We start from the raw sequence: 245,362 nt of genomic DNA, 5'->3' as shown, positions 1-245,362 counted from the left end.
TAAGAAATGAAATCGAAACCAGGGGGTTATTTTTCTTTTAAGTATACCGTGACAAGAGGGAAAGTGGCCAGGCATTTTTCACCGACCGAAACTTGAAGTTGGAAACAATAGTTCCGATAACCCTTCGCCTTCAATGCCGATAAAACGAAATGAAAAAGAACTTAGCGAAGAAATTATTGTACGTTTTTCCCAAGCGGCCTAGCTCGTTGTGTAACTGGAAAGACTTGTTGTAATCTCCCCAAGTATAGCTTGATTAATTTGCGAACATTTTGCTTGATCGGAAAAAGGCTTAGGAGAATTGTATTCTCTCTTAAATCTAGAAATGGAAAAGTCCCCTGGAAAGCGACGGGGGTTATCTGGGGAGGTCTAGAATTCTAGATACGTTTTTGTTCTACAAAAACAAAAAACTAGGCCTAAATGAAGCGGGACCTCTGGGCAAATACCGTCTGGTAATGGCACGTTGGGCTAACGAATCCTTTTAAAAAGACAGATAACCGAATGGAACCCAGAGAACAAATTGCCCCGGAGTTAGAAGTTACTAAACCTTGGTCTTACTGGAAATGCTAAGACGAGAAAATTCAATACAAAAATTGCGCGTTGAATTAGTCTTTTCGCCATTTGCACAAACACATTGAGTCGTGTTTGGTCATATTTTCTGTTTAGGGTTCACACGGAAACTGGCTGGATAAGTCGGAAATTTGAAAAATGGGGAGAAAAGGTCAGGATTTTAAAATGCTTCGTTAAAAGTCAGTGAGGGTCATGTTTAGGGCAATGCTGTGTACCGGACCTGATCATGTGAGCTCGGTTGAACGTCTTAAAGTGGTCATGAAACATTTTGGCAAAGGTTTGTCAGGGATAACTTGGGGGTAGGAACCCATGATGTTTTGACCCCTTCCATGCTTTCATATCCTTGTCGCTGTATAGTAAATCATGGAAGAGAAAACTGAACTGAATTATTGCGTATTCTTGCTGCTTCTATTGCAAACTATTGAAAAGGAATTTCGAGATCTCCTAACCACAGGGATCCCCACAAATAAAATATAAATTGCATTCAATATTAATTAAGTTAGACTGTTTGAGGTATTTTTTCAAGAGTCCCTTGGTCCTCACAGTCTATTTGGATATGTTAGGCCTTTGATTTGTGGGAAGATACGTTACTATCGAGGGAATTATGACTAGAATAAGACTTGACAAGAGCCAAGACCTCCCCGGAGTTACTTTGAGGCATCAAAGCGTATATCTAGCTGGGAAAAAACATTCCCTTGTTTCTTCTATCAACTATCCTCGCGTGATGAAGAACACAAAATTCAATCAAGCTTAGGAAAGGGAAGGAATACAAGAAACCACACTTGGTTTCTTTTTATAGAAGATCTACCCCTGGTAGTCAACTATACCAGTCCCGGGAGAGCTAAGGACTCCCATGGACCCCCTGGTTTTATAAACAGTGGGGGTATTATGGGGATTCATTGAGAGATCTATTTCTCAGAGAGAGAGAGAGAGAGAGACAGACAGAGGAGACAAATATCTGTAGATTTCTTTCTGTATACATGTATAAATTGATTTCAGAATTGAGGCCTGAGGGAGGCCTTCCGTTTGGGGAATTTAACTGGGCGTAGTTGCTAGAAACATCACTTGATATTTGATTTTAATTTTATCCTTTATCTCTACTAGTATAGTTTCTTTTTTAGGAGTTTTTATTATTGGAAACAGAGTAATTGTTAGCAATTAAGTTAACTTAAACACGTTAAACCCACGCTGTGAAGCAGATGGAATGTAAAATTCTTAGAAGTGACACCTGAAAATCCGCCAGGTGGTAGCCCTACTTACTAGTTGTCCAATTTAAGGTTATGCAATAAATGTTATCTGGTTCACAGTGTGGTCTATCGCCTAGGCTCCTGCAAGCTATGTTAATTTCTCATATCGTCTTTAATATTGTAGAGAGACATATGCTTAATTCCAATTTAAAACATTTATTATTTTACACGCTCTTTACAATCAAATATAGATTAAAACCTAGCATGAACCTTTCCAAAAGACAGTATAGTCTGCTACTACGAACCTTCTCGTGACGTCACACCCGCCTATCTCTTACCTCTGTTTTGGCAACCATATTGGAAGTCGTCATGCAGCTCAGGCCATACAATTTAGACTATAGTTACCAATATTGACGTCACGTCACCGTAGCTCCTCCCCTATCAGTACCACTCTATTTTTGTTGTGGACATTGTATACTCGTCTCCTTTCTAGGAAACACTTATGCAACTACCCCTTGAATATTCCTCTTGAATTTGAAGTTTTGTAGGCGTCTCTGTTGAGATTAGATAACATTTACTTTCGTCGAGACTTGTAAATGTTTTTCTTTTCTGGCATCAAGGACCTCGGTGAATTAAGATCAGCGATTACACCCCATAAAGTTAACAGCTGTTTCATTTCTTAAACTTATTCTCGAATTCATTATTAATTGGGAAAAAAGGGGTACGAATTAAGGAATTAATTATTGAAGGGATTCTAAATAAGGCCCGGCTTGTCTTGAAACACTTAATTATGAAATAAAATTTCTGAGACGTTTGGTTAAACTGAACGCCTTCTCCAGGTGGAAAATATTATTACGAATTATTTAGTATAACTCCCTCTCTCCTACACAGCTTGGGGTGGTTACTAGTTGCTTATTAGAGGTCATAGGGTAAATTAACATAAACCATATGTTTTATAAGTAAAACTTTAAATGACGCGTGAATTATTTCTTTCGATATTTAAGTATGTTATCAGAACCTTTTTTCATACATGTGATATTGAGGTAATTACCACACTGTTCTTAATCATCCTTGCTTTTAATTTATTTATTTTAGTCCAGGCCACGCCAAAAAACTTTCGTTAATGTTAAAAGTTAGTTTAATTAAATTACTAATCATGGTTTGTAAGCTAAATGCTTTCAGAGCGTTATTAACAGACTGGTAGAAAGGGTAGATTAACCTCCATCTTTATTATTATTATTATGAAGAAAACCTTTATTTACTATCCCTTTAAGACCGGCGGCCATTTTGATTTAGTTAGTTAGTTTTAGCGATAAGAACAGCGCGATAAAGCGCGGGTAACTTAATGGATCTTGTAATCAGGCTTAACAAGGAACAGAGACTTGGCCTCTTTTGGTGGTCTTTGGTCTAAGACTGAAGACCGTCTAATATAGCCATACAGCCAGGCCAGACCAGGGTCTCCGGTTGACCAATTTCGGAAGCTACGCGCCTTATTCACCCACGCGCATAATGGGATGATAAGAAACAGAATCCGTCTTAAGAATCCCCAGGAAAGTCCGTTCGTCTGTCCGTCCGGACTCCAAAAGAGTATTTAGAAAAAGGATCTATAGGCTGGTATCTTTTCTCCTTCGCGTATATACGCCGGAAGTCACGTGGGGTTTCCGCCAAGGGTTTCTCGCGAGCGACGGGAAACGCCGCGTGCTTGATGTAATCTCGTTACGTCATCATTTTGATGGAAATAAGTTGAAATAAGCGATTAAAAAATATATACTGGCGAATTGGATTCTAGCCAAACGGAACGGAATACAATTTAAGCAAAGTTCGTATGAGGGATTCCGGGGGTTATAACGACTAATATTTGCTTGACTATAAAAATAAAAGTCTTTATATCCTCTTAATAGGCGTTAAATGTACCGTAATGAATTGATTTTTCCTTTTAAGGAACTATGCAGCCCAGAACAATCGAGTTATTATCTCCTACGTCGTAAGACTACCGGTTTTCCAAGCTTTGTTGTTATTAAAAGGGCTCATAACCTGAAGTTTTAGAAATTATGAATAAACATCCAAAAAGGACCATCGCACAAGAACACACCTCTATCAAGAATCGATATCTAGTTTACTAGGGAGAAGTTAAAAGATGCCTAAGTATTCACGCGTCATAGCCCCAGTCCCCCTTTCAAAATACAAGGGCCGGGGGACGTAAAATGACCCCCTTTCAAAATACAAGGGGGACGTAAAAGAAGGCCAGGCTATTTCGCCTCTCCTCAGTCGAAAATTACATAATTTTCGTCATTCGCGTAGCGCTGACGTGAGTTTTCAAGAACCAATGAGATGCTGGTTGTAATTTAGAGGCGGGGATTAACTCCGGACCTACGTTTGGGCTGGAGATAAAGCTAGAAATGTGGTGAATTTTTTCCTTCTCCCTATAGTAAACTAGATATCGCTTCTTGCCTCTATCAATTCCTGATTCTACCCCTTTGAAATTTATCTATCGAAAAATCTCTCTCCTACATACTTGAAAGATTATATTTACGTAACATTTTGCTTCAATTTACAAGCTTCTTCCCTTCTATTAACTTCTGTTTAAGACTTCCTTCATAAGATAAAAGAATTATTATTGTCTTAATTCGATTATTTCCATTTTGGGAACCGTGCATGAGATTCGTTTAATAACTCGAAATTTCGGAATCAAGTTTTTATTTCCATGGAATCGGAGCTATTTTTAGTATAACTGGTAGTTGTTGTTAAATGCAAATGAAAGGATATCATTGGCTAATTAGTTAAGACAGAAGAAAATTAAATAAAAGCGACGCAGCTAGGGAATCTTTAGCTCGATCCATTGTTTAAGAATGAAACTTGGAGATGTTAGCTTGGCTACTCAGTCTTAATTGTAAACTCATTATAGGGCTAGTTGGACAATTATGAGTTACGCTACAAGTATTTAATTGGCGCGTAATTTAAAGTATTCATGTGTCACTTCTATCTTTTTCTGCAGAAAGAAATGCAGAGAAATCGCTGGGGAAGTCTGCATGGCATTTTTAGAACTTTTGAATTTCATACAATATTCAAATTCATTCCATATTTAGCTTCGTGTTTTTAAATTCTGTAACGTATTTTCATTTCTTAATCGACTTAGACGGGTCTAACCTTAAATTTAACTGCCCATCAACCTAAACAATCCTACGCTACAAACATACCATACACTAACCCGAGTCCTTCGCGTAGCTTTCACTATTGGGGCTAGCGAGAAACGTCGTCTAGGGGAGTGTATTAAAAGACTATCAGCATAATGCGCTTTGAATAACGTGACGGTTTGAGGTTCACTTCATATTTAATATCAAAATCGATAATATCAAAAATAAACAATGAAGAAATTTGTAAAAATAATGGAAACACTTTAAACCTTAACGTAATTGATTTATGGTATTAACTGAGCAAAACTATCATTACTTTATTTTAATTTTAAAACATTTAACCCAATCGATTGTTTTTCATTTAAACCATATCTTTATCAACCTAAGCGCTTTACCTTGTAGCGACTTAATCATTTTAACTTTAATCAATTCGATAGGTTTAACTTGTAATCAATTTGATAGGTTTAACTTTTAATCCTTTTGATAGTTTTAATTTTTAATTCAATTTAATATTTAATCTGTCATTAACTTATCACATTATTATTAAACTAAGTCACTCTTTGGACGATTGGTGGTCATTTTATAGTTAGTCTTTTAATGACCTTATGTATCTTAACCATAACGTAAATATCAACGGTAGAGGGTACTTATCGGTGTAGAGTGCCGGTCATCGTCTTCCTTCGGTTCGGTTCCATGGTTGATGAAGTTTTCTCTTGTAGAAATTCATTGTTTTAGTTTGGTGCCGTTTGAGTTCATACCGAAATATGATTCACTTTCACGGTTACGTGTCCGTGGCACAACTCCTAAATTTCTATCTTTGAGACATTGTTTTCTCAAGTCCGAACCTGTTAGTCTTTACCACCGATCAACTGTATCATTTTTTTTACCGCGCTCGTACCGCTTAACCGACCAGCATCGTTTTTTCACCAACTCTCTCTCTCTCTGTCCACAAGATCATCCTCCTTTCTTTTTTTCACTATCGTCAACCTCGGTGTCTCTTTAGACGTCACGATCGACGTCACGATCGGCGTCACGATCGACGTCAGGATCGACGTCACGATCCACACCTGGTACTTATTGTACCCTCTCTCTATTTTTATCTTTTCATCCCCAAAGAGTGATTTTAAGCTTTAGGAGCTTTCCTAATGACCATGTGTAAAGAGTGACCTTTAACCTCAAATCCTTAAAAATCGATATACAATAAAAATACGCTAAGTACGGAAAAGTAGTGAACCTCAAACTTGTAAAACGAAAATAAATCATTAACTTGTAAAACGAAAATAAATCAAACGTAGGGGAATATGGACAGCTTAATCAGTTTCTCGCTACCGCTGGGGGAAAAGGCTTTCTTTAGCTTTTAAGCCTTAGCAGCAAAGGACTGGGGGTTAGTGGCCACATAACACACCCAATTCCCTTGTAAAAGAGAGTAGCTATTATGACAAGCAACTTCAATAAGCCGTACCATGGACGATCCAGCATACCAATGGTACATTATTATTGAAGTGCAGGTGTTAAAGGGTTATTGAAGTGCAGGATTTAACGGAATTAAAGTCTAATATTAAACAGTGTAAAGGGATTATGAATATACCAAATTCTGTCGCTACATACTCCCCCCAACTAAACGTCTCAACGGCCTCGTGAGACCCAAAACAAAATACTAATATCAAAACAGAAGAGACATGAAACGCGTTTCAAGATGAACAAACAGGACAACAACATCATTCTGCCCACAACCATTATGTACAGGTGCACCATCCATTGAAAAAAAAAATTTTTATTTGGGCCCAACTGGAATAACCTTTCCTGTAACTTTATCACGGGGTCGTAATTGGCGACCACCATGTTTTAAACTCGGATCTGCTTCAGCGTCAGTAGCAGAAGCGTTATTATCAAGCAAAGAAACATCGGCATCCTTTGATTTTGTAACTTCACCTAAAGCGCTATCCTCCAGAAGATTAGACTGTCTAATAACGTACGTTTTCAGCTGAGAAACGTGGTATGTTCCCTTCAATCGTTTCTTGTTCAACTTTTCTAGCACGTACGTAAGGTGGGACAATTTCTTCGATATTCTGTAGGGACCCTCATAACGGGGTGCTAACTTTGCGCTAAAATCGGCTGCGGCTTTAGACAGGTAGTGGGATTCTTTTAAAACTAAATCCCCAACCTCGAATTCTAAATCGCGATGATGTTGATCATAATAAGTCTTTTGTTGACTTTGTGCCTTTTTTATCCTACTTTGGGCGTTTTCTAAAGCTTTGTTGACTTTTGATACCACCCTCAATCCATATACTTTATCTAGACCCTCAGCTAAATAGATATCGGGATCCTTATCTTGTAAGACGCTAGTTGCTGTTCGCAACTCACGACCGAACATTAAAAATGCCGGACTATACCCTGTAGTTTCCTGACTGGCAGTCCTTATGGCCATGGCATATTGGGATAACCCTAGGTCCCAATCTTGGTGATTATCTTTTATAAACGAGGCAATCATGGTACCAATCGTGCGATTAAATCGTTCAGTTAGGTTACTAGACGGTCTATATAGTGAAGTAAACCGTTGTTTGACATGCAAAGTCTCAAAGACTCGTCTAAAAATTCTACTAACGAATTGGCTACCGTTGTCAGACACAACACAAGACGGAAGACCGAAACGCGTGAACACGTCGTCGATCAGATGTTTCAGAATGGGTTTTGTTGTGGCATTCCGTAAGGGAAAAATCTCCACCCATTTAGTGAGGTAATCCGATACCACCAAAATGTACTTGAAACCTCTTTTACTACGCGGGTAAGGCCCTTTTAAATCCATCGAAATAACTTCGAAAGGTTCAACTATTTCACTGGCTTTCATCAAGCCCGCTGGTTTCTGATTGGGTGCCTTGTGTCGTTGGCAAATATCGCAAGATCTGCAGTAATTTACAACGTCTAATGTTAGTCCATCCCATGTAAATTGCCTTTGAATTCGTTTTGTGGTTTTACGAATTCCTAAGTGGCCAGCTGACGGAATGTCATGACTCAAATGAAGTATTCGTGCTCGCAAGGGCTGGGGAACTACTATTCTAAAACTGTCCCAGCCAGAAGTACCAACTTTACCAACATCTTTATAAATAATATCTTGACGGATATCATAATGGGGTGCATTAACCTTTACCCAAGCACTCTTTTCTTCATCGTTAGGTAACTTGTTGTCTATCAAATAGGAATAAATCATTTGTAGCTGCCCATCTTGTTTTTGAAAATTTATCAAATCAGTGTTTTCATATAGGACCACTTTTTCCGTATCTTGCTTTTGAACGATGGCCGAGACTTGGCCTTCCCCTTGTTGCTCTGTTATTCTCGAGAGAGCATCCGCAACAGTATTGTTTTTCCCGGGGAGGTGGTGTATGGTGAAATCGAAAGCCTGTAACCGTAAGTTCCATCGGGCAAACTTCCCCGTTGGGTCAGGAGCTTTCTGTAACCACCTTAGCGCACTGTGGTCCGTGAAAACCTCAAATTTCGTACCATCAATATATGGACGAAATTTTTCCACCGCCCACATGACGGCTAAACATTCTTTCTCTGTTGTAGAGTATTTTTGTTCGGCTTGACTCAACGCTCTACTCGCGTATTGAATAACTTTCTTTTTCTTGTCGATTACCTGTGACAATACAGCACCGAGCCCTACGTTAGACGCATCGGTGTGTAGCACAAAGGGATAATTATAATCTGGTGGATTCAGTATAGGAGCCGAGGAAAGTTTAACTTTCAGAATTTGGAAAGCCTCCTCTTGATCTTTTGTCCATTTGAATTCCACCTCCTTGTGCAATAGTTTATTCAAAGGAGCTGCGATTTTGGCGAAATTCTCCACAAATCGACGATAAAAAGACGCCATTCCGAGAAAACGTCGGAGTTGTTTGACAGTTTTGGGAGTGGGGTATTCACGCATTGTAGCTGTTTTTTCGGGGTCGACCCAAACACCATCTTCCGAAACAATATGTCCCAATACCTTACACTCTTTCTGACAAAAATGAGTTTTTGACGCTTTCACCGTTAACCCCGCCTGCATAAGACGGTTAAAAACCTCTTCTAGAGTTTTTATATGGGTCGCGAAATCGGCTGAAGCAATTATGAGGTCGTCGAGGTACGCGCAAACCCCCTTATTCAAAAGGTCCATGAACAAATTGTTAACCATCCTTTGAAAGGTGGCAGGAGCATTCACTAGTCCGAACATCAACACAGTGGGTTTATATAGCCCGCGACTTGTGACAAAAGAAGCAATATCCCTATGTTCTTCATACAAAGGGACTTGCCAATAGCCGCTTCGCATATCTAACGTCGTAATAAACTGAGGTTTACCGATAGAGTCTAAAATTTCGTCAATACGGGGTAATGGATATGCATCTTTGCGCGTTACTGCATTTACTTTACGATAATCTATGCATAACCGCCACGAACCATCTTTCTTTGTAACTAAAAGAATGGGTGAGGCCCAAGGACTTGAACTGGGCTCAATTAATTCTTGTTCAATCATATCATCCAAAATCCCGTCGATTATAGCGTGTTTTGCCGGTGAAAATCGGTATGGGGCGCTCGCGATGGGGATCGCGTCACCCACCTCAATATAATGTTCTATCCTTTTAGTTTTTCCTGGCCTTGTTGAAAATATTGGTTTATATTTGGTGACTAATTGGTCGAGAAGTATCATTTGGTCTGGGTCTAAGTTTGCTTCTTTTAATGCTAAATTGATACCTTCTTCATCAATGAATTCGTTTAACTGCGACATCCCGTAACAACTACCCTGGCCAAAGTCGCTTTTAAGATTTTTGTGAAACTTAATTTTGTTGCCAAATTGGTTTGGCCAAGTGAAATTACCTAAACCGTAGTCGACTATCATGCCAGTGTAGCCCAAGATATCCCTTCCTAGAATGCATTGATACCCGAGGTCTTTAATATAAACTGCCTCGTATTCTACCTGTTTTTTTGGCAGACCAAAAGCTAACTTCACGACACCTTCTGTAACTAATAGGGAATCATCAGATTGTTTTAAACTTATGTTTTCATTTATCGTTTTAAAGCCAATACTTTCAATGAGGGGTTTTAAACTGCTATGAATGAGAGTGTGTGTCGATCCAGGGTCTACAAGAGCTATACAAGGAACTGAGCCTAAAAAAATATGTAAAAAATCTTGACCTGGTTTTATTATTTCATCTACCCTTGGTACCGACACCGACTCGCATTCCGCTTTTTTGTCTTTTACATCTGAGATGCGGGCGGACCTCCCCCTTGTGATCCGACCGCTTTTTCGTTTCCCTGATTATTTTTCTTTTTGAAATTTCTGGGCTTTTTGCACCAAGGCTTTTTGTGGCCTATCTCACCACAATTATAACATTCCACATTTGGGTTATAATACGTACCATCTTTATCAAAATAATCGGAAAAACTACCGGAACTAGCATTAATGGGTACGTTATGGCGGAATTGATTTTGAGAGGGAAATTTGCCTGCTTTTTCAGGATAATTAGTAGGCTGTGTTCGGCAATAATCGGCCAAATGACCCTTTCTCCCACATTTATTACAATGTGAAGTTACCTGACTAACACTGGTGCCCATGTTACCCCCTGATGGGTTAGGACTCTTGACAGAAGTAACGTTCAAATTTCCCGGTACTAGGTTTTTATTTCGTGAAACGATTTTCTCTATTCCAATAGCAACATCAAGTAACTCACGTACCGATTTGTAAGATTGATTTAACAGATACACCTGAATAGTGTCTTTCATGTTTCTACGTATTTTCTTAACTTGCTCTGCCTCTGACAAAGGGGTGTGGAGCTGTCCAAAAAGCTTTTGTAGGGCTGCAACGTATTCACAAACCGATTCGTGGGGGCGTTGTACACGATCATCTACTTTATCTAAAACAAACTCATCGTTCGAGGAACGTTCGAACGTGTCTTTTATACTATTCTCAAAATGACCCCATGATTGAAAAGCTGGTTGCGCCATAAACCAATCTAACGCGGTGCCGTCTATCATTTGCGGTACCCATCTTTGAATAAATTCTACTTCACTAACACCATAGGAAACGAGCATCTGGTGGGCTCTTCTCAAGAATTTTTTTGGTCCCTGCTCTGTAGGATTTCCGGTAAATAAAGGCTGCGTTGGGGGATTAGCCCAAGGAAAATGTGGTACTAAACTTGCACTAGCGGTTACGGTTTGTGCCTGATTATAGGGCTGAATTACTGACGCACCAACAGGACCCTGGTTTAAACTAAAGGAAGGGCTTGTTGGATTAGTTATTGCTTGGCTAGTGACAGATGCACTAGGAGGGACTACTTGAGATATAGGTGCAATTGGTAACTGTTGTAAAGGTACACTTGGTGGCTGTTTTACAGGTTGGTTACCGCCCGGGGCACTAGAATGGGCCCCTGGAGGAGTGGGTATCGGTGGCACTGACTGAGAAGCAGTTGGAAGCCTAGCTTCCAAAGCTTTTTGATTAGCATCTATTCTTTGTAACTCTAATAACACTCTCTGTAACATATCTTGGGTGCTCATGGCAGGGCCACCAGTCGAGGCAGGGGTATTTCCCCCTGACCCAGGATTACTCATGTTGGTATAGGATACGTCGGTATCACTATCGTAATGCTCTAATTCAGGAGGCGCGTCTTTAGTTTCTGTACCTTCGAGGATTTTTAACCGATTCTTATAACGCTCCTCACGTGATTTAACGCCTTCCGCTATCTTTTCGGAGGAAAACCTTGTATACACATTCATTGATTATGGAACCTGCACATTTTAGTCATGACAATCCCCACGCAAATAAAATCCAAATTGTTATCACTCTTAAAAGAATACACACCTTAACAACGTATCATGTCACTTATGCAAATCAAAATAATTATCCCGGCTGGGCCCCCATTTTGTAACGTATTTTCATTTCTTAATCGACTTAGACGGGTCTAACCTTAAATTTAACTGCCCATCAACCTAAACAATCCTACGCTACAAACATACCATACACTAACCCGAGTCCTTCGCGTAGCTTTCACTATTGGGGCTAGCGAGAAACGTCGTCTAGGGGAGTGTATTAAAAGACTATCAGCATAATGCGCTTTGAATAACGTGACGGTTTGAGGTTCACTTCATATTTAATATCAAAATCGATAATATCAAAAATAAACAATGAAGAAATTTGTAAAAATAATGGAAACACTTTAAACCTTAACGTAATTGATTTATGGTATTAACTGAGCAAAACTATCATTACTTTATTTTAATTTTAAAACATTTAACCCAATCGATTGTTTTTCATTTAAACCATATCTTTATCAACCTAAGCGCTTTACCTTGTAGCGACTTAATCATTTTAACTTTAATCAATTCGATAGGTTTAACTTGTAATCAATTTGATAGGTTTAACTTTTAATCCTTTTGATAGTTTTAATTTTTAATTCAATTTAATATTTAATCTGTCATTAACTTATCACATTATTATTAAACTAAGTCACTCTTTGGACGATTGGTGGTCATTTTATAGTTAGTCTTTTAATGACCTTATGTATCTTAACCATAACGTAAATATCAACGGTAGAGGGTACTTATCGGTGTAGAGTGCCGGTCATCGTCTTCCTTCGGTTCGGTTCCATGGTTGATGAAGTTTTCTCTTGTAGAAATTCATTGTTTTAGTTTGGTGCCGTTTGAGTTCATACCGAAATATGATTCACTTTCACGGTTACGTGTCCGTGGCACAACTCCTAAATTTCTATCTTTGAGACATTGTTTTCTCAAGTCCGAACCTGTTAGTCTTTACCACCGATCAACTGTATCATTTTTTTTACCGCGCTCGTACCGCTTAACCGACCAGCATCGTTTTTTCACCAACTCTCTCTCTCTCTGTCCACAAGATCATCCTCCTTTCTTTTTTTCACTATCGTCAACCTCGGTGTCTCTTTAGACGTCACGATCGACGTCACGATCGGCGTCACGATCGACGTCAGGATCGACGTCACGATCCACACCTGGTACTTATTGTACCCTCTCTCTATTTTTATCTTTTCATCCCCAAAGAGTGATTTTAAGCATTAGGAGCTTTCCTAATGACCATGTGTAAAGAGTGACCTTTAACCTCAAATCCTTAAAAATCGATATACAATAAAAATACGCTAAGTACGGAAAAGTAGTGAACCTCAAACTTGTAAAACGAAAATAAATCATTAACTTGTAAAACGAAAATAAATCAAACGTAGGGGAATATGGACAGCTTAATCAGTTTCTCGCTACCGCTGGGGGAAAAGGCTTTCTTTAGCTTTTAAGCCTTAGCAGCAAAGGACTGGGGGTTAGTGGCCACATAACACACCCAATTCCCTTGTAAAAGAGAGTAGCTATTCAGCTATGATGACAAGCAACTTCAATAAGCCGTACCATGGACGATCCAGCATACCAATGGTACATTATTATTGAAGTGCAGGTGTTAAAGGGTTATTGAAGTGCAGGATTTAACGGAATTAAAGTCTAATATTAAACAGTGTAAAGGGATTATGAATATACCAAATTCTGTCGCTACAATTCTTCATTTAAATCTTAAACGATTCTTAATTATCATAAACTCGTTATACTCATCATGACGCAATCAGTAACGTTACTAATCTACTTTTACTTTCATGGCCTTAAATTTTTCAAATAAGCAAAAAAGAAAAAGATTTTTAAAAGAAATTCAATCAACTTCATCTTGAGGCTAAATTGGAATTGCTAATAAACCACCACCACGTATGGCTTTGCAGTTTTTGATGAATATGGATGCTGGGGGATTTTCGGGGGGAGGGGGGGTTAAATAATCCTGTTGGAGTAAAAATAGCACGCCTGTGATTGGTCCATTTGTGGATAAAGATGATGGGGAAAGATGCTGGTGTATATATTGGATTTTTGGGTCTCATAGTTTTTTACTTTTTTATTATTTTATCTTGAAGCCCGCAGCCATCTGATATTATACAATATTATTATTCTATCTCCCTCAACGCCGCGAAACCCCCTAATTAGTCAGTCGAGAATTTTATACACTTTGCCAGGTTCAAGGACGGTAGTATATTTATTCGAAATTAAAAGGGTTTTTTTTTTACTTTGAAGGAAACAAGTTGTTCCATCTATGAATCAATTCGGGCATTCGATAAAAGATGTTTCGTATGTGACATTTGTACAGGTCAATATTTGGTCGATACCAGAGCAGTGCAGGGGTATTTTATAAACGGTGTCGCCCTTAAGAATATCTCCATAATTTCTTACAGACCTTATTTCAGAAACACTATGTATAGTATGAGTAGTAATTAACATTGTTTTTTATCTTGGTTCATATAAACCTGGAAAATTCAAGGAAATAAATAGTTGACAAAAAACACAGGGAAATTTGTTAGGTTTGAGTAAGTTTGCTCTGAAGGGGTTGCTTCAACTATTAAAAAAAAGACCTCCCGTTGTTATTGCTCCATATATGGGAAAAAACATGGAAAATTCAGGGAAATATATGGGGGAAAACCTGGAAAACTCAGGAAAATATATGGGGAAAAACCCTGGAAAACTCAGGGAAATATTTGGGGAAAAACCCTGGAAAATTCAGGGAAATATATGGGGAAAAACCATGGAAAATTCAGGGAAATGTATGTGGAAAAACCCTGGAAAACTCAGGGAAATATATGGGGGAAAAACAGGAAAAATATGGGAAATCGGTTTTCCAAAAGTTCTATGAACCCTGTAAAATATTATCTTTACGGACAGACAACGACACAATTGCACTATAAATATCCAAAAATTGTTTTTTTTTTTAATTTTCAATGGCTACTGTTGATATATACAAGTTTTTTGAAATAAAAAAATCAGGCCGGGTTATGTTCTGCTTTCAAAACTTCGTACCTTCTTCACGACTATCATAGGCTAAACTTTTGTTATAAGCTCTAAATTTTATTCGGGACATTTTTTAAATTTATAGAAACATTCATTCGAGGAGGCAACATGATTAGATAGCTAAGTTTGTTTTTATTCGGAAATAATATATTTATTGGTTGGTCATCCGTGTTACGAGTCCATTTTATGGTATGACGAAGTGTTTGAATATTTCACACCTAAATTGTAGGTTTCAATACATTTATTTATTTCACCTTGTCTTTAATGATATTTACAAAAATTAGACATTACACCTCGACTCGCCACGAATTTATCTAAATTTTATTTATACAAAATAAGGCGTAAATTTGAATTTGATAACGTAATTTCATAACCTTATACTGATTTACATAAGTATGGTTCTGCAGTGGGCGGCCCACGATATTAAACTGTCTACAGTGCCATCTACTGTGATTTTCCTTAACTTGATCGAGACGGGTTACGTGTAGAGATGGAGGAGGCAATAGGTGATGGTTTATGCACTAGGAGGCGCTCCTTATAAGCCGTTTTTAGAAGCCGAGGGGCTCCTCACTTTGCACGACTGTACCTTTGACTGTAATAAAGGGATTTCGATAGAAGTTTAATATAAATTTAATAAAGGAAATGACCCAAACTTACGAAGAATATTTTAGGGTTATGATAATTATTATATAATATACATAATTTCCCAATAATTTCTCGACTTTTCGCGCAGTATTTCGAGCATGGTTAACACACCTAGCTTCTTCACCTTTATTCAAAATCAAATCTATATCGTGCCAAGTAACGCGTGACGTGAATTAAATTATCATTAACAGCTATATAAAGGGACAGATGGCGAGTATACTCAATCAACTGCTAATGTGCGTTTGCAAAATCCTTAGCCCTCCCCCCACCCCCGGTTTCGTGGCATTATAGATTTAACGTTAGTGTAACTTAATGTCCAGTGACAAGTTACTGGCGTCTGAAACGTGTTGAGTCTATCGTTTACACGTTCTCACTTGTCCGCCTTGGGTTTGGTTGAGCTATCATTGATCTTTGCGGAGATAGACCATTTCGATGTAGCTAATAGGGAAAGACACTGGGGTAAAACTCCGCCTTCCATCTCGCTTTTTTGGCGCCTGCGCTGTAGTCCTTTTGTATCATGAGAGTGCGCGGAAACGGATCGCAACCCCCTTGTGTGCCCCGATGCCTTTTTTGCGTCATAAAGGTCTATAGATAGTTTTCACACTTGGAGGATTCATACCATTTACACCAGGAGGCCGGGCTATCTGAAGGACAAAAACCCGTCTGCTTTTGTCCTCCAGATAGCCCGGCTTCCTGGTGTAAATGGTATGAATCCTCCATGTGTGAAAACTATCTATTGAATTAACAATGAAGTGTTATCAAATTTTACAGGCAACTTTTACCTTATTTTGAGAAAATATACAAATTTTTCTGTGTAACTATCCCTTTTTAATTAAAAATGATGTTTATTTTAATATAACCATTAACTGCTAAACAACACATTTAAAAATAATTCGTGACAATAACCTCGCTTAGTTTTATATTTTTATCGGATGACTGGATTTCTTTTTAATCGATTAAAATATCATCTCAATATATTTCCCCTTTTTTATCTTGGTCCAATTCCTATTTAAATAGTAATAGGTTTTTTTTTTCGATAGATGCGATCAATTTTTATCTGTCAATATTTAACACGTCACATAAACAGAAATATCGCCATGAAAAAAAAAATAAATAACAGAAACTCATAATTTAAAAGATATATTTAAACATTTAGAAGATAATTTAGGTAAATTAAGCCATCATATATTTTTTGACGAAATGTTTTATATTTTACGCTTCGGTAAATGTCCCAGTCGCATCGTGGTGTTTTAGGGTTTAAAAAATTCGTCATCGTAGACCTGGATCAGTTTTAAAAAAGGGAATACCTTAATAATAATTAAGTTAATGATAAAATATTTATGGGTTTGTAATGTTTTTTCTCTGTTGGTAAAGTAATGGTTGAGGTTTAAATTGATACTTCATTATTATACCAAAAGTTTTAATTTTTATAATAAAAACAAAGAGGTTTTTTAAGTACATAATTAAGATACTTCTTAATATCTGGACCTTCAGCCAAGTGATGAACCTCACAGTTGCTGTTTTAAGCCTTTCGTTACTTTAAACCATTCTTATTTTACAATAGTATTAACGAAGGTTTCAGTACAAATTCTGATATATAATTTTTTTAGTAAAAACTAAACGCAAATTTAACTTTTTATAACCAAATCTTCAAGATACTTTTTAATATCTGGCTCCTACGGTTGCTGTTTCACGCCTTCATTTAAATAAATAATTAAATCAAACTATACTTGTTTTACAGTAATGTAAAACAAGATTGCAGTATATATTGTTAGATATTAGTCAAAATACAACAAAACACGGATCTTATATCTTTCATATTCTAATATTTTTACCACTAATTAGGAGCTTCTAGAGGCCCTCTCTAACCCATTCCAGGAAACGGGTTATGTCATATTTTTTTTATTATTTATTTTAACCCCAAATGAAAGCCAGGTGTTTTTTTATACTTATAGGTTAGCGTTCTTGTATATACTGTATTTATTATTTTTTTTAGATGTTTATTGTTAAAAAAAAAAGAAAAAAATAGAAATGCTATACGAACAAGTGTCGGGGCCAATTACCTTTGAAATATACAATATACCGCTTTGGCCGGCGTCCCTACGTTACCACCTGAGATTATATACGACCACTATATGTGGGCTGTCTATATGTATTCATAATTCCCCCCCCCTCAAAAATAGGCGTATACGCTTGTAGTAGTTTTTTTGACAGAACAATATAACGGTTTTTCTAAAGCGTTATGTCGATATAGTTTGAAATATTTGAAGCCTCGTCCATCAGAAAAAGTAGGTTTATTGAATTTGAGTTAATTAATTTAAGTTAAATTAAATTAGTTTAGTTTAAGTTTTTTTTTCGTAAGTCATGTCACGTGTTACGTTTATTCAAAAAGCTTAAACAGAAAAATAAACAAAACGTCCTGACATGATAACATACAGCCTTTTCCATTGGTACTCCCTCAAAAATGTATTAATTGGAGTTTATGAACATTTTGCTTAATTACTCGGCCCCTGTTTGACACAGCCCCATGTTTTTAGTATCGTTGGTGGGGGGCGAATAGGACTATAACGTAGTCGAAGGACATCCCCGTATCTCTAGTAGAAAAAGAGTTATGAGCCTCCAAAATTGGGTGTATTGCTAATCCAGGGTACATGATTATGAACATTTTGCTTAACTACTCGGCTCCTGTTTGTCGTAACCCTAAGGTTTTAGTATGGTTGTATGGTGAGCAAATAGGACTACAACATACTCAAAGGACATTTCAGTATCTCTAGCAGAACCAGTGTTATGAGCCTCAAAAGTTTAGTGTAACGGAGGTAATGTTTTATTTGCTGTTATACGTCTCCAAGGTGCCAGATTCTAATGAAAAACCGCTTTAAATCTCAAAGGCGGCAACATTATAAATAGATACACGCGTGGAATTTAGTCAAAAAGTCAATTAAATCACGAATAAAATTTAAATTTCCATTTAAGGATAGAGATTACGTAGGCCATGTACTACCTATCTTGATTATAAAAGGTAGAACCTGTTTAAACATTCGCTAAAAAAAGGAAAGAAAAAAAAGGTATGCATCAAATGTTTTATCGCGTTTTATATTACTCCTTAATCCCACGCCTTAAATTATTCTCATTAATTATAAACTATTGACCTTCAGGTATATCTTAAGCTAAAGAACCCATGAGGCCATGATATAATGATCAATTGGTTACACCAGAAAAAAACGTTATAATCTTTATCAAAGGTCCCTGGGGTCGAAATTAAAAAAAAATTATATTTTCTAATTTTTATTTTTTTAACTTTAAAAATGTAGATAAAAAATTCAAAAATCTATCAATCTTTTTTTTTACTTTTCGATGTAGGCCTACACAAATTTGTGATAAATGTATGGTATTAGCCATAAGCAAACTATAAGCAACTTCTCTAAATATACAGCAAAATTATAATATAAAAATATTCCCAAAATAAAAATTGGCTCGGCCAGTTTTTAAATATTTTACAGACTGAAATAAACCCATAAATTTGCATATTAATTATTAAGAGTTTAAGGTTTCGCCCAGGATTAGACGTTTTTTTATTTATTATTTTCCGAAAACTTCTGGTTTCAATATTGAAAAATTAAAAATGTAATCTAAAACAATATACTATTTTAATACAGAATCCAAAACCACGGCTGTCTACCACTCTACCTTTGAGCTGTCGACAGAGACTTTGTACTACGCATGCGCTCCGTTCTAGGAAAAAAGCGCGGAGGCAAACTATGAGCGAGCTACACCTCCTCACATCGACTTGGGAGTCGGACCTGTGCGTTTGAGGTCTTCGAAGTCTCTAGTAGCGTTTAGTCTATGGTGCTTTAGTCTGTTTTGAAGTTACACGTGAGATTCTAGACAAGAAAGACTAGTGGTGGTGTTGTTCACTGAACTCGGCTACCGTCGGCGAAGAACACGGTGTTTTCTCTTGGCTATGTTTCAAAACGTCTACAAATAATTGAAATTATTTCGTCTTAAAGTTCTACCAAGGGTTTTTTAATCTCCTATCGTGGTTCAACACCGCGTTATTTATAACCAATTCAACTCTCTCTTAACTTGAAATGACTTCGACAATTACTACGAGGTCGGACTTGATAATGTTGCACCCATCCAAGGGTAAAGTGGCAACTTCGCCACTTAGCCACGAGGTTGGCTCGCGATTGGCTGAAGCCGGAGGTGACAAACTTCCGGCCAACAACAATACCATAAGACTGTTGGAGTTCATCGTGGACCCCGGTTCCAAGACTACCTATCTCAAAGGGAAATTTCTCGGAAAAGTAAGTAACGATTTTTTTAAATGTTAAGTATTTTTGGCGCGAAATGTCACGTGTGTCCCATTTTAAGTTAGTTTTTTTTTTGGCGGGAAGTGGTGAAAGTAATATTTCGCGCGTTTTAAATTTTTTGGCGGGAATCGCGTGAAATTGGCGCTAAATCCCTATAACACCCTTATTTTGGCGTAAATTCAACACTTAAGTGGGTTATTTCATTTTTAAGTCGTAAATATATGAGACGTGAAGGGGATTTTCCATTTAACCAAGCCTATCCCATAACCAGCTACAACTTTTCTTGGTTTTTAACATTTTACGTTTTTACGAATCTGACTCATTACTCATTTTGGAAGAGGTTTTCTGTTTCGTTTCATCAAGCATACGAAACTAGTTGAGGTTTGGTTTGTTTTATACCAACATTGTTTTTCCCATGTACGGAAGAATGGAACCATCTATCACGCCGAAATGTTTCTTAAACTTTTATTTTGATATCATTATAAAAAATGATGAGTAATTACAATGGATAAAATATTCAAGCTATGAGCTGGCCTTTGTTAGATCATTATACAAAACACGCTATGTGGAATTAAGGCTTAAGCGTTGAACAAATTTAGTTCTGCAGTTCTACCTTGCTTGCCAAGATTTCAAATCAAAGGTTTTCGCAAGAAACTAACTTGCTTGCTATCTTTATCACGAGATATTTAAGCTTAATCGAGTTAAAACTCTAAAACATCTTAGGTATAGTCCTACACGTCATTCACCCCTTTTCCGATGCCGTAATCTTAATTGCTATCCTGTTACGTCAGTATTATACATCTAGAGAGATTGAATTTAAAAAAAAAACAATATAATCAAATAACGACGTAACTTTCGTCGTCATTGTTTGAAGTTTTAAATTACCCTTTTATGTTACCTTGAAGGGTTGAGTTTCTCCAATGCTTTCGGTTTAGCTTAAGTCATTTAGTACGGCGAGAAACAACCTTGCAATTCGTGTAGATGTATTTTATGATTAATTTAAGAGAGAGGAGAGACTGAGTAAGGTATTTAGTTCATTACACGAGTTCTTAAAATGGGTGCAGGGTTTCAGACACCAAACGAATACCGAAGTAATGTCGTAATATGTATGATGAGTCGAGTGTTTTATATCCTTATGATTGTGAATCAGTTTGAGGAAAATGAAGAGGTTTCGATTACATTGCGTTGTTTGATAATACACAATCTTTAAAGGTTCTAATCTTAATAAGTTAGCACGTAGACGTAACCCGTATCGTAATTATTAGATGTACAAGTTATACGAGTGGTTAGCCCCTCTGTTAATAATTTTTAAAATTATATATTTTCAAATTGCCACTCGTAAATAAATCACTTTTCTTAAAATGAACTGACAAGTGAATTATCGCTTATTGTTGACTGGACCACCTTCTGTCAATTTTCGGGCACGTTTGGACGTGTTTTTCACCCTATTTCAGGTGGTTTAAGTCCATCTCATAGGATAAGTACATTGTGGGTCGATTTAACTGCCCCCCTCCTTCCCGAAAGTACCGAAATATTTTTTGAAAGACTTCAGTTCGACCTGCTGCTTTGGGTTGGGTCGAGTTTAATCAACTTGAAAGTTCCGTGAAGACAAAGTCAGAATAGTTTGGATTTAAATACCTTACACGTTGAATTTTCGTTCTGAAATCGTTTCTAAAATTTACCCTGAGAAAAAATACGGTGGTTTGGTGAGGTTAAGGACTCGGACCCACTCACCACCACTTTTGCCTGAGAAATTTTCGCGCTGAGGTTGCACTAATGGTCAAAGCCTGATTTTATGCTTTCTAAGGAATATGTTTATACCATTATCACAGCGTTCAACTGCGGAACAAACTGGCATTGAACATTCTTAAAGACTTAAACATATTTGTTTTTAACAGATCAGTTGTTTCTAACAACTATGGTTAGGTAATTCTAGAAAATAACAGAAATATATTTAAGAATAGTTAAAATTCTAGCACATTGAGCAAGGAAGTTCTAATAGACTTTTTAAGCCTAGAAAAAGTATATATACGAATTATATTATGATAGTTATATTTCTCTATCAAATTTATATTATATATTGAACTTCATACCATAACAACTAAATTCAAATCAAATAAGTTGCTACGTTTTAAAACATTCGATACTTAAGTAGTTTCTTTATTTCACCCAAAACAATTTTACTAAAAATTATTGAGCTATTACTGAAGGTAAAATTAATTAAATTCATAAACAGAATTTTTCAAACCCCCCCCCCCTCCTTTAAAAAAAGCGTTGAAGCATATGCAAGCCAAGCCAACAACGAACATGCACCAATCCAACAAAAATCCTAAACCAGCTGGCATACGATTTATATCCATTTAATATATTTATAAACAGAAATGGCAGAGTTTTAGCTTTGATTGCTTTAAATTCTATGGGAGTGTAACGTAAGGTGCCAATACGATTTTTATAGGGACGGTTTTTTTAAGTTTGTAATTATACCTTAAGCGTTAATGGTGATATTACATTAGGGACTCGTATCACGCTTGCTTTTTGAAGCCACCAGATTCGTTTTTTCGCTTTTTTTTTCTGCGTTTTGCCTGGAGTATTTTTGGCAATTTTTTTTCTTCAAATTTTTTTACAGAATATTTAACTCCATTTCGACCCGCTTTACGACGTATTAATGTTAATTACTCGCTACCACGTGAAGCTGATAGCTTTTAACCAAACCCTTACCCGGGATACCTGGATATCAAAGAATTTGATTGTGAGCGTTAATATGTCAGGATAGAATCTAAATATTTTTATCATCTTTTTTGAAAATAAGAGATTGAAAAAAATCTTTAAAAAGTCTTGGGTTTTATATTTAAAATTTATACATGGAATTTGTTTTTTTAGATGTACATATAAGTGCAGTAGATAAAACACTTTCTATAGATGCCCTTTAGTTAAATATAAATATAACCAAAACAACTCAACAAGTTTCAAAGCAGTATTTAGGGGTTTCGATTTTAAAATTTCTTGACATTTTTCACGAATGTAGCTTTATACCAGGACAAAAATCATTAAAAAGTTGGTTTTTTCAAAATTTAAATGAGAAATTTGACTTTTTCCATGAACATATAAGTGCAGTAGATGGAAAACTTTCTATAGTTGCCCAGAATTAATGTTAAATTTAAATTTAACCAAATTAACTCTAGTTTCAAAGCAGTATTATGGGGTGTCGATTTAAAATGATTTTTTTGACAATTTTTTCTCACGAATATAGCTTTTATACATAGGTACCAGCTTTTCAATTATAAACTTACACTCTTATCCAACGACAAAATTGATCCGTAAGCTTAGCAATCCATAGAATGGACCTGAATTTTGATGGAGGGGGGTCTCTCTCTCTCGCTCAACTAAATTGGAATCTATCCAAATATAATTAATTTCCGCTCTCGTCAAACAAACAAACGTATTGCCCGGGTTTCCGGATTTTCTCAAAACGTTTTGAACTTGTGAAGGGGGATTTTCGCTTTGCATTTTATAAGAGTGTAATTTATCACAATTTGGGCGCGAAGATATTGAGTGTTTTGAAACCAAAATTTTGTTTACCAAACAAAAGACTAAATGTCGAGCTATACAGTAAATTGTTTCAAATGCGATAATTTTAAAATTCGATACTATTATATGTATAATTCGACCTAATATTTAAATTATGCATTTTATAATCAATTTCAAAATAATTAAAATATAACATAATTTTAATATTAAAATTATTAATCAATTTAATGGAACGTGATATCGTAGAATCGCCGCACCCATGCAGCTATGGAAGGAGAATAATGAACAGTGTTTTCTTATTAAGTAATTAATGTTATTTAAAATTAAAGGGTTAAAAATTCTTTAAAATTATTTTATTTTATAATGTTATGATTGATATTGCAAAGTTTTACTGAACTCTCATTCACGCATGCAACACCCTAACCTTTGAAAAAATAAAAAATTAAGAAAAAGGGGTGATCAGGGGAATGGATAACTAAGTATTTGGGGCGAAACAAAACCCATTCAACCAGAAAACTTAATTAATGGCATAATACGGTATAGCTGGCAGGCTGGCAGACCCGACTTTGTGAATTATTTATTAACCCAAAACAAAAATCATATGAGCGTAAATAATGTCTTCCGTTCACGCCTTCTAGACTTGTCACCACTTACCATGCATGCACCATCATCGAGTTGGCGCCTTTCTTGTAAAATGCAAAAATCAATGCCCCCCTTTTCAAAATTTGCCTAATTAATTATACCGAGCCATTTCTTCATAAGCTTAGTAAGAAAGAAAAATTTCTCAATATTTCAGGCCTAACTTCACCCCTGATAAATTGATAAAAATTAATTTATGAATTATGATATATATAGATGGAGTGGCGATGATAGGCCATAACCTCATTAAGGTCACTTAAGATCCCACACTTGGGGTTAATTATCAATTAATTTAATTATTCAATTAATCAGTTTTTAATGACAAGATCTAGTTTTTTTTAACCCTATCACAATTACAAAGGCGCAATTGGTCCATTTGTAAATTAAGGACCATGCAGAGAAGAGTGGGACACCAAATTTTGAAGGAGTTTTATTCTGGAGATGGTAGTCCCATGTATAGACGTAAAATTTACACCCATGGTAACCCTTGGTTTTCTGGATGGGGTAAGCTTTAGGTACCACCTGGATATAACAAAAGGAACAATTATTTACACGTGGTTTCGGTACTTAAATATTTTCACTGAGATGTCCAACCACCGAAAAGCATGCTGGGATTTTTAAACAACTACGAATGGCACCAACTATGCCACTCCAGAATGAAATTTCCCTTCTCAAAGGTCAAAACCCACCCCCACCCTTTGACAGTCCTATTACCATTACACTGAACCTGTCATTGTTGTACAAGGAATCTGACAAGGTTCACCTGAAGGATATGTTTGAATAGAAATAAAATTTACCATCTCTTCAGAAACCCATGCATATTGCGATTTTGTTCTACATTGTACTTCAATTAATAAATATCTAGTTTCATATAAAACTGGGGAAGTTATATAATTTATGGCTTAAAATAACTCCTTATTTAGAAATGATGTTGTTTTTGTGGGATAGGCTTAGTTATGTGTACATATCACTTGGAAAAGAATCAAGAAGACAAGAAAAAGTAATTGGTTTTATCTCGCCAGTTATGAATATAAGAGAGTTATGGGAAACGGGTTATGGTATAATGGAGGGTTTATGAACTCCAGATATTAAACTTAATGATGGGTTTTAAACGCCTCCACCTTTTTCTGGAAAAAAAAAAAAGAAATACCTGGCTATACTATATACTTGAGACTGAGCGTTGATAAGGGCGTAGTTTTTTATTTTATGGATAGCTTAACTTTAGTTATATGTAGTCAGTCGATACTGGATATTGTTACACGCCTGCTGTTGATCCCTTTGAACATATCCTTTTAGCTTTATTTTTTCTTTTATTTATTAATATTTCATAACTCAGACTTGGTTTCAAAACATAGCCCTTTAGTACTTTCCATAAGTATAAGTCTGCTGTAAGGGCCTGTGTAGAATCTGCAATTAATGAGATCGCTGCACCATCTTTATCAACAACGCTCTAGGTACTCTTTTTTTTATAAGGACCATACTTAGAATGTATGATTGGCTTATGATAAAATGAAACATTGTTTAGATTAAACAGGGAAGTCGATATCACAGCCAGACAAATTCTGATGATAAATTTTATCTGAAGTATTGAGCTTTGAAATGAATTAAAACTATTTCGTTGTTTACTGAAATACTTTGTTTTTAAACGGTTCGATGAATCATGTAGTCATGGTTGTTACTTGCCAGAGAAAATGGGCTACCAATTATTATTGAATATTTGTAGTAACCCTTTATCGTGCGTGTTAAATTTGAAATACTTCATATGGGAAAAAATCCATACATTACAATCTTATCTGTATTTAGAAATATCAAATAATTTTTAATATTGAAATCAAAAATATATTGTTAAACTCCATTGTATTGTATGTTCAGGAGCTATTTAAACCATGACTTGAAGTAAAACTGAAAGTATTCCATGCAAATTGATGGAAAGTTTTCAAGCCACATGACTGTATTCGAGTGCCATCAGAGGGGCTAATCACTCCGATTATATAGTTACGTGTAATCATTTGAGCAATGTCAAGGGGTAGTCTTTTAAAGATTACCTACATTCGTGTAATCCCTTTAGTACACTACAACGAATGATTACGCATTGTGACTGGCCCCTCGATTTCATCCATTTATCTAAAACTCCCAATAATGAAATTAATTAATTTGTTTTGTTAGTTTTAGTGAATCAGTGAATGTGTAAGTCTAATTCCAACGTTAGTTTTAATTACTAAAGTTTGTAAACTCAAATATTCCCCAAGTTAATGATTGATATTGATTACAATCTGTCAGTGTCTTCTGGCGAGCCTCGAGGAATTTCGTGTCTTTGCATAACTTTCTGAAATTTCTAGGGAAAATAACTTTATACGTCACTGTTTTGGAAATATATTCCAAAACTGTCTAGAAAAGGTTATTAGCATTGCAATTCTAGGAAAATCACAGGGCTCCTAATATGACAAACTTCTACTACAGAGGAATTTCTCCGAAATAAAGTGTATAAGACTAGAATTTTCTACTTAGCTCTGCTCCGCAGTCTTTAGAAGGTGAATTTAATACAAAGTCAAAGTATTATTAAAATATTAATTCCGGAACTTTTAATTAAATTCGTAATAAAATATTTCAAAAACGGATGTTATGCTCCTTAGCCTTCTTTGTAACTGTCGGTATATATCAAACAAAGTATAAGAAAATAGCTCGTATCCTAGTTTCATATAATAATGGCTTGGGAAACAAGAATACACTAATTAACTTCCGAGAATTTTATTGAACTCCAGGTCCGGAATTAAAATAAATTTTATTTTTAATAACGGTACTTTTACCTTTGATTTACATATAGCTGCCATCGTAAGTTTATAAATTTAAGTCTCTAGAATTTAAGATTAAAGTTGGTTAGATTAAAAAAAACCAGTAATAATAAAATCTACCTTTTTACCTTCATCAACAAAGGACTTAAAATTATATATTTATGATAATATATTTTAGTGGTTTGTTAAATTCTCGCCATGCAAATATTGAACCAGATAATTCTGATTTAGAAAAAGTTAAAAAAAGGGGCCGACTGAAAGGCGAGGCAGACTCTTTTCTAAATAAAAAATCTTCGTAATTCTTTTTTTTTCTACTTAGAATTTAATGATTGCTCTATATATATTGGCATTAAAGCCTTTAGCTTTAGTCTATGATATAAATGTAATATAACTTATCCCGCCTCCGGTGATGGTTATAAGTAAAACCACTTTTGCAAAAGAAGCCTATAGCGTTGTAGCTTATGACCCAGAAAACAGGCTTGCACGCAACAAACGGTGCACTGCAATTCCTTTTTCTTTTCCAGTGAATCGGTTAAGTTTCGTGATATGTTGAGCTTAAATGGAAATTATTAATATTTGATTTGCTAGACGTGCAATCCAATTTTACTTTTCTGATGAATTGAATTGAGTCTAAAGAATTTTCCACGAAAATTATTGGTTTTGTTTTGATTTCAAAACCCAACCGCCAAGTGATTTCATTAATATACAGATATTTCAAAATAGTATATTTATGTTTATATCAACGTCTGACCTTTATCTAAATTTTAAATTGAAATAATTCACAAATTAAACAACACAAAACACAACTAAACAGAACTAGGTCGTATTTATAAAACTTAATTTCTCCATTTTATTTAATTTTTTTTGAGAGAGACGAGAAAGTTTTAATTATTATTATGGCTTAACCTTGGAGGTTGGGGGAGTGTTTGTTAGTTTAATTAACATATTGACATCAGACAATCCAAAATAAACATGACTGACATCAAGGCGAATTCATTTGCGAGGACAAAATAGTTATAATTTTCTTAAAAGGAATTAAAACTCCTTATGCATTACATGTTTGTTAATTAGGAACGTATGAAATAAACAATATGATAGAATAATTTATCCCTTTTACAATATTGAAGAAGATGCTGTTGTAGTAGTATTAGGGCTAATCTTAAAGACCTTCGTGTGACGCAGAGCACGACATACCCTGGCTTCGTTCCTAATCCTAAATGCCATAACACGTGTATTAGTGATATGTTTTCGTGCCAGACCCCAAAACCTAAAATATAAGTACACCCCTTAGGTATAGTTCAAAGATCACGAGGAAATATTTTACAAAACTTAAATTACAAAATATATCGTATCGTAACAGGTTAATTTATATCAGAAAACATTATTTGAAGTCCGATTTACTTGGGAACGTAAATAACATATCACGATACGCAAGAAGTTGATATTTGGGAATATACTGTGACCCTTGCCCGTTAATCTTTGGCCATCCTATAAGGAACCCATAAATAACTTTTTCAATATAACTCATCCCATCTATCAATCATGGGGTGGCCATGTTATTTTTTTCATCGAGCGTGAGATTTATCCCTCGTGTTTATGGTGAATTCCACTGGGAATTAGTTGTAGAGGCGAAGGGGGGGGCGGACAAGGTTAAAGAATATATATATATATATACTATAATAATGTTGATGGGTTTCTTTCGTTCTCCAGTACGTTCTTAGGGTGATAACAAGTAATGTTGTTCTTACATATACTACCGTAATCAAAAGACATCTAGCGTAACTCTTGTTTTGATTACGGTGCAGCTTGCTAGAGTAAGTACTCGATGCTTACTTTGGTTACTGTGGGTTTGGTTTTTTAAAGGGAGGATGAACTGAAGCGTCCACTTTATTTTGTTTGGGTTTCGTGTAACGAAAATTTTCGTAATTTGTTTTAACCGATTTTTCTACCGTATTTGCAAATCACTCGACATTGCATATATACAACATGGCGACGCAGTAAAAAGCGGAATTTCAAGGTTTAATTAAAATTAAGATAATCCAGCCACATTACAATCCATTTAGGCACAATTGTAATTACTAGAAACCAGGCGTTAACTAAACACATCGCATTGCTAGGATTAGTAGCAACGGCCTTATCTGCTATAGTTTTAATATAAACATTTTAGTTAGAACTAACTTCATCCACACTTTAGTGCGTGTCTATAAACATTGCCAAGGTCTACCTTTCGGCGTTAGGCTTAGCAAACTTAACCAAAACCAAAATCTCTAGTGTTTGGTGTGGATAAGTGGTGTGCACTAGACCCACTTGCGCTTCTTCCATGCCTAGGCCTAGCATTCGTAACCTCTAAGAAAGAAAAAATTCCGTATTCATGGTTGGGTGAGACGACCAGACAAGGTGGGGAGAAAATAATAGCATCTTCAGCAGGAGAAGAGAAATCGGGGTGTTTTTTAGGCGTTTTCCGTGGTTGGGCTGGATGGCCATTAAGGTGTTTGACCCCTAAACTTGTTGCAAAGCACAATATAAACGCCGACATGCCTTAGTGCACTACAACTAAACGTTTTTTAGGCGAAACCCAGAAAATTAATAAATTTGCCTTTTTTAATAAATTGTTTTTTGTTAGAAATAGTACAAATGGGGTGCGTTTTGTTTTATGATTAATTAGATTATATACATCTTTGTAAGAGAGTAAATTTTAAGCACGTATTCGAGTTAATTGATATACGGAAAAGTAAAACGTAATCGGGTTAAAAATAGACTCCCCAAGTTTTTATCTTAAATTCCAATCAATTTAGTATAGTAATACTATTTTATATATATATGGAAGTTTAATGGTGCCGAAACCCGGGAAGTCATTTGATGTATTTAGTAACGCGTTGCATTTGAAATTTCAATAACTTTTTTTCTAGGAGGAAAGGGTTGTAAATATTTTGGAATATCTAAGTAGAATAATCGATGGGAGCTTTTTATTTAAATTAAACTAATTAATTAAACGCTTATCAGATCTTCAAACTTAATTAGGCAAAATAGTAAAGGAATAGTTCAAATTTTCTTTAAATCATGAAAAATTAAATATCCATTAAATATCCGTTAAATTTTAAATTCGAGTACTAAGAGATATTTTCAAATTCCCGAAAAAAAATTTAAAGTAGTTTATAAACATGTTTACTATTTTCGACGAATACTTGAAGCTAAGGTTTTTCTTATCAAGAAGCATCAGCATGCAGAGTCCAATAATTTTGCTTTTTGAAGTATTGATTATTTGGAAATAATATACTTAATTTCACTTTCTTGGAATTTATGAATGGTCCTTATAGATCGATTGATACTATGTGTTTAAAAGGGTTAATTCGAAATTGGGAGATCTATAGGAATAAATTAACCATAGCCTGTACCGCCCACTATAAAATAATTTGTAGATTTTTGGGATGCGCGCATGATACGTGGGATTGGCTACTCATCGGGTACGTTTAACGATACCTATCTTTATCGAAGCGTGTAGTTTTTAATTAACAAATTCCGAAATACCCACGCTTTTTTTCAAGTAGTTCTGTCAAAGCCGAAAGAAAGTTCGTTGTTTCCCTAATATATTTTCTTTTTAAAGACGAGAAAGAGAAAAATATAGAATTCCGAGGAAGATTAGTAAAAAAAGATATAGTTCACGCTTGGTTGAGTGATAGGAATTTTTGCTATTTAAGAAAGATTTTAATTGTTCCTTATATCATTAAGTGGACAACCAGCCCCTTATTTATTTACTCGTTTTTAATTTACATTACTGGCCTGGTGGAATTAAAATTAAAGGAACAGTGTCATGAGTTACTTCTTTACCGTAAGAGACTTCGTATTTTTTTGTATTGTTATAGTGCTGATATGACTGTAAAAAAATGTCCCTTACTTTGTGAACTAAATCTTTTCACTATCCCTTGAAACTCATCAATACTTCGATTGCATTCTTACAAACCTTCTAATCTCCCATATAAAATGGTGTTTTTAATAGATATTACTATTGCTTCTAAGGCTGCGTTACTAACTCGGGAATATCTCTCTTAATTTGCAATATATTTATGAAATTTTTCATTGTTTAAATCATTTAATCATTACGCAACTTTCAAATTAACTTGTCGCGTTTTATAAATGGTTAATGCATTGAACGTCAAGTTATCTTTCGATAAACCGTTTTGCTAAAACAGAGGGGTTTACTGAGTAGTACTCCAAGGGAACTGCAGGGAACCAACCAATGGGGAGCCCACTCTAAGCTCTGTGAGATCATTATTCAAGTCTGAAGTTCGTTGACAGACGTTCGTTTGAAGAGCCTTCTTCTCACGCCCTTGAACGCGTCGAATTAATTGCTCCTCGACTATGGCTTCTACACAGCACCCTTCCTTATCTTCTATTGGACAACGACGACGTTCCACAGACCCAATCTCGATTTATTTTAATTGGGAAAAAGACTATTAATTAGGACATAATGCTGTTGCAAAGGCTTAACGTCTTTTCTCGCTATAAACCGAGCTTGCTCTAATATCATCCAGGAAGTGTTCGTCTGGATGACAATTCAAACGCTCTTCTTCAATGAAATTTACCATATTTCCCAAGTGCTTGTTAAATAGACCTCATTCAGTGTTAGTGTCTCATTTTTAGAGAAGTTTTATGATAGCTTTAGGGTGTAAACCACGCTTAGCTTCAGGGAAATTTGTGGAATAGATCTGCAGGCCAAATTGTTGGTCAAATACTGAACTAATTTCATCAGTTGTTATAAATTATCATCTAAATTGTATTGAGTAATTTGATACTCTGGGGTGTTTCTGATAGGTCTGGCATAAATTATGGGGCTTGTTCTTTGGGTGCAGGATTTTGAGTCGAAAATTAAACATCTATCTCCATTTTGCCGTCCGGGCCACTGCTTTCGAGTTATGATTGTCCAAATCAATTTCTTAATTAAATTTAAAGGGGCATCCATCCAGTGTTAGTCTGATCTTTTCTAGACTCTGTATACATAGGGACATGAACAACGGCTCGCACTTTAAAAAATTAACATTAATAGATATACTCATTAAGTTGGAATTTAGGAAAGAGTATGCAATTAAAATAATTCTTCTGCTCGATTGCTTGCTCGCTTGCTTGTTACGAGCTTCCATAATTTTCATGTGGGAAAATGGCGGTTATGTTTTGGACAAGGCGTTTAATTTAAACGAATTAAAACGAATAAGCGATAAAAATAATTTAAGATATTATTTTAATTGTAATTGTAATTGCCTCTAGCGTATACTGGATCTTTATGAATATTTAAGTAACTTAATACAGTCTGTTACTGACTTTGAAATAATAATAATAATAAGAAAAAAACTAGTTTTAAAAATTATATGAAAAAAAAAACAAGTTTTCTCCATATGCAATTTTAAAACTGCCTCTAAGGTTGACGGTGTGATTTTCGAATCTTTTTATATAGATGTATATTATTATCTAGGTAAATGGGATAATGGTGTTAACGACAGTCAAATTAGCGCGATTATCACTAATTAAGATTAAATAATATTGGATACATTTTGAGGCTTGGACTAAATTTGTATAAGAAACCACTAACAAATTAAAATGAAAACCATAGCGGTATTGCTCTACTTAAAAATCTTAAATTAGAAAGGATGTCTGTCTTTTTTTATTCGTTTATTTTCTTGAATATTTTAGTTTTTAACAGTTTCCTTTCTTAGCTGTGGAATTAAATGATTTATGTAGTGAAAAGTAAAATAATCTTCTAATTTAGAAATTTAAATATTTAGATAAAATAATTGTTTGGCGTGGGTATTTTGCCGCTTTACCAAAATTAAGGGTGACCTGATAATTATTAAATTGTTTTAGACTTAATTCCCAGTGGCTACTGTATTTCCGGTTAAGGAAGTAATTAGGATTTAGTTTCTTTACGTAACTAAAACGGATATCGTTATTTGCTACTTAGTATTTTATTATTATATTTGTACTTTTTGTAAGTGACAGGACGTTAAGGGGCCAGCCACGTAATGGTATTAATTAGAAACCCCTAATATGAAGTAAAATATTAATTAAACAGAACTGGTATTTTATTTTAGTAATTTATGGGGCCAATAAAATAAGTATTGTTAGTCTTCATATTGAAAAGGAAGATGCCATTTAATTCATCCTTTCTTCTTCCTTATTTTTGAATGTTTATGGCATTTATTTTGGGTTACCGAAACTTCAATAAACAAAATTATACTTAATAAATAGCTTTAATTACTAAAGTACCGGCCGGTATTTTTTTATTTTAAAAAAACCTATAAATATAATTTATTTAAAAATTTATGAATGTAAAGCCATTTGTAGAGTTTTTCTTCGAATCTTTACAACAATCTCCGATTTCTTATTGAAAATACCCTCCTTCAAAAGCCTCCAAAGAAACGAATCCCAATTGGGGGCGTATTACCCCGAACCAGACACCAAATTCCATTCCTCAACCTACGGGTGCTACCTACCTTCTGTACCGGGCTCCAAATTTCGCAGGTGGTGTTTTTCTTTCGGAAAGGCAACCAGACAACCAACCAAGTTAAGTTAAAAGCAATTGGCTTCGGCATGCAGAAGACCAGACCACCTTCAAGTTAGACCAAGGTACCCGTTTCCTGTACAGTTTCGAGATTTAACCTCAGTAACCTTTGGGTTAGCGCAATCTTTTCAAAAGTGATTTTTGATGCTAAGCTATTTTCTTTTATGCAAAAATGATTGAAGAATTTTGATCTAGTTTTTTCTCGCTATCGAATCTTCCTGCACTTATCTAGCAGAATCGAAAATCGATTTTTAAGAAATTCTTTTCACCTTTTGCTGTTTTTTTTTTGACTTTATAATGTCATTTTCTTATGGTTTGAAAGCAGTGAGATTTAAAGGCAAGGGAAAGGGGTTATTGTTTAGTATTCAAGAAACGCTTCTCCCAGCTTTTACCACTTTAATTCAATTTCCCCGAACAAAACATTGAAAAAAGAAAAGTTTTCTGAATAATATATTTGTGGTGTGAAAATGTAAGTTGCTTTATATTTTTTCTGTTTTACGTATGCAGGAATTTCTGCATTTATATGTATTTTAAATTGGATTTAAGTGAAGGTCGAGATTCTTAAGTTACTTAGTTTATACATTCAAAACGTCTAGACTCTGTGAAGAAAGAAATAACTTTTGAATTATTAATCCGAATAATACGATCTCAGTTGTATGTAACTGTCTGTCTGGAGTCCATGCAGCTAACATGTTTTAAATTTACGATTTTTAAACCCCATGCATAGGTTAGGGTAAGGTTAAGGGTATAAGTTTCCAACTGAGAAGTTAAACTGTCGTCTGCTTTACTATAGACCAAGAAAATGTATTTTTTTTCCCAACGTATTCTGCCCCTAAATACTTATGGTGAAGGTATGGAATTCTTTCGGTCATGTTTTGGTATTTGGTGCCAGCTGCCAACATTTTGAGGGTAAACTGCTTATAGGAAGAAAGTTAATACCAATATCTCAAGTATACTGGAAGGAGAGAATGTGGCTCGAAACTCAACAGGAACCTTATGGTACAGTATGGTCTAGAAAATTACGGGAGTTTTTTTGAAATATGAGGATAAGCCCGTTATCGTATAGTCGTAACTTACATATTTTCACGGATCTCTTACTATCGCGTTTCTTCGTTCGTATTAATACTCGTATTTTATAATAGAAGGATTAACAAATGATATTTTTCTCAGGTTCCTTTTTGTCAACTTTAAAAAGAAACTACCTTAATTATAACGGTATAACTTTGCAACAATCTTAATTAAACCCGCTCTTAATTAAATTTATACTTAAATCATTATCAGATTCGCACCATTTTATTATCTTAAATGTTAATTAAAAATAGAATCATAATCCAGCCCTTTTAATCTCGACTAAAAAGTTTTAATTTTTGAAGAGTAAGGTGCGGTTTGCTCTCAATAGGTAATTCCTTAGATAGGTATCTCCTTTATCTCGTAAAATGTTAAAAATGGGGACTTTAGACAATGTACCTGTAGTTAAAAAGTATAGCGTGGATTTTAATCCCATGGTCCTCGTATGCAGAATTTTGAGGCCCAGGGGCTGGTCGAACTGAGATTATATCATTCTAGAGGCATATGGTCCTGCGGTATTATGCGTTAGTTGAAGTGGTTTGCGATGATGACGCTTTCCTCTTCTCTCTCCTGTCTGTCTCTGCATGCACTTTAGCAGTAGAGATGGTGAGGTCAGGTTGACAGCCTCCTTGTTTGTCATCTCTGTCCGAATCCATTCTGGAGGAGGGAGGCGCGTCTCATGCATTAGTGCGGAACGATTATTCTGATTATTGTATATCTGCGGGCTGGCGTATGGTCTTCTCTGTACTACCATTCTAGCCAATGTGTTAATAGATGAAGTGGTTTTACTTCTATACCTACAGCATCCACTCTTCATTTATTGGTAATTTTTTTTAAAGTAGTTGAATCTTAATTGAAGATGAAAGTACACTTTAGGGACCTTGTTCAATTGTTGTAAATGATATAACGTTAACACGACTTTTAGGCAATGTATACTGAGTATTTGACTTGAAATACTATCTTATAATAATCATAATCAAACGCTACGATATTTGCGTAAACCAAATCTAACAGCAATATCTGGGGTGTTGAGAAAAAGTGAACTCTTCTTTCAAACCCCTGAAGTCCCTTTTAAAAGCAAATTAATATAGACTTCCAAACCTTCACTTGCACTACAATGTCTTGGGTTTCAAAGGACATTTAAATGGTCACAATAAGTCGTAATCTCTCTTGGCTTCATGGGTTACAACCATCTTACGTACAATACTCCATCCAGATACGGCTACACTACGTTGGACTTATTAAAGAGCTTTTCCCCCTTACTTTAAATTCGCCCAAGGATGTGGGGATAGTTCGGTCAAAGTCTGGACTGCGTTTTCTCCTATACGTTCTTTACCCTCGCTCCTTGCGACAACTCTCCGTGTACTTTAACACGACGGGCGCTTCTAGCTCGCCAGTTCTAACCTAACCACAACGCCTCCAGCCGACTGGAAAGATTTTCCCTTTTCCAGAACCTAAGTATAGCTAGCTGGCTCTCTGCAAAAATGAAAATTCTAAAGGTTTTACAGTCGCTTGCCCTTTTGAAGACTTCAACGAGGCAGGGAGAGATAGATCTACTCCATGCTGCACGTGTTCTGGGTTGTTTATTCCAGAACCCTTATCCACTCTTCTTGATACGGACGCATGGACCATCCAAATTTAAAGGTTTTCGGTCCTAGGGTTCGGAATTATATAATAGAAATTTTGGGTACGTTCATGGTGGACCGACTTTTGGTTTTGGTTTGATCCCTTTAAAGATCAGCCTGCCTCGAGGCGTTTGGCTATTTGGGTGTTAAATTGATCTTATCACCATAAACTATCAATTGCCCACACATTTCTTTAAAAGAAAATTGACGGAAAATGTGCCAAATCGAAGGCCTTAATTGGAAGTTCATCACCCTTTCAGAAGTGTAAATTCGGCCAGAGAGAAGTTCAACGCATAACGTAGTAAGATCTGTCGCCTAGAGGCATCAGAGTTCAAATGGAGAGATGCTGTTATGTCACACACTTCGGTTTTAACTCTATTCCGTCTCACTCGGCTTTAACTTAAGTGCAGTGTTGTCAGGCTCTCTGTGACCCAAGTTAGTCAAGTTCTGCTAGCCTTTCTATTTACTAATTTCTTGGTTCACCATTTTCCTGGCAACACTGCGGTGAAAACTATGAGTTCAATTTTAACTACCAATGTCTACAGTGCGATTTACATTACATTACTGACGACTTTCTAAAAAACTTTCCCCCCCCAACAGGTTTAAAATTTGTCATTTTATCTCCCATTTATCGAGCGAAAAGAAAGTCTCAGAAATGATAGGTTTTCCATAAGGTTTTCTGGATAAAGAGCAGGTGGTGTTTCCTTAGGAAATTTGTTGCTCGATTTTTCTCGGCCATACAGCAACACGCTGCTGTGCTGCGTATACGAACCCTACCCTGCCTGGGCTTCTTTGTTTCACGAGATACCCGAGTTTTCGTGATATTAATTTTACGCACGGTAGGAAGTTATTATATAAAAGAAATCTCCTTTATTTTTAAAAAAGAAAAACCTTAAGAAAAACGAACTAGGTTTTTTATATTTTTTTGGAAAATCGTTATCTTAATTTTTCATATCTTTTCTTTTTTTTTCACTTTTATTTTAAAAATTAAGGAAAGAGAAAAAATTGTTTCAAGAAAAATTTTAAAAACACGAAGCGAAAAAAACTGATTTCGTGCTTTTTAATTTTGGTCGAGTGATCTCCTTTTCATTGCGAATTATAAAATCATTTTTCTGGCCATGTTTATTTTTAAAATTGTTTCGGAAATTATTTCGCATATGTTGTTGAATGGAGCTTATCGAAAAGTTATGCCTTGCATAAAATTTAACTAATGATTCTATTTCAATTTTGAGCGTTTGAAATTAGTATTCGTAATTATTTACGTTAAGCAACTTTATATCGGAACACTAACCATAACCAGAAGTATATAATACTTCACTTCGAGAGAAGTGTACCACAAAGCGGGGCGAGTGTAACGTCACTCTTCCCAACATCGGAACATTTAGAGGAAGGTTACTAAACCGAATCACATAACACGATAAATAGTTCCCTCATCATTACTCTATTAGGGTTTAAATATTTGGCAAGACGCGCTTGCGCATTTTTGTCCCATGTCAAGACGAGGTTTGTGGAATGATTGCTGGGGATTTAGTGCCAAACAATTATAGAATTCACCTTACGGTACGATGCCCATTTGTAGTTTGATGAACGGGAAAGCAAACTAAAAGGGTGAGCCTGGGAAGAATGACGTTACATAACTAAAGCATTAAGAGGATACAGAGTGTCATCCTTCTTCTATTATCCCCTTCTGCCATAACCCAGTATCTAATACAATTAGTTCAAGACTACACCAGAAGTTCATGAACTCATCGTATGAAGTCATGAACTCATCGTATGAAGTAATGATGCAAATCAATGTTTGGAGCTCTAAATTTCCATCATTGACTGGAGTATTTTTCATAACTACGGCCTGATCTTGAAATCGAGTATTATTTGTTGAAAGGCACAGTGTCTTACCAAATAGAATTCTACAGCTCTACCCAAATTGAAAGTTACCCCTAAAATGAACCTCTGAGAAAACCTACCACCAGGGGGAAAAATTAATCCTTATTATTCAGAAGGGCGTCTTAGATCCCGCAATTGTACACTTCTTTGGAAGAGTTTATGAACTTCTTTCTACACAGACAGTACTGCAGAAAAGGACTACATTGGTTTAATAATACCAAGAGAAATAAACTAAGTTACTTTCCTGTAGGGCTTCGAGCAGTAGCCCATCCTAATTGGGTTCTGTGGAAATAACGATACCCAAGGATGCTATGAAAGGAACCCACCCAAATTATTGTGGACATTCCTACTGCTCCTCATAATGCACAGAACCCAACTGAGCCCCATAATGAATAGAGCATTTCAATGGAAGAAGAGAGTTAGTGAGTTCCTACCTTCGGTACTGTTCAACGAGATAATATACCCGCAACCTCGACCAAAGGTACACTCTCGTATAAATGACTTTGCCCATCCCGGTATCTGAAGGAAACCAACCAAAAGTGGAACCAAATTTTTGCTTAGCTGGGCATCTTATAAACAAACCCTACCTCTATGGAAGAAACTAGATAGGGATTTTTGGGTAAAGCCTGTGTTTAATCGTACTTACGCAACGTAGGGTCCTTTTATATATATTATCATCTCCAGGGACCACATTTATGCTACCTTTGGTGGTAAAAAGTTACTATAACCAAAAAAAGAAAGAGAAAAGATACCCGGTCGAGTTTCAATCAGGATATTTCTATACTCTTGTTCAAGATTAGTTTTTAATACAGGGGAAACTGTGGCGGATTTATAAACAATGTTAAAGTGTGTTAAGTAAAGACGAGTAATCGTTACAAACGCTTCTTCGGCTTCCACTTGAAAAGGAGGATAACCGCAATGTTAAGTTGAATGTGGTAAAGATCTTGTGGTTAACCGCGGGAAGTGGTTTATATCTTGTTTCAAGTTAATCAGTCGCTGCTTGGTCTTTGCTGATTTTCGTATATTGCTGAATTCAGAGAGCTCTCTCCATCTTATTCTATCTCGATTTTCTGGCAATTCGCGCGATTGCAGCTCTCTTAGCTTTTCCAGAGTGCAACCATATTTTTTTCTCGCAGGAGTTTTATTGGATTAATTTTGGTACCCGAGATCTTGGATAAATTTTTTTTCAAACCCAAATGCACGCGCGGTTCTAGGAAAATTCAATTCCAGAACTTGCTTCTTGAGAGAGAGTGTAAGATTTAAGCTAGTTCCTTCTCCTTTCAGTTTTATAAGTCATTAAAAAGTTTTTTACGAGACTTTTGGTAGGGATTTTTCCTTAAAATCCTTCTTTGGACTGACATTCTAGGTAAATCCTATTATTATAAGAGAAAATTCCTTTTTGTTTTTTAATCCTGCAGCTTTTTTATATTATAATTAAGAGATTTATTCCTTAAGTTTTCTTGGAAAGTTTTAATATGATGGTATTAAGAAACACTAACCGTTAGTAATTTTTAAGGTTCACTTTTAAAAATTTGTTTTGGTGTCTTGTATATTCTAAGGTAATGCATTAAGTTAATGGGTAGTGCTGTTACTTTGAAAACGAATGAAGGTTATGAAGCGTACAAATTTATGCATAGAAATAGAATGGGTCTAGAGTAACAAGTATGATCACATTTCTTAAGTATTAAATACATCTACAATCCACAGTCAATGGCTCCATGGAATAATTAGTTTTTTTTGAAATGAGTGAAGCATTTCAATTAAGATTTTAAACAGTTTTAAAAGTCATGGAACTCCTGGAAATGAAGAATCAGTCCATGTAGTAGTAAAACACAGACGTGTTGCTAGTATTTTAAAAATATCAACATTTTAAGTAACTTATGGGTTCGAAACGGTATAAATTCCACATTTCAAAACCCTAATTTATGTAGACCCTGGTAATCGATTAAAAACCCAAAATATAATTTTACAATTTGATTTTCCGCTACAATAAAACATAACGTAATCATAAACCATAACCGTATCCACCCTCTATTACGTTTCTCTCTCTTTTTTTAAATTTAAACTTCAATGAATTTGACCCGCAGAGCGTAACTAGGAAAAACAACACCATCGCATCAGCCTCTACGCAACTCTATATAGTAATAATATCAACTTTCATAAAGGTCCGATTATTTCCTCTTTAACAATAGTTATCCAACCTTGTACGTACGTACACTCGACGGTAAAGCTTAAATAGCCATTCTAATTACTGCGGAAACAGCCCAGAGAGAAAAAGAGAAGTTCACTCTGTGTTAGAAAAAAAAATATGTATTAGCTCGCTTCAAGGACCCTTTGTCTGACGATGAGACATAATGACCAGGAAGAAAAAAATATGTAGGAAAACAAAAAGAAAACAGACAGTCAAGAGGCGAAAGGGATGGTTCAAAAGCCCGAACTGTCCTCGACTCAACTTTCACTATACGCTCTTGTGACAATGCATGAAGAATAGATAGACCTTACCGTTAAATTAATGATGTATATTATTTTCGTGATTCCTCTGGCGCTAGAGGAGCATGCAATTCGTCAAAAAGGGTTAGGTTTTTTATGACGCTTGGGTTAACGGAATGCGTGGACAATGGCCTAGGGTCAAGGTCACCGTTAGAAACGATGACGCTTTCGTGAAAGGCCGACGACACTGATTCGGTTGTATCTTTTGTGATGCCACCAAGGTAGTTATTGGATCGACGAAGAAACAGCTAATCAGTATGACCTATGACACTACGTTTAAAGCTAGTAATAATCGGATTTCATGAGTAGTACATCTACTAAGATCCCATATGCGACTGTTATATTTCCATGAGCTCAAAACGTTTTGCACTGTCGGTTATTACAGGTAACCGGACCCAATTCTATATGTTTAACATTCTCAAGTCTTTTATGGGGTCTTTGTGAACCTAGGTGATGGTGTAGACTAATGAATGTTCGAACCGAAAGTTGACTTAAGACATAGTTGCTCTCAAATAGAAACTAATATGGGCAGTAGACTATGCGAAGAAAGTCAAAAAATGCCTGGGCAATTGACCTTTTCCATTTTATTCTTTTTGGGACTGTGTCATCGGAAAGAGATGACTGAGGTCTTCTTCTTCTTCCTTTTCTTGCTATAAAAGGTCACGTGATGCTTAGCTTAGGTTTAATGGAGCAAATAATAAAAAGAACTTCTTAGACTGCATAACTCACATTTTTTTTATCCCGTCTGATCCTAAGATACCGGAAATAACTCAAACGAGGTGGAATATTTCTTAAACTATAACTCCAATATTTTTCCCTATATTGAGTATATATTATAAACCATGCATGGCATGATAGTATCCTTAAACCTTTCCGAGGAAATGGCCCGTATCGTGAATTATTAACTACTTTACCCAAACGGCCAAAATTTTTTGATGGCCATTGATATATTTACTCATATGCCTGTGTGTGTTCGCCAAAACTTTTAAACTTCGGTTTTATAAAAAAATATGTGACGCAAAATATCGGTTAACAGTTTGTTCAACACTAGGCCTAATATAGAGTTGTGTATGTAGTAGGATGTTTGGTTACAACAACAACCCAAACTCTCTCGGCTATACCATTAAAATCCTTTTGGTAACCTGAGGACAAAATCGATCCTTTACCTTTTGAGTTAGAGATGTGGGTGATGCCGGTGCGTTGGAGGCATCGCGGTGTACTTTAAAGTATCCTTGTTGACTTCAAAAGGGAGTCAGTCGGGGAAAGGGGCGGAACCACCATGCTAGCTAGTAAAGATCGAAATTTGAATACGGATTTGATGGTACATTTTTTTTTCTTCTGACACGGAAAATTATTGACGGACGTGTGAATTTGTGAGAAACTTCGGGTTTTAATAATCAATGCTACTTAATTGACTTTGTAACTAGCGTAGTTATAGCTCAATTCATTGGGATTTCATTTGAAGTTTTTTAAAATGTATACTTCATCTTAATTTTTATTTTAATATAATATTGTTTTGGTTGTGTAAATTTCTCATCACCTTCTAGACAGGTAACGAAATGACGCAGGTTTCATTTTTATTGTTAAATTAATTTTACAATTAATTTAGAACTGACAAGAAACTGAACATAAATGAGACAAAATCGTCCAAGCATTATTGTTTAATGTCTTGTCATGTTGACAATTGTAAAGTAAATAATGTAGTTGAAGTTTATCTTATACCAGGAAATGAGGACCGTTAGTACTGGTACTAGTACTTCAGTATACATTGTCGTCAAAACAGATATACTTAACCTCGCCCCCAAAACATAAAGAAAAAAAACTGTTTTTACATCGCGTGTTATTCCACAATTTATCTAAATCTGAGGTGCCCTTTTTGGAGTATAATTTATTTCCCAAACTATACGCTTTTTAGAACTCTCCGGACATATTTTTTTTTCACAACTTGTAGCTTTTATGTATGCTTTGAGATACAATTAATCCCAAACAGAGATTCAGCCCAAGTTAGGTAGAAAATGTGCTGAATAAACGAAAGCCCGCCTTTTTTAGAGACCAAAATTCATCACTAAAAGTATTTTATTATTCATATAAGCGTAAGAAATATTTAGAATAAAAAATCCTCCACCAAGGCTTAGCTCGAGTCTCACTTTTTCCAATTTAGTTAGGCTTAAGGTTTTTAATATAAAAAGTGTTACGGTTTGTTCAGGTTTCTTGAAACAATGCAGGGGATGTTAGAATATCATTATATAAGGCAGGTATATCAAACGTGTTGTTGAATCAAGGTGAACATTTTAGGTAGCCATGAAAAACTGACGTTTTTCTCAGTCAAAGTTTACAATGCATTTAGTAAGGGGGGTTAAAGTAAATTTGTATCTGGTGCATATATACTTCCCTGCCTTTTATAGTCAGTACAAATTTAAGTTGAAACCAAAATAAACAAATACCTCCTGAGGGTAAGTTTTCACGGTTATGCGAGTTTGAGTTTGTCCCTTTTCAAGTAAAATTTTAAGCTTGAGACTTTACTACTAACAAGATCTGAAACCGTTCTTTACCAATACGCTTTCATTTTTAAGTATTTTACCTTAATCTTTGGTAAAATCTTTAGTTGAAATAAGATTCTGGGCTGAAAATAACCCCTTAATAGGATTAAGGCTCTCGAAAACTAAAGTCGAAATATTTTTGGGGAAACTTCACGAAAACTATATAGTGATAGGAAAACTTGTGGAAGGAGTAGCCAATGCCATATTGCGTCTATTATACATTTTTACGATGTTTCTCTTGTAAAAAGAATAAAAAAGGGTTTATTGGTTATTTTCTGGAAGCCCAAGTTTTTCTTTCTTTTTTATAATACTAAAGGATTTTCTCAGGCTTATACGCTTTGTTACAGCGTTCCGCGGCATTTTTGGGATTGGAGATATTTTCTTACAAAGTTATCCTATCCTTAGGAAAAAGAAAAGAAAAGCAACAAAACAAAAGTTGTTCTTTTTTTAGAATTTATTGGGGAGGAAAATAAGGGCTTTGTTGTATAAATTTTATATCGAAACTTTCCCGAGGTTTTAAGGTTCTTGCTTTTGAAATAATTATGAGCTTGGATTGTTTTTTTTTTTGTATTTTTAAAAACAAAATCCATAAAAATTGGAAAGAACATAAGATGAAAACATTGTTTTTGTTTTCTCTTCTAAGAATTTTTCGTCTTAAATTGGCTTAGTTTTACGTTAGAGTATTGTAATACAGATTTCGATAAGTTCAAAGATATATTTTGGCCAACTTAGTATTTTCCTAATGTTTTGCAAGCGTATTTGCAAGAATATGGGGTGTTTCTGATAATTATTTGCTATAAATTAAAGGGTGTAGGTGTTCATAGGGTCAAACAGAGTGGAAAGGGTCAAAGAACATGTGATCTTTTACATTTAGTTACGGGCATGTAGGCTTCACAAAATATTCGAAGTTTGTGGGTTTCTTGTTGCCGAACACTGGAGTGCTGCGGGTGAAACAGATCTACAGGTGCGCAGAGTTAACGTTGTTTTTGGTTTCTCTGTATGGAATATATTTTAATAAAACCGAATAAGCGGAATTTCTGGAATTTAGGAAACGAACCTTTTAAAGAGAAAGATCTAAAGGAAAGGGTTCTGGGATAACAAAAACCCACAAAAAGCGGTTCTAAACAATCTGAAGATGAAATATAAAGCACCCCTTTTTAAGCCACATCGTATGATGGACATCTGCGATGTGGGTATTAGATTCACATGGGATGGAAGTCGACGTCGGGGTGGTAGTTTATTTTCATCTTCATTTTGCCTAGAACACATTTGAACAACTTTAATACCTTAATCTTCATTACTTTCGCAGATGTAATTGTGAAATATAATTCCACACCTTTCGTTTCCATACTGTTTTATTAGAAGCATCCCTAAAATAAGGGCTAAATTGTGTTCCCTTTAAATCGCTTAACGGATTAGGTAGCCTAGTAGTTTTTCTAAGCATAATATATATTTTTCTAGGTATGTTCCCATTTTCCCCAATCCCATAACACCCAAAAGCAGTATTTCGCCCAAAAGTTTTTTTGTCCCATTTCGCCCAAAAGAATTTTTTCCCATTTCGCCCAAGCCCAGAAGTTGAGATTTAATTTTAGCCTTTAGAAATAAAAAGACCTAGAAAAAATTAGCCTTGGGTTGGGTTAGGCTAGGTTAGGTTAGTAATATTTTGGAAATGGTTTAACAATGTTACGCCTTTTCCAAAAACATTGATGTTTACAATTATCTTCTTCCGAATAAAAGAACCTTTCTCAAATTATAATATGCCTTTTCCAAAAAATAACTGTTTACAATTATCTTCTTCCGAAATAAAATAACCTTTCTCAAATTATAATATGCCTTTTCCAAAAATGACTGTTTACAATTATCTACTTCCGAAATAAAAACCTTTCTCGAATTATTTTCCTATCCTGGTAAGAGAACTGTAAACTGATACAGCCTGAAGAATAGTACAATATTTAAGTGTACTTTTTAAAAAAGTCATAAATACGCGCCGAGTTTATTAAAGCAGTGCAAGGCACGGATCGAGAGGATATTGTAAGAAAAATTAATAACCAATGTTTCTGTTTTGGGGGAAAAATATTTTGGGACAAATGGGATTGGGAGAAAGGGGAATTGGGGAAACTGTTTTTGGGTGAAATGGGGGAGAATCATTTTTCTAAAGTAATTTAAATTTTTTGTAAATTTTCTGCCAACAAAAAGCACGATGTTTATCAGTAGCTTTATACGATATATCATTTCCGTATAAATAGACTTGGGATAGGTCATTATCGCGATATAAATTCCCATTCTCCATAACCCTTTTAGGCTCTAGAAATAAAGTACATTAAGCCATACAAAAGGCTTAACTCTATATGGAAGCTGTCGCTATGGGAGAGCCATTCATCAGGAACTAAATCTCGCGCTCATGCGTAAGATATACTGACATTATCCATCTTCAATTATCCTCGTCAGGAACCAGGCTACGAAAACATGCATGATTAAAAAATAAAAATATAGATTTTTGCCTCGTTTTGCAATTAACTAAACATAAACCACCAAAAGTTTTAATTAAAACATCAGAACTCGGGACCGCACCGAGGGGTAATTCACTAACTTCAGTAATACAAAATGAATAGAACATTTCTGTGAAACTAAGAGGGGAAAGATGCGGGGGTAAAACTCGGCCCTCTATCTCGTCTTTTGGCGCCTGCGTTTGTAGTTCATTTGTGTCATGAGAGTGCGCAGAGATGGCACCCTTGTATGTCCCGAAAAGGTCTATTCAATTAGACAGACAATTTACAACAAAGACAAATTCACGAGTGTCTTACCTCTAGGTGCTATCGTGTCTCTGCCTCCAAAACATCAGTTAATTGTTCTAGTTTTTCCGTGCTCTATGCCTATATTCCCATTGGAATTCTAACGTTATCCTCGTGGCAAGTTTATTGCAAATCGTAAGCCTTATTTCCTCCGCCATTGATAATAGGTTTTTGCTTGTATATTCTGAATACTGTAAAAGGCTGGGAAAAAGTGTTTCCGGATCTTGCGTTGATATGGCCTAGTGTTAAGGGAATAAGGAAGCTTCTTTGAAATATGGCTGTGACGATGTCCGCAGTAGATAATTAAACGATATGCCAGGGATGCTATAAAGAATGAAACTAACTTTTCTCATTAACGTTTTGAGGGTGATAATAGACAAAAAGACATTTCCTTAATTAAATTAATTATTAAGTCATTCTTTGAACATTAATCATTGTTAGGTAACTATTAGTAACTGACATCAAGAAGTAATTAGCATAATCTACGATGTTTTTCGACAGTACTTTTTGTTATAGAACATTAGCGAAAGAGTTTATAATATATCAATTTCTTAGATGTATAGAGAGACATTCATCAAGTGTTTTGGGGAACATTGTGATATATACACTCTTCTTGAAAAGAAAACCATGTCTCAAGTGTCCCAAGAATGTTTTTATTTATTTATTTACCCAAAAAAGAAAAAGAAAAAAGGGCTCGACCATATAACATACTTTAGGAGGTCAGATTCTATCCCCTTTTTCTCAGCGTTCTTTCGTCTTGTGTTCGCTAAGGCTCCTATCCAATTTACTGTGTAAACAAATGTCTTTCCAACGTATGTCCCAAAGTCCATAACTTAATCTTGGTTATTGTGACTTGCAAATGTTCTTCGCGATACGTTCTTTGTCTTAGGAATGATTCACTTCTCTTTACGAGCTTTATACTGAATGCCAAGGCTTAGAAAATAAGAGAAATTGTCACGAAAGTTTCTCTTTAAGCCTTTGTCTGATATCAGGAAAGAAACTCCTGACTTTTCTCTACGCGCGCATTCCTGGACTGGGCAAATAATGTAGTACGGTTATATTCTTCTTTATTGAGTTTACTGCATGTACCTTCTTTGGATTGAGTTTGCTTTTCGAAAGTATAAAAGCTTCGTCCCTGGGTCTACAACTCCCAACCAATTGGAATCGGCTCCCTTCCCTTCTCTTTTCGATCTTGTTAGGATCAGAGCTCCCTTCCCATTTGGTAAGTTCTCTCGATCACCAGCTTCCCCAGGCTCCAAATGATAATATTTACCCTCGGCCTTTTAAAAATCTCCAGAGCATATTCCCTATTCCCTCTTGACACAATTTACGCCTTGGTTTTAAGGGCTCTATGTATGACAATTGCCATTCGAAGTTACATATTACCAGGGGCTACGTGCATCGTTCGATACGATTTACTTTATAATCCCCTTTCTAGTTATATTTTCTTTTATTTTGAGCTTAGACCAATTTGCTCTTACGCCCATCATGGTTTGTAAGATATGTCTAATAAGTTTGACACTTCCGATACTTCGTAATGCTATCTGAGCGCTAGTTGGAGAACGACAAGCGACAAGCGACAATTGACAACACGCGGTTTTACTGGACTTCCATCTTCCTATTTAGTCTGTACTAAGCCTTTGATAGCGGCGCCGCACCAGGCGTCTCTTTACGAGAATCTATGACCTACGTCACTTCATGACAAGCTCCAGTTTGTAACCAGTGACAAACTTATGGTGAACATATCTTATGAACTTGTGGCCCATGTTTTCTTTTAAGGGGGGATCTTTGTTTTTTGAAAGTGTAAATTGTTTTGTTTTAATTGTTGAATTACCACTAATTACCACTTTTTCCTTTCTTTGCAGGTGAGTATCTCGATTTATTTTCTTCATTTTGCTAAAAATCTCGTGTTGGTATGATGGTAAGTTTAAACCACGTTAATATTTTAACTCTGTTACAAGATTTATAACGCTTATAACAAAAGTAATTGGATAAATCTTAAATCTATCCTATACTAAGTTCCTAGAACATGTTTACGTACAACCAAATTCTCAAATAGGTAACACTATACGCGTTAAAATCCCACAACTCGTGAAAGTCGATACTCCCTTTTAAATCTTAACGCTATATTTAGACCCATTGAATCTTTTCAAACTTCTACTGTGTAATTTCCATCATCAAAACAGACGGACAAGACCTTTTGTTGCTTTAGAATTTTGAAAGTTTTCGATTAATGGAAACTTCTTCTTTCGAGCTCTCTTTTCAAACTCGGATAAATTTTAATCAATTGTTGCGTTGAAAGCTTAGCTCCTCCTTAACTTATGTTCGTTCAATTCTGAAACTCGATTCACGCAGCCATTGAATTCAGCTCAAGCTATTTAGATATTGGATAATACCAATACGCTGTCAACTAAAACTTAAGTTAAACAAAACTGCATATCCCGCTGCATTCAATCTCCTTTTTATTCCGAAACAAAAGAATCTGAATGTTTCAGAGCTTGCTGCATCAGAGTGCGACGTAAAACGTTTTTCAATAAAAAAAGAAATGTGGAAAAGGGGGATTAAAGGGGCGTGTAAAAGACAGAATGGAAGCGAATTCAAGCTAATATATAAGACAAAGTTAATCTTCTTTGGACTGCAGTGCATTGTCCCCTTCTCTAGAAGACTAGAAAGCTTGCCTAACTAAGGTTTAGAAGTGTCGTTTCCAAAGCAGCCTGCATGCAGTATATAATTCTTTCAGGGAGCTAAAGAGCTTTTGAAATCGATATAGGGTGTCTCGAACGTGCAGTTCATTGTTTAATTATTGTTCACGCTTCTTTGATGCTACCAAAGAATAGCTTAGCTGATTAACCGCTTCACACTACTGTAAACAGTCATCCCAAATGGTGTTATACTTTACGCCCACGATAAACTATAAAATACCATTCACTTTAATGACAAATTTTGTTAATCAACTAAAGGGGTAGTATAGCGTAGCATCTCGAATCTAGCCCATGTGAGGATGGAAAAAAACTAATTAAAAATTCAGGAATGCTTATACGTATAACACGCGCCTGTTATTTTTTTAAAATAAATTTACCCCAGTTGTTTATCTTTGAAACTTAACGGAACACTTTGAAATTTAAATATATCCCGCTGTTTAGTTTAAATTACCGAGTAAATTCAAAACAAGAGAAGAGCGGCGTTTTAATTCTTGACCTTCGCGCGTTTCAAAGATGTATTTCAAAGTTTAGCATAATTTTGTAAATATTCAAAACCATGCCAAGTGTGTGCTCCACAGGGGGCCCTGCGGAGACGGGAAAATTAATAACATCATAAGTTCATTTATTCTCTTCACTGCATCTAAAATTTTAACAAAACTAAAATTGCGTAATTATCAAGGTTTTTTACAATTATTTTTAAATTGCGCTGCAATTCTGGGGCGCGTAACAAATTGCCACGAATTTATGTTCGTCCTCTAAACAAATAAGAGAAGGATGTACTAGCTCGGAATTAAACTAAAAAGAGATAAATGAGAATTCTTAATATCGCTGCTTTATTGCGTACACTAGAACGCTTGCTCTAGTGTACTCCAAGGTACTCTATTGCATTTCAGAGTTTACTCTACCCTTCATAAAGGGCTAGTACTTACTTTTCCTCTGTCTTTTGATTAAGAACCTAGTGCGGTTGTGAAACTTAATTCTTAATGTATGTATACTGCTACTCCCAAGACTTTATGTCCTTAAAACCTATAGTAGCAGGTACCTTCCGTTAACTACACTCTTTAGAAGATGAAAACCATATCCTTGGCCATTACCTTATACGTTACTTGCACTTCCGAGTTCATAGAAGTAGATCGTACTTATAATGGCATAATAATTCTTGCTCAGAAGCATCAGAAATTTGGAGCAGACATTTATTCCCTTTGTTAAAGGGTATATACACATTCTCTGTTCCTTGTTCTCGATATTAATGGTTGCCTGGTATAGTTTGTTAAAACATTCTTTACGCGTATATAAGACAATTGGCACAGGGGGCTTTTATTGCTTAAGTTTTCCTACAAAGCTCTTTCAATTATACCATATACGCGGCGGCAAGCCTTTCTGACTGATGCTGACTGTATCTCAGGCCCGCGAGGTTAATTTTACTAAAAGCCTCTTGATTTACGTTTACGTCTTGTTAATCATAAATTCAGAGCCTCCATGCTGTTTTCGTGCATTAATATGTGTAATAATACACAGCGGATGTTAGATAAACCAAACCACGCGCTGCTTTACTCGTGAACTTGAGATGAACCTAAATGAATACTTCAAATTCGGTCTGTGTGTCTATTTACAAAATTAAATGAGATTAGGCTAATCAAGTCAGGTGTTACTGTACTGTGGTCCAATAGAATTTTAACATCATCACAGATAGGCCTTAGAAATTATTCATTAAAAATTAAAAAATAATTTTAGCAGAAATAGACTTTCAATTTATGTCGTAATTGAAAGATTACCTGGCACGTTTACCAAGGGTTGGTACACCGAGTGTTTAACTTCGATTTAAGTCGTTTGAATCTGAAATGTCAGTAATTGCTTTCCCATATATGTATTCCATGGGGATTGAAAAATCGGCTCGGTTTTAAAAGTAAAATTTGCACTCGATCCTAAGTTGAAGGAAAATTCAATGCTTTTGAAATAAAAAAAGTAAAAAATCCCCGCAAAATTCTCTTGATAAAATCGGTTCAGTTCGGTAGTGAAAAAGGATAGAAATATCAGAACTTTTCATCGTTTATTTTAACACCATAATTTATCACCCCGCTCTCTTTTAAGCTTGGGATATGGTTGTTTCCATGGAAACCAAAAAAACTATCGAGTTTTAACGGTTTAGGTTCCTTCCCGCGCCGCCCTCGCATTACTTGAATCGAACCGAACCAAAGGTTCCAGAACGATTCATCATTAAGCTTTACCAAGTACTAAACGAGTCGTGTGAAATGTTTCATAGAGGAACTATAGTTCGTATCAGGTTTTACGGTGAGTGAAGGGATATGGGGTTAAGGTTAGGTTTCGTTTAGTTTAATACTGAACCCCTAATACCCAAACGAAGAAGGGTGAAGGGTCAAGGTGTCGAACAGTTGCATTTTTACGTATCTTCCGTGTTTAACGCTAAATTCTTCAGGTTTTCGCTAGTGACTCGCCCCTCAGTCAGGGGCTAGTGATAAATAGGTTTCTGCTTGCCGGGTTGCCGTCTTAATATCGCTTACCCCACGAAGCCTGTCTCATGAACATTTGTACCACGTTTTGCCCAAGATCCTGTAGGTTTTACCATAGTGACGCGTGATTTTGTGTTTGAGTATAGAAAGTTGAATAAGCGTACATCCTGAGTATAGAGAACTACCGACGTCTGACTTTGACAAGTCTTGTCGGAATCTTATGGAATCATATCGGAGTGTGGTATTTTGGAAACTAGCTAGCAGTGGCATCGAACCGAATGCAAAGGCTTAGCTTGTTCGCTATTCCGTGGACGTATTTCTTCTGGCTGATATTTTTCACTGTTAATGATGAGTATGCATGGGAAGGCCAATGTCCTGTTTTTGACAAGTGTAAGCAACTCGTGTCTTCCGTATTAATGCGCTTATCTCTGTACCATAGACCATTTTGATGGAATGATAAGAGAGAAAGACACAGGGTGAAAGTCTTACTTCCATCTCGCTTTTCGACACCTGCGCTGTGTGCCATGAGAATGCACCGAGATGGCTTTGCGTTCAACCACGTTGAAGGCTGCTTAAGACCATCGAAATGGTCCATAGTAGATTGGGAAAAAAATTACTAGAATGTCAGCGCGTTGATAGCCTATGCGTATTACAGGGAATTTGTTTATCTTTAAAGGGATTGTATAAGACATTAAGTGTTGGCTTCTCAATCATTCTCTTTGTTAGAGCATTTTCTCCCTTTTATTGGGTCTTTAGTCTTATTTTGGAGCGAGTATCGCCTTTCAGTGTCGTACTCCCTTTTAAACAAATAATCCAACGCAATCTTAGTTTTAATGTTCAGCCTTCTGTAATAAGAATAAATAAATGATTGAGTGGTTTTGTATATTTATACGCTAAGCATTCTTTTGTATCACAGACTCAAATATTAGATTTATGCATTAGATAATAATAGGATGGTTTGCGTGTTAGATAACCATTCTTGCTTGTCTGGAGATGATATTTTGGTAAATAGTATAACCCGCATTTTCCTTTGATTGATCTTTGGTTATTTATTCTGGGAATTATACTACGGGTAATCCCACGCTACAGATAGCAAAAACAAATTGTCTATATACTATTTCGCTCACTGACTGATCACTGTATCTCCAGAATTTAACCCTTTAACTAGTTTTTCGTAAGTATAGTTGCTTATTAAGCTGCCAGTCCCTTATATGAGACTTTATACTTCCTTTAGTGTATTTGGTTGATGATAACGTACTAGTTGGATTATGTGAAAAATGTTGCTATGGAAGCTTTAAAACTTTAAAACAGTTCTTTTAAAGATTTATACATTTCGTTCACTTTCATCATGAGCACGCATTTTCCAAAGAAAGTTTTTCGCTAATCTGTGTCACGTCTACGTGATGATATAAGTGCGAACGTGATCAAAAAGTTTATTCCGACATTTCCAGCAGAAGGAGAGAGGTTAAGAAAGTGTAAGGAATATACGGATGATCGGATTTAATCTCAATTAATTGATAAAATGCGTGAAAGATGCGATCAAACCAAATAATCTCTTATCAAAGTCGATGTTGCAAGTTTCCTAATATCTTAACTTCTCTATTGTAACACAACACGCGTCTTTGAATATACACCAGAAGCTGAGCACTATAGCTGCGTACAGAAAAGAAAGATGTGTTGGGCAAAAAAAAAAGGAAACTTAAGGGATTTTCCTGTAGTTTTTTCCCTTCTTATTTGAATGACGCAGTGCAATACCCTATACACCAGTGCCTGCGTGCCAGCCAGCTGTCTCCTTGTCTATACTATGTCTTCCAATGTCTTTTCTTCACCCCCCTCTCTCTCTATGTCACCAACCAAGATGTCCCCTCTCTCGATCCTATGTGACCAATGTCAATTTCTATCAAACCCCTTGGAGAATTTGATCTTCCATCTATACAGCGAGTGTCCTCCTGGTTTCGTTCGGATGTTCATATCGTAAACCACGTATCTCTAGTCTCGAATTGCCCTAATATGGGTCATTTTTGAACTAAATCTAAGTCATTGTTCTAAGCTATCATCTATTAATCTTTTTAGTATTCCTTGGTCGTATCATCCTTCGCAGAATGTTTTTTTACACATTATTTTATTTTTATTTTAGAAATAAAAAAATGTCTCTTCCACTTTATAGGGATTCATTGGAACGTTGTCTGGAATATTAATTAGGATATTAAAGTTAGGGTGCGACGAAACGTGATAGTTATTACTTTGGTCTGGTCATAAGTCTATCATGTACATAAGTACAGGTCTGCCGTAGGGGCTAATAGCATCGGCATACACAGACAATTGAAGAGACTGCTAGCTACCCCTGGTCTTCGGTTAAACGTTTAATCCCGAACCTAAGTTGTTTAAAAGCATGTCCAAATACTATTTTGGTTTCCTTTCATGGTAGAGATCACAGTAGGCCATGGTTTCTATTACCAAAAACGTCTCCACTAGGAGGCGGCCCAAGACACTCAAAAATTCCAACGGAGTGTTTTGGATTGGTAGAAACATACAAACGAAAAATCATAGGGCAGCCTTATAGGACGGTATCTGATATCCAGCTCTTTCTAAAGAGTTTTTTTATTTCACATTCCCTTTAATGTAGTTTCACTGGTATTCTTAAAATTTAAACGGCTTCTTAAAACTATTTATTATTTAAATATCGTTGTAATTAATACACTGACTGCCGTGATGCATGCGAGACTATTAAGAATATTATCTTTCTTACGTTTTAATTTACCTTGGGACTTCTGTCTAGACTAAAGGGATGAAATCAAAGGCGCCCCACATGCAAATAACGTATATAGATGACTCTCTTTACTATTTGTTTAATATTAAATATAAATTTTAAATTAAGACAAAGCCGTCACGGAATCTTTTATTTATTATATAATGGAAGACGCGCACTGTTACGCGCTTCTGTGGTTAACGAAGTGAGTGCAAATTACCTAATCTATACGTTCCGTGTTTTCTTATATGGACCATTTAAGATTAAAGATGTGAAAAATATTCTCCTCTACTTTGGTAACGCTTTCTTCGTAAGAAAGATTGTGAAGCAATGTGTGACTTGTCACAGGCGTCAAAATGGTTCATAGAACTATTGGTTTGGTTTTGATTCTTTTTGTGTAAGAAGTCGACTGTCTCAGAAGGTATCCAGCGAAAGGATATGATGAATTTATTAAATATCTCCTCGAGTGTTGGATGTAGTAGTTGTATCCGGGGGTCAAAAGGTTATATTCATTTCTGGGCAGGTTTGTAGCAAATATTTGCCTGACCTTTCTTCATTTTAATATGAATTTCATATTAATTCATGGGCGAATTCAGTAACTTCTTTTGGATAGGCAAGGATCGAAAAGCCGATACTCGGTGAAGCATAAATTGGGCGCGAAAGAGGGTACCAAATTTTTGGGTCCTTTTACTTTAGGCGCGTATTTCCTCCCTCTATCTCTGACCCCCGGGCCAAGCTTCTTGGTAGGGCGCTGGCCCTAGCTCGTCACGGGTCCACGGACCCTTTCCAAGACTTGATTCTGACAAGATTTCTCACTCGTCTTTTTCATGCCTTCTAGCTGTATAAACTTCAGTATAGCAGTATAAGAAAGTTGATTGCGTTGGCAAAGTACCGTTTCATTGACAGAGTTCCTTGAAGATAATGTTTCAGTTAAATTTGAATTTTACGTCAGTCATATTGAATTCTTTGATTGGGATGGATGCAGACTTCCATGTTGGTTTTAGGTAAACAAGAATTTTTTTATTAGAGTTTTAAGTAAAGTTACATAGAAGTGAGGATAGAAGTTTCACGCATTTCTAGATTTATGCTTGTTTTAGTTCAGTTCAAACTTGGGTGTTAAAAGTTTTGTTACGAGTCTGACAGTCTAGCAAGAGACAAACCAGGGTTGTAACAATGCCTGGATATCCTGGGGGGGGGGAGTAAAACGGATTCTGAAAATGGGCCTGAAATGTCAGTTAAAATTAAATGAATTTTAATATATCGATTTGCTAATTTTCTTGCAGTAGTTCTATTATATGGGTAATGTTTATACTAGTAACTTTTAAACACTATGTTCAGACTTGTCCACAAGTAAATGTGAAGAAATTGGTCAGGGTAAATGACTTTACGGTCATGAAACCCATGGATAGTCATGGAATTTTCAAATGAAATGAATTGAAAGTTGTTGCAACTCTGGAAACCCAACTCTCTGTTTGATTTCCTACGTCTTCTCCGACTGATATGGTTTTTATAGACACTAAAAAATCGATGACAGTGCTTTTTTCCACCCCGATTGGTGGGTGGGTATAGTCGATGGGATATAGGATACTGTTAATGCAAGTCCATCTTTGCCATGTCGGATCAAATTTCTCTCTACACGCTCTGTCTTAAAATGTCAGTAAAAAAACAAAATAGAAAAATAGTCTTAAAGCTTGTTTTCTTTTATAAACAACAGTAACAGGATGTTGTTTCTTATCGTGTCACAAGTGAGCTCGACTACCACTACATTGATTGTATTATCTTAAAGTTTTATTAGGAAACAAGAGGTTACAAGTAAACCCTTACAATTTTGTCGCGCTTTCTAATGTATTTTAGCAATGTATAATGAACTCCATATTGATTTAATAGCAAAGGATAATTATTACAAAAACTATATTTAGGCACTGTATAATTAATGCCTTACTTATATACAGTAACATTGCTAATTAATATTGAAATCGTATAAAGAATATCTCCTCAACAAAAGCCGAGATACAACAAACCCCAAAAAATCCTTATTTCTCAGCCTGTTACGGCTACAATGACAGGGAGCCGAACATAAAGAGGTCACACAAAAGACACGTGTCCTTGGAATGACCCATATTAGTTTAAAACACGTTTCCGCACAATTTAAATGAGATCATAGTGTTTAGCAGACGGCATAATGAATTTTAAACTTTTTAGGACGGTCTGAGACAAGGACTAGGCAATATCCCCGTCGGCGTTACAGCGTCACTTTCGGCGAAAATGAGCCAAATAACGATGAAACCGAATTAAAAATAACGATGAAACCGAATTAAAAAATTAAACACCGTTAGCGGAATGCAGTGAGCAACAAAAAATGTCGAGACCGCACGTTTAATTACCGAAATTCAAAAAATAACAGCGAAAACATGAGAGTGGAGGTATTTTTAGTAAGGTCTCAAACACAGTTATAGAAAAGCCCCGTCATGAGTCCCGAGGAACAAACAATACGAGCTTTTCCAAGACCTATGGCAAAACGCTGCCAGTAGATAAAACCAAAAGACGGCGATAACACGAAAAATAGTTTAAATCACTGAAAATTAAGTTTGATTACCGTTAACGGAAGGCTTTAGAAGTCGTTATGTGCAAAAATCAAACGAAGCCAACTCGATCACGCGCTCAGCAAAAAAATCCTTATTTCTCAGCCTGTTACGGCTACAATGCGGCTCTGGAGCAATGAGTTAGATCTCTATGAGATAGATAGAGTTACAATTCAAATACTCGCGTATGCGTATTTTATTTAACACGTTTAAAAACTATCTTGACAGCTTGTTACACAGATTATAGCAGCAGACGTTAATAAAAAAGTTCTTAGGGTGGCGCCACCCGTATTTGATAAAGATTCATGCTCGATAAAAGGTGTATTGCGAAACGTCGATCTCGAGATCTCACGTTGTGACTCTAGGTTTCATATATATATTCTATCTCATTGCTCTGGAGTAGTTTAAAGAGAGCGAAGGCGAGACGACGACGAAGGCGGAGCTGACGACGAAGGCGGAGCTAATCTTCCGTTTTTATGTCTTTTATGTCTCCGTAATATTTTTTCTCCATCATAGATGGCGACAAAATAAAAATAAGAACTTCAAAAGGAATTAGGTTTAAGAAAACCCGTGTTTTGGAATTGATTCCGCAGCGTAACCAGAAAGAATTGAAAAGCTTGAGGAAGTTACATTTTTTCACGAAGTCGTGGATGTTGTTATAGGCCTATTTTCGCTATATACGTAACGTGCCATCGTTTATTTGTACTGTATACTTGTATTTTTGTTTACCGTCGGTGTATAGTTAGGCTAGGTCGGTGGTTACGCTTTTCGTACATTGAACTTTGCTAAGCCTAACTCCTGCCATTGCTGCGGTTGAAATTTAAATACACGTGTGATATCGCATGTTGTGCTTTTATCTATATGCTGTAATCACTCAAAGCCGTAGGTGTCGAGACGGACAGACACTTCATGATGAAGCTTGGAGTGTCGTCTAACCCTTAAGGCCTGTTCAGACGAGGCGACCGACTCTAGTCTGATGGGCCTTCAAAATAGTGAGGATGTAAGCTATGGATGGCTATATAGCAGAGAAAAACCACACTACAACACTTAAAGATCATACTGACACTATTTCATCCCTTTACACACGTTGTTGGTCATTAAATAAAGACCTATGAGCCTTCTCTCACCTCGCTTTACACTGAAACCAAGGCCTAATAACAACCTTTCAAATATACAATACTAAGAACCAGTTGATATTGTAAGGCACTTCAGTCACTCCTTGAAACCCAAAATATTTATTAGACGGGAAGTTAAAGTCACGATTCTACAATTTCAAATCGTGGTTGGAGTGGGGGCAGGATTGTTTACCCCCTAAAGGAAGAAAGAAAAAAAACAAAGATGCTATTGGGAGTGCCCGTAACCCTTGATATGGTGGGAAATTGTAGTTTCAAACCACTGACTTTCACTTTAAAATGTAGATTGCATTGTGTACTTTAATCCCCAAGATTTGAAGTTGATATTTTTCTTTGTTGTTGTATAAGCACACACACCTCAAAAGTGCTCACGAAATTGCTTTTTGCTACTGATATATGGAACGTACTTAATATTTAGGGTTAGTTATTTAAGGGTTTTTTAGTTCAATTTAATGTCGGCCAAATCGTTTAAAATTTTAACCTCACTTGTATTTTAGATTGACAAGATTTTTAGGGGGTGTTTTATATTTAAGTGGTTTTTAAACTATTATTCTTTATCTTTTAAATAATAATTACGTAGGGTTAGTTTTCAATTTTAAATTCAAGTTCATGTGGAGAAAAACACGTTTATTTTCCCGTTTAATTCTAAAGTAGGTCCTTTAAATTCCGAATTCAGGACAGTGTCGAAAATTACCCATTCTTTTAAAATATTTCCCTCTTGTAAGAAAAAAATTTAGATTATTCTATACCTTTTTATCTTTGTATTATAAATCTACTACCATCTCAAAACCTGTCCAACTCGGGCTATTTACTTGATTAGATATCGGCAAGGTTCTTTTATCTAAATAAATCTTCTTAAATACACTATAGCAATTTAATATTTTGATACAAATATACGCAGTTGACCCTGTTTTCGTTGTCATTGTTAGAGTTTAAGAAATAAACCGATAAACGTGTACGTCAACGCGTGGCGTCGTGTAGCGAGCGCCTTAGATGTTTCTCACATCAATTAACATTGTACAAATTCGTGTGAAATTAAAAATTAAAATAATTACGGTCAGAATGCAAAACAATCTTAGCTGTGATAATTATATCGGGTGAAAATTTAGTTTAGCGTCTCTATTTACAAGTGAAACAAAAGAAAACAGAATCCTTATCTATAGTATAGCTTTGAAAAATCGCCACCATTATCATTAACAAACTCTTAATTAGTATCTTCGGGGTAGAAAAAGTAGTGAAAGTCATTTAGGCCTAGAGAGAGAATGTGTGTATGCAAATTATTATACTTGACTACTTTACTTGTGTCCGTACATTAGAGGGGCTATCGTACGGCGTCAAGGGCATCAAAGATCTGAGGGGCATTTAAAATCTCATCATCTTGCCCAGCTTTCTTCGACATGGTTAGCTTAAAAAGAAAATAATGTATTTAAACGGTATTTTTCTCTGCTCTTCCATCATTGCTCCATAGAACGAGGCCATATACAGAGTGCCTCATGGGCGAATCAAAAGTCTTCCTAAGGTAAAAATGCATCGTTAGATTATGGCATCAAGAACCCATACAATATCTAAGAACGTTTAAAGATGTCTTGGGAACATTGTTCACTCGTAGAACCTATTTCAAGTCTGTCATCTCACGTATATATCTCGTTGCTTCGCGTGTATTAGCAAGCTTAAAGCGGTCCATTGAGAACTTTCTACCTCATGGAAGTATTGATTCGTAAGTTCTCATTACGTTAGTGGGTTCTTTTGAGGTACGTTTGAAGTTAAAAAAAATGTGGACTGAAAAAAAATGGAGGGCAGTCGGCCTTGAACTTGGCGCCGCGAGGATGAATTTTCTAACTTGTTTAATCTTCATCTTTCCTCTCTCTCTTCACTCTTCTTCTTCAAGAAGATATGGAAGAAAGAATTACTATTTTAAAGACTGAAATCCAGCCTGAAGCTTGAAAAAGTTTTAGGCAATCCTCTGTGGCGCATGCACGTTTACGCCTAAAGGCAAAAGAAAGATTTCTTTCGCCAAGTATGGAAATTTCAATGCGTAGTAGAGAGAGCGAGAGATAGAGAAGAAGGGCTTACTGATGATGAGCTAGGAGTTTTCTATAGTACTTTTCTATAGTACTTTTTAAAGTGTTTCTAAACGCGACTTGAGTTTCATTCTTTTCCTTTTTTATTTATTTTTTTTCTGCTGATCAAAGTTATTTCTTTTTTCGGTTGACTTTGGATTGGATATGGATGGAAGGGTGGAGAGATGCGTTCAGGAAGTTTGGTTTCTTAAGAATAGGTTCTTGAAATCCCTCGTTGACTTGAAAAATTGGTTCAATTTTCAAAATGTAAGACGAAAAGGAAGAAATGCTAAATTTTGAGTGTAGGATGTTTTACTAAAAAGTAAATTCGGCTCTCGAACTAAACGTGGTGTGGGAAATTTCAAGTTAATTCCTTATAAAGTAATTAAAAAGGTAATGAACTATTGATGGCACTTAAACCGAATTAATTTAGTACTTAGAGAAAAGCAGAGCTGGTTTCCCCAAAATCGGGAAATTAGGCATTCGTTGGGGTGATATTATATCAAGGACTTTTTGAACCTTCACAGGCATATTTCCTTATTTACTCTTAGTCTGCCAAGCTTCCACCGGAATTGTTTGGGCAAACTCGGTCCATTGGTCATTTAAAGAAATGACAGACATGCATGGGGCTGCTGCGCCTTAGTCCTTATTACGATTTACAGTGTGACATAGCAAAGTGTGCCAGTTCATTGTAGTTAGAGAACCATAAGCTGATTGGTGGGAGAAGTATAAGAACAACCGTGCATCACGAACGTCTTAGTTTTAGGCCCTTTTTCCGTGGCGTTCATGGTGAGCAATTTGGCACGTCCGGCGATGCTCACGTTTTGATAATAATTCGCCTATCCCTAGTGGTGGTGGTTTGGGTTCGGTTTAGCCGGTGTGGTGGTAGAGGCCAAACGAAAGGTCAGGATTTTTTGGTATTTTTTTTTTTTCTTTACTCTCATCTGGCTGGCAACAGGAAACACGCTTACCTGCATTTTTATATAACTTTTTTGGGGATCAAAACATATTACCTCTATGCGCTAATGTTTGGTAGAAATGATGTAAGGTAGTTCATTGAACACGGTTGAGTTTTAAAAATCGCCTGCCACTACATTTTTCATTTAGTTTAGTTGAATCGCCTCCAAGTCACGTCGAAAATAAAAAAATGTTGTAAAGAATTCAATAGATTTTTTCTCCAACCGAATTTTTGAGGTTATTGCGAATTGTTTTTTCTTATTTTTATTTTTCTTTCTAAATTTAGAAGTTTTACGTCATTTATTTGATGTGTCAGAACTAACTATTCAGTAGAACTCGCTTATTATCATTTTTTTTAGCACATTGTTAAAGCGCGAATTATAATTTCCATCCTGGAGGTTTTCAAATTATTGAATTTAACGGGAAATTAGTTTCTTTGTAATGTTTGAAGGTCTTACTAATTTGAAGTTAATTCAATGGCTGACCCCAAATTAACCCCATGATTAACTTGAGTTTAAATCACAATAATAATTTTGACGCGTGACACGATGTAAGCAGTGAAAATTAAATTATTCCGAGTCTGGTTATGGTTTAAAACATATTAATTGCAATAATTAAGTGTGACACGATTTTTGTTAATCAACGCCTCTGAAGTAAAATTATAGTTTCTTATATGGCCTTTAAACTTAAAGAAACATTACAACGAACTCATTTAAATGAATTTTACTGGACCACGGTGACGAATCTATGATTTCCTAGAGGGTGACGTACTTCTCTGTTGAACGCGGATGTGTGTGTTAGCAAGCCTTAATAAAGGAAAGGATATGTTTTATGTAAATACGTGACTATATACCCCAAAATACCTCTTGCATTTATACCGGTAATGGTTTTCCTGCGGCAAAAAAAATGTAACCATAAATATTCCTTAATATACTTATCAACTGAGTGTTACTTCCGAAAAAACTTATTTAAAAACTAAAAACCTAATAAAAGTAATTAAGCAAAGTTAGAACTCCGTTATTGTCTTATCCTAATTATGCTTGATGCGCAGGGTTTTATCTCTCTCGATGGTCCATGCACTTATCACTAAAATTTGCTATTGACTAATCGATTATTAAGGACTTGTTAATTAGTTTTAAGTTCTTTAAATGAGTTTTGACTCATTTAACACTTGGCTATTTCAAAGATAGTAGAACATTTTACAAATAAAATTTTCTCTGTAGCATTGGGCCTAACCTGGCCGCGGCCATTTTATTTTTTTGTACCATTATAAAAAAATTGCTCGCGAGATATATATAAAAAAATTGTCTAATGACACCTCATATCACTTGATATCATCATTTAAACATAAAAAATCCTTTCCTTTCCCCGTGTACGGTATATTCAGTAATGAGCTTTCGTTTATATCCCCCCACCCATGTATAGTTTTCAATAAAGAGAAAACTGAGGCGTATTAACGCTCAAATGTTAAACATCATTGGGGGTAAAAGTAGTTACTGTAAAGTGCTCCTGAACTACATGTATAGGAATGATTTTTTTTTCTCGTGGTACATCTTTCCGATGAGATGGGGATGGGGACGTGGGTAAAGGATCTCTCCTGTGTGGAAAATGGGGAAAGAATGGCTGGCAAGTGGTACAGTGTTAGACTGGCACGTTTCGCCCTAATGACCATTTAAAAAGCGAATGGCCTTTTGATATTATTCTTTTCGCCAGCGACGTGTTTCGGTTTTATATATGTATATATATATGCGTGTTAAAGTAATGATACATGGATGGTGGGGCTTCACTGCCTAGCATCGTAAAGAAATTACTTTTAATGAGATGGACGATTTAGATTAAACTTGCTTACCTTTAATTAAAAGGAAAATTAGTTTTTATAGTGCGCAACTAATACCAGCTAAACCTGCACTGAACTTTTAAATTTTTTACCCTGATAGCACTGAGATATTTAGACCTATGACAATTTTTAGCCTCATCGCGTATGATGTTTGTCTACGATGAGGGTATTAGTTTGACCTGCTGTGTAGTAGTAGTAGTAGTATTAGTACCAAATATTTCTTTTGTCTTTAAAGGGAGAGTGAAATGGAGAGAATTGCCGTAAGATGGTATTTTTGCTTTCATTTTAAAAAGGAGGATATTATATTGAACTGTGATAGTAAGGTTAAGCATTGTGAATTACTTTAGTGTGTGAAGGTATTTTGGTAAAAGATAACTGTGTTATGATCGTTTCATTTTCACTTTAAACAAAGTAACGATATTAATAAATATAAATTATGGTTTCTGAATCATCACAAATGGTTATATTTGAATGGAACGCGGAAAGATTGAATTTAAGTCTGTTATTTGTACACGCCAAATTAAGCATTCGCTGACCCAGAGTCTGTTTTATATTTAACTTGACGCTACGGTTGTTTAAACTAACGGCCGATTACCTCTTTATCAACAACGATCTCCTTTTGAAAAGTTAAGATCCTCTTCTCGGTTAACATCACTCATCCCATACTTACCTTTATTAAATTATTTTTATATGTAAATATTTTCTATTTTTAACAATCAAAATCAGTTTTAATTCAAAGTAACGATAATAAGTCGAAAAATGGACCATAGATGTTCGAATATTACTAGGATCCGAATTAGGAGAGATAAAACCACGAAAGAAAACCTTATTTCTAAGAATATTTCAAGAATATTCATAAGTAATATTTTATAAGATAAGTAGAATAAAATAATCTTGAACACTCCTACGTGTTAGACCAATCTATCGAACCAGTCTGGTACTATCCGTCCAATTTAACTATTATATGGCGCTCTGTCGTCATCTTTGCATAGCCTTACTATCCCTTTAATATTGTGCCCATGTTTCTAATTTGGAATATTCGCTATTTTATTTAATCTTAAGCGAAAAGCAAGAAAAAAAGTTCTAGCCTGGGATTAGTTCTCCTTTAACAATTACCGTAAAAAAATGAGAAGGGAGTGTGTTTTCTTTCTCTCAAATTCTCTCTCAATCTCCCTAGCTCTCTCTTTCTCACTCTCTCCGGACTTGTAGCTATGTAGGTCTCGCATCAAGTGCTAATTAGCCAAGCTAATCAAGAAATCGTGATTGATTTCACGTACGTTTGCATAAAATACCAGGAGGGCCAAACTAGTACAGTAGAGAGGTTAATCATTTGGGAGCAAAGACTGATTAGGAAGGCGTATCCATCTCACGGAGAACAATTTTTCTTGAAACAAAAGAGAGAATTTTCATATAGCCTATAGCTCTAGTTTATTCTTATGTTTCTGATAATGAGTTGTAAGGCGTAAGTTACTTGAGTGTAGATGGTTATCTTTATACCCTTATTCCTACCTTCGCGCACATTACTACTTTTATCACGAACGGGCTGATAGGGTGTTGTAATATTTTGTATCACTTATAAACGCTACACCGTGAGAAAATATAAAAGCGTTCTGAAGAAGCAGTAGGTTCAAATGCTACCTACACGTTTTAATTGGAACGCTATAGGTCTAAATACAGAGATACAAGATTTAAATGGTTGGGAACGCTATTTTTCTGCTTGTTACTTGTTAACTTCAAATTTCGAAATTTAGTTGAGAGCCTTGCGGAATCCGTATACTTTAAACTTAACCATTTCTTCAAGTTACCTTGATTACATAGTTTATTTTTGAAGTGCAGAAAAAACATTAGGAGGACCGTCGCCTAACTTCTAACGTCAAAAAACCTAGAGAGGATCAGGGGTGCCCCTCTTGATGGTACGCGTCATATTCTTGAGTTGAAGTCAAAGCGCTTCCTCGGGTTAGCGTCATGCTCGGTGGAGTCCTGGTCGTTAATTAGCCGGTGAACTATTTCGAAGTCAACCAAGTAGAACAAAGGAATGAAGTAGTACTTAAGGGGCCTTCTTCTTCTTCTACGACGTTCGTATATGTACGTACAGTCTTACTGACGCGTAGATAAGAAATGGGAGGCAATTTGAACTGAAAAGGAACTTGTACTTGTATAAGGACAAAAAATGAAAGTGAAGGGATATCTATACCCCCGGGCTACTTTACCCCCTCACCTTTTCACTTTCCTAATGAATTTTATTTAGGTATATCTGATTTAAAGGGATAGTGACATACACTTATTTCAAGATGAGTTTGTTCAGATTATTTCTATTTGAGAGATTCTACGAACTTGTTAGCTGCTAAACAACAATGAATAACTCTGTATAGTTGATTAATTTTTCTATTTCCAATAATTGTAGTAAGTAGTTAGCATTTCAATCTTATACAAGACTTAGTTTTGAATCTGTAGTATGTACAGTAATTTAATGCGAGTTTGGTAATTACAAATTAAAAGCCATTAAAAATTATTGTTATTAAATTTTACGAGTTTCAAAGCACAAAATGGTGCGATAAATGAACAACTTTCGAGGCAAAAGCTATAAATAGACAAAACAATGCGCTATAAATTAATTTCTTTACCAGACTATCTCCAATTTCTGTAGGTAATAAATACTTAAGTTACTGCATGAGCTAACCCAACCGTTTATTTTGGTATAAAACCAGCTTATCTTGACGCTTTGTACTCGCCCAATTGCTGACAAAACGTCAAATTAACTTGAAAACATAATAGAAAGGCTAGAGAAGCAACCGTGTGGAACTGTCGCTATCTTAAAACTCGCTTTTATCTAAAAGATTAAATTAAGAACATTTATAAAATAAAAAAGAAAAAGGGGAAATTAATTCCACCCATTAATTATTGTCTCGAAAGACAAATGACTTCATTTCCATAAATAACGAAGGAAGAATTTTATACGCTCTTTTTATGGTGGGGCCCTAATTTTAATCTCTCTTGAACAAGAGAATCGGTGAAAAATGTGTGTTTAGGCTTAGTTTTTGAACCCAGATACAGCTTGTTGTTAAAAGTTTTCGGTTAAAAGTGAAGAATTTAAAAGGATTTTAATTAAACAATTTAAAAGAGCTAGACACGACGTCTTTCCCATAAATTGGCAATTTACCGATAAAACTTTGCTTAATTAGAAAAAGAGTACGAAGAGGTATCTCGTTACCAAATTGTTTTAACGAGAAAAAGATCGTTTATCGATTTTGGTTTTGCATGCGAAAACTGTTCTGGGTGTAAAAATAGAATTTTAAGCAACACAGGATCTGAGGAACCCGGCGTATTTTTCTCTTCCACCGAAGCTTAAATTTGGTTTTAATTTGAAATTTGATATCCTAAGAGGTTATAAGCTGTTTTATTTTTAAGACTTGAAACTTAACTGGCATTAACAAAGAGGTTGGTTGTTTTTAAGATGAGTGACTGAGAGAGTTGTCGTTCTTTTAAAGATACAAATAGCTATTTAGTAATTCTTGATATTTGATACAGAGATTGAGCCGGTTATTTATGAATTACCGCTCTAAATTACCCAATACCGATTTATAGTGGTAATTTATCCGGTAATAACCGCATGGTAATTGATCCATTGTCATTTGCGTAGTATTTTTTGGTTCTCACAATATTTGAATATTTGAAGTACAGTAAGGTCTTCTTTATGTGTTTTTAAAACCATTTTTTTTACAAATTTTTGTGATTAAATTAAAATCATTTGAATATTCTTTTCACTCTCACTTTAAATACATGTTCTAAAAACATAATCTTTTCACACACCCTTTAAATATGGGTTCTACAGCATTCTTCTTTCTATTTCTAATGAACATAAGCATACTTCCCTTCCTTGAAATTGTCAATTTCTTCTGTAAAATTCATGGTAGATAATTAAATTTTAGCCAATTTAAAGGAAATAAGCTTAATTGTTACTTTTTAATTATTCAAAACCAAAAATTGCAGCATTTATGAAATTATGACTGTGAATAATTTTTCATTCACGAAACTGCGGAGTTCTATTGTTAAATAATTATTCAAATTTTTATTTCTTAAAATAAAACCCGAGTTGAGAGAAATGACAGAATTTTCTTTTAAGGTGAATTCTTTTGTATTTTAAACTTGGCTACCTTCCAACGCTTCCTGTTGCATGGGGTCATTAAGAATTATATCCTAAAGACTTAATTTTTTTACCGCTGGTTTTCCAACTGAATATAAACGTTATTTTCCGTTACCTTATAAGATTAAAACAATAGAGCAATTGTGTTTTTTTCTCACACCGAATATAAAGGATTTGCAGAAATTGTGAGGCGAATTGTTTTAATGCTACTGTTCAAATTCGAAGCGGTTTGCCGAGGTCGGGTCAGAAGTTGAAATTAATTTTATATGTTTGGCAATAAAACTTGATGGGGTCACAGTGTGAGTTAAATTTGTTACGCAATGTGGTAATGTCTTTCTTAATATACTGTGTAGTTTTAAAAAGGCTTTGACCATTTAATGGTGCAGCTTTTTTGAATACTTTAATGAAAAGTTGTGTAAATTTTTAACGCTGTTAGACAATAGGAGGGTGTGAAAGCCAATGTGTATCACCTTAAATGACCCTAGATTTTGGTCCTGATATAGTTTTGAAACTTAGAAAAATTGGTTATTGTAACTTAACTTTATTTTAGAAATAGTGTAGTTTGTAGGTATTTATATATAATTATTATAGCTGTTGAAAGTCAATAATAACCTCTTTGGCTAATCAATGGACATCGTAGTAGCCTATGGATAGGGTAGACAAAGCTTTTTAAAGCTTATTTAGCTGATTTAAAAGTAGAACTTTTGCCAGCTTTCAAACTTTTCTCTGAAAATATTTTATGTTTTTAATAAATTAAATATTCAAATCCTATGAAGTGTCAGAACTTAGTTTAAAAGTTTTAAATTAATCTAGGCCTAGAGCATCGATAAGAATTTTTAATATTTATAGTCTGTTGCATGCTAGTTTCGTCCTTTTTTTTAACACTTATTCTTTCCCGATCTCAGCTTCATCTAATCCATAAATCTCTTAAACCTTTAAACTAAATCACGATAGAAACCCTTTCTTTTTTCCTGACTATAAAAGCCAGTGCCTATCTAAGAGTAAGACTAATGCTTTCTTAACACCTTCAAGCCTCCATGCACCACTTCAAAATTTCATCGAGCAAAGTGTATGGTGTATATTGCAGTTCTCCCAATAAATTTAAGCCATAATTTCCATCAAATAGTTATACAGGGTGTTTGTGAAAAGTCCATCAATAATGAAAGGGCGTATTTATTGGGCCATTTTGAGTCGAAAATGTTCTATGACATTGTGCCGTCCGAGCCACGGTTTTCGAGTTATGATTTGAATATTTTAGGGATGACCCCTTCATTAAATTAGCGCTGTCTTTCAATTTCATAATTAAATTTAAGGGGTCATCCATAAATTACTCCAATCATAACTTGAAAACAGTGGCCTGGACGGAAAAATGTCATAGAACATTTTCGACTCGAAATGGCCCAATAAATACGCCCATTCATTATTGATGGACCTTTCACAAACACCCTGTATATGATACGGCCATCCATAAATAAAAAGCATTCATCGTAAATTTTCCATTATTTCGTTGAAACTTGGGCTTCCCAAAAATTAATAATAGTGAATTAAGGGTTCGATTGAATTCTAGAGCTCCCTTCGTTTATATTTTCCACTTCGAGGAACAAATAGCCAGCCAGCTCATAAATGCCTCAATGGGGGATAGACTCTAGTATACTGATATCTCCCAAGGATCCTCTTCAGGCTTGAGTCTTCGCTCTTCAGAACAGAATTGACCCAAAATTAAATTTTCCGGGTCCCAAGCAAGCTTCGCAACAGCTGATGGGGTAAAAAGGATTTTGGGTTCTCCCACCCATCTATCCATTAATAGATCAAGCTATGGGCTCTTTTGTGTTTGAGCTTGCTGAAACTCGACGCATTTTCTATTAAAACCTTTCAGAGAAGGGGGTGTAGGTAGACTTGATAATCGATCCGATTTTGAATTATATTCTGGCCTTTGCTGCTTGCAAAAGTCTGTATAGAAACAGATGCTGAATTTCGCACAAGGGCGGCACGAGGAATGGCTAAATGTTAACAGAGAGGCTAAGCTCCCTAACTACTTTATTGATGATGATGTTAAAGGATTTGATGAACCTCTGTTATTGATCAAAAGTTTAACCTGAACGATGCACAGGATCCGAGGATGTCCTTTAGAGCGGTTTGCATACCAAATGTACTCTGGATTAAGGCGAACTATTATTGCATGATGTTGCTAACTGCTCTTAGTTTCTTAGCCTCTTCATCACGATGTAATGCAAACTTCAATCGATATACTATTTAGACAACTCTGCTCGTGAAAAGGATTCATAACAGAGATTTTGACCGATATTCTATAGTGGTTCAATTAAGCTTAATTACCGTTAATTGTTACCTATATTAATCTTCAAGTTCCCAAGGCATGATAAAGACTCGTGTCAGTTGTGGTCGGTTTATATATATAGGAAACGATGGATTTTGTATTGTATTTCGTACAATGGACAGTGTTGTTCAGCAAATGTCACAAATACCTAATTTAAACCAATAATAATATATGAATGTACGTCTATCTATTATACTTGGGCTTTTCATGCTTACCATATTTTTTTTCTTCGTCTCTACCGATGCATCAATTAGAGTACGCGTTGTATAACCAGCAGCCAGCCGGAAGTTCTATTTATATTAAAATCCCGGTAGGTATTACCGCAAAGCACGTCTTTAAAAAAAGCTTTGCATATATAGGACCATAGAGATGATAAAGCCTTGGTTCAGGGGGTAAAAGGAAAAGGAGAAACCATCTCTAATATGGGAAGCTCAAGAGCAAGGATGGAGAGTGAAGGGATAGGGACTATCAGAGGCAGGAATGGACGTATGCCTCGTTTATCTTCATCTTCTTTCGGCGTGCAATAACTTCCCATCAGTGTATAGTCTCCCCAGCTCGCGTCTCATCATTGAGCCCCGGCTTGCTTCCGTTTTAAGGGTCATCCACCATATCCTAAAAAAAAATTCGCGTTGTCCCAGTAAATAAAGCGAAAACCGAAAATACTTGAAATATATCCGACTCTATAAATGCCCCTCCGTTTATTAATGCCTAATACACGTACATTTCAGAATGTATTTTCATCCTGAACGTTTACCACCATTTAAACCTTACCACGTTTAAAAGAGCTGCAGTTAAAACACCTTTTACTGTGGTACAATGTCGAGTTGAAAATTATTCGTAGGCAATTTTTTTTATTCCCGAAATCACAGAGCTCCAGACGATGGGTTTTCTACTTCATCAGTTTTTCCATCACACGTCTCTTTTAGATGGGAATTATTATACCGGATGGCTTAGGGATACCCCACCTTTGTTAAGGCTGAAAAGTGATACGGTTGATTGATATATCAGGCGGGATTTTTAAAGGTATATCAGAGATGCCGTGCTGTTGAAAATGTAACACGCGTGGGTTGGAGGAAAGGTTTTTCAATCGCGCGACGTGTACCCGATTCTTTTGTGAAAGTCACGTATGTCCCAGGATGCCTTGACACTAGTGTTATTTTTACTGTACAGTTGAATATCATGAAACATGGTGGGCTGCCATTTCGATCATCGCACCTTCTGTGCATTCCATTGCCAAAGGGGTAGGACAGGAGCGATTTTTTTTAAACTGAGGTGATTTTCGATAGCAATTTTAATAAGTTACACTTGTACATTAAAATATGGATTCCAGCCGGAATTAATACAATTTTAAAACGGTGACTATCCGACCCCACGAATTCACCAAAATTTTAGATGGGTCGATTCTGATGCCAGAGAAATGTATCAACGTAAGCTTTTATAAAAATCCCATCCGGGACTTCTGGAGTTGCATTCGAATCTCAAAGGCTTTGGGGCCTTTTACTAAAATATCTCCACCGCACCGCTCCCTCTTGAGGTGGTACTAAGTTCGAGATAAGATAGATACCAAGGTGTTTGACTGTATGTAAACGATATGTAAATGTCTCGATGAGTCGGATGTGGGCGTATTTATCTTTCTGGATTGTTTGTTTCCCTTTAATGTAACCTCAAATCCGTGAACCGATTTGTTGTTTCACGAACTAATGGGGCATGCATGATTTAACGTTCAAGCGTTTTACAACAGATACTTTTGTATTGCGTTGAATATAATTCTTACACAAATTGACCTGAACTGAATCAAGGATGATATCCACACTAGAAACAATGTAATATGCATTTTTGGCACTCAAGGTTAGTTTACTATCCCTTTACCTATATTTTCTCTGGAGAAACATTAATCCGAATTTCCATCAGAATTCTGACCTATTCCACCTTCTACACTTGGAAACTGTTACATTTGGTCTAGCTCTTTCAGCCATATGCAATACATTATTATTCCTGAACGAACCCATACAGTCCCAGTGGCAAAATGTTGCTTATACTTTAGAAATTCCATCCCATCTTTGATGTACAATACGCCTCAATACATATCACCCATTATTTGCCTTGAATCGAGGTATAGCACGTGTACGGTTTAACCTTAACACTACTGATTTTTACCCTCGAAACTCGACCTCATAAACGTAAAGACGGATTTTCGTAGACTTACCTCGGGAATATCTCACGCGAAATGACCCTTACAAAACCTGACTCTATTCAGCATAAAGGATTTGCGATAGATTACGATTTTTTTCTTTTTTTTTTCATCACCCACGCTGGAGAATTTCTCCTTCAGCTCCTGAAAAAGGATTCAGGAAATCTCCAAGACGGTTTTTTTCCATCCTTCAATCCTGAATCGAAATACCTGTAACTCCAGGTTACAAAATCGAAAACTGTATACCCTAGTATATAAGCTGTTTTTTCTTTACGCTTAAGATAAAGTTTGGTCTTTTTTAGCTTCCTAGACCAGGATTTTCCACGTTCACAAAGTATTGGGTTTTTTCTACCCTAAGTTCCCTTGCTTATTTTCCCAATAGCCTTGCGTTTTTTTCCTTCTAGGGGAAAAACAAGAAAGATCTAATGAGTTTAGTGACTTTCACTAGTTTGATTTTCGTTTAACCTTTTTGTTAAAGGTCAGGGCCAAACCCAAGCTGTCTTGTTAATTAAATTGGTGATCAATGAACGATACGTAGAGCTATGGTTACCTTGGTAGAGAACGTCCTTTGGTATTTGGAATAGACTGTTATCCTAATTTATAATAGATTAACGAATTTTGTGTGTGTCTACAGTGTGATTAAGAATCGATATAAAACTTGAGAACATGTGAACATCCATCTACCTTTTAGGTTTTCATATTTCTTTTTTCCCTGGATCGTTAAAAGATTTCCAAAAAGCACAATGTGTTCTTTGAAAATTCTCGGATATTCACAGTACATTGAATTTATGAATTTTGAGTTATTTTCAGTAAAAATGATTGGAAAATTAACCTGAGCCTTTGACGTAAATATACCTAAACATAAGCCTTTAACGGGGCACGCTTTGGACCAATTTGTATCCCTGCTTAGTTAAGAGCAAAACTAGAATCACGGGAGGTACGTGAACTGAATCGAAGAGACCTATCAAAAACAATTACCAATTGTCCAAGCGCTTTGGTAACATACTCCAGACATATTTTTCGGACGAACGGCGAGAGTGAGAGAGGCTTTGAGATAAGTCCTGAATCTAATAATCTTCGGGGCATACACTGCACGTATTTGTTACTCGCTGTGCTATCTGCTGGTTCAGACAGAATGTGCCCATGAGGATGGTGGCGGCAAAATTCTGGACCCCCTAAAGTAGTGTATAGGGTTTGGAACATATCAAATCTTTATGAGAGAGAAGAGGGGTCTGTAATATTGATTTCATCTTCACTATATTTCACCCTCTCCTGTTGTATTATTATCCGTAATAAAAACTTTTGTCCGAGGGAAGTAATTAGTTAGAGGTATAAAAGAAAGGATTGGTTCCCCACTGCGAGTTTGCGGGCTTTGTCGAGTGGAAGTTTGCTAATTCCATTTTGCTAAAAATGGTAAAAGCTTCTCTTCTCTCCCAACCGTGACGACACCGGTTTTCATAATATTCTGTCGCTAAATAAAATCCACGCCGTGATGAGATTTCTCTTGACTTTATCCTGGAAGCCACGAAGTGTTCAATGTTACTTGACTGTATGTTAATTCAATTCTCAACGCTTCCCTGTCCTTACCCTTACTGTCAGGCATTACAGAGGTTTGAGTATATGTTTGCTGTAATATCATAGTGGCGTTGGTTTTAAGTTCCGGATTTCCTTGAAAAATCTATTGTAATTTGAAACGCTGGTTATTTTATTTTTTATTCGTAAAACTATTGGTTCAGTTCAGTTCTAAAGACAATGGTGCGTGCGACACAGCTGTAAAGATATGTTAATATCGGTGGATGCCGTTTCGTTTTAAAACTAAACCGTCATACGAGAATGAACACGATAAAATAAACATTGATATCTATATCCACCCTCTACCTAGGCCTACTTTGAATGTTATTAAACCATTACAACCAAACTCCAGTCAGCCCTAACAACAGTGGTTGCAGGCGTCTCTAGTCTGTGTTTAAAAATGCACGCCGTTAATGGTGCATTTATTACATACATACACATTTAGCGTGTGGAGAGAGACCGTGCATGGAGTGTCCCGCAAACCAACCCTCATTAAGATTCCACTATAACCTTGACTGTGTTGTAAGTCTGTACCCGATGTTTTCGATGCAAAGCGACCATTTCTTTTCATTTCTACTAGCTTGAAAGTTACATGGGGCCTTATACATTAACGTTACCTGTTTTTTATATAGACCATTTCGAGTACTTACACCCTCTTACCTTTATAGGCTTCAGTTTAGCCTAAAACCTATTGGATTGAGGCAGAGTTTCTCTGAAACCGAAATGGTCTATTGGTTAAAAAAAAAACACCACATGCTGTTTTGCCCATAATTCTTATGGTAGAGGAGGTATTTTAATTTTTTTTATTCTGATTTGACCTCTGGTACCAGAGTTTACTTCCATCAGTACCACATAACCTTCAGCTTTATTCACTTGGCCATTAACCTATGCACTACACGTTAAAAAGAAGCTTACGGCGCAACTTATCTTGCCAATTTTATCATGTTTTGAATTGAATTCAAGATGATTCTTTTGAACGTTTTCAATTTAAACTGTGGCTCGAAGGTCTTCCGAAATATTTTTGTGCAGACTCAGACCAAAACAACTCCAGGCTAGAGCAATTTTGAACCAATATATAACTAACTACGTGATGTGATTTTATTTTTATTTTTTTTTTCTTGAATTCTATTGGATTTTTCGATTTTTGATTTAGTTGTTTTATTCGACTCCAAAAGTGGGGAGAAAAAAACGTGTAGACATTCATTCTTGTCTATTTTGAGATGGGGAAGTCAGAAATATTTTGAGGGTTGCTTTCATTGCATGGTGCGGTTGTCTCTTCCGCGCTTAACTGAATTTTCTTTTTGGGTATATCTTTTACAAAATGAAAGAGTTTGATCTGAATAAAAACATTTTGCTGACTACCTTTCAAACGTCTGAAAAAACTTTTGCATGTATTAATTTTAGAGAAATTTAAGAGCATGTTTTGGCAAGTTTCACTCGAAAGTAAGAATAAAAAATGTCGTTTCCGATGTTTTTCTGCTCCTTTCGAATTTTACCAAAGCAAACTTTAACGAATGAATATTTTTTTCTACATTTCTTCGAAATTCCAAACCTACGGATAAAATTTAAAGTATATTCTCAATTTATTAGTTCACCAGCCTCTAACCATAAGTTCATAAGATATGTTCCATAAGTTTGTCACTGATTACAAACTGGAGCTTGTCATGAAGTGACGTAGGCTAAACGTCATAGATTCGAGGTAAAGCGACGCCTGGTGAGGCTTAATTACTACAGACTAAATAAGAAAATGGACTGCAAAAGTGAGTGTAGTCAATTCTCGCTTGTCGTTCTCGAACTAGCTCGAGCTGTAAGTCTCTATCATTACGAAGTATACGTACTGTCATACTTATGGAACACATCTTATAAACTTATGCTCTAATATATTAGATTTAATATCAAATAATGAAATTCATGAAGGTCTTTCTGCGGTATATAAAATGGTATATTTTAAAGTGACTTTACATTAAAACAATATTGCATTTAGTTTCGCAAAAGAAAAAAGCTATCATTACGAAGTATACGTCGTACTTATGGAACACATCTTATAAACTTATGCTCTAATATATTAGATTTAATTTCAAATAATGTAATTCATGAAGGTCCCTCTGCGGTTTATAAAATGGTATATTTTAAATTGACTTTACATTAAAACAATATTGCATTAAGTTTCGCAAAAAAGAAAAAAGGTTTCCACCCTTTACTTAGCTATCGGGGAATAACTTAGCTTTGTAAGTTAAATATGTTAACTGACATTAGGGTACATTTACTAGCTCAATTAATACATTAAGTAACATTCGTATGAAATTCTAAGTGTGGGTTTTCCAAAAATAATTGCCTAAACCTTTTTTAAACTTGCATATAGGGTTAATTTTAAAACAAGGTATTCAAGTGGGATGAAAAAGTTTTAAATGAACTTAAGTTGCGTAGGTTGAAACCCATTTTTTCTGTTCTCTTCCACACGTACTTACGCATAATATTAATACCTTTTATTATCCCTCCCATGTATACCTTGAAATGTTAGTAAGTGGGAAGCTATGGCGGAGGTTTACTATGTACCAAATACCATAGAGGAAATTAGTCTCAAAAACAATTCAAAGAGGAAACAATAAGATTTTGTTTTTTTTAAATTTTAACACTTCCACCGCCTTTTGAGAGGATAGTAGCACCTCGAACCAAACTCTTTGTTTTACCATCTTTTTTAATCTTAAAATATGTTTAAAAAGCTGTATGTCAGTAGGTACTTGTATTTTATTTGTGGGTTACCAATTTTAATAACCATTTGACTTGGAACTGCAGGGACTGAGACACAGGATATGACGTAGCAGTTAAGGAATCAACTGAAATAGTTTGCAGTTAAAATTAAAATAGCTACTTTTTTATCAAAAATACATTAAACTCTATCAAACCGACAAGATATGCATATCTTTAACGTAATCTTCAAGGTTAATTTCGAATGATTTCTTTCAGTCTTAGGTTTAGATTCTAATAAAACTGTTTTTAATAATTTCATAAAACAAATTATGGAGCACCGGTAACTTAATTCAATTAAAGTAAATTAGGCATTATAAAGTATTGCTGGGATTTTCAAGTTGTATCTTTCGAATTCAGTTGATTAATGTCTTTGTAACGGAAACGGATGACGCTCAAATCTACGAGTTTACTCCCACCCACGGAGCTTATATGTTTTTTCCAGCAATCTTTATATTCCAACAACACTTTCATATTCGGGTGTTTCACCCATTACCTTACACTCTAGGTATTCATCCTAAATATATATTAAAAAAACCGAGGGGCTAATCACTCTTCGTAAACGGTGAACACTTTGTACCTTTGACAATACTGAAGGATGCGCGCAATGCATTCCTAAAAACCTCAACCCTTTGGAATGTTTACACTTAACGCGAGGATATGATAGTGATTAGCCCCTCGACCGAAACCATTGAGTGTCGGCGGCGGATATATGTACCTTATAATCCCATAGTCATGCCTCCTCCCGCGTATGTATTTTGCTAGATCATGAAGAAACTGGTTATGGAATCTATCAAGCCCAATTTGAGTTTCATTCAAACGTCCATCGTAACAACTATCTTGGAATGTTTAAAAAGAGATACTGCATTTAGTTTTTATTTTTTTTCATATAAATTGAATTTAGCGCTTAAAATAAGCCAAAATTATTTGAAATATGTCTCGAATATTTTAAAAACGAAATATAATCGATCCTTATCAAATGGGTTGGGAAGAGAGCATTATCGTCTGCTTGAAAAAGGGTTAAAATGGGGCATTGATTGGTATGTGGATGACAAAGATGTTAGATATTGCTTCAAAGTTATCAGTCCACCATATTTGGTCCGTATAGGCCTTTTCGACGCAACCCTTACTATCGGGACATACAAGGTGGTTGATACATTTCCACCCATCTCTGCGCATGCACTCTCATGATAAAAAGACTACAGCGCAGGCGCCAAAAAGCGACATGGAAGGCAAAGTTTTAGCCCCCTGTCTTTCCCTCTTAGATACATTGAAAGGGGGTTGATACATTGCCAATTTTTCTATCCGTCTCTTAGCACTCTCATGATACAAAAATACTACAGCGCAGGCGCCAAAAAGCGAGATGGAAGGCAAAGTTTTAACTCCCGTCACGTGTCTATCCCTCTTAGTTACATGGAAATGGTCTCATGCATGTGTATTCCATTTTGGTTTCGGATTTAACAAAACTTCTATGGAATACGGATTCTTATCAGTTTTAATATCCTGAAAAAATCTTTCGCGGGAGTCTATGGAAAAATACTTATCATGAAAAAAACATACAAAAAAGAGTAAAATTCAATTACAGTTATTGCCCTCGAGACTTTCCAGTACATTTTTTGTTGTTGTTATATCCAAAGATAAGCTGAGTTTTTGTTGCCTCCTGCCTATTCTCAATAATTCACAAGATTGATGTTCACTCTAGAAATACAAATACAAACATATTACCAAAACCCCCATAAGAGCTTCGGGCCTGGCCCTAGCACTTTCCCCAAAAGCCCTAGGCCTTTTCTAGTATTTTCAAGACAAAATTACACCATCTACAGCGCTTATCCTCTTTAAATCCTAATGATTCCCGTCTTTAATACATGGTATCAATTCACCATGAAAAATTGAAACCCTTATGGTTCGGTGGAAGTATACAACCGCACAATAAAATCCCTTCCAGTAGGACCAGTACTATATATGCCATAAAAAGTTTTCGTTTTATGCTTTTTCTCGAAATAAGTTGGAAGATGCTGCAATTTTACTATCCTTTATATACTTTATTTTTTGTTGAAGAAATGTTGATAAACCTGAAAAGGGTAAGGCGGATTGGTTCGTAATGTTAAGTCACGTAAGGATAAAGTAGTCCGTTCCAAATTACTCTGGAATATAAGGGGATCGACTGATCCAATTTACTCTTAAGTCCAATCGTTTAAACATTTCAATTTAGTTTTTAAGCATTGAACTGAAAGTGTTCGGAATTCCAAACCTCAATTTGCTTAAGGGACTTTCTTGGAATATTTTTTATTTCATTTGCTCAAGTTATTATAGACCATTCCGATGTAATTCTCAAGAAATATTTCACCCGCCTTTGGTAATGTCAATAATCGTTAAATCTGAGGTTATGCATGAACCTCAAATCAAAATGGCCCATAAGAATAAATTTTTTTTTTACTTTAAATTCCCGGAAGGTAAATCTATTTTTTATTTCTAAAATTTAATTATTCGAAAAGAAAATCGTTCAAACGTAAATTTGCATTGTGGTATATTTATTTTATTTGATAAAAAATTTTTATTCGCAAATAAGTGTTAATTTAGCTTCTACTTTTGAATATTCCCTCTCTCAGAGGATTTCATTTAACATTTTCTAGGAAATTGATTATAAATTGTGCTGAATAGTAAGGAATGTAACCCCCTATATTAATGGTCCTTCTTCTCCAATGTGTTCTTAACGATTTTTGCGTTTAATTTATCTTTGGATAAAGAATTCATTGGGTGGCGTACGTGTATATGTAGACTATATAGGTTTAGTAATTGTCCAATTTAGGTTACCCCAATCCGGTAGCGAATTATCTAATCTATTGTGCTCCGAAAGTGAATCGACAGACTCGCAAAACCTTTGTGTAGTCATTTAAGTGAGCATCTGAAGAGAAAGTAAAACTAGAAATAAGGCTTAACTGTTTTGGAATTGGGTTATAACCCTGAAATACTTTTCATAAGTATGGGGCGGCCATTATGGCATTGTCCATGCGAGGCAGTATCAAAGAGACTGCAGCGCCATTCGCCTTTAATATTTTTTATCCAGACCGGTACAGAATAATGATATGACCTGTGATTTTCATAAAGATGACAGTAGGCGATGGGGTTTTTTTAATCTCCTTATTATGCCACTCGAAGAGTCTCCCACGAAAAATACGCCGTTAGGAGACGTCCCATTCGTAATTGATGAGTAGCACTCTTAGCAAATATCCTTTAGACCCAAACTTACGCAGAGGTTTCAGGGTTATGATTTGTTATAGGAATGACAGTTTGAATTAGGCCTCAAACTGAAATTTGCGTTTCGGAGCATATTTTCAAATATTACGGACATGATTAATTTACCTTGTTATCGCTGAAAGTTAAGTGGTCCAAAGTCCTAAGAGTAACCGACGCACTTTCAGGAACTTATGACATAAGTACGCCATTATCATTTAGTATAGAGGATGAAAATCCACTTGAATATGTGTCGGGACAGCAACGTCCACACTAGATTTCCCTGGTGGCTCATTTTGTTTTTCAATTAATTTGGGATTTTCATATGGCAACGACAGTATAAGTTGATAGCCGTCTTTACTACCGTGTATTTAATAATTCTCGACCACTTTACTCCCAAGTTGTTTAGTCTTTGCTGCTTAGTTTTGAGTTCTTAATGTAATTGCTTTCCATGTTTGCCGCGCCGTGTCTCAAAGATATCCTGTTAGACTTTGGACCCTCATAAAAGGCAATGGGACCCTTATAAGTCTCAGGAATTAGTGTAAAGTAACATTGGAAATATACCTGTTGATCGTTTATATCGTCCATGTAGCTAAGCCGAATTAATGAATGATATTAAAGGCTATAAACTAACCTGAGTCTCTTCTTTGACTCTAATCAGCATTACACAATGAACTAATGCAGATATAAAACCCCTAATGGAGGGGGCATTTATTTATGATGGGAGTTTTGAAATTAAAAATGTTTTCCCAAGTTTTATTTTTGATTGCTCTCGTGTCTAGCCGCATCAAATAGAATTTCCTTTGAATTTTCTTAGTAAAATTAGCCGAGGCGTTTAATGTGTGAAGTACATTTAGGAATTTTGTTTTATTTATATTTAGTTTCCCGTTGGGGAAAAAACGTCAGCAATTTAGAAACGTCAATATTAATTAAAATTAACGACTTGGGGGTAATTTTCTTTCATAAAATTTGGAAAAATTCTTACCGCAAATATGAAGTGTCTCGCTATCTTTTTCAAAATTAAAATATTTCCTGAATGAATTTAATTTGGCACTTTCTCAAAACTTAATTAAAATTATAGGTCCTTATATTTTAAACTAGAGTGGATACTTTCCTTGAATATTAAGCAGCTTCCGGTAGCCATGTCACCACATACTTCAATATTTTTTATAACGATTACGTAAATTTATATTAACGCCAATATAATTTAATTTTGAAATATTTAATATAATAATATCTTTATAATTTTAAATTTATGCATAATGTTTCTGATTGAAAAGTCTGATTACGTTAATTAAAAGATTAAGACCCATTTCGTCGAACCTTAAAAGATTTAATTTGATTAAAAGTATAGGATAATCTTAAATATCATCTGTTATTCTTTCAACGCTTATAACTTTAAAAAATGAATGATGAAAAATTGTATGGTTACATATATAGAACGGATATTTCTCCATATTTTTTGTGTCAGTAAAATATCTTAGAAACTTTAAGTATCTTCAGGCGGTATCCCTTTTCGTAGCAGACAAGGTGAAATCGAAAGAAATTGCCATTCCATGGGAAAGTGCTTCAGGCCCTTTTTGTTTTACATTTTTTTTTCTTCATACATGCAAGGGGGGGGGATGAGATACTTTCTTTAGAATCTAGAAAGACTCCTTGAGCTTCCTGTCGCCCGGATCTCCTCCCCGCCTAGACATTTTTTTTCCTAACTTAACTTGACCCCTACTATTACATACATTATTATAGACACGCATGATTTATACAAACGAATATACACATAGACTGGAATTCATACAGCTAATACGAATGATTGTGAAGACGTTTTCTCAACTTATCTAGGCGGATTTTTGTGTGAAGAGAATAATAAAATATGTCTGATTAGTTTTATCTCAGGATAATGTAATCTCGCTGCATATTGCCTGAGATAGTGTTGCTACCAACGAATGAAATCACAGGTAGAAAGACATCAGAATTATATGACTCAAGCCCGTCCCATAAAATCCGCAAATATAAAGTAACATGTTAAAAATGGGACGCCATTATTCTTATTAAATGTATTTATTCCTAACAAAGGCTTTAGTCGTTTTGAAGGCATAAGCTAAGCTTTGGTCTATTATATTTCAAATACGGTTTGTGTAGAGTTGGTTTGAAGTTCTTATAAGCAGATAATGGTGGTAGTAAGCGGTCAAGAAAGTTGCAGCAACCGCAACGCCAGCGACAATTTTTTTGTTTATCACTAACATTATCCTAGCCTAGTATTTTAACCATCTCTGAAGAAAAGAAAAACTTTGCTTTTAGTGAAGTCGACATTCTTCAATCCACTATATTGTCACGTGATCGGATTACCAACTCATGTGTCATAATCAAAAATTGCTCTGTGGGAAACCTTAGGATTTCTTTTTAATATGACAGAATGTCAGGTTGCGTTATACATCAGGTTTTAGGATAAAAAATATAACTTCAAATCGAGCGTACCATAGTTGAACCCTTAAGGTTCAGTTCAGTCAGTAAAGAGAGTGCATTGCAAGGACAGAAAAATTTTTAGAGTGTAATTTAAGTTCAAAATTATAATAAAATATTTTCCTTCATATTAGCCTTATTTTAAATATTTATAATTTTATCATGCACTCTAGAGAGAGAGGCCGCTGTAAATATCCAAGAATAAGGCAAACATCTCACGCCCCCGCAAAACATCAAACATTAATTACTAAGGAATTCCTGAAATTTATTAACGCAGTTCCCTTTCACAGAAATTTATAGGAGGTCCCCCTTGCAAATTACGTTGAAACATCCGGAACCTTATCTAAACCCTCTTTTCCGATATTCCGAGCCGAGAGCTCCTTTTCATCTTGATAGCGTAAACTAATGTATACTTAAGCCTTGGACTGTTGTTAATTTGGATGGTACCAACCAAAATTACGTTTATCTAAGGTTTATACCGCTAAGCCTTGGTTTAGTTTAGTTAAAATTATACCCCTTATCCCTTTAAATTTAGCCATCCGGAATTCGATGGAAAGAATCAACGAAAGGAAATGGGCAAAATTGTACTAAAAGATTACGAACGAACGTACATCGTTGTTAGTGTTTAGCCAAGTTTTTTGGAGGCCCCATTAGGTTCTCACAATCTTTCCAAGCTAGCAACGGATCTGAGAAAATTGTATAGTTTTTTTTTCTTCTTCCCCACAGAAAGAATCTCCAGCTGGTATTTTTCGTTATAACAGCTCTAGAATTCTTTTCTGACCCAAAATTATTATTTCTCTGAAGGCTTGGCCGGCTCGCGCTATTACTTGTTGATGTAAGAGAAGCTCATATCTTGATATTTGGTAAAGAAAAAGTTCATTCTGGAATTTTACCTTCATATTTTGTTTGATTGTTCAAAAGAACGCCTAAAGTATCCATTATTTCAAATTGGAACTATCTACAATAAATATTAAAGATGATATGACATAATATAGTTAAGTGACTAGGAGTTAGGCCTATCTGTTAGCCGACAAGATAAGTAATCGGTTGGGTCAGGTGGTACTAGTCTTCCAATAGAAGTTAATAACGAAACGTCGTCTGCTTCATAGATAGGCCTAACGTGTATGGGCTCAGGAAAATGAATTGCTCGTATCTCTTTTAATATTGTAAATAGACCTATGGTTCTAATTTGAAATATTCATTGTTTTACACGCTCTTTCTAGTAAATTGTTGAAATTTCTATATTTCTGAAATAATGTTCAGCAGTTTAAAACTAACACTTTTACTTCATGTTATAAAGGTTTGGCGTGTTATAAGACAAACCGGGGCCAAGTATTTTTCTTGTCCAGCGAGTTTTCCTCCTAAACAACTAAAAAGTGAAATTTAGAACTACAGTATAAGAACCGCGACTGAAGATGAGTTGGTTGTAGCTAGCTAGTACTTTATACTGTATTTTCGGTTTTTCAACAATTTTTTTTTTATATTTTTGCTGGTGGCGAAAAACCCGCCCATTGATAGTCATCAGCTGGTGTATGGTGCTCGTAGTTAAAGGTCCATCAACGACATACTAACCTGGAATTAGGGACGGCCGTGTTTCATCGCTAACTTCAACCATGACATAATATCGGATGTAACTATCCACTTAAATTGGTTGTCCTTGACTTGAAATTTTCTTCAAGTTTTGTCTAGGAGGGTATAGTTTTATATGAATTAAAGGAAAGTTCTTGTGGCGGTGAGGCTCTCCTCTCTTCTCCGATACAAAATTACATATTCCAACATTATTTCAAGGTAATATAATGCATTGGGAATTTTTATGGTTTTCTTTTTTACGGTGCTTAGTAACTTAGGATTTGTTTCGCCCAGGTTTGACTTGATAAAATAGATTAGGGTTTTGACTATAGTAAGGGTTACGTCAGGGTTGAATAACCAATTCAAAATTACAAGCATCAAGTATTCACCAACACTAAATCGATTAGTTAAAGGGAGTATAAAGATAAATTATTCAACACACGGTGACAAGAAGAGGTAATTAGGTGATTCACAACAACTTTGGGTCTTAAAGATAACCAATGCCATTCAGATTTTGCCCTGATTTACCTGAACTGAACTGCCATCTTTACGAATTAAGCGAAATAATGTCGTGTCAAGTGTAAAGATGGAAATCTTCTCATTGAACCAGACTTTATTAGTAAATTATTAAGAAGACGTGATGTCTGTCACATTTTTTAGATGTTTATCAGTTCCGCTTTTAAGATAATATTTAAACAAACAATTGTCTCCCTAAGACCGTCATCCAAAAAATTCCATTCATTCATGGTCGGTAAATAGAAAACAGGACAAGGTTTTAATGTTTTTGTAAAAAAATGCATAACAAAACTTAGACAAAATATTAAAAAATGCTTATCGCCTTTTATTGAATAGATAATGGGTCAAACTGTGTCAAACTTAAAACATTTTCACGCATTGTTCGCTTACTTGATTCTTCTGGCACGCTGTTAAATCCCCAAATTATTTACTTATTATTTACTTAGTTTAAATGATAAATAGATCTTAACTTTACTTTAAATATCAAAACACTTAAAAATCCGGTATACTTCAAATTATGTACTTCTGTTAGCATAAGTTTTACAAGCGCCAAATATCTCTTTACATAGCGAATAATACCGTGAATTCTTAACCCTTTTTTAACAATGGGCACTCGCGAACTCTCTGCGTTGGGGTTTTTTAAAAAAAAGGAAGACATCCCGCGCTCTGAGTTCGAGAACCTTTAACCTAGGTAGCAACTATTTTGGCGCGCAAAATATTTATCTTGTAAATTTCATTCCCCCTTTGTTAGACCAAAAAGTATAAAAGGGACCTCGCGCCCCAAAATATAATCAGATTGAAACGAGCTCTTAGCCTTCTCTCTCAGCGACTCGCACTTGGTCGTAACCCGTTTTTTGGGCAGTTTTTGCGCCACGAAATACTTTAAACAAATTTCTGGCCTAATTCTGACCCTTAAAATCGACTCACCGCTAAATCGCAAGGACTTAGCCATTTTTTAGATAATAATTTTTAACCCTTTTGAAACTTTAACTTTTTTCGTATCAACCAGTTTTTTTTGCCAATAAACATAAACTTTGTTTTTTTTTCTCGTACTAAACTTCAGTCGTTTTACTTTAATTTTAAACGCGGATACTAGTTATCGAATCAGACCTACAAAACCTTTAGATATTCAGTACGCGTTGCCACATTTTTGGTGCCGAAACCCGGGATTTAATTAGTAACGCGTTTAAAAACACTTAACGAACAGTACGAGAAATGCCTCAAGACGTTATGGATGATCTCTCGCGATTAAAGGCAAAAAGAACCGGGACCAAACAGTCCGCGTCCCGCGCTAAAAACCTCATGGAAGTCGAATTGGGTAAAGCAAGTCCCGATTTCGCCGCTATCCAGGGGTACCTTAACATCTTAAAAACTAAAGAACAAACGTTAATCGAAATTAACGAAAACATGGAGCCCCTTTTCACCACCGCAGCGGAACTAGAAAAGGACCAACAGACATCGCTCGACTACATCGATGATCTCGTCATAGCCCAATGCCGCGGCAACCAAGCCGTCGATCTTCACAAACAAGCCGCGACTCTAGCGGCCGCTGTCGGCCTAGCAACGACCAGCTCATCCACCAGCTCGTCCAGGAGCGGCACTCCGACCGTTACCCATACCACGCAAGGTAACCTTAACGCGAACCCGCCCGGGACTCAACCGTCGATCGGAAGCTCAACCCCGCTTACCAACGTACCGCCCGGGACTCAACCGTCGATCGGAAGCTCGAACCCGCTTCCCAACGTACCGCCCGCGCCGAATTCCAGCTCGTTACCTCCGCCAAACGGAAACATTTCGGCCGTCCGCTTACCAAAATTAGAGATCCGTCGGTTTTCGGGAGACATTAGCACGTGGCAAAACTTCTGGGCGCGCTTCGCAACCAGCATCCACAACAACCCAAACCTGAACAAAACTGAGAAACAAAGCTATCTGGTATCCTACTTGGAAGGGCCAGCCCTAACAGCTATTGATGGATTATCACTATCCGACGCCAATTACGATGCCGCTATCGTAGAACTACACAATCGATTTGGATGCAGAGAGGACATAATCAACGAACACATGCATAACCTATTAAGCCTTCCTGCCGTCCGAAAATCAAATGACGTGGTAGGCTTAAGACGGTTACACGACGCTTGTATGACCCAAATTCGAAGCCTAGAAGACCTCCAAGTTATCGACCGTAACTTTGGACTGTTACTCTGCCCAATAATCACGCAACGTCTCCCCGAAGACATCACGCTCGCGTTCAGTCGCGAACACGCTCAACTAAACATTACCGACCTAATGAACTTTCTTCAAAAAGAAATCACAAGCCGCGAACGCGCCTCAGTCCTCGCTCGGTCTACCGGTTCAGACCCCCGCCGCACCGAATCCGACCGCCGGTATCCCGAACGGCCACCGCAGCCTCGAGATTTTCGCTACGACAACAGGAGATCGAGACCACCCAGTGGAGCCGCTGCACTCGCCGTAAACTCCGATATCCGAGCCTGTCTCTACTGCGATAAACACGAACATTCGACTACCCAGTGTAACCAGCTAACCGTAGCCGAAAAGAAGGCTATACTCATGCAAAAGAAACGCTGTTTCATTTGCCTTCGGGAACATCAAGCCCGGAATTGTAATTCCAGATACCGAATTTGCAAGTTTTGCCAGAAACGGCACCACTCTAGTATCTGCGACCGGCCCAAGGAAAACACGCCTGAAAACATAGAGACCGCCACTTCAACGGGCACCGCTCAAATGACCGCCGGAGTTTCGACGAAATCAACGGGAGCCGTATTTCTCCAAACCGCCTTGGCCGTAGCCAATAGTCCCGCCGGACAAAATACCGAGACGGTCCGATGCCTCCTCGACACCGGGAGCCACGTCACGTTTATTAAAGAGAAAATATCCCGAAAGCTCGCGTTGCCAGTCCTACTAGAAGAAAACCTCGAAACCACCAGCTTCGGAAGCACGAAACCCGAACGCAAAATAAGACGGAAGGTGCAGGTGGAGCTCAGGAGTCGCTATAACCCCGAGAAAAGGATCACCATCGAAGCCTACGAAACACCCGAAATATGCGGCTCGGTATTCGCCGTACCGGGCGCGGAACTCTCCCGCGAATTTCAAAGACGAAACCTCCCGATGGCCGACGCAACAACGGTAGAAGAAGGCAATCGCGATCCCCACGCGGTCGACGTACTAATCGGAGCCGACTACCTTTGGGCTATCGCGAGCGGAAAAAGCGAACGTTTCGGACCGACACTAACCGCAATGGAAACTATTTTTGGGTGGACGCTTCAAGGCCCACAGACCGTCGGATCACGCGATATCGGAATAAACACCGTCTCCATCATGCTAATCAACGTAAACTCGAATTTAGAGGAAGAAAGCATCTCGAAAAATCTTCGCGGATTCTGGGAGCTAGAATCGTTCGGCGTCCACGACTTGAACGAAGAAAAAGAATCGGGCAACAAAATCCTAGAAACATTCGCTAAAACCACCGAGTTCCAAGACGGTCGCTACACGGTCGCTCTACCTTTTAAACCAGGCAACTTAAACCTGGGAGACAATTACGCCGTAGCCGCAAAGAGAACCTCGAATCTACTTTTCAAACTAAGAAAAGATCCCGTCAGCTTTAACGAGTACAACACGATAATCAAGGATCAAATCTCCGCCGGAATCGTCGAAAGAGTCGACCCGAGTAAAAACGTCGGCGACGCGCTTTACTACCTGCCGCACCGAGCCGTAATCAGAGAAGCTAGCACTTCAACAAGAACTCGCGTCGTCTACGATGCATCATCTCACGCGACCGACGTCTCCAGCCTTAACGCGTGCCTAGAATCCGGACCGAAGCTAAACCCCGAACTTTTCGACATCTTACTCCGGTTCCGAGAAGGAAAAGTCGCGTACACGGCCGACATAACGAAGGCGTTCCTTCAAATTCAAATCCGCGAGGAAGACCGAGACGTCTTACGATTTCTATGGGTAGACGTCGACGATCCCTACAAGAGCCACACGCTTAGAACCTACCGGATAACACGCGTCCCTTTCGGCGCAGCATCAAGCCCCTTCCTACTGGCCGCTACCGTCCGGCTTCACGCAAAGAAATACCAGGAGATCTACCCAGAAGCTAGCAAATTACTCGACGACTCTCTCTATGTCGATGACCTAGTCGCAACCTCCACCACCAACGAAGAAGCCATTAAAAGGATATCAGAAGTAGATCAAATCATGCAAGACGCTAGCATGAAACTAACGAAATGGCAAAGCAATTCTCCGAAGGTCAGGGAACATCTAACCGATAAAAATCAAGACACAAAGTCCAAAGAGACCCAGCCATTTTCCGCGCCGCCTAAAGTCCTCGGACTCACGTGGGACAGTACAAAAGACGTCCTTTTGTTCGAAATCAAAGAATTAATGGAGTTCATTCAAAACCGGAAGAGCACCAAACGCTGGGTGCTGAAGTCCGTCGCCAAGATATTCGATCCACTCGGGTTCCTCGCGCCTTTTACGATACGGGCCAAGCTCCTCTTTCAAAAACTTTGGGAAAACGGTCAATCCTGGGACGAGTCACTACCTGAGGAACTAGCAGAAATCTTCGAAGCCTGGTGCTGCCAATTACGAGATTTAACCAAAATCTCCGTGCCCCGCTACTACTACCGGGGAGCCGTTAAGGTCGACGGCGAAGAAATCGAATTACACTGTTTCTCCGACGCAAGTCCTAAAGCCTACGCCGCCGTAGCCTACTTTCGTTACCGGAGCGAAGGAGGAAATATCTCGTCTACATTCATCACGGCAAAATCACGGGTAGCCCCGCTAAAGAAGCTCACACTTCCGCGACTCGAACTAATGGGAGCCCTATTAGCCGCTAAACTCGTCGACCATCTCAAACACCAGCTGAAACTCAAGCCGAACAAAATATTCATGTGGAGCGATTCAAAAATAACCTTAGGATGGATCAAGGGTAGCGCTGACCGATGGAAACCCTTCGTCGCCAACCGAGTAAGAGAAATTCAGACGATCTCCAATCCCATGTCTTGGCGCCATTGCAAGGGAACCGAAAATCCGGCCGACCTCCCAACTCGCGGATGTAAGATGGCCGAACTCGCGCACGATAATTTCTGGTGGCACGGCCCCAGCTGGCTCCAAGAAGAATTCAATGTCTCCCAAGACCAACCCGCGGAAATAAGCTTGGACTCCGTACAGGACGAATTAAGGAAGAGTACTCTCACCCTGACCATTGGGACTCCCAAAAAAGAATCACCGCTCAATATTCGCACCTTCAGCTCACTGAAAAACCTCTATCGCCATACAGCCTGGGTTTTCCGATTCATTAACAACAGTCGCTTCAAGAACCAAAGGCGGATGGGAGAACTTAAAGCCGAAGAAATTCAACTCGCGGAGAAATATTGGATTCGCACGACCCAAGAAGAACAGTTTCCGGAAGAAACTGGCAACCTAGCAAAACAATTGGAGATTTCTAAAACTTCGAAGGTCCTAACGCTGCACCCTCGCCTGGATGATGACGGACTCCTCCGTATAAGCGGACGACTACAAGGTAGCGGACTCTCTCCCGCGGAACAAAAACCCTATCTTCTCGCGCCGAATCACCCCTTTACGGAATTGCTCGTAAAAAACGCACACGAGAAAGTAATGCATGCCGGCGTAATCATAACCACGGTATCGCTACGAGAAAAATTCTGGATTATAAAATCGCGTAACTTCGTGAGTTCGGTCCTAAGGAACTGCAACGTATGCAAATATTTCCGAGCGCGCCCGTCCGAAGCCGTCATGGCACCGTTACCGGAGTTCCGAACAACCCCGACGCCAGTCTTCGAAAACACCGGTCTGGACTTCGCTGGTCCCCTTTACACACGGGACGGAAGTAAATGTTACGTCGCGCTATTTACGTGCGCGGTAACACGCGCCGTACACTTGGAGTTGGTTTCCGACCAGACAACGGACACGTTCCTTCTCGCTTTCCGGCGGTTCGTATCAAGACGCGGCATGGTGAGGAATATCCACTCGGACAACGCTAAAACGTTCAAGCGCGCTAAAACCGAACTTAGCGAAATTTGGAAAAACGTCGCAAGCCCAAAAGTCGCTCAATATTTCGGGGAGCATCAAATAAAATGGACCTACATTTGCGACCGAGCCGCCTGGTGGGGTGGCTACTGGGAAAGACTCGTAGGGTCCGTTAAAAACGCCCTACGAAAAACCATCGGCCGAGCCAAACTCTCTTTCGAGGAAATCGCCACCACTCTCACGGAAGCCGAAGCAGCGATCAATTCACGCCCAGTCACCTTCGTCTCCGAAGACGCAAACGAGCCATCACCATTAACCCCAAATCATTTTCTCGTTGGGGATCGGATGACCAGTTTGCCCTCCACGACGTACCCAAAAGCCTCTGAAGTACCCGCCAACAGGAAGGAGCTGACCCGCCGTCTGAAGTACCGACAGACAGTCATCGATGGATTCTGGAAACGATGGCGTTCCGAATACCTGCTTCAATTACGGTCAGCCCACAACCGTACCAGAAACCAACCGACAACTCCTCTTCAAACCGGAAACGTCGTCCTCATCGGAGAAGAGAAAATGCCGCGCCTAAGTTGGAAGCTGGGAGTTATTGACGAGACCTTCACAGGCCGCGACGGCCATATCAGATCGTGTATGGTGAGATTGGCTGATGGGACCAAGCTTCGCAGACCAATCCAACTACTTTACAACCTCGAACTTTAAATCGCGGTAATTCATTTAAACGAACTTTAAATCGTGTTAATTTTAATCGAACTCTAAACAAACTTAATCTTTTAATCAAATCGCGCATAATATTGAACCTTATAGTTCAATCGGGGGGAGGCTGTTAAATCCCCAAATTATTTACTTATTATTTACTTAGTTTAAATGATAAATAGATCTTAACTTTACTTTAAATATCAAAACACTTAAAAATCCGGTATACTTCAAATTATGTACTTCTGTTAGCATAAGTTTTACAAGCGCCAAATATCTCTTTACATAGCGAATAATACCGTGAATTCTTAACCCTTTTTTAACAATGGGCACTCGCGAACTCTCTGCGTTGGGGTTTTTTAAAAAAAAGGAAGACATCCCGCGCTCTGAGTTCGAGAACCTTTAACCTAGGTAGCAACTATTTTGGCGCGCAAAATATTTATCTTGTAAATTTCATTCCCCCTTTGTTAGACCAAAAAGTATAAAAGGGACCTCGCGCCCCAAAATATAATCAGATTGAAACGAGCTCTTAGCCTTCTCTCTCAGCGACTCGCACTTGGTCGTAACCCGTTTTTTGGGCAGTTTTTGCGCCACGAAATACTTTAAACAAATTTCTGGCCTAATTCTGACCCTTAAAATCGACTCACCGCTAAATCGCAAGGACTTAGCCATTTTTTAGATAATAATTTTTAACCCTTTTGAAACTTTAACTTTTTTCGTATCAACCAGTTTTTTTTGCCAATAAACATAAACTTTGTTTTTTTTTCTCGTACTAAACTTCAGTCGTTTTACTTTAATTTTAAACGCGGATACTAGTTATCGAATCAGACCTACAAAACCTTTAGATATTCAGTACGCGTTGCCACACACGTGGTTTTTGTCTAGAAATGAAATTGAAAATTTGATAATTAAAAAACCCTTTATCACTACAGAATTTCGCTATTATATCAATATGTAATTGACCTAAATGACTGGGCACGCGCTATATTCTCTACCATTGTTACTTGGGGTTGTCTCTGTATGACAATATTGGTCTAAAACCCTTCAGTAAAACTGAAAAGAAACCCTGACAATAGCTTACAACAGAACCAACAAACCAACCAACCTTCTGATGTCGCAAGAACTTTTGGTTGCTGAAATGAATTATTTATGACGTTTATCTTTTGTCTTTGTCCACGAACATGAAGGTCGCGACATTATTTCAACCAGTTTCTATTAGTAAAAGTTCATAAACTGATGTAAAAACACTAATATTGTAGACACTTATACCAGTGCCAGGGTTACCAGAAAACTTAAAACTAAACAAGCGAAAGCGTACTACACAACTGCTACAAATCCTTTCTACTCCTTTGTTGTCTTATAGGCGACCATACGTCAAATTTGGTCGTCTAGATTCATCCATTGTCTTAGGAATACGTCAAACCAACCCTGATTCTTTGTTTCTTGAGTACGGTAGCCCGAAACCCTCATTTGTAAGATTAATTTTGGTCCCTGCTCCCTTATTGATGCTTCGAGCTTACGTGGCTCTCTTTTGGGGTTGGGGGAAAGGAGAAGGGGTCAACTACAAAAGGTCGGTCAGTATCTTGGTCATCAATTATTACAGGAGAGTTAATTGATGTTACTAATTAGAACTGGGTTTGTCTGTTACAAATGATAAGGTGTTAAATTATATGGGAATTAGTTGTATCATTTTAATTATTATCGCGGTGCTTTTCAGGTGTACAATACCTTATTTTGTAAATAACATTGGAGTGTGAAAGTTTAATTATGCCTATATTGTTAAGGGTAATTAGGTAATATTAAATACCTGCATAGGTAAACAATACTAACTGAATTTATAAGAGTCCGTTACGAATCTCTTGAATTGGGACAATGTTTCAAATGGTCACTCAGTTAAGACTGATGACCGTAACGTTTTGTTAGCTTTTTTTTAAGGACACTTCAACCAACTTATCGTGACCGATGGCTAGTGGTTCTTTAAGTTCGTGACCTTTCCGAGTTCGGTCTCGCCATCTCTTGTATAGTTTCGGATTTGTAGATAGAGAAGTATACTTGTTCGACCGGAAAATCGAATTTTTCACGAATCTCTCTCTCTCTTCAGTGTCGGACGGTTGTAGGCTTCTGGCGGGAGATAGGGAGTTCCTATTGTATTTCTATGGAAGACAGAATGGGAGGAGGAGGTACTTCTTAGGTACTTCTTGTTGCAACTTTTCCCGCTATTTTTAATCGAATCTTGGTCTCGTGACATAAAAGAAAATAGTTCTTGTATCTCGTGAAAAGAGACCTTTAGAAAAATGCCTAGTTCTTGGAATCCCTTTGTTTTTATAACGTTCAAAGGGAAGGTGTATTTAGTGAAATTGAAACTCATCATACAATCTTGAAGAAGCTATACTCCCTTTAAAATTATTATACACAGTTTTCAGACTAGGAGGATTGATACCATTTACAACAGGAGGCCAGACTAAGAAGGCAAACAAAGTACAGTACCAAGAGCTTCGCATCCTCGTGTAGTCTGAAACCTATGTATACTTGGAATATCATATTCATGTTAAGAAACTCACTCTAAAAACTGTCGCTACTGTTTTTGTATTTAAATCCTGTTTATTTTAAAAACCTTGAACTTCTTATTTCTAAGAATCTAGAGTTCTAGACTAGGTCGGCTAGATTTCTCTACTGGTTTTCTCTCTCTGAGTGAAATTTATTAGAAAGGTGAACGTACCGAATGCGCCGCTACCGGTTGGGGCTTTAGTGATTTGAGATAGTCCGAGCTCTAACCCCCTAAAGAGAATAGGTATTGCCAGCGAGCGCCTTTGACTCGAATTAAAGTGAAAGCAATTATTTCGTCTGGGAATGTTTGGAACGGGAATGCGAATAGATGGATCTTTAATCTATAGTCTGTTCAGTGGAATAGATGTAATAGAGAAAGCGATGTAATTACCAGCTTTTATTACTCCTAAGTCTTACCTTTCACTCTATTAACTTAAAGTTACCAAATAAGATTAATGTATTCTGCAACTGAATTCCCGAGGGAAAGTTAAGTTGCTTTTCAACTGCTGTCGTTTTTCTTAATTTAAACATTTAGAATTTTTAAACTTAGGGTCGAACGGTTGCAATAAGGTTGGGTTATAAGGCTGTGATACTCTACATAAGTATGTGTCGAAAGGATATTATCTATGAGTGACGTATTTCTCGTAGAGGGGCGTCTGCTGTCGGGGGATTTGCAGGAAACAGATCCAATCTCCTACCGTTATCTCTATCCGTAACCCTACTCTGCTATGGAAGGATATGGAAATCCCAGTAGGCAATGCCTCTACTCTGCCACGATTTGAAATAGACGTTTGTAAGCAAAGATGGCGCTATATTCTCAATAATTTAACAATTCCGATACTAAAAGCCCATACTGCAGTCCCATACTTACGCGATATAGGGTTGAGGGATGACAGTTTTTCCCTTAATTTATTCTCAATTTAAAACTTATTTAAATTTATAGATATCTTTTACACTACATTTTTAAAAAAATTTGAAAGAGTTTCTCCTGGTGTAAATAAATTTCGAAAAGAGGAGGTCTTCGGAAAATTTATTATTCTACATAAATCCCGCAAATCAAAACCTATCCGGATTTTTAAAATACTCTTTTAACTCTATAACTATTTAATGTTTAAAACTTTGCAATAGCAAAGTACGTACGTAACTTTTATCGGATATTTTTCCACACGTGAAAACAGAGTTAAATATTAATTAACGTTGTTTAAACTTCTAATACCGTTATATATTTATTACGTTTTGAGTTTACTGATTGTGTTTTTGTTTACTTTTATTCAGGGTGGATTCGCACACGTTCACGAACTCACTGATTTAACGACGAATAAAGTTTATGCCGGTAAAATCATTCCCAAATCCAGAATCACCAAACCAGTGCAGAAAGAAAAGGTAAGAGTGCTTATATATATTTTTCATATCTATGCTTAAGTAATTTCCCAGTTTTTGATCCTATAATTACTGTCTTACGCTTCCTACACTTATCTCCTGTAATTCGCCTCTAAATTTCCTATACAAAGATTTCAAGGTCTGTCACTTTGAAATCTATACATAATTAAGTTTCAGAAAATTCAAAAAAAAAAAAGTGTAAAAAGTATTTTACATAATTTATTGATATTTTTTTTTCACACAAGTCAAATCTTCCTAAAACCAGACCCAAGCCATATATCTCCATACTTCAAACTATTTTCCATTGGGAACATTTGGAGATTTACTTGAAGATATATATGTACCGAAAGAAAGAAGCTTTAAATATTCAGAACAATTTTTAAACTATTTTTCATAACTCTCGCAGCAGCACCGCGACACATTTTGTTACTTGTAAAAATATAAAGTCCTCCAGAGACTGAGAAGTGCAAATTTTTCAAAGTTTCAAAATTTATGGGAAGCAATATTTCATTGAATGTGTCGAATTTCACGATCGATCATAAGGGGATTTCGCGCTATTTATTTTAAAAATACTGCAAAGGAAAAAGTTAAAAAAAAAGGAAAAAAAGAAATCCGACAGAAAAGTTTTCAATTTTCGAAGGCAACCGTCTTCTGTTTTACTTCGCTTCGTTGAATAAAATGGATGGACCATTTCATTCATCCGTTTGTGTAGGTACGTCCCCGCCCTTGGTTAGGTTGTCATTTGCCCTTAGGTTTATCCAAAATAGTCTAGAGTGTTTGGGGGCCCCATCTGAACTCACATGGCAAGAAAGGATTACTTTGAACGGTTTAAACTATGCCTAAAGCCACTTGGAACTAGGTTTTTCCTCAAAGAATTTAAACCTTTGCCTTTTTTCTCTTCAAAATTTACAAAGAAAATATATATTTCTTAGCGTTTTTTCTGTTTGTAAACCATTTTCTTGGAGTTTGGGAGTTCATACAATATAGAATCATGAAGTTAAGATAAATGATTGCCATGCAGTTTAGAAGTCGAAATGTTTTTTGTTTTCGATTTGTGTTTTTAGGTACAGTTGCTGAAGTTGTAAAGTTTAAGAGGTGTTAAGTTAGGTTTAACTTAGATTAAGTATAACCACCTTAAATTGGCTTATATTTATTTTTCCTCCAATCTGAAGTAAAAATTTGCATAATCAAATCGGAACATGTGGAGGAGGGCTTTTAAGACCTCGTTATAGACAAATATATTGCAGAAATATCGCACTGTTTTACATAAAGAAAAAAGGCAAACTTGAGATGTCCCTCGCATTACTACCGTCTTACTCTACTCAAAAAGGCTAAAGATTTGATAGAACCTTGTACAAAACGTTGAAAAAAAAATAAAATGAAGACTTCGAAGGCCGCCGGTTGTTGGAATATATACAAAATTTGAATTGCAAATGAAATAAGAAAATTGAGGTTCATTTCAACCATAGAATTCAACAATGTAATAGGTTACTTTGCCGAAAGTGCCAAAGGAGGACCACGAGATGAACTATTTTGGTTAAAAGAGTGAAAACTGCTAAGTGTCTCGACTCCAAAGCGGAAATATGTTATAAGGAATTCCGGTTGTGGGAGAACCGTCAGGTTATTTCATGCAAAACTAAACAACTTTAAGCCTTGTATTTCCTTTACAAGTTTTAGAATCTATGGCCTTGGTACGATGTAGCGGATTTTAAACTGTCTCTTCTTCGAAATTTAGTCGATTTTGACCCTCTTTGGGGTTGGGGGTCCATCCGGGACCAATTGGTAGGATACGGTCTACCGCGTCTGCATGGTAAAGAGTCCAAAAAAGGGTAGGGATCATTAAGGATAATTCCAATTAAGAAAAGGCACGCACGCTACTATAGCAACAAATTAGAAAGTTTGTCACTGACTTCAGACTTGGCCTGTATTGCAACAGATTGGATATTATGCAAATTTTGATGGGTTGAACTTTTAAAATACATTAAAGTATAACAAAATCTCCTCGCTTCACTACTCGTATAATTAGTTGGAAACTTAGTTAAAATAGCAACAAAACTATTTAACTCAATATAGGTTCCGAGGGATTTTGTAATGAGCCATCTAGTAAAAAGAAAGCAGTATGTAGACATATATGTGATATATATTTAGTAATGTCCGCGTGGCATCGGACATTAATAACTTCATTAAATATATGAATCACGAACCCCTGTGGTAATCTAGACAAAGTTCGGATATTGATCGTAAACATCTCGTCTGCGAGACCAATTTTGAAACGACATAATGCACCTTTCTCGCACGAGGTTAACCTACGGTTAAACCAACCTAAACTCCTACTACTACAGGGCCTTTAGTACAGATTATCCGTAACACCCGTTCGATTCCCAGTATTACGCCATTACAAGCTTATGGGCGTGACGGGGAGGGTTCACGTTATTTAATTAATGACGTTTTTACTGCGAAATAAGGCGGACGGTTATAAACTAGTGAGCCGTAACACGTAAAATGTCTAAAACCCCGTGTATAATGTCATCATTGACCCATTAAACCTATTGGATCCGATGACTGGATGTATACAGGCTTACCGAGTGTACCACCACGTTAAAGAGAGAGTGCACTGCGTGTTTTCAACACCTTAATATTATTCCCCTTGACCAAATAGGCTTAAAAACGTTAATGGAACTAAAGTTCATAGTTCCTTTAAGGACCAAGAACCAACCACAACAGAAGGTTCGGAATGAAATTCTCTAGGCGCCAACTCCAACGCTAGTGTGTATCAAATTGAATATGATTCAGAAAGAGATAGTGGCAGCTAAGGCGCCAGATTGAACGACCAAATGGGCCTTCCTTTTGGACCCCCTAAAACCTAAATTACCCTTGATTACCACGTCCACGTGTAATGGGGGTTGGGGATGAACAGAAAGTGAGTCATTTTAGAAGGAAAAAATTACGATCAGATAATCAAAACATAATGTGTTAACAGTCTACAACCAACGCTGATGTACGTATGTACACCCTGGTAATGATAACCGGAACATTTGATTGCGTCAGCCTTACACATTCATTGCTTTAGTCTTGTAGACTTATCGCGAGGGGTCGGCCACTAAAAGCAAAACGTCCAAAATCGTTCATAGTTTATTTTGAAGTTTTTGTTTTTGTATTTGTTAATTTTGATTTCAATATGTTATGTTACAAATCTCTTGATATCTTAGTCTTGAATTTTACAAGAAACTCCTGGGTTCCCCCCCCCCCAGATTTTTATGTATCACTAGATATTTGGGATATTTCAGTTTTTTTCCAAAAATTATAGAAATAATTACAAAATCATTATGGAGTTTTTAGGAGAACTTAAAAATTTTTCGTTTTCGGAATGAATTCCCCTCGCTCAAGTCTCGTATATATATATATACACCATTAAGGTATCTGATCTCGCTCGCTTATGACAAAGATTGTTTTACAATGATACAGTATAGTTTTTTGGAAGTTATATTCACACTCCCCACTGAAACCAAACGTAGTTTAAAAAAATGATGCTAATGGTGGCTAGACAGTACCATACGGGTTTGTGGTGTGACCCAAATGATCAACTCCCTCCCCCCCCCCACTGACCCCACCCACCAACCATTTTGGGACCCATGTATCTCATCGTCGCCGCCAAAAATACTGCGCTTTGTTTGAAATATTATATTTTGGGGATAGCGTAATGGCTAGAAGTATAAAACAAAAAATATATATATATGGTATATATCGTTTATTTAGGATACCTTTGAGAGATACTATCGCTTTATGGTTCAGCCCAGGGTTTAATGCCTCTGACATAAATATATACGTATATCATCATAATCTTTCCTATGGGTGTAATAAGTCTTAGTTTCAGCGCCTTTATTTTTTATCAGACTCCATTATGTAGAGAAAAATCTATACATTATTATCAGGAAGTTTTTGCACCGTTTTCCATTTTTCTGGCGTAGATGCAGATCTTACTGAATTTCGATAATGCTTGAGTACCTTAGGATTATGACGTTTGTATGACGTCATTCTGCATCAAGTGCTTAATAACTAGTATCATTTAATTGTGTTGTCTCCTTGAGTGTATTCTTACGTTAGTATTACCAAGAATTAACTTTTTATAGAGAAAGCGTGAACTGTAAATCAATATTTTATAAAACACTTCTCTAACCCAAAGTTTAAACCGAAAATTCATAGTCACCTTTTTCTACTCCTCTTTTTTTGATATATTCTCTCTGGTATCAGATCATAAAAAGACAGATTATTAAGTTATGAAACAAAAATATTGAAATGAAACTTACAATAGAGCTTATATCCAAACGATGGATCTCATTTACTCTTCTTCTTAGTGACACTTTTATAATTATGACTACAGGCTCCTGGGGTATTACATCATTTCTCGACTAGTCTGATATTGGCTCTGGTCTCGTAGACATCAGATTTTTAGCCTACCCTTAAAAACCCCAAATCAGAAACGTCACACAGAAATCTCGAGTTTCTACCGCAATCCGAAGGTGTCAAGTGCGAGAACGTCAACCAATGTGGCAGAAATGATTCATATCTGAGTTTGGCATTTGACTGATGCTCTTTTTTTTCTTCCTCCGGAGATTCAACACCTCTTTCCTTTTAGGCTTACACTTAACTATATTCAAACATTTCTGGTGGGGTTGCCGTGTATCCTATGGGAGGAGGAATATGTCTTATTTCGCTGTCGTGTTATACCTACCTCCTTCAATTTCTCTTCCGTTATATAACCTTCCATCTTTTCTCCATCTCTCTTTAGATTGCTCGAGAGATCGACTTGCACAAGAGCTTGCAGCACCGAAATGTCGTTCGTTTTCATCATTTTTTCCAAGATGAGGAAAATGTATACATTATGCTCGAATACTGCCCCAGAAAAGTGAGTACCATCGTCTATATTTTATGCATGTGTGTGTGTTCGCGATTCCATCAATCTACTTATAGGACCTTTCGTATACTACGTCTGTAGTTGCTACTTTCATAAGTTATAAGATATGTTCCATCAAAAGCGGGTTTGGTTTCATTAATAACATAGTTGCTATTGAAAGTATCTATTCTCGAGAACAGCGCTAGTATTAAAGTCCTACACGCGGTTTCGCAGTCCACATCCCTATTACAGGGTCTCATACTTAATGAAATAGTTATCTGTAACTAGTGTCAATCTAACGTTACGTTAATCATCTAGAACAGGGATAACTAAAGCAGTCTAGAACTCATATTTGCACACATTCCTAAATGGTGCTATAACGAAGGACGTATTGGGTGAAATACGTAAAAACTGAAGATTTATCTATTCTTTACATTTTTCTAATAGTTCATAGTGTGTTAAGGTTCATCTATTCTTTAAACTTTTCTAATACTTCATAGTGTATTTATTTGGTCCCAAAATGGTACAAAATATGATGACGTGTCTCGATACTCTTTGACAAGAGTTTACTAAACCACGTTCAAGTGTCTTCCGTAACGATATCCCTCTTGAGTTTATGAAGGTTTCAAATGATTTGAAGTAGTAGAGTCGGCTTTTTTCAAGAGAAAACAACTCTATTTCGGAATAGCTCGTTGAAGTTAATAAGGTTCGGGTAAAAGGTTGCTGGCAGCGCCTGCCACTTTAATCTAGTTCTAGGAAATATTTGTCGCTAGCGATTCCAACGAAATACAGTACCATCCATTCCTTCCCACCTAGACGAGACACTCTGGCGGGAACGCGAAGAGCGGTAAATTCGCGTCAGTGATAGAACTAACGGCTCCAAAGGGTATGAGGGGAAACTGTTAAATAACAAAATTGTTTCTAGTTCCCCTTTCTAAGCCTTAATATAATGTACCATAGTAATAAACACTATTTACTAGGAAAATTATTGTAGAAGTATATGTTGATGTCCATTAATGTAGTCTCAAATGAGTTTTTCCAAGAATTTGGTACTCTCCTCTTGAAAGGATAAAACAATCCACTTAGCTGTATGTCTATTGATCAACTTTTTATTATCAAGAAAACAAGAATGCACTAGTACTCTTGACCTGACAATGAATTCTAACCTTGAAACAGCCTTGTTGTACCCCAATTGATCATTGTCTTTCGGTCTTTTCTTGGCCACCCCCGTAATCCCGAGTCAAAGGAGCTGGCAACATATAAAACCCAGACCTTTATACACAATTTCTGACCAAGAAAGAAGGGGTCACTTTTATTCAAGATTGCTTGCCCCTTTAAGGTCTGACCGTTCAGATTTTTCCCTTGGTTTTATTAACCTGGAACCCGGTAGCGGGACCCCCCTCCATCGATCGATTAGTATTAAGGTTTCGGGTCGATCGAAACAAACCACAAATCAAAAAGGGTGCAAAAGACGGGGGCCGTTTGAGTTTGACCATTGGGGCTTAGAAATGTAATAAAAAAGAAAAAAAAAGATATTGACAAGCTACGGATTGAAGGAAATTTTCACGGTAAAACTCTCTAGTGAATTTGAGGATGTAGAAAGGATGTACGATAGGTCAGATATATAAAACAGTTAAGAGGAACCCTTGGGTGTTCATTTGGACGTGTAACCAGTTTAAAGGGTTTCCACTAGTCGCTGGTTTTGGATAAAACCTTTATCCGCCTACAATGAAGCGGACGGAGTACTAAAAGGTTAGAGGTCAAGTAGTGGAACGTGATATTATTCTAGAGATAGCATCGCCTTTGAAAGCCGCTGTAGAGTTCTGCTCGTTGAGATAGATACGGGATACCTGGCATTTTAATGATGTCCAGGGTAAAATATTTAATAATTATATTTAAGTGGATTCACTAGTTACTTGGGCACCGCTAGCTTCATCGCGGACGAGTGAAACAATTTTACCCCCTAAAGACACTAGATGAGCTCTTTAAGCTTCTGTTCCGGAGAAGTTTTCACCCACGTCCAGATGTGTCGGCAATTTGTATAGACGGTGTCTCTAATGCGAGCCATTTGGGAAATCTTCTTAGCAGTATTTTTGCCTTTTTCGAATACGGTGCTCTTAACAACTTACCGATGCTTTAGGCTCTCATATTATCCTATAAGATATCTAGGGACATTTCCCAGAATGCTGTTACGACCGACCGTACTAGCAAGATGGTTGACAGTTTGCGAACGGCTTAACGGAAACCCATTAGCATCATTCACTTCCCTTATTTTGTTTAGAAATTGGCTTACTTTTACAAATAAAGGTTTCGAAGTATCTAGATGGTATTAAAATTATTCGATTCGGGTTTACTTTACAGTCTCTGGTTCATGTCCTCAAGAACCGTAAGATACTTTCTGAGCCGGAAGTTAGGTACTATATGTATCATCTTTGCGAAGGAGTCAAGTACATTCACAGTCAAGGCGTTATACATCGCGACCTCAAACTCGGAAACATGTTCCTATCCGAAGAAATGGAGGTCAAGATAGGCGATTTTGGCTTAGCTACCAAAGTAAATGGCGATGGTAGTAAGAAAGTGTAAGTCACCGTCGTTTTGGTTATTAAACGTATGCAGCGAATCGGATATAAATTGGAAATTATTATTTTCTATTTCAGAACTGTATGTGGAACTCCAAACTACATCGCTCCCGAAGTATTAAACATGAAAGGTCACGGGTTCGCGGCCGATATATGGTCAATGGGTTGTATCATGTACGCCATGTTGGTTGGCATGCCGCCCTTCGAAACTCCTACGTTAAACGAAACGTACGTTCGAATCACAAGCAACTCTTACGTGATTCCCCACAGCATAACCGAACCAGCTCGTGACTTGATCGAGAAAATGCTCAAAGCCCAACCTCTAGACCGTCCCAGTATCAGCGAAATTATGCGACACTCTTTTTTTACCGCCGGTTTTATGCCCAAGACACTCAACACTTCCTGCTGCTCGACGTCGCCCAAATTTCCACTCGGTAATATCATGGCCAAGTCATCACCGACGGACCCTGAACCACTCAACAATGATATTAAGAAAATATCTCATTCTATGTCAACCCTAAGAGTCAATGCTCAACCTAAACTCGAACCTCCAAAAGTAAGTTGATAAACAAACCATAGTTAAACGATGCAAAATCCATTAGTTTCCGTCATAATAAACGTCATTCATTTTCATAAAGGTCACACTGCCAAAACCAGCTGAACCAAATGTGCCCAGAATACGTGAACTCAAAAAAGAGCCAACCTTCCATAGCACCCTAAAACAAAAATTAACCAGCGTTCTGTGTCCAGAAAAACGTAAGTCCTTATTGTAATTTTTAGAGAAAAAAACCCCCAAAAAATTTCGTTAACCATTTTGTAACTTAACTTTACAGCCAAAAAGATTAAGGGATGTAGCACATCGGCTCTGTACCACATGGTTCTATCCTGCATCGATAGTATGCCCGATGGTAAGAGTCATAACAAACTATATGAATGAATAGTACTTAATGTAATGATAAATCCGTTTAGACGCGGTCAACAATCCAGCTCCGTTAACCAGTAATCCTCCGTTATTCGTTCTGAAGTGGATCGATTACTCCAATAAGTACGGTTTCGGATTTCAGCTCTCTGATCACAGCGTTGGCGTTCTATTCAATGATACTTCCAAAATTAGCCTGGCATCTGATCGATCGTAAGTACTTAACTTTCCTGGATTGTCCCTGATTATAACAGGCCTTTGCAAATGTTTTCGCTGCGAAAGTAATTAACAACCATACTTGAACCAAATCCTATTGATTCTTCAACAGGCGAATAGAATTCCATGACTTATCAACTAAATGCAATATTCACTCCGTTTCGACCATTCCTCCATACTTGAACGAAAGGTACACCTTACTGAAGTATTTTACTCAATATATGGATGAAAATCTAACCGAAGTAAGTCCATATTTCAGTTTCATAGCGATTTCACATTTCAATAAATACTTTAATGAATGTATTTTTGATCTTGATAATTAATTATATTAATATCATAGGGCGGAGACTTTCATCAAGCTGATTTAGTTAAAAGAAAAGGGACAATTCCTTTCATGAAAAGATGGGTTCGAACATCTCGAGCTATAATTATGCAGCTAAGCAATGGAACTATACAAGTATGTTGCGTAGTTTTGGTGTCTTAATCTTTAATCTTAACGAATTTCTCGCACCATGGTTAAAGAAGCTAAAGTTTTTCGTACACCCTTTGTTCTTCTTTTAGATTAACTTTTTCAAAGATCACACCAAAATAGTTTTGAGCTGCGAAAAATCCGAAGGTCTGGTCACGTATATTAACGAGGAGAGACATTCAACAACCTTTTCTTTAGATGACGTCAGTAAACACGGTTGCGAACTTAGTATCCGTACGCGTATGCAATACGCCCTCTCCGTTTTAAACGAGTTTTCCGAACTCGAAGGAGAAGAATAGTAATTGTAGGCCTAGGCTTAACAAAATGTAGATAGTTTTAAACGGAAAATTAAAGTTATTTCTCGCGAGACCAACCATAACCGTTCTTCGAAACGTTTTTGTACATATAGGACTTCCTGGCATGCTCCAAAAAAATGGATAAACTAATTGTTGACACTTCACATGTTCAACAATCTCAAAGTTTGAGTCTGTGATCAATAACCAAATAAGTGTTCTCTTTAATATTTTGAAACAAAATCAATCTTAGTCAAAACCAAAAAAAAAAAGATAAAAAACACAATTTAAAACTGACTGCTTTAAGTCTTCTTAAAATATTTCACGTTTATGCTCGTTTTTGAATTATTTCTTCGTATTTTTTTTTTTTCAAGAAAAAAGTGAATAAATTCCAGTATCGTTTATTTTGCTCAACAGTGTTTAAAGTGCCAAGTCCCCCTTACACCCTCAAATAAATACTGTGATAATTACAGCTATTAATTTCAATTATAATTGAATTTAGCAAAATATGCTATCACATTACAGAATTAAAACTCAGCTGGCAATATGTTTCCCCTGACATATATTTCTCTGTAAACAATTCGCTCATTCTTCCACTGTTTTTTTTTTATTTTGTTTTTGTCAATTTATATTTTGTTACTTTATTTACGTTAAATTCATGTTTCAGCCAAGAGACAAAACAATGTTTTCACTTAGAAATCTAATATTTGTATAAATATGTATATAATTATATAAACAGTCATAAACAAGAAGTAAAAAGTAATTGACTTTATTGTCCTTGGTGAAGGTTTGTATTTGTTTATATTCTCTCTGTCAAAAAATAAAACATAATTTATATACGAAATTAATTTAATGCCACGTGAGTTTTCTCATTTTAAATTTCCCGCGTTTTTCAGGTTACGAAATAGCTCCTATTTTGAGTATTAGTTTTAATAAGATAGCTGAAGTTCAGCTGCTGAACTCAATTGAATCAGGTAAACGTTTGGAAAAAACCGTTACAGTTACGACGTGGACCGTGCCATAGCCCACTCGATCACGCGCAAAACGACGCAAGCTATCTAATGATCCAAATATAATTAAACTAATGAGAGGTGTGTTACAATATATTATGTCTAAAAATTATTAAAAATGATTAAAAACTTTCAAATTAAATAGCTTTGTCAAAATGATAAATTTAGTACTTTCACCCCCTTTCCATAATTAAACATATTCCTTACACATGACACTAAAAATCCTATAATTAAACAAAATGATATTCCCTAAAGCCTAAAACGCACCTATTTTGGGGAAGTTCAGAAGAACCCTTGTGTTTCTAGTTTTCTACCAAGTAAACTTTACTATGTGAACGCAATTTAAGTTCAAAACTGTATTAATTGAAAATATTACATGTTTTACATGTTTTAAAAAACAAAGAAGAGTAGAAAAATCATGAAAAAAAAAAAGATTTAGTGGAGAGATAGTTTTAAATTATACTTAGTTGTCAAGGAGGGCCAAGAAGAAAAAAGCTTCCTCTTAGCGGTACTCTGCTTGTTCGATGACATTCTGAGGCTTCTCGTGTTTTTTTAATGCCTTAATTTTTTATCAGTATCCAAGAGAAAAAGCGGTACGAGCATAATAATAGTAGTAGAGATATCTAGTTTACTATATTTAGTTTGTGAAAAGACGGGCGTAAGTGTTTAATTTTGATCCCTTACATGTTCTTTCAGTAACCATCTAAAGAGATGGGGACCGCGGTTTGCACGTTTCTCTTCATACCCCCCCCATCCTCCTGCCGCCATCATAAAAGCTAAGACCATGCACTCGATTTACATATTCTCAACTCTGCATAAACTTTCAGTAGTAATACTTCTCAAGTAAGAAAAAGTACGTTAAAGTATTTTTAGCCACATCGTATGACGTACATCTACGATGAGGCTCTAAAGTCTCATTTACATGTGCGCGAGAAATGGAAAAAGTCGAAGCGTAAAGCTGAGCATGGGCGAAGAATATCGCCCATGTGTGGATGGATGAAAGAATTTCACTCGTCTAAAGGGGACCAATACAACCATATCCCCATGTTTCTATTAAAACCAGAGTGATGAGGCTCCTAAATGGAACATAATGTTTATAGTCTCTTAGCTCTTTGGTACGACCAGAAATGAGTAAATAACCGAGCCTCTCTTATGGACGAGTAAAATCGCTGTTAGTTGATTTATTGTTATTCTGGCTTATTCCATAATGCTTCCAATTTCCATGTCGTTTATTCCAAAGCGTACCTTCCTCTCCGGCTTTTGTCATGCCAAAGAACATCTTGCGTGCCTAGGTTGGACCGTGTGATCCATCAGGGATCCAATACAGGAAAAATGGAGTCCCATTGGGATACTTCTTCTTTTATGAATCTTACCGCGTCTTAGTTATCAAGTAAGTAATTTTAAAGTTAGAAAGGTTAATGACTCGACGCGTTAGCCAGTAAATCGTGGACGCGTTAAACAAGAGTGGACAATAACAATTAGCTAAAGTATATGACTTTGATTACGTCTATGAACACACGAGTCATATTTCCTTGTCTATCAGGCGTAATCATAAAATTATCTTCGTAATATCAGAAGGGGATAATAGAACAAGGATGACACTCTCTATCCTCTTAATACTTTAGTTATGTAACGTCATTCTTCCCAGGCTCACTCTTTTTGTTTGCTTTTCCGCTCATCAAACTTCAGATGGGCATCGCACCGTAAGGTGATTTCTGTAACTGTTTGGCACTAAATCCCCAGAAATCAACCCACAAACCTCGTCTTGGGGTGGGACAAATATCCTCAAGCGCGTGGTTAAATTTAGTTAAACACTAATAGAGTAATGATGAGGGAACTGTTTATGGCGCGTGTGATTCGGTTTAGTAACCTCGCTCCAAATGTTCCGATGTTGGGAGCACTTACTCCGCTTTGTGGTACACTTCTCTCGAAGAGAAGTATTATATACTTTTGGTAATATCTAGAAAAATTAACAAATGCGAAATTAATATTAAGTTTAAATTTGATCGGGAAGATTTTGATTGGCTGCTTGCCTGCCAATCATTTTATCATTTCTGCAAACGGGAATATTGGACGTGTCCTTGTCGTTGAAAGGACCCGTTTGAATATCCGGTGACCCAAAAGAACTCGAGAAAACCAGGATTCAAGATGCCTGAATTTTAAACCTATGTTATTTAGAATTATATCAATTAAACTGACTTAAATGTTAATATTCAATATGGTTCCGATATCCATTTTCGGCTAATAACTCTGCAATTATAATTTCATCTTCTGACTTATCAACATTGTTTTTTATAAGAAAGGACCTTTTTGAAATTTAAACCACGTATTAAGTGTGGATTTTTTTTGTTTTTCAAAACACTAAACATAATATGAAAAAAGACATCCAATAAACAAAACACCCTTATAACATTAAAGGCAGGATCAAGTCTTATCTAAGGGAGCTACCTATATGATATGATAACTTCGGAATAAGTTACTTAGCGTGTTTACTTACCCTGAGTATATACCATTGCGAGCGTGTGCGTTGTCAGTGCAGAATCCATTTGTAATAGGCAAACGTCTAGTCAGTATTAAGCCGTTCTAGCTTTAAGAAATAGAAAAAGGCGCGATAACTTCTAACTGTAACGAAGGAGTCGTTAAGCTTAGTTTTCATTGGCGCGAGAAAAAGGAGGCGTAAATGTCAAGGTGCGTCAAAAAGCGCCAAATTTAGAAGTTGAAGCGGGGAGAAATGAGGTAAGGTGGATAGAAATTAGATACATTTTCAATAAATTATAGCTACACGTACACTATTTAGGATTCACACTTTTTTCGGTGTTTTTTGAATCCTCTCAAACACGCAAATTTCATAGGAGAAAATCAGGTTATTTTGATTTTACTTTCAGAATCTGGATGTAGGAACAATCACGAACACGCACCTATCCACGCTAAGACTTTCCAGCCGAAAACATTGTTTTCCATTCAAGAACCCCAATTTCCGGAAGCGTGGGAAAACTTCGTACTTGAAGTTATATATATATATTTCTAAGTTGGCGTAAATGCCAACGCGCGTCAAAAAGGGCCAAATTTACAAGTTGTTTATACTTTATAAATGTACTATAGAATAAATAAAATGAAATGAAATAATTGTTCGTCGATTTAATGAATCTCATTTTTATTGCTTTTCTTTTCATTAAAGTTACAGGCTTATATAAATAAATCACTTTTTAGCACTGTCAAAGGCAGTGCGTCGAGGGGCTATTCACTAATGAAAATGTTCTTTCATTGGTAATTCCTATTGATGCTTTTAACAAGGATAGGGATTCATTGACCATTTAAAATGGATGGGGATTAATGGTTGCGTCTGGATTACGAGTAATTATCGAGGGGCTACTCACTAAAAACTCGTTAGCGATTTTAAACGGGATTGGGATTGTGGGTAACTTAGGGGCTACGGTTTGTTATTATTTTACTAGTTATGAACGGATTATTAAGCATTCACACATTTGCCGCTAGGGGAGCTGCAAACGTAGTTACGTATTTACTGACATCTAAAACATGATAAAATTCTGCTAGACATTCGTGTAAGCAATAGATTGTTCATAAATTGCCGCTAGGGGCGCTGTGTACATAGTTACGTATTTACTGACATCTAGAACATGAAAACATTCTGCTAGACATTCGTGTAAACAATAGATAGTTCATAAATTGCCGCTAGGGGCGCTGTATACGTAGTTACGTATTTAATGACATCTAAAACATGGTAAATTTTTGCGATGACGTCATATCCGGTGACGTGTCATGACGTCATATCCGGTGACGCGTCATGACGTCATATCTGGTGACGTGTCATGACGTCATATCCGGTGACGTATCATGACGTCATATCCGGTGACGCGTCATGACGTCATATCCGGTGACGTCACCTATGACGTCAACGAGGTAATTGACTTGTGACGTCACGACAGATGTTAATGGTAAAAGGTAATGACTGTCCATTCAGTTAGGCCTAGCGTTCATTCATTTGGGCCTAGCGTTCATTCATTTGGGCCTAGCGTTCATTCGAATAGGCCTAGCGTTCATTCATTTAGGCCTAGCAGTGTTCAGCTATTTGGATTTCGTGCCCGGGATATGGCGCACCCGAGTCCGCGCATAGGAGCTTTTAGCGCCCCCCGACGCAGGAAATTTACTTAGTTGTAAGTTGCAGGCATAGGTCAACCGGTTCATTCGTTCCCTGGAAGCCGTCGAAGAAGGTCGCTTGGAGAAACCTTTCCCGCTCAGCTGATGGTGATCGTGATCCCGGCTTTCTTAGTCGATTCTTGATCGTTCCGCCATTTCGTTGATCGTTTTTCCCGAGGATGCAAGCTGAATTCGAAGCTCTTGGCGGCCATTGCTTGGCCTCGTGGTGCTTTAACAGTCCGTAAGCCTAACTTTACAATAATCCAAACTAATCTAGCCCCCTTAAATTATTTATTTTATTTCAAGCATTTAAATTAATAAGGTAGTGTTAAATGTTAGTGAATTTAATTTATTTATTAAAAATCAAGTACCACAAATAAAATTTTACAACAAGATGCTGGACAGGAGAGAATACCTTAATAATTAGTTTAAGGTCTATCATTATTAGCTATTAAAATGGGTTCGTAATTAATTTAGATATAACGCGACAGATTTTAGGAGATCAGGTCCCGCCGAGAGAATTTTAGAACACGAGGCCAGTTGCCCGAAGCCTAAATTAAGCCTTGTACCATTTCAACCCTAGTTATTTACGGGGTCTGTCTGTGGGAATAGTTTTAAAATAGCGGGTTTTCCTAAAATTAGTTTAGGGGCTATTGTTAATTAATTTAGAGATAAAGAGATGGTTTCTAAAATCAAGTTCCGAAGAGAGAATTTTAAGACACTTGGACAGTTGTCCTAAACGCTAGTTATTTACGGGGTCTGTCTGTGGGAATAGTTTTAAATAAATAGCAGGTTTTCCTAAAATTACATTAGGGGCTATTGTTAATTAATTTGGAGACAAAGCGACCGATTTTCGAAAATCAAGTTCCGCAGAGATAATTTTAAGACACGAGGACAGTTGGCCTAAGTTAAGCCTTGACCCATTTCGACTCAAGTTTTTATGGGTTCTACCTGTAACAATAATTTAAAATAAATGAATGGCAGGTTTTAATAAAATTAATTTAGGGGATATTTTAAATTAAGCTATTAAAAGGGACATGCAATTTATTTTAAATAAGTGGCCGGTTTCCTAAAATTAATTTTGGGGATATTTTAAATTATTAAGCTATTAAAATGGGCTAGCAATTTAATTTAAATGGCCGGTTTCTTTAATTCGGGGTGGCAATTAGTCGGTGTTAATTGATCTTTCTAAATTTAGTAGCCAGTTTTTTAATTAGAACCGCCCAAAAGTAGGCAATAGTTTAAGATGTGTTATTAATATGTTTTGATTTATAGATGCAGCTGATATTCTTGGATTTTTCTGTCGCTGGTCATTTCTAGACGGATCATTCCAGATGACTTATCATTCCTGATGACATTCTTTGTTGGATTGATGTTGCACGATGATTTCCGCTGTTCTGGACTCGCTACGTATCATTCCTGATGACAATTCTTTGTTGGATTCCGTTACACGATGTCTTCTTCCGGACTTGCCATCTCTCTCAACATTGGCTCGAAGATGCGGAGAAAATCATCGAAGCTAGAAGACACAAAATACATCTTTTTTACTTGCAAATTTTACATGTAACCACTTAACTTAGTTTTTTTTCTTGCAAATTTTATTTGTAACTACTTATTATTTTTTTGCGTTCAAACTTTAATTTACCAAACTCTTTAATATTTTTTTGTTCGAAAATTTTTGTAAACACTTGGTTTTTTTGTTTCTTATTGAATAAATTTTGCCTTAAACCTCGTTCTTTCTTTTCTTGAATTTTTTTTGATACTAGACTTGGTTTCTTTTTTTAAAAGTCAACACTTAGGGAGTTTTTTTTTACCCCTTTTTTCATAATTTTCACAAAAAATAAAGAAAATAATACATTAAAAAAAATTTTTTTCAAAAAAAAATTATTTTTTATTAAAATTATTAAAAAATATAAAAAATATGAAAAAAATTGTAAAAATAAGCATAAAAAATGTCAAAAAAACTACCCTAAGTGTTTTTCGACTGTTTTTGTTCCTTCCCCAATATCGAAACTTTAATTTTAAACTTAAGCTACCACCCCCAAAGTAAGCCTTGCGAGCCCAATTTAAATTTTACAAGTCCCTGGGACAAATCGGGAAACGTAAAATTTAAACTAAGGCCCGCTGTAGAGCCCCCAAAACCAGGAAACTTCGTCCTTAGCATGGGATTTCCAATGAGAGTCCACTCGCTGTCGTCCATAGCATGGGATTTCCAATGAGAGTCCACTCGCTGTCGTCCATAGCATGGGATTTCCAATGAGAGTCCACTCGCTGTCGTCCATAGCATGGGATTCCAATGAGAGTCCACTCGCTGTCGTCCACAGCATGGGATTTCCAATGAGAGTCCACTCGCTGTCGTTCACTTCTTCCTGCGCAAGAAAAATTCGAATTACTATTTGGAAAAAGACACACGAATAACTTGAAATTAATTACCTTGATTAGAAAATCCAGTCGAGTATTTTCGCTAGACGTAACGGCAAAATGTTCAGGCATAAGACAAATGACTATTTTTTTGGCATAAAAGGCACACTCGTAACAGTAATAGGGAAAGAATACCGTAAAAAGCTAAGCCTCGCCTTAAACCCCGCTTAAAATCGTGTTTACTTTTAAAGGACAAAGCGTATAAGCAACCTTCTACCTTAAACATAAATCATAAATTTATTTAAATCCTACAAAACTCCCTCAAGGAGTTGCCAAACGCTTTTCCCCTAAAAATATTTATAATTGAAACCATAAACTAGATACCTTAATACCGCAAAGGGAATCTCACCCTTGAAATCCTGATTACGCGTTCATTATTCTTAAAAGGGAGGGCTAGGACCAGTGTTCACCTATTCCATAAGTAAGATTTTATTTATGTCCTGGCGAAAAGAAAAATCCCTAAATATTAAAGGACACAAAGCGCTTCCCTTCTAACAATAAATAGAATAATAAATAATAAACTAAATACCCTATTAAATGCTTAAATGTCTCACACGCTGTCTAAATACTTTTGGTAATGAGATTCCCTTTCAACGGATAAAATCACAGTGTAGACCTGAATTAAGAAGGGGAATGTAATGGGTTCATTGACCTGATTAATATTGGGTACCATTTTGCCAAATAAATAGTTATTGATTCTAGAATCCAATAGAAATTGCGCCTTTGGAAACAGATGGTATCTATAAAAAATAAAATTCAAACAATCAAATACAGATTAAAATCATTATCAATTTAAATGGCACAAGTATTTTCGGGGCCGGATTAAGCAATTTTGCACCCTAGGTCCGAGATAATGCGCGGCCCCTTAAGTCGAAAAAAAGGAACAGCAAATGATGCTAAAGGGGGAATAGTTTAACTCAATGTGCCCCTAACAAGCGTTGCACCCGTGGGCTAGTACCCCCTCGCCCCCTCTAATCCGGCCCTGACTAAAACATACTCAAAGGGCATCTTCCCATCTCTAGTAGAACCAGAGTTATGAACCTCCAAAGTTGGGTGTAATGCTATTCCTATGGAGGGTCTGTTTATGAAAATGTTTCTCAATTACTCGGCCCCTTTTCACTCGATCCTCAAGTTTTTAGTATGGTTGGGTGGGGGGGGAGACAATAGGACTATAACACACAAAGGGCATGTCCCAATCTCTAGTAGAACCAGAGTTATGAGTCTCCAAAGTTGGGTGTAATGCTATTCCTATGGAGGATCTGTTTATGAACATTTTTCTCAATTAATCGGTCCCTTTTTATTCGATCCCCAAGATTTTAGTATGGTTGGATTGGGGGGGGGAGAGCAAATAAGACTATAGCATACTCAAAGGGTATGTCCCAATCTCTAGTAGAACCAGAGTTTTGAGTCTCCAAAGTTGGGTGTAATGCTATTCCTATGGAGGGGGTATGTTAGTGAACACTTTCCTCAATTAATTGACCCCTTTTTACTCGATCCCCAAGATTTTGCTATGGTTGGATGGGGGGGGTGGCAAATAGGACTATAACATACTCAAAGGACATTTTCGTACCTCTAGTAGAACCGGAGTTATGAGTCTCCAAAGTTGGGTGTACTGCTATTCCTATGGAGGGTCTGTTTATGAACATTTTTCTCAATTACTCGGCCCCTTTTTACTCGATCCCTAAGACTTTAGTATGGCTGCATGGGGGGGGGGTAAGAGGACTATAACATACTCAAAGGGCATCTTCCCATCTCTAGTATAACCAGAGTTATGAACCTCCAAAGTTGGGTGTAATGCTATTCCAATGGAGGGGGTATGTTAGTGAACACTTTCCTCAATTAATTGGCCCCTTTTTACTCGATTCCCAAGATTTTAGTATGGTTGGATGGGGAACTCAATGCACCCCCAACAAGCCTTGCGCCCGGGGGCCAGAGCCCCTCAGTCCCCCCCCTTTAATCCGGCCCTGAGTATTTTCAATATCATTAATTTTAGTTCCAAATAAATCATTTAACGCAACTAGAAAAATAAATATTAATACATTTTAGGGTCAATCTTGAAATATCAATTAAATAAACACTTTGAATTACTTTTAAACCGACTAAAAAGATTGAATAAAGCAGTGCGCAATTAATAAGATTAATTTTTAAATATTTAGAAAAAGTACGACATAAATGTGAATCACAAATACTGTGTGTGTACACAACTCTCTAAAATAAACTAAGGCTAGTTTTCTACAAACAAAGATCGCAATTAAGAAACCTATTTGCACGCTTAACAATCAATTTTCCACTTTTTTTGGCTTCAGTGGGGGAATGTCGAGCTAGGGTTTATGAGAAAACCTTACAGCTCTGAAGAAAATAGAGGCACATACGGGGCATTATAGTTTGAAGTACTATTTCAGTTCTGACTTAAATTGGGCAATAGATTTTAATGATACAATCTCAGGGGGAATTGAATTCGAAATGGGGACCGATCTACGAAAAAAGGAGTGCTTAAGCTGGTTTTTACTGGCATATCGGTGGAATAATCTTTTACCATGACCCCTTATGGGGCGATAGAAGGGGCATCAGAAAAATAAGTTAGATTAGGGGAGTTTAAGATTTTGAAAGAGCTTAAAATGTCAAAATATTTGCGACGCGTTGTTATAGAAGACCAACCAAGAATAGAAAGTCTTACTTCCTTTGGTAGGTGTCGGAGTCTAGTTGGGATTCGGGAGAGACAACCCTGGATATTGTCTAGATACTTAACATCCATAGCGGAATGGGGGGTAACGCTTAATTTCCATTCGGTTGCGATGAAACTTTGATATTTAATCTTAATTAACCCTTAATATATAAATAAAATATTTACCTGGAAAGATCTCTTTAGTTCCCAAAAAGACCAGGATACTAAGCCTTGGTCGTAGTGTGCCAATGCGGGCATGCGGCTCCAAAAGGCAATAAGACATACGATACTAAGCCTTGGTCGTATTTAACAAACGTATTCGGCACAGTTAAGCATAGATTTTCCACTTGCGACGCTTAATTTTCGATCGGTGTTGCGATAAAACATTGGTATTTAATACAAATTAACCCTTAAAATATAAATAAAATCCAAATATTTACCAGCAAAGATCGCACAAAAAATCGTAGCGTCCAGTTTCCACGAAAACGCCCCAAAAATAACCCAGAATGAATATGATTATTGGTTGCAAACATGGACCGCTAGATGGCGCTGCTGAAGTTAGGCAGACCTCAAAATGTGGCGGGAGCGTGCGTTTCAATTTTATTGTTTCAATATAATTAATAATTCAGATAATTATAATTTACTGATGTCGTCTAAACAGCCCAAAACACTATTCTCCACTTTTAAAAAGTGGTACCGGAGTTTATGGATTTCTGCAGCTGGAAAAACCACCCTATAAACATGTTTGTCTAATAGGTTGAAACTTGAAAATACTCGACTCTAAAAGCTTGAATCCGTTTTAGAATAATAAAACATGTCAAAACACACGCCTCATTAAAATTTTAGGTAATTCGGATGAATAGGACAAAGGATCTGGCCAAAACACCTACCTCCTCCCTTAGAACTTAGTGTTAATTTTGGGTTCCTTTGAACTAACCACCGATAGTCCAAAAGTCGCACATTTTGGCCGATTGAATGGGCTTCTATAGCGCGAGCAGTTTGCGTTGTCGAGTGGGCTATGGACCGTGCTTATGCCTCTGTGATATCGAGTAGTCCCTGACGTATTGATAAAGAATTTCGTGGATCGTCGCATGACTTTTACTTTTGCAAATCTTTCCTATTCTACCTAAAATTAAGACCCATTGAGTTATTAATTGCATTTAAGGAGTCTAGTTTTACGGTAATTATGATAATTCACACTAAGACAACTCCAGAATTTAATGAAATAAGGGAAAACTTATAACTGTGCAACACTACGTATTGACAAGGCTTAGCTTTAAACATGCTACTTTTAGGCATTTAGCAATAGCATGGTTTTAGTTACAGTTACGAACTAGTTCAGGATATATTGTGAATTTTAACTAACAACAACCATTTCATTATTCTTATTTCAGAGGCGATTGAAAATGAGTGGGGACAGTAGTGGAGAGGAATTAAATGCCCAATCTGCAGAAGATATGGTTACCAATGATGTTGAATTTGATGGAGGAGCTTCAGCTTCAAACGATGTTGCCATTGATGGAGGTAATATTACGCGTTTGTATTCGAGTGGCTAAAAGTGGGCCACTTTTTAGGGTAGAAAGAAACTAAACAATATTGTGAAAAAGGTGGCAATCAAAAAGCTAATTAACTATAATTTGGGAAAGATATTACTTAGGGGTTAAAACATATCCAATTTAGTAAAAGGGGACATTTAGTCGGTTGATAAAACTTATAATAACAAAAACAGGCGCACATTTTGCCGCTCATATTTGAATTTATATGATTTATCACAAAAATTACTGGATTTTGGTTATTATGCTGTAACATGGAAATGTAATGAATACCAGACCTAGTTTTGTTTTAAGCAAAGACTATCCACTTTACGGCAAATGTGGGCAAATCCCGATTGACTTTAGTACTTATTAGCTTAACAATGAAATAGTTAATTTGCTGTGTCCTTGTTCCCACTTGGGGAACCCAAGCTGAAACCAAAACAAATAAAACCTTAGCTAAACCATGACAAAGACCCCATAAATACAATTGGCGAGAGGCAGTCAGTCTTTTTCTCATTAAATGGAATTAATTATAATAGCTGTGATACTAATTTCAATGGGGACCAAAGTCAACAGTACCTTAAAGTGACTGTAAAGTAGTGGGCAGACCTTTGAATTTTTTTTTAAATCCCCCCCCCCCCAACATTGACGTCAGCAGCTGATGTAAAAAGCGTCAAAGAGGAATTATTTCTGGTTGATTGTTAACTCGGCCCCTGTTTGACCCAACCCCAAGTTTTTAGTACAGTTGGATGGGGGCAAATAGGAATGTGACATGCTCAAAGGACATCCCCATATATCTAGTAGAACCAGAGTTATGAGCCTCTAAAGTTGGGTGTAATGCTAATCCTATGGAAGATGTATGTTTATGAACATTTTGCTTAGTTACTTGGCCCCTGTTTGACACATCCCCAAGTTTTTAGTATGGTTGAATGGGGGGCAAATGGGAATATAACGTACTCAAAGGACATCAATGTATCTATAGTAGAACTAGAGTTATTAGCCTCCAAAGTTGGGTGTAATGCTATTCCTATGGAGGGAATGTTATATATATATCACCTGCGGTATAAGGCTGAATAACACAAAAATTGGACAATACCTTAGCACTATATTCCCTGAAAGAAGGATAGACTTTCGTTTTTCTTAGGGCTGTGACGTCAATAAAAACTTTAATTAAAAAAATTCAAATGTCCGCGACCGCTTTACAGACGCTTTTACCAAAAATTTTACGTTTTGGAATCCTATGTTGGTTATTTATTTTCATCTATAAGAGAAATAGTGATAAGTTCTAAAATAACCATAAATACTACCGGAATTGGCTTTGGTTAAATTTTCATATGAAATAGTCACCATAAAGGTGCTTAGATGGTTAAAGTTCATTTGGGGCCACTTGGGCCCCAGAAATTTGTTAAAGTTCGATCGATTTTGGTAGCAAGAAGATCTCATTTGAACTAAGGAGAAGAACCTATATATACTGTCGTATGAACAGGAAGTTACACTAACTCAAAAAACACAAAAAAAAAAACACAAAAAAAAAAAAAAAAAACACGAATAACCAGTATGAAAATCTTTCTGTCAAGCCAAGATTAATATTTTCGCCACCTTATAGTTCTTCTCCCTGGTTTTAATCAGAAATCTTCTTGTTTCTAGGAGGGGCTACGGTTGTATTTCAACCTGGCGCATCGTGGTTATTTGACGAACCTCAACCCCAAAACGAGTTACCCACGCTGCCGGAGTACATTAGACACATTGACGACGATGATTTTGATGAAGATGAAGAATATGACGAGGATTTTGATGAGGATTATGACGATGATCTAGATGATTTTTTGTACGAAGATTGTTACGATGGGTTAGGGTTTGATGACTTTGATCTTGATAATGTCGTGTTACTACAATCGCAAATGTTTGAGCGTTTTGGTGGCGTCGAAACTCGATCGGAAGAATCCTTAAAGATGGTCGTGGATCGAGTCCAAAGACTTAATCAAGAAGAATTAAGAAACTATGAGAGGTACAAGAAAATTATGCTCAAACTGGCTCAAGATCAAAAAGATGGCTTATTTTGCGACGTGACTTTGGAAGTTGACGGAAAAAATTTCGCTGTGCATAAAAACGTTCTTAAAGCCAGCAGTTCTTACTTTGAAGCCATGTTTACCGGCGCTTTTAATGAAAAGGAAGAAAAGCATATCAAAATTGGTAGTGTCTCCAAGGATGTCTTTCAATACGTTTTGGATTTCGCTTACGGAACTGCTGTGAAATTGAAATTGGACAATTTGGAAAATGTATATATGGCCGCTCAAATGTTTTGTATGGATGATTTAATCGAAGAGTGTAAAAAGCAGCTTGAAAAAGAATGGGGTTCCGTTCAGTTTGATTGTAAAGAACCAGAAATACCTCTCAAAGATATCACCAAGTTTTTCGATTTGGGGGAACTGATGGAAATGAGCGATTTCTGTGATAACGTTATCGGCTGTTTGAAGAAACAATTGCAAAAACGTCCCGACGATCTGAAAGCCTTATTTCAAATGAGTCCGAATTTGCTACTGTCTTTACTTAAGTGTTCCAGCAAGTACAGTGCTAAAAAAGAAACTGACAAAACAAAGTTTCTTCTCGAATGGTTCGAACAGAACCCCGAAGAACGTCTTCATTGCTTAAAAGATATGTTGGGGATGCTTACGCTAAAACTTGTTGAACGGAAGGTGTACGAAGAGTTCAAAAATGGAATTGAAAAATTAGTCAAAGTTCATTTTAAGGCGGAAGATGCTGACTACGTCAAAAAGCACTTTCAAAAAGTGCAAGACGAACTTGATAACGCTAAATCTCCTTTCACTGTCGAAGTTCTGGTGTTTCATCAAGATCACGTATTGAAATCTTGCCAAATTCTATATTACTCGGAAAATTCTTCCGGAAATGGTTCCTGGATGACTCATTACTTCAAAATATCGAATGAAATTAAACAATGCGTTTTCGTTGAATACAACAATCACCTAGTCCTACTTAGTCGAGATTCCCTTTACGTTTTTAACGTTAGAAAACCAGAGAAAGTTCTTCACCCCAAAAATGCCTTGGCTTTGAAACGATTTAATGACGGATTTGTAGCATGCGCTCAACGTACGCAAATTATTATAGCTGGAGTATGCCCGTTTAATAAACGTACTGGGGTTACCCTTACCGTCAATGCTCTACAGTATTGGAAAGCCAAGCCTACTATTATTCCTTTGTTTTATTTGAAGATTGACCCGATCACTAAGCAGCCGTCCTCTATAATGGTCATTGACGAGTCCTTTTACGTCGTGGTTAGAGATAAAAATCCGCACGCGACTAAGGGTTTGCTGTTGGTTAATCAAAATAAAATCCAGCAAACGTATCCATTTGATAGTTTTCCTCGGTCCATGTTGAAGAATAACTTGGTCTGTGGTAATCGAATGATGTTACATTACGAAGAAAACAAAACCGTTTTTCTCTTCGACCATTACAACTCGATCTTTTCCGGGATAAGTATCAAAATTGACGACGAAAATCTTCGTCGAAGACCAGTCTGTAAAACTAGGATTTCCGAGGAAGTGGAACACAAAGGTCAAGATTGGATTGGAACAGTCAGAGGAACTTTTTTAGGAAGTTGTCTATTTAAAAAGTCGCGGGTGCTTCTCGTCGGACAATTCGAGCACTTGGTTCTTTTTAATATGGAATCACTCGAAAAATTCGAGTTCCTTAAGATATTACCAAAGTTTCCAGAAATTGTTATGGATATTCCATTCGAAAGTAGCGCCTTTTTTCTCAGGGCCAATGTACCACGAGACTGATATTACACTATATATCTTCAACTTCAAGCCTTCCTAATGCCATAAAGTGTATGGCAAACTATACCATTAACATAGTGATACTATTAAAAATGTACCAAAACTAACAACAACAAAATTTCCCGAAAGATTGTATTTTTGTTTAAAAGAGTTACTATTAAAGTTGAAGACATAATTCATGTAGTTACGTATTTTCTACCCCTAATTGGCCCGCCGAGTGACGACAGATAGTTTTACCATTTTTAATTATAAATGCGTTCTTCGTTGTCATTTTTGCAATGTACTTTGTGTACAAGTCTTTTATGATAAAATATTTCAGGGTCTGGATACCATATTGGGAGTAATGTCGAGCTTACTTCATTCAGCTCTACTGACAGCGATGATCAGATGGGTAAGTTGAAATTCAACGTCCACTGTTGTTATCGTGTATGTGTGAGTTAATACACACATAAACCGATAAAGTTGTTGTAAATTTTATTCAGAACATTGTTACATTAAAAAACGAAAACTATGCAAAAGTAACATTGATGGCCTTTACGGAACAAAATACGACAGTTCTTTAAATTATAACCGATGCGGTCAAATTATGCGAAAATTGGATGTTGATCGCAGAAATGGTATATTATGCGATATAACACTTGATGTTGAGGGTGAGAAATTTCCGGCACATAAAGGCGTATTAAAAGCCGAAAGTCCTTATTTCGAAGCCATGTTTACAAGCGATTTTATCGAACGAAACGAAGACACGATAAAAATAAACGGAGTAACCAAAGATATTTTCGGCCAAGTCTTAGATTACACTTATGGAAATATGTTTCGTTTTAACTTTAAAACCGTTGAAAAAATATACAGTGCCGCGGAAATGTTCCTCATGGAACCACTTATGAAAGAATGCCAAATGAAAACATCGGCACAATGCAAGATTTTTCAACGAACATTCGTATTAAACGCCAAATCCGTCGAGAAATTTTCAAAAATGTACCAAATTGCCACGCATCTTAATATGACCCAAGTTTGCAAAAATCTCATAGCCACTTTTCGGAAGAAAGCCAGCGAAATCGCGTCCGAGGACCTACTCCTCAAAATGAGTCCGTTGCTTCTCCTGGACTTTATCAAACACTATAGGAAGTTTGATATTGCTGGGGAAACAAACACGGTTAAATTTCTGATTAAATGGTTTGCGTATAAGCCGCGAGATAGGTTGCATTACTTAACCGATTTCATGTCCACCATTAACTTTAATCTCGTATTCGTTAAAGTGTGTTTAGAATTTGAAACCGAAGTATGTAATTTGATGACGCAATATTCAGAAAGTCTCGCCAGTGAAGTAATGGCGGATGTTAAATCGTTTTTGGGATCGGCTAAACAAAATTCAGTCGGTTTTTCTGACTCAGTTGACACTGTCGCGCCTTTTACAGTGTATTTATTTCAACAAAATGATTCCAGTACGATTACTATTAGTAAAATTACTTACGTTTATAATCGGGAAATTTCATGGGAGTCTCGTGACTTTGAGATGCAATCTTCTATCAAAATTAGAAAAATGTTGAAAATTAGAAATTTACTAATTTTGTTGAACAAAAAATATTGTTTCACGGTTAATTTAGATAGTTGGGAATTAACCGAACGTAAAGTTTCGATAGATTGTCAAGATATCGGGGGATATAATAAAGTATTTTTAGCGTGTACGTACGAAGATCGAGTTTTCGTAGCCCGCGACGCCTGGACTGGCGTGATACGCGTCACCGATGATACTTCTAAAGATGGTAAATTGGAAACGTGTGTATATATTTACGAACTAAAAGGTTTTTTCGAACCCGGCGATATTGAAGTTGTAAATTTTCAAGAAGTTCTTGATATTGATTGTGGTTTAAGTAAACCGTCGGTTAATTTTGACGTCAAGGCTACCATGACGGCAACCAAGAACGATATATACGTCGTAACAGTACCGTGTAATTCAGGACGCGGTAGAATGAATCATCCTTTCGAAAGTACCGAAGTTCTTCGTAAGTATCGTATTGTCGATGATAACACCGTTATCATGGAAGCTTACGACTTTTCGGCCAGTTACTTGTACGGTAACGTCAGAGACAGTGCCATGTTCTCAACAATTAACGGTGATTCGGAAGAGCCGGAAAAATGTCTACACGTTTATGGACCTTTTAATCCTAGTCGAAATTTATTAGATGGCGTGCATTTCGATATTAAAACCCTTAATAATAAACCTTTTAGACGAATGAAGGGTTTCATGCATAATCCCGATGGTATTAAAGATGTCGAGGGTATCATGCGCGCTGTATGCCCCACTGTAAACGGCGATTTGATATTGGCGCAGCAAAAGGATTATCTAGTGTTATTTTTGTTTAAGGATATGCGTCATTTAAAACCCGTTACCGTGTTACCAAAGATTGAAGTTAAACCAAAGAGTAATTTAATATATTTACTGGAGAATTCACGTTAATTATTCGCGTGAAACTTTTTATATGTAGCTACTACCACTGTTTCAACTGTAAATAAAAAAAATGTTCAAAATATTGCGCTTGTATTTTCTTTAAAAATATATTGTTCGCGAAAGAAAGAGTACGGTTAAATTTTTATTACTTTTCAGGCCGCCATTTTTCAAGATGGCCGTGGATTGGAAAAATACTTTAAACCAAGTCAAGATCTTTTAAAAACGTTTTTCTAATTCGAAATATTTCAGTTCATTAAAGTCATGTAATTTCCTCGACTTCGTTAATTATTAAGCAATATTTACACTTTGTTTTATCTTTTGATTACTTTGATTCATTTGTGAGGTGTTAAAAACAAATCACGAATCTGCCGAGATAACATTTCCATTTTTATCAATAAGAGAAAGGTTTATTATCTACAAAGGATTTGTTTTTATGCCGCCTTTTTCGATTCTCTGGGTTAGGTACAGTCAGAGACAAATTTTTGGTAAATGGGCGTTTTCTTGACTTTTGCACTTATTTGATTTTGATATGATATTCCGTTATATGTTTCCTGTAAGTTAAAGGTTGCGTGTATATTAGGATTTCAATTTATAATTGGACTAGAGTTTGGCTTCGCGTTAGGGTAGGCTTATAATGTCCGAAGGTAATTGTCCAAGGAGTTCCCAGCTGAAAGAGACCATGAAATGGTAAGATATCTTTTGCCGGTTGCGCTGTTTCTTTAGATGTAGCGTTTAATTTACTTAGGGTGGATGACAATTTTGAAACGCGTGGAGGTGCGTTACTAGCCAGGCATAGTGCTTATGAAGTTTATTTAAATTTCTGTGACACTTTGAATTATAAACCTGTACCTTCGGCTTCCTTTGGAAAGGTACTTCAATTAAACTTTGTAATAACGATAAAATTTAGTTTTACGCAAATTTTTATGCCTTAGCTTTTTCGTCAACGGTTTCCCGATTTGGTTACCAGAAGACTGGGTAACAGAGGTCAATCGAAGTAATTTGGGACCCAAGTTAATTGCGCGTTTTTTCATTTGTTAATTGCTGTACATTTTTAGGTATCATTATCAAGGCGTTGATATCAAATCTAATTCACCTTATAAATATTTACTTTCATCATTACACACCAATCAGTTAACACCGTTAGTTTACGCATTATTTGACTTGGATCGCGTTGCTATTACATATGAATGACGCTTTTAATTGTAACTAGAAGGCCTAGGAGTTCGCGTGAACTCAAAGCTACTTCATTGACCAGTAAACAATTTGCACATCAAGTCACGTCGCTCGATGACGTGTGTTTAAATACCCCATTAGATTGGAGACGCGAATCTGAAATGATTAAAGCGAATAACGATGTAAGAATTGTCTACAAATTTACAACTGTACTACCAATAAATAATTTACCAACAATTAACTAGACTAAGAAGGATTTGTTAACTATTAAACTTCCTGATTTCCCCAACGTATCCAATTTTCGTGGAGTTATTGACGTGAACGAAGTAATATTAGAATTAGAATTCGTTCCCAAGGTCAGGGGTGCATAAATTAATAAAAAAATTCTCTTATTTTGTGGTTTTAGTTAAATGTGTTTATGGTCATGTACCGCGCACATTGCGAGAGACTTCTTGACATGGCTTTAATAGCCGATTTTGAAGAGGTATTTAGGCTAAATAGATTTTGAAAGTCAGTTTAAATTAACGACGTGGTTTATAATTGTCAGATGAGGCGACATTTAATTCATTTCTGGCAAACGTTTCCTACACATTTGAACTGTTTAATCTCCTTGAAATTTGTCATAGATTTGATTGGCGTTTGCGATGTACTTACATACGGTGTAAGTATTTCTTCGCAAGTTTTATCACCCCTTATCAGGCAATACAACATTTTGATCTAATAGAACTTTCATAAACCCGCTATATTTCACACCAGGCACTGAATAGGGCATTTATACCGAGTTTAAGAGTTGAAATTCACCAAAGGTACATGCGCATTCGTATAAATTAACGTATCGGACGCTAATTAAGTCCATAATTAACAGTATTAGAACTTCCATACGATCTTTTGTAACGGATTTACCCGAAATATTGGCCACTGGTTTGAAGGGCGCTCATGCTCCACTCAAAGACAAAAAAATTCAAGTTGCCCTGAGACTAAAATCCAAAGTTGAGAAGGAGTTGAAAGTATCGTTTTTATCACAGGTATTCATAAAATAAACTAAGTTATTTCGTTCATTTAGCTTCATTCTCTTTTTAAACGTAGACTTGCAAGGAGTTACTGCGCAACACAAATAATTCCAAGAAACTGTTGTTTGATTTGCGTCATATAGACCAAACAGAATTATGGTACAGAATGGATTTAGTAATTGAACTTGAAAGATACAATAATAACTTCAACTTAGCAATCATTTTAAAGAAGTGTACGTTTAATTGTAATATTTTGGAGTTCATTACTTCTATGTCTGATTGATTTTACAGTTTATGCAGATTTCCAAGTGCTTCTTGAGGAGTATATCACTGTAAGGAAATTACTTGCCTTGGTTGAGAAAGTATTTGACGTTGGTAAGTGACTTATTCGTTTGTTGTCCGAGTTTCTTCGCTAAGAGCATCGTGGTTTTAGATGTTGAAGGTACAATACTACCTTGGTTCTATTTTCTGAATCTACTGTCGGTTGAAATTACGCTCAAAAATGCCCCTAGTTTCGGCAAGTACTTATTGATGTAATTTAATTAACATTTAGGCTTATTTGTAATTAATATTAATTAGGAGATAATTATTTCAGACGTATTCGGGATACTACGTTTACTCATGGAAGAATATGCTTTAGCTCGCCTCGAAAATATCGCGTTTGAAAGATACCAAACCGAATATTTGAATCAACTTAACAATACTTATTTTGAAAATTAGATTTCATTATTTTCTATAGCGGACTCAAACAATCGCAATTTAATTTATTTCAAAAGAAAAAAATCATCCATCATTATCGTATATTCAAAATTATAAACACATAATAAATAAATAACATTTATATTAATGCAATTCGGAAATCATATTGATTTAATTACAATTAAGGGCCATTTTCAACGTAATTATCTTCATGAAAACTTTCTTCGCTAGAAGTAGGTTCGTCGTTTGTAACTCTAAACGCCGAGTTCGACCCATTCGTAATTGTATTTGTTGGTAATTTACGTTGAATATTCGATGTGTATGGTACGGTAACTTTAGCGTAATTACTGTACAAGACTCCGTATCCTCCATCTGGTCTGTTGTAAGATCCTGGTTCGTCGTATGATCGGATATCACAAAAGCTTTCGCCATATTCGAAATTTCTACTGAAATTTAATGAAAAAGTAAGTAATTGCCCAAGGATTAAATAAAAAATTACAACAACCTTGATTCGTCATTTCTGGAGTTTGATACAGGCCTTGCTTGGGTAAGTACAGTCTCGGAGACAGTTGGTGTATTCATGAATGTTTGCTACGGTAAAACAAATCAAATAGGTGTTAGTTTTGGTTACGTTTCTTTTGTTCCTATTGCGGGTTTAATTACGCTATCATTTGGTTGCTCAATATAATTCTGCACTGTATGCTCATTGGCGGTACAGTATGTTGTCACAGTTGACGTTACGATGGTTGTGGGTGATGTGCTTGAAGAACAAGCACCACTGACGTTGGAAACGATGCATGTTTGATTCGAATCGTTCCAGGGTCGAATCTGAGTGTCCGGTGTTGTACTTGAGTAAACGCTGTAAATGGTAAGTAAGAATTAATGGTTGTAAACCATTACAACAATCGGTAAGCGTGTGTCTAAGTTACTTTTGGTAGTATTCCCCGTTCCACGAGTAAGTACTTAGAGGACTAGTGGAAAAGTGGGTCTGTACTTGCTCTGAAAGTAAAATATTTAAATTACAAGTCTAATGTCACTAAGCCAAATTAAAAAGTACCGCTAATGATTTTAAATACAATTACCATTTATGGGAAGCCTCGAAAGGTCTTCCCTTACATTATTGGTATTGATAACTGAAGTTGGTACTTCTTGAAGGGGCGAGGGGGCTGGTTGCGTTTGAACTTCCGGTGTTTCAACCTCGCAATAAGTATTTTCGCTGGTTTCAACCTCTAAGACACTATTTGAAAAAGCATCTCCGAACTGACTGGCAACTAGACAAGAAAGTAACTTTAAAGAAGCCAAGACTTAACCCAAGAATGCGTTTAAACACTTACTATCATCGCACCCCATTTCGTTCAACTTGGGAGCCATGTTCTTCGAGATGTTTTCCAAATAATCTTTCACTTGTTCTTCCAAGTATATATTCTCCACCAAAAACAGGATGTAATCATCGAACATCAGTCGCAGCAAGTGAAACGATCCAAAACTAGCCGCGCTATGCAATGTCATATCCCTAATGACGCGACTACCGAAGGCTGACCACAATAGCAAGAACTGCCTCGCTTGTCGACGCACCGAATATGGTTTCTTCTTATTGCATGGCTATAGAGCATGGATAAACCCGACCAATCGTGAAGATTAAAGACACTGGAACGCACCACGAAGTAACTTACTGCTGTGATACAGTTGGACACCAAGTTTTCCAACCATTCCATGAAGATTTCAATCGGTGCCTCGTCCTCAATCAATGACTCGAATTCTTTGGAAACTATGGGGTGAGAACGGAAGTACAGAGTACTTTTTAAGCATGGATTACTTGGATCGTCAACGAATAATCGTACTAAGGTAGATACTGAAGAAAGACGAACTTCTGACTATAAGTTCCCCCGACGTGCCGCACTGTCCGTTGTTTTCCGTCGTGTATAACGTCTCCCTGGTCAATGCCTCAACGTCAATCATTCTCCAATCACGCAACATTTGCGTCATAATCTCAGAGTTGTGAAGAACCATCCTGGATGCTTGAGATAAGTGGTTCAAGGACATTTGACGTCTCAACAATTGGGCAAATCGACGAGCCACTTTTAATGAAACAAAATACCTTTTTAATAATGTCTTTCAATAATTTCTTACTATTTAATCAAACATAATTATTGTATAACTAGTACTTCCTAAGCCTAATATGTTTATGTTATTTTAAATGTATTTATTAAACTATAAATTATTATTTGCCCATATTCTTCAATATTTTATAATCTCGGAATCTCCCATTCAAATTTCCACCACTGTTTTATAATTGGCACGTTTCCAAATAATTAGCGCTCGCCAAAAAAGGCGCGAAACAATGTCTTCCCCCCCCCTGCCAGTCTGATTTTCACGGCGCATGTTCGCCCTTTAATTAACTATTGAAACCCTTATGTTTCACCACGCTGGAACCTGCCAACGTGACTCGCAGCCACGCCGGGCCAAAAGACGCCACATGTATTGTAATTAGCGGTATTGGGCAAAGTTAACGGCTGGGCCAAAAAACGCCACATGTATTGTAATTTGCGGTATTAGGCAAAGTTAACGAGGTAAGAAATTGAATTATTTTTAATTAAACGATCCTTAATTATAACTTACTTTCCAATTTAACTATTTTTAAATTTTCGGGAAGGTTATAAAGAGCCATCCGTAACCAACAGTCCAATTCTTGCACGAATTTTCTTATTATTTTCATCAAACTATATGTAATTAAATTTAATCTATATAATTATTGTATTCTTTTAAATCAGGCTGTATTTAAAACGTAACCTGTCAGGAAATGGTTGAAGTATAGATGGTAAAAGGACATTTGAAATTCCGCGATACAGAATGGAGTCACAGATGCCAATGACGTTAACCAGGACATTGCTACCAATCATGGTTAGAAGGTGAGGCGGAACTCCTTGCCAGAAATGAAACAGGAAATTCTGTAACTACAAGTAGAGACATCGTACCTTACCATATGAGGTCAAAAGGTCAATAAGGTAACTTTTATCTATTACCTCTTCAAAACAACCACGATACACTGTGTCCAAAATTCGTTGAGAGTGTGTCTTGTACATCATTAGAAATGTGTGCAGCTTTTTGTATTAATTAGTAATGAAGCAGTTAAGCCTAATTAGGATTAATTAACGAGGTTTTAAGGCAACTGACCTTGCCTGAATCAACATTTGGTGGTAAAACCAGGTCCTGTACGCTAGGGAATTCGGGTAAAACGGTACATAAGGGACGTATTCTTGTCTGGCAAGTTTGGGGAACCTTGTAATGTTAAAATGTAATGAATTTTATTTTAATTTTAAATTTTTTTAAATTAAAATTAACCAGCAACTTACCCGTTTAATCGTTGAATCTTGTTCCCTTTTACTATCCTGACAACTGAAAATTAACCCAATTAGTTTAATTTAATTATAATTAATAAATTTAGGCTTACCATCCCACTGATTTCTTAGAGTAAGAAGGTTGAAAATATATTGAACACTCTTTAACCGCAATTCCGTAATAATGATATCTATTAAATTAATTATAATTAAACTTAGCTTTAATCCTAATCCTAATTAAACTTATATTAAGGTCCGCACCTCGATTGCCCCCTTGTACCCAACCTTCTTGTAGTGAGTTGAGGAAATTGTTGCCTTATTATCTTTAATTAAAATTAATTTAAGTTTAATTAAATCACAAAAGATTTATTAGCCATGGTGTGTATATGTTAGAACCAAATACCGCCCACGCAAAGTTTCATTGGCATTCCGTATCAACCAATCACATCAACGCATTCACAGACAATCGATTAAATTAGAGCCAAACTTCACCTTTCCAAAACTGGCCGCGTTCACTGGTTGCATATTGTTTTTAGAACAAAAATCGACGTAATGAAGGTACAGAGTGTTTCGAGGAATACACACGCCTTCGCCAATCTCGTAATTGTCCTCTAACCTTGATTGATTTATTAGTATTAATTAGAAAGTTCAGAAAAATTAACTAATTAATGGAAAAATGTCTATACCACATTAAAGTTGATGGTGTAGAGTGTGGTTTCAAAACTTGATTAGTCAGGGGTATTTTAGTATCGTCTGTTAATTATAGGTATTATCTTAAGTATACGGTAATTAAACAGAAAAATGCAGATGCAGCCACCCAACCTTACCTAGCCTATTATAACCTAACATAACCCAAACTTAACTAACCTATTATAACCTAACATAACCGAAGCTTAACTAACCTATTATAACCTAACATAACCCAAACTTAACTATAACCTATTGTAACCTAACATAACCCAACGTTACCTAATTTATATTGTAATCTAACATAACCCAACCTTAACTTACCTATTGTAGCCAAACATAAACCTGACATAACATAACCTACTGTCGTATCCCCAATTGCCTGTGCAACTTATGAAGAATGATAAAATACTACAATTGTATTAGTTTAAATGAAAATACGGTTTTGGTCTTAATCTTATGTATACTAACATGAGACATGACCCTTGAAGATTAGCCCTTGACCATCAACTACAGTAACCTCCCTTATCGGTCGACCTGTTTGAGCTTCGGTCCTGTTAATACCAGTCAGTACAGTTTGGTGTAAGATAGCCGAATGTGTAGTAGAGACGCTAGATTGCTGCTGGGTATTATGCGGTTGAACTGCATTGAACTCTTCGCTCCAGAGCTTACCATGAACAGTTGCCACACCTATTAGATTTACTTAGCTATTATATATTTGACCCCTAAACTGATTCAAAATGATATAATCTCATACAAGAACCCGCGTAAGACACGAGAACGTTGGTTATTCGTACGTCCTCGTGTCCTATATGGGTTATTGTATATCTCATCCGATAATGTAGCTTTCGTAACGAGTTTAAACCCATCCCATACGGTAAAATTCATTGACAAAATCACTGACTTTCAGCGACCTTTAAAATGACAAATTTAATCTGTTTCCGCTCTGTTAAATCTAAATCCCTGTATAAGGTTTACAATCTGTTTTAAAGAAAAAATGAACACTGATGATTTTTGTTGGTTAGACCGTCCCAAAGGGATAACGCCTGACTTAACATTACATAATCTGGCTCCCCTCGACCCGGTCCTCTTTCCATTGTGATTATCTCCATGACCAGTACAATATTCCGTGTCCCCCCTACCTGAATTTACTGCTCTTTGGGTCGTTTAGGGGTCCGAGATGCGGGGAATGCCACCGTTGTGGTTTGCCCTTTATAATAATTGCCATTGGATCCAGGTTGAATTGATCAGAGGGGGTTTTGATTTTTATTGTTGGGTGAATTGAATGAATGGTATGAGACTAAAAACGGTGGGATTATGGATTTAGTTATGCTGTGATTAAATGAAGAGGGCTCTTTAAGCTACTTAAGTATTGGGGTTATATAGGGAATAGCTACTTTTGATACTGTTTAAGAGTAATAATATTTGGGTTACTTTTATGGGGCCTAATATTTTGGTCACGATTACTTTCGCATGTTGATTTTTATTTTTTTTTTTGAAATTTTTATATGATTGAGAGTTTAAGAAACTGGCCACAGGAATCTGACCCTTTGTGTAAAAAGGTGTCTTCTTTTCCAAAAGATTCACCCCGTAACTTGAGATGTTATAGACATGTCACCGAAAAAGTGTAGATGTTTTGTACTTTAATTTTGTTAAGGTTAAATTTAAAATTTGAAATTTGAATTCAAAAGCACGGATGGTTTGTCACCAGTCAAACTTGAAATATGTTAGGTCTAGCGTGCGAAAAACATTTTCATAAGTTTTTCGTTCAATTCTCTTAAACCTCTTCTAAAACTTTAATCTTTCATTATATTTAAAAGAAAATTAACACTAGAAATTTGACCTAATTTTGTCTCCTTTTCACGTGCTGAAATTTAAACCCGACAGATATGCTTCAGATTTAAAAACGCAATATGTTCAATTGTGTAAAGAAATACATTTCCAAATTACTTGCCACGGAACAAATTTGAATTTTGCAAATTTAATCATTCTAAATCACTTTTCCCACGTATGTATTTCCTTCACAAACTTGACAGAGCATACTGCTTTTTATTTTCGTTTAATTTAAAACACCCTGTAAAACTTTCTCGTTTGTTCATTAGAGATTCATATTTGAATTAAATTGAAAATCACTGTTTACTATTATTTTCAGAAATTACTTCAACAATCAAAGTTTTCACTAGCAACTTACAATTGGCGTTTTCGACTTGGTCCATCCTGTGAATTACGCGACGGTTGTCACCAGCAAGTGGAATCGCGTTTCACGTTGTGAACTATGTATGCCCTATTTAAACGACTTTCAACGCGTCTTACGTGAACTTGACAGTACCGAAACTATTTGTTATATGATTCGGTTAGTATCGCGGAAGTCATCCCCGACATCTCGAGCCGTCAGCCTCTGGGAATCATTCCCATCTGGGCGGGAATTTGCGCATCTCTGGAAGAGGACACATCCCACTCTTGGGCTTCTCACTATCATCCGGGGGGCGTGGAAAATTCTCCATCTAACTATTTGGGAGGGAATCGGGGATCCCCGTATAAACTTTACATATACTCCTCATCATCGACTCTACTAGACTTTTGGGTAAGCCCAAAACATTTTTTTATCCATTGTCTTTACATCATTATTGCTTCAAGGGGTAAGAAGACGTCTTCAATGTGTAAGGATAAGCTATATGATGTTATTGGAGTGCCTAAAATGGTTCCCCAAAACATGTGTTTTTTGAAAAGGGGGAATTAGTCTATGCATAAAGGTTGCGTGAAGACCTTTTTTTTACCTTTGGAAAGTGAAGAAGTAAGGCTTAGTTAAAAGGAATTATCGCTTCACAATATAGAGGTGTCAGTAAGGGTGTGTGTGGGTTACATGGGCTGAGCTATAAAACTAAAAAGGGTAGGGATTGAAAGAATGTTATTAATTTGTTAATTCAAATGCTTGTTTGATTTAACGTAATCCAAAGTATTTTGTGTCGTTGGGAAGAGACGTGAGATCACGTGACTCGTCTCGTATACAACGGATTCCCTAAACATCTTATGAAACCGAAGTTTCAAACGCTCTCATCCTTATAATTTACTGAATTGCGCGATTGGAAAATTTCTTATTTTAAACGACGTCAAATTATAATGTTCAGTAACTGATGACTTCTTCATGGAAATTATATCCCCTTAGATACACACGAATCCCTAATATAGTACAAACGCACGTGTATGGACCCCTAAATAGGACCTTCAGGGACCCCCTCGAAACGTAAACTATATATATTTCTTCGTTCCAGAATAAAAGTACCATACAACGTAGCTCAAACTCAACCCCATTTCGTGAAATTCTTATTGTTTGAGGCACTATTGTACCTCTGGGTGCCTTCAACATGGCACTAACTAAAATAACGATAACTGTTACTTTCTGAATGTGTGATGGTAATGAAAGGATTCAGTCGCTTTTACCGTTAAGTTTAGTCAGGGGCCTAACGCGTTTGATGCCCAAGTATAGCGAGCAGTCTAGAACACCCATCGCTTCTCACGGGTCCATGTTGACACAACACCTATAAATAGGGTCCTCAATTTTTCATGGTGGTCGGTCTTTCTAGAATGGTAAGGGGGGCCCTTTTTGGTAATAGACTTTTACGATTACACTCTCGAGCGATGCTTTCGCTGCCTTCCATCGTTCATAACAAAGGCGTGGTTTAACATTACCAAACGCCGTGAAAGTATCTCGAACGAAAAGGGGCATCGGAAAACCACTGTTGACTTTTGATAGAAAAATTGCCCGCGGAACTTTGAATTCTATCTTTCTTTCATTCATTTTATGATTTTTGTTTGATTAGAGTTTGAGGTCGCGGTTATAGCGTAAAGATATGATCTACTTTTAAAGTTTAGTTTGGTTAGGGGAGAGGTGATAACTGCTCTCTGATTTATGGTTTTTGATTTTTGGGACGCGTTTAGGAAATTGCGATTCACATGGACAAAAACTCCATGAAATGATTGTGAAGCTTCTAGGATCATTTTTCATTTTGAAAATAAATATGGTTTTTCGAGATATCTGCCTTATAACACCTTGATCCTTGGTCCTTGCATTTCCGGCAATATTTGAACCATTTTTCAAATCGGTTTAGACCCTAGCTTGTTGAGCTACAATTCTCACAACCCATCGTTGCGTATACTTGTTGATACCCAAACTGTTTATCTTTGATCATGATGGTATCTACTTAATGTTTTTGTTTATTATGTTGTCTTTTATTAACTACTTTCGTCTAATTCGAATGACGTACGCTGCGACCGTTGCAAGCCCCCCTTTGTAAAGTTCAAGCCAAACCCAACTAACCCTATAACATTCGAGTCTATATATCATTAAAATTTTCCCCACCGACGATTCTAATCAGCGGAGAAACGGGACCAAGAACCGGGTAAGGGGTGAAATGTAATACCACTCGCCATCTCAACAGTCACAATATCTGGAAATCGTAAATCCCATTTAATCAGATTAACTCACGCCTCGCATCCTAACTGACGCTATTAGGCCCGATTTGACTCTCATCATAGACGGATTAGAGCTCGTGCGCCGAACGCACCGGCGCTGAAACTGATCGGATTCCCGAGTACCGTGTCCTACCTTATTGGAAAGATACGGAAACACTAACATTTTCGTCCCAAGTAACTTTACAGCGAGCTCTAAACCCGACTAACTTAACCCTAACTTTAGGGCCTAATGTCTAGTCACCCTGTTGAATTTTCCAATAACTGTCCCGTTTTCGACGAAGTAAGACCAAGCTTGCCCCGTCGAGTTGGAACTGGAAATTGGAATCGGATTAAGTTAAGGGGCCGACTAAGTTTAGGATTTGTAAGCCGATGTTGATGGTCAAAAATGGTCGTTAATTTTATATATACTGTATATAATATGTACTATTTTTTCTTTTTTATTTTCTTAAAACTTCTACGTCAAACGGGGAAATTGCTAACTATACGCCAGAATGGAATCAAGGAGTTAATTTCAAACTTAATTTATTTGTCTCAGTTAATCCGTTGGGCGTTGGCAAACCCTTACTCGATTTATAAAGGTGGAAGTAATAAGCACATAAGAGTGAGTAACTTTATACGTGGTTGTTTCAACTTACTTTACCGGAAAATTAACTGCGTGGGTTTAATTATTATCAGAGGTTCTAAGCCAGATATCTGATATAACGTAAATACTATTTAAAAGTTTAGTGAAATATAAAGCGAGGGTCTATAATTAACCAATGAACACTCGTAAGGTTTTTTTATTTATTTTGAAACTTGCTCTGCTTTGGTTTTGTTTCTACCCACCACACCACGTGTACTGATGTCATTAGCGTGCTTTTGGTTAAGGGTTGAGCTAAGATTCGTGACATAATTTGCACGGCCATGGTGGGTTTAACGCCTTTGAAAAGATGAAAAACCACCAATATGGCTCCCAAAACTGTGGTGATACAAAGAAGGAGATGACGTACCACTCACCCAAATGAATGTTCTCATTAGACCATTTTGATGGTAAAAATGGGTTAGAAAACTCTCAGTACTGGGACCCTCGTGACACAGAATCTTACAGCGACATACCTTCCTACCTTTCATTTTCAGTTCAATTTAAATAGTATATTGGGAACTATTCTCTAAGGCTGTAATTCCTGTTTCAATTCAGTTTCTTAAATCACAAATAATGTGACCTGTTTTATTTTTAATAATTTTGACTGTCAAGTTGAAGTAAAGAATTGACTGAGAATATTGGAAGATATTGAAACATACGCTTGGGTTTATATGTCAAGTAACTTTTATCTCGAGTATTATTATTATCCCCAAATATGCAATATACTTATTTTCGAACGTTTTTGGGATAGCTTGTATCATACATTTATTACTTCATTCAATACCTGCAAGTTCCTTATAAAAATTTGAAGGACCCTTATGGCGCGTGAACTCTATACACCCCGGCCCTATAAGAGTACCCGCGATTTTTGGAAGAGGGGATCCAAGCCCTGTGCATGCATGCTTTAATCCACGTGGCTCATCGACGAACCCCGACCCTCCTTCAAAAAAAGTACAATAGTAGCTTTTTCCCATGACCATGCTTCAGTCTCAGATTCACCCTCGGTTAATATGAAGCAGTTGCTTCCTTGGCATGATCCAAAAACCCCATGATAAACCCTGAATTTCAATGAAAATTCGTGTATTACTCAGACTGCAACTTAAAATAGACCATTCTTATCGAATGATTGCGGGTATCTTCCGTTAGCCTTTGTTTAAAGTAAGTTTAAACGCCGGTTTAAAATAGCTTAAATCTAATTTTAAAGTCGTCTATCAGGGGGAAACGATGGGCCATATTGATTTAGTTCGCGCGCAACCTTTGGAAGCGCCTTTGATCTGCTTGATGATGAAACTTAAGCAGAATCTTATCCATGAAGTTAACTGAAGGGAAAATACTCGAAGGTTCTATTAAAGAGGTCCATCAGGGTATAACGTAACATCCTCTGAGATTCCTAGTTTTATCAAAGCCGTGCCTTCCCGCCTCTCGTTCATAGGGTAAGCGAAGGACGTGCGCGAGGTCTTGGGTTCATGCGTCCACCCTCGTGTTGTGCCTGCTACCCGTTAGTACAATTACGAAATGCCTCGTCTAATTTGGGCTGTCACAAACCGAGCCATAGTTTATTAAATACCAGAGCTCGTTAAGCAGGGAATCCCGCCAACAGGGGCCAACGTCGATTCAGCTTTTGGCTTTCAGATATGCGAGAGCCAGCCCGCCCGTCTGAAGGCTTAGGTTAGAGGGGAGAGGTTACCCTTAGACCGACGCTGATATACGATATCTAGGAAGTCTGTTCGAATTGCAGAGAATTTTAGGTACCTACCTCACGATTTGATTTTTTGAGGTATCACAATTTTTTTATCTACGAGGGTCATGATTATTTATAATCAGAACATACATCTTAGTCTTAGAAACGACAGCTTTTCTTGTTTTTTAATGCTTAAAAATTTAGAATATCTTTAACAGACTCTAAGGGAGATCCCCCCTAAAAGGACCGCACTGATTTCTGGAGTTTGACCCTAACAGAAAAGGAATTGTACAATTTCCAGTTTAGTTATTTTCAACATCTCTATTTTTTCCTGATGTCAATACATCTTAGCACTGGTCTGGTACACTGGGTTTCAGTGGTGATTGACGTCCTATTTGGTACGGTTAAAAAGTGGATGTTTTATATATAATGATAAGTTTATAACTTAATTATTTAGTCCATATAATTTATGAATCTAATAATTCACTTAAGTGACAAAGATAAATATTTCATAGTGTGAACGGGATGTCCCACCATACATGAATCTGTTATACATGTTTTTATATTCTATACGATACGCCCCAAGATGATAATACATAGTCTTTCTATAAGTACCTCTGAAGTGTATCAAAACCCCCTTCTAACAACCTTCAACCCTGCAACTCTTGATCCCCACTTACTACACAAAAACCCTGAATTAAATCGGAATTTAACCTTGTTTCGATGCCTAAGAGTGTAGCGCGTTTCAAGCCTAACTTAAGGGTAATTCTCACTGCCTACCTTATTGGTTAGGGCTAGCGGTATTGGTCTATAATGCCAACCATAAACGAAAGGGGATATTCCCTGGCCGAAACAGTAGTAATATGAAATGTCAAGCTCATAGCCCAGCCCCTAATTGACAAGAATTTAGCTTTGATCCAGCCCTCTGCCCCCTTTGGTTATCTATCGTATCAGAAACAAATTATTCCGAAATATACAAGGAACCCGGCGTTGCCCGTCTGGAAATTCTTCAAACTGTTTGGGCTGCCGTTTTAACATTGATTTCCAAGCATTCAGTCAGGAATTTTACTTATATAGATAACCACAAAAGTGTGACTTACAATAACTTCGGGTTACTTTATTTCTGGCCCAACGAAATGCTGTCTTAATTATGTTCTGGCAAACCTGGATGATTTCGGGCGTTTTCTCATTCGCTTACTGATGAAACCTCCCAAACTATGCGAACGCTGAGATGCGAAAGTTTTAGGTTAAAACTATAATCGGAGTAGGAAAGTTCCGAACAGAGGCCTCGAGTGACTCTGGCTAACAGTTTCTGAATTCCAACGATTCCTAAGTCATTTGAATGAAAAGATCTCGTCACTGGACTTAATTGACTGACTATATAGTTAAAGAGAGAAATTTATCGCGCATAGAAACTCTCGAAATATTCGACAACCCCTCCTTTTTAATTTGGAACTTAATGAATGAAACGAATACCTGATCGACTGGATTCAATTAAATTGGGCTTAATTATTTTTAATGTAGAACGAAGGAATGTTTCATCAGCATATATTCTGATGAATTATTCGTGAATATTCTAATATTTAAATTTAATTAAATTCCTTTATTTCAAAAATTTGTTTTTATTTATTTTGGATTAGTGCAATTGATTATATCGATGCAATTTGGCTTCATTAATCCATTTCGTGATTAATTGTTTCTCGAGTTTTCTTGCGTTAATTACGGATTGCGGGTCGGCAGGGTTAGGAGAGCGTAAATCCAAATGATGAGCGCCTTCGGCAATTTTAATTGCGACTAGTGAATCAGAAAGAGAATTCAAAACTCCACCTCCGGACCAGGGATCCAATAATCCATTGCTAAAAAAATCACAATTAATTATATAAATTAATAAGTAATTTGAAATTTCTTAAAACATTTACCTGAAAATTATATTACTGGAAGCGTTGATATGAGTTCCACCATACATTTGAACCGCTTTTTCGGCTTGCGGAGTAACGCCCCATTTTTGTTGGCATTCGGTTTTGAAGTCGTTGAAGTTCCAAGGAATGACATCGTACATATCATTGACGTTGTCAGAACACATGGGCATGACCATTTCAGTGCAGGTTTGGAAGTCCCAACCTTGATCGCCCAAACTAGGCCCATCCGCAACAGTAATATTGAAACACGGTGTTTGTCCCGTATAGTTTTGGAAAACTGAAGCTCCACGGAATACGTCCACTATTAATTCATTGTCCGGTTTGGATGAATCGGGCATTTTCAGACACATCTCCTGTAAAATTACGCTAATATAAACGAACTTTTAATTATTAGTGTTATTAGACCAACTTACCCTCACAGGATGGGCTGGTACGGGCATTAGGAAGGAACTTGGGTATGGGTAGTTTGTCATTGCAGCGTTGGTCCAGGTTTCCTCCAACCAGTAGGTGAAGTTATCTAACTTATCCGCCGTTAAAGGTTCGCAGAGGCCGAAGGTTTTGGTTAGGAAATTCAATCCAGATTCTATAAAATATTAGGTTATATTAAACATCACTGCAATTACTATGATCAATTAGACGTTTATTACCAGTTCTACTCAAGTTGCGAACAATTCCCCATGACTTTCGTATGACTTTAGGACACTCTTCGCTTTCTCTCCTATAAGCCTTTGTTGCGATTTGGTAGAAAACCGAACAAGGTGTGACGCCTGTGAATTGCAAGATAGGCGCGCTAGCCGCTAGTGCTCTGTTGACAGTTTATCCTCCATGAGTCATTATGATTTCATATAGTCATTAAGAAAATTGTCATTACCCGTCGACAACATGCGGGTACTTAATTCTAAGCCACGCTGCTAACATGCCACCGTAAGATCCACCAAATACAATTACCGGACTGTTTTTAGCACCGTCAATTGATTCTTTTAGAAAGTCGATCAAAACTGCAAAGTCGGCCAAAGCTTGTTCGGTCGACAGGTAACCAAGATGCGATGGACTCTAGTTTGCAATTTATAGTTAGTTTCATGACAGAAAGAAATCAAAAGTAAAGCACAAAGTATTCTGGATTTAGACCAGTGATATACAGAAAAGTAGAAACGACACCGTGAATTATTTCCGGTCCCCAATGAGTAAATTAAGATATGTAGGAGTGTAGGAAAGTGCTGACGACGCTTTGACGTTGGTAACGCTCATCCAAGGTTCATATCGACACCAGAGGAATTCCTAGTGTCGCTTCTACGTTTTCCTAGTTATACTAACATCATAGGCCCTTTTGCCATACGGTGTGGACACTCCGTAGTAACGATGCTCGGCAAAAACAATCATGGCTTTGAATTCCGGTGCCCAATCCCACATTAAACCCTAAAATAAACGAAACTTGTTGCAAAACTTCAATTACTTCTTTGAGGATATGTTTAAGAAATACCGTATTGTTTGCAAACATCAGGATATCGCCTTCATTTCCAGCGTAAAAGAAAATAGGTTCTCCTTTCACCCAACTTTCCTTGTTAATAAGGTATCGTTCCATGTATGTGTCATCGTTAGCGTAGCTGAAGTGGTCCACCTAGAGTGTAAATTGATCACCAGTAATTTTGAAGAAGCTTTATTATAGTGGATCTGAACTCAAGGGTTTTGATTTGAAAAATAAATACCTTTTGACGAAAATATTTGGTTTCATATTGGTACCCGAAACCGCCCACCACACAAAGACTAAAAATCGCGACTAGAAATAATTCTACACCCTTCATTTTCGGAATCCAAATCCCAACTAATCGGTAAAGAAAATACTCAGACAGACAAAGCGACTCTCGAATTTATAGATACGCGTCCAAGAATAATTATCTATATCTAAAAGTATAACCTTATAAAATTCTCATCAAGTATGAGTCTGTCTTCATTATTGATGTCTACGCGAGACTGCAGCGCCCTTCTACTGATTTATAAAGGATGCGCGCCTTTCGACCGATACTTACGGAAAGTATTAGAAGGTTGTGCTTATATCCTCGACAACCATATTTTAGTTTGTTATTAATTAGTTAATAAATTAAGTGCATCTGCTATTTTTAAACCGCCAGTTTTGCAGCCGTCCACATCCGAAATAGGTCCATGCAAATAGTTACGCGTAGACTATTTGCAAGTATCTAGAGCGAGTTTATTTGCTTGCTTGTTTCTATAACAGCTGCGTTTAAAAAATGTTGTTTTGAAATATTTTTACACTGGAAGTGATATGGTTTATCTCGAAATAGTTTTACGCGTTTTGAACACTCAAGGTGAGTTCCTGTACAAACAAGTAGGTGATCGTTATTCAAGTGTAAATATGTAAAATTCATACCGCATGAACTTTGATATTAGGATAACATCTAATCCTAATTTTCAAGATGATGGCTTGAAATCTAATCAATATGTTTGGCAAAATTCGTTAACCTATACTGATTAGGGATTTGGTTTCCCGTGTCATTTTAACGTAACCTCAATGTAAGATAATTTTTGCATAGGTTTGAAGAAATTTGGTAATGTTTTTAATATTAGAAAGAGGTGATTGGTGTTGCTGCGAGTCAACAAATTTTATCAAATACATAACCCTATAATGCATAAGTATTAGTCTTTTGTAGGGCCTAGTAGATTCAGATCACAAACAGTGATTCACAGTAGGTGATAGTTTGTTTCTGACAAATCCTACACCAGTAGACATCCTTCTACGAAAATTAAACCATCACCACGCGCCCCTCTACCCTTTTATAAAGGATACGTGCCCAGCAAATATCCATTACACCCATACTTATGGAGAGTATGATAGGCTTATGTAAAAAACGTATAGAAACAACATTTTATTTACAACACACATTATTGGAATACAAAAATTTCAAATATAGCATTTTAATTTTCAAGAAAAGTTTGAGTCATCAGGTGTTTCTTCATCACTGTCAAACTCGGCGTCTTCATCTTTCACCCATTGTCCAGTTGTCCAGTCCTTTTTCCAACCTGACCTGAAAGATGAATGAAACACATACAATGACCTCTATTTATATTAATTCTTATTAAAAATGATGATGGTTAATTACTGTCTTAATTTGGAGTAATATTTCCGCCTTTCTCTCTCATTTTCATCAAGTATTGTACAGCTACTACTTGCAGAACTAATACTTTCCATGGTTGTTTGAGATATGGTTGGAGTTGTTTTATTCACATTGTCAGCACTTATTTTGGGATAGGTTTTCTTTGATTGTTTAACCACATCTTCAAAACTTTTCTTTTTCTGAACGTTTTTGAGATAAGTTTGAACCACTTTTTGTGCAGCTTTGTTAGCTGCTGTTTTACTAGAATTTGAGGCGGGTTTTTGTGTAGTTGAGGTTGTGGGAACTAAATCAATGGTTGGTTTTCTTCTGCAGCTACTATAAGCCATTTGTTTGTGCAATGAGTTACCACTGCCAAGGGAATTCTGTGTAATTAATTTGCATTATTGTTTAAATCTGCACATAGATAATTCAGGAAACTGACTTTAATTGTGGGCTTTTGTCCTGTTTTTTGTGTAAGGTTTTTAGATGTATCGCGATCTTCTTTGTCTTTAAGTTTAGCCAAATGTTGGGTGAAATCTGAAACAGTTCTATAAGAGCTTATTCAGACTTCAAGTTAATGGATTTCTTACAATTCTGATGTTTTTTGCCACGTCTATGAGAGTAAAGCATTTCTACTGTATCAAATACGGGTCTATAGGAACAAATTGTACAAGTGTATCTGAAAATAATAATCTATTCATTTGAATCTTCCCGGGAATAAGTATAACCTACGCAATTTCTCTAAATTCTATTGGTTGAAAACCACGGACGTACCTTCCATTGCTAAGTAATTTAGCCTCATCCTCCGGAATATGGTCGATTAGTAAATGGTTAATTCTTCTTTTCTAAATAAAAAATACTAATTAGTGGCTCAAGTTTTAATTAAAAATATTATTAAACTAACTACCTGTAAGTCCCTTAAGAGTGCGGTATCATCACCATCCCGTTTAAACGACATTTTTAAGCCTTGTATTTCCAAAATTCTCTAAGCAGACGATGCCTAAATTGGATCAATATTGGCAATGATCGACATTAGAGGGTTTTAGAAATCTATCGCCATCTATAATAAATGAAAAACTTGTTAGTCATAACCAAATGAAAATCATTGTATTTAATTAGTTCTAGCGTTTCACGTCATTATTTTTATAAACCATATTATATTTAATCGTGTTTAAACTAATCTCATTTGAAGCTCAGTTCACACGGTTGCATGTTGATGTCGCTTTGTAATCTTTCTTTGCGTCAAAGATTCATAGATGCGACAACTGAGAATGTGTTTCTCTTTTCCTAATTAATCTATAAATTCTTGTTTCCGGAATTTGGATATAATCCCCTTGTGGAGTTGGCGGGAAACTTTGGCCCCACCGACAGCGTGCGTTTCTGGCGCGTTTCGTCCACCAGTGTAGTTTGATCATTCGCTGCGCTCTGTCAGCCAAGCGCTGCTGTTTTCGCGGGCTTCTTTCGCGAGCCTTAAAAGCAGGTGTACGACGTCGGCTATAGTAAAATAGTACAGTAAAAGCCGCGTGGATTAATCTAGAAGTTTTTTATATATTTATTCGACCGGTAACCGGAAAAAACTGATCTGTCAGTTAAGATCACGTTTTTCGCAAGACACTTTCGTGTGGCGAAGACCTCCGGACAAAGGACTAGCTATTTTCCGCCAAAAAATTATTTTAAATTGTTGAAGTTTAGTGACCAAGGCCCGTCCGTCACTTTTTTGCCGCCATTTAAAAGCAACCACGTTTTTATTGAACTTTTAAAACACCCGCTTCTTGACCCAAGGTCAAGCTAAAGTGCCAAAGGTTCAACCGCTGTACTTGAATTCAATTGTAAGTTGATTTTTATTGATTTTAACTCAAGTGAACTTCACCATTTTTCGTTTTGAAAGGCTTAGGTGTTGAAAGGTTAGAAATTTGTCTAAATTTATTTATGAAAACTGCTCGATCAGGATATATCGCAAACTTATCAAACTAGTCCAAAAAATATAAATTATCATACGTCAAAATTATAAATGACTGGTTTCAGATTCGAAACCATGATAAATGTTGAAAACAAAGGCGAGGTATTGTTTTTAATTTTTTTTTTTAAAAAAAGGCTTATCAGTAATTTAAACTTTTTCCCGCAATAACTTAAAAAGGGCGGGAAATAAGTCAACGCAAAATTAATATTATAAATCTCCATCTATATTCTTATAAGAAAACCTTGCCCTAAGCCTAACATTAAACATTATCACTTTTGATTTGCCTGAAGGTAAATTTAGAAAGAAAAAAAATGTACTAAGCTATCTGGAATTTGGATAAGTGTGTTAGTAAAAATAAAATGAAAAACAAAACAGGCTTTTAGAATATTCTTTCATGTAAATTTAAACCCATAAAATCTCAGCATGCGACGGAAAGAAAAAAGTACTTTCACTGTAAGATTTGGCGGGCGTCAGAAAGCTTAGAAGTTAGAAATCATCACGGAAAAGTTGGCCTTTTCAAAACCAGTTCAAGGATCTTACCGTATAGAAAGAATTTTTTTTGTTTATTATTAGTAATTTCATCATCGTTTTTCTGAGAATTTATTCTTGAACACTTTTTTTTGCCTGACCTTTGACTATTAGTTACTTTATTGTGACTGTATGAGATGATATTTAATCTATTTCCGTTTGGTAATTTGAGATAAACAGAAAAGGCATGGAAACTAACGGAAATTAAACAATTTCCAATTTCACGGATATTAAATAATTTCCTTAAGCGGGTTTTGACCTAAATTAATGTTAGAAGAGACCATTTTTTCATAGAAAACCAGTTTTGCTATGGTGATATTAATCCCTTATAAGAGTGTAATAGACTATGCCTAAATAGGCCAAGACGTTAAATTATAGAAGTGTTCTAATGACACCCAGTAAAATAATAAATAAGTTTAAAGGGTTTATACAAAACGAAATAGTATTGGATCAATCTTGGAAGGGGTATAAATGTTCCCTTAGAAAACCCGTTTTTCTGTATTAAATTCTACTCTTTCTAAGGTTAAGTTTGTTTATAGGGGCACAATTAATTTTGAAAAACTTGACTTAGTCACTTCAACAGTCATGAAATTTAATAAGAAGTAATTAAGACCCCCTAGTTAGCGAGTTAACAGCGTGGGTAGTTAGTATACTACAAGATCTCGTATTTCTACGCAATTTCAACGTTTGGGACCCCTCTGAATTTTGAGAACCCGTTAAAACTCAAGATTATATCCTCGATAATAAACTCCGTCGCGTAGTTAGTTAGTGACTTCTCATTTAAAACAATTATTCATTTATGCTGTTAAAATAATAAATTAGTTTCAGTCCATCATAAGTTTATAAGATATGTTCCATAAGTATGACGACACTACATATACTTCGTTATGCTGGAAACTTTTAGCTCGAGCTAGTTCTAACAGAACGACAAGCGAGAACCTGTACTAAACCTTTGACAATGCTGGAAACTTACAGCTCGAGCTAGTTCTAACAGAACGACAAGCGAGAACCTGTACTAAACCTTTGACAATGCTGGAGACTTACAGCTCGAGCTAGTTAGAGCAGAACGACAAGCGAGAATTGAAGTCCTACACTCTGTTAAATTTGCAGGACTTCCATCTTCCTATTTAGTCTGCATTACTAAGCCTTTGATAGCGCCTCACCAGGCGTCGCTTTACATCGAATCTATGATCGACGTCACTTCATGACAAGCTCCAGTTTGTGACCAGTGACAAACTTATGGTTCCACTAACATTTTTCTTAAAAATAAACATAAATAACTCAAACTTCCAATGAAGATTATAAGTCTTAATTGTAGTTTTTACCAAATTTTCAAACGACAAGATGACTTTAATTGATGTCAATAAACTTAATGAGTGAAATTGATCTAGACACGTATTTGGAAATACTTGGCCCCATATAAAACTATTTATTCTACTAAACATCTCTGATAGACTATGGTGTTTAAAAAGGTCCTTGAGGTCATATACCCTGTGGAATTTGGCAATACAATCTTGTAATGAAATATTTTTTTCACACTTTAACTTGTTTCTTAACTAACACGTACGGCTTATATTATCTAAATTGTTACTCTTATCTTGTGATAGCGTATTTGTTTTGCTGTTGTTGTATCAAATTAACTTTATAGCGTGTGTCACGCTTGGTACGTATTATTCAATAGGGTTATTTCAAGCTGTAACGAAACCATACGTAACCTAAGATATTTTTCGCCTGTGATAGGGAATCCCTTTCATAGTAGACTATTTATTTTCAAGATTAAAATGTACTGGGAAGGAAACGTGATTAAGAGTTATTTAAAAATGCCTGACTTAACGTGTTTCTTAGCCCTTTTACGTGGTGTAAAGTTAAGTTGAAAAATAGTTGAGATCTTCACGTGACGTGCCTCTCATCCATTTATAGAGGAGATCTTTAAGACTCTCGTTGCTAGCTATCACCACTGTATGCTGGCTATAGCCACTTCTTAGGTTAGGTTTAGCGTTAGTTCATTTCATTTTTAGTGTTCTCTAGGTAAAATGCAGTCCTTGGGTTAATGTCTATGATGTATAAGCTGGGAATGCCTTTAGGTGTATTGCAAACTATAATTGAGATAAACTAAACTTGTATCACTCCGAATATGCAGTGGATTGAAACCCATCTTACTGTATTTCAAAGGAGATAAAAGTAGCAATGGTAAGGGTTTATATATATATATTGCAATTTAAGGTTGAAATGGACACTATGGGGCCTTTATTTGGGGACTGTAAACCTACGGAACTCGGGGAAAGATTAAGAAAAAAATTATTTTCAGAGCTTACTCTAGTTAGAAGAAATTTCACCTTAAGAATTTACTAATATTTAAACGCAAAGAGATCCAAAATCCCGTACTTTCTATTACTCTCTTATGTTGAAAATTTTTTCGTTACAAAAAAGGGGATCTTTTGGGCCCCGTCCGTAAAGGCTAGCGCACACCTAACGTCATCGGACGGACCGCACGGATCGCACGCATCGGATAATTTTCTTCAACTGCGCACACTTAAATTCGGAGCATTCGGATTTCCGAAATTCCGAACGCGCGTGTGAGCAATTGAGCATGCGCGTCGGAATACTCGGGAATTTTCAAAATGCGCGAAATTTCAAACTAGGTTTACCATAGTGGCTATAGTTGTTAAATTACTAACCGGAAACACCTTTCAACTTGGAATAATGTGGTAAACCTAGAAAGTTTTCCTAATCTTAAAAGAGCGCCATTTTATGTTTCATCAACACATAATTTGAGCATTCGTTAAGCGATTTTTGTCTTAGCTCCGTACGGACCATACGGATTGTATGCCCCTATCGGGAATCCTCGTCGGCATTGCCGACATCCGATACGTACGATGCGGACAGATGAGCGCGTTCTCATTTGAAACAATGGTAATAATAATAAAATCCGATGCGTGCGATACGTGCGGTCCGTCCGATGACGATAGGTGTGCGCTTGCCTTAAGTAGTCAGTAAATACGATCCCAATAGTAATATTCCACGTAAGACATTGTTATCCCATTTAGTACGTTCAATAAAGCGTGTGCTAATAAATACCTTGTTAGTTTGGAGAATAAACCTTGTTCTCACTGATATCACAGCCTGGGATGGGGTACGAGTTAGGAAAGCTATAGGGTAAAGTAGAGAAACGTGTATGTTTTATCTTAACTGTATCAGGCTTGCCGTTACGTCATTAGGGGCGTTTTTTTTAGGTACCCCTTAACCCTGGAAGGCACCAAGGCAGCCACTGGACTAGATCGTTATATTCTTGACAACGTTTGCAGTTTTTCTTGTCGACAAATGCCGAGGAAATTTATTATTAACTACCAACAGGGTGTCTCGAGAATTTAAACACATCGCTGTGTGAAATAAAATAATTTTTCAAGTTCAAGGGCTAGGCGCCTGTTGAGATAAACTTTTGAGATAGAACCGCTTTTATGTTATACATACTGTATATATATATTACCGGATGATTGACGATTTTTGGTGGTTTAATGCTAATTTAAAATGCAGAAGTTGCTGAGAAGTTAATTTGAAAATCTGCTACTGGTTAACACTGACGGTTGTGGCGAACAGTTGGGGACCGAGTTTAGCTTAGACGTTATCCGGTTGGGATCTTCTGCTTACCCTTATGGCGGTCATTACAAAAATGTGACGTGAAAATGAATACCAAAGCCATCTTTTCGATATAATGAATAATAATCTGTCAATCTGACTCAGTTTACACTAAAACACACAATCTCTTGCTAAATACCAATATAGGATTAGGTACTCTTTGTAATATAAATTATTTCAAAATTATCCTCTAGGTTGATTTGAATCAGCCACCAATATTGCATTTCTCAAATATATTCTTACGAAATATTATATAGTAACATGAATAATTAAAAAGATCCTTTTCATCATAGCTTTGTTATAGTATACATAATACAGATCATTTAATAATACTTTAGTCCTGTGGTGAAATTCAACCACCAAACCACGTACGCGTGTAACCGATTTTACCAAACCTCCATAATTATATTTCAACTTTATTATTGCAATATTTTCCTCACCCCTATTTCCTACATGGTTCAAAACGCAACGTAATTCAATCTATACATTATGGCAAATTTTTCACGCTAATTAAAAGCCCAAAGGGTTGGGGAAGCTTAAAGGGTAGGGGAAAATTGAACTGAACCGACCATGCAGTGATGCGCCCCTGGTAATCCTATAAACATATCAGGGGAGGCTAAATTAAATTTTTAATAACAAGTGACGCGTGTCACTTGAAAATTCAACCCGCATCCAAACGTATCGTCTCTGATAGTCCGAAAATTGACCAGCCACCTTTTTCGGTTTCGCTCTTATGTATGGTGACGCAATGGCGCGCCTGTGACGTCACGAAAAGATGCTTGGTTACCATAGCGACCGCCACTCCATTCTCCATCCTCTCTCTCTCTCTCTCTCTCTTGATCCCACAGCATCCCTTAAAATCATACTGTCCCGTTACGAGCATAATCTTCTAACGAGTAATCCTTTAAATATGCTTCGAAAGTGTGTAGTAAGAGTACCTCTTAAGGTAGCCATTGATAACTTACCTTTTAGAAGACCCTAAGGTCAAAGGTTAAATTTTTAAAATGTAAACTTTAATCTTAACCCTTTTTCGATCGACGTAAATTACCGGAGGCGAAAACTCGCGAAGCATCTTTTTTGCCCAATGGATGATATTTTCGCTGCATTTGTAAGTGCGCAGTTTTATTTCGATTTGTCCGGTTTTTTTCTTTGGCGGTGACTTAGTAGATACTTATGTACTTTACGTTTGGTTGATTATAGTATGTTAAATAATTAATTAGGATTTTATGCCTAAATGGGATTTAAATATTTGGCCTGTAACAAGTTTTTAAATTATTGAATCTATTTACAAATGGTTTTTTTTTTATTTTTTAGCTTTGAATTTTTTAAAATGTATCTTTATAAAATATTTAATCGTCTACTTATTTAGGGATATGTTAATTATAAATGATTATTCAAGCATTCAGATTGAACTTGTAATGGATGGAAATTCGTTTTGAAAAGAAACCTCTAATAGACATCTATTTAAAAGGACATTCTTAAAAAAATTATGATTAGTTTTTAGAACTACACATTTCATAAAAATATTGTCTTACTTATCTTAGGTAATTTAATTTAAAACATAGTCTAGTAAATACGTAGCGTCGATAGTTCAGTTCATGTTTCAGTTCAAAATTTTTTACTCTATACATCTTGAGAAACATTTTTTAATATCTGGTCAAATGAATTAATCTTATTAAGTTTCAATAAGGAGTAATAACCATTGACTCTTGAAACGGAATATGAAGCTTTTATCACGCTTGCACTTCCAACTACGAAGAACCATTTAGTTAATCATCAGAGCAACTATGGAAATATTACGTAAATATCCACGGGAACTGAACTGATCTGAACTATTACTGCCCTTAGCTTGTCAAAAGGAACCTTAATTCTTTGTGGTTAAAAACAGGGGTCGTAATCTTTGCGTAGGACCTACCTTACCAATCGATAATCATTATCGTTAGATTCAATTTTCAGAACCTTGATAATTTACTACGAACATTATTATTTTTAATCCCCCCTCCATGAAAATCCAAAGCCCCCAAATCAATTTCCATTATCTTATCGTTATAAAAACCACACCAGCAGGAGAAGGGATGGTTTTCTGTCTATTCCGTTGCACAGCCTTCCCCTATCCCTTAGTTAAATAAATGCTTTTTTAATCACTTTTTTTACTTCTTTGTCTTCTTTTTTTTTTATTTTATTTAATGGGTTGGGGTGTGAATTCATACCGACGACCGCCATCTGGTCCATGTGAAACTGTGACTCAGGATATGACGTAATATTATTTTTTTTGTTTTTAATCATTATACGCAAGAATGCAGAGTGCGTTTCTTATTTAAGATATATTCTAACTCTTTCTTTTCCCTTAACTGAAAATTGTCTAAGATAAAATTTAAGAACAATATATAAAGATTTTTTTTAATTTAATGAACTATCTTAAGAATGAATTTTATTTGTTGAACGTCACGCGAGGGCACAATGACTTTAAATATTTTTGAAATATTTCAATGCTAGTTTATGATGTCTTTCTTAATCAATTTTTTTGGCATACTTGAAATCCTGGTAATCATTTAAATTCTATGAGCTCGAGGTAAAATGTAAAGGTATAGATGGTTTTTATCAGTAAGTGCAGTAAACTTGCATGTTTTCAGGTATAGGGGTAAGGGATAGCAAAAATGTTGTAATCTCTTTTATTTATAATCGTTTAACTTTTTACGGGAATTTTCCCGTCACGTTTTAGTTCGCCATTTTTCAAGATGGCTTCGAATAATTATGACGTAAGGTCAGGGGTCATTTCTGTTAAGTCTGTTATAAATTAAAAGGTGTGTTCTTAGGATCAAACTGAATGGAAAGTGTCCAAGAATATGCATGGGGTCTTTGACATTTTTCATGTTCAGTTTGACTATATAAGAACAAACTCAGTTTAATTTATGGCAGACTTATCAGAAACACACTGTATTTAAGAAACTACTTCTCTAGACCTAAACTGAGCTTCTAATCGAGCCATTAATTTTGAGACTCCTTCATAATAAATAATACTGTAATACCCAGTCCTTTTGTTATTTCTTGATAAGACCCTTGCAAATGCCATCTTGCTATTGAAGCTCGTTCATCGATTGGCGTTTATCCTGGGCACTTTTAATGAGGCTCTAGACAATAAAGGCAACCCAATTTCTTTTTGAGAATCCTAAGGAATGCTTCTCAAAGATCTATTTTCTTTGGCCAGTTTCGGCCTCTCGGAATTTTTCTCAAGTTTCTTTTTATTGCTTTGGGTTTTTATTTTCAAGTTGATTTAGTACCGAAGTTGAACCCTAACTGCTAACGAAAAAATGGTGTGTTCTAGAAACGTGTTTATGAGATTCACTTGGTATCATTTCATCTTGAGAAAGAAAAAATTTAATAGTATAGGGTTACGAAGAGGCATTCAATAAACATCGGTTTCGACGTTTGAAAAGAATTCGATTTTTAATCAAAGTAACTTTGGATCCAAAATTGAGAATCCCTTAGCCAAGCTAGCTAGCAGGGGGTTCCATTTTATCGACTCTTCTTTTTTTTGGGGAAATTTTAAGCTTTGTAGGACAGCTATTCGATTGAAGTCCCTGACGTTCAGTGTCCCATAAGATGATGTCCTATTTTTATTAAAAGAGCCATAAGGAACCCTTTTCAATGTAAGGTTTTGTTAAAAAATTGGGGTCCTATAGCTGTGCTTGCAAATTTGCGAAGAAAGATGATGGTAGAAATATATAGGAAAAGGGTTAAAAATTAATCAGACGTTTAATGCAAAATAGTTTCTTTTAATTATACAGATGTTTCTGATAAATCTATTGAGTAAATAATAGTTTTTTTAGGTAATCTGAAACTGCATTTACATAAAAACTGTCTGGTATGGGTGAAAAGTTCAAAATGGTTTTAAGATAAAAGAGAAAAAAGGTTGAAATGGGGTTACAATTTATTTAATCTTTGGAATTTAAATGCCAGACAGCAATGATATAAATTTCATTATAAATAATATATTTTCTTACATTTTATACAAGTGACCTACCATATACTTCACCTTATCTTGACATAACAGAAGGATTCAGGAACAAAATAACAGCAGAGAAAAGTATTATCATTTCATTCCGGTTTCCTTGTTGATAAAAAAACAAGCAAATTGTTTCGTGGAAGGCAGAGTTTTAATTTGTTTTGCAACCAGGCTATAGTTAAAGAAAGGGAAAAACAAAAACAAATACAAAAATTTGGGAGTACCATGCATGCAAAACATTATCTTCTAAGTGAAAACTAGAATGGAATTTAGATCACATTTTTAGCTATTTGTGTGGTTCGTATTATCCTAACGTAGCTGATAGAAACTGAGTTCGTTTGTTTGTTTGTGGGTGCGTAAATATCGGATACGCGAAAATCATGTGTACTTCAAACCCTAAGTTTGAATGAGGTGGAAATAGGGCGTCGCGCTATAGTTAAGATAGTTAAGAATAATGTGCGGGAATGAATGGTTAAAAGAACGGTCTGTTATGAGGTTTTACCCTACTAATATCTTAAATAGTTAACTTGAAAGTTACCAGACATATCCAATATAAAACTGAAGGTGAACACCTTTTTTCTCATAATTGGTTATTATAAAAATATATAATTTCCATTAACAGATAACGTATTTAATAATTTATCTATCCCTTTTAACCCATCAATAGACATTCCTTCAAGACCATTATTAAATCATTAAGGTCTACGCGTTTGAAATATTAATATTAAACCCATCCCGTATCTACAAATATTCCACACGGTTATTTCAATAAACAAAAGTATTTATCTATCCTATTGTTATTCATATCGCGTAGTTAGTCGCAGCTTTCGTTAAATTAAATGACGTCATACGTAAATATTCAAATGAATCTAAATGAATTGGCAGGCATACGCCCATCTCTCCTCCCTTTGGTTAAATAAAAACATATGACGTGTGTAGAACATAGAAAGGACCGTCCGTATTTATTCGAGAGCGTATCGTTTTCATTTATTAGTTTTGGAATCACGGCTTACAGGGTCAACGGAACGGCATTCCCGCCTACTATAGAACCATAGAACCCTGCATGCCTGCCTGCTGTTTCTACTACTGACCCAGCTATATTAGCTCGTGTCTCTTATAGGCAAGGCCCTTTCTTCCCTTGGCAGCCTCGTTCTGTTCCCATCCTTAGCTCGGAGGAGAGTGATGTACCAAAATTGTTACGGGGCTATTTAGTAGATGGTATGATTGGGATTGTACTTCGTGGAGTTTTAACAGTTACAGGATTGTTTTTCGCTATTTTATGTGCTGCTAGAATGGATGAAACTGTTTCTACAACGCGAAAGATTGGATGTTGTATGGTGTCTCGGGTCATCTTCAACCATCCCAACTACTGAACGTCCCAATAGGCCTATTTGAAGTTGGGTATAGTATGGCCTTTCTCTGTATGAGTCAAGTTAGTTTTAATCGATAAGGTTGCTATGGGCAACTGAGGTGGTCCAGACCGGTCCCCATAAATCCCGTTGCTTTCCCCCTTGTTTTACCCCCCTTATGACACCCACCCAATGTATCGGAGACTGTTTTTTACATCACCCATCTTTCTGAGGAGCTGAGTGTTGGTGGCAAAGCTAAAAACCTGTCCTGAATGCATTTTTTTACCCGACGTTGAGTAAAAGGAAACGTTTTTTTTTATTTTTTTACAAGCAAACGCTAGACGTCTAGAAATCGTCTTTCAATATTTGAAGAGCAGTTTCCCATATTTTTCCTCTATGAGAGTTTGGGTTAACGTTGGGCATTAATCCAAATACTACATGCGCTTGACCAAAGCTAAATTGACTTGAATATTTCAACATTACGAATGATGCATTTTACCCCAAAAATTGAGACTTGAATCGGTATAATAAAAATATGAAAAATTGGATTTTAGAGCCGCAGGACTTATCTGTAGGAGGCCTCTCTTTGATTTTTGAAAAATTAAATATATATTTTTGTTGAAACGTTTTTTTATGCAAATTGAATGAATTTCCCCGAATATTTGGTATAGAAGGCTAAAAATTCAGAGTAAATAAATAAATTTAACGTACAAGGTCACAAAGGTTGTGCTGTTCTGACTCAAGCCTAATTTCATATAACGAAAATCAAATGTTGCCTCTATAGCTCTAGCCATTTTCGTACACGTTTTTCGGTTCATTTCTTAAAACTGTCTATTAATACAAAGGGTCACACTTTTGGAGCATAAGCTTATGGCAAGACCTAACTTAATACAGACGTAATGAACTGATGTACTCCGTTCTTTCAACCATGCTCGCAGACCATCCCCCTAATATTAAAGTTCCAAGTTAGCAATACTAGGAATCGCTTTCGCTGAATCTCAATTAAGAATTCAGTTCACGGATTTTGCTTTGGGTATAATTTATAGTTTTCGCAAAGCCGGTGTAGTTCCCCGGTCTATTGAAAAACGTCGGCGAACTACGAGGAGCTTTTTATTAAGGGTCAGAATCGTACCTATACACTTCTACAGTGTTATCTGGCATTACTAACGAACGTGGGAGACATTAAATTGAAATATAGGCTTAACGTCAAGTTTAATTGCACGTAGACACACGTTTCAACCCTATCGATGCCTTTGCCCTCATAGATTTTTACCATAAATTTGGTTTATTGAACCTTACACCGATCTGTTTTTCACTTTTATTAAAATTTTTCAAAACATTTAACTTGCTTTTATCTACTCGTGTGCTTATTTAATCACAAGGTAGGTTGTAGAAACGGAGTTTGTTCGTTTGTTTGTGAGTTTGTGATGTGTTTGTGGAGGTTCGGTACACGAAAAACAAGTTTGGTGAGGAACTAGTTTCAAACTCAGATCTTGCAGGAGGAAAGTTTGACTCTTACGTAGCATTGTTGGGGTCAACTGTTTAAAAATCCCGGTATGCTTTGCACCGTTTCACATCATTGAATGCAGCTTTCACATTATTGTTTGGATTTGATTTGAGAATCAGATTATTGTATTGGAGCCAATTTCTCATGAACAGTGACATATTTTCTTATTGTATCGATTTTCTATTTACATCGCAATGAATTTTAGGCCTAACATTAAAAAGCTACCACACGTAGATGTTAATATTAGATAGCAATATTTCTTGTTTCTTCACTGAATGTTTTTAAATGTCAAAAAGTCAACTTCTGACCAAGTGTCCCTTGACCAACTAACCAGGGCTGAGTGACTCATTTCAAATTATTGAAATGAGCCCCTTTTTTCAAATCAGTCACGACGCCAATTTTGACAGACTAGCATGCAGTTCTAGCCTTGGAAACAAAAGGGGTTTTAACGAACACACCCAACAGGGCATTGATATTATTTCCGTTTTTTCGGTGCCAATATAATGGTTTTTACGTGATTTCCCTATGAGCTTAATGTGCGGGTACAGTTTTAGTTGATTGCTTTGGAGGGCCTGTTAAAGGAACAGTAAATACAGGGGGTTTCAGAAAGCGTGGTAAAACCGCAGTTCATTGGGTTAAATAAGGGTGATTTTGAGTCTCGAATCGTCCATGACATTTTGCACTATAGGGCCCCATAATTATACTATTATTGTCTTTCAGTTTCTTGCTTACATTTAAGTGGTAATACAATCGTAACTTCGAAACGGTGGCCCTTATTGCATCATTTTCAACTCAAAATCACTCATAGAACCCAATGTACTTCAGTCCTACCATTTCTATACTAAAGCAATTGTCAGTAAAATGGTTTATATGATTGTTATAAATTGTTTCACCCTACCATGACATGCCCTTTATTTTCGTAATACGTTTGAGATCCCTTGACATTTCCATCTCGTATGTCTTTCATTTTCTTTTTCCATGTCTGTCTACGCATTCTGAGCCAATATAGCCAAAGTCGTGGAGAACGACATACTTTTACTTCGTTCCTACATTTCCCTCTATTGGCTCCAGCATTTACTATAAATTAAACCTAAGTGTCTCATCTTTTAGAGTACCCCATCATGCATAAAAGCATTTTATCTAAAGCCCTGCCCCCTGTGTGTTGGTTTCTTTGCAAGTACTTAATGAAATGGTCTATATACCTAATTTTAACCCTAATATCGTTATGCCAAAAGTTTCGCAAAAAATACAATGTGCCTCTCTTTTATATTCTAAAAGTTTCTGGGAGTCCATTTTAGCAATTCAACTAAAGCAAAAAAAAAAAAATATTTCAATATTAATGCTACCACCGTGTTGAGTTATGAAATAAAAAGAAATTGAGGTCGTCCCACAATACACCTGGACATTTTATTATAAGGAGAAATGAAATCTGTGTAAACGTAACAATTACTTTTTATGGTCACAGACAAAAAGGTTTGTAATATCGTATTAAACCAACCGCCTTTTAAGACCTACATATTACATCTCTGAGATATTTTTTTTTTACCTTTTTATATTTAATGCATTGCGCCATTACGTACAGACAGACATAAGAGAAAAAATATTGAATTATATTTTGGTAATGTGGTAATAGACCCTTTGGGGACAGAATAACCAAGATAATAGCCTTGATGTAATATTATATGATTGTCCATTTATGTATAGGGGTGCTCATTTTTTCAATCCAATTTTTGTGAGTGACAATTAATATAATTTTATATTAGATTATAGAACAATTTTATTTTCTTCCGGGCTATTGGGATTATATTATATCAAGTTAAAGTTTTAAATTCAAACGAGCCTTATTTAATTTGTTTAATATTAAAAATGTAAATCTGTTTTTTAATTTTTTTGTTTAGTTTATAGTTTATAGACCCCCTGTCATATTTCCATATAAAATTATAAATTAATATATTGGTTATATATTGAATGAACTTTAGCTTTTTTAAAAAAAACATTTAAAAAAAAATGAAAATGTTAAGAAGAATTCGTTTCAAAGTACAGTTTTTCGTTATGTAAATACGATTTTAATTTCTAGGAATATTATTTCGTCAATATTGAGCCAGACGCAAAATTGTCGCTCCGGAAATTTCAATTTTCCCCCAGTTTCCGGTCTTATTTTATACAAGAATAAAATTGTTAAATACACAATTTAAACATAAAGCTTACTTGTACACACACTGGGTGTTGTTGGTGGACATTTTTGAACGTGCGTTCAATGTCTTCAAAAACCTTTCACGCGGAACCATTCAGATTCTTCTTCTCGTAGAAATTTCCATTTGACCCCAGCAGAATTTTAATCCTAATTTTCTGCCTTTTGTTATTAGATTTAATTGAGCCAAAATTAGTCTTGATTATTATATACCCGTACGAAAATTTTACCCGTCGAATAATTAAGTTCGTTCCCCTTTGCCTACATCATTGAATCACTGACCTTCTGAGAAGTTACCTTCCCTATTTGTATAGCTGAAAACCTACCACAACAAACGTTCGAAAATCTTCAAGATTGAGTTACTAAAGTTAATTCTGAGCAGTATTTAATACGGTTACCTCATAGTAACTTCATGCTTAAGCGATCCAACCTCATATTCTTACTGTTCAAAAAGTCTATGGATGAGTAGAACCATTAGTTCATAAGATACGTTCCCCATAAGTTTGTCACTGGTTACAAACTGGAGCTTGTCATGAAGTGAATGAGGTAGGTCATAGATTCGTGGTAAAGCGACGCCTGGTGAGGCGCTGTCCAAGGCTTAGTACAGACTAAATAGGAAGATGTAGTCTGCAATTCTCGCTTGTCGTTCTCGAACTAGATCGAGCTGTAAGTCTCTAGCGTTAAGAAGTATAGGTATTGTCACACTTATGGAACATATCTTATAAACTTGCGTGAAAAATGTCTGGAAATATCGTATAATACTCTAGAAAAACAAACACTTAATCCATATATCACAATCAAGCCAACTTGGTTGCCTGGATATAAGCTTTTTTTTTTCTCTCTCACTCTCTTGCTCGGATCTTGGGTGTTTATTTTAGGCTTAACTTTTGCATGCTGTAAAAAAAGGGAATAAATATTTCCGTGGGAGGCTTGGCCTCTCGAGAGAAAACAAAGACGCGCTATCTTCCTGTGACAGTTTATTTCCTGTAGCTCATTTTTCAAAAAGTTGCAACTTCTAACTAAGCCCCGTATGCCGGCCGGACTGTTGCGTGTGCTAAATCTCAGAAACGGGGTGTTTCCTATAACGTTGTACATTCTTCATCATCTTGAAGAAGTCGATGTCGGATTGAGTTTCAAATTGTTTGGGGGTGAGTTTAGGCTTAGCGTATTTCGCGCCAAAAATGTGGGCGCAGTCATTGAGGCAAGTTCAGCCGGTTTAATTTTGACACGAAAGAGGTACAGTTACAATTCGTATTAAGTTGGTTAAGCCTGTTTTTCCCCAATTTTGAATTAGATTGTTTGTAGCGAATACCAAAGGCTTAGTGAGAAGTAATGGCAACAATTGCAGTGTCTGAGTGTTAGTTAGCACTCGGTGCTGCCGTTTGAATGGTTTTTTTCGTTTGCTTCGGAATTCGCTCAGGAACTATATAGACCACATTTTGCAGCCTACGTCTAAGTCTACACTTTGGTGTCTCTTTACTGTCCCGACGCTCCCGTTTTGAAACAAAGGCCACATGGCCCCTAGAGGTCTCATGCGAACATCGTAAAATATCCATTAGCATTGACGTCTAAAACCCCCAGACAAAACGGAACTTGTCGTCAATCCAACGTTAATATTGGAATTGAGATGTCTAGCTGTCTTCGGCTATTACAACTAGGTTAAAACTGTACCAGAATTACCATTTAATATAGAAGTTTAGTAAGGATACAAAAATTGCTTCTTCAAATTACCAGCTTCTAATGCTCAACTCTCTCTCTTCTCGTTGTTAGTCACAAACTCGGTAGTCTTATCTGGGGGATTATCAACATGTTTAGGCCTCGTTACGTCTCATTAGTAAGATAGCCAAGGCCTAACTTGAAAAGAAATTCGTTGTAAATGTTAAGCCTAATCGTAATTTCAAAGTCCTTCAGCAGATCTCTAAGAGCGGTCCCGGTTCGTTAGAGGGGAGGGGAACAGTTTGGGAAATACTTTAAAAGGCCACCAACGATTTCTAGTGAAATATTTCAGCGGTGACATAATCATAATCTCACGACGAGCTATGGACTAACTTCAAAGATTTACTGGTCTCTCTAGCTCCCATTAATGCCAGACGCCCAGGACTTAGACATTCCTAGATCTTTTGACCAAACTTTTAACGTATCGTTTATGAGTGTCAAATAATTAGATATCACCGCATTGCTGCGCCAACCAAGCACTTCTAGATGTCATTACGCTTTTAGTTTGCTAACTAATTAACCCAATTTTGAGCATACTTAACTGATTTGCTCCTTAGAAATTTAGGCAATTATCGTAAAGAGATTTAATCTTTGACCTTTATAAGCGCTTGAATTAATTGAAAATATCTTATTATACGTATGCTTGTTTTTTCTCTGCTTTATTCCAAGGAAAGTATAATATAATGAATATAAATCACTAATAATTTTTATGGAAAGTTGAAAAATTTAAATATTTTCATCGTAAAAAAGAATAGCATAAATATTTAGACATAAAAACTAGTGCACTTTCCCGCGCACGTTCTAACATGGATATGTATTATTACAACGAACTATGGATTCCCAACTAGGCAAGAAAGCGGGTAACCAAATATGCTATACCCTGGTAGATTGAGTCGGAAGTAGCTAGGTCACGTGGAGGAAAAGAACAATAGCTCTCCGGAAAATTGCCAGTGGTGGGTTTGAAATCTCGCCCATGCGCAAAGAGAGAAAATACGAATTTCCCTCACAAGGTTATAAGTTGGAAGTCTTGTTTTTCTCTGCTGAACATGCGTCTATAAGCGAAACGTGGAAGGTAAGAGATGGGAATCCATAATACCCAGTATATATGCATGTCCATGGTTCCATGGATAGAAGTACACAAATATCAGAGATCTGTAATAAGGGTTCCGTATAATACGACCATTTCTTGAAATATTACCGTCTCAATACAGATAATCCCATCTTTCGATGGCGCAAAGTACTTGCTTTCCGTAAGCGAGTCTTGTTGTAAAGGAGTGCAGAACCTTGCTTCTGGTGCAATTTACTATTATCAAATGTATATTTACCTCGCAGTTTCGTTTATCCCTGATATTATATAGTTATTTTTTTTGCGTACAAGGCTTTTCAAGATATTTTGAATAATTCATAAGGTAGAAAAGGGGTGTACCCTGAGGACTCCCCTTGTAATGCTTCACCCAGTAGATACCCCTGGGGTATCTGACATTACTTACTCACTCACGGCTGGCTGCTACGATGAAAGTAGTTTTACCACCCCGAGCTATAACAGAAGAAAGGATTTACACGCCCATAAAAATTATTATGATTGTAACAAAATCGAAAATTGTAAAAAATGAAATACGGCGAAGGAAAGGGTTTATGTGAATGTATTTATTTTCCCATGAATATTTATGAATGTTCTCTAGATCCCATAATAGGAAAATAAGGTAAGGGTGCATTATAGTGGATGACCATCAGGTTACCGTGTGACATGCAGGTCCTGAGTTCGAGACTTAGCACTTTTAATAATATTAATGTTTACTATTAGTGAATTATTAATCACGGTTTACCGTTAGAGCGTTACTAAAATGGCGTTTTTCTCGTTAACATGCAGTCGACACTTTTCAAAATTAATAAATATACCACAAAAATAAACTGAACTGAATTGATTTGACCCCTGGTTAATACAAAACCCTCGGGGAATAGTTCGGTTTGGTAGTTTCAGGGTATACAAAACCAACCTGCATGCAGCTGTCCAAATGTAGTACGAAAAAAATTGACTTCCTATGATCACTTACCAATCCGGAAGGAATTCACCTTGAAATATCATCTTAAATATAACGTATCTTCGTAATTTGACCAATTAAACTTATACGTTCCGCGTCAAGGGATTTACTATATTAATTTCATAGCTAAAATAGTACATTTTACAAGTTTTAACGAAAATATCGGACATAATTACTAAAACTCGTGGTGGTGGAATGCATGCGAGTCTAAAACACATTATGCCGGCCATGACGCATGAGTGGTTGATCTATATATTTTTCTAAAACCATTTCCACCCCCATTCTATTGTCCCTAATTATTTTGGAATTTTTGGAGACACGCAACAACAATACCACAACGCAATCTCTTCCTCTAAAAACCACAGGCATACCTGACCACATGTAATAATCATTGATTAGCCCTCCCTTCACTGAAAGGCAACGTTGGTTCAACCGTAGACTTCGTTTGTATTATACTCTCCCGCTTTTCATTATAATTAAAACAGTAGTAGCTAAAATCATCAGTTCATTGTTAGGGTGGTTTCGAAATTATAATTAGTTTCATCTCGTATCTTCAGTGGAGATTAAGTTAGGGTTTTACGGGTATGGTAATGTTAATAATTGAAAACTCGTATTGAAACGAATGTGTCTCAATGTCAGTAAAAATTGTTTTCAATTTATAGAATTCACCAGCGTACTATGGCGAGCTTCTTTAGCGTTGTCAAGTGATATTGGTACTAGTATACTTATCCCAGATGCGAAAATTCCGTAGAAAAGAACATAGTTTCATCTATGAATAACAATAAACGAATTGGAAGTTTCAACCTGGCACGAACTTGAATATTGTTTCAATGTTTCTTGATATTAAATTCATAGACTTCTCGGTAGCCGTTAGTTACTTTTCTACTCTCTAGTAAGGTTGATACGAATTACGTAAGATAATGGTCATGAAACCTAAATATAAAGCAAACACGTTGGTACCACAGAGAACAACGGATACCTTTAGTGTTTTGTAGGCGTCACGGAAACCTGTGCTTCATTCTTCTATTTCGGGATGAATGATGGTGGAATAAAAAAAAGGAAATAATAGCTCTATTGAAGGGAATCCGTGATAATGATAGCATCAACTGTATATACCTTTGCTTTTTCCTATGGTATTATTTTTTGCATCACTTTGAAAATTGGTTTAGAATAATTTTTTTCAGCACCTGTGTATATATTTTGAAGTTCCGGTAGTAGTTGTGATCTTCCATGGGAGAGAGGTTTTCAAAAACATATCTGCGTGTACTTTGGTTTGTCGACGTTCGATGTACGAGGTTGCTTGCTATCAGTACAGACACTGACTATAACTTCTAACTTAAGGAGTGAACGTCACGCGTTTAACTTCAGTTCCGGAAACCAACCACTCTATTATCTATTTTAGACTAGCCAACCAATCAGATCTGGTTTTTATAAAAATTTGAGCTCTAAGAATTTTCTCCTAATCTCTTTTAAGTGTAGAAGATTTTTCGCTCTATTTTTATTGAGTCATAACATAATACGCGCGGACTAGCTGTGCCGCGAGTACTCGATCGAGTCGAGAGGAAGTTTGAAGATTTCGACATTACACATATTTCGTTACGAACTGTATCTCTCATTCAGTGTTGACGCGAATGTGAGTTGTGACTGATGATATTTGGAATTATGGCTCGTATATTTAAAGCATTGTTTGGAGGATCGAAAGATATACCGGCTTTATCTATTCAGGTGAGAGTTTTGACGCATTCAATCGGAAATTGTTTGAAGGCGATTTAGTAAATTTGATATAGTAAATATGGATTTGGCGCAGTGCAGTGCAGTTCAGGGCTATGCGAAGTTATATTAATGGGAACGGAAATTAATTAAGATTTTAACGGTTTCCATGCGTTGGAGTTTACTGTTTAAGGGTTAAGGGTGTTACGTTAGACTGTATAGATTGATTATGTTTATAGTAGGGCTAAAGGGAACAAGGGCATTGCTAATTTAAGGTCCTATTTGGAAGTTGATCAGTCTACGATGATATTCTGTAAATTGATTTAAGTATCAAGGAACATGAAGTCATTACTAACCCTTTGATTCTTAAATATAACGCTACGATTATCAAACGTTAGGATTAACTACTTGTGCTTAGGTTATCAAGTAACTCTTCAGGGGCAGCCATTTTGCAAAATGGCTACCATTTTTAAAAATCTCTCTTTGAGATTAGCACCTGTTAGGTGAGAGTAGCGTATGTACCAGAAAAACGTCGGCATCCTATTGGAAAAGCGATTTGAGTTGAGTGTTGGAAGATCAGTCAGTTTTGACTAGCTGACTTCAAAGAGATAACCCTATATATTTCTTTGCAAATAAAACCCATCTTTCTTTAAAAGTGCCAAGTTTTGTGTGACTCTGAGATTTATGAATTGACTAAAACTTTTAAGACGGTTTGAAGTTATATACCATCCTCGTTGCAAGGCAAGCCAAACTTTCTTAAGTAACATCTCAAAAGAATCCGTATATACACACATATATATATCCTGTGGAAAAGTGTCTAAGAATAGTGCTACAATTTTTAGTTTTACTTGACATTGAATCACAAGCCACCACCACGCCGCCATACCGAGTGACTAAATAAACTTTAGGCAGGGGGTACTCTTAGATTTTTCTTAGGCCATTACCCAGAATAACTCTCTAGCGTCATGGTATATGCTCAAGACGGATTAGCGCGAAGACGAAACTCGACTTGCAGTTGAAATACCCCTACTCCACCTTTTCTAACTATTATGACGTTTGCGAACAGCTATTCTAGAGAAAAGTTTTTAGGAGAGGCCCCTTTTCCCCCCTTCTTCGATAACGAATTGATTCACGAACAGAGTAATGGCATCCGCGATGTTTTTCTTATGGGATTTAATACTAAGGAAGGCGGGGGTCTGCTATAGTAATCGTGTAGGAATCTTGTAGGGGAACTTCAAAAGTATTTCGGGTAAAGTGCGGATGACTGAATTTAACTTCAAAAGTACTGCAATGTAGCGTCGTAACTAGGCTTAACATATTTAAGGGGGAATCATGTGGTATTTGTTGACAGTTGATACGCCCTTTGGAATGGCATTGTTAAATTTCAAAAGGTTACTTCTGTATTTGGAATTTTTACAAAAATTTACTCCGTGTGGATTTATGAATGATATTTTGTTGACATAAATAACCCAGAACATAATTATCTTTAAAAAGTAATACTAATTCGCGAGATGATTCCATATTTGGAGTACGTCGAGATTGCAGCTGCGATTGCATCAAAATGTAATTGCACCACGATTACTTGGAACATTCCGAGATTTCGTAATCATATAAGAGTACACCGATTACGAAGAGCTAGTGATCAGCATCTGAAACATCTCTCTTTCGTTGTTAAAGAGATGTCATGTGACCGGAAGTGAGACTTCTGACCAAATACCGCGAAGTACCCCGCTTGTTTGTGCCCTATGGCCATTCTTAATTCTCTCTGGTTGGTACAGATCACGCAGCGGTCGAGGGAACATTATTCACGTGTATACCTGTATTGAAAACTGTAAAGGCGGTACATAATGAATCTGGGAGTGATTAGCACCTCGCATAGCGAGCGAATCTTCTCAACGCCTTCTTAAGAAAAGGGTTGCTAACCTCGGTGCAATATCCCGCCAAGGAAACTATAGAAAGATGGAATATTTGGTAGGCGTTCAACAAGGCGTACCTAGAGACGAAGAGTACATGGGGAGTTAGTTGTATGAAGCGAAAACAAACTTTTTTCGTCCAGAAATATCAAGCATTTGATTAACGAGATATTTTTTTCTCGTCTAAGCCTTGTCCTGAAAGTAAACATAATTAGAATAACACTGTTGACGATAAAAATAATAATCCGTAGCCCATCACTCGAAGAACATTCCCTAGAGTTTATTACACTTACCGTGACATACCACATCACACCAAGAGAGCTAAAAAACCCTACTGAAATTTAGTTTATAAATAAACGCGATCTGTTTTCTCCATCAGTACATGACGTGTCAAAACACTAACAGTAATTCGTTGAAATTATTTTATTTTCATATTTAATTTTAGAAGATCTTTTTTTTTCAGGGCGGTTTCTTAAGCTGGCTTTATTATTTAAGGGTTGAAAGGGTTCTTTTACCTTTAATGATTTCCTGGAAGACTCGATCAACGAATTCCATTTTTCTCAGTTCTCAAAATTCGAGTTGGAAAACGGTGAACTTTATGTTATAGTGATGAGAATAAAAAAAAAGATTTGAGTAGATATATATTTTTTGGGGTTGAGATGAAGAATGGTATAATATTGTAAATATTTAGTTTAGGAAACGTCTGTAGACAGTATACGGTTCACACATTAGTTTCTTGGCAGGCATCTTATGCAGAAATGCGCATAGAAGCGTGATGTTTAGCCCCTAGAGCGGTCAAGCGTGTAAATGCATTTTTTCTCACTTTTTGCGGTAGTTATTCATACTTCTTGGGAGCTTGTGTAGATTATACTTCTTTCTCGGTTTCTTATAGAGAAGAAACGTCTGAAGACAGCTCGCCATCTTTTGGAAACTCGTAGCTCTAGTCAAAGGGGTTGGTAGTTCGTTCAGATCTGGGAACCGCGTATGAATCGGTTGCTTCGTTTAAAACTAGTTAAATATATTTGTGTTCCAATAAAACTACTAATATTTCATCTTTTGCTTATGAATTAAATGGTGACGTTGCACAAATTATCAAAGAACGTCCTGTATTTTTAACTTACTTTGAGGAGACGCTAGTTTTAAATTAGTTTAGAAACGGTTTGGGAGTCATTAACGATCTTGACTTAAATATGTCAAAGTCATAAACATTTATAGTTAATTTAACTGAAAATGCGCAAAAGCCTAAAGTCCTTAGTAGTTAGTTAAATATTTCACGATTATTATGATTGTTATTTATTTTTTTCTGGTGAATTTTGTGTAAACTCATTTTCAATCATCATTTTGTATTACGCATGGATGCTTTTTAGGTTTAGGCTGTTACTAACATTCTTGTTTAGTCAAACTTTTTCCTCCAGCCTTGAACCACTTCCCATGCCCATCGTTTCCACTGCTTCCTGTCCTGGTTACATGTATAAGTTTCGCGCCAAAAAAAGGGATAGAATTTTCTGAATTGCGATTTTTTCTTTGTTTTGTTAATTCTAAAAAAAAAGAATGCTGCTGGAACCGCAGTATGTGGTTAGAAGTTTAGAAGTTTATTATTTTAAAGGTCTCATTATGAACTCATGAATTTTTTCTTTTTCATTTGGGATTGTATTGGTAAATAATACTTCGGATTTATTTATGTCTGAGTTGGTTGTGTACAAAATATGTCGCGAAATTCTTTGTCGTCTGTTTTAATTTTAGATTCTCATCTGGCCTAAATTTACAGAAACCTCTCCTATCTCCAATATAGCTGAAGTTCTCCCCAATTCTTTCTTGGCTCCCGCATACAGTTAACCTTCTTTTAAGTAAAAGAATATTGTTTTTCATTATTCTTTTAAACACGCTCGCTTTACCTGTCTCTATTGCTTAAACTAAGTTATATTTAAATTGGTGTTGGTATTAGGGTCAGGTTATATGAAAAGTTAGCGTAAATGATAATGGAGTTATGTATGGCTTGCCTGCCTTTCTTGGGTCAATAACGTTTTTATTTAGCGTGAGATCAAATTCTTTGAAAGAAAAGTTCACCAAAAATTTTGTCTTACGACCTTTATCCTTAATATCTTAGATTTAAAAGATTTGGCGCAATTTTCTCTTAGTTTTAGCTGGAAAGATAACAGATAAAGTCCAGAGCTAAAATTTGTTGTTTTTTTAAGTATATCTTCCAAACATAAAAATCAAATGTGTAGTCACAACTAAAACTATTAGTTCATAATTATTTTGTTAATCAGGAAAAGCTTACGTAACGCTATTACGAGACATTAATCAGGTTGAAGACATTTACAGGCCTTATATTTCAAGCCCACTCACTTTAGAATTAAATTATCACAGCATTAATTTGAATGAATACATTAACAACGCCCACATAATTTTAATTTTAACTTTAGCACGTTGAAAAAAAATACGCCGAAACTTTAAATTAATAATAGGTTAGACTCTGTAGGATATAAAATGGTATATAATATTTAATCATGCGTGTAAAATGCTGCATGAATCTAAACACGGTTTCACTTCATTCGAGTCGTTTCACGCTGATATTAAATAAACCATTAAAAGTTTTCCGCTTGCGTTTGTGGTTTGAGAAGAAACACCCTAACAATTACGTAATTTGAGATTAACTTATATTAACCCCATGAATTTTAAGACTTCAGTTTTGGTGTTCATTGAAAAAACACACGGGGTGTGTTTTCGAAACATTTTCACGAGAGGCTTAGGCCTAGAGGTCAGCCACGTGTTTTTAATTCTAGCTAGAGTTAAGGCGAATTGACATCTCAACTTTGTTATTTTCCTCTCTTTTTGTGTAATAAATGACATTACGCCTTTAACAACTAAAGCTAGCTCAAACTTTATACTAATTTACCGCCGGAAACATCTGTTACCAACTTCCAAGGTTCTTAAAACCCTAAAAACTCTTTTTTTTTTTCAATGCAAAATGTCAACTTTTTACATAAATATTTTAATCTCGTGTCTATTCCTGGCGGTGCGTTCGGTGCTGTGGATCAGAGTAATCGGTTTTTAACCATTTCTTTTCATAATTGAACTGGAATCTCGTGGATAAAACCAGTTGAGATAATGTATGACTAGTCATCTTAGGTTTACACATGACCTCAGATTTTTGCACTGTATCGTTTTAACCTTTGCCAATACGATAGCGATGCATCAATGAATGGGGAAAACCTCTTATCACTGCTTAATTCCAAAGTTTGAACGTTAGTCTTGGTGTAACATATCCCTAGTTATTTTGCCAGGAAAAAACTTGAACAAAGACTGGTATGAAAGTTCGAGGAAATGTTAATTTTCGGTTATATCGCTTCGCCGCTCCGAACGCACAGTCTAATAATTATTTTGGCTCTGTTATTCGTATGGCGCAACGCCCCCGCGTCAATTTTAGAGGATGGAAAAAACTTGTGTAAATAACTAAGTTGTCAGAGAAAATAAAAGTTTGAAAAAGAGTTCTTCAGTTTAAGATCTTGCCAAAAAAAATCGTATTTTAGATTCGCACCCTTTAAAATTACTAGTTCCCTCTCTCTAACTCTTTGACTTGCAAGTAACTGCGGCTCTTGAAAAGGGGTTATTCACTCGCAATTAGTGCCTTGATTTATCATTTATCATAGTCTTTAATTATCTTTAAAAGGATGACGCGAATAACTAATTAATAAAAAGACACTCTACTATTTTTGAGAGTGGGTCTCTTAAATGTCACGGAGGAGTAGGCCTAGACTCGTTTAGATATTTTCTAATGAACTTTTTTCAGTGAAAATCTGTGGGTTTACAAGATGAGTGTGTACAAAAAGTAAAGTTGCGTCACTGTGTTTTTCAGGAAGAGAGCAAAAATCTCACCGTGCCAACATACTTTTAATTTTAACTCGGTCATAAATTTAGATTTCTGCAAACTGTGCAAAAGAAATTTTGCCACTAAAATATTTAAGGAAAGTGTATAGGCCAGTTCACACGTCATCACTCATATGAAAGTGTAATTCAAGAATAGTGGTGTAATTTTGGAGACACCTTATGGTAAGTTAGGCCCACAATTTTTATGATACATTTTGTAATTTGATAGTACCAAGCTGGCGCCTTTGATGACTCAACTTAGAGTGGGGGTTGTAGCGAAACGTGTTATTATATGAAGACCGTATAGTGAGTGGCCTATGGGGTATTTGGGACAGAATGCCTCAGCGTTTGTTACATGGGCGTCAAGGAAATACTAAAATTTAACCTTATCAGTTTACGGTTTCTGTTAATCAATCTATGAGTCTGGTATTTGAACACCTTGTTTGATTAAGATGAAACATTGATGGGTTTGTGATCAACAAAGAAGTAAATATTAAGATGTGGGTTCAACCAATGCGGACCAAATTCTGTGATGGACTGGTAACTTTGAAGTCCTCTCTAATGTCTTTGCGTCCACATACCGGATGTTCCGTTTTAACCCTATATCAAGCAATATCTAGCAGACTATATTTTGAAAAGGGTCCATCTATTCATTGTATTCTCCGAACCCCTTACGAAGTTTATCTCTAGCATTAATATAATTGAGGGTGTTTAAGTATTATTCAAAATGGCGGCTGTCTGTAAGTGATAAAGCGGAGAAAATGACGTAACGTGCAGCCTCCACACATTGTTCGATAGTTATTTCATTTCGAATTGTAAAAACAACCCAGAACTGATATAAATATATCATTTATATCTGTTCCAAATGTGAGAAAAAAAAATCTTGAAAATTATCAGTTTTGATTTCCTGTGACCGCTTTAATCTTTCAGGATATTTTTAAGGGTTCACTTCTCGGTTCTTTCAAAGGGATGAACTCCTTCGTTTATGAACTATTTCAAGGCTATACATTATCATCAAAAAAGATAATAATAAAAAATATTCGAGACTCCATGGAAGATATCTTAAACTCATTTTCTTTGTTATTTAGGGGTAATAAAAATTTACTTTTATCTAGATTTTTTATAAGTGTAAATGGCAACAAAATATCTTCCCCGCATCTATGGTATGGGGTCGTGTGTTATTTCTCTAATATGGGGATGCATTGTTTTGTTTTGAAATTTTAAAATTGCATCCTTGTCTGTTTAATACAACTTTCAATTGAATACTAGAGGTAAGTTTAAAAATAAACTTTTCGTGATGAGGTTTTGTATATTTAAACTTTTGTAATGTACCAAAAAATCGTGAATTATTTCCAGGGGTAATTATGAAAACTTGAAAAAGTGTTTTTTAATAGTTTAATGAACAAAGACAACATAGTTGCGGCTTGATTAATTATTAAAGTTAACTTTTTAGGGTTTTTTCAAATTAACGTAGATAATAATCTAAAAATATTTGTGAAATCCACTCCAAAAAAATATTGAAACAAGTTGGTAGGGAAATGAATTTTTACTAACTAACCCGCCGCCATCTTGAAAAATGGCCCCCACATAATTTACTGAAACTTCCTGACGACCTTAATATTATATATTATACTGTTTTTACCTTTTTTGGCTTTTCGTAATTAGTACCATGTAAGGTCTTAATTCATAATTTATGTATAGTATTTTTTGGTAGAGAATCTTACAGTTTCTAATAACATTTTTCTTAATTATAAATTTTTTTCAATAATTTTATCTCGTTCCAAATCAATTGGGGAAAAATAAAAAATAAAAAATCCTCGGCAATTAAATGTAAAGACGTAATTAGAGAGGGTAATTATTTTAAGGATGAACGCGTGCCGTTGACAGAAAAACCTAAAAGGAAAGAGGATGAAATCGTCATTGAGGATTATGTTCACCTTTATTTTTACGTAAACGTGCCTTAGTTTTCAAAACATACTTTAACTTAGCAGACCGTATCCGTAGAACAAAGAGATTTCAATGTCACGAAAAAAATTGGAAAAGTATTTCCCCATTTTGATATACATTTTTGTCTCTTCTTTTTTTTGTGTAAAGTTAGTGATCCATTTTGTGAGTGGTTCACTTTGTGCCGTTTCATATTTTCAACACTTGTCATTTTTTTTAAGTTTCTTCGAAGTAACCTTCAAAGTAGAGAAACGTACGTTTTTAAAACCGAATGCAGTAATTAGTTCAGTTCAGATCTGTTCATTTCATTATCAACATCAGTTATAACCATTTTATACTTTTCAACACTTCAATGCAAGTTTTTCTTAAAAGTAATCTTTCAAGAACAGATAGGTTTTGAAAACGAATACGGTATATAGTTCAGTTCAGTTCTGTTCAGTTCATTTCAATATAGGTAGAAATTAGAAATAGTAACCATTTCATGTTTTTCAACACCTTTCCCTGCAAGTTTTTCTTGAAAGTAATATTTTAAGAACAGAAAAGTTTTTTTAAAACTAATACAGTAATTAGTTGAGTTTAGTTCTGTTCATTCGTCGGTAGTGGTAATTTGACTTGATGGTGCGAGTGAGACATCTTGACGTTTTCAAATTTTCTTGGCATGGTTTCCTTTCGAAACGGGGGTGTGTTTCAGACTGCAAAGTCTAGAGATAGATAGCCAGGCGAGTTTCGCTATTTTTAAAATTCCAATTTTCTTTCGTTTTTATTATAAGATAGAAAACTTCATAGGAAATCTATCAAAGCCATCTATTTTCGCTCTGAAATTTGGCCAATTTCGATTTTCCGGTTGGTTCGGTACTCGTCCTAGATTTATGAAGAGGAATTTTCTAATATATTCTTGTATTCAAAAATATGAAGTAGAAGTCCCGTTATTCCCAAAAAATAGTAATTTAAAAAAAATTGTAGACTAATGAAGAGTTCTGTATACTAAACTACTGACCTATTATGCATAATTAATTAAGCAAGACGCTGTCATGTAACAGAATAAACAAACGTTGAAAAACCTACTTACTAAAGTGAATAAACAATTTAATTTAAAATTACCTTTAACCAACAATATCAATCATCAAGTTGAAACAAACTTCAACAAAATATATTTTTTTTAATTTAAATAAAAATTCGTTCTATCATGCAGTGACAAAAACAGTGGGGTTTATTTATTTTTTCTTCAATGCATTATAAACATAACGCCTGAATAAATATTGAAGACCAGTTGTCATAAAAACAATACCATTTTTAGACAGATAGCCCTGAAAAACGTGTAAGTGAAAAAAAAAACATTTTTGAGATGCGTGAATTCATCAAGTGCATGAAAAAATTCAGACTACAGTATAATTTTGAAAATAAAACTTGAACAAGAAAAAAATCAATAAATATTCCCCAATGGAAGAAAAAAAATATTTCTTTTATACACAATTTGATACATTCTTGATATGAAATCGTATACAGTACATATCCTTAACCGAAACACCCATAAGAGAACCAGTTTTTTCTTCTGACCAAAACACACAAACGAAGAGTGTAAATAACCATACGCGTTGCGTGATACCTTTCGGGACAAGATATCCAAAACTTCACGCTTGAAATACTTTAGTTTAGTTTTGAGGATGTGGATAGAGCAAAATAAGAAATACTTTTTGTCCACTAAGCTAAGACGAATTAAACCCAGGCGGAAACGTGAGTTAAATAACTCTTGTCGTAAGCCTCGCTCTCTATTCAAGCTTTACGCTTGGACAAACCCACAGGCCTAGATATTTTTTATCCCCCCATTCAACTACTGAAAATATTCTACTCTTTTTTAGTCAGGGTTATGAAACTGCATCCCATATAACAGTTGCGTAAGGAAGGGCTGGTCGGTCGGTGAATGGTGCACCATTTTGTTTTGGACCGTTTTTCTCGCAGCCTCTAAGAGTCCTCGCTTTCCATCGCTCTCCATCCTCCGGGAGTTTCAGTGTATTCGGAGCGCTCTGGTGTAATCCCAGTGTAAAGGCAGGTGTAGTTATAGCTAGCTTTACCCCGCGCGGAGCTTTCTAAATATAGCCTTTTAGGATTCGGAACCAACTAGCACGCACTCTTTATCGTAAAAGCGTGATCACACCATTTGCAGTTTAGAATTTCTAAAGAACTGACTACTGAACGCGCCATTTCTTCAATCTTTTGGATACAATTGTAGTCGAATACGGTTTCTAGAATATAAAGAATATCGAATATTTCCGAATCATTTATTGTATTATAAGTTATATATTGTGAACGGTTTAAATCTACTATATATTTTCCGTGAAGTTTTTTTTATTTGTTGTTAAATTTATATTGTTACGGGAAAAAATTCGGGTTTTCTCGCTCAAGAAATTCACCGGTATAGCAGATGCCGCAGGTAAATGATTAATTTCTATTTGGGAGTGTTTTATATTTTATTTTTGTATGTCTGAGTGGACTTTGTGAAGTTTCAAAAAATTCCTTTAAATTTTTGATTTATGGTTTAAAGGCTTGTCTATTATTAAAATACGTATTATTTTGGGTTATTTTTACAAGGTTTTAGACCAGGCTTAGACGGGTCTAGAAATTTAAAATTAAATTGTTAAAGTTTTTGGCTTTTATTATTAAGAAATACTATAAATTTTTAAAAGTATGTTATATACCGAGGTTGGTTGCTATAGAAACTGTCAGAAACTCAGAATTGATTTTGAAATTATATTTATAATATATACTAACTATTAAAAATTGGTATATTAGAATTTAAGTAACTTAATTCGATAGATATGAAATTAACGAAAAAGGTAACCGATTAAAGTTTTCTTAGGCTATATTCAAATAATATTTGGTATTAAACTTGCTTATCAGTTTTTTAATCCAAAACAAATAAAATAATCAAATAAAATTTTATATAATGAAAAATAAATTCAATTTAGTCAGGTATATAAATTAGAATACATCTTAGTATTTAATTTTGGATACCAAGAAAAATTTAGAAACCTAAATAAACCGCTCTAAAAATTCCAAAAGCATTATAAGAAATTCAGAAAGCTTAACTTCCTTTTGTCTAATAGAAAAATTCGTTTTCACGAATGGTAAAATGGAAAAGTCAATTTCCATAACGTAATCTATTGTCCCACATCATTGTACTGTGTCGAATCCGCTTCCGTCTAAGGTAGACTTTTAAAATTTCTGAATCTGAAAATTGGTATTGAAGCAAGAGCATTACCGTAAATATTGGTTGAAAGAAATCGTGGGTGCTTTCCTTTTGCATTCGTAGACTGAATAAAGTTACATTAGCGTTGGATTTTGTCGTCAAATGTCGGTCAGGGGAACGTTACAATCTATTCTCAGTGTGTTTTTTGGAGCGAGGTAGAAGAAGCTCGACACATACACATCAAAGCGTGTCATCCTTAGTAGTTTAATTTTGACTGCACATATCCAAGCGGGGGATAATGTAAATCAAAGCTAACTTGTTAAGGCAATACCTTACCTTTGATTGTAGTGCACTTTCGTATTGCAAAATAGTTTTAACGGATTTTCAGGTTAAGTTTCGAGTATACTAGATTACCCTTAACCCGGTTATCCCTACCAAACCAAGACCCTGCCTTTTATCGTGGTGGAATCTCGGTTTGGAATTAGTTATATGCCCAAACAAATTAAACAGATGCCAGTAAATGCACCCACCTTCTGTAACCATAGTTATATATTTTTTTCTTCGTTAGAGTTGACCTGATATTTTTATTCAAAAATTAAAAATAGGCTTAGCATAGTTAGCAATAGGGTTACGTTAATGTTATGTGCTATACGTAATATGGAGGAAATTGGCTCAGGTACAAGAGTTTTGCTCTTATTTTTTACAAAACGAAACTAGGCCTAATGTTTTTTGCTTTTTTCAATCTCAAAAATTAAGTTATTGGCAATCGCTTCTACTAGCTACAGCTTTGGTTTGGGCAGCTGTTTCAACAACTCTATTACGTCAAAAATAGATTAAATAGAGGAAATAGATGTAAACAGACGATGGTTATTGTTCAAGATAGGTGTTGATTTCTAAACGGTTTAGCCCAAATTCCTTCACGTTACTTAATTACGTTTTACTATTTAAACTTAATTATAATAAGTATGCCCTTAAGTTGTCTCCTCTTTAAAAACCAACCAGGATGATTTGAAAATTAGAGTGTCCGAATCATTTAATCCCTGTATTTTTAAACTCATTTCCCGGAATGTTTTCTCGACTTTGACATTCAAAAAAACTAGTTTAACCCGCCCAAGTTCCTTCCACAAGTACAGTTAGCTATTAAATACTCCCCTCTCAATTATTCTGCTTGAGTAGCGAATATTTTTCTTGAAGAAAAAAAATAAGTAGTAAAAAACCACTTTTGAACTAATTTATACTTATGATATGTTTAATACGTTTAAAACTTGGCACTCTAAACTCGTTCCAGGAAGTTAATTGGATAGGGACTGTACCCCTTTAGAATTATATATATATATATACAACCCAGAAAGAAGTTGACTAAATTAAAGAAATCAATTTTTTAACAGGGAAATTGCAGGTAAACGTGATATTAGACATTAAAAGAACGGACTTTTTCTTAATATAAAAGGAATTAAATATTAAAAGAAAATAAATGATCTCTTTTTACAAAATAATTAGACTTTAATTAGTCTTAGAAACGAGGACTACTGTGCCATCCGCCATTGGTTTAGAGGCGTCTGCTAGCTCGAATTTCTTTACCCCTTACCTCTCTCAGCTTGTCAGAATTCAACCAATACCTTAGGGATAAGAGGTTCTGGATAGCAGACGTCACTAAACCAATGGTGGCGCAGAAGTTTTCGTTTTTAAGAGTAATTAAATACTAATTATTTTGCAATAATATGTTTCCTTTTATATTCAGAAAAAGGCTGATCTTCCAAGGTGTAAAGTTATGTTTTATGACTTTTCCTTTAACATGGAAATGTTTTAGAAAGGGTGTTGAATTATAGGCAATACGTGACTTTAAATTATTTGACAACTTAATGTTAATTTTCTTCTGTTTTGCCCTAAACTATAAAAAGAAGAGATTGAATTTTCAGTATACTTGTCTTTCAATGGATGGGCGTTGTATGTGAGACTGGGGTGATACTGCCAAGATATTTCAATGCAGGCTTTGAGGACGTTATCCTCTATTTTCTGCGCATGCGTGGGTGCAATGTCGGATCCAAGAATGTTGGCATTTATGTGGGATTAATACGTAGAAGGAACCGGGATAAATCATTTTAATTTAGATCAAATATTTAAATTTAGAAAATTATAGGTGTTGGATAATAACGTATAATCTGGGTTAAATCAGTAAACCCCTGTTGTTTTTAATGATACTTCATTTTCTTCTGTTTGTTGAATTAAATTTAGTGTAAAGGTGCTGTGTAGTGTGCATAAATTTCATTTAATAATATATGCAAATATTAATGTAAATATATTTTTAATTTCACAAACCCTTTATTTATATATTATCCTTGAAACCACTAATTACGAAACACGTTTAGGGGCTGTAAAAATACATCCCAGTAATCAAGATTTTAATATATTTTAAGCACAACAAGGGTGTAAACCATATAAAATTAGTATTTAAATTAGTTTATTAATACAAATAGTTATTCGTTTGATAATACGGGGTATTGTTTTCTCTCCTCGACCCATATATACGTGTTAAATTGCTTATTGTTTACTCTATTTATCCAAATAAGGTAAACAAACTTAAATCAAATTGAGGTCAGAATTAAAGTGAATAAATCTTATTACATATTTCGACCACCGCGCGAGCTAACACCGAATTCCAGCTAGAGGTAATGGACAATAATTAACCCTAGCTTTTTGTGTTTCAAGTGATAAAGTAAAATTTAAGCAGAGATACTTAGTTAATTTTGTTTTAAAGTGGATATAGTGTTAAACCCCTCAGTTAAACTTAGCTACAAAAATATTATTCTTGAATTTGTTCAAGTGGTTTAGTTGATTTATTTATGATACAACGCATTCTTGTCTAGGCTTTCAATTGCCAGCCATATTTGGTATATAAAACGTTGGAGTGTTTATCTCCATTTTAGTTTGCTGCATTTCTAACGTTAACTACTAGAGATAAAAGGCAAGTGATGAAAGATAAGCGTGTTGACGAAATTATGCCTTTTTCTAATGTGGCGCCTTTGCTTTAATTACTTCTAAGTGAGAGAACAATCTGTGTAATAGTGGAGCCACTACGTGTATGTATAAAATGTATATACATTGTCCCAGTTTTAATATGATAGCAATGAATGGCATTAAATTTAATTATGATCTTGCATCTTTTAAAATGGCCTTTAATGAAAGGGATATCGTATGTTATCAAGAGTATATTATTATTATTTTAGTTTGATCGTCGCTCGCGCGTGAATTGAATCAATTTCAAATCCGGTTTTTTTTCTCTATCTATATCTGGAATTTATCGTCAAAGCCGGCCGGTTTCTTTTCAAAACATATCCTTGTATGGTCGATAAATTTGTTCATTAAATATTCCAGATATATTGAAGAAAAGGAAGGGTTCCGTGGTAGTGCTGCCGCCTATGATTATATTTCTGAACTTAAGTTAAATTAATTTAAATGAATAGTTTGCTTAACTTTGTACAGCTGAACAACTAACTGCGTGAATTTAGTAAAATGATCTATAGATTTAAGTTTGTATGTCTGGGATTAGACCAAATCCCATAGCACGATATTGATTTTTAGAACGGGATTTCATCACCGGATTTAGAAATCGATATTATCGTCTACTGACTCAGCTACGGATGTTTTAAATCTGCTACAAAGCCGTCTAGCATATTAGGGTATTATTATTTCGTTCTGATCACTATGATCCAATTTCTAAATGTAATAAACCGACGTGAATTATTATTTTATACACAAACTGAACTGCATTGTTGATGAACCTTTGGTAGATGAACCGCATAACAAAAGCATTATTTGATTATTGATGTGTTTCTTACTATTAACATAAGTTTATAAGATATCTTCAATAAGTATGACACTACCTATACTTCGTAATGCTAGAGACTTACTTAGAGCTAGTTTGAGAACGACAAGCGAGAATTGACTACACTCTGTTAATTTTGCAGTCTATCTACCCATTTAGTCTGTACTAAGCCTTTGACAGCTCCTCACCAGGCGTCGCTTCACAAAAATCTATGACCTACGTTACTTCATGATAATCTCTCAGTAACCAGTGACAAACTTATGAAACATAACTTATGAACTCATGCATCACTTATACAGATGTTCCGCATTGATTTCCCGAGAATGTTTCTGTATCTATACAACATTAAGCTTCCCAAATCGATTATATTTGGGCAAAGGTATTGGAATCACTGGGACCAAGGCTTGCTGACAACTCTTACCCAACTTATTCCTTATGAAACAATATATTATTACCACAGGGAAATAATAAAATCTCAGCCTGCAACAAAAACACTTAGACGTGCATAGCCTGACGTTGGTGGTATATATGTGTAGCCTTGTGAGTGGCAGAAAGCTAATAAACCTTCTTCCCTCTTGGGTGTTTTTTTCCCGAGGCTTCTTGGGTTATTTTTATCCCAGTTAAGGCTCGGCCTAGCCTTTTGCCTTAATGCTAAAAGGATGAAGGTTAAAATTAGGGAGGCATAAAAAAATACACATGACGTAACCAGCTGGAACCAGTAAAACCCCCTTTCAGACAATTCAGAGATTCGCTTAAATAACGTGCGTTGGAGCAAAGTAAGCCTAGGCTTCTACCAAGGCTTAAATAGGAAGGAAATCTACTGTTCATTGTTTCTACACTTCCAACTTTCTTAACGGTTTGATTGTAAATCTATTATAAATATTTAATTACGCGAAGTTTAACTTGCCAGAAGAACGAGTTCTGTTTGTTTGCCCCATTTAAAGGAGAAAGATGATAGTAAAACTTAAATTTACTGGCCATTAAGAGAGTACTGTACTAATCTAATAGGAAAAGATATTTTATTCGAAAAGAAAAAATATTGGAATTGTGTCTATCTTCAACATTAAAAAAGATATAAATAATTATTTTAAGGAGCCAACGTATTAAACCACACTCGGTAAAATCAGTCACGTGGTGTAATAGTTGTGCAATATAATTCTCCTGCGTATTGAATAAATTTTCCGGAAGTAAAATTTCAAGTCTAAAATTCCTCAATTCTTTTCGTGATGCCATAGAAAATCATATGTATAAAAAGAAGAATGCACTTTCTTTTCAGCGGCCAGCCATTTCGATATTTCAAAGAATTATAGTTGATCTTGAATAAAATCCTGAATAATATGAGTAATATATAAAACCCTTCCAATTCAAGTTTTAGGTAATGTTTTCGGCATGAGTGCTCTTCATAATGATGGGAATCATTTCTTGCGTTCGGATAAAAATTTGCCCGATTTTCCTCGATTGATTGGGCGGGTTAAAAAAATCTCCGCGGTCAATGAATTTTCAAATTCTTATATACATAATTTTTGCCGAGTTTGATATATAGCTTTTTTTTAATTCATCACGATTTTAAGATGTGGTTTACAATTATGTTTTTTATCGTAACGCGTCAAAAAGTTCATTGTAAAGCTATTAAATAACGGGAGAAGTTCATAACTCGAAAGAAAAGAAACACCAGTCCAATAATAACCGTCTCAGTTGGCCGAGGATATTTCGTTATATTAGTTTAGGTCGTTCACTTACATCTATGAAATATGAAACTAGATACTTTTGATCCGTACCGATCATTATAAGCGGTTAATTAACTACTGGTAGTACAACTACATTTTTTAATGAAACGCCTTATGAATATCTCAATTTACATAAGAGCGAGTTGATGTTTAGTTAAGCGCCTGAACGGAATAAATAATTAGATGTAATTGAATCCTCGTGTGTTTTGCATAATTCTTATAGTCAATTCATCACGCGTCTAGCGTTTGTTTAGCTAGTCTCTTTAGATGCGTGCTTTAATTAGTATATTCTTTGGTTTCATTACAGGACAGCACCATGTCTGGTGTGGAGAGACTGGCGGATGCGGACTCCGGTTCCCCAGTAAGTAACGGTTGCGATTCACCCCAGTCTCCGGAATGCAGTACGATACTGGACACACCCTTAACCCTGGATTTCGACCCCATGAGCTTCCAATTCCAAGAGTTGGCCAACGCGGCCACTTCCCCCACCTCGGACGAAGATTCGCGGGCGGAAGATAGAAACAGTGAACCTATCATAATCAAAAGTGCCAATTACACAAACCCGTCTCTTAACGTCTTTGACCCTTTGGTAACCTCTGACCTCGACCTCGCGCCACAACCGCAACCCCAGAGTCCACCTTCGGACGTAATAATTAACCAACAAGAAATACCCGAATGTCAACAACAGGCTGAGGTCCAAATTAACCCGGAACAGTCTTCTAATAATGTTAACGTAAATGGTACTCTAGAGGTCACTAGCGCGGGTCCGGACATATTGGATAACCCGGCTATTTCTAACCCTAACCCCGATTTGGTCCTTATCGATGCCGTGACCGTTGTCCCCGCGTCCGGGACTGGCGGCGGAAGTAGCGGAGGTAGCGACGATTCGCGTCCACCTTCGGAAAAATCGGGCGAAAGTACCACCTCTTCGTCGGAAATGATTGATTTGCTTGGCTCTAGTAGTACTAACGAACATGTCGATTCGAGTGTAGTTCAGTGTGTCGATGTAGTAACCGTAACAAGCTACGCTTCTAGCGTGGAAAGTACCGGGGGGCGAATCATTAAAGAGGAGTCCCACCAACAGCATTCGGACCAAGAGTCCGATGTTGTTGATGGCGACTCTCTCGCCGCTCCCAACAAGCATGATGTGTTTGAGGACAACTTAATGCATGAGGAGACACTGTCCTCTGACTCTGAGTCCGATGTAAGTAACCACTTTTTGTTTTTAATTCAAAATTATAAATTTCCTGGAAGTTATTAGACCTTGGTTGGGGACCATTAGGCAAATTCTTTGATGTTTACACTCTTAAGCCTCGTATAGCTATCACTATATCATATTTAGCACAGTCCCTCCCTTATCCAAAAATTAGAATTTTGAACTAAAGTTCCAAAAGATTAAACAAACAAGACCACCCTGTTAGTAGGCTTACGCGTAATTTGTTCCAGTTGAGTAGCCACTAGACACTGGCCCGTGTATCGAGTCTATCGACCAATCCCATTAAATTTGAAAATTACAGCAAGGTAAGACGTCAGTTAAAGCGTTCTAACAGCTCACCTCTTCAGTTATATATTCAAAGCTTGAAACATTAACGATAAAGTGTATAAAAACTCGAGTATATCACTGTCAATTTGTACTCCTTCCGTATATAAATGTTTTTGTATTGATACTTAACATACGTGTATATCTTGATATTTTGTTGGCTACCTGGCAACCGAGCCGTGACCTTTTCGTTGGTTGAGAGATAATGCCTACAATAACTTAACTACAAGCGCTAATAATTCATTAAGCTCTTTGGCGTTGTTTTTATTGGGGAGGCGTTAATACCGCTGCTTTTTAAGTTTGCTTAAAGCGAAGCTACTCGATGGTTAACTAATGACGTATCGTTTCGAGAAAACTCCGGGTGACCGTGACTTTAACATCGATAATAAAATATTCGAGTTAAGCCTAGTTTTCTTTGACGCAAAGTAAAAGATAAGCGCAATCTATATAGGGTTTTGTTAGATTTGCTAATGCCTTGTTAAGTTCTCACTTTTAAAAGAAATAGGAACAGGTCTACCAAACACCTTCCTAAGCCTGACACGCGTTTATTTCACTAAAAGATCGTTTTCCGCGAAGCGCGACAACGTTACAATTTTTTTAATTCATTCATATCATAACTCGTTTTTATATTCTAATTGAGTCTTTTCTCTCCCCCCTTTTTTCCCAAAGTCACGAGCGAAATTAGTCGCTAAAAAGAACTTGACAGCGACGACGACGCAAAAGAAGAAAATATCTTCGACGTCTTCCGAGAGCAGCGTCTCGGAACACGAATCAGGCACCAAACAATCGAAGGAGATCATCATGAAGAAGTCGAACGTCACTCGCGTTGAAGAGAAGTCTAACAATATGATCACGAGTACCAAGACATCGTCGGTCGACAATACAAGCGTCACCACTATCAGGAGTAATAAACCACTAAACGGAGTTGAAAATAAGGTAAGGCGATTAATCTTGTTATTATTTTTTTTTTGGGAGGGTTTGGAACAAAAAGTGTCTTTGAAGGTGTGTGTTACGGGTTGAAGGACGTTGTTCTGGTTATTGAACGGTGAAAGGGGTTTATCGACACCTCTTAGTAATATTTTTAAGTACTTCATTTAATTAAAGCAGTCTAAAATATGACCCTTAAGAGTTTCACCATATAAGTATGAACACGTCCTCTCCTTTTTATTGAGACCTTGTTCAAGAACGACGCGAGAATTAACTACGTGCGGTTTCGCAGTCCACTTTCCTATTTAGTCGGTGTTAAGCCTTGACAGTGCTTCACCAAACGTTGCATACATTTTGCAGCATTCCTTAAAAGAAACAGCTATATTTTAATTAAATGACTTCTGTTTAACGAAAAGGATAAATTTCTAGAGAATTTTACTCTGAGAGACCTTTAACTTTAGATAAGACAATTTAAAAGAATCTTTCGATGAAACACACCTTTCTAAGATCTCCTCTATCCGAAGATACGTACCATAGTCTTTAGTCGAACCTTCAATCATGAATTTGCAAGAAGGCAAAAGCCTTTATTTCCACTCGAGTGGTGGGGACCACCAACCTTAAGAGATTATTACACGTACATCACTATATCAATATGAGCCTTTTTGCGTTATATATTAGTATATATATATAGCTTTTATCTCGCTGCGTTACACAGACGTTTAGTTTCATAATTTTAACTCGATTGGCTAGAACCCAGAAGCCAGTGTGTCGGGGTATAGTGTAGGTGATTTAGTTTGTTGTAGCGCGAGCGAGATTATGAATTAATGAAATATTTCTCGGCTAGCTTTTCCTTCCAACAACAACCTGGGGTTAGAATATAGTTTACAGGTGTATGTACTGTACGCGTATTCGAAAACGGGCTGTATACACTAGACTGTTATACTTTGCGCCGTTATTCAAGCGCCAAAATAGGTAGACAGCTAAACCATACCTATAAGGTGATTAAGGAAAGTTCTAGGCGCTATAATTAGCCGTGTAAGATAATCAACTTTGATGCTTTCATTTTGGATTATCGTTAAGTCATTCGTAAGTAGATTTATTCATCATTCGGAACAATCCCAATCGTCTTTATTTGAAACAATCCATCCCCTCTATTCAGCTGTTATTTTGCGACCCTTTGTTTATTTCAACCGCATAGTTATGATTGAATTATTTCAACCCAAGTTCCCAATTTTTAATTGAGCATGGGTTTTAAGTTAAATACTTCGTGTTGTGAACTGCTAAGATTATTATGTCGATGTCCTACCATGGTATTTGTACTATTATTTGAAAGTTTGAGAACCCCCGGAATTACACTGTGGTTTTCAGATGAAGTTATAAACCGTTCCTTCATTATAAAATGATTTATTTTTGCGAAATATTAGTAAGAGGGTAAGAAATTGATCAAAAAACTTGTATGAAAACGTCTAGCGTTGTAGACGTACGCTCTTTCAAGTAAGTTTGGGTTGAGAGAAAATCGCAGTTGCTTTCCAATTTGCATTTTCAGATTAGGCTTAGTTCTTGTGAAATTTCGACCCATCCAACTGGAAGTGCAGGCCGTCTAAAGTGTTACTCTTTTTCGTACACGTCTTTTGACCAATTTCTTAAACTCTTTATTATGCAATCTGATCGGAAACCATCTTTTAAAAGCAGTAGTATCTTCCTTAGTTTTTTCATTACCTTGGTGACGTAATAACTGAATTTAAAAGATGGCATCGATAAATTGGTTATATTTATCCCCCATTTTGATTATCATTACATCCTAAGCATGAATCCTATTGTGTTTTATTTTTCTTTCGCGCATGCTCAGATTGACCTGAATGGAACCCGTCACCGTAAAAATGATTCAGAATCATCAGAATCATCCGATGAAGAAGTTGAAACTCCCAAGATTGAGTGTCCCATATCAGTCACCAAATTGGTAAGATTGGAACTAATTGGCTGAATTGGGCTTTGTTTCTAATTAGGGGGACAAGTTCTAAGTCGTTACCTTGAAGAAATCCTTATTGTTTGTATATTGTTAAGTTTTCGTCTAACGTCAAAGTTTTTGTGTCTATTTTTTTCCCTCCAAATATGTGACGTCTTTGAAATTATAAACATGTGTAATAGGATGATAGTCATTCCCCTCCACAACCAAATGACAGCGAAGATTTACAAACGTCGCCGAAAGAGGTAGTCTTGGCTGTTGATCTGAAGAGTTTGGTATGGTTCTTCTATTTCCGTTTCGCTTTGTGTAATTATTTCTACCCATTCTCCAGACTTATCCTCACTCATCTACTCTTTTCGTTTCAAAATACAATATTCTTGTAGCTTACCATGATAGGTAGGGCTTTATAGGTACGCGTTTGCCAAGCAATTAGATTTTACTCTGAAAATAACCCTTCGCGTTTCCATTCTTCCGAAAGAAACAAAAACTAAAACTAAATGGTGTCTCGGGGGCTTCTTTTTTCTTCTAGGAACGTCTTCTTGTAAATTCTCTTTTCTTTGCTTAAATTCTTCTGGGCTTAACGTCTGCATGCTTTACTTTCTCTCTCTATCTGTTTAGGGAATTATCAACAAACCACCCATAGTTGAACGCAAACAGTCGGTGAATATCGCTGCTAAAAAGCAATTGAGCAACTTTAAGAGCGTCCAGGTGAGCTTGGTGGTATTTGGTTTTAATTGCGCTCATTGACCAATACCCGCTCACCTATCTGCAAACCCCTGTCAATCAGATAACCAATTAACCAAGTCAAGTTAACCTGGTGTAAATAATGCTAACTTTTCCATTGGAAGTAGTATTATTATTATTATTTTTAGGGTGTCAGGATAAATTGTAATAAAAACTTAATATCGACAATATTCGCTTGATTGAATAACCAAATTCCGCTTTCAAAATAAAGCTTTTCAACAAAGTTCCTCAGTTTTAACTTCAATGCTGTGTTGTCAGCTAAGTTAGTCTAGTCATGATTCAATCCGAACTACTAGCCTTTCTCTCTGCTATTATTATTCTCTTTACTCGCCAACGATCTGGCAGCACTGCGGAAATGGCAAAAATATATAAAAAAACCACATCTTTAGTGAAAACCATATATTTATCCTGTAAGCCAACAAATACCAACTTTCTCCAATGGAAAAGTAATACCAGGTTAATATGTCGTGTCGCTAATTAACTATACTGGATAAAAAACGAAATACCTTTCATTCCATTTAACCAAACATAATCACGATATTTATATTAATATTAATTTTCAATTTCACGTCATATTTACCTTCTCATCCAAATCATGATATTTGCTTGGAAAATTAAATAACCTAATGCATTCAGAAAGTAAACTTTTAAATCATAAATGCGGTAGCTGTTGTTTGAGAAGGTATAACATTCTCATAAAAATGCGGTACGGCTTGACAACTTTAGATTAATTTTATTAGATATGCCGTATTTTCATTTAATATGCCGCAATCAGTTTTGTATTCTTTTTATCAGCGCAATTTTGATACACCGAGCGCAATCGCTTTCCGTAATGATACTTAACCTTTGAGAATTCTAGTAATTGAAGTGTACGATTCCTTAGTCTATCTACGTACCTTTAAGTCTTGAGTAGTGGTGTTTTTATTAGCTTAACGGTGCGAAACGCCCCGGCGTTTTATAATTATAATTAACTAAAGAAAGCCTCTATATTTTTATGTTCGATATGTTTAGAAATCTCATTGGTAAGGTGTCGTACGCGATTCGCTCCGTAATGACGCTGGCATCAATAACATTAATATTGCTAGCTTGTCCCTTTTTATTCGCGTTTTTAACAATTCTTTTATGGCTGGTAAGTTGTTGTTATTAAATCAACCCAATTTTTATACAGTTTAATTATTAATTTAATTATTTTTACGGAAGGTTTGGGGTTTCTATAAGATTACTGATTCATAAAGATAGATTATCGCTGCAAAATGAGCCTAATTCAGTCAAAATTGGACTATAATTAACGAAGATATGACTGGTGTTTACTTATTTTGAACTTATGAATCTTTTATCTAAAACCTAAAGTTTTCCGTAAAAATTTTGATATATTTTTTAACAAACTAATTTAAGCTGGATGCAGGCTTAATTTTTTTAGTGTTCTTAATTTCACTCGCGTTTTTACACTAACTTTAAAATGCAAAAATTATTTAGTGTGCATCTAGCTTTAAAATAAATTCTGAATTTATGTTTTGTTTTATTTTTCGCATGGTTTTTGATTATTTTGTTTTTGAATGCACTAATTTTATAGCGAAATCAATATGTGATGCATGCCGAACAAGAAATACCCGTTTCACCCACTAAAGAAATTGCGGTAACCAACGTAGACTTACAATCCCTCGTAAGTTTTGAATTAATTTAATATTAGTTAAATAGAAGCCAAAATCAAGTTGAAGTTATTACATATCATGGCTGATACTGATCTCCTTTTAACCTAAAAGTTGATATATTTTTTTTTAACATTTTCCACTTTTGATATCCACTGCAAAATGTATTATCTGCACAGTTTCAAGTGAAAGTTTTGCAAAACTATATTATAGCAGTTTAATTGGTTACTATTTTAACTAAACCTGTTAACTAGGGTATCAGCCCTGAGTTAGTTGTAAGATAGCGTTAACAATTACTTAAATTCGGTTTTAATTACGCAAGAAACTCAATATAAATTAAATAATAGAACAGAGGTCGAATTATATTAAATTTAGTGCCTGATAACCCATAAAAATAAATTATAGTCCCACATCAAAATAATTTCATAATCCAACTTTGTGATTAAAAAGAAGAAAACGTCCGAAAACGTTAATTTTTTGAGGTTATAACTCGTGTTTTATCGCTTATGCGATAAAATGTGTGGGTTTTGAAATACAAACTCTAGTATACAACCTCGATAAGATATCGTGGTTTAGTCTAGGCGTTAGATGTATTGAGAAATTGAGATTCTTGCGTTTATTTTTGCACGTTTGCATATATGTTACAAGCATGTGTTTCTTATGATTTTCGTGTGATGTGTTTATTAGAAATCAAGTTATTCCAAATCTAACTCCGTTAACGAGGATGATATGAGTAAAGAATCTAAAGAAATTATTAGCACTGGTATCGATATTAAACAACTTGTAAGTGTTTGCCTGATAGTGTTGTATTCAAGAACCCATATAAGACCTAAGGTTTCCATCAGCTTATACATTTGACCTGTTACTAAATGAGAAAACCGAAGATAATAAATGGCAATACAGCCCTATTATATCTTTGAACATTCCCAGGTCTTATATGGATTTTTGTTATATTGTATAATATATATAACCCTTATCACCTAAATTAGTTCTTGTGATTTATTTTAAAAGCGTGAAATATTGCTTGTCATAAGCCTTTTATCACCTGCAATATTATACCTTAAAGGAAAATGTCATTCGTTATTTTATATGCAATTTCAAAAAACTAAAAATACCAAAATAGTAAAAAAACTTCTCTTTAAAGGGAAAGTGAAACGCATTATTGCTAATTAATTAGCTTAAATCATTAAAAATTAAGCTTAGTTACATAATAAACTTAATGAAGTACACTATTAACGGGAATGATGCACGATTATTGTTAAATGTTTTTTGGAATGAATTTTTTGAATGTAGAAACACAGTTTTGCGAATGGCTCAATACCTTCAGTTAGTGAAGAAAATATCTATAAGGAGGCTGAAACAATTGAAACTAGCATATCTGTTCGATCATTGGTACGTTATTAATCACCCACATAAACCGATTCATTCATTCATTATCCATTTTTTTTAAATTGCTCGTTAAGTCTATATCTTAATTGTAAATCAAATACTAATCTAATTTAACCCCTTGTAGAAAACGAGTTTCAACAAATCAAACGAAGAAGTTGAGAATTACGTAAGTGCCCCCGTCGAGGAGGTCAAACCATCGGTGGACAGAGCTCAAGTTACACGCAAATTTTCACAGGTTTGACCGCGTTTATGTCCAGGGTTTTATTTAACGTATCTTATTTAATCTATGTTGAGTTCATATTTTTGGCAAATACCCTATATTTATTATAATTCTCTGTAGTTTTTAGTTTTTTGGCTGTTGGTGGCTATTTATGGTGGAAGCTTTAGTTTTAATTTGAAATAACGCTTTATTACCCAACGTTCTTGAGTTCAAAGGTCGATATCAACGAATAAGTTTTTATTAAAAGTTCAATCATAATAATGAAAATTTGAGAACTTGATATCGATTTTATGATTGCGAGAAAACTGTACAGCTCTGCCAAGCGCTGCAGACTTAATGTTGGTAATTTTACAATCTAAGATTGTTGAAGTATACTTTGCAACTTTGTAAAATGAAATTAGGCTTTGTTTCAAGCGTAATTTACAATGTTAGAAGGTCTAATATTTGTGGTTTGAATGATACTTCGAACCTTCTTAGATTGTATATCATATTGCAATCTAACTGTGGTTGAAATATTCACTCAAATAACGGTGAGATATTTACTCCATTTTTAGCTCGCAAATTAACATAGTTTAGGAAAATTCGTATTATTGATTAAAATGTCAGGAAGAAAAATCAACATTTAAATGTACGAAAATATATGGGAAAATATGGAAATATACGAAAATATATGGGAAAATATGGAAATATATGATAATATATGGAAATATACGAAAATATATGGGAAAATATGGAAATATATGATAATATATGGAAATATACGAAAATATATGGGAAAATATGGAAATATATGATAATATATGGAAATATACGAAAATATATGGGGGTATATTGAAATTTATATGAAAATCATCAAAGTACATAGAATCTTTCTTTGAATGCTGTATTTAATCTGTTAAGTTAATCAAAACCCGATTTCAATTGGCCTGAAACATTTCCCTATCAAAATTGAAATTCCTTTAATGTAGTGGTAGGGGGCTTTTCTAGTTCGTAGTATTTAGTAACTAACCTATCTGCTTACCAACAGGAAGTAGAGTCTCTTAATGCTTCGGTGGATGAGCATGGAGCTGTAAGTTGTTCCACTATAACTTTTAAACACGCAAATTCTATTGCCATCTTGAAATTTACTGTATTTAAATTAGTTCGCCAATAATCTTGGCAGGGGAAGTTCTTACTATTTTGGTGTCTGTTTTTGTAGTTCTACCCTTATTTGGCTGTGGTGGTGCTTCTCGTATTTTAATATTTTATTTATTATTACAATTTTTCAAAATATATATTTTTAATTTTGCGCCAATACTACAATATCAGTGCTGTGACGTAACAACTTCCTTTGTTTTTTATTTTTTTAAATTAATTTTAATTGTTTTGTATTTAAATTCTTAGCGTTTAATCTAGTCCTTAGATTTTAGTTGTAGTTATTGTGGTTGTTTGTTATTTAGTTTTATAATGATGTATAGAAAGATTCATTTTACGGTAAACATTTTTAGAAAAAAAAATTATTTTATAAACTTCTCATAATTATTGTATTTAATAATAATTTTAATTACATTTTTTTTCTTCAGCGAGGCAATGAAGATGACAAATGCTTGTGCAAGATTTGCGAAAAGCACGTCTATCAAATGGAGAAGGTTAAGGCTGAGAAGGCAATTTTTCACAAGAATTGTTTTAGATGCAAAGAATGCGCCAAACAACTAACGTGAGTCAATTGTATTTCAGATATTTATTATATAACAATGTAGTTTGTTATTTTTATTTATAAATATATAAATATTTCTCTAGTGTTGACGCCTACAACTCGCACGAAGGCCAGATCTACTGCAAACAACATTTCAAACAAATCTTTGAACCAAAACCCAGGTTTGAAGGAGAAGATATCGCTCCAAGTGAGTTAATCATTTCTATGCACGAAATTGAACATTTTGCATGAACATGAATGAAATCTGGCATGTTTATTCGTTTAAAATAAGTGTGAAAATTGGTATTTCACATACAATTTTCATGAACAATAGCCTAAAATTTTAAATCTACACGTCGGAGTTTATTTTCTTTTGTTAATTGGCATGAATTACCGTATTTGCACACGTGTGACAGTTTTAACTTAATTAATTTCCACACATAACTGGTTTCATTTATTTTGGGTGTTTTTGTTGCTGTTAACCTTTGTAAACGTCTATTTTGCAAGCCGAAAATATGGACCACGATGACTTGGAAACCGAAGAAGGTACGACTTAAATTTAAACCAATTATCTTTCACGAAAATCTTTCTGCTAGATTGGAAAATCTTTATTAAAATAAAGATATCTCTTTTGGGATAAAGTGGGATGTAGAATATAGTAGATAGTATATACTTTTTATAGACCCGAAAGGCGATAGGTTTCGGTAGGTATCTTTTATATCGTTTCATCATCAAGAGGAAAATATAATATTTCCATTGTTTTTAAAGGAAATTATTCGTGATGTACCTATTTATGCACGATTTTTGGTGTTAATTTACGTTTTTGCATGGTTAATAATTATTCATTATTAAGTGTTTAGTTCTTTAAAAGTCTGTTAATTTAATTTTTATAATTAAATGACTGACTTTTAACTTAGGTTCTAGATTTAAGTTTAGTGTTAAGTTAGACCTCTCTTCTACCTGAAAACGTAGAAATGACACAAGGAAGTGACCATTGTGACGACATTAAAACTCCTCCCACGTTTCTAAACATCATTACGTCACAATAATAATAATTCCCTGTGTCGCTTCTATGTCTTCCTACTTCTACTATACTTAATTTTACTCAAATTAAAATTAATTAAATTAAATATGTGTTCACAGGAAAGCAAAGACGTAACGAGATGATCATTAGAGAAAATACCCCTGTGGAATTACCGCCGGATGTTGTGAGATGTAAGTGGATTTTTACACGGATTCTTAAGTGTTGGTAATGGGATACCTCATTAGTATGCGGGTTTAAATTGTGCTTTTGTTTATGTTAATTTGCAAGCAGCTTGTGAGGATGACGGTGAGTTGATATCTACCTAAATTTAATTAAAATTTATTGTTGATCATTAGTGAAAACAATATAGTGTGATCGGTAATACGAGTACCATAATGTTAATAATTTTTGCGGTAATATTTTGAAAGGCTAACTGCAGGCTTTAATTGAATTGAAATTGGAAAATTTTAAATTAATACTGTGAGATTAGCTAGGACAAGAATGGGGCCAGTGTTTTGAATTTTAACAAAAACAACAGAATTGAAACATATTATCGGATAGTAAGTCCTCTGGTAATTCGTTTTCACTGCAACCATTGCAAGTTTCACAACCAGTACAGTCTTTTTGAAAGAAGTTTTAAGTTTATTTTGGAAAATCTTGTAGGGATAAAATTGTTATAACCCTGGGGCTTGGACCACACAATAGACTTTACAAACACAAAAGACGCCTAACGCTTGGATTACTGTAATTTAAAAATTAACGCTTATTAGATTTCTTTTAAAAAAGCCTTCGTGATTTGTGATTAAATCACGTTTAAGAGCTTCTGCCGACCCCAAAACTCGGTTTACCGGCAAATGAGAATCTAATGAAAGCCTGTAATTTAGCTTGGAACGGTGTGTATTCATCTTTCAAAGTGTAAATAGCCAATTTTCGGCAAGAAAAATGAAAATATATACGAAATATTTCTGCTAGATGAGGTCAAGTACTGCCTTGCCGCCGCCGCCAAAAAGTTTCAAACATTTCTGGTATTTATTGGCCCGATACGCTTGACAAAATAAGCTTTTGAAAACGCGTACACGCAGCTCGAGGTAAACACTAGTAAATGAAGAAGAAAAAATTCTTTAAAAAATTTTCTTACTTTGGTTTAAACTTAGGAGTCAGTGATTCGTGAAATATATTTTCTTTTTTATCACCTTATACGCAAATTAAACTGTTCATCTTTTACATTATATATATATATATATATGAAATATTTTTCGTAAAAATCTCTTGTACCATTGAGGTTTTCCAAATATTTTTTTACATTCGATTGAGGAATTTGTACCTCATTAAAAGTTGCACGTATTAATTGCATAATTCTTAGGGGGTTTCGGTGTAAAAGTTAGCTGTTAAAACGTAGGCTTTCGTAGGCGACATGATACAATGAAAGCGCTCTTGTAGGTCTAGCAAGAGACCCTTTTAAAATGTCGGGGGCGGAATAGAGTCCGGTGTTTGACCGTAATATCCGGTACTTGGACAACAAAGAGGTTAGACATGGCTTTAAACAGTAGGGACAAAATTTGGTGGACTGGTAACTTCGAAGCAACGTCTATCGACTTTTGGTCCACATATGTGCCAATGTTCAAGCAAAAGGGTCTATTTCTGTTCTAAACTAATTGGGAGGAGCTTTGAAACATCACGTAAATTATAATAGCAATCTCGGAACGCTAGTCGCAAACTTCCACGTGACTTCTAATAACCATTTACAAATGAATGAGTTAATATATCACGTAGACGACTGACTTCTTGGTTAAAGTTCGAATTTCTCGATGCATAACAGTTGAATGCAACTCCACGGTACATTAGCTATAATAAATGAAACCCCTTTTTAATTTTTTACTTGAACCAAATACCGCCGTTTAAAAAATTACACCAAGTTTTTAAAAATTTAAACATGCTTAAAAGTTTTTTAAATTTTTTGACCATAGTCTGCAGGTAAATTTTAGAAGAAAAAAAATTAAACGTGAGAATACGGTGTTGCTATTTACAAGTTTTTGCTTTTTTTTTTGTGTGTGGATTGTGAACCACAAGACTTCCTTCCGTTTTAGAAGCAGGATAGATTTAACTTGTAAAAAAATAATAAGAGTATGGGATTCGGACTAAAAGATAAAGGATCCAATTTTCTGGTAGTGTGATTTCAACGGCGACATAATAGGCTTAGGAGGAAGATATCTCTAGGGGGTGTGAACCAAACCAATATCTTTGGTAATCAACCATGCAGGTCCCTCCATTAAATTCCCACCTCCCATTAAACTAGGCAAGCAGGGGTTTATGTTTTGCGTTGCATCATGACTCTTCCTGTGTATCTGCGCTGCCTTGCATCGATTTCTCTACATTCCATTGAAAGCTAATGCCGTTTACCATTGGCTGGTAGCAATATGTCACTTAGGAGAAATATTTAAGGAGACCTTACTAGTATTAACTTAAAAAGAGATTGAAAAGAATCGTTTAGTTTCTTCTCTCAAAATGGCGGTTTTAACTGCATAGAAATATTAAATTTTTTCACGCCCTTGAATTGGGTATAAAAATATAATAAAAATAATTATTAGAAGAAACTTATTAAACTTCTATGGGGCCGCATAAGTGACATGAAATCCTTAAGTACGAAGTCCCCCAGTACCCTACGTTTATTTAGGAAGGTTTGTTGCCTGGTTATAGAAAGGGCTTTTGCTTAAAAAGGGGAAACTATGGTACCATATTACTCCGCCTCGTCGGGGGTTGCACACACCAAATGTTTGTCAAATAACAAGCTGGTTCTAGAAACTAATAAAGACACACTGTAAAGTTATTTTATTGAGCGTCACACTTATTATTGTGATGTCATTTAAGGGAGTGGGATAGGTATACCATATAAAATAGATCATTAAATTTTTAATAGGCATAGTGTTAAACTATTATATCACGTTTATCCCCCTTACAATTCCAGGTATTATCTGAGCGGGAATAAAATATGGGGACGTATTCGTGTGGGAGTGTCGGAGCTTCCAGAACGTGATGATTCTGGGCTTCTTCGCCCCGAGCGACCAAGCTCGGTTCTAGTGTAGCAAATCTTCCAAGTCTAGCTTCATTCTTAACTTGGTTATGGGAAATTCCGTATCCGCGGTTAGAACGGTACATAGGTCAAGTTAAGTTAGCTCCGGAGTAACACCAGTGTAACTTCATCCCTAACTTGTCGGCCTGCTACCACATCCCGCTAAACTAAACAGTTCAACTTGGTGGTTCTAGAGTAGCTCCGGAGCGTGTTCGTCTATGGTTCATTCTTATCCTGTCGTTCGTGGTTAAAGCGAGCAAGTTAACTTGGTTCTGGAGTAACGCTAGTGCAGGAAGTTGGTACGATTTTATCGTTGAAGTATAGGCGCTCGAGAGCACCAGGCGGGAAATCGATTGTACGTTGAGCAGCTCTCGTTCCTAGTTCTAAAGGTGCTTGTATCCTAGGCGATAGTAGCTCGTGAAACGATTGAAGCTCTAGGGTAGCTAGGGTTTTGGGATCAACACTGCCCGTAAAACCTGGGGCTGCACTGGGGTGATTCTGGGAAGAAAAATACCCCGAATTCGTGAAGAACGGTGAAGGAAAATCCCCTCCTCGTCGCGTGTCTGCTAGTATCGGTGCCGCGCGAAAGAGCTCGCCTTGAAATGTTTTAGAATCGTCTCAGTCTGGAACAACCATTTCTCTCGAATCTAGCCGCCTTTTTTCCGTTAAAAAATAAAAGGCCGGCCTAAAAAAATTAGTAGATAACCAGCAGCATCAACCCGCCGGTTTTTTTTAATATCTTGAAACTCGGAACCCGTTTTCTTAATCTTGAGAATTTTTTTCTTTGAATCATCGTACAGTTTTGAAGTCGTGAACGTTAGTCAAAAGCAGTCGGTATTTCGGGCTACCACCTTAAAATTTTGCTGAACGCGAGTCAAATTTATTCATACTTCGAGAAATAATTTGGGTGAGAGTTCCATTTCAATATATTTAAATTTAAATTATTTTATATTATCATTTTGATATAGTCAGTTTTTCTGTGGTATTTTAAGTTTAATTAATGGATAGTTTCTTTTGTTGATTAATTACTTAGCCAGGAATTTTTGATTGTTAATTAAGTTTTATTTACAGCAAGTAATTACAGGTATTTGATAAGAATGTATGTTTCTGATAATACTTAAGCCTAATTTATACGTCAGTCAATAATGCTTGCAATTAGTCTTTAATTTTATTCTATATAAATTTAGTTTAATTAACTTAAAGCGATAGAAGTTTAATTTTCTCAGGTGTACAGTTGTATTGTATTATATTAGTTAACGTATCACGTAAAGGGTTGGGTCAGTCTGAAACCCTCTTTCTATTGACCGAATTTGTCTGGGACTTATTTATCTAAGCCTGGTTGGTTGCTATCTATAAAAGTCGTACGGTTTTATTGACCGCTTTCGGATTAGCAACGTATCTAGGGTTATTATGTAAAACGAGTTAAACTAGCCTAGGTTTCTTTCAAACATTCGGTTATAAAAAAATTAAATAAAGTTTATCCTGCCTGTCATGGTGGCAATTTAATTTTAAACCTTTTTTAACAACCCAAAATTTAAATGTTACTTCAGAATTTTGACCCGTGTTAGTTCAAGGTTGGGGTAGGGTAGGAAAGCGTATTTAGGCTGATCGTTAAATTTTATTGTTATATGATGTAGATATTTAGATAAGGGATATATTTTTTGCGATGAGTATTTAATCATATTGAAAATATCGATATTATTTTTTGATATGTCAAACGATTTTTATCAGTTCCAAATTTATTGATGTTTTAATGGGTTTTTCCCTAAATGTCATTTCAATAACGTGCTTTTATTTCGAATTGTTCTTATTTTTGGGCTACAGAAAATATATTATCTTTGAGTTTACTAAAATAATTGAAGTCTTAAAATTATCTAGAGACCACTCCTTTAAAGTTTGAGATAAGGCATATTTATCAAGTTTTTTTATTTGATGGACTGTATTGTTTGTGAAGGGTTAACGTGAATGTCCCTAGAAAGAACTGGTTTTCGCTAAAAATACAATTACAGTCTTAGTTACGATTTAACCCCGTGTAAACCCCAAAAATTCAGGTTTAGCCTAAATGTTATGGGAATCTAGATTGTTTAAACCGCGTTTGAACTTTCTTATAGCGGTCTCGATAATATTTCTTAAAAAAAAATAGCAATATAAAACATTTACTAGCGCCCAAAATTTATTTATATATAAAAACAACTTATTTGTTACTAGGCGTTAAAATACTAGTTTTTCTTCTCATCGGTCGTAAATAACTAGTATTTTCTTTTTGGACAGAACCTCACCTAATTTTTGTCCCGAAACCCATTGTGTGAAGTTGTATAATCAGGGTTCCTGGCATAGACGTGTAATTTTTTGTTGTATTTAGACTAGATAAGTTTCAAATACAATCTGAAAATATATCTCAATACAGTCTCACTATAGCGAGTTATTTTTGAAATTTGTTATTAACACGAAATGGTTATTTACTAGTTGAATAGTTAAACACTGATTACTTCAAATTATGGTCAACTTTTGTTGAATAATATTGGGTGTTTCCGAAGATTCATTTTCAATTATACTTTGCAAAAGCTCATAGACTGGTGTAATAAGCAATTAACTACGAATGCTATATTAAGATTCGAGTTACTTGGGTTTTGTTATAAACCGTTCATCCGCTAGCCACGTTTCACCTGTCGTAAAATATTTTCTTAGACCTAAAATGTCTTAGACTTTAGTCTATACCATCCTACTCCTTGTGAATAACTTAGTGACTCATTTTATGGATTATTCTATTCCAATGTACGTTACGAGGGTTTTATGTTTTGCTCATACTTTTTCAAAACCTGTACACACACAGTGAATGAGAGAGAGAGATAGAACAGAAGGTTTTCCGTATTTGAAACAGTCGGTCGATCTGGGTACCGGTGGTTTTTTAATCGTAAATTTATTTATCTGATATAGGAAAACTTCTACGCTTTATTTTTCCGTTTGGGAATATTGTGATAAACATTTTATTCGGATGTCTGATACGGTTCTAGTCACACTTGATTAAATTTTTGTCGTTGCTTATTTCTAGCCGAGACTAAATCGAACGACCTCGAATCTCTGCCCAATTTGAATTTGAGTAACATCAAATCCAGATTTGAAAGTCAACAGGACGAGCCAAAACTTCCTTCCGTTTCAGATCTTTGCACTTTAAGCCGTTCACCGAGTATTATGGCCCGACTTGCGAAGTAGGTGTCTTTTCAATAAGTAAAATTCGAAGTTTAGACACTTCTAGGTCTTGAGATGTTTATTTATTAACAATTTTATCGTTTGCGGAATTATTTTGAAGCTCTGGTTAAGATTTATATGGCAGTAGATTTATTTTGAACGTTTCAAATTTTACGATTTTGAAGTATGAAAGTTGAGCTTATGTTTAAAATATTTTGAGTTTTAGGTGAAAGTCAATTTTGTAATTTAATTTTTTTTTTTGAGTTTCTGGACCTTATGGTCTAGAGATGTTTAATTACTAACAATTTTGTCGTTCGAGGAATTGTTTTGAAGCCCAAATTACGATTTAAATGTCAGTAGGTTTATTTTAAAGTTACAATCTTAATGCGATTTTGAAGTTTGAAAGTTGAGCTTATGTTTAAATATTTTGAGTGTTAGGTCAAAGTCAATTTTGAAATTTAAAATATTTTGAGAGTCTGGAAGATTTTGAAATACTATATTATGATAATATTTGACTTATTTTCTTTGGGTGCAGTTGCTTATTTTTATTCCGTATTTTTCTTAAGATACCAGTCAGCTTTGTCCAAGGAAGGACAAACCAATGGTGATTTGTCGGGTGATGAAGATCAACCCGAACAGGAACACGATCCTAATATTGTAAGGGAGACTAGACAACGAGAGAAGGTCCGGTAGTCTAATTATTTTTATGTGGCTGCGTTCAAGAGTTGTGTTCTAAAGGAATCGCTTCTTAACTAATGTTTAGATGCGTTTATATTTAATCGCATGGAATTTAAGCCTTGAACGGCGCTCAAATTTAGAGTATAAGACTAACGTTGGTGTCGTTTTGAAAGATTTATAACTAACGTTTTACGTAGATGTAAAAATATCGAAAGTATGTTTACTTAAAAGATATACACATGTACATCAACAACGTATATTTACTTGCAACGTTGCAAAACAGCTTTCAGTAATGAAAGAGGGCCTTGATATTGAAGGTTAGAAAACTACGTCTATTTGACCTCAAAACAGAGATAAATTGTACTTCAATCCACATGAAAATAATTTGGCTAAATGGGCAGTTTTAATTTTGGTGTATTTTTTTAAATGATAAGAGGATGATAGCTAGGCCTACTATTAAGTTACACTTTTTAGATTAAGGTTAATCGCAGCATGAACCGCAGTTAAACTAACTAGCTTAGGCAGTGTGTGTACCACAGTAGCTAGATAATAACCGTTATCTTAATGCCAAGTTTGTTTTGAAACTACCCTTCTGAAAATACGAACGTTTCGATGATTTTTAGGTCAACTTCGCTGGTCTGTCTTCCCTTAAAGATCAATGGGAAAGCGGTAACGTTAACACCGCTGCCGAGGAAGCCAAGGAAGATGTTAAAGATGATTTGGCTAAATTGCGCCAACGTATTTGCCTTGGACGTTCGGAGTCCATGAAAGCGGTGTACGAAAAAGCGTGTCAAGACACGAAGACCAAGTCGCCGGTTCGTAGCGAATCAGTCGTCTTAGGACGCGATGTTAAGGCCCTGTCCATTAAGGACAAGTTTGAGAAGGGTGCGATTGAAAATGATGAAGAGATTGAGGCCGAAAAGTTCGAACGTCTGCGCAAAGAGAAGGAAGAGGACTTGTCCGTTCTCACGGAGCCTGGTAAGTGATTTGTACTTGGCCTTACGTGACTCGAGCTTTAGTATGTGATATCCATGGTTATTATGAAATGCCTTTAGGTACGGCTGTTGATGCTCGTAGCCTCTTCAAGCAGATGGACGCTAGCGTCAAGTCCCCATCACCAACTCAATTGTCCCCTTCGAAGAGCCCTTCCATGATTATGCGAACCCACAACGACAGTATCTCGAGTCAGGCCTCTGAGGGTGAAATTGTTAAGGGCAGTGCCCCGACCGATAGGGAAGAGATTCCAGTTGAAACCACTGTTATCACCCAGAAATTCAAATTCTTCGAAAACTACAAGGAAGAGGAGAAAGAACGCAAGCGTTTCCAAATCACTCCTCCCAGGGAAATAACAAAGGAGCCTTCCCCAGAACCCGAAGCTCCCAGGGACCCCAATATTGTAAGAAGCACCGATATCATTGATGACCTCCCAGTCACGGACACGGCCAAGAAGATGCTGGACAAATTCAAGGCCTTGGAGAACCAATCAACCCAAGAACACGTGCCCATGCCCACGACTCCCAAGCCTTTGAAGCGAATCACACCACCGAGGGAAGATGGACCTAAGGTTGTCAACGTGCAAGTCGACACCCAACCGCAAGTTGATCCGGATATCGTTCGATGCAGTTACAAGTCAGATGACGACATAGTTGTTGAGGCGGACAAGGCTAAGAGCCTGAGAGCCAAGTTCGAAAACTGGGAGTTGGAAGTCAGCAGGGAGAACTTGAAGAATGAAAAATTAGGGTTGGGAATGGTCGATGTCAGCGGAAACGGTGTTGAAGAAACCGATTTCTTACCGCAAGTTGACACGACGAAAAATTTAAAAGCCAAATTCGAAGCGATTAAGGATGAAACCGCCAAAACTCCGGAGAAGCCAAAACCAAAAGCGAGACGTTTTATTGTAAGTACCAGCGAGGATTCATCCTAATTTTCTTAATGTTTGAACTTAAGTTTAACAGTATGTTACTTAACCCCAAAATTGTTAAATAACATAATACGAGTCACAAATTTTCTATCTACGCTTATACCAGTCTTGATTTTTGCGGAACTTGCTCTTAAGAAACCATTGATTTGCATGTTAGTTTTGAAACATTAGTTATTTAGCCTTGTTTTTTACATCGCGGTTCGCGGACTTGAATTTGTACAATGGAAAGGTTGAGGCCTAAGCATTGCCGTTGGTGCTGAACCTTTCTGTTAGTTTGGGGAAACGGTTGTTTCACATGTGGTATTATCATTTTGTTCAAAGCTAAAATCACCCCTTTGAGTCGCCAACCAAGCTTACCGTATAGTATAGTTCCTATATAATATGAATGAATATATTTAGTTCTTCCCAAGTTATATGTATAATCAAAAATGGTTGGCCACTTTATATAAAGCGGCTTGAAGCTTAAAAAATCGTCAGTATAATCATCGGTATGAAGCCATCGTAGGACGTAGTGTGGTTTTTAAGACCTGGTGGTTTATAATGTTTCACAATGAAGGAATCGCTTTATGGTGGTATATCCTTAAGAAATTTATGAAATTGGTGATAGCGAGAGTGTGTGGGGGACATTGGGGACGGTGGTGAACATTATCGCATCATTTATCACGCGTGTTTTTCGTGGAAATTGGCTGGGACATCCTCGGAAGGACAATTGTTCCGTTTCTTTTATATATATTTATATGTTGCATGCTGAGATAAGATTGCTATATTATTGACCGAAGAAGATAATCAACATTAAAACCAAAACAATAAATAAAAATAAAACTTTAGCAACTAACAGCATGATTGACTTGAAAACTATGCGATTGTTACGAAAACCTCAACTACACTGCGAGGAATGCTTATACGTACCAAGAGAATCTTATCTAACCAATGGCGCTACTAAATTAACCGGAAATACTACTTGAAATTAACGAAGATGAATGAAAAATCAACATTAAATATCAACGTTTTTGAATTTATCTCCAGTAAAATTTAAAAATCGTTTTGGAAATACTACAAACACACCCTACCGAAGGAGCTTCCAAGAACCAATTACCAAGTGAAAGGATTTCAAGAACTTTAATAGCACTTGCCGGAATTGACATTTTTCGATTATTATTTAGTGATATGATAATTGTTTTCCTGGAACAAAATATTTAATATAGAAGATTAAGTTTTGGATTACTTCATCTGTTCGTTTGAAGAAATTCATATCAACATAAAACAAAAGTCAAGATATCGTATCCTTTATTGATGGATTATGTAGTAGGCAAATTTATTAGGCCTACTTTTGTAATGTAATTATTTTTTTTGGTTTAAATGTAGTCTCTAAGTGTGTAAGTTAAATATTAGTTTTTTTCTCCCCCATGTAAAAGTTCCTGCATTATAATTTTAATCGTTGTTAGTATATCGGTTAAGCTTTAAATAGCTAAAATACTTAATTAGAATTTTTCTACTTAAAATATATTCTAGAACTTTTTTAGCCATATTTATATTGCAGATTTCGAGGTATAAATGGCTTTACAATAATATAATCCCAAAATAGGCGTTTTTAAAATTGATATACTTCAAACCTTATGAAAAGTCTTCACATTTGATTTTTAGATCTTTAGGTTGAATTTTGGAAACGCTTATTTAGGAAACCTTTTTTTGCTATATTTAAAAACATTTATATTAACGAGCTTTTTATACGGATCGTATACAGGATTTAATAATTACCAAAATATAAACCAAAGTTTATGGTTTAAATCATGGTATAATTAATACATATACAAAATGATTTAAATATATAAAATTAAATCCGAAAATAATTTATAAAAATATTAATATTTGGTACTTTTATACTCGTAGTTTTGAAACCCCTTTTTCGAACTTAAAATCAACTCTCAAATTTCAAAAATTAAAAACAAATATTTGCCGTTTTTAAGAGGTAAAGATAAATATATATTAATGTTAAGAGTGAAGTTTTTTAAACACATTATCCCGGTCCCATAGTATTGTTTTTTTTAGTGTTTATTTTTAGAGTGTTTTGGAACCTTTCCCAATTTTTATTGATTTAAAATTATAATTAAGAATATTTTAATGATAAGCCCGTTTTTCTTCATACTTAAAACCTAAGAAAGCTGCAATTTGCATTGCAATTTTTTGTTAATTTCCATAGTAATGTTTTTTAGTGTTTATGAACCTTTCCCAATTTTTATTGATTTAAATTTATAATTAAGAATATTTTAATGATAAGCCCCTTCTTTCTTCATACTTAAAACCTGAGAAAGCTGCAATTTGCATTGCAATTTTTTTTTAATTTAAGGGATATTATATACCCTTAATGTGAAATTTAAGTCTACTTCTTTCCTATTACATCTTTTTTTACTTTCTTTCGCGACTAACGCTTATGCGATGTAGCATCTTTTACAACTTTCAAAAAAAATAAAGATGAACTTAAAAATAAATAATTTGATTAGAAGCTATAGATGAAATTTGTAAGAAAAAATATATTTAAAGTTAGTAGAACTTCAATTAACATTTTTTTCTTTTATTCTCTATTGCATTAACCCGGTATATATTCTCTATTATTTTTCCGTATATAATTTAGCAAGAACAGCAAAGTACTTTTGGTGAAGCATGCAACATTTGCGAAAAGCGTCTGTATCCTCTGGAAAAAATGGAGACTAGTGGAATGAAATTCCATAAAAACTGTTTTCGATGCGCTCACTGTAATTGCTTGTTGAGGTAATGTTTTCACTCGATCTCTATTCTTGCTTGTTATCTTATCTAATTTACATTTGTAATCATTACAGGCTGGATAATTTCACGACCAGCGCGGGAAAGCTCTTCTGTACGCCGCATTTCAAACAATTGTTCATATCAAAGGGAAATTACGATGAAGGTTTTGGTCGAGAGAAAATCTCCGAAAAGTGGAACAGGAGTCGTTCTAGCACACCAACCCCTAGAGAAAATGGTGACTCGACTTACACCAATGGACATGTCGAAGAAATGGTTTAAATTAGCCACCGTATTACCCTCTAAACTTTTAAAAAAACGAACATTTTAAATAATCGAAGAAATATAATCTTTGAAAAAATTTAGTATTAACTAAAATTAATTAATTAACACTTCTAATTTTTTTTAGTTTTTGTTACGTTTTAAATTCTCCTATGAACTCTCTAAGTTTAGTTTTGTTAAAATGTTTATTTCTTTATAGTTAACTTTTCATTACCACAGGACACCAGATTAAATAGTTTACCTTAAAATTAAATTTAACACACATGTATCAAAGTAGAGACACGAAGTCGTACGATCAAAGCATTTAATTAAACTTAATTTCAATTAGTAGATATTCGATGTTTTCAAATTAGTTTCGTATCTGAACAGTACTTAACCTCTCTGTTGGTCACAGAAAAATCGCCCACTATTATTCATTTTAATGTGTAAATATTCCTGTTTAATTAATCATTATGTATATTTATATTTTTGACTCAATATTTTTTGCTTTATAAAATGATCCCAATGTTAACTATCAATCAGAAGCAAATTGTTTAAATTGTAGTATTTGAATTGCTTCCAATGTTACTAATTATTTTGACTGATTAAAAAAAAAGGTGCCAAGGTCGACTGATATATATGATTATTAAATATGATCCCTATTTTTCGAGAAAAATAATTAAATTCAAGTTTTTTAAAAATTTGATAGGAAGAAATTCAATTTTGAAAGAGTAATTAACGTTTCAGGACTGATTATAATTTGTAATATGAAAATGGTGCTTTAGTAGGAAACTAATGTGGTAGGTAAAAGATTCGTGTGTTTAAACATAATTACGTATAGGCCTAAATTTAATGTATATACTTGAACTTTGGGTTCAATTATTTTGATCTCTTAACTATTTAAGTATTTTTGTCATGGGTTTATAATTTTGAAATTTATAATTCAGTTCTTGCGTAATTATTTCAAAGTCGCATCTCCGAATTTTTTTTTTTTATTTTTGAAAAAGTTACAATTTGTTACGATAATAATTTTTAGGCAATATATCTACTATCATTGATGGTTTTATAATGTTATATTTATCAGTGAAACCTCATGAGAAAGAAAACAAAAAAATAAAAACAAATCTTTTGTGGAATTAAATTTATGTATAAACAAAAAAAAACCAAAAGAAAAAAGAAGAAAATAAACGTTTCTAACAAAGAAGTTTGTGCAGCAGTGTTTTTACTGCGAGGCACTTTCTTAGTACAAAACTGTACAATAGGAAGGAAGATATTAACTCCCCAATGAAGTTAAAGCATACAACTGAGGGGTTTTAAATCAGTTTGAAGATAATTAAATCCCAATGATGTAATACTGAGGGATTTTTAATCAAATTTGAGTAACTAATAACTGAGAGAATTCAAGTCAAATTCAAGCATATTATATGCCATTTATGTTTCTTAAAAACCCTTCATGGGTTATAAAAATCGAGGGACTTTGGCGCAATTTAAACCACGACACAGTTCATTTGAAATTTCAAAGCGCTGTGTAAAGGTAGGTGCGTGAAAGGGGAGGGGGGCGTGAAAGAGATGTATTCCCCTAGACTTATTGTGATTGCTTTGTCTAAAGTTGCAGCTTTGCTTCTTCTATAGAACTACGAAGTCCGTTAATGAGTCAGTTTTTTGGCCACGTGCCAGGGTTACCGCGGGGGAAGACAACAGTTTCCCGGCCTGTGAATTCGGATTTGCAACGTAAGTACTAAATTTAATTTTATTTATTGAATACGGAAGTTAATTTAAACCATTTAATACGAATTATTATGGTAAATCTTAATACATCAAGTTAATTGCTTGTTTAATATTCAAAGAACGAGGCCCCAGAGGCCTATGGCGAAAAGATATTCTCGGGGTCACGGTAGGTCACCCATTGGTCTCCGTGGAAATACGGGTTCGCGTTGAAATCAAATTTAACGTTTTGAGCTGGTATGGCTTGAGCGTCGTAATATTTTAATCTCTTCAAAAGAAACTGAACTACCTATTAAAATATCATATAATTGCAATTAATTGGGGGTTAAGCATTGATATATTGCGAAAGGTGGTAACCAATGGCTCTTGATCAGCAATATTAGTAGTCTCGTAAGGATCTACGTCCAGATCGAATAAGCAGTACTTGTCCGATTCTTTACAAGCTTTCGTTTCGTCGACTGTCACGGAAAGTGGTGTTTTAAGAGAATTGCAATAGAATGAATTGAAGTTTGGTCTCCTCCAGTGAAAGTTATTCATAACGCGGTCAGTCAGGCGTGCTTCGGCAGGCCAACGTGAAGGATTTATTGGAGCCACGTTAGATGAAGGACGTGTTCGATTCCCAACGTAATGCTGGGCGACTTGAACACCGTAATTCGTGACCAGTTTGAAGTTATCCCGTCGTATGGCAGCGTAGTTCAAAACGCTATCGTGGTGAATAAGGATTTCGTTTCGAGGTGATTCAGTTCCCCTTGACAAAGCGTCCCACATGTCCATTCCATCAATGTCCTCGCCCAAATCATCAATATCACCGCCTATAAAATATAACTTTGGTACGAAGGTAACTATTGGGCTATTTCTCCCAAAGAACTGAGATTACCAGCTGCACTATATAATGTCGGTAGCCAATCAGTGATGTGCATTAAGCCATTCCAAATATTTCTCCTTTTTTGAATTAGAGGACTCCAAATGAAAGACTGGACTTTGATTCCACCTTCCAAAACTGAGCCCTTATTTCCTAAGTAGGGGTAGTTGGAACCACCATTTGAGTAGAATCCTGTAGTTGTTGGTGAACCGTTGTCTGATGATACAATTATAATGGAGTTGCGAAGCATGTTGGCTTCGAACAACGTCTTGATCATTTTACCCAAACATATATCGGCTGCCAGTAGCGATCCTACAATGAAATTACCATTCCTTAAAGTAACAGGCGGCTCCATTATCACCCCTAGCATGCTGGCTAATCTTCTTGACACGAATTTTACCTTGCCAAAGGCAGGAACCAATCAGACCTAATGCACTAGGTCCCATTGGTTCCTGCCTTTGGTTTAACTAGCCTTTGCCAAGCTTAGAAGGAAATTGTACTTGGAATTTATTTACCTGCCATGTTCATTCTTTCTCTATCTTTTATGTGCGGAAAGTATTTTGTGTAATTGTAAGGAGCTTTCATCTCCAAATGTTCATTTCCACGATGTACACTGTGTTGCGCCATGTACATAAATAAGGGCTAATTAATAAGACATAAAATGTGTTAGATGATCCATGAAAACCGTGTTCTTGTACCATCATACATCTGACTGATCGTGATTAGATATAATATCCATAAACTCCTGACAGTATAAATCGGCCAGAAATTGCATTTCATGATCGTATACAACATCCATGTCCCGCCGGAAATCATGTCCATCGATTAAAATTCTTCAAACCAAAATAGGCTAAGTAATGAACCGAAAGTATAAACATAACGTATAAATCTTACTTGTTGGGGTTTGCTAGATCTCTAGCAAAGTATTCATTTGTAAAGTTAGCAATGTTGTCCGGTTGAACTGAAGAGATACTTCTATGTGTAAAATGGTCGCTATTACCATTCCAAAAACCATAGTGGGAATCAAACCCCCGATATGTCGGAGTGAATTCTTTTTTGTAGAAACCAAGATGCCACTATAATATATATAAAAAACTTCAGTGGTAATTGACAGCTAATTGAGTATTACCAATCGATGGGCTGATCACTGATTACCCGAACATTTCTCGAATTACGCTAAGATCACTCAGATTACGAAGATTGCAATTCGATTACGCGGCGTAAGACAAGATGACGTAGTAATTTTGAACTTGTTGTTACACCGAGTGATCAGCCCTTCGGTTTCAACCCTTCTTAATGTCTTACTTTTCCTATCATACGGGTTGTGTATCCCAAGTTTTGCATGTGCTCTGGTAAAAGGGTGAAATTTAACGGCAACCCCATTGGTTGCGCGTTACCTATGACGTAATTTTGAAGTCCAGTACGATGGACGTATGCACCGGTCATTAGTGAAGCTCTTGAAGGAGTGCATAAAGGTGCCACGTAATAGTTATTTAAGTAAACACCCTCACGAGCTAAGCGGTTCATGTTAGGCGTATGAACATCTTTTCTTTCACACAAGTCCATATCGAAGTGACCCTGTTTGGTAAAAAGTTCTTATGTTACACTAAAGATTGCACTCTTTGAAACCCGATCAAGATTGTAATGTTTCCAAGTGATGAACCATTGGGCTCTTTGCCCTTAAATCTTTTTAACCTTCAGTAGCTCAAATAAACTTACCCAGTCGTCAAGCAAAATGAAAAATATGTTTGGCTTCTCATTGTAAGTGTTATAGCCGTGGACGCCGTACCACGAAATATTAGGTAAACTTAGACTTATAAAAAATGTAAGTAACTTCAAGCTAAAAGCGAAAGATTTCATGTTTTTTCTTCCAACAAAAAGAAGTAACTGAATCTTGATTATCGCTCTGAACCCTTCAAGAAACTCTTCCTAAATCGAAAATATTCTGAAAAGTGATCACGATAGGGTTTTCATAAAGATCCATAGATTTTTATACGCAAAATGTCTTTCCAGACAAGTTAGATTAATTATTTCAACAATATTAATGCCTAAACCATATGAGACCTGCTCGAAGTACTGCTGAATTTTTAAACTTAAAGAGAAAAAACTTTAGAATATCTATTGTTCATTGTAATGCAAATATTAATTGACAAGTCAATAGAATTAATATCAGGATAAATATTGTCGGATCTTGAAGGCTAAAGACAAGTTGACATTAATATCTGAAGCTTAATTTGCATATGTTTCAATGATTAATCTACCCGCTCAAATTTATAACTTTGTAGAAAAAATTAAATGCACGTTTACGATGAATTTGAAAGAAGAATAAGAAATAGAAAATAGTTCCGCAATCATTTATAATATTGGAAGGATTTTATAAACAAGAACATAAATAACAAAGTTTATAATTTATATTTTCTAGTAATTTAAATAATTGTCTCCGGAATATGAAACGAAAATATCGAATAACAAACGGTAATATTTCGGTAATAATTTATTATATACACAATATTATACACAAGATAATAATTTAAATTATTATTATTTAAATTTAAATTAATTTCCACGATTTTAGCCGTTTTATAATATTTGTTACTTACTGTACCTTTCTAAACCTTGACCGGAAACATAGCACTTTGAGCCTTCTTCAGAAGGTGGTGAAAATACATATCCTGGGTCACAAAATGGCACCCATAGCTCGTCGTGAAAGTACCCGTTCGAGAAGTAGTCCGACGGAGGGGTTTGTGCTGGTATGGCTTGAGCCTCGAAATACTCCAACCTCTTAAAAAGATACTGGACAATCTGTAAGATAGAAGACAATTGATTTAGAACATGTTACGGTTGTTTTCGTATTAAGACTACGTCAGATTCGTTTAGTTACCTTTGGTTCGTCGTCGGCGATATTCGTAGTCTCGTAAGGATCTTGACTCAAATCAAATAGACAGTACTTATCGGATTCCGTACATTCCTTCTTAGGGTCAATCGTAACATTAATGGTCATTGTCAGGGGTTTGCAATATAGTAAGTCTTGAGGACAATCGTTCATAAATAATTTGGGACGATTCGAATACAAGGTATTCATGACTTCATCGGTTAGACGCGTTTCGGATGGCCAACAATTCGAATTATTTGGTGCCAAATTCGATGGAGGCTGCTGGGTACGATTACCGACGAACCCCGTTTCGGCTTGAATGCTGTAATTTGTGACCAACTTATAATTCTTCCATCGAATTCCGGCGAATTCGGAAAAGGTGTCGTAGAGTAGAAGAATTTCCTCTCGCGGAGAATCACTTCCGGTTGACAGGGCGGACCAAAGATTCATTCCATCGACGGTCGGGTCAAGATCAGATACATCCCCACCTGTAAAGTTGATATTACTTTCTATTCATGAGTGGTATTTTTTATTAATTACCCGCAACACTGTATAAGGTCGGTAGCCAATCAGTGATGTGCATTAAGCCATTATAAACATTTCTGGGCTTTTCAATCAAGGGGCTCCATATGAAAGAGTTGACCTTAACACCACCCTCAAAAACAGAACCCTTATCGCCGAAGTACGGGTAGTTTGAGCCACCATTTGAATATATTCCATTTTCGAGCGGTGCTCCGTTGTCCGAAGATACAACTATGACAGAATTTTCGAGCATACCAGCTTCGAACAAGGCGGAGATCATTTTACCGACGCAAATATCCACGGCCAATAAGGACCCTAGAAGTTAAGAAACAACTATAAGACGTTCCCTATATCGTTGGTCACAATCACAGTACCTGCCATGTTCCTTCGTTCCCTGCTATTGATGTGTGAGAAGTACTTTGTGTATTTATATGGGGCTTTCATGGCCATTTCGTCGTTTCCACGATGCACACTGTGTTGAGCCATGTACATAAATAGTGGCTATAAGACGAAAAAGTTTAGTAAGTCATTCATGTGTATAAGTTCTTATAAATGCATATAGAAATAACAGAGTTAGGTGACTTGTGATTCATTTTGCCGTAAAAAATCAAATTTTGCGTCACTATGAATGCTTTTGTCTACCCCCATCGGGAGCAATGCCTCACTGACTGTTATATCTGCGGTTGGTGCTTATAGCGACTCACATCTGATTGATCATGATTTTTGATAATGTCCATGAACTCTTCACAATAGACATCAGCTAGAAATTGCATTTCATGACCATATTCAACCTCCATATTGCGTCTGAAGTCGTATCCGTCGACTATGACGCTTTAGTTCAAAAATTACCAATAAGTTTCAGTTTCTATAGAACATTCAATAGTTGAGATAAAACTTACTTGTTGGGGTATACTAAAGATGTCGTATAGTCCTTCGTTAAGTTCGCAAATTCACTCGGTTTAAGGGAGTTGATACTATTATGGGTGAAATGATCGGAATTACCGTTCCAAAACCCATAATGCGAATCAAACCCTCTATAAGTCGGCGTGAATTCTTTATGGCAGAAGCCAAGATGCCACTGTCATAAAAAGGAAACCATCAGCTTCATGCTTCTAAGGTTAGAGTTGAGTCAATGTCCCTCACCTTTCCAATCATCCTGCTAACGTACCCAAGGTTTTTCATGTATTGAGGCATTATAGTAAAATTCAACGGTAATCCTGATGGTTGGGCGGGCTTTATAACTCCATGTTGTAGACCAGTACGATGGACATACGAACCGGTCAGTAGGGAAGTTCTCGAAGGGGTACATAAAGGTGCTACGTAATAATTATTCAAAAAAACGCCTTCACTGGCTAAACGGTTCATGTTAGGGGTATGAATATCTTTTCTTTCGCACAAGTCCATATCATATATGCCCTGTCAAGAGAGACCGTGTTTTTAGTATCAGTCATACAATAGTAATTCGGTGGTTAAACTTATTTTCTACAGTAGTCAGTAGATATTATAGTTAATGAATATCTTACCCAATCATCAACGAGAATGAAGAATATGTTTGGTTTATCAGTTTTCCTGTGCCTAAATCGTTTATGTCCTCTCTGTTTAAAGCGTCTTGAAGTACTTGTCCAGAATAGACAAAATACTACAATCAAAATTAAAGCTAAGTGCCTCATGGTTTCTCGCACGACTACAATACTGAATTTCACGGCATATATAGATAACTCAATGCCCGATAATATCGTCCTTAAAACTCAGAAAAAAATATAAAAATGTCAAAGAACTTCGGATAAACACTAGATATTGCGCTGATGTCGATTTGTGTATCGAGTAGTGAAGCGAGTGATAGGTTTTATAGGCAACCAAAAAGCGCGGAATCATTATGTTCCGTTTCCTCCAAACTATTTAAATGGTTTGCATTTGATTAAATTTATAACTAAAGGTTTTCCATTACTTAATGTTGTTGCTAAATTAATATTATTTTTGGATGCGTTAAGTCCGGGGTTACTCTACAGTCAGCAAATATTATTGTTTGTCAAGACCACGAAATAAATATACCTATTTAGTCATATGAAAAAGTATATTAATTCATGGTTATAAAAAATACCTTCAAAATTATTAAAATTTGCCTCTTTTTGCCAATATTTAAAATTGTTTTCCAGTGGTATGCAAGTTTTTCTGGAGAAGTGGTATTTTGGAACATTGTCGTGCACAATAATTACCGTCAATACACTTAAGTATCTATTAACATACTTAAGCATAGTGAATTATAGGTTTTGTTTAATTAATTGGTTTTAATTCAAAGTATTGAAAGTCAAATCGTTTATTCAAGATCAAACGAAACTTACAGTATTTAATAAGCTAGTTAATTAAATATAATATACATAGCACGTATAAATTACTCTCCTAAGCCTTGACTAGAAATATTGCACATTGATTATTCTTCAGAAGGTGACGAAAATTCATATTCAGGGTCATAAAATGGAACCCAAAGGTCGTCGTGAAAATACGGATTGTCGTTCTAATCGAATGGAAAGTTTTGAGCTGGTATGGCTTGAGCCTCCTAATACTTTAACCTCTTTAGAGATGCTCGACAAATTGTAATTGTTGTCGTCGTATTAAGACTAAAACCCGTTTAGTTACCTTTGGTTCTTCTTCGACTATATTCGTAGTCTCATACGAGTCTTGATTCAAATTGAACAGACTGTACTTGTCCGATTCCATACATTCCTTGTTTGACTTTACCAACTCCCGGAGAATCAGTTCCGGTTTAAAAAGCGGGCCAAATATTTATGCCATCGATGTCTGGGCCCAGGCCATTGTTAAATTAAAGTCACCTTTGAACCTTTGATTACTGAAAGCTATTGTTTATAATAAACCGACGACACTGAAAAAGGTTGGCGGGCAATCAGTGACGTGCATTAAGCCATTCCAAGTATTTATGGGCTTCTCAATCAAGGGATCCATCCCTATAAATTAATAATTAGTCGACAAAATGAAATGCACGTTTACGCTGAATTTGAATGGAGAATAAGAAACAGAAAATAGTTCCGCAATCATTTATAATATTGGAAGTATTTTAGAAACAAGAACATAAATAACAAAGTTTATAAATTATTTTCTAGTAATTTAATTGTCTCATAATATGAAATGAAAATTGCGAAAAAAACGTTTAATTCCATAATAATTTATTATATGATATGAATTGTATAAAATTATATAAAAAAGTACATTAACGACACAAGATAATAATGCAAATTATTATGTTATTATTTAAATTTAAATTAATTTCCTCGATTTTAACCTTTTTATACATCCTTAGTATTTATTGTACCCTTCTAAACCTTGGCCGGAAACATAACACTTTGAGCCTTCTTCAGAAGGAGGCGAAAATACATATCCAGGGTCACAAAATGGCACCCATAGCTCGTCGTGAAAGTACCCGTTCGAGAAGTAGTCCGACGGAGGGGTTTGTGCTGGTATGGCTTGAGCCTCGAAATATTCTAATCTCTTTAAAAGATACTGGACAATCTATAATATAGAAGACAATTGTTTTAGAACAAGCTACGATTGTTTTCGTATTAAGATACATTACTTTTGGTTCGTCGTCGGCGATATTCGTAGTCTCGTAAGGATCTTGACTCAAATCAAATAGACAGTACTTGTCGGATTCCGTACATTCCTTCTTAGGGTCAATCGTCACATTAATGGTCCTTGTTAGTGGTTTACAATACTGTGAATCTTGAGGATAATTGTTCATATTTAAGGCGGGACGATTCGAATATAACTTATTCATGACCTCATCGGTTAGACGCGTTTCAGGTGGCCAACAATATGAATCATTTGGCGCCAAATTCGATGAAGGCTGCTGTGTACGATTACCGACGAGCCCCGTTTTGGCTTGAATACTGTAATTTGTGACCAATTTATAATTTTTCCATCGAATTCCAGCGAAGTCGGAAAAGGTGTCGTAGAGTAAAAGAATTTCCTCTCGCGGAGAATCACTTCCGGTTGACAGGGCGGGCCAAAGATTCATTCCATCGACGGTCGGGTCTAGATCAGATACATCCCCACCTGTAAAGTTGATATTACTTTCTATTCATGAGTGGTATTTTTTATTAATTACCCGCAACACTGTATAAGGTCGGTAGCCAATCAGTGATGTGAATTAAGCCATTATAAACACTTCTGGGCTTCTCAATCAAGGGACTCCATATGAAGGAGTTGACCTTAACACCACCCTCAAAAACGGAACCCTTATCGCCGAAGTACGGGTAGTTTGAGCCACCATTTGAAAATATTCCATTTTCGAGCGGTGCTCCGTTGTCCGAGGATACAATTATGATAGAATTCTCTAGCATACCAGCTTCGAACAAGGCGGAGACCATTTTACCCACGCAAATATCCACGGCCAATAAGGACCCTATAAGTTAAGATGTAACTATAAGACGGCCCGGCCCCTACATCGTTGATGACAATCGCAGTACCTGCCATGTTCCTTCTTTCCCTGCTATTGATGTGTGAGAAGTACTTTGTGTAATTATATGGGGCTTTCATCGCCATTTCATCGTTCCCACGATGTACACTGTGTTGAGCCATGTACATAAATAGTGGCTATAAGACAATTACGTTTAGTAAGTTATTCATGTGTACTAAGTTCTTGTAAATGCATATGGAAATAACAGAGCTATAAAGTAAGGCGATCTAGGTGATTTGTTGTACATTTTGCCTCACGGAGAAACGAAAGTAGGGCCCTGATTGGTTAAGCAAAACAGACTATCAGTTTTCGCATCACAAGGGAAGCTTTCGTCTACCCATATGCCTCACTGACTGTTATTTATGACGTTTGTTCTTATACCGACTCACATCTGACTGATCATGATTTTCGATAATGTCCATGAACTCTTCGCAATAAACATCGGCCAGAAATTGCATTTCATGACCATATTCAACCTCCATATCGCGTCTGAAGTCGTATCCGTCGACTATGACGCTTTAGTTCAAAAATAACCATTACACTTAGTATAGAACATTCTATAGGTGAAATACAACTTACTTGTTGGGGTTTACGATAGATGTCCTATAGTCTTTTGTTAAGTTGGCAAATTCACTCGGTTTACGGGCAATAATACTATTATGCGTGAAATGATCGGAATTACCATTCCAGAACCCATAGTGGGAATCAAACCCTCTATAAGTCGGCGTGAATTCTTTATGGCAGAAGCCAAGATGCCACTGTCATAAAATGGAAACCATCAGCTTCACACTTCTCAGTTTAGAGCTGAGGCAATGTCTCTCAAGACATTTTCAGACCATAATACTTCTTGACTCAACTAGACGATTAGTAGAAGTTGGATGAACTGAGTTCCTTGATCCTACTTGTGCCTCATCTAGTTGCGTCAACGTATTACCTCGTATCAAAGAGGTTTTAATCTCACCTTTCCAATCATCCTGCTCACGTACCCCAGGTTTTTCAAGTACTCGGGCATTAAAGTAAAATTTAACGGCAATCCTGATGGCTGGGATGGAATTATAACGCCATGTTGTAGACCAGTACGATGGACATAGGAACCGGTCAGAAGTGAAGTTCTCGAAGGGGTACATAAAGGTGCTACGTAATAATTATTCAAAAAAACACCTTCACGGGCTAAACGGTTCATGTTAGGGGTATGAATGTCTTTTCTTTCGCACAAGTCCATTTCATATATACCCTGTCAAGAGAGAACGTGTGTTTTTGTATCAGTCATTACAAAAGTTAATCAGTTGGCAAACGTATTTTCTTCAGTGCATGGTAAAATGAATTAATGTCTTACCCAGTCATCAACGAGAATGAAGAATATGTTTGGTTTACCAGTTTTCTTGTGCCTAAATCGTTTATGTCCTTTCTGTTTGAATCGTCTTGAAGTACTTGCCCAGAATAGACAAAATACTACAATCAGAATTAAAGCTAAATTCCTCATGGCTTTTCACACAACTAAAATACCAAATTTAATAGCATATATAGATAACTCAATGCCCGATAATATAGTCCTTAAAACTCAGAAAAAAATATAAAAATGTCAGAGCACTTCGTATAAACACTAGATATTGCGCTGATGTCGATTTGTGTATCGAGTAGTGAAGCGAGTGATTGGTTTTATAGGCAACTAAAAATGCGGGATCATTATGTTGGGTTTCCTTCAAACTATTTAAATGGTTTGCATTTTATTAAATTTATAACTAAATTTTATCCATTTTTATGTAGTTGTTAAATTATTATTCTTTTTGGGTCCGAAGTAGGGGTTACTCTACAGTCAGCAAATATTAATGTTTGTCAGGACCACGAAATAAATATTTCTATTTAGTCATATGAAAAAGTAAATTAATTCATGGTTATATAAAATATCTTCAAAATTTTTTAAATTTACCCCTTTTTGTCAATATTTAAAATTGTTTATGCAATAAATTCTGGAGAAGTGGTATTTTTGGGACTTCGTCGTACATAATAATTGCCCTCAATAGTATCTATAAACACACAAACAATAACCCTTATTAACAAGCACATGTTTTGTTTTTAATTATGAATGTAAGATTTATTTGTTTTAATTCCATAGTTTTTATTAAATATTGAATGTCAAGTGGTTCGTTCAAGATCAAACGAAACATACAATACTTCTTAAGCTAGGTAATAAGGTCTAATCTATTTAGTACATGTAAATTACACTTCTTAGCCTTGGCCAGAAATATAGCACATTGATTCTTGTTCAGAAGGGGTCGAAAATACATATTCAGGATCATAAAATGGTACCCATAGATCGCCGTGAAAATACGGATTGGCGTTGTAATCGAATGGATAGTTTTGAGCTGGTATGGCTTGAGCCTCGTAATACTTTAACCTCTTTAGCAGTTGCTCAACAATCTATAAGATAAATTGAAATTGTTGTCGTCGTATTTATACCACAACCGTTAAGTTACTTTTGGCTCTTCGTCGGCGATATTCGTAGTCTCATAAGGGTCTTGCTCCAAATTGAAAAGACAGTACTTGTCCGATTCCATGCATTCCTTCTTAGAGTCCATCGTCACGTTAATAGTCATTGTCAGTGGTTTACAATATTGTAAATCTTGGGGAGCGTTGTTTGTAAATAAGTCGGGACGTTTCAAGTACAACAAATTCATCACGTTATCAGTTAGACGTGTTTCGTGTGGCCAGCAATATGTATCATTTGGCGCCAAATTCAATATAGGCTGGGTACGACTACCCACGTTATCATATTTGACTTGGATACTGTAATTTGTGACCAGTTTGTAATTTTGCCATCGGATACCGGCAAAATCAAAAACGGCGTCGTAGTGAAGTAGAATTTCCTCTCGTGGAGAATCAGTTCCAGTTGATAGAGCGGGCCAAAGGTTAAATCCATCGATGTCCGCTCCCAGGTCACTGATATCTCCACCTGTAAAAATTTAAGTCACCTTCGATTTCTGGATGGTATTGGTTTTAAATTACCGGCAACGCTGTATAGGGTCGGTAGCCAATCAGTTATGTGCATTAAACCATTCCAAATATTTCTGGGCTTCTCAATCAAGGGACTCCAAATGAAAGAATTGACCTTAACGCCACCCTCCAAAACGGAACCCTTATTTCCGAAGTATGGGTAGTTTGAACCACCATTTGAAAACAATCTTGATTCAGTCGGTGCTCCGTTGTCCGAGGATACAATGATTATAGAGTTCTCCAGCATCCCAGCTTCGAACAAGGCGGCGACCATTTTACCCAAGCAAATGTCCACGGCCATTAGGGACCCTATAAGTCAAGATATAACAATAATAATGCTAAAAGCGTTTCTTACATTCTTGATGACAATACCTGCCATGTTCCTTCTTTCCATGCCTTTGATGTGTGAAAAGTAATGTGTGTAGTTATAAGGTGACTTCATCTCAGTTAACTCATTCCCACGGTGTACGCTGTGTTGGGCCATGTACATAAATAAGGGCTATAAGACGTGAAAGTTGTATAAGTCGTTCATAGATAATTATTTTATCGACATACATTTGATTGATCATGATTTTCGATAATGTCCATCATCTCTTGGCAGTAGACATCGGCCAGGAATTGATTTGCATGACCAGTTTCAATATCCATGTCGCGTCTAAAGTCGTATCCGTCAAGTAAGACGCTAGAATTGGTTGATAACAGAAAGTTATAGACTTTGTAAGGAACATTCGATAAGTAAAATACATCTTACTCATTGGGGTATTCAGGAGATCTCGTGTAGTCTTTTGTTAAGTTAGCCATTTCATTCGGTTTAAATACAGACATACTATTATGGGTGAAATGATCGGAGTTGCCATTCCAGAACCCAAAGTGCGAATCAAACCCTCTATATGTAGGCGTGAATTCCTTATGGTAGAAGCCAAGATGCCACTGTCACGGTTCAAAACCATAAGCGTCATACTTCACAGCTAGTTGTGTCAAAATGTTGCCTGGTCTGAAAGAGGCTTTAATCTCACCTTTCCAATCATCCTGCTCACGTACCCTAGGTTGTTCATGTGTTCAGGCATTGTAGTAAAATTTAACGGTAAACCAGATGGCTGGGCGTGACGTATGACGGTATGTTGTAGACCAGTACGATGAACGTATGAACCAGTCATTAGGGAAGCTCTTGAAGGGGTACATAAAGGTGTTACGTAATAATTATTCAAGAAAACACCCTCACGAGCTAAGCGGTTCATGTTAGGGGTATGAATATCTTTTCTTTCGCACAAGTCCATATCATATATGCCCTGTCAAGAGAGACCGTGTTTTTTGTTTTCTAATTAGTCATTTAAAAAATAAATCAGTGACAAGCTTAACTTACCCAATCGTCAATCAAAATGAAGAATATGTTTGGTTTATCAGTTTCTCCGGGCCAAAATTGTTTGGGTTTAAACTTTTGCGAGGAAGTTGCCCAGAATAGACAAAATATTACAACCGAGATAAAAACTAAAGACCTCATCTTTCTCTGACCACTACAGTATCAAATTCAACTGTATATATGTCTCCGATAATATGGTCCTTATGAATCGAAAATATTTTAGACAGTATACTCGGGTTATCTTTAGATTCGGAACTGGTGTCTATTTGGATATCTAGTATTTATAGACACCAAAAAAAGCGCGGGATCATTACGATAAGTGAAAGTTACGGTTTCCAATAAGATTGCATTTCTGACCAAATATGATACATCATATAATCTTGATATTACGGTATCATTCGTTTTGGGGCGAATTTTAGTTTTATTGTACAGTCAGCAAATACTATTGTTTGTCAATTAAGTGTTCGAAATTGACATATTTATATAACGCCGTGAAAGAAGTATGTATGGAAATTCACGGTTACACGAAAAAACTTAAACAATATCAAAATATTTATGTTATTGTTAACCTTTGATAGGAGTTAATTTAATACTTTGATTGTTCTTTTGTAATTTTCTATTTTTATTATATTTATTTACAGGTCAATACAGTTAAACCCGGATCGAGTCCTTGACATTGACATAATTTACAATAATGAAACGTGCGATTTTCAAACTTATGGAAGCTTTGAAGTCTATTATTTTTAAATTAAGTCTTCGAAATTGTTTCATGATGGCGCTAGTAGTTCTAGAACAAGTGTATGGTAAGCAATTTTATCGATATAAGCAAAAACGGATTTATGGGATCCCCATAAATCCGTTTTTGATATAAGGGGATGGTCAGCTAAGTCTTGTTCTAAACTGAAGTTAGGGTCAACACCAATTAGTAATATTTAAATTTTGTCTTAATCCCTTATTCAAAACTGAAGTTAGATCTATTTTAATCATCATATATTTTTTCTAAATCACCCTTGAATATTAAATGATAATTATGGTATTCATTTCCTCAAAACATAGTTTTCAGACAAGGAGAACTGATACCATTTTCATCAGGAGGCGAAACAATTTGGTACTGCACTTTGTCAGCCAAGTAGCCTGTACTCCTGTTGTAAATGGTATCAATACTCCTAGTCTGAAAACTATGTATATAATACACTTCCCACGTAACTTTCCAGTTTTAACTCCTTAAACATTAGAATGCTAACATAGTTGAAGTTTCGAGTACAGAATCCTCAAGTATCTTACCGAGGCTTTTGTTGAAATGTAAAAGCAACTCGAAATAGATGAGACTCATCCCGTGTTGTTATCTCTGAAATTGAAACCAAGTTTGTTTCTTATTTAAAGTACTTGTAATTCTAGAAAGGGTTTCACTCTCAGTTGACATTCTACCATGTCTAAATTGAGTTCTTGAAGCCAGCTTTAATCTCTCTATATATATGCCAGTAAATATTGTCACTTCATTCAATTGTCTCTATAGATGGTCTAGATTGGGAAATTTCACTGTAGTCTAACCATACCCCTATGTAAAAGTATGGGGTTGCTGTAGTGTCGGTATTGTCCATGCTAGACAAATTGAAGCCATTGTTTCGCTATCTTCGTATATAAGATCCTCATCCAAACCGCAACCGAACAGAGACATGCACAACCCACTGTGATCATTTCCGTAATTCGATTCGGGTTACAGATCAGAGTACGCGATGGTTTTTGTTTGTGTCAACACGACCCATACTTATGGATAATATGATTGGCTTATGGTCTAACTTAACTAAATATTCAATAGTAGTGTCACTTGAGGTTAAAGACCAATATTTCACTTTGAAATTGAATAATTTATTCAATTTATTGAGTTACTTTGTTGAAACAACGCAACTTTTCTAATTAAGCAGGGCTTTCATTCAAATGAAGTGTTGATATCCTTTTAAAATCAGAAGTATAGTCAACCCGCAAGCCAGAAGCGAAACTAACTAATTGTTAGTGGTTGTTTTCTTATATCTTGAACCCATGCAGTTACTTAAATATGACTTGTAATTAAGTGGTACTTTCTTTCACCGCTAATCTTATGTTTCATTGCACAAAAAGCTCTGAAAATCCTAGAAAATAACTAAAGATTATGAAATAAGAAAAATTTATAAAGGTTGAGTGAAGAATGTTCTTCTTATTGTAGTCGAATCATCTCTTCGTGGATTTCGTTTGGGTGATGAGCTAGTTAGTTACCTTTGATTACATTTCACACTTACTTTAACCACGAAGCCCTGAGATACATCTTATTTTGTTAATATAACGAAGAGCTAGTAACTTGACCAACGGAAGTACCTTCTAGTCCTAAAAACTAGGTACTGTACTAGCTGAGAACTCTACTCTAGGGTTTCATCTGAAGTGGGAAAGTAAGTTTTTCCAGAGAAAAAGAGTGTTTTCATTCTGCTATAGAGATAATTGAGGTGATTATCTTTTCTCCTTTCTTTTATCTTTATCTCCTTCGTCAAAGGGGTACAAGACGGAAGAGTTTTGCCAGAACAAAATGATGACTTTTTTGTGCCCTTTCTATTTTGCTATAGGCCGTTTATATCAAAAAAGGGTGTAAGCTTTGGATTACCTTGTTATTTTTGAAAGCGGTAGCCTGGCTTAAAGCGCTCTTGAATTTTTCTCGGAAAAGGTCTGTAATTTGGCCTCTCACGCGTTTAGTTTGTCTTTTCCTGATGGGATGAAGGAAAGAAAATGTTTTTGTCTTTAATTACGGACACTGGAAGTTTAATTAAAGTTAAAGTACTTTTAGGGCAAGCCTCTCATCCCTTTTTGTTTTTGATATATTTTTCTAGTTTAAGACTAATATACTGTCGATCTAAAAATCCTCGTCTGGAAAGTTTGGACAATGATTAAGAGTAGGCTTACTTTGTACAGAATCTAATTTTATTTTTGCTATTAAGCTTGGTTAGGCCCGGTAATCCTTTTATCACCGTGTCTATTTTAGACATTACAAGACCACTATACATTTTAATTAAAAAATCCAATTAGAATTGGTCTTAAATATCTAGCGCAATTAGGTCACGAAATATTATTAGATTATTTTTAATTTTCTCTACTGTGGAAGCTATCGACGGTGAAGGATCTAGTTTACCAAGGTAAAAGCAAAAGAATCCTTCACTGGTTATAGCTAGAGTATCTTTAGACTCTAGCTTTCAATAGGCCAAAAAGGTTTTAGTGTCTCCGACTCATTCGCGAACCTCCCAAGAAATAGATGTTTGACGTCATTTTGGCCTACTGAGTACTGACGCTACCTCGGTCTATAGATACACTAGTTAAAGCTAGACGCAGGACAAGTGTAGGCGGGTGGGAAGTAAATGAGATGTTTTCCCCTCCGATAGAGGCGCTTCGCTGGGACACGAGATTATTCTAGACTATTACAGCGGTTTTCTTTTTCAGTAGGCCAAATTTTACGTCACGGGTTTCAAAGTTCATTTTTTTTAATAGGAAAATTTCTTTTTCGCTTTTGAAGTCTGACTCATCGGCCATGGCTGATTTTTTTCTTCGGCAACGTGTAAGATTTTGTTAAGCCTTAGCCTGGAGGAATGGCTTATGAGGACATGAACACATCTTTTGGAGTCATCGTTTTAAATGGTATGATAACTAATATTTAATAGTTATTTAATTATTTCTCATATAACTAGAATAAATTTATCTATTACAAATCATGATCTAAACTACCTTTACCTCTTTAAAAGATATTTTGTTCAACGGTCATTATGACCCAACGTCAGCTGTACACTTAGTACCACCGATTGTAAACTAGAACTGAATTTTGTGATCAAATTATCAAGCAATGTATTCGATGTACGTTAATCCAATTAACCAGTTGACCAACTTGGACGTCAACGAATTTGTTTCGTGTACAACTATGATCATGCGATTTGCGTCACATTTAAAGAACTTCTCAAACCGACAAATACACCACTAGAACGTCTTAATGTAAGTGAATATTTGAATATTGTTTAAAACACGATAGTTAGTATAAGACCGTATTAGATGAGTGGTATAAATATATGTAAATACTACAGTAAACGTACCAGTTGACGTTACGAACCCCTACTCTTCAGTCCGAGCACCCAAGTCTAATCCTCTTAAATATAAAGCGGTATTACGCTCTAGTGACTACCCAAAACAAATCCTTAAATATGTACTCCTCATATTATAAATGCATTTTTGCTAAGCTTTCAACGAATTCGCATTGTAGTTTTATACCAGACTATTTCCGTCGAAGAATTATAACTCCCTGCCCTAATCCAGCAACGATATCCTTAATTCTCTTTCGCTTTTACCCTACCATGACGTTCCCTATCTGTCACGTCCCACCCCTAGAAAGAAATTACACGGATCTGATTTAATTAAATCAGGTGGTATAATAGGCTTTGAAAACGATTGCTAGCTAGGACTTTACTCGCGCTGAGGTATGAGGAATAGATGGGGAAAACCTTGCGCCGTTTCTTAATCACCTTCAGCCAAGCGAACGCGAATCGAGCCCTGGAACGTCGCGAGGCAAGTACCTTGAATATGCATTTTTCGATACTTATACCCCATCCCTTTTGTAAAATATTAATCTTGGCGAAGAATATACAATGGGAACAATGCAAGATATATATATACGAACGTGTTGTTTTAAAAATCGATTCCCCGGAATGAAAACTTGTGGTGCGTTGGGTTGGGTTTGGTTGGGTCTCTTGGGGAATTTGGTGGCGGGCATGCGATTTGGTTAGATTTCAGGTGAAGTGACACGATTGAACTGAAGGTTGCTAAAACCTTGGAATACCTGAGAAGGTAGCTTTCAATGTTTTCATACTTTTACCGACAATAATTTGGGGCAGTTCAATTCAGCTTTTGAACGTTCTCATGTCTTACACCGATTATCGATGTCTTAAGTTTCTCTGATGTAGTTTTGCAATTGTGATTGTTGGGGACACCTTCTTTTGCACTTCCGTTTTAATTTAACTTTGATATTGGAATGTACAACATTTGGTTCCCCCCTAAAATTATAGGCGCTATGTAAAAACATCGCGTTATTGAAGATCTCACTATAGGGATGAGAAAAATGGAAAAGGGACGGTGTAAGCTCTACTGATGGTTTATTAAAAATTGACTTAAGCATAGGCCCTGCATTGATGCTCATGGTACCATAACTCTATAATGCGTAAGTACTGGTCTGCCTTAATGGCTTATAGTAAAAAGACTGCAGCGTCATCTACATTTGAAGCTTCATACTATAAACTGAACCAGAGTTTAGGCATGGCCTACTGTGATTTCGTTCGAGTAGGGTTACAGTTTTTCTATGGTTACTGTTTCCAACATATCCGCGTCGTGGAGATGTCCCACAACCCTTGTATAAAAACGGATAGTGTTTGCAGGAATTTGCTTTCGACCCATAAACTTATGGAGAGTATCATGGTCTTATGATACTACAATACCCTTTTTAATTTTTGAAAGAAAATCTCCCACTATTCTTTCACCATCCGTCCGTGATAGCGGTTAGGCTTAGCAGGATGGGTGTAGTAATTCTAATACACCGTAATTTCCAAGTTGGCGTTAAAGGTATTAGTGCCCGCGTGAATGGTACCCTGGAACCGAGTAGCTATTTACCGTCCGCTGAGTGATTCATGTATCCCCCGTGACTGGTCCTCTCCGCTCATTTGTTTCCAACGCCAGTTAATTGGGTTTTCTTTGCACTAGCTTATTAGAAAGGATTGTAATGGGTTGGGGGGAGGATTTTGGCGCGTTTCTCTAAACTTCTAAAGCGAACGGGGTCTTAAAGACCTAATCGCCATGGTACCGTGGACTGCTGTTACTGAGGGAGAGTTGAGGCGTTACTTCAGCCTCGGGCTAGTGAAAAATTGTAAGCCATTTCGAATGCGAGGATTTGTTTTTAGCGAGCAATCTACCCCTTTCTTACTTACTCACACCCTAACCCTACCTTTGTACTTAATTCATTCCATACCACTAAGCCTATATATGTAGAAATATTTCAAGCGTTATGGTCCTGGACGTTGTTATGTAAAAATGTAAGGGTTTTGTCGTTTTGGACTCCGCAGGGTGAGGAAGGTGTTGGGTTTATATATACGGCCACCAAATTTGGTTTTTGGAAATAGTCAAGGGAAATGCTAATTGAAGCGAAACTGAATTATCGAAGGGTGAAATTGAAGTGTGTTTTGGTTTATCTATTGAATAGTGAACTTGAACTTGAAATGAAGGTTGCGTATTGATTGGATAATGACTGGTTGAAATTATAATATTTGATTACAAGGTTTATGATGTTGCAGAATTAAGGATGAAATGTTGTTTATAATTTTTACTATATAATATTATTTTTTTTTTTTGCTGATACATTGTCGTCAAATCTGGTGGACTTTTGTTGATTTTTAATTGTCTCAGAGTAACTTGCTAGTGAGGTCGTTTAAATGAACAGTTTTTACTCTGGATGAAAAGCCTTCGTAACTTCGACTGTTGGCATTGTTAAGCTTAATTTTTGTTGGTAGGCCAATACCATTGGCTTTAATTTATACTGACATATGAGATAGTTATGTAATTTTTCTAAGAACAACATTTCAATTTTAAGCGAGGTCGTAATTTGCTAGGAATACTGAATAGGGGCTTAGATTGGAATGAAACCCGAGAACAACAGTTAATAACTTATAAAAGGATGTTTAGATGTTTTAAGAACTCCACTTACTTACGAAACGTGAGTCTTGTTAAAATAAGAATCCATTTGGCAGCCATATACTTTCGTTGAGATCTTTACAATTAACCTTATAGCATTTTGACGGAACCTCTTTTGATTTTTCCAAGATATTCCCCGTAGATTCGGAAGGTTATAGGGCCATTTGACCCGGCTCATTAGAAAAGTCTACGTATCGTTTGTACCCATAAGTCTAAACCCTTTCGCGAGTTCTCTCTCGAACGATCTTTGCACGCATGACGTACCTTAAAAATGCAAACTGAAACCTCTTTTGTTCTTTGGTCATCGACGCGAGCGCTTTACTTGATACGATTGAGGAAAAGGGGGGAGGGGGGAACGACTAACCTCGAAGATATTCCATTCTCGAGCTACTCCTTCTAGTTAATTAGCCGCGTCCGTATCATTTCAGATAGAGAGTCTCAAGACCGAGGCTTAAGATAGATAAGAATGTTGCGAAGCTAACGGAAGAAAAAAATTCGATATTCTGTAGTTTTATTCCGGGTTAGTGTTTGTTGTGCGGGATATATTTAAACTTCACACATGTTAAGCTTGAAATTACTTAAGTTAATTTGACCCATAATTAAGTTAATTGTTAAATAATTTCCCAATCATGCGCGTCTGGAAGGATGCTGTATGTTCAGCTCCCTTCCGTCAACAGTAGCGAATCGTGTTCGTTCTACTGCGTACGCCATGTTGTTGCGTTAGACTCTAGACACACTAGAGTTAGATGATCACTCATTGGCTGGTTTTGTAATTTTATATTGAGGGCATAAATCATCTCTATAAGTTGATTTCAAAGAAAAAGCTGTTGAAATCGGCAGAAATTTATATTTGTGCAGTCAGTTTTAGTATCTCCTTCGGTACTTGAGATTGACATTTTCATTTCAAGTTTTCAACCATCTGATCTATGCAATCCTAGCTACTTGTGTCCCTCTTTAAAAGGCAAACTTGGCGCTCAGGCTCGGGATGAGAGCCATAGTATTCGCTGGTGAATAGAATCTACTATCTTCCATAGCTCGTAGAACCCCCGGCTCTTTATTCTAGTCGCTCGTAGCGGCTGAGTAACTGAACGGTCGCCATGCACGACGTTAAAGCTAACGATTCGCTGGATTTGGATAATCTGCTTAAAGCGGACGTAAGCCATCCAGGGGAAACCGCAACTTAATTACGAGCAATCCCGACGGCCAGAACTGGCTCCGTGAACACAGTGCCCTTTCCCCCGTCGCATCCATGAACCCCATGGTCTCCCACTCATATCCTGAATTCTCCTCTTCTAGCCTTTTCTCTCAGGAATATAAGGGAACTCCCTCTATTGAGCTAAAGACGCGCAGTGCTCTGCCGTTGTATTCCGTCTTGAGTCTCGAGGCCTTTTAGTGGGCAACCATGCTACGCTTCTGCGTGTAATCCCCATAGACTATTTTGACGTAAAACTTGCATATGCTAATACCAACCTAAGCCTTGAACTTGCTTCAAATTTTAAGGCATCTTAATACAACAAATAGTGAAAAGAAGAGATGGCTCGTGATGTCAACTGAATTGGTGGGTCTCTCTCAGACCGGATGGAGATATTTGTCTTTTGTTCTTGACCAAGAACGTGCGCGGTTTCGATGTTTTATTTCAACCCTAGTTTGCCATTCATTCAAAACTTGCAGCCAACTTTATCTGATATGGAGCGAATTTCACAAAAGTTAAATCAGATATCTCATGTTACATTTAGAGACCACAGGAAGATATCCTAAATTTCCCATAAGTCTTTGCAAACCTGGTAGTTTCCGAAATTTTAATATAAAGTACCCTATAATTCCATGGAGTAACGGTATTTCTTTATTTTATAAAACACCTGGTAAGGCGTACTTTGAATTACGAATTTCTATCAAAGGCTATCGGTGACTTTATTGACCAGTAACTACGTGAGATTTACTATATCCTCATATAAAATACTTCAAAAGGCAAGACATACCGATAAGTTAGAAACTTTGCGACATTGAAATCTTTAAATAAATTAGAAGGGTTTGAATCTATCTACGGAATTGAGATTGTAAGGTAAGGGGTTCGAAACATCGGACAAGTCACCAATTATTTCAGTTCTGGTAAGATTCTGCGCATTTCATTTAGACAACTGTCTCACTCCTTCGTCGTCTTGTTAGGAAATTGATAGGGAACGCTACTTTGAGTTTCGCTTGTGTAGCGATTGAGACGAGAAATTAAACACGTACCGAAGACCATGAACGTCACTCAAGATCGTAATTAGATTCGTATAAATTTAGCAATGCAGCATGGAAGCCTTACGTATCAATTCAGCCTTTCTCTCCGTACAATAAGTATAGATTCCAGTGATATTTCTTAGATATCTTGGTATTGGGAATACTAGAGGCATATTCCCCACAACCTTCGTCCCAATGGAATTACTAACAAATGCAAATAGATATAACAGGACGTAAGGCCTTGCGTTAGCTGAAAGCCCTTCATTGTCTCCAGTATGATTGTTACGATGAAAAGTCTAATTTACTTTGATCAAGCAATGGTTGAGAGTCAACGTGGAAGAAGAAGCAGCTGCTTCTTCTTCTAGCTAGAGATAAGTCAGATTTCGTGTCCTAATCTTCATCCACCACAGGGCTTCACTTTCTGTTAGCTTCTATTTGCTTTTGCTAGAGATATTCTAGGCAGGCTCTCTGTCCGATTGATATTAAATAGCTGACCCAATTTGTTAGTAATTAGAGAACTTTGCAGGTGATTTAATGATAAGATGCAAGGTTGTCATTTAACAAATCATGATTCTGCGAAAGCAATTTAATCTTACTTATCAGCTTCATTTAAGCGTTATAAGAATTTTTTAACTATACAAATTGTATTAAGAAAAAATACAGCTTAATCTTTTTGTTTATATAGATTAAATAATAGTATTAATAACATTAGTAATTGTACAGATATATAAAAAATTATAAAATCCCTATTATATTAGACCTGAAAAGCTTACTGCGTAAAGTCAAGGATTATTGAGCTCGGAGTGGAATTGGAAACTAATAAAATTTGAAAGCATTTATGTGTATAAACAAAGATACGTCTTACAACGTTTAAGCTTGGTAGTCATGCAAAGTTATGGATAACATCCTGGCAAGTCAAACCATGGCCTTGCCATGAAATTTTGTATAATTAGAAAAAAGAATGAATATTTTTACCATGACCCGAACATTAGCATTAACAAGGACAATATCAATTTATTTTAGAGAAAATTTCATATATATTTCTATATCTTGCGCATATTTTTTATCGGGTTTTATTTTTGCTTATACGTAACATTTCGTACCAAACATGTTTGAGTTGAGAGAAAAAAAGAGGAGGAAAAGAACCAGAAATCAATGTTCGATCCATTTGGCACGGTGCACACGTTTAGGCTCCGATCTGGGTATCGTACGTCATTACCCTTTTCTTGGTATTGGTACTGGTATAGGTAGGCCCAAACATTATGCAAGCACCATCTACCTTCCGTCTTTTACTTTTGAAACAATAGCGTGCAAGCTCTAGAGATAGAAGCGTAGGATAAGCGATGGGCCTTGGGTCTTAGGAAACGGTTTTTCCACGAAAAATTTTAGCGAATCGAATTATCAGATAGCGAGAAAAGCCACGCGGATATTCCAAAAAAGCGCGAGTTTTTTTTTATACACATATATAAGAAAAGGGGTCAACCATAAAATATAATTTGACATATTAAAATTTGGTGTTCAATTTGCCGCCATATTTTAAAATGACTGAAGTGTTCTTATGGGAGCAACGCAAGTTTTCTTTGCCGCTAGTATATATATATTAATATATCTACGTATATTAATTCTGAAGCTGTTCACTGTAAGGTAAAAAAAAATAAAATTATAAGATAAAAGAAATCAATTTAAAATTTTCCGATATTCCTCGGTAAAAATTCTCCTTAATTATAATCTTCTCTTAAAAATACAAGAAAGAATGAATGAAAGGATCCATAGTCTTTTGAAAGCGGGCGGGTATAATGAGGCGGGGTTCATATATATACCTAACCATCATTTTTCCACAGTCCACCCTTTCCCCCTTTACCGACCAACCACCCAAATTTGACGTTTACGTTATTTATAGACCCTCCCAATTCTCTTTTCATCTTTGGTATATATATATATTGGAGAAAAGAATTAAAGAGAAAAGCTAGTCGGAGGATGGAGAGCCAAGCGGAGAACAGGGAAGGAGGTGAACGTACATCAATTATGTAAATGACTTCTTCAGCTCATTGCCTTTTTCCTCCTTGTTTTTTTTTCTACCCTAACTCTCTTGAAGAGAGAGCGAGCAAGCAAGGAAGGTTCAGGCTATACGGCATTGCCATGTCTCCACTGTTTTTTTTTTTTTACTTCAATCCCTCCTCCCCAGTTTTCTTAATCGCATAATTATGCCTCTTCCTTGTACCCCCAACCCATTCTATAATGAACGAAAGGAAACCACCCATGCTATTGACCAAGGTCTAATTTCTTACCCCATAAAGGGAAGATGGAAAAATTACCAGTGAAACCGGTTTTTTAATTGATTTTTAGCTTTTCTTTAAAAATTTATATTTTCTGTATCTGGAAACGTAGTTGTTATTTGACATGGTGTCAACTGTTTAAGCTAAATTTTGAATTTCATATGAAATAAAGACGGTTCAAGTTCAACTTGTGACGAAGGTAGAATTTTGAATTCGGCGCGTAAATTTATTTTGTATTTCATAGAATTCTGTCGTTTGTTATCAAATTATGAAAGATCAAAGGCATAGTCAAGAACAGAGATTGTTAGATTATCAGTTTGTGGGTCCTCTATGTTCCACCTTGAGTATTATAATCAAATTAAATATAATTTCTCGATACCACCTTAAACCATGAGCGCTTTTTAAAATATTCATTTTTGTGTCACCTTCCCTACAAAAACTGGAAAAAAAGTTGGCTTTTTATATCTTTAGATAAGAGAAAAAACGGAAGATGCAAATGATGGAAAGAGTTTAGGGGGAGGGAGGGGGAGGAAGATCTTAAGGTTAGACCGTGAATGGGGTGTTCCTTCGTGGTTAAGTGAAATCAACCGCATAAAGAAGGAATTAGGCAATAGGCCGTGAAAGTGTAAGAGTCGTAATTTTATCTAATATTAGAACCAACCTCCCTGACTGCCATTGGTATTAATAAACTGCTATAGCACATCTAAGCTAAAAATAAGAGAACATTTAGTAACCCGAATGAAGTTTTTGTTAAATAGGAAAAAGTCTTAATTTAATAAAGCAGGGAAATGAGAAGCTACAAAACCGTTTAAAAAACATTCTAGTCCGTTTTTTATTTACTTTATTGCGAAAAGTAATGTTATCTTCATTGAAGTTCTTTAAATGTCCATTGGGCTGTATTTTAGGTATCTGACACTTCGAAATATAAACTTTATTTGAGTAAATTGTCTGCTTTAACTTAATTTAAAATATTATGGTTCGTTATGAAAATAGATTTTTTAATATAATTGTTATACGGGAAAGCCTACCACCAGGCTGAATCTTTAACATGGGTTTCCCATAGAACGCCTTTAGAAATGTTTTACCCGCAATACAAAAATGTTCACGGAAAAACCGAACTACAGCATTAATTTTCCGTCACTGAATTTTATTTAAATTTGAACTGAACTCTAAAATGGGTTGTATTTAAGCGATCTGACACTTCAAAATATACTCTTAATTTGAGTAAATTGTCTACTTTAACTTAATTTAAAATATTATGATTCAGTGTGTTAAATAATTTTAATATACTTATTATACGGGGAAGCCTTCCACCAGGCTGAATCTTTAACATGCGTTTTCCATAGAACGCCTTTAAAAATGTTTTACCCAATACATAAATGCTCACGGAAAAACCAGATTACAGGCGAAACTACTAGAATTAATTTACCTAAACTAAATTTGATTTAAATTTGAACTGAACTCTAAAATATCTTTGTAACTAAACCCATTACAAGTATAACGAGTAAATCCTTTTTTCTCGAATTTACCCGCAAAAGAAATCACTTTCTGGGCGATTTAGTGATCTTAGACTTTTAGTGAATGGACTATGGTAGTCCTTTTTTTCTCGATTAGCGAGGCGTCACTCCGTAAGCCTCGGTTCCGCGTGCCATTTTGGCGCGAAATGTCAAGACCCATTTATCCGAGATAGGAGATCATGCTCCATTGAAAGCGAACCGCACTTTTAGGTCTAAAAGGTGAAATTGTAACACAAGGTCCCCCTCACTATTTCTTTGCCATCAGTACTTCCTTTTTAAACTTGTCGTTTTTTTCTCTCTCTCTCTCTCTCTCTCTCTCTCTCTCTCTCTCTCTCTCTCTCTCTCTCTCTCTCTCTCTCTCTCTCTCTCTCTCTCTTTTTGAAGGAAATAGAATCCTTTTAGAATTGGGACAGAGAACACAAAGTATTTCGTTGCTTAGATCTCGCCCACAACGCGACCTCATTTTCAGACTGTAGCTGAAGAAAGTGTTTTTCTAAACATGTTACTTTCAGTAACCAAACAAAACACCTATAGGACACTTGATAATGTCAAACTCTTTGTAAAGTGGCCCTAAGATTTCGAGTGCTGTTACCTGTTAGTCAAAAAGCCAGGGCTAAATATGAAGTAAACGCCAGTCGTGTGAACTCCAGATATATCACGATGTCATTGTGACGACGTGTCACTTTCTGCTTCCGAAATGTTTTCGATTTTCAAGGGCGGGGGTCGCAGTGTCGTCTGCTTGATAACGTGGATCCAAAGACGTTAGATAGGGCTTCATAGTTACCAATCCATCAAATTCGGATCGTAAGTCTTTGTGTTCTACATACCACTCATTGTTTCGTCTGAAGAACACAGGTGGTCAAACACCAGACCCTATTTTATCCCCAACTTTTGAACTTACTTTTAAAGGTTAATTTTCACATTTTCGAGGTTTGTTAAACCATTAAAAACTTATAGACGAAATTAAACCCTAAGCCTAGTACTCCTTTTAATATAGTTTCTGTTTTAACCAACTGCGGGAGTATTTTTGAGGGGGTCATCTCTAACTGTAACAATTTTACTTGCTCGGCTTGAGTTCATGGTAAAGAGTCTAAAGCTAGTAAAACAGGCATGAAAGCCTCCAAGTTTCCGTGACTTTTTAAATGGAATCTACTTTAGTCCTTGTAAATATAGGATCTTCTTAGAGTGCACTCCAAATGGGTCCTCGCATCTTTCTCTCTTTCTCTCTCTCTCTCTCTCTCTCTCTCTCTCTCTCTCTCTATCTCTCTAGCTGATTCTCCGAAACTTTTTTCGTGTCCATTTCAGTCACTTTTCAAACATTTTCTCGAAGCCCGAATCTGAGCCTAAGTGGGAATACGTTTCGAACACCCACTTCCTCCAATGTCTTTCTGAAAAGACTATCTTCTTGCCATGTTTTTTCTTCTCCCAAGAAACGAAAAGCGCTGCACGCGAACAAAAGTGACATTTCGAAGCAAAATACGATAGACTAATGCGTTTTAACGGTTGGTCATGTTGGAGTCTGACTATTTCAGAGTAAAACCAGTCTGTATTCAGTAAGGCTTGTACTTCATTTTTCACAAGCTTTAATGTCGAGGTCTATTTGATATGGGTGCCTTTTAGACGCTTTCTTGTGTAATATTGAACAGTCTGTTTTTCTTTGCACTATAGCTGTATCTTTATATTTGTGGTTTTAAGAAACATTTTTTTTCTGATTTCTATTGTTTGATCTTATACAAAATAATTTCCGATTTGTAATGCGGGGATGGGTTGGATTGGCTAAGGATTAATTTTATGTTTCGAAACCCTTTCAAGAAATTCTAAAATGGACCCTTCAAAAATAAATAAAACTTTAAATTTTAATTAACGAAATTGTTAAAATTAAAAGTTATTTAACACTTGGATAAATCTATATCTGCGATAAATTTGTCGTGATTTTGGTATTTTTTCTCCCAAACATATTTACCCCTACATTCTCCTAATCGAGAATGTAACACTCCATTGAAATTCACAATGAAACCTTACACTCCATTACGTCTAATATTAGACCCGCGAGATTTGTTGACCGTTCTAGTTGGCAGCCAGACTATTTAAATAAATCCTTAATGCATTTGCAATTAGAAATCCCCCACCCACTCCCACTGGAGTTGGAGCTGGAGACCCATCTTGAGAAGTTGACTCTGCATCCAGCGTTCTCCCCGATTAGTTATCGCATAATAGGAAACTCCTTTGTTTTAACCTACATTTTCCATCCCACTCCTCCGGATTCGTAAAATGCGCGGCTGATCTTATCAAAAGGAGAGAGCCAGCTAGTTTAAAATATAATTAATATCCGAAGCCTTTCGTTCATTCGTCCCTTAGGCCTAAACCGGGGAAAGATTGCAATTCCGTATGGTGGCGTATATTCGGGTCTGCGATTGTCATTTTAAACTTAACGCTTTAGAAACTTGATATTCTAGCTCGTAATGGGGCGTTTTCTTTATATATTTTGCGTATATTTATATATAATAGCAAAGGCTTAAAGGATGTTGGCGACGTCTTTAAAATTGTGAAATAACTAAGGGGGAACCACTGGAATTATTGTAAGTTATTGATCGTATCCTGTCAGAAGATAAGGATGATATTTTTGGCGGGAAACAATTTTTAAAGTCTCGATCACATTTATATCTAGGTTATCTGACATTTATTAAGCCTAATTTGGAAAACTGGCTCGAACTATTTTTAACCTCGTTATATACGCGTCAACAAATAATTTGTCTCAGGATCGACGGGGCTAAATTATTTAAACTAGGGCGAGAAACTTCTTTTATTTAGTGTGAACAGACCCAAATTATCTTACCCCTTTTCTAAAGGCAACTTCCCGGTCAACAATGTTTAAGAGTAATACTGTGTATTCCCATTGTAATATATCATCTCTTGGCTAATGGTCCAATCTAAGGTTATCTCTCTGACCAAATGTCTATTTGTAACGCTTCGAAAATCGCGCGTTTCTAGAACTAAGAAGTCGCCCTATTGGGAAAAGGCCTTAAAGGGCTAAGGTCAAATAAGGCTATAGTAAGGCTAAGGCCAAGATACACATAGTACAACACCCCCGTTAAAGATGGCGTTAGCGATACCGCGTTCAACTTGAAACTTAGGGAGACACCCCCAAAATCAATGGATATAGCATCTGGGTAAGGCCCGCAATCAAAGCGGTGTACTATTCAAATTAATTTATGCTAACTGTAAGGGAATTCGAGGACGATATATTAGGCCTAATGATTTCAAATAGGCCTTGGTCATGCGGGGTCTTGAATATTGATGGCAGTAGCTTTCTCCGAATTTGATATCTCCCCACTCTGCTCTACTGTCGGGAGCAAAATGTCTCGCGTCTTTAATGTACATTTCGAGTATAGTTTTGGCGTTATTCGTGTGAATGCCTTTAATGATAGTAATAAAGCTTAAGTTTTGAATCGTAATACCTCCCATTTTAGGCTTTCAGCTCTAGTTTTTAATTTAACCGGGGTCTCTAATGGACTCCAACGTCTCAGATAGTCAATATCCAAATAGATGCTAGTGGCAGCTTGGATTTAGGATAAAGGCAAGCTTACATTTACAAAGGCAGATTACGGAATAATAGTTAATCATGTTTCAAATGTTTAGCCTTAGTTTGAAAGCTTCCGTCATCACTTAAAACTTCCGTTGTTATTCTGAAACTTCCCTAACCTTATTCCTATTTGGATGTTGATCTACATCTGGATACAACAACATAACACTGTAAGGGAGTAAATATTATTTGAACCACACTTACGAAGAGTATGATGGGTTTATACTATTTTTTATTTTTAAGTGACTTCTCTGAATTGATAAGACAAAGCTTCATTTGATTTCCAGAAATAGATAACGATAAGTTTTTATTATTTTACGAAACGTCTTAGCTTTTAAATGACAGGCATTCTAGAGATTATGAATAATTTAAGAACCTCCGATGATTATTTTTAACCTTTTCTTCTAGCTCCGTCTCTAAGAGCATCTCGAGAGAAAATTCGGCTCGTCAATTTAAACCAATTACACGCGTTACGCAAATCGTCCAATCTTTTTTTATATTCTGTTCTTATTCTCCCCACTACTTTCATCCTATCTCTTGTCTCTTTCTTCGTTTTCGTTCCATTGGCACTTTGTGAAAAGTTAGTTTAGTTTTCTTTGAAAGAGGAGGGAAGAGAATATAGGGATGGATAAAAAGCAAGCGCAAGAGCAGGGATGGATAAGATGCGGGGAAAAGAGAGCTAGAGAGAGAAAGAAAAAAAAAACAGAACTTTGCGGCTTGAAGTGTTGTAGCGTTAGCTTTAGTTTTTCGTTTCTTCAGCCTTACCAATAGAATTAGTAAAGAGAATCTAAGACTAGGGATTGAAATAAAAAATCTAGGAAGTATAGTAAGAGAAGAAAAAATCTTCTCCAATTTAACTTCAAATTGAGATAAAGACAGCGCGCGTACATAGAAAAGTTTACAGAGGAGAGATTGGGGTAAGCGTTCTCTTTAAGATTTATACAAGTACAAAAATAACTTCTTTTTTCTTTCGTTTCATTGTAGTTTCTTTTGGAGGGGAGCTAGTCCTTTATCTTTTTCCTTATTCAGTGGATAGATGTTAAATTATTTATAAGAGTTTAGTATTTAATTCTTCTAAAGCTTGGGTTTATTTAGAATTTTTTTTTTCAGTTAAAAGGGAATGGCGTATTTCATTATTTATTTTTAAATTTTTTAACTATTGTCGCTTGAAACGGATATGTTTTAATCAACTACCTTCCAATTCTTTCAGCCTTTAGAAAGTTGGAATCCGCTCGCGCTAACATAAGCCTTGGCAGGTGCACGGGCATGACCTGGGTAGGCTGGGTTATAAAAATAAACTAGATATAGTAGAGAGAGTAAGAGAGAATATGGGCGAATCAATTTGATTAAGCATAACGGAGCTATTTGACATTTGTGACCGGTCGCGTTGGAATTATTCCAGTGCTGAATTATTTTTCTTTCTCCGCTATATAGTGCACTCTTTTAGGCAGCGTATGAACGTGGTAATATCAGTTCGTGGTACGTATAGAATTGTCGTAGCGTGACAGAGGGTTCTTTGCATATTCCGGGGCATTTTAAGCAGTGGGCGTGGCGACTGGGGCTAGCTCGTGGCGCCATAGAAATGGCTAACGAAAAGGTCAACTTTCGGATAAGGGATAAAAAAAAAGATTGTACCCTTTAAGCCAGGGTTGGGATGTCTTTTCCCAAATGAAGCGCGGAACAGCGCGGTCGAGTAGAGTTTGGCCCGCTTTCGAAGACTGGTTCGTGTGACTATGTGTATGTCGGGTATGTCTACAACAAGTCGTCGCGATGTACCTTCTCATGATACCCATGGCTGTTCTCCGTTGACTTTCAGACAAGTATCATTCATATAAATTGAAATCCATGATACATGGTCTGAAATTAAAGAAACTAGACGAACATACGCCTTTGATTTCACCATATTTTCCACAAGACTTCAAAGTTACAATATTTGTGTTGGCCTTCCAAATACCTTTGTCCCCTTGTTATGAATTTAAAATTTTGAACTATTACTCATTTGGTTATAATTGAAAGTCACTTATCAAATTTTACTAATTATTGAACACCCAGTTTCGTTACTTTCGTAGCTCTACAGAATAAAATAAGTAGTGTGCATTTAGACTTCCAATGTTCTTGCTAGAAAGACTAGATTATCGTTCGAGTTCCATAAGTAAACTGAATTATACAAATACATAACTTAGTTAACATAAACGGACGGACCAACCATATCACCCTTATAACACTTTTCCCAACATGTAAAATATATTTTTGCGTTAAAGTATCCCTCCCAAGTCGTGTCCCTTAACTCTCTTGGTTGCTGAAAATAGAATGAAATGTTCTTTTCTCCACGCTCATTCTCGCTAATAGCCGGGTTTTAGTCGCTTAATTCCTTTCTCTCGCTTTTACGTACAATACGTTCGGGCTCATAACCCTCAACGTATATACTCGCGTCTGTAAGAGAAGAATGATATTTAATTGACAGGAAAGTTTTTTAGTTTCTTTTCCGCGAGAGAAAGGGGTATATGGATTTAATTATCGGGTTGCCTAGTCTTAACCCTAACCCTAGAATTATATTTCCCTCAATTCTCCGTCGTCCGACAGTCGTAGAAAAGGGTCTTTGCCTCATTGATTTCTACTAATTGCGTCTGTCGAAAGAAACGCGAACCTCCCATTATAGGTCTATTCTAGAAAAGATTTTTAGACTAAATATGCATGCGCTGAGATAGCTCGTGTCCGTTTGCGTTAAGTTAATACAATTCTAGTACGATGTTGGAAGATATTAGCGTTAGGAACTACGACGCATCATTAACAGGAGCATCCCGTATACACTTTACAGACTTGGGACAAACGCTATACGACGTTGGTAGTGCACGCGCCAAATAGCTCGTGACGTTTTAATGTCTTACGGGCTTGCTGAAATTATAGCCTGCTGCAGCGTCTGCTATTTATGAAGTCCCCTTTTTTTTGAATTATTACCCTACTATTGGAAGTATTTCTGGGATTCTTTTTATAGGTTTAGAGCTTTAAGAAGCTTCGTACGAATTGGGGTTCTCGAGAAATTTCTTAAGACGTTGACAGTATATGTTAATTTTAATTGAAGGGATGTTTCGCTACATTGTTTCCCAAAGTTTTCCAAGTTGCGATGTTATCATATCTGGGAAGGGGTTTATATTAAAGATTTGGGAGAATTAAATTTAGGTAAGTGGAAGGGAACAGAGAAATTATGGAATGAGTTTGATACCAAATTTTTGTACACAGAAAAAAAAATAGTTGGAAAATTTTTATGTTTAATTTTTAATTTTAATGAAATTGCTTTTGTATACCTTAATTTGATGAAGACCTGCGGGTCGAAATAGCTTAAGTTTATTTTGTTTTACAATATACACCAATAAAGATGTGTCTCCTCAGTTTGAAATTGTGTTTGCGACGTATCTTTTGCCGGATCGCAAGTATATGACAGTATTTTGGGAAAAACTGCAATACCCCTGGACTTAAAATTCCGAGGGAATGGCATTTTTACATAATATAAATTTGACGCAAATTTTATCCATTAAAAACAAAGCTCCCTTTACACGACAAAATCAATAGTTTTTTGCTCGGAAGGCGGGATGGTGGTGCATGGGTTTTTATCGCGTCGTAGTTTTCCATGTTTTTCTTTCTCCCTTTTAAGCTTTTGCTCTTCATCTTTCTCTTCCCGTTATTTTGAGCTTACAAATCCATGCCAGTCTCTTTCATCCCGCGCCAGTTTCCTCATTTATATTTTAAATCTTCGTATACTCTCCGCTTTTCAACATAATATAGGGGAATACCATATCCCTCTAGCTCAAATATAGCGCTACACTCTTGGAAGTGAACGAAATCCCAATTGAAACAGCTTATAAACGTCTATTCTAAGAGTGAAAAGTTCTCATAGACCTTTTCGGTTCAGTATGAAGAGTATCTTCCTAACTAAGTTAATCTAGAACATTTCATTAACATACAAAGTCAGCCTAAATGTCTTGCATCGAAAAGGTCTATCATCTCCACCTTTTCCGGGATCCGCGGGTCGAGCCGCATCTTTTGCGAAGTTTCCACAATATTAAGTAGACCATTTCAGTGAAGCATCCTTATAGGCTTTTGTCCATATTGCTATATTTTCACTCAACCAAGCTTTGTCAGAGGTAGGCCCGAAGTATTTATAGGAAAACCCTATCTGTAGTTCGTCCCCTTAGATGATTAAAAGAGGATTAGCCTACACGGAGCCCCGTTTTTTTTCTCCCGGACATTAAACACCAACTTAACGAGAAAATGGCATAAAAACCTTATGGAAAGATTAAAGGTTCGCTGTAAAATGGGCTGATAATCGGTTGAATTTATTGTCAGGTTAATCTGTCTTTTTCGAACAGACCAGACTTTGGTAACGCTTATACTTTTTTTTCTATTTTAAGCGAGAGAATTTTTTACATGGGATGCGCAAATCCCATAGTTTTCAAGCGAGAAAAAGTTTCAAAAACCTGAAAACTAATTTTCATTTTGTTCCAACACGTTTAATTGCCGGTTTTCATGAAAGACTTAACAGAGGGTGGACTCTATTAATTGTAAAAAAATGTTCGATGATAAATTAATGTTTGAAACATTTTTGTAATTAATAATTGGAACCCAAAATAATAATAACCTAAAACTGGGTTATAAGTCTGGATAGTCCATATTTTGTTTAAAGTTAAAAGTACCATCATAGGTTTTTAAGGTATGTTCCATAAAGTATGACGATACTACCTAAACTTCGTAATGCTAGAGACTTACAGCTCGAGCCAGTTCGAGAACGACGGAAGCGAGAATTTAGTCTGTACTAAGCCTTTGACAGCCCCATCACTAGGCATCGCTTTACATCGAATCTATAACCTACCTCACTTTATGACAAGCTCCAGTTTGTAACCAGTGACAAACTTATGGAACATATCTTATGTAATTATGGTACCATCTACAGACAAAATCAAAGGTATCCCCCAAATAATTTTTATCTTAAAACTTCATAACCGTTGATGTTTTGACGTTCGTGGCCTATTTAAAATGATCACATCGAATTTATGAAGTCACCTTAAATGAAATCCAAATGGTACTGTACATACAGTCCGGATTTGAAAGTCATCTCACGTCTTACTCATCTTATAAATTTACAAAAACAGTGCGCGGGTGATGTAGAGGTAGACAATTAACGATGAGAAGGAGGAATAAAAGCTGGTATACAATAATAACGATATAATTAAACGTAAATATTTTAATTAATTATCCGGATGGCTGTGGTTAGAAAAGTAATATCGTTCTCGGTGGGAGCTGTCATCGGATTAAAAGAGAGCTACCCCAGAACGTGCTAGCTCTCTCGTTTCCGTCTCTAATTAATGGGAATTCTCTCTATATTACTGCACCAGTGCGCACTAGAACTATACCATACCCCATATTCCATGCACCGTATTTATATTACAGTGTTTGCTATATACCTTATTGAAACGAAAAAAAATATATAATAATAAAAGCCCGACCTTTTACACTATATATAAACTAGGAAAAATATATATCATTTAATTAAAAGTGCATATAGTGAAATAATAATGGCGCTGTATTTTTTTCTTACTTTTTTTACTGGGATCGTTTACGTCATTACGCTGTGCATGCATTCTTTCTCATTTAAGCACTGTAGACGGCATTAATTAAATAAAACGTTGGGTGGAAACTTATATATACATTTATTTATATAGTTTCCCTGAATTTTAGAGAGTAAACCTGGTTGGTTTTAATTTTTAATTAATGTTTTGAAACTATTTATTTTACCTCAAATTATATATTTAAGGGGATTGTAAGGTTTATTTTCGAATATCATAAAGGTTTCATATAGTTAGAAATATTTAAAACAAAATAAGGGCAGATACAGTTTGACTGGATCGGCGGCTAGTGCATGCGACTTTGTAACTTGCAACAAGTCGACGTCATAACTGTGTCATTTTCATCATAAACTGCAACAACATGAGTACACCGAAGGCTTTCGTTTTGTTATTACAATTTAGCAAATGTTTCTATCTTTACTTTAGTCATATATTTACATGCTACTATCCCTTAGTATTTTCAATTTTAAATGGCAAGTTCAATTACTCAAAACATGGTTAATTTTTGAGTAAAACAAGCGGTTCAAAAAGTTAATCTGAAGACCATTTAAGAAAGACTGTGATTTCGAAGATGGTGTTCGCATTTACAGAATCATCAGTATGATATTAATTTCATATGCAAGGAAGTTGCTCGTACTGTGATTTCAGTCTAACTCCACCCTTCATAAAAAGAGAAAGTAAATAACGTCTTGATATTAAAGTCCATCTACTGGCTCACAGCCAACCAATACAGCCAAAAAACGCCAAGAGTGTCTTGCTTAAATACCCTTTTGCCCCACATTTCCTGTCCGTATATATACAACATACATTAGCTAAGCGTATAAAAGATCATTTGCAATAATTCGAAGCATTGGGGGGTTCGCTTAATGGGGCTAGTCCCCCGAAGGAAAAAAATCTTTCCACGCTGCGGGCGTTGCTAAATAACTTTTGTTGTTCATTATTAAGAAATAATTCATTTTTTTATGGAATTTTTCGCGTAAGGTTTTAGACCAAAGGGGGCGTTACGGTTGGAAGGTTCGAGTCCCGACTTTTGTGTAGTAGAGCTATTTGCTAAATTGAATGTAGTAATGCCTTGTAATGTATAAGCTCTCGCTATTGCCACGCGATTACGATTTAGGGGCATGGCTAAGGGTGGAGACCCTTTAAATCCCGCCAAGAACTTGCTAAAGCCCAAAAACGGAAAGAAGAAAATGGCGGAAACGAGCCATTGGTTCCCCAATCCTCCTAAAAAACAGAAGTACTTCCGGAAAAGCCAAAAAACGAAGCTAGGGGGCAAACCGGATGTATCTTGATGACGTCACGCGTATTGTAACGCTCTCTTCGAATCCAGGGCGTTAAAGATGACGCCAATTCGAGTCTAACCGCGACTAAAAATCGGTTTATTTCGCGGATCTTAACACCCCCCTGACTCTCAAGAAGTAAAACCCTTACCAAGGGGGGGGGGACTTTGATTTAGTTCCACTTGGATCTCAAACCCTGTAATTACTTCTGTTCTTTTCTTTCTCTCATACACACTCTAATGTGTGTATGCCAGCCACTGTAAATTAAATACTTTTCTACGTGTTTTTCCTCCTCCAAGGGTTTTTGTGATCGACAAAGTTCATATATAGTTTTGAACGTTCTAATTTAGAGGAAGGGTCTATCCCGGTATGGTATGGAAAGGGGTTTGTAATTAAGGGTAATTTTAGATCTTTGTGACTTAATCTATATCTATATAAATCAGTCCTGACTGACTGACAGACTGACTGATAATCAACGCCCAGCCCAAACCGCTTGCCCTAGAAGGCTGAAAATTTGCAGAAACGTTACTCATAAGTAGTAGGCGCGTATTAAGAAAGATTTTTTTAATCCGCTGCCATCTTAATAAATGGCGCCCAGAAATGTAAAAAAATCTTCTCTATGCAACAAAGTCCGCGCGTTTCAACCGATTTCACAAATATTTAGTATACTGGTTTCCTTTAACCTATAGACGGGCTGAATGGTCTTGTGGGTTCGATTTGTTGCCATCTTTTTAAATGGCGGCCAAAAACTTAAAAACCCTTCTTTATGGAATAATGTCCGCGTGAAAAGTAATAAAAATTACAACGCCGAGTGCCTTAATTCGCTCCTAGGGGTGCTACAAAAATATTAGCCGAATCAGTAAAATCTACCCATTCTTTATATCATTTTGATTGAAGTTCTTATTACAGCTATTAATAGTATACAATGTGAAAATAGTGCATACATCCAGGCTTCGATCAAATCATGTTCTTCAAACTAGAAGCACACTCTTTTCGCATCCAGTCAAGCTAGTTAGTAATAATAATAGCATGGAAAACAGGGAGGACCTGGAAATATCGGGGAAATTGTTTTAAAGACCAAAAAACTTTGTAAGTGTAGTAAAAATTTTAGTCAAAATTATATTTAGCTGTAGGCATAACTGATTTTGTTTAGTACAAGAATATAGATGTTCATTATGTTTAGCAATGTGAAATTACGACACATATCGTGCCATAGTTCCAGTTTAGCTGTAGGCATAACTGATTTTGTAGAACAAGAAAATAGATGTTCGTTATCATGTTCTTAGCAATGTGAAATTACAACACAAGTCGTGCCAAAGTTACAGCCCTTGTAGTTTGACTCGGTTGGAAGAATAACATAAATTATAAACATATTGGGACAAAATACTACAATCCAATGTTCATATCTCTGTATAGTATAACAGCAAAGTTACACGCTTTTTCTGCTTTGAAAAACAGATATTATATCTATTAGCATTTAAGTTCTACATAAAGAATTATGAAATACAAAAATACTTCATAACGCATTTGGAAATCAACAATAGCTTTAAAATATGCCTATACGCAGCTCCGGTCAAGCGCGTAATGCTAGCGGTCACGCATTGAAAACGGACCTCTCCCATACATACACACACTATACTTTCCCCTTTCGTTTTTTCGGTCATTTTCATAATGACCAGTCGGTATAGCTTCAACGTCGCCGTTGCATGACCTCCACGCGGCGCGTTTTTGCTTCCCCTTGCACTAAAATGCGACAGGAAACAGCAATTGACTTTTAATTGATCAAAAAGAAAATGGAACATTTTGTCACACCTTCGCCGCCGAGTTATTATTTTGTCGTCTCTCGTACGAGTTTTTCTATTCGGGTTTATACTCTATTTTCGTTCTTTCACGCTTGGTTTTTAACGTTTTTCTAATAGTTTTAATATAGGTATGGGATCCGCTAATAGTTCTATTGCCGTATTATTAAGTTCTCTATACCGAAGGGAAGAGTTACGCCTACTTGCATGCCTTGAAATTATTTCTGTGTGCATGCCATGCCAGAGTTTTCTTGAAAGGTGGCTAATTTCAGGTCATATTTCGGTCATCTGAAAATTGAAGAGTGTATGCATGAATATGCTTTTTCCTTATTTTCTTTCATTTTTTATAATTATTTAGGTCCTTAGCATATTCTCGTATAATTTAGAGATCATTTCTATATTTTTTCATTAATTTGGGATCGTTTGTGTTCCATATTTGCATATTATAGGCTTTAATTAGTATGTAAAGTTCTCAAACGAAATAATTTGTATACATTATCAGAAACACTGTGTGTTTTACATAAATTTCTATGTTTTCCTTTAGTTCTAGAATATATTTTCTATATTTCCTTTAAAGGGATACTTCGGGCTAGATTTTTTCATTTTTAATCAAAAGAGCGTATTAAAAAATTAATATATCAATTGGAACCATGTTTCTATCTATAATATTAAAGAAGATACAGGCAATTAAGTTTCCGTTATGGACACTACGCGTTAGGCTTTGCCGCGAATCACTTACTGGGAGTGCCCCTATTGGCGGAATCTGTAGGCATCCAATAGGGGAAACTTAATTGCTCGTATCTTCTTTAATATTGTAGATAGAAACATGGTTCCAATTGATATACTCATTATTTTATACGGTCTATCGATTAAAATTGAAAATAATCTAGGCCGGATTATCCGTTAAAGTAATTGAAAAATATTTTCGTTGCAAATATTCTCAGGCTACCAATCCGCTGATAGTTCCAATTTATTATATTGGTTAAGTCTATTCAAAGTTTAAATTGGAGTAGAGTATAGGAGACTTCCATTAATTTATTTTGAATTCTCTAGTATAAACAAGACGATTGAGAACGTTTTTAATATTACATTATATTCCCATGCGCTCTTTCGGTATCTAAAAGTACATTTTTATTGTATGGAATAACAACAACGACGTAAATTTAAAAATTCCAGCCTTCAGCCTCTTGAGTCTAAATACGGTGGTAAGCCTTGGTCGAGTCTTGGGGATACACGAACACGCGAAAAGTATTTTAATGTTTAATCGATGTTTTGTTTGTACGGTTTTTGAGAACCCGAAAGGGGTCTCTCACTGCCTCAAAGTCTCGACTATATATAGAGGTTGGAAAATTACAAGAGGAAGGTGGATCCGTTCTAGGAATAAGTTTAGCACTCGTTAATATCCTACTACGCACGAAAGAAACCGTGCGATCAAGCTCACAACACCGAGGCTTAGTGGTCTCATAAAGGAATAATGTTACTTATTAAATTTTTTATTTTATTTTTATTTTTTAAAAGGTCTATTTTTTCTATGTTATTGGGTTTTATTCTTGCATTATCAATTGGTATTAATTCCCTGCTTGAAGTTAATTTATTTAAAAGAAGTAGAAATTATAGAATATTAGTAGTAAAAACCTAATTTTATTTGAAGTATGTGTGTTCCTTCTCCTTTATAAGCTTAGTGTGATTGCTATATGGACGAAGTAGTTTTAACTACTAACAGTCCGAGAAAGAATCGAACTCATTTACTTCGTGATAGTATCCCTTTATCTTAACCCTTTACAAAGTATACATAGACAAGTTTGATATCCATAATCCACTCGCAAACTCAAGCTTCATAAATATTTCTAATTGCGGCCTGTCTAATATTAAGATAATCTTTTAAAACACGAGTTTGTGAGCGTGTATGGAACCATTGGACTATCTCTTATAAAATAAATAGCACGATATTCTTGAATATTCTAAATTGATTATCTCAGCAACTATAATCGATTCTTCCATATTTGAACTTGTAAACTGTATCGTACAGATATACTTTAAAATAATGCAAATGAACTGGAATTGTGTTTAATTAAATCAAACGCCTCGTGTCTCGCCTTCAAAATGTCTTACGCTTATTGAAAATGGGTCTCATTAAAATATGAAGATTATTGCTATCCCGAGTTAACTAGCAAGATGTGTGAATATAGATCGAATATTGGAAATTCATTTACTCACAAACTGATCACTGTATTAGTTTACGATGTTCAAACTTGTTTGTAGGGACGTTTATATTAAGTATTACATGTTCCCTAATTATCATCCATCTTGAAAAATGGCGATCTGATAAATTACTGATACATTCTTAAGCCTAAGAATCTCTACCTTTGTTTACAACGTTTGAAGTGCATTAACTAAAAACTTGAAATCAATATCCACTATTTAAATTGCTTTATACATTTAGATAGCATTATTATTTTTCAAAATGATACAGATTTTATCAATAATTATGACTACAATTGATCGATTTTCGTTATCTCAAACTAAAAGTTAACTAGAGTAGCTTTTAAATACAACCATAAATATTTAGTACAATTATAAATAGCAAACCTGGGTATTTGTGATTGTTGACAAACTTACTGGTATGACGTTACTTATGGAGGCAATAAAAATGGTGATATCGATTCAATATGAGTTTGCAAAAAGCTGACTTAGACGAAGTGTGACGTTAAACCTGTTAGTTGTAAGATTGTTTGATGCAAACTGAAGTGGTTATTATTATTCAAAACGAAAGGGTTATAGTTAGGGATAACATATTGCGGACTGAAAGGGTTTCATTTTAAATATTTTGATTATTTTTCCCCATAGGGTTTCGGATTTCGCTTTCCTACTCGAGGTTATGGAAAAATTTTAATTTTATTAAATCCCGAAGCCAAGTTATAATACTGTCGAAATTAAGCCCAATTTTTTTATGTATAAGTCTTTGTAAAAGTGTTAGTGTAACTTCGGCTGATTTTATAAATGAATTAAGCCGAAGTTTGGATTGTTTTTTCTATAACCTTCCCAACTTCGGAGTTTTGTTCTTGTGATGTTACAATGTACCTCAAGTTTATATGAAATATTATGAATATTCGACTCTTCTAAAACTTTGCAATATTGCAGCTTCATAGAAACGATTCGAGACTTAACTCTAAGTTGTTTTGAAGTCCATCTCCTAAGCCTTTAACAGTCAGGCGTAGTTTTAAGGAGAATCTTCATCACTCCACCGACTAGCTCTCATTAAGTAGTGTCAAGCTTAGGGATGAACCGACATCACTAAAGGGAATGATAGCTTACGGCGACGTGCATTCAAATATCTCTTAAACTTATGTTCACCAGAGAGAATATGTTACCGGAGGAGTGGAAGCTTAACCTAGTGAAGTTGCCTCTGAAATTTCGGTCACTTTTTTAAATAATATTTTCTCTAACAAAGATACTATTTTGATAACACTAAGAACGATAGTTACAACAAATTTAGACCAATAAGAGGCGTGGTGTATAAACCATATGAACCGTATATAGTTCCTAAAACTCATAAAGATCTTTACGTAACGCCTTTTCGTGGCAGATTCTCTATTCATATTGCTAGATAAATTATCTTTAAGGGGTTTAAAATTCAAACGCAAATGAACTGTAATGTCGTATACTCCCCTATTAATGAGGCAAGATTGATTTAATAACTTCTCGTTCATTTATTTTATCCGACTGATATTAAATTTAAAAGGTATAGCGGTGGCCTAAAAGGTCCCCCTAGCTAGCCACTAGCCGCGGTGGCTACTTCGCGCACGATTCGTGCTAAATTTGATCTGAGTGGATGCAGCCCTACCTGTGCTGTGCCTCAAGTCGACCGGTTGTGTTTTGGGAAAGGGGGGGGGGGGTTGACTGTGGCGGCCTATTGTCTGCCGCCAGATTATGCCAGCTACCCGTAATCGGATATTGCCAACACTATAGTATGTTAGTGCTACAATTAGCCGTTATAACGTCTTCCGGCGCTCTATGCGTGCAGAAATGTCTTAGGGTAAAGGGGTTAAAATGTAGATTCTGAAAATATTTCCATCTAAATGATGTAAGACAGTAAGACTTTAGGTCTAATGTCAAGAGGTCAAAGTTCCACGAAAATTATTCATGGAAAATGTTAATTTAATATTTTTTTGTTTTGAAGGTTTTTCAAAGGACTAGTCTAGTGAAACTAGTAGTTATTCGTATGAAGTTAACATTAAATTAAGCTTTAGTGATTAGACAGCAATAGTAACGACTTTTAGTATTTAACTATCCCTTTAATTAACAAAGTGAATCTAATTGAATTTTTTTTTCTTAAAAATAATTATTTTCTCCAAAATTAATGCTTAAATGTTAACAGAGGGGACAGTCACTCAACGCAATAAATGTATTACACGTATATTTTAAAGTCATGAACCTGGCAGTGGTTAGCCCCTTTTGTTAACGCCACGTAATTCTGGTAACATAAACGTGGGTTTAAAAAGTTCTCGCAATTTCATTTAAATAAATTATTCAACAAAACTTATCTCGGTTTATTCCGATGTGACTTTGCAGTACATTTACGTTAAAATTACACGTACAACGAGCTTGGTTGATAGTGAAAACTATAATGGTAAATAAACAACCATGGCTAATTTTTTCATGTTACTCTAAATTAAAGTTAATTTGTCAAGAAATGCGGGTATCGCAATCCTTCTTGCCTCTGTAATTTCTAATTATAATCTAACTAAAATTAAAACAGTAAAAACAAAATTTGCAAGAAAAAAAACTAACGCAAAATTTGGACGAGGAATAATTACTTAATTTAAGAAAAGGGTTAAGCCTAAAGTTTCAAAGCTACTCATGCTAGAAGCATGCATTAAAAGGGGCGTATCATCGTGAATTTACTTCATAAACTCCAGAGTTTTGCGGTGTTACACGGGTTTACTTTGAATATCCATTGGTTACGCTGTTAAGCATTCTCGGAATAATTTAGCATATTCTTCCCAGCTTGCAAAAAAAAAAGAAGGAAAGGAATAGAAAGAGGGAAGGCAGGGCTAAGGATGTTTCTTTTTAATTTCTTTCTGCCTTAATGACACCGTGATTAATCCGGGGTGCAATGTTCCTTCGTACAGTTCCTAAGCCTTAGTAAGCCTCGGTTCTCTGCCCTTGCTAACCCTCGTCCGCCCTGCGTTTTCATTTGTCACCTTCCCTAATAAGTTCGCCAAGCGCATCTGACAATTATAATTCTAACTCATTTGAATATAGGACAAGCTTTGCTAGGCCTTGGTGGTATGTTTATTTCTTTCTTCTATTTCGTTATTGTTATACTTTCTACAAGCCTTTTCAGTAAATGACTTGAAAGGCTTATTTTATAGCTCTGTAAAATCACTGACAAAGGTCAGAAGGAACTGAATTGATATTTTCAGTAGAAGTAGTCTATAGTTATGACGTTGTCATGTATGGGAAAGAAATTAGTCTATTTTTATATTATTCGATGCCACTGGTAAGTTAGGCATTTGTTAATTACATAAATTATAAAATCGTTGACAGAGATTGACTGTACATACCTAATTTCAACCTAGTACTAGTTAAAATTTAGACATTGTTAAAATTTATAATATTTGTACTTGACTTTAGGCCTAACATATAAAATGTACTTTTAATTAAGCGGGAATTATTCAACTCTCGTTCATACTTTTATTTGTTTACCCTTTTAAAAATAGCGAGTCAGGTCATGCCTGTCTGAAAGTAAAGG

General features: G+C 36.0%; 12 protein-coding genes and 5 long non-coding RNA genes across 37 annotated transcripts; 6 read left to right on the top strand and 11 right to left on the bottom strand.

The window, feature by feature from the left end:
- Positions 1 to 19,134: 19,134 nt before the first annotated feature.
- On the top strand, positions 19,135 to 103,737 carry LOC149654210 (serine/threonine-protein kinase PLK2-like). The gene is made up of 11 exons (XM_089845635.1): positions 19,135 to 19,698; positions 93,415 to 93,522; positions 98,309 to 98,425; positions 100,775 to 100,992; positions 101,071 to 101,548; positions 101,631 to 101,748; positions 101,826 to 101,900; positions 101,962 to 102,124; positions 102,240 to 102,369; positions 102,468 to 102,584; positions 102,689 to 103,737. The coding sequence occupies exons 1-11, from the start codon at positions 19,483 to 19,485 to the stop codon at positions 102,893 to 102,895; spliced, it is 1,947 nt and encodes a 648-aa protein (XP_089701761.1). The 5' UTR covers positions 19,135 to 19,482; the 3' UTR covers positions 102,896 to 103,737.
- Positions 103,090 to 106,480, bottom strand: LOC149654209 (uncharacterized). Of its 2 annotated transcripts, XR_016370539.1 has the most exons (3): positions 106,397 to 106,480; positions 105,933 to 106,064; positions 103,090 to 105,859 (listed from the first exon to the last, which is right to left on the bottom strand). It is a non-coding gene; the product is annotated as an uncharacterized LOC149654209 (long non-coding RNA). The 2 variants fall into 2 exon arrangements; XR_016370538.1 differs by having other exon boundaries at positions 105,933 to 106,461.
- A 1,447-nt stretch (positions 106,481 to 107,927) lies between these two features.
- LOC149654208 (uncharacterized) lies at positions 107,928 to 109,789 on the top strand. Its single transcript, XR_016370537.1, has 2 exons — positions 107,928 to 108,298; positions 109,333 to 109,789. It is a non-coding gene; the product is annotated as an uncharacterized LOC149654208 (long non-coding RNA).
- On the bottom strand, positions 108,393 to 113,930 carry LOC149654207 (uncharacterized). The gene is made up of 5 exons (XM_089845633.1): positions 113,584 to 113,930; positions 113,330 to 113,498; positions 111,149 to 111,218; positions 110,491 to 110,521; positions 108,393 to 110,426 (listed from the first exon to the last, which is right to left on the bottom strand). Exons 2-5 carry the CDS (start codon positions 113,424 to 113,426, stop codon positions 110,172 to 110,174), a joined length of 453 nt encoding a protein of 150 aa, XP_089701759.1. The 5' UTR covers positions 113,427 to 113,498; positions 113,584 to 113,930; the 3' UTR covers positions 108,393 to 110,171.
- A 238-nt stretch (positions 113,931 to 114,168) lies between these two features.
- LOC149654206 (uncharacterized) lies at positions 114,169 to 121,009 on the top strand. Of its 2 annotated transcripts, XM_089845621.1 has the most exons (4): positions 114,169 to 114,323; positions 114,538 to 114,667; positions 118,795 to 118,866; positions 118,958 to 121,009. In XM_089845621.1, exons 2-4 carry the CDS (start codon positions 114,550 to 114,552, stop codon positions 120,934 to 120,936), a joined length of 2,169 nt encoding a protein of 722 aa, XP_089701747.1. In that variant the 5' UTR covers positions 114,169 to 114,323; positions 114,538 to 114,549; the 3' UTR covers positions 120,937 to 121,009. The 2 variants fall into 2 exon arrangements, with proteins under 2 accessions (XP_089701747.1, XP_089701746.1); XM_089845620.1 differs by lacking the exons at positions 118,795 to 118,866; positions 118,958 to 121,009 and adding an exon at positions 116,326 to 118,650 and having other exon boundaries at positions 114,174 to 114,323.
- Positions 121,010 to 121,973: 964 nt separating this feature from the next.
- On the top strand, positions 121,974 to 123,962 carry LOC149654205 (transcription factor RFX4-like). The gene is made up of 11 exons (XM_089845632.1): positions 121,974 to 122,066; positions 122,138 to 122,282; positions 122,346 to 122,426; positions 122,507 to 122,584; positions 122,648 to 122,761; positions 122,857 to 122,906; positions 122,966 to 123,125; positions 123,187 to 123,343; positions 123,402 to 123,485; positions 123,544 to 123,627; positions 123,706 to 123,962. Exons 2-11 carry the CDS (start codon positions 122,262 to 122,264, stop codon positions 123,828 to 123,830), a joined length of 954 nt encoding a protein of 317 aa, XP_089701758.1. The 5' UTR covers positions 121,974 to 122,066; positions 122,138 to 122,261; the 3' UTR covers positions 123,831 to 123,962.
- Positions 123,854 to 131,826, bottom strand: LOC149654204 (transcription factor RFX4-like). The gene is made up of 19 exons (XM_089845619.1): positions 130,026 to 131,826; positions 128,306 to 128,524; positions 127,834 to 127,900; positions 127,640 to 127,763; positions 127,409 to 127,470; positions 127,261 to 127,338; positions 127,163 to 127,205; positions 126,984 to 127,088; positions 126,833 to 126,910; positions 126,600 to 126,763; positions 126,429 to 126,529; positions 125,678 to 125,887; positions 125,483 to 125,577; positions 125,144 to 125,411; positions 124,892 to 125,080; positions 124,739 to 124,808; positions 124,473 to 124,668; positions 124,315 to 124,400; positions 123,854 to 124,255 (listed from the first exon to the last, which is right to left on the bottom strand). Exons 1-19 carry the CDS (start codon positions 130,048 to 130,050, stop codon positions 123,991 to 123,993), a joined length of 2,445 nt encoding a protein of 814 aa, XP_089701745.1. The 5' UTR covers positions 130,051 to 131,826; the 3' UTR covers positions 123,854 to 123,990.
- A 4,386-nt stretch (positions 131,827 to 136,212) lies between these two features.
- LOC149654203 (lysosomal Pro-X carboxypeptidase) lies at positions 136,213 to 138,715 on the bottom strand. Its single transcript, XM_089845604.1, has 8 exons — positions 138,236 to 138,715; positions 138,010 to 138,147; positions 137,844 to 137,945; positions 137,401 to 137,582; positions 137,177 to 137,334; positions 136,943 to 137,112; positions 136,530 to 136,882; positions 136,213 to 136,466 (listed from the first exon to the last, which is right to left on the bottom strand). The coding sequence occupies exons 1-8, from the start codon at positions 138,329 to 138,331 to the stop codon at positions 136,247 to 136,249; spliced, it is 1,419 nt and encodes a 472-aa protein (XP_089701730.1). The 5' UTR covers positions 138,332 to 138,715; the 3' UTR covers positions 136,213 to 136,246.
- A 667-nt stretch (positions 138,716 to 139,382) lies between these two features.
- LOC149654202 (sodium channel modifier 1-like) lies at positions 139,383 to 140,927 on the bottom strand. The gene is made up of 6 exons (XM_089845631.1): positions 140,547 to 140,927; positions 140,414 to 140,484; positions 140,230 to 140,318; positions 140,082 to 140,176; positions 139,646 to 140,022; positions 139,383 to 139,570 (listed from the first exon to the last, which is right to left on the bottom strand). Exons 1-6 carry the CDS (start codon positions 140,595 to 140,597, stop codon positions 139,468 to 139,470), a joined length of 786 nt encoding a protein of 261 aa, XP_089701757.1. The 5' UTR covers positions 140,598 to 140,927; the 3' UTR covers positions 139,383 to 139,467.
- A 143-nt stretch (positions 140,928 to 141,070) lies between these two features.
- On the top strand, positions 141,071 to 200,968 carry LOC149654199 (uncharacterized). 13 transcript variants are annotated; one of them, XM_089845609.1, is made up of 20 exons: positions 141,071 to 141,468; positions 177,059 to 177,955; positions 178,961 to 179,227; positions 181,068 to 181,178; positions 181,367 to 181,459; positions 183,502 to 183,591; positions 184,265 to 184,360; positions 184,871 to 184,969; positions 185,091 to 185,201; positions 186,214 to 186,255; positions 186,749 to 186,882; positions 186,966 to 187,069; positions 187,369 to 187,407; positions 188,005 to 188,076; positions 194,008 to 194,164; positions 194,711 to 194,801; positions 195,446 to 195,800; positions 195,878 to 196,719; positions 199,376 to 199,512; positions 199,581 to 200,968. In XM_089845609.1, exons 2-20 carry the CDS (start codon positions 177,068 to 177,070, stop codon positions 199,783 to 199,785), a joined length of 3,933 nt encoding a protein of 1,310 aa, XP_089701735.1. In that variant the 5' UTR covers positions 141,071 to 141,468; positions 177,059 to 177,067; the 3' UTR covers positions 199,786 to 200,968. The 13 variants fall into 13 exon arrangements, with proteins under 13 accessions (XP_089701735.1, XP_089701733.1, XP_089701731.1 ...); XM_089845607.1 differs by lacking the exon at positions 141,071 to 141,468 and adding an exon at positions 146,833 to 146,871; XM_089845605.1 differs by lacking the exon at positions 141,071 to 141,468 and adding an exon at positions 160,162 to 160,299.
- LOC149654201 (uncharacterized) lies at positions 154,008 to 163,121 on the bottom strand. Of its 2 annotated transcripts, XR_016370533.1 has the most exons (4): positions 162,713 to 163,121; positions 162,208 to 162,277; positions 155,215 to 162,113; positions 154,008 to 155,138 (listed from the first exon to the last, which is right to left on the bottom strand). It is a non-coding gene; the product is annotated as an uncharacterized LOC149654201 (long non-coding RNA). The 2 variants fall into 2 exon arrangements; XR_016370532.1 differs by having other exon boundaries at positions 162,208 to 163,120.
- Positions 198,795 to 199,382, bottom strand: LOC149654200 (uncharacterized). Its single transcript, XR_016370534.1, has 2 exons — positions 199,047 to 199,382; positions 198,795 to 198,896 (listed from the first exon to the last, which is right to left on the bottom strand). It is a non-coding gene; the product is annotated as an uncharacterized LOC149654200 (long non-coding RNA).
- Positions 200,969 to 201,534: 566 nt separating the features above from the next.
- On the bottom strand, positions 201,535 to 204,598 carry LOC149654198 (arylsulfatase B-like). 2 transcript variants are annotated; one of them, XM_089845630.1, is made up of 8 exons: positions 204,071 to 204,598; positions 203,657 to 203,929; positions 203,246 to 203,427; positions 203,058 to 203,184; positions 202,867 to 202,993; positions 202,367 to 202,663; positions 201,847 to 202,301; positions 201,535 to 201,774 (listed from the first exon to the last, which is right to left on the bottom strand). In XM_089845630.1, exons 1-8 carry the CDS (start codon positions 204,209 to 204,211, stop codon positions 201,760 to 201,762), a joined length of 1,617 nt encoding a protein of 538 aa, XP_089701756.1. In that variant the 5' UTR covers positions 204,212 to 204,598; the 3' UTR covers positions 201,535 to 201,759. The 2 variants fall into 2 exon arrangements, with proteins under 2 accessions (XP_089701756.1, XP_089701755.1); XM_089845629.1 differs by having other exon boundaries at positions 201,535 to 201,778; positions 204,071 to 204,596.
- A 231-nt stretch (positions 204,599 to 204,829) lies between these two features.
- On the bottom strand, positions 204,830 to 207,536 carry LOC149654197 (arylsulfatase B-like). The gene is made up of 8 exons (XM_089845625.1): positions 207,269 to 207,536; positions 206,889 to 207,161; positions 206,645 to 206,823; positions 206,450 to 206,576; positions 206,120 to 206,246; positions 205,764 to 206,060; positions 205,233 to 205,711; positions 204,830 to 205,153 (listed from the first exon to the last, which is right to left on the bottom strand). Exons 1-8 carry the CDS (start codon positions 207,413 to 207,415, stop codon positions 204,944 to 204,946), a joined length of 1,839 nt encoding a protein of 612 aa, XP_089701751.1. The 5' UTR covers positions 207,416 to 207,536; the 3' UTR covers positions 204,830 to 204,943.
- LOC149654195 (uncharacterized) lies at positions 207,492 to 218,914 on the top strand. 2 transcript variants are annotated; one of them, XR_016370536.1, is made up of 6 exons: positions 207,492 to 207,651; positions 207,737 to 207,817; positions 207,902 to 207,976; positions 215,212 to 215,373; positions 218,078 to 218,224; positions 218,329 to 218,914. It is a non-coding gene; the product is annotated as an uncharacterized LOC149654195 (long non-coding RNA). The 2 variants fall into 2 exon arrangements; XR_016370535.1 differs by having other exon boundaries at positions 207,499 to 207,817.
- LOC149654196 (arylsulfatase B-like) lies at positions 208,907 to 211,879 on the bottom strand. Of its 2 annotated transcripts, none has more exons than XM_089845624.1 (8): positions 211,553 to 211,879; positions 211,178 to 211,450; positions 210,796 to 210,974; positions 210,606 to 210,732; positions 210,227 to 210,353; positions 209,866 to 210,162; positions 209,335 to 209,792; positions 208,907 to 209,270 (listed from the first exon to the last, which is right to left on the bottom strand). In XM_089845624.1, the coding sequence occupies exons 1-8, from the start codon at positions 211,697 to 211,699 to the stop codon at positions 209,058 to 209,060; spliced, it is 1,821 nt and encodes a 606-aa protein (XP_089701750.1). In that variant the 5' UTR covers positions 211,700 to 211,879; the 3' UTR covers positions 208,907 to 209,057. The 2 variants fall into 2 exon arrangements, with proteins under 2 accessions (XP_089701750.1, XP_089701749.1); XM_089845623.1 differs by having other exon boundaries at positions 209,335 to 209,813; positions 211,553 to 211,876.
- LOC149654194 (arylsulfatase I-like) lies at positions 212,312 to 221,939 on the bottom strand. 3 transcript variants are annotated; one of them, XM_089845627.1, is made up of 11 exons: positions 221,573 to 221,939; positions 221,322 to 221,495; positions 215,855 to 215,918; positions 214,574 to 215,357; positions 214,227 to 214,499; positions 213,962 to 214,140; positions 213,766 to 213,892; positions 213,583 to 213,709; positions 213,223 to 213,519; positions 212,694 to 213,169; positions 212,312 to 212,637 (listed from the first exon to the last, which is right to left on the bottom strand). In XM_089845627.1, exons 4-11 carry the CDS (start codon positions 214,709 to 214,711, stop codon positions 212,446 to 212,448), a joined length of 1,809 nt encoding a protein of 602 aa, XP_089701753.1. In that variant the 5' UTR covers positions 214,712 to 215,357; positions 215,855 to 215,918; positions 221,322 to 221,495; positions 221,573 to 221,939; the 3' UTR covers positions 212,312 to 212,445. The 3 variants fall into 3 exon arrangements, with proteins under 3 accessions (XP_089701753.1, XP_089701752.1, XP_089701754.1); XM_089845626.1 differs by having other exon boundaries at positions 221,322 to 221,939; XM_089845628.1 differs by lacking the exons at positions 221,322 to 221,495; positions 221,573 to 221,939 and having other exon boundaries at positions 215,855 to 216,028.
- Between the last annotated feature and the right edge of the window lie 23,423 nt (positions 221,940 to 245,362).

The sequence above is a fragment of the Phalangium opilio genome, unplaced genomic scaffold (genome assembly GCF_054372755.1).
Source record: "Phalangium opilio isolate 3A_F unplaced genomic scaffold, DU_Popi_V2 ptg000079l_1, whole genome shotgun sequence".
In the NCBI taxonomy this organism is placed as follows: domain Eukaryota; kingdom Metazoa; phylum Arthropoda; class Arachnida; order Opiliones; family Phalangiidae; genus Phalangium; species Phalangium opilio.
This window is presented reverse-complemented; position numbering and strand designations above follow the sequence as displayed.

Excerpts from the sequence above, each read along its gene's own strand:
- LOC149654210 (XM_089845635.1), top strand. The coding sequence starts at position 19,483 with ATGACTTCGACAATTACTACGAGGTCGGACTTGATAATGTTGCACCCA. Across the intron at positions 100,993-101,070 it reads GGCGATGGTAGTAAGAAAGT|AACTGTATGTGGAACTCCAA; the intron begins GTAAGTCACCGT and ends TTTCTATTTCAG. Across the intron at positions 102,370-102,467 it reads TGGATGAAAATCTAACCGAA|GGCGGAGACTTTCATCAAGC; the intron begins GTAAGTCCATAT and ends TTAATATCATAG.
- LOC149654207 (XM_089845633.1), bottom strand. The coding sequence starts at position 113,426 with ATGTCTTATTGCCTTTTGGAGCCGCATGCCCGCATTGGCACACTACGA. Across the intron at positions 111,219-113,329 it reads AACTAAAGAGATCTTTCCAG|ATACCATCTGTTTCCAAAGG; the intron begins GTAAATATTTTA and ends TATTTTTTATAG. Across the intron at positions 110,522-111,148 it reads ACTATTTATTTGGCAAAATG|CGAAAATACTCGACTGGATT; the intron begins GTACCCAATATT and ends CGTTACGTCTAG.
- LOC149654206 (XM_089845620.1), top strand. The coding sequence starts at position 114,550 with ATGAGTGGGGACAGTAGTGGAGAGGAATTAAATGCCCAATCTGCAGAA. Across the intron at positions 114,668-116,325 it reads CGATGTTGCCATTGATGGAG|GAGGGGCTACGGTTGTATTT; the intron begins GTAATATTACGC and ends TCTTGTTTCTAG.
- LOC149654205 (XM_089845632.1), top strand. The coding sequence starts at position 122,262 with ATGATTAAAGCGAATAACGAT. Across the intron at positions 123,126-123,186 it reads AAGTATCGTTTTTATCACAG|ACTTGCAAGGAGTTACTGCG; the intron begins GTATTCATAAAA and ends TTTTAAACGTAG. Across the intron at positions 123,628-123,705 it reads CAAAAATGCCCCTAGTTTCG|ACGTATTCGGGATACTACGT; the intron begins GCAAGTACTTAT and ends TAATTATTTCAG.
- LOC149654204 (XM_089845619.1), bottom strand. The coding sequence starts at position 130,050 with ATGGACCAAGTCGAAAACGCCAATT. Across the intron at positions 125,081-125,143 it reads CGAAATGGGGTGCGATGATA|TTGCCAGTCAGTTCGGAGAT; the intron begins GTAAGTGTTTAA and ends TTTCTTGTCTAG. Across the intron at positions 124,809-124,891 it reads TTCGAGGCTTCCCATAAATG|AGCAAGTACAGACCCACTTT; the intron begins GTAATTGTATTT and ends TTTTACTTTCAG.
- LOC149654203 (XM_089845604.1), bottom strand. The coding sequence starts at position 138,331 with ATGAAGGGTGTAGAATTATTTCTAGTCGCGATTTTTAGTCTTTGTGTG. Across the intron at positions 138,148-138,235 it reads CCAAATATTTTCGTCAAAAG|GTGGACCACTTCAGCTACGC; the intron begins GTATTTATTTTT and ends TTTACACTCTAG. Across the intron at positions 136,467-136,529 it reads TCCAGTAATATAATTTTCAG|CAATGGATTATTGGATCCCT; the intron begins GTAAATGTTTTA and ends TGATTTTTTTAG.
- LOC149654202 (XM_089845631.1), bottom strand. The coding sequence starts at position 140,597 with ATGTCGTTTAAACGGGATGGTGATGATACCGCACTCTTAAGGGACTTA. Across the intron at positions 140,319-140,413 it reads AAATTACTTAGCAATGGAAG|ATACACTTGTACAATTTGTT; the intron begins GTACGTCCGTGG and ends TATTATTTTCAG. Across the intron at positions 140,023-140,081 it reads GACAAAAGCCCACAATTAAA|AATTCCCTTGGCAGTGGTAA; the intron begins GTCAGTTTCCTG and ends TTAATTACACAG.
- LOC149654199 (XM_089845605.1), top strand. The coding sequence starts at position 160,222 with ATGATATTTGGAATTATGGCTCGTATATTTAAAGCATTGTTTGGAGGA. Across the intron at positions 195,801-195,877 it reads GTCCGTTCTCACGGAGCCTG|GTACGGCTGTTGATGCTCGT; the intron begins GTAAGTGATTTG and ends AAATGCCTTTAG. Across the intron at positions 199,513-199,580 it reads CACTGTAATTGCTTGTTGAG|GCTGGATAATTTCACGACCA; the intron begins GTAATGTTTTCA and ends TAATCATTACAG.
- LOC149654198 (XM_089845629.1), bottom strand. The coding sequence starts at position 204,211 with ATGAAATCTTTCGCTTTTAGCTTGAAGTTACTTACATTTTTTATAAGT. Across the intron at positions 203,930-204,070 it reads TCATTTTGCTTGACGACTGG|GGTCACTTCGATATGGACTT; the intron begins GTAAGTTTATTT and ends TTTACCAAACAG. Across the intron at positions 203,428-203,656 it reads CAACCCGTATGATAGGAAAA|TGGCATCTTGGTTTCTACAA; the intron begins GTAAGACATTAA and ends TATATATTATAG.
- LOC149654197 (XM_089845625.1), bottom strand. The coding sequence starts at position 207,415 with ATGAGGCACTTAGCTTTAATTTTGATTGTAGTATTTTGTCTATTCTGG. Across the intron at positions 206,247-206,449 it reads AAAATCATGATCAATCAGAT|CCACTATTTATGTACATGGC; the intron begins GTGAGTCGCTAT and ends TTCGTCTTATAG. Across the intron at positions 205,712-205,763 it reads GACCTTATACAGTGTTGCGG|GTGGGGATGTATCTGATCTT; the intron begins GTAATTAATAAA and ends TCAACTTTACAG.
- LOC149654196 (XM_089845623.1), bottom strand. The coding sequence starts at position 211,699 with ATGAGGAATTTAGCTTTAATTCTGATTGTAGTATTTTGTCTATTCTGG. Across the intron at positions 210,975-211,177 it reads TGAGCAGGATGATTGGAAAG|TGGCATCTTGGCTTCTGCCA; the intron begins GTGAGATTAAAA and ends ATTTTATGACAG. Across the intron at positions 209,271-209,334 it reads TCGCCGACGACGAACCAAAA|ATTGTCCAGTATCTTTTAAA; the intron begins GTAATGTATCTT and ends TCTATATTATAG.
- LOC149654194 (XM_089845626.1), bottom strand. The coding sequence starts at position 214,711 with ATGAGGTCTTTAGTTTTTATCTCGGTTGTAATATTTTGTCTATTCTGG. Across the intron at positions 214,500-214,573 it reads TCATTTTGATTGACGATTGG|GGCATATATGATATGGACTT; the intron begins GTAAGTTAAGCT and ends CTCTCTTGACAG. Across the intron at positions 212,638-212,693 it reads TCGCCGACGAAGAGCCAAAA|ATTGTTGAGCAACTGCTAAA; the intron begins GTAACTTAACGG and ends TTTATCTTATAG.